This window comes from Sorex fumeus, unplaced genomic scaffold (genome assembly GCF_029834395.1).
Source record: "Sorex fumeus unplaced genomic scaffold, SorFum_2.1 ptg000018l, whole genome shotgun sequence".
Classification (NCBI taxonomy): Eukaryota; Metazoa; Chordata; class Mammalia; order Eulipotyphla; family Soricidae; genus Sorex; species Sorex fumeus.
Genome location: NW_026606075.1, coordinates 33724576 through 34012933, shown reverse-complemented (window position 1 = coordinate 34012933; position 288358 = coordinate 33724576). Strand labels below are relative to the sequence as shown.

At 41.6% G+C, this 288358-nt stretch overlaps 2 protein-coding genes and 1 non-coding gene across 7 annotated transcripts; 2 read left to right on the top strand and 1 right to left on the bottom strand.

Moving 5' to 3' along the window:
- The first annotated feature begins 61989 nt into the window (after positions 1–61989).
- On the top strand, positions 61990–174572 carry ERBIN (erbb2 interacting protein). Of its 4 annotated transcripts, none has more exons than XM_056112676.1 (27): positions 61990–62267; positions 109853–109900; positions 116640–116837; positions 118096–118213; positions 120537–120615; positions 122532–122621; positions 123938–123994; positions 129161–129224; positions 132679–132753; positions 134992–135136; positions 136662–136734; positions 137132–137261; positions 137688–137803; positions 139148–139217; positions 142711–142810; positions 144263–144384; positions 145332–145505; positions 146272–146457; positions 147912–148026; positions 149595–149778; positions 151560–153099; positions 159251–159394; positions 162382–162498; positions 164369–164578; positions 168039–168131; positions 168531–168605; positions 170244–174572. In XM_056112676.1, the coding sequence occupies exons 3-27, from the start codon at positions 116649–116651 to the stop codon at positions 170349–170351; spliced, it is 4374 nt and encodes a 1457-aa protein (XP_055968651.1). In that variant the 5' UTR covers positions 61990–62267; positions 109853–109900; positions 116640–116648; the 3' UTR covers positions 170352–174572. The 4 variants fall into 4 exon arrangements, with proteins under 4 accessions (XP_055968651.1, XP_055968650.1, XP_055968649.1 ...); XM_056112673.1 differs by lacking the exon at positions 61990–62267 and adding an exon at positions 62863–62881; XM_056112675.1 differs by lacking the exon at positions 159251–159394 and having other exon boundaries at positions 62210–62267.
- Positions 174573–195613: 21041 nt separating this feature from the next.
- LOC130021915 (U6 spliceosomal RNA) lies at positions 195614–195720 on the bottom strand. Its single transcript, XR_008792245.1, has one exon. It is a non-coding gene; the product is annotated as a U6 spliceosomal RNA (small nuclear RNA).
- A 2472-nt stretch (positions 195721–198192) lies between these two features.
- On the top strand, positions 198193–244788 carry SREK1 (splicing regulatory glutamic acid and lysine rich protein 1). Of its 2 annotated transcripts, XM_056112403.1 has the most exons (12): positions 198193–198490; positions 207647–207780; positions 213214–213329; positions 221356–221520; positions 221654–221832; positions 223096–223226; positions 224054–224168; positions 230042–230161; positions 230990–231370; positions 238052–238147; positions 238656–238800; positions 241153–244788. In XM_056112403.1, exons 1-12 carry the CDS (start codon positions 198330–198332, stop codon positions 241300–241302), a joined length of 1893 nt encoding a protein of 630 aa, XP_055968378.1. In that variant the 5' UTR covers positions 198193–198329; the 3' UTR covers positions 241303–244788. The 2 variants fall into 2 exon arrangements, with proteins under 2 accessions (XP_055968378.1, XP_055968379.1); XM_056112404.1 differs by lacking the exons at positions 198193–198490; positions 207647–207780 and adding an exon at positions 212251–212916.
- Positions 244789–288358: the final 43570 nt, after the last annotated feature.

Here is a 288358-nt window from a genome sequence, read left to right as displayed (position 1 = left end):
ACACTCTCTTTAAAATCTAAATGAATTATTTTTCTATTTAGAGCACTCAACAATTTGTTTCCAAATAATTTTTTTAATGTAGGAGTATTGCTATATATTCAGCCATTGATTAGGCTGATTGAATTGGGCAAGAACTCCACCTTACTTTTTTTTCTTTTTTATAAATTTATTTATTGAATCACCGTAAGAGCAGTTACAAAGCTTTTGAGTTTAAGTCTCAGTCATAAAATGATGAAACACCTGTCCCTTCACCAGTGCTCATTTTCCACCACCAAAAAACACAGTATGCCCCCATCCCAAACCCTCCCCCTATCTGTGGGGCAGAAGATTTCCACATTTCTCTCTCTCTCTCTCTCTCTCTCTCTCTCTCTCTCTCTCTCTCTCTTTGATTTCATTCAATATTTTGACCCTAACCCACCATTATTATTTGGGATTTTACTCCAACACTCATATCTGCTGAAAAGGGAACTGTAGATAATTTGTTTTCTATTGCTGGTTGTGAATAACATATGATGTCTCATGGCTGCAATAGTTGCCACGCGATTTTGGAATTCCGAAATTTTAACAGTTAAATCTGGAGGGATTTCTGCCCAAACCTGCTGGGTTCTGAGATTTGTTCCTGAGTCTCTGAGATCATTCATTAAGCAGCTTGATCAGGAGCCAGAGAGGCCATTCATGGGTGGCAACTTGGGGTCTCCTTGGGGCAGGGAGGAAAGGGCCGGTTCCACACCCATCCCATGAGGCCCCGCGTGTCTCGTCACTGCAGGCCCAAACCTTACTGTCCAGTGGCCTCTGGAAGATGACAGCCACTGAGACGCCAGGGGAAACAGGCCAAGGCACAAAAACTATTCCCACCTGGGATGGCCCAGAGCCTACTGCAGGGACTGGACGCATTTCTGCCCAGAGCCTACTGCAGGGACTGGACGCATTTCTGCCAAAAACTTCTGGGATCCGAGATGTTTCTGAGTCTCTGGGATCATGGCCATTAAGCAGTTTGATCAGGAACCAGAGAGGCCTTGCCTCCAATTATATAGCTGAGCCAGAGGTGGTTTGTGGGTGTGTCTCCTACATACCTAACTTTTGGCTGTTTACTTTCTTGGTAAACTTAGCCCCAAGTTGATGGGGTCTGGTCAAAGGCACAGCAGCAATTCTGGGGTATCTAGAAGTATGAAGGCAACATAAGGCTGCTGATGCACTCGCCTCACAGATCCAAATGATTTTTGATGGTATTTTATAAATGTTTGTTGAGAGACCCTGTCCTACTTATATGCTTACTTGAATCTAACTCTTCTCACCAAATTTGCTTTCACATTTTTGATTTCTGGGTGTGCCCTGTCCTTTTCCTGGAATGCTGTGCTTCTTCCTCCCTATATGCTAAAATCCAAACAGACTTTGAAGTTTAGATCAAGTGCTGCCAAGGCGAGCTTTCCCTCCCATGGACTCTCATACTATATAATAGATGATGCTCAGGAAGTTAACAGCAGAGGCCCAGGGAGAAGTCATTCTGTATATCAGCATGAGGCCTCAAGTTTAATTCCTAGAACTTTCCCTCATTCCCAAGTGGCATAAGTGTACCAGAGAGTGTGTGGCCTCTGGCACATTGCAACCAAGTGTTGTGACCTCCTCCTATTCTAGTCATCATAACCACAATGAGGGAAGAACAGAGGAATCAGTCAATAAGTAAATTAATAAATAAAATTTAGGAGGCTGTAGAGATAAAAGTGGGTAAGGTGCTTGCCTTGAACAAAGTCAACCAGGTTCAGTCCCTGGCACAGCACATAGCTCCCAAGCACCACCAAAGCTGATCCCTGAGCATGGAGCCAGGAGTAAGCCCTGAGTGAATTTAAAACAAAAGTGATTATTGTATAAAGAAATAAATCCTCACAGTCCGATTCAAATTTCTGTTTCACTGTTTTATTCAAAAATTGGGACATGCTATCTCTCTTATTGGGTGATTGTGAGGACTGTGATTACTATAAAAAGCACACAGCATAATACCAGACCATAATAAATTTAAAAAAACAGTATGGTTATCTCTATGAACATCTTCTTTTTCCTCTGGTGCCAAACTTAACACAGGGTCTCACCCATATTAGGCTTGTGCTCTACACCTAGTTACATTACATGCCCTATATGAGTGTCTTCTCTTCCCAGTTAGACAGTCATCTTCAGGATAGCAGAAATTGCACCCCGTATACTCTAAGAGCGTTCTCCAAACCAATACACTTAGTCCACTGTACCATATGCACTTAGCATCTGTTGCTAATCATCACAATGAAGATTATGAAATAGACATACTACTCACTTCATAGATAACAAATCACTTAGTATAGAAAATGTTATTTCCTGATATGAAAATTAAAATATTAATATGGAATTCTCATAGTAAAAACATGGTTGACATGAAATTTACAAACAATATGTTCTTCAGTGAATCATAAGGATATTTCTAGAATTTTGTTTTCACACACACAGCCAATACTTGGAAGATACTAGACAATACTCATACATTATTTACAGAAAACACCAGATGAATTGGATCTGTTTAATATCTTTTTGGCAAATCGAACATTATGCTTCTGCAGAAAGTTCCATGTGTTCTCAAGTTTTGACAAAACAGGACATTGATGTTGTTATAGAAACAGTTTCCCCCCTCCCCACCCTAAAAAAAACCATTGCTAGGATGACCAAGTCTCATGTGTAGTTCCTCACCTTGTTCTAGTTTAAACCCCCTACGAGGTTGCATCTTTAAAATCTCAGTCAAATTATTGGCAACTTGATTGGAATCAGTTCTGTTCTCACTTAATCCTACCGGACAGACATGATTGGTGTGGCTGGGCACAGAGCCATTGAGACAACTGGAGTCACCTGATCAGAACACTGCCCGGGACAGACAAAGTGAGCCCTCCCACTTACCCTGGGAGTCCCTGCAAGTGTTTGCAGAGCCTGAATTCTTATTTAGCTTGTGTGTCTGCTCATTGTAACCGTGCCCTGGTGCCGTGTGCCTACCTCTAGTTGTGTTAATGCTAAATCCAGAAAGTCAATCAAAAGATAGAGAGATGTCTTAAATAATATATTTAAACTGATAAAGTTATCTCATTTGGAGGGAGGCAGATTTTGTTGCCCTAAACAGGAAAATTCTGATACTTCTTGAAGTTTATATTTCTAGGACAGAGAATAAACAATTTTTAGAATGCATTAAAAAAATTACAACTCAGCAAGATTTTGATGAAATGTCAAGGTCTTTAAATTTTGGTCTTGGGTCAGAGAAGTTGTACAATGGTTAGGGCACTTGCCTTGAATACAGATGACTTGAGTTTGATACCCAGCACTGCATATGGTCCCTCAAGTCGCACCAGGACTTATACTTAAATGCAGAGGCAGAAGTAAGCCCCAAGCATAGCTGAGTGCAACCCAAAGGCAAAATAATAAAAATAAATTAGTTTTGGTCGGATAATTATCCACTAATTCTTTCCTCCCTTCTCTAAAGAGTGATACTTTCAAACCACGTAGCAACAACAGCAACAACCCCCAGAATTTTAGCATGAGCTAATTTATGTAAAATACAAAAAAAGAAATTCAGAAAGTTTGTGATAACAGTCAAGTGAAAAAGCAATTTCCGGAACAATGTTTGTTAGTCTGTTGGTCCTGTTCCAGGAAGCAAAACCAAACAAACCCCCCTACGTGTGCCCCTACTGGTACATGTTGGATAAACAAAGAGAAAAGGGTGAAAAGCCGAGAAGACTGCAGACATGGAATGAAGACATAGAATGGGGAATGAAGCAGAGAAGGGGATGTTAGCTTTGCTTTAGACATCTTTGTATTATAATCAAAGCGTACTTTTCTTATACTGCAGGAATGTCATTTTGGTGGCAAGAGCAAGATATTCCTGGAAACAAAAGGATCTATAGATAAGTTATTTAAGATAATAAGATTGCTTAATAAAAATAAGAAGTCATATGTGTGTACTCACTTCAGCATAACATACAAGTTCAATAAAGAATTTCAAACTTCAAATAAATTCACACTTGTTTTTTTGCTTTGTGGTGCTGGGAATTGAACCCTGGTCTCACACATGCAAGACAAGTTTTACCACTGAACTATATCCCTGGCCCTCATTGTATTTTTATTTTGGTTTTTTTTTTTGCACTGGAATGATAGCACAGCGTTAGGGCGTTTGCCTTGCATGCAATCAACCCTGCCCACCCAGGTTCAATTCCTCCACCCCTCTCGGAGAGCCCGGCAAGTTATCAAGAGTATCTCGCCTGCACAGCAAAGCCTGGCAAGCTCCCCGGGACGTATTCGATATGCCAAACACAGTAACAAGTCTCACAATGAAGACGTTACTCGGCCTGCTCGAGCAAATCGATGAACAATGGGAGGACAGTGCTACAGTGCTTTTTTTTGGAGCCACACCCAGTGGTCCTTGGAAGTGATGTCAAGAATGGTGCTCAGTCCTTGGGTGTTAGTCTCCCATTTTGTTACTTTATGTTCCCCAGATGAATGCAATCTTTCTGTGTCTATCCCTCTCTTTCTGACTCATTTCGCTTAACATGATACTTCCCATGTAGTACCACTTGTATGTGAATTTCATGATTTCATCTTTTCTAACAGCTACATAGTACTCCATTGTGTAAATGTACCAAAGTTTCTTTAACCAGTCATCAGTTCTCCGGCACTCAGGTTTTTTTCCAGATTCTGGCTATTGTGAAGAGTGCTGCAATGAACAAACAAGTGCAGATGTCACTTCGACTATACTTTTTTGCCTCTCTGGGATATATTCCCAGGAGTGGTATTGTTGGGTCAAATGGGAGCTCAATTTCTAATTTTTTGAGAATCGTCCATGCTGAAAGTAGACTTTAGACCAAACATCAATGTCACCCATTGCCTCTTTTGCAAACCACAACACCAATAGGAGAGAGAGAACAAAAAGGAATGCCCTGCCACAGAGGCAGGGTGGGATGGGGGGGATGGGAGGTAGGAGGGATACTGGGATCCGTGGTGGTGGGAAATGGGCACTGGTGGAGGGATGAGTATTTGATTATTGTATAATTGAAATCCAAGCACAAAAATTTGTAAGTCTACAACTGTACCTCATGGTGTCTCACTAATCACTTAATCACTTAACTTCCCGTTAGTCGTCGATTTGCTCGAGCGGGCGCCAGTAACGTCTCCATTTGTCCCTGTCGCGTGCTAGTGTAGCCCAATGGCATCTGTTTGCTCCGGGAACATGAAGGGCCTCAAACCAATCGTTCATGATCTTGACGAAGAAGTCTGACCATCTGGAAGGTGGGCGGCCACGCGGTCTTTTGACATCCTGTGGAATCCAGTCAGTAACAGCTCTAGTCCAGCGGTCGTCTTTAAATCTCATTACGTGACCAGCCCATCTGATTTTCGACACCTTGGCAAATGAGACAGCATCCCTGATCCTTGATCGTCGATGGATGTCAGAACTCCGGATTCTTTCTCTCATTTGAGTGAAACGTGATATTCCAAGCATAGCTCTTTCTATTCTTCTTTGGGAGACCTGAATGGCGTTCTCATCTTGTTTGCGTAGGGCCCAGGTCTCTGAGGCATATGTTAATGCAGGAAGAACAGTGGAATCAAAGAGATGTGCCCGGAGCCAGAGGTTCTTTGTCCTCTTAGCTATTTCTTCGACGTTCTTGAAGGCCTTCCAAGCCGCTCTCTTCCTCCTGCGCAGCTCGGGAGCCAGGTCATTTGTCATGTTGACCTCTCGACCTAGGTACACATAGCTGTTGCATTCGGAGATGGTCGTTCCGTTGAGAGCAAATGCGGCATCAGGAACGAGGCTGTTTCTCATAAACATTGTCTTCGTAAGATTCAGCTGTAGTCCGACCTTTCCACACTCACGGTCAAACTCGGCCAGCATTTGTGCCGCTTGGCTGATGTTTGGTGTTATTAAAACAATGTCTTTATTAGTGTCTCACTAATAAAAAAAATTAAAAAAAAAGAATGGTGCTCAGGAGCCATTATAGTGATTACAAATGGAAAATGAATAAACAAGTGGCACACAGTTATATATTATGAAGTTCTTGGTTTATAATGCAGTGTTTTCTCAGCTAAAGAAAAATGTCTGATCACAAATTTTGCACTTTCCTTGGAAGCTGCTTGCAGTCAGTCATAGGGCCAGTAGGGTTATAAAGGTGGTAGCCCCAAATAAAGACAACCAGTAGTATCTCAGCTGCAGAGCTCCCTGTGGGGTGAACTGAAGCTTCCCTGAGACTGTAGGACAGTTGAACTTTCCTTCTATTCCAACCTGTCTCATTCCCTTCCCTCCATGGGTACAGTTCTCTAATAAGCCTCCTGTTTCATTCCTACACGTTACCTCTATTTCAGAGTCAAATATAAATTGTAGGAATATAGATTGATTTGAGTGTTTTAAAAAGACAGTTTAAAATTATTTGATAAAATTGAAGATATAATGCCAACAACAGATGCATTTAACTTACAACTTACTGTTTCATTCCTACAGAAACTCCGGCACATACACACTGAAAAATGGTAGAACTCCATTTAGGTGGAGAGAGATGAGGATGCCATCTGAGGTACTGAATGAAAATAAAGGACCTAGCACCGGAACACAAAACCAAAAGTGCTTCTATTAGTGAAGGACAAACCTATGTATGGAGGTTAATTACTAAAGAATCTAAGGATGAATTCAGTGAAGAGTGAGGGAGCCAAGATCAGCTCCAGGTCTATAGAAGAACTGGATTCCACAGGGCTTGGATCCAGCAGAGATTCTGCTCAGAGACTGTATTAAACGGAAAGGAAATTGAGAAGGAATATAGGAAAGGTTTATTTTTTTAAATTGCCTAAAGCAAAAGAAATCATGCAAAAAAATGGAAAGTATTTTTGCTACACAGAAGGAGGTCAAATAATGGCATTTCCTTAGAGCCAACTAAAACGATGCATATTTGACATGTTGGGAAGAAGAGCCCAGAGCAACTGTGAGCATTGCGTGAAGAGGAATCAGCAGCAATTTCTGTCCTTGGGGATAATATATCACCTTTATAAATACAAACTCTTGTCATGACTGGTGGGGGAGGAAATGCCTCTAATATACAGCATCAGTGAATAAGAGCAGAAGTGAGCTCTCTGAACTTAAATTAGTTACCAGATTTCTGTTCAGTTGCTCAGATCCATGCCCATGGCTGATGACTAGTGTATTCTCAGAGAGGCAGCTGTTGCTTCTGACAGTGTTGTTGTCTTTGCACGTCAAAATGGTTCGCATTGTCCTCAAATGACTGCATGGAGAGTCACTCTGCCCTTCCAATGACAATAGTTTCTATGTCCAATCTTAGACAAGCTGTACTTGCATTTGTGGATCTGCTGATTGCGGTAGGAGATTCCATCTGCCATTTGGGTCTGTACACTATACCCATGACACATTATCTTCATCTCCAAGTTGAAAGCGGTACAGATAACAGACAAGATCTCAAATCCTGAAAAGGTTCAGCACTGCTTTTGTTTTGAATACCTATTACCTCTTTGGAAGGCAATATATCGAAGAACAATGCTAATGGGGCTAAGGTTTTCAGGTTAATCCCTCAGGGAGAGCTAGTTTCCTTTGCATTCTAAGCTCTCAGAAGTTATTTCTAATGATTCCTCCAACTCCTTTCATGAAAAAATGAGGCCCCACAACAATACTTACCCATAGTTTAGTTCTACTGAGATGCTAGAGCTAACTCTGTCCTCAGACCAAGGGAATCACAGGACCTGGGTACAATCATTGCTACCTTTAGATCTCTTTATGCAACATCCAGGCAGGAAGGTCTCTGGTCTTGCTTTTTACGGCCAAGACATTTTAGTACCTGTCAGTACTGAGTCTTAACACTAGATTCCTTTTTTTCTGTAGGGTCTAGAGTAGCCCACTTCCTCCCAGTTATCAGGCAATGAAGTTCTACCTGTCCCCGGTTCTCTTGCCTGGGTTGTGCTCTATGCTGCTGCACCCCTGACACTTCCAAATCTAGGGGAAACCAGGGCTGCCCCTCCCTGCAGTTAGTTTCCTGAGGAAGGGAACATCATATGTACACTGGCCCAGGTGCCTGGGTCATTGAACTATGATGTAAGCGTGTGTGTGTGTGTGTGTGTGTGTGTGTGTGTGTGTGTGTTATGAAAGAAAACAGGGTTGGTAAATGGAGTCAAAATAAGTGAGATTTTTATTGTTGTTATAGTTTTAGGGCTATCCCTGCCATGATCAAGAATTTTTCCTTGTAGTGCTCGGGGATGCCAAGGACCAAACTCAAGTTTGCTGGTAAAATGCCATACCCGCTGTACTGTCTCCACAGCTCTCCACACCAATAAGTTAGACCACTTCCATAAGTGAGGTGAGGTTGTTGTTTTCCTTTTTTTTTTTTTTCTGGCTCTTTTCAAGGTACAGCCCATATACAGGATACAAAAATGTTAAGTGCAGCAAAATAAACTTTTACTGTTAGATACACCCAGATAATCCCTATCAGAATCAAGATAGAGGATGTTTCCCCCACCCTACGAGGATTTCTTGAATTCATTCCCAGGCAGTGACTAATACCCCCCACATCCGGATGCAGAGGCAACTACTATTCTGACTTTCATCACCATCTGCTAGTTTAGCTGTTCTTGATTTGTCAAAAATGGAATCATACTGCATGTTCTTTTTGTGTCTGCCTCTTTTATTCTTTGTTATGTCTGTGCAATACATCTATATAGTTAGTTTGTGCCCTTTGAATTGGTAGGCTTTCTTTTATTGCTCTTCCGTTCATATTTTGTATTGGAGTGGTATATCCCAGGTTCGGTGTTGGGCTAATGGAGAGGGTCTACTTTCTGGCTAGAACTCAGGTCAAAATAAAAATAGTTTCTGGAGCTCCATACCCAGCTGAAGGCCTAATAAAGAAAAGGATTATTGTTGACTATACCAGAGTGCTGGAATAAGCTCCTGTCTGAGGCCTGAGCTCCCCGTGATCCATTTGTCTGCTGCTTCCTTTCCTTATTTTATTCCTCTGAACATGGCACTTGCCTAGACAGGGTTCTCTCCTGCTTATGTGAGCTTTTATGAATATTTAACTATAGACGTTACTTAACTCCTAACTTGTTCGCAGATCTCACTCTTAGCTAAGAAGTGAAAAAAATGTAGAGTTGGGGCTGGAGAGATGTCTCAAAGAGCTGAAGTAGATGCTTGACATGAGGGAACCTCTCAGAGAACAATCATAAGTTCGACTATGTGTGTTCCCCAAAAAGCAAAAGCAAAGCAGCACAACTGGTTAGGACAAATCTCATCTTCAAAGAGTGAGTTCCATGATGTGGGTACTGCCGTAGCCTTAGTGCAAACAAAGGGCATTGCGTGAATTTAGTGCAGAGTTAATTTTCTTGTCAGCTCTTGTGCTAGCAAGCTCCAGAGGTGCATTATCTTTATCACACTTGGTTCTTTTTCCACAAGTAAGTAATGATTTGACATTCTGGTGCAGCACTTTCTTCCCTCTTTCCAGTGCACTTAAACACTCGTGGAAAACACCATTTTGGCAGTTTCTCATTTGGTAAGAAAAAAACGGAGCCCACTCTTTGATCTTTCTTCCCCCTGAGTGCATAACCCCTTTTAAGTGGAAAGGAGAAAGAACGGGTGGCTTCTGGTGTCCCTGCTGCTCCCTAGGTTCATTTTTGGTTCACTCTTGCTGAAATCTCGACTCAACAAGCCTTTCACTGTCACCTAATCAGCCAATTCCTTTGCCCATTCTTTAACATCATCTGGTGAATTTTCGATTCCTTAGCTGCTTACCTAAGAAGTGTGGTGTGGTGTGTGGGGTGTGTGTCTGTGTGTGTGTGTGTGCACACACGCGCACACGCGCACGCATGTGTATACCTACAATGAAACTCCATTTACTAGTGCCTTGTATTATTTCTGTTCAAAGAATCCTTCACTTTTCCCTCTTTTCCTGGTACCAGAGCTGTCACCAGTGTCTTAGGAAGACCCCAGCTCATCTCTCTCCATGTTTCATTTACTCATCTGTCATCCCCATTAGACTTGCTTTCCTGGGTAGGACTATTTTCCTCACTCCAAGCCCTGGGCCTTGCACTGTGCTGGGTTGATAGCAGCTTCTCCGTAACGACAACTGTGTATGTCAGCAGAGTGGGACTCACCTCCAAGACAGTGAATAGAGAGGCTGACAGTACTCTCTCACCCTTCACTCTTGCTTGGAAAACCTACCGCTGATCCACTGCTTGTGGCCACTTACCACTTGATTCATACCCACACACAGGGAAAATAAATTCTGATGTTATCAGTATGACTTCCTTGACTCAGAGTCAAATATAACAGAGAGTCTAATAAAGATCTTTTTGTTTGGTTCATAAAGGGCTTAGAACTTGGAGAAACAGTGAAACAAAAGCCTAGTTGAAAGTTCAGTCTTCCTCTTTTTTTTTAATACTCATGGTTTTTTTTTTAATTGAATCACCGTGAGATAGATAGCACTGTAGCACTGTCCTCCTGTTCATCGATTTGCTCGAGCAGCCCCAGTAACATCACCATTGTGAGACTTGTTGTTACTGTGTTTGGCATATCAAATACGCCACGGGTAGCTTGCCAATCTTTGCTATGCGGGCGAGATACTCTCAGTAGCTTGATGGGCTCTCCAGGAAGGGTGTGGGAATTGAACCCAGGTCGGCTGGGTCAGCTGCTTGCAAGGCAAACGCCCTACCCGCTGTGCTATCACTCCAGCCCACCATGAGATAGAGCATTACAAAATTGTTCATGACTGCATTTCAGTCATACAATGTTCTAACACCCATCACTCCACCATTGTCATTTTCTAGCACCCGTGTCCCCAGATTCCCTCCCACCCCTACAAGTCACCCCCCACACACACACCCCATCCTGCCTCTGTGGCAAGCACCTCTCTTCTCTCTCTATTTTTTTCTCTCTCTCATCTTAGGCATTGTGGCTTGCAATACAGATGCTGAAATGTTATGTATATCCCTTTACCTGCTTTTAACACTTCTTATCCAGAGTGATCATTTCCAACTAGTATTGTCATAATGGATTCTCCTCTAGCTTAATTACCATCCATCTCCCACATCATTGACCCACCACTGACCAGTCCTTCTGGCCTGTTTTCCCTGGCACTAGATATTAGTGTCATATTGGATTTTATTTTTATATCCCACAAATGAATGCAGTCATTCTATATCTGTCGCTCTCCTTCTGACTTGAAGAGCATGGTACTCTCCAAGTCTATCTATTTATAGGCAAATTTCATGACCTTGTATTTTCTAACAGCTGTGTAGTATTCCATTTTGTAGATGTACCATAGTTTCTTTATCCATACATCTGCTCTCAGGCACTCAGCTTCTAGCTATTGTGAATAGTGCTGCAATGAACACAGAAGTGAAGGTGGTGTTTCTGCTGTGTGTCTTTGGACCCACAGAGAATATTCCCAGAAGTGGTATTGCTGGGTCAAATGGGGGCTCCGTTTCTAGTTTTTTGAGAAATATCCATAATGTTTTCCAAAAAGGCTGGACCAATCAACATTCCCACCAGCAAAGAATGAGGGTTCCTTTCTACCCGCACCCGCACCAGCACTGGTTGTTCTTGTTTGTTTGTTTGTGTGCCAGACTCTGTGGCATGAGATATTATCTTGTTGTTTTGATTTGCATCTCCCTGATGATTAGTGATGTAGAGCATTTTTCATCTCCCTTTTGGCCATTCGAATTTTTTATTTGAGGAAGCTTCTGTTCATGTCTTCTCCCTATTTTTTGATGAGGTTGAGTGTTTCATTCTTGTAAAGTTCTACCACTGGGAGGCTTCTCTTTTTGTTCATCGCTATTCCACAACATGCTTTGATATACCAAGCACTGGGGCACACGGTTGGTGAGGAAGGGGTCAAAGAGACAGCTTAAGGCACAGGGACACATGCTTGTATACACAAGGACCTGAGTTCAATCCCTGGAGCCTTCTGTTTCATCATTTGCAGCTCCACCAGATATAGCTCTGGAGACCCTTGAGTGACACTGGAGTGGTCCGAGTGGCCTCCAAAATCACGGGGCTCCCACAACACATGAGTAATCCTGAGCATTGAACTGTCCAGCCCATTTGGACAAGTGTCTCCAGGTGGGTTCCCTGGGTTCCCTGTATTCTGGTTGTGAGTATATGCCCCTCCATCCCCCAAAATAGGTTCATGAGGAACCTGGTTTTGAAAGCGAGACTGATAGTCAAGAGAGTCACGTTGACTTGTTGACTTAACCAATGAGTCAACAGGCTGTGGTGAGTGCTCAGGTGAAAAGAATAAAGTAGGGGCTGGCTTGCTGCAAGGTAAAGAGCCTCCCATGGATGGTGATCTACAGATGCCACATGGACATGAATAACCAAAGAGATGGACAGTAGGAACTCTCATAGCAATCTATGACCAATCCTCATACTTTGGTGCTCTGGGAAATGAACTACAGGGCAGAGCATAGAGTTTGGGAAAGAAAGAGGGCAAAGGAACTCTGTGATGAAAGGTAAACAATGTCCAAGAATTCCTTGGGAACTCTGGAGCTGAAACCATCCCTCACAGTAACTTAGGTCCAGTCAGAAGGATGTGACTGGGACAAAGTAGCACTCTGCAACCAAGGAAACCTCACTAGGACAGACAGTTAAGGCAATCTGCCACACTGGAATCTTCCTGTGCTCCTTGGATTCCTGCTTGTCCAGTGGACTGTGCTTCCTTGGAAGGGGAAGGTGAGTGAGTCCAACCACACTCCCACTGCTGAAACTGGTCTTAGGCCACTGATACAAGTTTCTTCATCACTAAATGTTCTCAAATTCTCTCACACTCAGCTAGCATCTCTGCCAATTGGGTGATTTGCCATTTCCCAAATTGCCGTTCGTGAGGGAAAGGAGTCCCTTGTCTTCATGCCTTTTTTGAATGAACAATCTTTCCTCCACTGTTTCCATCACCACTTGGCACGGGTGTAACAGGAGGTGCCCACGTAGATCACCAAGTTCTACAACATGTTCATCCATGCCTGCATTGTGCAATAACAGCTCCACCTACCTCTTCTAGATGATCAGGGTCAATTATCTCTGCCTGAAGGGTGACTGGCTCCTTGCTTGCTGATCCCTCAACATAGGGAATCAGAAATGCTCAGGCTCAATCAGCTTATGGCTAAGTGGAAAGGGATGGGAGGACTCCTACTATGTTCGCAGGGGAAACAGTCTCCCTTGGGCGGTCAAAGTCTCTAACCCATGGAATGTCATGGCATTGTTCGTGAAGTGCACAATCTCCAGGTGGGTCTCTCAGACTGATAGCAAGTGTGGCCAAAAACATTTTAACTCCTTGGTTCCCAGTCTTAGGAGGTTTTCTTATTTGGACTATTGCATCCTAAGAGATGAAGCCCTGTTCTTATAAAAACTATTGACTCTAAGTTGGCATGTAAGACTGTGTTCAGCAAGTCATTGCAATTCTTTCTCTGTGCCAAGAGCTTCTGGTTGCTGGGGCCTGTGATGAACAGCCAGGGGGATTCTAGGATCATGGACACAGTCTCATATTTCCCTTGCTGTCACAGGGGGTGGGATGGCGTGACATAGCCTGAAGGTTGTTGTGTGAGATCTCATGTTAGTGGACAAAGGATTCCATAAGCTCCTGGTTAATAGTGCACAGGCTGACACAGGCTCTTCAGGCAGGAACAGCTAACACAGAAGCAGAATACTTACCTATTTCTGTCAAAAGTGTGTTGAGCGGAAAGGGCCCCAAAGAATTCAACTTCTTACCAAGGGGTTGTTTTGCTTCCTTTAGAGGTTAATGCTGCAGTGGTGACTCAACTTGAGTTTTGTGAATTGCTGTCATTTGGCAACAGCTCTAATTAAATAAGATTTTGTAGGTGGTAGAAAATGCAATTGGGCTCATACACAGCTTCCACCTTTCCTCATATCTCTACTTATGCACCATTAAGCCAGCACTGGGGGGGCAGGTGATGTGGGCTGCCTCACATCCACTGGCCATAATTTTGTCTGTGTGTCTGTTTAAGACCTCAGAAGGACTAACCCTCATAAGCATTATTAGCATGTCTTACAAAGATTTCACACTATACACACACACACACACATACACTATATATATATATATATATATATATATCACTGTCCTCTCATTGTTCATCAATTTGCTCGAGTGGGCACCAGTAATGTCTCGATTGTGAGACTTGTCACTGGTTTTGGCATATTGAATATGCCACAGGGAATTTGCCAGGCTCTGCCGTGTGGGTGGGATATTCTCTGTAGCTTGCTGGGCTTTCTGAGAGGGATGGAGGAATCAAACCTGGATTAGCCGTGTACAAGGCAAATGCCCTATCCACTGATCTGCTGTTCTATCACTCTAGCATATATATATATATATATATTTTTTATTTTTTTTTTGTAGGAGCTGGAGAGATAGCACAGCGGCAGGGCATTTGCCTTACACGCAGCCAACATGGCCGACCCGAGTTCGATTCCTCCGCCCCTCTCGAGAGCCCGGCAAGCTACCGAGAATATCTCGCCCGCACGGCAAAGCCTGGCAAGCTACCCATGACATATTGGATGTGCCGAACACAGTAACAACAAAGTCTCCAATGGAGACGTTACTGGGCCTGCTCGACCAAATCGATGAACTACGGGAAGACAGTGACAGTGATATATTTGAAAAATACTAACATGATGTCAATGATAATCAATTATTTTCTCTTTAACCTTTGGGAACTCATTATACAAACTTACCTGATTTAACCTTTCCATAACTTTCCCAGCAAGGACTACCACTAATTTGTTAGCAAAATTGATCTTTTTTTCCAACTGTTTTTGAAAAAGACACCATTTAAGTTTATATCTATCAAAGGTCAGTAACTCTTTACTTCTGTCTTTAAGTAATTTAAGACCTCTGTCCCTAACATTATTTATCTTGAAGAAATACCACTCTGTCTTATAAGATTTAATTTTTAGAATGTGTAACTTAGCAGGGCAGAGAAAAGTTTTACACCTTAAAAAGCTGATAATCATTGCAAGTAGGTGAATGAAAACCAAAGCACTTTTACCTTAAGGTATGTCTTTTGACATGGAGTTGTTTGTTTTTTTTAATTTTTATTAGTGAGACACCATGAGCTACAGTTGTATACTTAGAAATTTTTGTGCTTGGATTTCAATTATACAATGATCAAATACCCATCCCTCCACCAGTGCCCATTTTCCACCACCACGGGTCCCAGTATCCCTCCCACCCCCCATCATCCCCATCCCACCCTGCCTCTGTGGCAGGGCATTCCCTTTTGTTCTCTCTCCTTTTGGGTCCTGTGGTTTACAAGAGAGGCACTGAGTGGCAATTATGTTTGGTCTATAGTCTACTCTCAGCATGCTTCTCCCATCCTGGGAGGATCCTCCCAACACCCTTTGTTTGGTGCTCCCTTCTCTATCTGAGCTCCTTTTCCCCTAGCATGTATGGCTGGCCTCCAAGCCATGGAGCAAAATTTCTGGTGCTAATCTCGGCCATTCTTGGGTGACATGGAGTTTTTGACTATTGAAAGTACCGTTGGGGCAGGAGAGACAGTACAGGGTTAAGGCACATGCCTTGCTTTTGACCAGCCTCCATTCAATCCTTAGCACCACTTGGTCCACTGAGCAACATTAGGTGTAGCCCTGGAGGGTGATCTGGAGGGTAACCCTGTGTGACCCTGCTATTCCCATCGCTGCATGGCCCAAGCACACCACATTCTCAGGCCCTACCATTGAACCACCAACCTTGTTGGTCAAGAATCACCATGACTGACCAGTAGGCCCCTAAGCACTGCTTGGAAGACCAACATTACATTTATCTTCTGTTTTATGATACAATTTTTTTTATTTCGTATTGATGCTGCTGAGACCCAAACCCAGAGCCTGAACCATATAAACAATGTACTTTACTACTGAGCTACATCCCTAGTCTCTAACTTACCTTTTTATTTTTGTACGTTTAAAATTATGATACAAATTCCATCACTGAAAGCTAGTTTCCCAGCCTCAGATACATGAGCAAAGAATAAAATTATTTCTGACACATACAATAAAAACTATATTGTTGTTGAATAAAGAGTTGTTATTAGAAAGAAGTCATCCAACCAGTTAGGCCTGTGGTGGTTGCATAAACAAGGCTTCGTTCCCTCTTAAGGTGAGTCCCACAAATGCTGTAGGCTCATAGCTAAACCAAAGGTGTAATCCACTTTGGCTTACAAGTTTATAAAGTTATTTATCCACAGTGATCTTGTTCTGATATTAAAGCGAGAGATTTGGACACTGCAAGAGTCCTGGTCATTAGCATCACCCTATTTTTGCTCCCGTTACAATTATTAGTCAAAAGACTGAGAAGATTCAGTGTTAGCAGCCTTAAACAGAGATATAAAGAACTTTCTGTCCTTGGTTCATTTCCTTCAAGCAGAGAGAGTGTAGAAGTATTTTTTAGTTCCTCTGAAATAAGTATCTAATTATATTTCTTTTTTCCAGGATGTTTTTGGCTTCAAACTATGAGTCACAGTTCTTCCCTTCTTGTTTCTATCTGAGTTCCCACCCATTTTTGGATTCTACATCTTACGTCTTATAACATTCCATAAAGGACTGGAGAGGGGGAAATGAGATGAAAGAAAAGGTTCAGAGGCGAGAGATATAGAAAACAGATTGAGGTATTTGTCTTGCATGCAACCGATTGGGACTTGATTGCTGGCACCAGATTGGATTCCCTGAGCCCCATCAGAAGTGACACCAGAGCACAGAGACAGGAGTCAGCCCTGAGCGCTGCTGAGTGCAGTAGAGAAGAGAAAAGGAAAGAAAAGAAAAAGAAGAGGAGAGAGAAGAAAAGTGGAGAAAAAATGGTTCAGTTGAAAGAAGAAAGTGGGGACTGTAAGAGAAAGGGGTCTGTGTTGGTCTATCAGTTTCTCCCAATTCAATACATTGTGAGTACTTCGCTATTTATTGTTTGAAGTAAGATTATGAACCATGAACATTAATTAGCTGTAATTCACATCAATGAATCACAAGATATCAACACTTTTTTCAAATAGAAGGATAGGAGTAAGCATTTATTCGTTCTTTAAATGAATAGCTTAGTTGCAGGAAAAAAAGTTATTTACAGTATAATTTCAGCTAGTAAATGCTAAAGGAAACTATAGTATTAGAAAATAATTTTTTGAAACTTTAAATAATTGATCCAAACAAATATCATTAATGATTGATATTATGAGTTGAAAGACTGATGGGGAACTTCACCTGGAGATTGGTCTGTGATTAAAAGACCCCTTTGGAAATTGTCTGCCATGGAGGCAGGGGGAGTGTGGGAAAGGAGGGATATACTGGGGAGATTGGTGGTGGGAAATGTGCACTGGTGGAGGGATGGGTGTTTGATCATTGTGTGATTGTAGCTCAAACGTGTATCTCACGATGATTCAATTAAAAATAAATAAATAAATGAGTAAATAAATAAAAGACCCCTTTGACAGTCTCAACATCAAGAAGAGTGAAACAGGCATTGTGGAACTCCTCATGTAATGTAAGAGGATTCGTAGTACCTCTTGTGAAGAGTTCTTGCAGCAATAATTAAAAATGATTAAACTTGGATCGGAGAGATAGCACAGCAGGTAAGATATTTGCCTTGCACGTGCCAACCTGGGTTTGATCCTTGATACCACATGATACCACATATGACTCACGGAGCCCTGCCAGAGTGATCTCTATTTTTTTTTTTTTTTTTTTTTTTTTTTTTTTTGCTTATTGGGTCACACCTGGCGATGCTCAGGGGTTCCTCCTGGCTCTGCACTCAGGAATCACTCCTGGCGGTGCTCAGGGGACCATATAGGATGCTGGGAATTGAACCTGGGTCAGCCGTGTGCAAGGCAAACACCCTACCCGTTGTGCTATTGCTCCAGCCCCCAGGAGTGATCTCTAAATGCAGAGCCAGGAATAAGGCCCACACACAGCCAGGTGCGACTCAAAAACAACAACGGTTGTGGCTGGAGAGATGCAACCATCCCAGGTTTATTCCTCAGCACCCTAGATGTACTCCAAGCCCAAGCAGAGCTAAGAGTAAGCCCTGAGCACCACCAGGTTTCGTGCCCGAAAAGATTAAACAAAATTAAACTTGAAAACGATGAAATCTCTAGAGTCAAATTCTTAGTAAACATGATAGGTTGAGAAATACATTGAAAGTCACAAACACAAAGAAGGAAACAAATAATTTTAGAATGTGAAACATTCTTCAGGACAGCTTACCTGACATCTGCAACTAGTTAACAGCAGTAGGTAGAAGAAAAGGGAAAGGGCTGATCTAGACAAATTAAGGCTGACCCAACAAACAAATGCACATGCTTGAATTCTGATTTAAAGATAGCACCCATGAGGAGTTTTTTTTTAAAGAGCAATCTAAGACATTTTATAAGGAATGAATTTTAGATAATATAGAAATATTATTTTTGGTGTTAGAATAGCATTATGACTATGATTTGAAAGTTCTTAGTTTTAGGATGAAGCAATAGCTCAAAGGGCTGGAGCTACGTGCTTTGCACATGGAAGATCATGGTTCAGTCAAGACCACATGAAGACCACAGCACTTCATGGCCCCCAAGCACTACCAGGAGTGGCCTCTGAGCACCACAGGTGTGGCCCCCAAACTAAAATAAATAACAGGTTTTAAATTTCTAGTTTTGTTTTTGTTTTTTTGTTTTTTGGACCACACCCAGCAGTGCTCTGGGGTTACTCCTGGCTCTGTACTCAGGAATCTCTCCTGGCAGTACTTGGGGGACTTATATAAAATGCCGGGGATTGAACCCAGGTCAGCCACATGCAAGGCAAATGCTCTACCCTCTGTACTATCACTCTGTCCCCTTAAGTTTCTAGTTTTACAGACTAATGGGTCAAATATACAGGAGTAATAAAACTTAACGTCTGAAATTTACTTTTTGAAAGCTCATCAGAGACAAAAATAGAAACATGAAATAAAGTTTACAAAAATCATTACAATTCTGTGATTATAATTAAGTGTAACTCTAATTAGAGCAATGGGCACACCAAGGTTTACTGTACTAGATTTGCTATTCTCTAAGTTTTGAATTTTTTATAAAGAAGAGCCATGTGTGGGAGAAATAGAAGGGGGAAAAAATCACTAATATACAGTTGGGTGTGTGGGCATCAAACCTAATGTCAGTTCTCAAGGAGCACCACCACTAAATGTAAGCACTACGACCAGGAATGTGCGTGACCTTGGTCACTGCATCAACAATGAAAGGAAGGGAGTGGGGGAAGGAAAAATACATACTCATACATATATTAATATACTTCTCATAGACTGATATGAGAAAGACATGCACACTCTTTGAAACATAAGAACCAAAGCTTAAATCACTCTAACTCTTTATTGGAACTTGGAGGTTTCAAATATTCTATTATAGAGGAACACATGACATAAGAAAATGACACAATAAAAATTGTGTACATATGTTATTTTTGTATTTTTGATTCCTTAAAGAGAAGGCAACAAATCAAGTCTTAAGGAAAATGATCATGTTCCTATTGCAAATATGGGTTCCAAGACAGACAATTTAGGGTGTTTGCCTTGCACGCAGCTGACCCAGGTTTGATTCCTCCACCCCTCTCGGAGAGCCCAGCAAGCTATGGAGAATATCTCACCCGCACGGCAAAGCCTGAGAAGTCCCCTGTGATGTATTCAATATGCCAAAAAACAGTAACAACAAGTCTCACAATTTGTTGTGAGACATTACTGGTGCCCACTCGAGAAAATCAATGAACAACGGGAGGACAGTGCTACAGTGCTATGTGAGAGTAATATTTTAACCTTACTAAATCTTTAAAGCCCATGTATTCATTTAAAAATAGCAGGTAGAAATCATTGCCAGTGTAAACACTGAACATAGAGACATACCCTAGAACAGATGTCTTATTGGTTCTCTGTAATTGTATACATGGGGACTCAATTTTTTACCAAACCAAACAAGAACTGGCTTGGTACCTTGCCCTGCATTACAAAATGCCAAATCCCTGGGAATTAGAAGACCTGAACTTCATCCCTCCTCTGCTGCTGACGTATTATATGACCTTGGGCATGTTCATTCATTTCTCTTGGCCTTGTTCCCCCATCTATTGACTGCCTATAACACTTTCCATCTACTTACCTTGGGGAAATGGTGAGGACTGGTGAGAAAATATCAGTGAAGTGCTTTAAGCTCCCAGGGGGGAAAAATATTTGTTCAGGACTACAGTATATTACATTTTTATTTTTACAGTAAACCACATGAAATTTCTGAACTATTGATAACAAGCCCTGCTCTATCATCATTAACAAGCACTGTAGAAACAGCCTTTCCAAGGAAAGCATGCTGTTCAAATAACTTGTAATTGTTCTCAAGCTCAATTCACCTTTCACCTGGGCTTTTCACTAGAAAAACTATGTAAATTACAATTAAACAGAGAACATTCGTAATGTTTAGCTCTTCCCTTAAAGATATAGAATGAAAGGGTATTGTTTGTTTCTTTTTCCCAGTTTTGGGGCCACACTCGGCAACGCTCAGGGGTTACTCCTGGCTCTGCACACAAGAATTACTCCTGGCAGGTTTTTGGGGACCATGTGGAATGCTGGGGATCAGGTCAGCTACATGCAGCAGTCCTACCATTCTAGTTCTGAATTGAAAGGTTCTTAAACCTGAATTCTAGTTAGATGTCACTGTTAAAAGTTCTGATTTTAATTGCAATAACCACATGGGAGCAGACTAGGTTAAAATTAGTAATTACTTTAATTTTAGCTCTTAAACAAAATTACTTTCTAATTTCCCATTGGGTAGAAACAATGAAAAAAATTAAATGTGCAGGAAATGTTCATTCTTTACCCAGAATCTAAAAGCAGGGATATCTCTACGTTCTCTTTCAACTAAGGAAATTATAAGGTGACGATAAATGAATCTTAATATGTCAGTTCAAAGTTCTGAAAAACTGAATAGCACAATCATATGGTTTTCATTTAAGTAAGAGAGGTTAAAAATGTTCTTCCCCCCTTCACTTTGAACTCCTTCCCCCTCAGCCTCTAAGCTTAATTTAGGTGAAGTCAATCAGTTGTTGAGAGGCCCAGTGGCTTCCCAAGAGCACTGATTGTTAAAGCCAAACTCCCCCCTCAGGCTCACAGGCCTTGCTGCATCAGCTGCAACCCACCTCCTTACTTCCACCTGCAACCATGCCCTCATTGTGCACATCGCTTTCTTCTGTTCCTTAAACTTGCAAATTTATTCTTTGCACTTGCAAGTCCCTAAAACAAGATGCTTCCTCCTCATTTCTTTACATGCCTCCCTTCTTTTCACCATTCAGTTCTCAGCTACAATGTCACTTCTTCAAAGAAGCCTCTGGAAAGGCCCCTCTGTAAGCAGCCACATCCCCGCCCCCACCCTCTATCTCATCACCCTGTTTTGACATCACAGCATTTGTTGCTATCTGAGTTTATCTTGCTAATTATTTGCATCTGTCTGACTTTTCCCATCTATATAGCTAGAGCATTGTTCCTTGTGCACCTCTGTTTTTGGCATATTTTCATAAAAAATATTCCAACTATTCAGTCCATTCATCCCAAAACTCATGCCCCTCCATTGTTCTCCAGCACTAATCTTCATCTTCTCTAATCTCTGGGTTTTTTTGTTGTTGCTTTTTTTTTCCTGGAATCTAAGGTTAACACCATCTAATCCTTAGAAGAATGCTCCAGCAAAGAAAAGAATAGGAAACTCCCTCTGCCTGGTTTATGACCCATTTTAAAGCTAAGGTTGCCCCTATCAGAATAAGAAATGAGAGACATTTTACAAATCACACACCGTGGATTGGTTAGGGGTCAACAGATTCTGGAGCCAGTTTAATCTTAGTCAGTCACTCCGTTAACAGCCAGACGCCCGACTTTCCACATTCTGGCTAGGTCTAAAGGCTTACCTACTATTCCAAACAGAACAACTTAAGCTTTATTTGTAAAGGTTCCAGCATCCAGGAATGTCCAGAGCTTCTGTGACTACATCAGCTCAACAAATGTTTCTTGAGAGCTTATGAGTTCCAGAACTTTACTAGATTCTTTATGACACTTTACAAGATCACTTTATAATCACTTTATAAAAGTAAACAAAATTGGGACCAGAGACATAAATACAGCAAGTAAGGCATTTTGTCAGGCACTGGGCCAACTCAGGTTTGATCCCGGGCACCACTTCTGATCCTCTAAGTCCAGCCAGGAGTGAACCTCCTATGCACAGACCCAGAAATAACCCCTGAGTGCAGTCAAATGTAGTCCAACCTCCCCCCCACCTGACTCCAAAAAAGAAAAGTAAGAAAATACTGTATTTGTCCTTAGGAAACTAACAGTCTAGCAGGGGGCCACAGATAAAAGATTAACATAGAGGTTAAGTATGGGATGTCCTGGAACTATAGAAGGGCATCTCGTTTGGTGTAGGGCAGGAGCTGGGCTGGGCAGGTTCCCAGGGGACATGGTATTTACACTGAGACCTGAGACTGAGAGTTGCTGATAACCAGTATCAGGTGATGCGGAGAAGCCTGTGTTCCAAAGGGTGAGTGCAGCATAGGTGAAGACCAGAAAATAGCACAGCACACAAACATCAATCACTGTAACTATAGCAAGGCTTGGTGGAAAGAGAGTGAGGGTGGATGGGGATAGAAGTAAAAGTGGTAGATCACAAAAATCTTTTCCCCCTTACTTTTATTTTATTTTTAGGAAGTTGTTCACAATGATTCATTACATTAAACATTCCAGCACCATCCCACCACCATATTTTGGATGTTTCCACCCCCGATTCCAAATCGTACCCCCCAAACTTGGAACATCAGTAGTGAAGAGTATGAGAGGTTGCTCCAAGAATTCTAAAATGTAGAATGCGTTTATAATGCAGATTCACTCATGGTCGAGGCCTATGTTGTTCTTTTCCTGTTTTATTTCTGAGTCTCTGGATCATGGCCATTGATGAGATTGAATGGCTCCATGGGCGGTTTGTGGGCGTGGCTTCCAAACTACAGGTAAACTTGGGAGATGTAGGGGAGGAGGCCCATTCCTGGTCCAAGCAAGTTTGGAGATCTCAGTCATGGGTCCTGCATACCTGTGTTTTTCTGCAGATTCCCTCATGGGTGAGGCATGTCAAATCAGTGCAGAGTGGCCAAGAGCACAGAGGCAGTTGGGTTCTGAAGGTTTTTGGCTGCCAGGACTCTGTTGGGGAGGGGAGGGGAACTCAACCCCCCCCCCAAGGAAATTTTACAACTAGGGTTAAACATTCTAATCTAATTCTGAGGACAATGGACACATCATAGAGTATATTACTTATAACAACAGAGAGTGATGGAATTAGATTTGCATATCAGAATGATCACCAGGGGAAGGAGCATGCCAGGTTCTGCATTCACCCTAGAACCACATGGCCTTTCATGCAATACCTCTCTGGGTACAACTGGGATGGCTGAGAGGGGTGGGGGAGGGGAAGAAGGGAAAGGAGAAACCCCACCACATTGTTTTAATTTCTTTTTTAAAAGGATTGATCACTTAAGCTGTAATTTATAGATTTGACCTTTAAGAGAGACAAAGGTTAAAAAGTGATTGAGAAGCCTTTTGTAGCAATTGAGATGAAAAATATTAGTGGTCTTGGAGTAGGGTGTGCAGCTGAATGGTAGAACACTTTTCTTGCCTGTGTGAGGCCCTGCATTCAATTTCCAGCAGAGAGAGAGAGAGAGAGAGAGAGAGAGAGAGAGAGAAAGAGAAACAGTGACAGAGAAAGAAAGGAAGGAGGGAGGGAAGGAGGGAGGGAGGGAGGGAGGGAGAGTGGCCTGGACTATAAGTGGCATTGGTGACAGAAAGAAATGATCTGAAGTACATTTATCAATTATGATGAATCAGGTGGCATTTTGTCTTTGGGGGAGGGGCATTTTGTCTTTGGCTGGAATTGGTCTTCTGTATGTACTCTATCACTGACTTACATCCCTGGCACCAAAACTTGGCCTTTAAATATGTGGAATAATGGACAAGGATGGGTCACACATGGCAGATTGCTGGCCTTAGAAACTAGATGTCGGGTGAGGCCATCATTGGGTGGGAAATGAAAGATGAGAGGGATTGCTAACTGTCGTTGGTTATCTGGGCCTCAGAAAAGAGATCCCAGCAAGACGGATAGAACTGGAAGCTCCTGGCATAGGCATAGTAACTGGAGCCTTAGAAGGAGATAGGGTTTGTTATTTTACATGTGCATATTGAAACATAACCAGGGCATCCTTGTAACAAACAACTGATTTTCTTTTCCAAGGGGAGAAGCTAAAACAGAGTAACAATATGCTAGCCAAAAGACAAAAATCTTTCCCAAAGATAAAAATAATTGTATCATTTTGGTATGAACTCTAAAGGCATTTACCAATTCCAACCACATAGTAAATACATTACCTTAACTATAAAAGAAAATTTTAATACATCAAACTTGAAAGGTCATGCTTTGACAAGTACAAGATGTTGATAGAAGTTATCAATCTTCTCTTCTTTCTTCTCCTCCTCCTCCTCCTCCATCTCCTTCTCCTCTTCCTCCTCCTCTTCATCATCATCCTCTTTTTCCTCCTCCTCCTCCTCCTCCTCCTCATCATCATCATCCTTCTCCTTCTCCTTCTCCTCCTTCTCCTTCTCCTTCTCCTCCTTCTCCTTCTCCTCCTTCTCCTTCTCCTTCTCCTTCTCCTTCTCCTTCTCCTTCTCCTTCTCCTTCTCCTTCTCCTTCTCCTTCTCCATCTTCTTCTTCTTCGCAGCTCTCAGGACAACTGTCAACATCTGGGGTGAATTTTGCTCTACCAGAAGTGCCATTTTCTATGATGTCTGCTTAAAATTTTCTGTCTAGTTTTTTTTGTTGTTGTTGTTTGGGGGGCCACACCTGATGATACTCACAGGTTTTTCCTGGCTCTGCACTCAGCAATCACTCCTGGAGGGATTTGGGGAATCATCTAAGACGCTGGGGATCGTAGGAGGGAGGCTGCATGCAAAGCAAGATCTCCATCTGCTGTACTATCACTCTGGCCCAATGTCTGCTTAAAAATTTCACAAGTGGAAGGACTACCCTAAACCTGGAGAATCTGATGAGAAGGGAGCGAAAAAGTACTGACCTACAGATGGGCACTGGGGGGCTCAGCAGTAGAGGCCCTGCCTCGCCGGACTGAGGCTGGTGCAGTCTCTCTCAGTCCTCAGGACCCATGAGCCCCTCACCCTCATGCCTCTGGGGGATCACAGCACCGCTACTGTGCTGTTTTCTCAGGCATGTTGCAGCCAAACGTGTGAGCACCACAACTGAAGAAAGTGTGCAGCCACAACAGGCACCTCAAATAGGTGTGAGATCACTTGAATCAAGTGTGTGGCCCCCAGCTCACTCCACGCCCTCATAAAAGCAGCTCCCAGACATTGTTAACAATAGCAGCAAAGCAAAGGGATGGGAGAGGAAACTTTAAGTTTTTTCAAATGTAGCCACCGTGGTTTACAAAGTTACTCAGGTTTACAAATTTCCAACACCAATCCTATCACCAGTGCCAACTTCCCTCCACCAATGTCCCCATTCTCCCTCCCACCCCACATCCTGACTCCTTGACAGCCCTAGATGACCCTGGAACTCTTTTTTTCTAATCTGACAGCATGAGAGAGAGAAGAGAGAAGACAGAGAGACAGTAAGGGGAGTAAAGTGCTTGTTTTGCATGCAGCTTACCCAGTTCAATCTCCAGGTGGTCCAAAGCGATACCAGGCGTGATCCCTGAGTGCAGATCCAGGAAGATGCCCTGAAAACACTACCAGGTGTGAGCTTAACCCCACAACCACCCCCCGCCACACACACACACACACACACACACACGCGCGCGCGCGCGCGTGCGCGCGTAAAGAAATATAAAGGGAGAACCAAAAAGATAGTGCAAGGGTTAAGGTGGTTGCTGTGTGCGTGACTGATCCCTGACATCAAATTGTTCCCAGAGCACCACCAGAAGTAACCTCTGAGCACAGGCCAGAAGTCGCCCCTGAGCACTGTGGGTATAACTGAGCCTCCCCTCTCCCCAGAAAGAAATAGAAAGGGGGAAAATAGTTCTGGGATGCTTTGTTCTTTCCCAGACAACAACATGAACATTTATGGAGCACCTACTAAGCATTTTCCCAATCATTAGCTCATTAGTCAATCAGTTCAGAATTCTAGTACATACCATCTGCAGGCTCTCAGAAATTGATATCCCTGCTGACCCACTTGTGTTAGATGGGGCAGTTATGTCAGAGGCCTTGGTTCATTTTCTAAATGTCCTCCAACATACAAGTGCTGACGAAGACAAAAATTGGCAGCCACACATAATGAGGACTAATGAGCTGAGGAGTATGTAAAATCTTTTTGTGGAATTACATCCAGCAGGAAGAATGTCATTCCTGTACAAATAAAAAAATAGAATCAAAGCCATCAATACTTCGCTTAAATAGATACAACTCAGAACAGGAAGTTAAGACAAGAGTGCATTGTGTTATTTCAGAAACTGAAAACTCAGCCCTCAAACATCTGGATGAAAATAAAAAGCATGTTAAATACTTTATCACACCTATTTTAATTTGTTACTTATAATTTTATCTATTAACTGATTCATTAATTTATTATCCCCACCTCCTTCCCTTTGTGTCATTATTGTTGTTGAAATACTAGGGATTGGACATACGCCTGGCTGTGCTTTTTAGCTGTGGGCAAGTCAGCTCAAATATTTTTAGTGCCCAGCAGGGCTCATAGCTCCCTGCAATGCACACTTGACCACAGTTTGCACTCCTTCAATTGCAAGCTTCATTTGCAGCTGGTTACATTCTTAGGGCACACAAACTGTGGTTGTGGTTCTACCAGTGTCTCTTGGGCACATATAGATGTGTGAGCAAGGGACCGCACTTCCTGACCATGGTGCTTGTATGTCACTTTAGTTGCAGTGCTCGCTGGGGTCCACACTCTTTGGGGTGCTTCAGCATACCTAACTGTTGTGTGCCTGAAAACTGCTTGTGACACCAGGAATTGCAGACAACAGAGCTACCAGAATCATGTTCAGTATGTTGGAATGAGGGATTTGACTTCATGCTCAAACTCTTGCGAGGCAGGTATTCTAAGTCCTAAGCCCTATATTATTACTCTGGGTCCATTATACCTGTTTATTTTTAGTTTTATTTTATATTTAGTTATTTAGTTATTGGTTTCTGGACCAGAGATGGCAGTACTTACTCCTTTTTTGTGCTCAAGGATCACTCTTGAGAGTGCTCAGGGGACCATATGAGACACCAGGGATTGAACCAGGATTGGCCACATGCAAGGTACGTGCTCTCATCTACTGTATTATCTCCCCAGCCCCCATACCTGTTTTTATTTTTTTACTTTAGTTTATGGGGCACACCCAGCTGTACTCATACCTTTTTTTCATTTTTAGCTTTGGTTTTGAAGTTGCGCCCAGCTGCGCTCTGGGCTCTGCGCTTTGGCAGGGTTTAGGGAACCATATGTGATGCTGGGGATCAATCCTGGGCACACCACATGCGAGGCGAATGCCTTACCCGCTGTACGCTCTCCAGCCTCACAAACCTGTTTTTCAGTTTCATCACTTTTTGCTGATACGCAAACAAATGAAATGCAGATCACTTCCTTATAAAAGCAAGGGAAAAATGTGAATGAAGAAAAGGTAAAGATCAATCATAATACTATATCCCATAAATCTTAACGCTTTTATGTTGAGATAAAGAGATAGCTGAAAGTGCTGGGCTTGATTCCTACTGCTGTATGTTCCCCAACATCTCTGGTAGTGACCCTCAAGTGCCAGGAGTAGCCCCTGAACACCACACCTAAATAAACCATATAATAACCACTAAATAGCTCTTACTGATTTGTTTTCTGATCATTCTATTTGACAGTTCTTAAAGTTTTGTTGGAATAAGCAATATAAAGTAAATCTGTTATGTGCCTTAAGGGGGCAGTTTGGGACTGGGAGGGAAACTAGAGATAACGGTGGAGGGAAGGTCACACTGGTGGTGTTGGAACACTAAATGCTTGAAACAATGTACAATGAACAACTTTGTAAATCATGATGTTTTTTTAAAAAATAAATTTTAAAAATTAAAATTTTATGTATCTTATTTTATTTTTAAATTTGAATGTTTATATACTTGAGAAACCAATTTTTCATATTATAACATCTGCAATTGTACTGCGATTCTAAAGTAGGGGATACAATTAGTATTTTCTTCCTCCCTGAATTGGAAAAAAATCTTTGGCATTTAAAATGAAGAAACAACAATACTTGATTTGATAAAAATCTAATTTTGTCTGTTTTAATCAGAAGCAAAAGCAACATGCTCATGTTAGAATCTCATATTACAAATTAGAAGGGTCATTTAGGAGTATTTTCTAAAGAAGTAAGAATCATAAGAGAAAGAGTGGTGACAAGCAGAAGGTGATTTAAGAAAAATTTAATAAAATTCTAATAAAATAAAATTAGGTGTTCAGATTTTTGTACAGTGCATAATTCTCTACAGCAAAGCCAGCTATATTAAAGTGTGTCTTGGATAAAAATATACACTCAACCCAAAGGAAACATTCTAATGTCTTCCTTCCAGGAATTCAATAAAGACAATATTCATGAACGAAGCTATATTAACACAGTTTAATAAATTAAACTGATAAGATCCTTTTCTTCCACAGACCCTGTCAGCAGTTCTCCTTTACCAAACATGACCCTCTTACTTTTCAACGAAGAGAAAAGAATAGATTCTTTCTCCTGTGAACGCCTCTAACTCACTTGGTGCTTGCTCATTCTAGAACCTGTTCTAAGGTTGGGGCTGTAACTGTGAGTCCAGCACATGGTCCCTATGTCTATGGAACTGAGATTCTTCTCAGTGGGAAGATGGGGAAAAAAAGTAAGTTCAAGTGCAAGGAAGAAACAGGCAATGAAAAGAGGCAGTGGTTGCTCAGGAGGAACATGAAGGTGTTTTTCAACTTAGATTTGGGGACTTGAGAGGTTTCTAGTGGGTATGATACCAATGTGAACTCCACTATGGTTGGGAATTTGCTGGTCAAAGGTGGAAGTGCAGACTGAGTTCTGAGAGAAAGAGAGGACAGGGTGCGCTCTAGGAATATAAAGACTAGGGCAAACGGGAGGGTGGCAGGAGACTGAGGCTATAACCTGAAAGACCTGGTCAGCTAGGCAGACTGAACACATGCTTTGCATGAAAAAGCCCAAGTTTGATCCCTGACACCACGTGCGGTCCCCGAGCACCACTATGAGTGTCCACCAAGCCCAGAAGGAGAAGTAGGGCCTGAGCACTGCCAGGTGTGGCCCAGGATCAAAACAACGGAAGACCTTCTAAGCTATAGAAAGGAATTTGGTTTCTTCCTAAGGATAGTGGCGGAGTGTTCCAGAGTTTTAGCAGAATTGATAGGATTAGATTTTCAGCCATTGTGTGGAGCAAGAATTGAAGAGATTAGTGAGGATGGAGAGAGCATATGATGTTCCGGGTTAAGATCATAGCACTGGAGCTGGGGCGATTGCTCAGTTAGAACACATGCTTTGTATGTAGGCAGCCCGGGTTTGACACCCAGCACCACACATGGTCCCCAAAACACCTTCCAAAGCAACCTCTGACTACCAACACAGGATTATCCCTGAATATTGCTGAATTTAGGAAAGAAAAAAAGAAAAAAAAACAAGCACCCAAATGGAAACATATAGTAGTAATGGGGTGGAGAAAAGTGTACACACTTCAACAGTGATCATGTGAGTCACTTCTAGCCATTTCTGTCTCAGTTATTTCCCTATCAAGCTGCCACAATGGCCAATTACAAGAAGATAAGTCTGACTCAAGGGCTTGCCCTCAAATTAGAAGTCAGATCAACTAGCTATTTTAGTCAGTCATGTTCCTTGTCAAAAGAATCCTGTTGAAACAAGGTCAAAATTGTGTTGAAATTTGAGATATGAAACCCAGTAGCCAGAAAAATACAGATACATTTCAAATTTGGATATTGACTTAAAATAAGGAATGTAATTTTTAGAATTTTTTCTCGCTAATAATTTAGTCACATTTCAGTATTTTTTTCGTTAAATCATACCAGACTATATGAGACCACAGTTCACCATCCATCTCTTAGCCCTTGTCATTAGCTCTTCTGTTATGAGGCAATTATTATCAGCTTTTGTATCTTCTTCCAAAGATACAGTAGGTCTATGGGAACATAGGCTTAGACTGTACACGGAGGTACCATTTCTATGGTAAGTTGCCGGAGAATGTATAGAGCCCTGAGACCAGGGGGGGAGGGAGAGGGGAAAGGGCTAGTCTCTCCTAAGCAAGACACTGGCTCCAGACATGGCTTCTGAAACTGCCTTTGCCCTTGATAAAAAGCAGAAGAGGACACAGTTTGAGTGAAGTTTTTTTGTAGTTGTTGTTAATTTTTTATTTTATTGAATCACCATGAGATAGAACACTACAAAGCCGGTCATGATTGGGTTTCAGTCATACAATGTACCAACACCCATGCCTCCACCAGTGCAGTTTCCCAACTCCAATGGCCCCAGTTTCCCTCCCACTCTGCCCAAATTGCCTCTATAGTCGGCACCTGTCTTCAGTTGAGTGAGTTTTTTTCACAAAGAAACAAAACATGCTAAGACATGTTGGCAGTTTGTATTTTATTTTGATATTTTCTTTTTTTTTTTTTTTTTGCTTTTTGGGTCACACCCAGCAACGCTCAGGGGTTACTCCTGGCTCTGCACTCAGGAATTACTCCTGGCGGTGCTTGGGGGACCATATGGGATGCTGGGAATCAAACCCGGGTCGGACACGTGCCAGGCAAACGCCCTACCCGCTGTGCTATTGCTCCAGCCCCCTTGATATTTTCTTTAGAAATGGGATGTCTATAAATAATGTTCCAGGTATGTTGACAAATTATTCAGTGATGTGATATTTTAATAATATACCTATCTCTATGTATTTTGTTGATAGCACTGAAAATAGAACCCAAGGCTTCATACAAGCAAGGCAGGGATGTACCATTAAGCTACATCCTGACTTATATCAATATACTTTTATGAATAATAAAGTAATCTTTTCCACATAACATATCTCATTTTACATTTAGGCAAGCATTTGAAAACCTGTAGAAGTCTCTGGCCTAAAATGTTTCATATAGAGCAAAGAGTGAGAATAAGTTTAACTCATCAGCTGTTCCATCACTGTCTCAAGTTTCCTCTGTCAACTCTTCCGTACACTTTTTCCAGTCTAGTCATACAGAGAACCCTGCACTAGAGCCATTATTCACATCTCCCAAGCCCAGCTGTATTGTGTCAAACAATCTCTCATTGTTTCCCGAAAATAATCTCCATTCTATGCTCCAGAATGTTTTTTTAAAAAACAACCTTTTCCAAGAAATTTACCCTAACACACTATGACCTTTGAAATGACATAGAGCAAATCAAGGATGTTGTGTGCTCCTTACCTCTGTTGTACTTTTTCCCTTGGTTCCTTCTCAAGTCAGAAGCCAATCCTCTCTCTGAACTTTTCAGTTTCAGGAGACAGTATTTTTTTTCAGTGTGCAAGCATGACTACGCAGATGCCTCTGTAAGAACTTATGGTTAAATTTTTTCTCCTATCAGACCGATTCTCCCTCTGAATGTTTCCGTCTATTTGGAATTCCTACTGATAAAATGAGATTATGATGATTTCCTTTTCTGTACAACTGTTAACATGCAGAATAGAGTTGTGTAGATCATGCTACATTGCCCTTTTTGTCCAAGTTAAACTCTAGATTTTTCAGTTTGTATAACATATTACTTTCCAACCTTGTGACTAGATATCCAATATCTCCCTGCCATATGATTTCTAGATAATTTGTCATCTTGTTTTCTCTTAATTTATCAATATTCAGCTTAACAAAACATAACCAAGGCCAGAAAGATAGTACAGTGGGTAGAGTTCTTGCCTTGAATGTGGCCCATCTGGGTGCAATCTCCAGCACCCCAGATGGTATCTTGAGCACTGCCAGGAGTAAGCCCTGAACATGGCCAGATATGGTCCAAACACCAAAAATACACAAGTAGAAAAAAACTTCTTATAACCAAATGCAATGTTTTTTATTAGAGAGTAAGCTGAAACTTACCCAGTCCTGGTTTCAAATTAGTGTGGCCTAAGATTTGACTTAGATCAGGATTTTTAGGCTGAATGTAAAAGTGAATCTTAAAGGCCCGGGTCTGTGAGTCATAAGCAAGGATAATTGATGCCACTTCCCACTGTCAGTGCGAACCAGAAGTAAAGAACATTCAAAATGCCAGCTAAGGGAGCAGTCAAAGAGCAAGAATTCAGCCTGAAATAAAAGATTTGTAATCCAGAATGCGTACATTAGTGTCTTACTCTGTCTTTGTTATTGATCCAAATAGTATAGTGACGCCTACAGACTTCTAGTGACAATAAACACAGGAATACAGGAACAAGGAGCTGACTGGTTTTGCTGAAAATTTTTACCACGTCTTATCAAGATATTGGAGGAGAGAAAAGTGAAAGATTCCAAGCTAATCTGTTTGTTTGCAGATCATACCCAGCAGTGTTCAGGACTTATCCCGGCTCTGTGCTTCAGTGACTGTGTTGGGGACCATATGGGATGCCAAGATTGAAGCAGGGTAGGTTACATGAAAGGCAAGCGCCCTGTTCCCTGTACTGTCTATCTGGCCCATAGTTCACCAGAAACTTTACTGTTTTGACTGAGATACTCTGTTGTCTAACATAGTCTTCAAGGTAGCATTTGTTTTTTCAGTAGTGAATCCCACTAAGGATTCAACTGAGATTGTGGTCAACCGAAGCCACTTAGGTACTTTTTATATGAAATGTGGCCATTAGTAATGCACAGGTCTGCATTTGTGAATATTATTTTTCCCTCTTAAATTCAGTACTTTATATTTAGTCTTATCAGCATTTCTTTCCTGAACAATCTACCTGAAGTAGAGGTTAAGTACTTTAGAGTTAGATAGCCAAGACTTAGAACCCAGCTTATCCATTTCTCTGGCTGTCTGGGCTTAAGAAAATTCTTGTATCTTTTTGATAGCCTCTTAAATAGAATTTTTAAACTTACTAATCATTGTTAAATGAATGCCTTTTCTGGGGTTTCTTTTTTTAATTTTTAATAAAAGTCTTGCACACATTAAACTCAAGAATCCTCTTAACTCTTGCCTTTTCTCTAAGAGGATAAATAAATCAATTAATGAACACACTGAGTATAATTGGTGAACCTCATATAAGTATGACTGAGCATAAACCTGTCTCCTTCCCCAGACACATCTGGACAACTTCTTTGTTAAATTGTACATTTAATGACAACAGAATTCGGGACCTGGTCACCATGATTCTTGAAAAAAACAAGGAGAGATTCAGTTAACTTACTGAACTCCTAAAGAATCGCCTTTTTCAGATGGTGCTCTTTTCTTCTTCAGCAATTCACCATTTTTAATCATCTCAAATTAAAAACAACTCAACAGTAAAGAAATAAATTGTGGAATTCTCATTTGACTAATACATATCAGTGAGAAAAAACAAATTATAGTTATACATAACAACCTGAACGAATCTTACAAAATAATGCCCAGGGACAACATGATGCACTTTATTTATAAGGCACAAATCAAATTCAGAAACTGGCAAAAGTTAGAGACACTGTGAGAAGCTAACCTGCTGGCTGTCTTTGGGAGAGGAAAAAACCACAACTGGTCCTGAGAAGATTTTTGTAGTACTGGCTCTCAAAATACTAACTCATATACCTGAGTATATGAGATCTTCCAAACTTCTGACTGTGCCTGCATTATAGATCAAATCTATGCTGCAGAACAAAAAAAAAAAAGGAAGCCATACATACATTGTTTATAGAGATAAGAAATACCATCAAATTTGTCCTTAAGTTAGAAGAAATTACTTCTTCCTTAAAATGCCTTGTCATCACCTCTATGTCTTCTCAGGCCCAATATGCTTTATAAGATTTGGTTGCATGACCCAAGCATCTGGCAGCCATTCCACTTAGACCAGCTGTCAATGAATGAAAAACAAGCCAGCTCTCAATTGCACAATGTGTGTCAAGTCATTCAGTTCTAAAAAAGGCGCACTTGATTTGATCTTCAGTAACTGAGGCCTGGCGGCCGGAAGGTGATGATGACTATGTCCAGTATTCATATCAGTCACAATCGGTAACAGACAACCAGTTGAGAGCCTTGGTTGTAACAAGATGTTCTCAATTTTCCATTTCATTTCCATAAAAAAAAATTGTAAACTGACTATACTACCTATTATTTGCTTTAAATTTCCATTTTCCTTGGACTGAAGAGGGGGCTCAAAGGACTGGAGCACATGTTCTGCATGATGGAACCAGGGTTCAATCTCTACAACCACATGGATTCCAGGAACCAGGGGAGTAGTCCTCAACTACCATGCCAAAAGAGAGACCTCAAAATGAAAGATGGAAAATTTTCATTTATGCTTAGCCCATTTGTTCTTAATCATTCTCAAGGTACTCTCTCTATTCTCCAGCTGATGTGTGTTGAAAGAAAACACTAGGTAATCACTGCTGTCAGGACTTGGATAATTTCCCATTCAAAGAAGACATTTTTGATTGGCACAACTAGCATCTAGTGACAGAAGTCAGAGGTGCTTATAATGTCCTATAATGCACAGGGTGCCCACAGCTACGAATGATTGGGTCAGAAACATCAAGTCTTTTTTTTTTTTTTTTTACTTTTTAATTAGTGAGACATCATGAGGTACAGTTGTAGACTTACAAATTTTTGTGCTTGGGTTTCAGTTATACAATGATCAAATACCCATCCCTCCACCAGTGCCCATTTCCCACCACCACGGATCCCAGTATCCCTCCCACCCCCCATGCCCCCATCCCACCCTGCCTCTGTGGCAGGGCATTCCCTTTTGTTCTCTCTCTCTTATTGGGTGTTGTGGTTTGCAAAAGAGGCAATGGGTGACAACACAGAAACATCAAGTCTTGAAGTTAAGAAATTCTAACTGAAACAAAGTGTAGGAGGAACAATTTATAATTGACAATTATATTTTAAATTAAAGGAGGGGTGACTTGAGTGTCTATTTCACAGCTCCCTAATAGAAAAAGGACAATGGATACTGCCTATTGTTGCCTATTATTGATGTATTAGTCTTTGTGAATGCCTTTCAGTTGTAGATACCCCCTTTTTTTCAATTGAGGACGTCTAATGCAGTTATTATACTCTGCTGGGCAGTAGAAGTTCACATGAACAATTTTTTCAGAGTCTTTACTAAGAGCATAGAAAATATTCTTTTTGTTAAATATTTTGGATTCCAAAGAGTCAAATCAATGAATTTTTTTGTTCTGCATATTTTTCCAGGGCTGGAGCAATAGCACAGTGGTAGGGTGTTTGCCTTACAAGCAGCCAACATGGCCGACCCGAGTTTGATTCCTCCGCCCCTCTCAGAGAGCCCAGCAAGCTCGCATCTCGCCTGCACAGCAGAGCCTGGCAAGCTCCCCGTGACGTATTCGATATGCCAGACACAGTAACAACAAGTCTCATGATGGAGACGTTACTGGGCCCGCTCGAGCAAATCGATGAACAACGGGAGGACCGTGACTGAGAGAGAATATTTTTCCAACTTCTATATATTCTTTCTACTTCAAAGGCCTATTGCATTATTCTTTTTTGACCCTGATTAACCAAGTTACTTGTAGACCCAGACTTTAGTTCTGCATGACTAGACAATTTCTTGGCAGGAAATTTATTTTCTCATCCTCACACTGAAAATGTTTTTAATATTGATCATTTTAATTGCTTTTCACCTTTTAGGAGTGAGTTTATAATGCTCTTAAATTTGCATTTGTCTTGGCAGCTTTTGAAGCAGCATTCCTTCTTTTAATAAATGGATTACATTTTATTTGGGAAAATCAAGTTAGAACAATGCAAAGTTTGAAGCAGGCTTGTAGCAGAGACATTTTTCTTTCATTTTGTGAATGTTCATTTGTATTTCAAACTGTTTGCTGCTTACTGAACCCCAAAACTTGAGCTTCCAATACCTACAGACAGGGTCAGTTGAGAGGGCCCGAAGAAGAGCTCTTCCATTAAATAATTAATCTAGAGGCGTGACCACACTTGGTTCAGAAATGAAATTAATTCATAATGACATCCAAGGGAATGGATTGGTTCCAAGATCATTGCAGCAACTTCATGAGCCCAGTTGTAGCAACTCACGGATCAATTGATTTTTCCAATAGTTAATGCGTATGCTTTGGTGTACCAAGTTACACATCTCCACCACCACCTGTATTCGACAAAAATTCTTTTGTTTCCTCTTCCACCTCACACTCCACTGCTTACCAGTTCTTTTCTTACACTCTTTTTTAAATTTAACTTTTGCATTGAATCACTGTGAAATACAGTTACAAAGCTTCCGTGATTGAGTTTCAGTCACACAGTGTTCCAACACCCATCCCTCCACTAGTGTACATTTCCCACCACCAATCTCCCCAGTATCCCTCCTGGCCACCGCCAGGGCGCCCCACTCCCCACCTCCCTGGCAGGCACTTTCCTTCTTACTCTCTCTCTACTTTGGGGCATTATGGTCTGCAATATAGAGGCTTACCAGTTGGTTTTTTTCTTTTTTGGTCACACCCAGAGGTGCTCAGGGGTTACTCCTGGCTCTGCACTCAGGAATTATTCCTGGAAGTCTTCGGGGGAACACATGGGATGCTGAGGGTCAAGCCTGGGTTGGCCCTATGCAAGGCAAATGCCCTACCCCCTGCACTATCACTCTGGACCCGGCTTACTCGTTCTTAACCAGGTTCCTCCTAGGAACTTTGAAGAACGTGCGGGGAAAGTAGGGAATGAGTCTGAGCACCATGGTGCCATCATGGAAATGCACTAACAAAGCGCACTCAGGCTTCCAAAGTGGAAAAAGAATATGTAAGTTGATTATATTTCTTAAACTCAAACTTAACCTGAATCCTGGGACTCATCTCAGACCTTGGAGACTCTGAACTAAGTTTAGATAGATGATTATGTGACTTATTTTCTTTAGTTTTTCCAGAAAGTGGCTGAGTACTTTGATTAAAAAAATGTGAAAAAAAGTACTAAAAACTGATCTCTTGTTCATTCTATCTCGAAAGTAAATTTTCCATGATGATTATTATTTGATATGACTATAAAAATTAATAAAAAGAATAATCACAGTAATAGCCTTCATGAAATCCCAATTAACTAATTTTTAAACATGGCAGAAATACAAAGCTTGAAAGTAAACGTGGCTGACTTTAAGTAAACTCATAGTTGGAAAGTTATGAAAGACATTTTTTATAACTAGAAGGATGCTGTTGAACAAATCCCTATATGGCAATATGGAGCTGGCATAGACAGCTGCTAAAATATGCTGGTTATGAGCTATGGTTTGGTGGCAACAAAATCTTAGGTTAAACTGTGGTCTGGCTATTTCCTAGCTGAGTGGTCTTTGACAAGTGCCTTTGACGTTTTTCATATTCAAAATGGAGATAATAATGGTACTTATTTCATGGACTTTGGAAGTGACATATTATGTATAAAAGGCTGACTCAGCCCCTCAGGAAATATTAGTACATATTTATTATTCTTTTAGGGGTCTTCCCAAGCACTAGTTAGAGGATTCCATGAGCAACTAAGACACTGGGTCACTGAGATAAATAGATAAGATTGTTCAACGGAAGGGTCAGGTGACACCATGCCACTCAGACCCAACAAAGCGGTTTTTGGGAAGGTGTTTTTTGGGAAGGTGTTCACTGCCAGAAATTGAATTTATGTCCTTATGCATGCAAGGCCAGTAGTCAAAACAATCACCTCCTTCATGTATAAGGAAAATATATTAAACTCCCTGGTCCGTATATTTATTATCCTTATGTATGATGCGAGTAATTGTTCCAAACACCTGCTTAAAAAATATAATTGAATGGCAAAATATTGATACTAAGCATCCTTGTTTGACAGCATAATAATATAATATTTTATTTCCTTGATTTTTATTTTTTACTACAGTGAGATTTACTACACAAAGCTTACTATTTTATTTTGTTTTTGTTTTGGAGTCATACCTGGCAGTGCTCAGGGCTTTCTCCTGACTATGTACTCAGGGATCACTCCCGGCTAGGCTCAGGAAACCATAAAAGTTGAGGATAGAATTCGGGTCAGTCAAGTGCAATGCAAGTGATTTACCTGCTAGACTAATTCTCCAGCCCCCAAAGCTATCATTTTTAACCATTTTAAAATGTATAATTCCTTGCTATTAAGTATTTTCAAAGTCCACGCATCATCACCAGTATTCAGAACTTCCCATCATCACCTCCCCAAATTCTGTACACATAACAATAACTCTTCGTACATCTAGTCATTTTAAAATAATTGTCCTATTACCTTTTCATATGAAGAAAGGCACATTTTCCCTTAACACCACACAACTACGCAATCATTGTAGAAAATTACAAGGTCCAGGTTTAATTCCCAGTGCCACATTGTCCTCCAAGCACTACTAGGAACAACCTCTAGGCATTGAGCCAGGAGTAGCCATTGAGCTGTGCCAGGTGTGCCACCCCCCCTTAAAACTTTTTTTTTCACAAAATATAGGCTAAAGAATTAAATTAAGGGCTAGAGAGATGGTACCGCAGATAAGGTACTTGCATTGCATGCAGCCAAGCTGGCACCACATACGGCCCCCCAAGCAGTGCTGGTGTGACCCAAAGACAAAATATAAGAACGCAACAATAAAAGACCCTGCCTTGAAACCATGTGGTCTGAAGCTTAATCCTCAGTATTGCCCAATCGTGCCTCGTATGGTCCTGGGGCCTCTGTTGTCTGGTCCCCCTGGGCTACAGTAGTATTGGATCACTAGTGCATAGCCATGTGTGTGCAAGCATCACAACTAAATCTGTGTGCACACTGCAGCCAGGAGCACAGCCCCCCTCCAGGAGCACATGTATGAACCCACAACCAATATGGGAGCATCACAGCCTATTGTGAGACTTTCTGTTATTACAAGAACAACAACAAAAAAGCAAGGGGAAATATTTTCTTACAATTTTTTTTTTCTTTTTGGGTCACACCTGGCGATGCACCGGGGTCACTCCTGGCTCTGCACTCAGGAATTATCCCTAGCAGTGCTCAGGGGACCATATGGGATGCTGGGAATCGAACCTGGGTTGGCCGCACGCAAGGCAAACGTCCTACCCACTGTGCTATCACTCCAGCCCCTACAATATCTTAAACAGGTGATATGGTAAATAATTCTTAAGGGAAGCCAAGATACTATTTCTCATAAGTTCAATTGAGAAACTTTTATAGGGGGGCGGAGACCAACATGATTTGTTGTATGATTACCATTATTCCTGAACTTATATATCCAATCTACATCTGTCATGCCTCTCAAAATAACATAAATAAATGAAAATGTTTTCAGAGTAAAAGCCAGAGAGATCACTCAGTGTTCTGAGAGCATGTTTCACATATGTGAGGTTTGATCCCCAGCATCATATGGTCTCTTGAGCCCTTCCAGGAATGACCTCCAAGCACAGAGTTAGGCGTAGGTCCTGAGCACCACCAGGTGTGACCAAAATACAAACTTACTAACTAAATAAATTTAAACAAATTGTAAAAACATAATAATCAAACAAAAAAAAGCATAAAAACAACTAATTCCCAAAAAGAAGGGCACACATTGCTGGGGAAAAAATGAAATATTTGGGAAATAAATGAAATATTTGGTCATGTACAGTCTATGAATGTTTCACACATTCAAAATATAAAAATAAAATGAGAACAAGCTATAAAAATAAAAAGATATAATGATACAAATAAACTTGAACTGAAATGAATGGAAACAAATGAACATAATGTCAAGTTTGCAACACAAAAAGAACTAAAAAGAAAGTACAGTATTTGTTTCAAGGATACTTCTTAACAGAATATATTCTAAGAATAAATAGAAGTATAAGGAAAACACACAATATTCTGTTTCTAATTCTTTTGTTTCTAATTTTTAGAGGAAGCAGGAAGTCCTAGGATTGCTATTTTGAAACTATTTCGCACACGCTGCAGATTAATACAAATAAGGAATCGTGGGGCTACTAGGAACAAAGATTTTCCAGGAAAGAGAAACAAGTGGCCAAAGAGCAAGTGAAAAGATCCTATGAGGATGCATGATTAAGTGTGTCAGCTTGATTTTAACTGAAATGCTAGCTCGAGTTAGAAATACCACTATTTTCGCAGTCCAGTGGCTGTGATAAAACATTTGATTCAAGAGCCAACCATCATTGATGAAACCACTGGTTGAAGGACAAAGGGAAACTTGACCACGAGGGATAATAAGATTGTTGGCACAGGACTCCTGGTGAATCTTGGCATGTCTGATTCTTTCTGATGTGATGCTGTTAGAAACATAGCACTTATCAAGTATTTCCATGGGAATTAACACTGACCCTGAATCCAATCAATTCATTTGATTTACAAGAGCTACAGAGTACAAAGGAGCAAGTTAAACACCGTGCAAAGCAACCATTCCTTTAGTGACTTACTGACTTGATGGCAAGGGAAAAAGGGAGGAGACGAACAACTGTTTCAGGCAACAAGAGGCTAAGCAGCATGACCACTAAGTGGACATAAACTGGTTGACTGTATCCTTTCCCAAGAAGTGTAAAAACCTTTTCTTTATAATCAGGAAATTGTATTATGTCCTGAGTATTAGGTGTTACTGTCACTGTCACTGTCCTCCCATTGTTCACTGATTTGCTCGAGCGGGCCCAGTAACATTGTGAGACTGGTTATTACTGTATTTGGCATATCGACTATGTCACGGGTAGCATGCCAGGCTTTGCCGTGCAGGCGAGATCAGAGAATTATTGCTAATTTTGTTGTGACAATAATATTCTGGTCATAAAAAAAGAAAATGTTTTCTTTTTAAAGAGGCATACCAAAACATCAGGTGATGTTTTGATACACGTGATACACTGTCTAGGATTGTGGTCAAAATATTTCAGCGGGGCTTGAGAGATGCTACAATGGGTAGGGCACTTGTCTTACATGCAGCTCACCTTGTTTCAATCTCCATCAGTCCATCTGGTCCCTCAGGACCCACCAGGAGTGATCCCTGAACTCAGAGTCAGGAGTAACCCCTGAAATCTACCGGCTATGGCCCCCAAACAAAAGACAAAACAAAAATAATTAATCAAAGGAGGAAAAGATAAAGTAATGAAGCAATGTGGCAAAAAAAATACGTATTAAATCTGGGTAATAATTATAGAGGAGGGTTTGTTAAATAGCCTCTCCAGACTATATTTTAAAGACTTTCAGCTTTTTTCCAGTCTGTAGAAGGCTGCGTTCTCTCTTGACCACGCATGTCTCTCTTTTTCTTTCTTCTCACATTTCTCTAAGTATAATTAAGTAAAACCATTTTATATGATTAAAATAAATACAAGCGTTCAACAATGACAACAAAAATTTTTGGCCTCCCAAGTGGTGCTCAGGAGGTCTGGAGGCGAGTATCAGCCATCCAGGCTGGGGTTCAATGCAGGCTCGGAAAAAACTGTTGCTCAGGCCCTGAGGTTTGGTGGATTACTCAGCCCCCCTGGCGGTGTTGCGGGTAGCATGCGGTGCCAGGAATGAGCCCAGGTCAAGCACATGCTACGCATCCAACCAGTGTACTATCTCCCCCTCCCCCCAACAACCGAAGCAGATGAACAAAAACGTTCTCTGTCTGTTTTATTTACAATCGCTATGTAACATCACCCCAAAGTTTACGATCTTAAATGAAATCATCATTATATCATTACATCCCAGATTTTCTCTGGGTCAGAAATTTAGGAAGTGCTTGGCTGGGCAGTTTCTGCTTATGCAATTTCTCCTGTGATGGGGCTGGAACCATTGTAACTGGGGAGAGGGTGGAGCGAGGGGAAGGCAGGGTCTGAGGAGAGCTGGGAGGGGTTGAGACTGGCCAGGCAGCAAGCTCTTTTCATTCCTCCAAGTAGTCAGAGGGCCTTTCTGTGTGGTCTCTCCACGTGGGCGAATCTGACCTTTCTCACAGGAGGGTCTCAGAGCAGAAAGAATACTCATCTTGGCAGCTGGGGTGTTCCAAAGCAAGTCTTCCTGTGAACTGAGTAGAAGCAAGCTGTTTTGGAGGCCCTCACCTGGAAAGTTATGATGTTATTTCCTTGGCCCTCTATTGATTGAAACTGGAAAAAAAAAGGCTTTCAAGGAGAAAGTTCGCAGTGTACACTTTTAGTGAAAGGAATGTCAAAAGAATTTGTGGACGTGTTTTAAAACTGTTGCATCATCCCACACATCTGGTGAACAGGCTGCAACTAAAAAAGACCACAGAAGAATGGACAGCCTATATATCATGGCTACTCAGAACACGAGATTTTCTGATTGCCAACGCCTTCAAAGAAATAACTCCTCCCAAATTGTCGTATAACTTAAAACTGAGGAGACAAAAAGATAGTACAGGGGGTAGGGCATTTGCCTTGCATGCAGGCAACCTGGGTTCAATCTTGAGAACCACCAGGAGCGATCCTTGAACACAAAGCCAGGCATAAACCCTGAGCACAACCTGATATGACCCGCCCACTTTTGACAACCCTCACACAAAAAAAGGAAGACTGAGTTAAAACTTTATAACTTGGGAACCAGAGTACTAATACAGGGATCACAGGTGCTGACTCTAGCTTAAATCCCTGTTATCACATATAGTGATACTTGATCTTGAACTACTCCCAAGTTTTTATTGTTTGAGGTCACCATTAATAATAAATTGATATGACCTTGTGATTCTCTGAAAGAATGGAACAGTTGTAAGTTGAAAGAGAAATGAAATCTCTGTAGAGATTAAACCTTTTTCCTAAGGTGCTGGAGAGAGTACATCGGGTAGGTCACTCGCCTTACATGTCACCAACGTGTATCTACCTCTGAGATCCCATAAAGTCCCCCAAGTCCTGCCAGGAGTAACCCTTAACTGCAGAATCAGGAGTAAGCCCTGAGCACAGTCAGGTGTGGCCCCCCAAATAAAACCCAAAAAGTTTAAATAAAAATTTTTTCTTTGGGACAAAGAGATAGTACAGTGGTTAGGGTACTTGTCTGACACACTGCTGACCTAGGTTTGATCCCCAGCACAGAAGCAGCACATGTGGTCAGCATTTGGGGAATATATACATATATATATAATTTTATATATTCATATAACGGAATGTCAGGAACGAGACTGTTTCTCATAAACATTGTCTTCGTGAGATTCAGCTGGAGTCCAATCTTTCCACACTCACGGTCGAAGTCCGCCAGCATTTGTTCCGCTTCGCTAATGTTTGGTGTTATTAGAATGATGTCATCAGCAAAGTGGAGGTGGTGTAGTTGCCGACCATCTAGCTTCACTCCCACTCCTTCACATTCCAGTTGTCAGATGATGTTCTTGAGGGTGGCACTGAAGAGTTTCGGTGAAATGGTATCACCCTGCCAAACTCCTCTCTTGACATCGATGATCACTTCTTCTGACGTTCCATTCACTCTCAAAGGAATGACCATTTCCGAATGCCACAGTTATGTGTATACCTAGGTTGAGAAGTCAACATGATGAATGACCTGGCAACTGAGTTGCAGAGGAGGAAGAGAGCAGCTTGGAATGCCTTCAAGAGTGTCAAAGAAATAGCTAAGAGGACGAAGAACTTCCAGCTCCGGGCACATCTCTTCGATTCTACTGTTCTTCCTGCATTAACATACGCCTCTGAGACCTGGGCCCTACGAAAAAGGAATGAGAACTCTATTCCGGTCTCCCAAAGAGGAATCAAAAGAGTTAAGCTTGGAGTATCATGTTTCACTCAAAAGAGAGAAAGAATCCGGAGTTCTGACCTCTGTCGATGGTCAAGAATCATGGATGCTGTCTCTTTTGCCAAGGCGTCGAAAATCAGATGGGCTGGACATGTAATGATATTTGGAGATGACCGCTGGACTAGAGCCATTATCGACTGGATTCCACGGGACGTCAAATGGTCAGGCTTCTTCATCAAGACCCTGAACAATCGGTTTGAGGCTCTTCGTGTTCCTAGAACTAACAGACGCCATTGGGCTACACTAGCACGCGACAGGGACAAATGGAGACATTACTGGCACCCGCTCAAGCAAATAAATGATTAACGGAAGTCAAGTGATCAAGTGATATTCATATAAAATCCTGAAGCTGAAGAGAGAGTACAAGAGTTAGGCACTAGCTTACCTAAAGTGGCCAGCCTTGCTTGGTTCTATTCCTAGAAGCAGCTCCCAAGAGCAGGAAATAGCCTCGAAGTACAACCATGTGTAGATTAACACCCTCACCCCAATCAAATTAGTATTCTCTTATAGTAAAAGTATTAAGTATTCTCATATATGAAAACTATTATGGCTAGTGACTGGAGAGACATTACTACAGGGTAAGGCACTGGCATTGCATGTGGCGGACCCAGGTTTATTCCCCAGAAACCACATGGTCCCCTGAGCCCACCAGGAGTGATCCTTGTGTGCAGAGCCAGGAGTAAGCCCTAAACAGACCTAGGTATGGCCCACAAACACACAAACAAAAACCTATTAACCAAAAACCAGGGAGGTGGCTGGGCCAGGAGGGTGTCTGATCACAAGCTTTGTGTATAGGAGAACTGGGTTCGAGACCTGGAAGAATCACATGAAGCACCCATATGAGTGACACTCCAAGCATGGAGTAAGAAGTAATCTCCAGGACAGCATGATGTAGATCAGAATTTAAAAGAAAAATTTTTTTTGCACTTGGAGAATAGCTTAGAAATAACAGGGAATGCATAGCGACATAGACCAGAGTGACTGCTTATTTTCTGTTTTTATTATTTTATATTTTATCAGCTTTCTATCTTCCGCAGATTGCTTTTTTCAAAACTGTACTGAGCAACAGAAAAATAGAAGCATCTCCCTTATGTGAAATAGGAATGCATCTTGCCAAAGATTTTTATAGAACACTAATGATTTTAGAATTCAATCTGTTTTAAAATATTTCTGAAGATTAAGCAAAACATACAACAGATTTTTAAGTATGTAAGTGTCCTTAGAACTTCTCTCTAGATCTTTAGTATCTAAGATAATCTGGAGGGACTCATGATGTAATTTAGTGATGGAGTATATGCTTCATTATGTATGAGGTCTGGGGTGTTAGTCCCAGCACTGCCACGCCCCCCCCATACACACACACACACACACACACACACATACACACACACACAAGTAATCTTTTTTTGTTGTTGTTGTTGCTTTTTGGATCACACCCAGCAATGCTCAGGGGTTCCTTCTGGCTCTAAACTCAGGAATCACTCCTGGCGGTGCTTGGGGGAACATATGGGATGCTGGGAATCGAACCCGGGTCAGACGCGTGCAAAGCAAACGCCCTACCCGCTGTGCTATTGCTCCAGCCCCACACACAAGTAATCTTGAAGTTCATTTGTGATGTAAATTAATGAGTATTCCCCAAACTTATAGAAATGCTAAGCACATATTACTATACCTATTCTAAGAAATAAAATCAAAGACTGATTTTATTTCTTGGCAGTGGAGATAGCTCAAAGGTTTTGAGTACATGCTTTGCATGTAAGAGTCCCAGATTCGATTCTCTACACTACGTACCCAGCTCCCAGATCACGGCTAGAATTGATTCTGCACCCTCCAAAAATAACATTCTAACATTTTCTTTTCTCTAAAGATTCCCTTAAAATTATTGGGGCCAGAGAGATAGTACAGTTGGTAGACTGCATGTCTTGCCTGCGACTGACCTGAGTTTGATTCCCAGATAGCTCAAAAAGCAAATAAACAAAAATGTATTTAAGTTATAAGTCATAGGCTTGCTTTCAAACCCATGATCTCCCTGAAACACATATATCACTTGCTTGTCTCTGTTTTTTCGCTTGCTTATTTCTACTCTGGAGAAGCCTGTGTTCTCTCCTGAACACATAACCCCCCCCCCCCTTTTTTTCCTCTCACATCTTTCAAAGCAAGTTTTGTTCAATAAAAACTACCGTGCTTCACTAAAAAAAACGTATAAATCATATGCTGAAGAGATAATACAGGGCATAAGGCTTTGCACATGGCCAATCCTGGCTCAATCCTTGGCACTGCATATGGCCCCCTGAGCAGTGCTAGGAGTAATCCCCAAGCACAGAGCCAAGAAGTAAGCCTTGAGCACTACAAAATGTGACTGAAACTCCATCCCCACGCCCAAAAATGCAAGTCACATAAAGGATGGGAAATGATAAACTATAAATATTCTTGCATAAAAATCCCCAATTAATTCTCATTTCTGTTATTGTGTTACTTAGTGACGGTAAAATTACATTGTGATATTAACCTCGTCGCTAAAACAGGTTGGCTTCCCAAATTATATAAAATTTAGAGTCTTCACTTTTCCTGTTAAGCAGTATTCATTTATGTAGGGATATCTGTGGAATTGATTGTTAGCTCCACATGCCTCAGTCTAATAAGCTTAAGAATTCCATGCCCCTAATCAGCTAATTATGCTATATCATATATCATAGGGCATACAATTTCAGAGGTTCAATGCCTGTTTACTGAATCCAATTGTGATTTTTATATCAAAGGCAAAATAAAAGAAAGAAAAAAGAAAAAGAGAGAAAACCTAAAAAGTGCTGTAAAAGTCTCTTTATTTCCTCTGTGAAGTGGCTTTTTTGCCATCTAAACCATATCCTATAAGAAAAATGCATCTTTGTAGATGACATTTCATGGAAATCAAGAGTAGGCCTGAAAAAACATTACAGGAGGACCACATACATTTTCTCTGTTCTATTCTTTGTAGAATGTGCTCTGGCAAAATAGAAGGTATTACGGAAAACATTCAACTGAGGAAGAAAGTCTACTCTGCACAAAACTCTCATTGATGTCAGTGGGAGTTCTATGAATGGAACAAATGTTGAACTTGACCCTGTAATGTTTAAACTGCAATCCTCCCCGGTCTTGGCAGAGCCTAGCTTCCCACTGAAAGGCGTTGTAGTCTGTGCAGGGATTACACAGCAGGTTAATAGTCTAGTTTTTCACTCCTCTTAGACCAACAGATGAAACACATAATACCCTCTTTTAGGGCTACTTTCAAACACAAAGCACTTTAGATGAGGTGGTATAAAAAGTAAAAGGTAGAGTCTGAGTGTGGAAATGAAATGTATGAGTCAGTAATAATTTCTACGTTGCCTTCTGTATTAGGAGCTCAGAACACCAGTAAGCATATATGCCTAAGAGGGAAGGAGAAAGACACCAGAATACAAGATACTACTTAGTGTAGTGGTAGTCACCCTCACCCTATTTTGCTTATATTACATTAGACATGAATAAAGAATGAATATTAGCCAGGTTCCAATGAAAATGGCTTATGGTAAAATAAGACAGAATTATTATAAATGACATTAAGAGGAAACACAGCATCTTTATTTCAAGGTAAACTACTGGCAGAATCAGGTTGAAATATCTCATTTTTCATTCAATCCTATGAATCAAGTTGTGACTCCAGTTATGGACCCGGCATAATCAGTAATTGCTGCAAAAATGAGTGTTATATTTTGGAGAAGAGGCTTGAAATCACCTAGTTTCTTCAGTAATAATCATGCACTTGAAAATCATCCTTGCTGAGGTCTTACTTTTAGCTGTTTGTATTTGGTGGAATAATTTCCTGTTATTTTGTATATCTTCAGAGCACTTTATTTTCTATAATGAATTTCATATAATACATACTGACTTCATAATAGAAAAAAGGAGTGCGCTGACAAGTTTTAAAGGAGTAGAGGAGGATGTAGAAACAAGAAGCATTTAAAAATGAAATTAAAATTCGCTTTTGCTTTTATTCTACAGAAGGTTGTAAATAGTTACAAGGCTGCAAAGAATTTTAGTTAGCACATAGGCTCCAGGCTCAGGTTGTTGGGTTTCATATTCCAGTCCTACAACTTCCTCGTTACATGGTCCTATGCAGACAAGTTTTCTATTAATTGGTGATACAACTTATTGTTCTGATAAGGATGTGCTGGAGAGGACTTGGAGTTTATAGATGCTGGGCTGTGACGCTTGGATCAGCTGGAAGAGTCAGATAGCCATTTCCACAAGTACTGCAGAAGGATATTTGGGACCACAAGGCTTGGACTTCCAGCACAGTTTCAGGGGAGCCCTCTGCGTTCTCATGTTCTGCCTGAGAAGCTCCGGGTGCAGCCTCCTACTTTCCCAGTAAGATCAGACTCAGAAACACAATGACCTCTAGCAGTTTGCTTGTGTATACTCTTGAACTAATTTACAATTGCTACTGTTGAAAATTTATTTTAAAAAAAATATACAAAATTTCCTCTCTCTGGAAAGAAAGATGGCGGCCGCACGGGAGCCTCGTGGACAGCAGGTTTGAGCCGGGGTTGGGGGTGGCAGGGACGTCATGGGAAGGGGGGCGTTCCGGTCTGTCCTTCACGCCCGACCGAGGTCACCAGCTGCCCCCCACGAGTGGCTCTCCGGCACGGCCACGACTCCAGAGCACAGAAATCAATCTCTTAACTATCTAACTTTTAATAGAAATACTTCCAGGGTTAATAAGTAAAATAGCAGAAATCCAAAACCGCACGGCCGCAATAGCAATAGCGGCCGCACGACATCATCTAACTCTTAAACCCAGTTGTAGAAAGCAAATCATTTCACAACGCTTTTCCAGCATGTCTGATTTGGGGGGGGGGGGGGGGTCGTAAACTCTAAATAATAATGGTGCATCTTTTACCGAAACAATGAATCTAGTCAAAGTAGATAGAGTGTTAACTAGAACTCATCTGCCTCGCAGGAATTGGGAGGGGTGGGAGGTGGGGTTCTATTGGGGTTCGCGGTTAAAAATAAGTATTGGTAAAGGGAAATGTGTTTGATATTTGCATGAGTGAGACCTAAACCTGAAAGCTCTGTAACTTTTCCCACAGTGATTCAATAAATAAATAAATTAAAATATATATATATAAAATTTTAAAAAATTAATGGGTCAGTATGATGGCTCAAAAGGATGGAGCACATGCCTGGCCTGCACAAAGGCCCCGAGTTGGATCCCTAGTTCTGCCTGATTCTCCAGCACCACCTTGGGTAGCCCAGCTGGCCCTGAGCTGCATCACTGGGTTCAACCACAGAACCATTGAACTCAGTGAGCCACATGTCACTGCTAATGACACCCAGGCTGCCTCGACATTGATTTAGGGAAATCCCCTAAATAAATTCATTAAAGAGTACATTGTGCGTGGGGCCAGAGCAATAGTACAGTGGGTAGGATGTTTGTCTTGCACACAGCCAAACCAGGTTTAATCCTGGGAATCCCATATGGTCTCCTGAGCACCGCCAAGAGCAATTCTTAAGTTAAGAGCCAGGAGTAACCCCTGAGTATCACGGGTCTGACCCCAAAAAGCACTCCCCCCCCGCAAAAAGGAAAAACAGTACAATGTGTGGTTTTCTTAGTTCACACTCTTCTTAATGTCATTTTACTTTTATTTTATAGTCTTTCATATAGTATTATCTTAAATCTTTTTTTTTGTCTGCTTGCTCTTTTTAGTAATTTTTGTTTGTTTGTTTTTGTTTTGGGTCATACCTGACTTAGCTTTGGGGTATATTTGGCTCTGTGCTTGGCAGTTGCTCCTGGTGATGCTCAGAGGGACCTTGTGGTATTGAAGATGAAATACAGGCCTACCATATGCAAGGCATATGCTTTAGACCATTCAGCTGTGTCCGCAGTCTGCCTCTTTTGGTAAAAAAGGCCCTCCCGTTGGTCATCGATTTGCTCGAGCGGGCCCAGTAACGTCTCCATTGGAGACTTTGTTGTTTTGGTAATTTTTATATTTTATTTTATTTTATTGAGGTGTCATTAATATGACAGTGTATTAGTTTTAGAGCAACATAATGATTTGATACTTGTATGCATTTTCTACTGGGATAACCATAATCAGTTCAATCAACATCCATCTCTAAGGGGGCAGAGAGTTAGCGGGTTGGGTGCTTACCTTGCATGCAGCTGACCTGGATTTTATCTCTGGCACCACATATGTTTCCCTGAGCACGGGCAGGAGTGGTCCTCGAGTACAGAGCCAGGAGTAATCTCTGAGCACCACTGGGTGTGGGCCCCCTAACCAAAAATTAATAAAATAAAATTAAAACATAATTAATGACATATTATTGTGTTTGCCATGCCTGGTGAAACTCAGGATTGACTTTTAACGCTGAGTTTTTGGGTAGCTCCTGGTGAGATTCAGGGGGATATAGGCCAAGCCGGGTTTGATTCTTCCACCCCTCTTGTAGAGGCCGGCAAACTACCGAGAGTATCTCGCCTGAACGGCAAAGCCTGGCAAGCTACCAGTGACGTATTGGATATACCAAACACAGTTACAACAAGTCTCACGATGCAGATGTTAACGGGGCTGCTCGAGCAAGTCGATGAACAACGGGAGGACAGTGTTACAGAGCTGGGAATTGAATTAGGGTCTTCTTTATGCAGTTCATGTGTTCGGTCAACTGAGCTATCTCTCCGAACCTAAAACTGATAAATTCGTACCTACTTACTGCTTCTAAAAGTTCATATAATTTATAGGGAATAGACTTTTCATTTGATATTTAATCTGAAGTATGAATACAGAAGCTGGAAATGGGTGCTCAAAGAAATTGAGCTTATGCTTTCCATGTGGGATCCCTGGGTTCAAGTCGTGGGTTCAGTCAGCGACACTGCCTGGTCTCCAAAGCACTAGAAATGGCCCCTAAACAATGCTCTAGGAATAGCTCTGAGCACCACCAGGGTTCAAAAACTCTGTTTGCCATGGAGTCCCTAATTTAAGGGACTTTAGACATGGCTTATGGTATCTTATTGGCTACAATAATAACATGCTATACGACCAATTGAGCTCCCCCCCACCAATTTTTTTTTGGCGTTTCAGCCACACCCAGTGGTGCACAGGGCTTACTCTCAGCTCTGCACTGAGGGATCATACCTGGTGGGGTCCTGGAGAACAAACCCAGGTCTACCATGTGAAAGGCAAGTCCCCGATCTGCTGTATATTTTCTCTGGTCACTAAAAGGGAAAAAAAATTAAGGTAGTGGTCATAGAATATTTCATGCATGTCTTCTCATTTGTTGCCCACAATTATATTATGAGGTAGATAGGACAAGGCTTTTTTAGGGCTGAGGAGACAGTTCCAAAAGTATGGATACATTGTATGTATGCATGTGCGGAAGTCCAGGTTTTATCCTTGGCACCACATGATCCCCTCAGCACCACCCAAACAACCCTGAGCACAGAGCTGGGAATAGTTCCTAGACAGTACCAGGTGTGGCCTGAAAACAAAAATGGAAACAGGACTTAGTTTTCCACTTTAAAGATTATGAACTAATGAGGGAAGATATAAAATGATTTGTCGTGAATCAGTGAAATGGCTCAAAGTTCTTCCAGGTGCTGCATTTATGAGACCTGCATTCAATCAATCCACCCCCTCCACCACATACACACAAAATAATAAAAAAAAATTTTTAAATAAACGAATAACTAAACCAAGGTCCCTAGTTAATAAATGGTAATACAAGTTCCAAAATGTCTCCAAAGATGTTCATATTAGTAAAAAAGAGTGTTATAGGCTTTAATTACTACAGGAAAAAAAATTAGTCATTGATTAAATCAATAAATAAAAGGTTATTAAATAGGTAAATAAGATATCAGGATAAAATATTAAAAATTATAAAATACTTGAAAACTGTCTTCTTTACATATTCATTTTCAAACAAAGAAGTAGAAGTGACATTTTGGAAGGAAAGTGACATTTCTTTTTTTTTTTTTTTTTAATTTATTTATTTATTGAATCACTGTGGGAAAGGTTACAAAGCTTTCAGGTTTATGTCTCAGTCATGCAAATATCAAACACATTTCCCTTTACCAATACTTATTTTTCCCATGAAGAACCCCAATAAAACCCCACCCCCCACCCCTCCCCGTCCCTGTGAGGCAGATGAATTCTAGTTAACACTCTATCCGCTTTGATTAGATTGTTTCAATAAAAGATTCACCACTATTATTTAGAGTTTACCCCCCCCCCCAAATCAGACATGCTGAAAAAGCATTGTGAAGTGATTTGCTTTCTCCAGCTGGGTTCAAGAATTAAATGTTGGTTTTGGATTTCTGCTATTTTACTTATTGACCCTGGAAGTATTTCTACTGAAAGTCAGATAGTTAAGAAATTGGTTTCTGTGTTCTGGAGTCGTGGCCGTGCTGGAGAGCCGCTCGTGGGGGGCAACTGGTGGCCTCGGTAGGGCGTGAAGGGCGGAGCGAAACGCCCCCCTTCCCATGAGGTTTTAGTTGCCCCTACACCCCTGGCTCATACCTGCTGTCCACAAGGCTCCCATGTGGCCGCCATCTTTCTTTCCAGAGGGAGGAGGGCGGAAGGGAGCAACACCCTTTCCCCTCTGGGCAGAAATGATTGCCTGGATTAACGCATAGTCCTTTCACTTTTCTGCTCCAAGCTGCTGGGTTCTGCATTAAGTCCTTGTGCTTCTGGGGCCATGGCCGTGCTGGAGAGCCGCTCGTGGGGGGCAACTGGTGACCTCGGTAGGGCGTGAAGGACGGACCGGAACGCCCCCCGACCCATGAGGTTTTAGTCGCCCCCACTCCCTCGGCTCATACCTGCTGTCCACAAGGCTCCCATGTGGCCGCCATCTTTCTTTCCAGAGAGGAGAGGGCGAATGGGGCAACACCCTTTCCCCTCCGGCAGACTTGATGGCCTGGATCAATGCATAGTCCATTCACTTTTCTGCTCCAAGCTGCTGGGTTCTGCATTAAGTCCTTGTGCTTCTGGGGCCGTGGCTGTGCTGGAGAGCCGCTCGTGGGGGGCAACTGGTGACCTCGGTAGGGCGTGAAGGACGGACCGGAACGCCCCCCTTCCCATGAAGTTTTAGTCGCCCCCACACCCCCGGCTCATACCTGCTGTCCACAAGGCTCCCATGTGGCCGCCATCTTTCTTTCCAGAGGGAGGAGGGCGGAAGGGAGCAACACCCTTTCCCCTCTGGGCAGAAATGATTGCCTGGATTAACGCATAGTCCTTTCGGAAAGTGACATTTCTATTAATAGTTTAGTATGATATGTAGCAGGAAATGTAAAAAAAAATATGGTATAAGAAAGTTAAACGCTCTTGAAAGAGTTTCCAGAGGCAGAAGAAAGAAAAATTCAGCATCTGCTTAAAGGAAAACTAGAGAAAAAGAGTTAAAAGTAATTAAAACCAAGAAAATGAAAGTTCTATTGACTGTCCTGATGATTGACAATAAGTTAATAGCATAAAAACACAAGGATTGGACTAAGGAAAATAGATGAGAGAAGGAACATTTAAAATACATTATTTTGGGGGCAGAAAGATAGCACAGAGGGTAGGGTGCTTGCTCTGTATGTGGCCACCTGGGTTCCTGGAACCTCATATAGTTCTCCAAGCACTGCTAGTAGTAATTCCTGAGTGCAGAGCCAGGAGTAACATCTCAGCATTGCTGGGTGTGTCCTAAAAACCTAAAATAAATAAATAAATAAAATATATTATTATTTCTGAAAAAAATATTTTGAAGAAAATATGAAGAAAAATAGACAAATATTTTTAAAGAAAAAATTGCCGTCAATTCATAAAGAAGTTAATTATTTCCAGGGGAAAATATTGCCCACAATTATTTTAGAAAATATAACTTAACAATTAAAACAATTGTTGGGGCTGGAGCAATAGCACAGCGGGTAGGGCGCCTTGCACACAGTCGACCTAGGTTCGATTCCCAGCATCCCATATGGTCCCCCCAAGCACCGCCAGAAGTAATTCCTGAGTGCATGAATCAGGAGTAGCTCCTGTGCATCGCCGGGTGTGACCCAAAAAGAAAAAAAAAAACAATTCAAACAATTGTTTTAGAAAATACAACTTAAAATTAGCATTTTCAAAATATTGATTAAACTATATTTATCCAGTATTCTAATTTTGTTATGGTAGTCATTGATAGGGCTGGAGCGATAGCACAGCAAGTAGGGTGTGTGCCTTGCACGCAGCCGACCCAGGTTCGATTCCTCCGTCCCTCTTGAAGAGCCCAGCAAGCTACTGAGAGTATCTCGCCTGCATGGCAAAGCCTGGTAAGCTACTTGTGTTGTATTCAATATGCCAAAAACAGTAACAAGAAGTCTCACAATGGAGACGTTACTGGGCCCACTCGAGCAAATCGATGAACAATGGGAGGACAGTGCTACAGTGCTACGGTCATTGATAAGGGGCTGGAGTGATAGCACAGCAGGTAGGGCGTTTGTCCTGCACACGGCCGACCTGGGTTTGATTCCTCCGCCCCTCTCAGAGAGTCCGGCAAGCTATGGAGAGTATCCCACCCGCATGGCAAAGCCTGGCAAGCTACCCGTGATGTATTTGATATGCCAAAAACAGTAACAAGAAGTCTCACAATTTGTTGTGAGATGTTACTGGTGCCCGCTCGAGCAAATCCATGAACAACGGAGGACAGTGCTACAGTGCTACAGTCATTGATAACACAGAAAGGGTGTACTTTTCCTTTAAAATAGAAGTGATATTCTACAAGCATGGCTCTGAAATGCGGGCACCAGGACTATGCTTCTGAACTGCATCCCGATGCGGGGTCAGGCAGTTCTGCCCCTGCTCCCAGTCAGTCCCTGATCCCGGAAGTCACACCCTCAACCCACCCCAGTGTCATCTTGCAGCCACGCAGCAGCGAAGAAACCTGGCTGGCAGGCTCCACAACTCCAGAGAATTCCCCAGACCCCATACTGAGCTGATATCACCGGGAGGTCCCAGATGGGGTAGGTGCTGCCTCCCCACCTTCTCCAGGACTATTCTTCCGAACAGACCTTTCCTGATATGCAAAGTGAGCAATGGAATGTAAATGATCTAGCATCGGTCCCCAGAAGGCAGGCTTGAATGGTGGGGAGAAAATTTGAGCAAAATATAATGCCCAACCAAAATGCATCTGGACTGTGCATTAAACTACGGTGCTAAGCCATGTCGAAACGGAAGGGTGTCTGTCCCTTCACCTGTCCCCCCTTGTGGCGCCATGGTGACCTCCATCTTTTAGAGCCTAATGGACAGCCAGGTATGAGACTACACTGACGAGGCAAACAGGTCCTCATGGGATGGGGGGTGGAACCGGCCCTGCTCCCCACCCTGACAAGGCCCCGGGTTGCCACCCACAAACGCCTCCTCTGGCTCCTGGACGACCATGATCCCAAAGGCACACAAACCAATCTCAGAACCCAGGGGCTTTTGGCAGCAATCCCTCTAGGCTTATTACTAAAATATCAGAAATCCAAAATCACGTGGCCGTTATTGCGACCACATGACATCATATGCTCTTCATAATCAGCAATAGAAAACAAATTATCTATTGATGTCTTTTTGGCAGGTTTGAATGTTGAGGAAAATTCCAAATAATAATGTTGGGTCTTTTGTTGTAATATTGAATGTGATCAACGTAGAGAGAGAGTAAAGTGGAAATCTGCCACACAGGTGGGGGATGGGTGGGAGGGGGGCATACTGGGGTTCTTGGAGGTGGAAAATGTACACTGGTGAAGGGACTGATATTTCATCATGTATGACCAACCGAGACTTAAGCTGAAAGGCTTTGTGACTGTTCTCACGGTGATTCAATAAATAAAACTTAAAAACAATAAAATAGAAGTGATAGGGGCTTGTCTACACACAGTCGACCTTGCTCCAATCCGTGGCTGTGGTCCCCTGAGCACTACCAAGAGTAATTCTCTGAGTGCAGAACCTCTGAGCATCACCAAATGTGGCTCCAAAACCAAATAAATAAATAAAATAGGACTTATATACTGCTTAACTAAAACAAAATTTTATGTGATACGATTGGCATTTTAGAGCAGAATATTAATGCTATTAATATTATTGGCTGTTCTCATGGTACAGTTTTTTTAAGTATAGAAAAGATGTAAAGTTATTGAGTGGGCTTAAGTGAATAGGAAAAGTTTTATTAATTAGAGAAAGATAATAATCTTATATAAAAGCCTCTATTGAAGGGCAATAAGCAGCTGTGTTTAATATTTTCTTCTGTTGTCTTAGAGAAGCTATAATTCATGAAGTGAACATATAATATAACTTAAAATAGATTATGATTCATACCAGGGAAGATATCATGGGGGAAGTGAATCAGAAATTATTAGGGTTACTATTTGTTCTAGCTGGCCCAGGACAGTCTTGGCTTTACATTCTTTTGCCCCAGTGTAATTATCATAAACGTGTACTTTCACTTCCACGTATCTTAGTTTGCATGACAGACATAGTATCCTTACAAGTGATGGAAGTAGGGTTGGAGAGATGTTACAGTGGGCAGTGTGCTTGCCTTATATATAGGTAATCCGGGTTTTATCCTCAGTAGCACATATGGTTCCCCTGAGCATGACCAGGAATGTCCCTGAGCAAAGAGCCAGAAGTAAACCCTGAGTACAGCTAAGTATAAACCAAAAGTCAGGAAAAGAATATCAGAAAACGGAATGATGGCAGCAGGTCAGAGTTCTGGCTCAGTGGAAGTGCACTTCCCTTGCATTTGTGAGTCTCTGGGTTCAGCTCCTCGCCATGCACAATCCCCTAAGCTGCAGATGCAACCTTGGAGCACTAAGCAGGGAGTAGACCCTGAGTGGCCCAAAGTCTTAATACAAATCAAAGATGATACACAGTACAAGCACATTAAAAACTGCACTACTAGTTTCATGAAGGAAAAAAATATCAACAACCTGTACTACTAATGATACCTTAGACTTCTGAGGTTGCTGAGCACTTGTAAACACTGTGTGAACACCGTCTTATGTAGCCCTTCTTATCTACGGCTGTAGTCTAATTCCCATTCTAGAAAGGAGGAAGCTCAAGTTCATGCCAATGCATGAATTTGCCCATGGTTACTGAGTAGCTAAGTATCTAATTTAAGCAGTTTTGCTCAGAGATCAGACAAACAATTACTATGAGTTATTTTCTCCCTACTTGGAGCAATAGCACAGCAGGTAGGGCGTTTGCCTTGCACGCAGCCAACCTGGGTTCAATTCCTCCATTCCTCTCAGAGAGACCAGCAAGCTACCGAGAGTATCCCGCCCACATGGCAAAGCTTGACAAGCTACCCGTGGCATATTTGATATGCAAAAAACAGTAACAACAAGTCTCACAATGGAGACATTACTGGTGCCCGCTCAAGCAAATCGATGACCAACAGGACGACAGTGCTACAGTGCTACTTAAAAAAAAAAATCACAAGGCATCTAAAAAAAAGCGTATTCACATGCTACAAAACATATATAGAGGAAATTTTCTTAAAATGTTTTATCAAAATTTGGATAAACAGGCAGTCTCCTTTGTGATTCATAAAATAGTACTGAAAATATTGGGCTGGGAGATAGTTTAAAGGATTGGAGCACAATGGCATGCAGGAGTCCTGCACTAAATGGTTCCTGGGTTCACTACTGGGAGCACCCCTGCAAATATAATGGACTGGAAAGAGGCCCCAGCACTGTCGGATGTGGTCCCCCAAATAAGCAAAAACAGACAACTAAAAATATGTTTAAAAACAGAAACATACTATGAGAAGCACAATTCTCATAACCTTTAATTTCTGCACACACCTCTTCCCTAGAGCCCACATCATAACACATTCGTTACCTTTCCCTATACATCCCTTTCCCACAGACTTGCCCCTCCAACTCTTTGTGCTCTATCAATGCTCTAAGAAGGAAGAGAAAATAGCAGAGTCAATTCCTAATAAAAATGTTAAGATGCAATTTGATCTCATCGACCTAATCTTCCAGACTTAAAAAAACAAGACAAAAACAAACTAGTCTGAAGGATAATGTTTCCTGTATACTACTGTGGTTGAAACTTAGGTTTTATAGCAATCAGTGTGTGTGTGTGTGTGTGTGTGTGTGTGTGTGTGTGTGTGTGTGTGTGTGTGGCTGGTGATGGTGCTTGCATGCAAAACATGCCCATTAGATCCTTCTCCAGTCGTAGATAATCAAATTTTTGCTAGGTGTTCAGAAAGGGAAAATGTTCATACTGCAGCTTTCGTTCTATTTGCAAGGGTTGCTTTGTTGCCAAAATGCCTGTGCTGCTTGGAGGGTAGGGGAAAGAGAAGCCAGCAAGGACTCCAACCCCACCTTTTTCTTCCTTTCTTACGGAACCTTTTAAGAAACAGTGATAGGTTCTCTGCTGGAGAGCTTTTCTCCAGATGCCCAGCCCTAGCCTCTCCCCTATCCCCATAGATGCTATGTGTTTTCCCTGGAATGCTTAAGGTCTTAAGGTCTTTCCTTCAGACATGTAGCTTATCGTTAGTGGCAGTAATTCCTTTCCTGACTCTAGCAATTGAGGAGAATCCCAAAGTAAGAATGCTGTCTTTCAGAGAATTCAGTTTCATAATATGGAAGAAGAACCTATATTATCAACCAATCAACAAATAATAGTTTATTTTCTATGGTGGCTCTGGAGTTGTTAATTATTACAGAATCACAGTTATGTTGGCTTGTTTAAAGAGCTTTAGTTCTCTTTCTAGTCATAATTGAGTCCATTCGCATTCAAGTTTCTGTGGGAGGATTTTCAAAGGAAGCTAATCTGTAAAGTCTGGAACAGGAATGCCTTGTTTTTTCAAAAAAAGGAAGAAATGGAAAACTTGGCTATATGTGTGCTGTTTTATGTTAGCACTATAGTCAATGATGAATAACAAAGATGAATCATTACTTCTGATTACAAAATACAGAGATCACCTAACTGTGATTTCACCTTTTTTTATGAGTCTAGATGCAAAATTTTATAAAGGTATGTGCAAAAGGATCATTAAAGAAATGTTTGACAAAATAGTTAATTTATTGAAAAGTATGCTGACGCCCATTCTTGGAAGAGCAACATATGGGGATTTATTCTCTTTTCTGCTTGCTTTTGGACCACATTTGCACTATGGAGGGTAATTCCTGGCTTTTTGCTCAGGAGAACCATGCACGAGGTGACCAGGGACTGAACCAGGATTCCAGCATGCAAAGCATGTGCTTCAACCTTTGCATTCTCTTTCTAGCCCTCAGCGTGGGGACTCATTCTTACCTCAAAAGTAAGCAGTGGTGCAGTGTTAAATTAATTCTTTAACAATCAATTACGGTGCACTTTTTTGTCTATATTTCTTTACTTCTCATATACTGTGGTAAGGAATGAAATTACATTTCCCTTTTCTACTCTCTCAGTATCGGTATATGTTATTCCTATATTCACTCCTATCAAAAGCTGCTTTGAGGAAACAATCTGATGAATTAGGTATAAATGACTAATAAGGCTTAAAATATTACCTTTCCTGGGATTATGGCTTTGTGCTAGGGAAATAAACCTTTCAAGGAGATTAAACTCCAGTGGCAAAATTTCGGGTAAGTTGGAAGAGTTTTTTGGTTATAGGAAATTTTATTATCTGATAATCAACCAGATTAGTCCCTACTATAAGTTGGAAAAGAAAAAAAAAAGTAAGGATCAGGATAGGTTTCAAGGCTGGGGACTGATAGGGACCTACTTATTTTTGGGGTGTGGTGTGCAATAAGTTTACGTCTATTGTAACACATTTAAAGGAGTATAGCAAAGCTGGAATCTCAGAACCCTGCTGGTGTCCCGCTGGGTTTAGGACATACCCCATTCTGGGATGCTTTTAGAGAGCGACCCTTTGGATAGAGCTTAACCACAGAATTCTGGCCAGAACCAAACCAGCTTTGGATGATGGAGTAGGAAACCTTTATTGTGACGATTATACATTGGGGTTCATACAATGGCTAAGATTCATGTTAACATAAAATAGACAGCTAGCTTGGTATTTATTGACCCCAGGAGCCCTTTCCTAGCTTCCAGCTGGGCTTCCAGACTCCAGCATGGAACAAGGCTGAAACCTCACAGTTCCGCTAAAGAACTGTGTTTTAACCCCTGCACTGCTGGAGAAGGTAAAATGTGTCTATGCATAATAGAATCTCTGGAATATCTGGAGTTTTTTCAAGTGTTTGTCATTAGCATACAACTCACTTTGGTAAACAATTTGATGGACTTTATGAACTCTTTTCCTTGGAGGCAAGCCAAAAATCATCTGCAGCGCATCCAGCTCTTTATTCAAACGTGATAATAAATAATTATCTCTGGAACACAGACGGAAGAACTGAAGCAGTGTCTTCAGGGACTCAGAGACTAATTACCATCGCTGTTCGCGGTTAAGTAAAGCAGAGGCTGGGGGCGGGGAATGGTTTGCTCCCTATCTGCTACAGTCCATCTCGGGGTAAAACAAGGCCTTCTTGTTTGTTAAGATATTTAAAGCAGTAACTGCAAAAATTGTGCAATATTACGGTCGCGGTGTTTTATGTCATACGTGTTGATAGACTGTTTAAGAGTCTCTCTCCGCAATGACAGTCTCTCTCTCTTCGCAAACCCTGCCAGCCCGAATAATTAGGGCCAGCGCGAACCAACCACTGCACCACCGAAAGCGTCGGGGTTGGGAACGGTGTCGCATTCGGACCGTATCCAGATGTTTCCCCTAACAAAGCCACAATCTCCAGGCAATTCCCGGGCCGTATTTCCCCCCACTTCGATCCCCCCTCCCCCAGCCAGCGCCAGCTTTGTCTGCCCGCCGGTGCAAGGCTGAGACTTTGGAGAAGCCCAGCCGCGTCGCAGGGTGAGCGAGCGCGAAGCCAGCCAGGGGCCGGCGTGGGAACCTGCACCGAGCTCCGGCCGCCGTGGTTTCCTGCAAACTGAGCGTGCCGTGAGGGGAAGTTGGTGGGGCGATGCAGTCGAGATACCCGCAGCCTCAAGTAACCGCGGCGAGCTGCACTTGAACTCGCCGACCACGGGCGGACCCGGCAGCGCCAGCGGCCCAGGCTGGGCTCGGGGCTGCGGGGGTCTGTGTGCGCGCGCGCGCGCGTGTGTAGGGGAGAGAGGGGGCGTCGCGGGGCCCCGCTGGGGCGCGGGCGGGGGGAGGGGATAGCTGGGCCGCGGCGGCCCGCAGGCCTCCCGCCGCCTGGGCCCAGGCCGGCCCCAAGCCCCGCCTCGCGCGCCCTCCGCGGCCCCTCCCCCCGCGGCCCCGGGCCCGCCGACCCCGCCGCCGCCGGCAGCCCCGCCCCGCGCGCGGCGACTGGCTCACGCGGCCGCCAGCCCGGCTGTGGGCGGTTGGGGCGCAGCCGGCGGAGGCCGCCCCGCCCCCGTCGCGGAGCCGCCGCCGCCGCGCGCAGCCTCCCACCCCTGGGCGCGGGGCGGTGGCGCTGCTGCCGCCGCGGCCGGTGAGGCGCCACTCCCCGCCCCTGCCCCTTCCTCCTCCTCTCTCCGCGCTCCCCGCGGCCTCTCGCTCGAGCGGACGTGGCGCGGCCCGGGCTCCCGCCGCGGCCCCGCGAGCTCCCGAGGCGAGAGGCGCGGCCGCCGTCGGCCCCACGCCCCCGTCTCTCCGCCCCCCGCCCGACGCGCCCGGGGCGGGGAGCCGCTGCCGCCGGGGCCGCAGACGACGGCGGGACCGCGGGGACGGCGGCGGGGAGCGGGCGCGCGCGGCGAGCGGCGCGAGGGCCCGAGGGCCGGCGGGGACGGACGCACGGGCGGGGGGCGCGCGGCGGGCGCGCGGCGAGCAGCCTCGGCGGGCGCGCGGGCCGCGGCGGGGCGCGCTCGGACAATAACCCCGCCGGCCGGCCGCGGGGGCTGCGGCGGGAGGCGGCGGCCTAGCGCGGCCCGGGCGCGCGCCGCCGAGCGACCCCGGGCGGGGGCGTCTGGGCCTCGTCCGGGCCGGCCCGGCCGCCGCCCCCGCGGCCCCCTCCCCCGCGGCGCGCGCGGCGCCGCTTTCCGGGCCCCGGGCCGCGCCGGGTCCTGCCGCCCGCGCCCGGGCAGGAAGTGAGCCGCGTCGCGGATTCCGGGCGGAGTCGCGAGCGAAAAGTTTCCCACCGCCCCCGCCCCGCGCCGCCGCCCGCTCTCGCGCAGAGCCCGCGCTGCGGAGCCGGGAGCTCGCGCCGGACCCGAGGCCCGAAGCCCGGCCGGCGGCCGGCCCCGCGGCGGCGCCCGCGCCCCCCTCCTCCCGCGGGAGCCGCTCCGCGTCCGCCCTCGCGGGGACCGAAGCCCGCGGGGTCCGCGGCCGCGCCGAGGGAAGGCGAGGAAGCGCGTCCGGCCCGCCTCGACCGCGCCGCCCCGAGACGCTGCCCGGCCGAGAGGTACGTTTTTGCTCGCATTTTTTCGGGCGGGCGGGGGGTCGGCAAGTTGCGGAGCTCCTGCACCGGGCCGGGGGACGAGTCTCGAGGGGGCGGCGTGCCAGCCGAGCCAGAGTGCAGTGGGAAGGGAACGGGCTGGCCGGCGGCGGAGCTGCGGGGGGCGTCGGCGAGGGGCGGGTGCGGAGTGCGGGGCGCTCGGGCTCCGGCCGGGAGCTGGCCCGGAGGCGCGGGAGGCCGCGCGCTTTGTTGGGGCCCCGAAACTTTTGTCGCTGTCGCTTCCTGGAACGCGAGCGCCGTGCCCCTGGGCGAAGCTGCTGAACCTGACAGCTCTGGCTTCGCGGGAAGCCGGGTGGCTGCGCGGACGCCCGGCCGAGATGGCTGCCGCAGCTGTTTGTGCTGGGACCGATCTTTTCCGGCTCCGGCACTCTGCCTCGAGTTTTAGTTCCAGCGAGTCTTTTTTTAAAGCCGTTTCGTTGGACTTGATCACCAACAGCAGTAGCGACACAGATCATTGTTTTGCCTTTTGTCCTTTTCACCCCAAGTGGGTCGTGTGGAGCGAGCGCCTGGTGAACTGGCTTCCTGCAGACTTCTAGAGCCTGGCGCTGACGCTTGTTCGGGTGAGTGGTCGCCCGCAGGTAGCTGCGCGTTTTCCTGTCTGTGCCCCAGCGGGACGGGAGGGGAAGGAGAGGGCGTTGAGTGCGGGGGTCGAGAGCGCCGTTGGGAGTGAGGGGCAGGCCTCCGGGAGCTTCGATTGCCAGCCCTTTTCTGCAGGTCTGAACAGAAAGTATGTGCGCCTGAATTGGTGTGTATGTGCGAGTGATTGCGAGAGACAGCTGTGCCTTTCTGGAGCGCGCATGATGTACATTTTGTGTTGACCCGAGTGTTTTTCCCAGAGGAGGGGTGGGCGCTTGACTGTCCGGACCCCGACTTGGTGAAGCATGCGAGACTTTCCTTTCTGACCAGTTAGCGACCCAGTTGAGCCTCGTCTTTCTAGCCCAGATTAGTTTTGGTCTCTGCGAGTTGTTCCTTCGGCGATGTTTCTGGTCTGATTTTAAAGTCAAGTTTCTGCTAAGGGGAAGGAAAGATAATAGTGCACTTTTGAGTAAGTATTAAGTATGCTGTTCTGTTGGCATTGGTAGGAATATGCCAGATACAAATTGATGTTTGGATTGCCCAAATTACTTCACTGCTTGTTATTTGTTGTTTGTAAGTGCATGTCAAAATACGAATCATTTAACTCTTTATTAGTACATATGTTGTTTTGATTCCCCCCTCCCCCGGAGATCCTTTTTCTTTTAATGTTAATTAATATTTGGAACTATCAAGTAATTCCTGTTAAAGTTAAAGTAGCTTTATCAAAGACTTTATAGTGCATAATCTGCTTTATGATTTTGGAGAAGGTATCATTAGGTGGAGGAGGTTATTCTTGGACATATGAAAGAATGGCACAAAATAAATGGCATTGAACTTCAGTTTCCTTAAATGGCTTATACTTGGCCTTGGAACAACAAAGCCTTTCTAGATAGAACAAGTCTTTTTTAGAGAATTACAACTTGTAAAGATGTTTCTCTGTGTTGGTAACATTTACATATAAAAAGTATTGTAGTACTTTATAGTAACTATTTAAATTCCTAGTTGTAGAAGTTGTTCTTTGATTTTCTTGCTTGAGGGAACAGGAGTATGTTTAGATGCAGACAGTACTTTTTTTAAAAAGTGAGATACTCACCTCTGTAGTTGCCTTTGATTCTTTTTATTCTCAACACAGCAAAGCTTACTTTGGTTTATTTAGAATGGTACTGTTTTAACACTGAAATAACTAGTGAACTTTTAGCTTTATATTGTTGTCAAACTTTATAAATATTTTCAAAGCCCTGTCTAAAATATGGCTGGTTTTAAAGTAGTTTTTAAAAAAGATAATCAGTTATATGTTTTTAAATAACTTCAAAATTGGGGTTTTATATCTTGTACATTTCCTTAAACTTGGAAGTAGAGATTCCTCTCAAAATGCTTGTTTATGTCGCATGAAATGTTCATTTAATGACTTTCCTAAAAATACACACGAGTTTTCAATAGCATGACTGTAATGCCTTGGCTAATTAGGTATTAAATTATGCAGTCCTTGATGTTTGAAATCAAACTGTTGCAGTTTTCATGTATGGAACGCTTACAACCTTCAAATACAGAAGTCAGATTTTATTGTATGCTATTACTGGGAGAAATGGCAACTAGAAAGTTAACTTACATCATTGGTGAAGTTCTAAAATCTTGTTCTTTTGGCGATAGTGATATTGAATTGTTGGTAGTAATCATACCTTACTTTAGGAAACACTTTAACATTTCAGAAAAGTAACTATTGATAGCATAATTTAGAATATAAGCTGTTTGGGGTTTAGAAATAGATTATAAGTGATTACAGAGTATTTTTGATAATGAAAATTGTAGTGATGGATAGCAGTTTTTTTTTCCTAATTATTACTTAATCCAGATTTTCTTTAAACATATTTTGTTGGTTACATTTTCATTTGACTGCCTTGCTGATCCTCTTCTTTGTACATGCCCCTTTCCTCCATTGGAAACACACCTGGTTTATAAGCTAAAGAGGTCTTTCTCTCTTTTTGTTTTGACGAAATACTTTGTTTCTGTTTTTAACTGTCTACAGTATACTTTCCTGTTTTAATTGTTTTGTCATTAAAGATATGTGTGTGACTTATGTCTTATGTCTTCATTTGACTTTTCTAAGGAGATAAATTAACTTCTGTTTTCCATTTTTCCTTGATTTATTACACATTACTACTATTGTTATTTTTCTGGGTGCCTATCTTTGATCTGTATTGTACCCACATTTCTTATTTTCCTTTAAGCTTTCTCCTGTCCTACGTTTCTTTAAGAATGAAATGTAGCTAATATTCAGTTTTCCTGTATAATTCCTTTAGCTTATTTTTATTCATTTACTTTACTGATTTTCTGTATGTTTAACTGTTGTTCTTCATTATATTTTGCCCTTTGCCTCTTTTATTAGCCCATGGTTTTCACTTGAAAAACTGTCCAAAACATGAGTAGGAAAACTATTTGATCAACCCTATTTAGTTTTGAATATCCACCCCCACCCCACTTTTTAGAATTTGGGCAGTGCTCAAGAATTACTCCTGGTGGTGCTCCATATGGGACCATATGGGATGCTGGGGATCAAACCTAGGTTGACTGTGTGCGAGGCAATGGCCCTACCCACTGTACTATCTCTCCAACCGTTTTGAATTTTTTTTATTCCAGCTCAATTTATATATCAGTATCTTAATCTTGCATTTTTCTTTCATTGATGTTACTTGTTAACATTTATATTTGTTTCCTCAGTTATTTTGAAAATTGTTCTAAAACTGGGCTGAAGAGATAGGTCACCAGGTAGGGTGCTTTGCCTTGCATGTGCCAACCCAGGTTTACTACCCAGTATCTCATGATCCCCTGAGCTCTGCCAGGAGTAATTGCTGGGCATCCCCAGGTGTGACCACCCTCCTTCCCCTTCCAAAAAAAAAACAATTATTCCGGAGCTCTAGCTATTTTAAAATAGATCAGATTGTTAATATTATGCTTCTCTTCAATCCCCTACCTTCTTGTTTTATTATGCTTTTGACTTTTTAAAATTGGAATATTGCCCCTGCATCTTTCATCTGGTTTTTGTTGTTGTTGTTCCTTTTCTTTCTGTCCTACCCCTCAAGTTAGATGTTTGCTCCATCAGTGTTCCTAAAATTTGGAATTACCACCTTTTGTGTTATATTACCCTTCCTTTCCTTTCCCTCTGTTGATGTTTTCACGATGGAGTGTTTTGGGTGTGTAACACACACATGCTTGGTTGTGGTCACCAGCGATTGCACTCTTTACCAGTGTATGCCCTGGGTCACACTGCTTTAGTTGTGGTGCTCATGTACACACTCTGGGTTTGTACTCCTGATAACAGTGTTAGCAGATCATTTTACTTGCCATGCTCCCCAGGAGTTGAACCCTTTTAGTTGTAGTGCTTGCACGCAATGTCTGTGGTGCAGCTGAAAACTGCTCGCCGCATCTCTGATCTCAGATAGCAGAGCTCCTGTGCAGAAACAGGGCTACTAGGATTGATTTTGGTGCATGTGGCAGTGTGCTCATACTGTGAACTCACAGCCTCATACTAGCAAGGCAGCTTCAGTCACTGAGCCATCCCTTGTCCCTCACAGACTTTATTAAAGAATTCAACCTAACTATCACTTCAGTTTTATTTCTTTTGCTTTGGAACCATGCCTGATACTGGAGTACTGGTGTTTGCTTCTGACTCTGTGCTCTGTGGTTGCTCCAGTTGGTGCATGGGGACTAAGTTGTGCCAGGCACCAAACCTCAGGCACTGGCATGCAAAGCAGGCACTCCAGTCCTCTGAGCTATCTCCCTATTCCTGTCACTTTAAATGTTGTTGTACCATGTCTTATTTCGTGAAGGTCTTGAAAGTTTTATAAGTGATAGTATGTAGGACAGTAGATAACAATATATAAAATTAAGTTAATAAAAGATGACTTAGGTTAATCAGTGTAGGTTATTTATAACTTCATGTATATAAACTGTAGCAGAAAACCTAGAAAATATTAAAAAGGTTTAAGTGATCTAGCAGGTATAATGGGCTGGAGCGATAGCACAGCGGGTAGGGCGTTTGCCTTGCATGCTGCCAACATGGCCGACCCGAGTTCGATTCCTCCGCCCGGCAAGCTACCGAGAGTATCTCGCCCACACGGCAGAGCCTGGCAAGCTACCCATGACGTATTCGATATGCCAGACACAGTAACAATTGTCACAGTGGAGACGTTACTGGGCCCTCTCAAGCAAATCGATGAACAACGGGAGACCAGTGACAGCAGGTATAATAAAATCAGGGGGCTTCCTTCACAAGGACATCCTATTCAGAGCCCACTTTTTGCATACTGTGATTTATTTTCTGACTTTTTGATGTGTTAGATGGAATGAGAAGGGGATGAAATGAGACCTTGACAGTACTGTAAAATTATGACAGATGGCTTTACAGCAAGAGAAGAAAAATGGAAAGAATAATTTTGAAATAAGAGTCTTCTGGGCCACCTTACTTTAGGGCAGAGAACTTATACAGAGAATTCACTTTATACTAGCACAGAATAATTATAAGTAATATTAGCTCTAAGGTTGGATATCAATCTTTTGGTCTTAGGATCCCTTCATATACTTGCAAGTTATTGAGAACTCTGCATTATTTTAGTGTTTAGATTGGTTATACTTAGTATAGTTATCAAGTTAGATTTTTTTTTGGGGGTTTGTTTCTATGCCACATTCAGTGATTCTGGAGGCTTACTCCTGGTAAAGCTCAGGAAATCATGTGTTCTTGGGGGTTTGTTTCTATGCCACATTCAGTGATTCTGGAGGCTTACTCCTGGTAAAGCTCAGGAAATCATGTGTTCCCAGGTATTGACCTAGGTTTTCTGCATGGAAAGCATGAGTTCGGTCCATTGAGCTGTTTCTCTTGACCCAAATTAAGAAAGAATTTAAATTACTTTTAAAGTAACAATAAGCCCTTGCATGTTAACATAGTACTATTTTTGGTTGTTACTCTGTTTTAATTTTTTTGGGCCATGTTTTTATTTTTTTGGCCTTTCACTCCTTGTTCTTTGCTCAGGGATCACTCCTGGTGGTTCTGGGGGACCACATGTGGGGCACGGGATAGAAGTGGGGTTGGCCATGTGCAAGGCAAGCACCTTCTCTCTCCAGCCCCATTTAAGTATTGTTTAATAGGAGTGTTTCGAAACAGGTCTCAAGAGAAAGGAAGAGTGTACGTAGTACTGGGAATTGAACCCAGCACCTCACATTTGCAAGGTATATGTTTTACCATTGAGCACATCCCCAGCTGTACAAGTGGTTCCTTTATTTTGGTGGTGCTGGAGATGTAGGTCATGGCTTTGGACATACCATGCGTGCGCTCTGCCTACTTGACCCATTCCCCACCCCAACTTCCAAGTAGTTTTTTAAAGTTTAGTATGTGAAACCAATAAATGAAAATTTCATTTCTTTTTACCTTAAAATTTATTAGTTTATCTTGCACTTTACATTTTTTACTGGTTGATAATTTTATAGCATCACATACTAGTTATTTGGTAGAAACCGGTTTGTTGAGTTAAATTTTACTTTCTCCAAATGTTGACACATTTCATTATGCAATAGCAAAGAAAAGGATAAAAAGAGTTTAGTATCATAACTATTAGAAAAGTTTCGGGAGGCTTTTGAGTGTAGTGTGAGACAGAGACAAGTTTTGTTTTGTTTTGTTTCTTAATTTTATTGAGTCTCTGTGAGATAGTTACAAGCTTTCATGTTTGGGTTACAATCTCACAATGATCACCCATCCCTCCACCAGTGCACTTTCCACACCACCAATATACCCAGTATACTCCCCTTTTCCCACCCTCCCCCTGCCTTCATGGCAGACATGATTCCCCATAATCTCTCAGTACTTTTGGGCATTATGGCTTGCAGTACAAACCCTGAGAGGTTATCATGTTTGGTCCTTTATCTACTTTCTGCACACATCTCACATCCCGAGCGATTCCTCCAGCCATCTTTTTTCTTAGCGATCCCTTCTCTATTCCAGCTGCCTTCTCCCCTTTGCTCATGGGCAGGCTTCCAGCTCTGGAGCAATCTATCGGTCTCATGTATCTACTATCCTTAGGTGTCAGCCTCATGTTATGTTGTTTTATACTCCACAAATGAGTGCAGTCCTTCTTTGTCTGTCCCTCTCTTTCTGACTCATTTCACTTAGCATGATACTCTCCATATCTATCCATTTCTAAGCAAAGTTCATGATTTCATTTCTCCTGACAGCTGCATAGTATTCCATTGTATAGATATACCAAAGTTTCTTTAACCAGTCATCTATTCTAGGGCACTTGGTTTTTTTCCAGATTTTGGCTATTGTGAACAGTGCTGCAGTGAACATACAGGTATAGATGTCATTTCTACTGTGCTTTTTTGCATCCTTGGGATATATTCCCAGAATTGGTATTGCAGGGTCATATGGAAGCTCAATTTCTAGTTTTTGAAGAACTGTCTATATTGTTTTCCAGAAAGGCTGTACTAGTGGGCATTCCCACCAGTAGTGAAAGAGTGTCCCTTTTTCTCCACATCCACGCCAGCACTGGTTGTTTTTGTTCTTTCGATGTATGCCAGTCTCTGTGGTGTGAGATGATATCTCATTGTTGTTTTGATTTGCATCTCCCTGATGGCTAGTGATGTGGAGCATTTTTTCATGTGCCTTTTGGACATTTGTATTTCTTTTTTGAGGAAACTTCTGTTCATTTCTTCTCCCCATTTTTTGAAGGGGTTGGAGGTTTTTTTTCTTGTACAATTCTACTAGTGTCTTGTATATATGCTGAATATTAATCCCTTATCAGATGGGTATTGGGTAAATAATCTTTCCCATTCTGTTGGTTCTTTCTGTATTTTGGTCACTTTCTTTTAAAGTGCAGAAGCTTCTTAGTTTGATGTGGTCCCATTTGTTTATCTTTGCTTCCACTTGCATGGTCAGTGCTGTTTCATCCTTAAAGATGTTTTTAGCTTCAATGTCGTGGAGAGTTCTGCCTACATTTTCCCCTATATACCTTATGGATTTATGTCTGATATTGAGATCTTTAATCGACTTTGATCTGACTTTTGTGCCTGGCATTAGACAGAGGTCAGAGTTCTTTTTTTTGCAGGTAGTTATCCACTTTTCCCAGCACCACTTGTTGAAGAGGCTTTTCTTGTTCCACTTCACAATTCTTGCTCCTTTGTCAAAGATTAAGTGGTCATATATTTGGGGGTTTGTGACAAAATATTCAACTCTGTTCCATTGGTCTGCAGGTCTGTTTCTAGCCCAGTACCATGTTGACAGACAAATTTTCAACAACTCTAATTTTTCGATTGGAAGTTTGAATATTAAGTGTAGGCACTGTAGCACTGTCCTCCCATTGTTCATTGATTTTTCTCGAGCGGGCACCAGTAACGTCTCCATTGTGAGACTGTTAACTGTTTTTGGCATATTGAATACATCACGGGTAGCTTGCCAGGCTTTGCCGTGAGGGCGAAATACTCCTGGTAACTTGCCGGACTCTGAGAGGGGCAGAGGAATCGAACCCGGGTCGGCCACATGCAAGGCAAACGCCCTACCCACTATGCTATCGCTCCAGCCCAAGTGTAGGCAACAAGTATTATTAGTGCCTGTTCACCTGACAGTGGTAATGGGTGGGGTGGGATAGGCAGGAATTGCACCCAGGGTTTCTGTACGTGCACATCAGCCCTTTCAACTATTTTTCCTGTCCTCGTGTTTTTGAAGTTTCAGGCTTAACTTGAGTTGTTTTTGGATTGATTGTTGCTATTACTGTGTTGTCTGTGGCTGCACACTTGGTTGCAGTGCTCTTACAGTTGGTTGCTGTGTGCTAGGTTTCACTTTAGGCCCCAGAAATCCCACCTGTTAGTTACTGGTGGATTGCACTGGGCAGTGTGTGACAGTGCCAGGGACCAAACTCATTGCTCTATGCTTGCAAGGCAGGTGTTCTACTCCTGAAACTCATTCCTTGAGCCTTATTATTATTTTTTTTTAACGTGGTTTATTTTTGAGAGTTTTATCAAATTCCTGACTCTGGAGGTGAAAGACCTATACAAAAAATAAAAGTGAAATAAAAGAGGACATGAGGAAATGGAAACATATTCACTGTTCATGGATCAGGAGGATTAACATTGTCAAGATGACAATATTCCACAGACAATTATACGAATTCTGTGTTGTCCCTGTGAGAATACCCATGACATTTTTCAAAGAAATTGATCAAACACTTCTGAAATTCATGTGGACTAATAAATCCTGTCCTGAATAGCCAGAGCAGTCCTAGGGAAAAAGAAGATAGAAGGTGACACCCTCCCCAATATCAAACTATACTACAAAGCTTTAGTAATTCAAACAGCATAGTGTTGGAATAAAGACTAGTGAAGGAGGGAGGGGTGAAGGGAGGAAGACTGACAGATGTTGGGGGTTGCGACGGTGGGGGAAATTGGTGTGGGAAATGTACACTGGTGGAGTGATGGGTGTTAAAAAATTTTTAGACTGAAATCTGATCATGAAAGCTTTGTAACTGCATCTTGTGGTACTCTAATAAAATTTAAAAAATTAAAAATTTAGAAAGGAAAAACTCAAATTCCATCAGTGGAAAGAATCGAAAATCCAAAGACTGATCCTCAGGTATATGGACAGTCCATCTTTGATCAATGATAAATGAAACAGAGTTTAAAAAAGCCTCTTCAACAAGTGATGTTGGAAAAGCTGGTTGGCCACATGCCAGAAAAATGAATTCTTTGTAATGCCATGCGCAAAAGTGAAATCAGAATGTATTAGATATCTTGATATCCGATCCAATCTATAAGTTACATTAAGGAAAATGTAGGCAAAACTTTCCATGACATTAAAACTAGAGGCATCTTTAAGTAAAGTTAAAACCATTGACCAAGCAAACAGAAACAAAGATCAGCAGATTGGGACTACATTAAGTTAAGAAGCTTCTGCACCTCAAGGGAAGCTTGACCGAAATACAGAGACATCCCACAGATCGGGAGAAAATATTTGCCCACTGCTCATCTGATCAGAGAGCCCGGCAAGCTACCTAGAGTATTCGATATGCCAGACACAGTAACAACAAAGTCTCCAATGGAGACGTTACTGGGCCCGCTCGAGCAAATCGACGATCAACGGGAGGGCCTTTACCTTTACTCATCTGATCAAGGGATAATATCCAAGATATATATATAAGGCACTGGTAGAACTTTACAAGAAAAACAAACCCAGCCCCATCCAAAAAAATAAATAAATAAATAAAAAGGAAGAAGAAGAACAGATGAGCAAGAATTTTCTCAAAGAAGTACAAGTGGCCAAAAGGCATATGAAAAAATACTTTATATCACTGATAATCAGGGAAATGTAATTGAAACAACAATGAGATAACTCCTTATACCATAGAGACTGGCACACATCATAAAGAACAAAAACAACCAGTGTAGGTGTGGATGCAGGGATGGGAGTGGTGAGAAGGGACCCTCATTCATTGCTGGTGGGAACATTGACTGGTCCAGCCTTTCTGGAAAACAGTATGATCATTCCTCAAAAAACCTGAGGAATTGTGCCCCTGTTTAAGGCAGAAATTCCACTTAGCATATACCCCACGGGACCAAAAACACAATGTGGAAAAGACATTTGCACATCTGTGTTCATTCCAGCACCATTCACAGCCAAAATCTGGAAATCCAGATGTCCAAGAACAGATGACGTTGGTGGATTGGTGGAGGACAGTGGATACTGGTGAATTGGTGCTGAAACATTGTATTTCTGAAGGCCAAACATGGGTAACTTTGTAATTCACTACAACTGAATAAAAATAAAAAGGTAGTGTTTGAAATATGTTAAGTCTTTCTAACCTTAGTTTGTCAGTCATTCAGGTCAAAATGATGTTTCATGTAAAAGGGCTAATTTTACAGATGAGCAAAAATTTTCAGGTTGTAAATTTAGTTTATAACCTGAAGTAATTATGCCAGTGCTTTTCCTCAGCATTGTCCTTCCTTTAACATATACTGTGAAAATGCTTATTGAATTGTTTGATAAAAGATATATAGGATGCAAGGTCTCATACAGGATATGTGTTCTACTTCTGAGCTGCATCCTTGGGTCCATTAAAGTTCCTTTTCTTTTGCTTTTGGGTCACCTTGTTGATGTTCAAGGGCCATGCAAGCTTGAGGCATCGGTTCATTTCTGGCATGACTTTGGGGACCGTTTAATGCTAAGGACTGAACCCAACTACAAGTACGCAATGCTTGAGCTCCGGCCTCTTGAGTTGTTTCTCTGGCTCCATTAAAGATACTCCCTTTTATTGGCTTGGGGGCTACACCTGGAGGTGCTAAGGTCTTATTCTTGTTGGTGCTCGGCAGAATCATGCCTAATGTTGGGAACAAACCTACATTGGGTGAGAGCAAGACAAGCACTTTAACTGCTGTACTGTCTTTGTTCTCTGAAGAAATTCTCAAGAAAGAGTGGAGTTAAAAGAAATCGGGGCCAGGGAGATACTCCAAATGTTTAGTGTGTTGGAAGGCCTGGGTTTATACCCAGTGCTTCATGGTTCCTTGAGCACTCATGGGAACAGTTCAGACACGGACACACCCTCACCCCCTCCCTCCCAAATCTGGAAATACATAATGGTAATATAGCTTGATATTACTGCCTCTGGGGGCGGAGCGATAGCACAGCGGGTAGGGAGTTTGCCTTGCACATGGCCGACCCGGGTTCGATTCCTCTGCCCCTCTTAGAGAGCCCAGCAAGCTACCGAGAGTATCTCGCCCACACAGTGAAGCCTGGCAAGTTTGTTGTGAGATGTTACTAGTGACTGCTCCAGCAAATTGTTGAACAACAGGGAGGACAGTGCTACAGTGACAGTGCTATTACTGCCTCTGAGCTAGGGTTCTAGCAAATTACTATTGTTTTTGTATGTTGCTCTCTGTTTTTACTGTTCTTTGTTTCCACCACACCCAGCAGTGTTCAAAATTTACATACTCTGTGCTCAAGTATTATTCCTCACTATGCTTGAGGGGACATGAGATGGGGCGGGGGGGGGGGGGGGTTTGCTGGCAGAGGGGAGGTGGAGATTGAACTGTTTTGACTGTATGCGAGGCAAGTGCCATAACCCTTTACTATCTCTCCAGCCCCAATTGCTGTCAATTTATACTGGGAAAGGACTGCTGATGTTTTTTAGTGTTAGAAAGTTTGGACCTTGAACACTCTTGGACGATACCTCAGAGCATGTGAGAATTTAGGTGCACGTTGGGAATTGGGAATAGATTTCTGTGAATTTTTTTCTCCTTGGTGTTGCAGTCTATCAAAATCCTGAGGCTTCGTCTTTTACTTCAGTTCTTTCCATTTCTTTTAGTAATTTTTGTTGTGGTGGATAGAATTTCAAAGAACTTTTTTCCCTACAGGATTTGAAATTTTCACGATTATGCTAAGTGTTGGATCCCCCATACTACTGAGCATTGCACTAAATGTATCCTTAACCATGTAACTGTTTTACTATAGTTTCATTACTTGGCTGACTGCCCAGGATAAAAGTCTGCCAATCTCTCTTTCTTTTCTTTTCTTTTTTTTTTTTTAACAGAGTACTTTGGACAACCTACTTTTATGTTTTGTATCTGGTTACTCAAATGTATTGTGTTTTGCTGTCATTGCCACTCCACCTATAACCCATTTTTGCATTCTCTGCAGATTCCCTTATTTTAGTTCATTTTGTTTTGTTTTTGTTTTTTGGACCACACACACAGCAATGCTCAGGGCTTACCAATGACTTGGTGCTAAGGGCTCACTCCTGGCAGTGCTTGGGGAATTGGATGTGTTGTCTGGGATGGAATCAGGTTGATTCTGTGCAAGGCAAGTGTGCTAAATCCCTATTCTATCTCTCTGACTCTCCTTTCTAGTTTTAATCTGTAGATACAGCCTTTTCAGGTGTTTAGTATTACTATATATTTTCTACTTTAAATTTTTTTCATGTTTTGAAGTTTGGAATAATAAAACCCTAAAAGCATAGTTCAAAGACCGTTTTTGTTTATATAAAATTTTCACCCATACCCTGTCATTCCCAGATACTTTATTTTCTACAACAAGAACATTTTTGTACATTGACTTTGTAACAATCCAAATCAGGAAGTTAACAAGAATGCATTCTAATATCCGAATCTCACTGGATGTGTGATTATCTTTTAGAGCAAAAGAATCCAGTAAACACATTTGTCTTTTTAGTCTCTTTAGTCTCTGTAAGTTTAGAACAGTTTTTGTCTTCCTTTTAAGATCTTAAAACTTTTTGTTACTACATGGAAAGTATCATGTTAAGCGAAATGACTCAGAAAGAAAGGGATAGACATAGAAAGATTGCATTCATCTGGGGAACATAAAGTAACAAAATAGGAGACTAACACCCAAGAGTGGACGAGATTAGTACCAGGAGTTTTGATCCATGGCTTGGAGGCCAGCCACATATGCTAGGGGAGAAGGGAGCTCAGATAGAGAAGGGAGCACCAAATAAAGGGTGTTGGGAGGATCCTCCCAGGATGGGAGAAGCATGCTGAGAGTAGACTATAGACCAAACATGATTGTCATCCATTGCCTCTTTTGCAAACCACAACACCCAATAAGAGAGAGAGAGAGAGAACAAAAGGGAATGCCCTGCCACAGAGGCAGAGTGGGATGGGGGGAATGGGGGGTGGGAGGGATACTGGGATCCGTGGTGGTGGGAAATGGGCACTGGTGGAGGGATGGGTATTTGATCATTGTATAATTGAAACCCAAGCACAAAAATTTGTAAGTCTACAACTGTGCCTCATGATGTCTCACTAATAAAATTTTTTTTTTTCTTTTTGGGTCACACCCGGCAATGCTCAGGGGTTACTCCTGGCTCATGTACTCAGGAATTGCTCCTGGCGGTGCTCCGGGTCCATATGGGATGCTGGGAATCGAACCTGTGTTGGCCATGTTGGCTGCGTGCAAGGCAAACGCCTTACCCGCTGTGCTATTGCCCCAGCCCCTAATAAAATTTTTTTTAAAAAGTACATATATACATGTGTAGGCCCACAAACATTAAAAAAAAAAAGGATCTTAAAACTTTCTTAGGCTATTCCTGGAAACAAACTCAAGACCACACATGCAAGGCAAGTAATCTACTGCTAAACCATATTCTTTTGACCACAAAGTCTTAATGCTTTAAATATTACTGATCTAGTTATTATATAGAGGGCCCGGCAAGCTACCCGTGACGTATTCGATATGCCAAACACAGTAACAAGTATCACATTGTTACTGGGCCTGCTTGAGCAAATCGATGGACAGCGGGAGGACAGTGACAGTGACACCTTAATTAGCATTTGATCAGATTTTATTTTTAGAGCTTTGATGTTTAGATAGTTGTGTTCTGAAAGAAGTAATGCTGCTTTCTTATTTTGCCTTATGGGCAGATAGTTTCAATTTTCTCAACTGATAATTAGTGATTATCTGATTAAGATTGTAATTGCCAGACTTTTTTATGTTTTCTCAAAAATTAATTTTGGGGGTAGGTACTTTGAAAATATGTAAACAGAACATATGTAAACAGATCCGTGGTCATGTCTACAATTACTAATTATTATGATGTACATACTCATATATACTTCTATACTTCTTTATCTCAGTTATGTAATGATATTAATTCCAGTTCTATGCTAGTGCCACAAGTTTTAAATTTTACTGACTTTCCTTTCCATAAATGTAACTTATCTGATGGTGAGAACTACTCTTGTTTCTATACATTGTTTTAAATTGAGATGAGATGAGGTAAACATTTATTCACACATGTTCATTTATTTTTAGTCACAAGTCCCTCTTGTCCAATTAATTTCTGAAGTATTTCTAAAGGGATATAATTTAAAATGTAATATGTTGGGGAAATAGTTCAAGTGGTAGAGCATATGGCTAATATGTGCTATGCCTTGAGTTTAATTTCCGGAATTGCATGGATCATTGAGCACCAAACTGTCAGGCCTATACAACCATCCATAGGTTCCCCCAGAGCTACAAGGGTCCCAATGTAAAGGTACAATATGTATAGTATATATAGTAAATTACACTTAACACTTAAGGGAATTTTTTTTCATTTTTTATAATTTTATTTATTGAATCACCGTGAGAGCAGTTACAAAGCTTTCGGGTCTAAGTCTCAGTCATACAATGAAACACCCGTACCTTCACCAGTCCCATTCTCCACCACCAAAAATCCCAGTATACCCCCATCCCACACCCTCCCCCTACCTGTGGGGCAGATGATTTCCACATTACTCTCTCTCTACTTTGATCACAGTCAATATTTCGACACCAGACCCACCATTATTATTTGAGATTTTACCCCAACACTCAGATCTGCTGAAAAGGCAACAGTAGACAATTTGTGTTCTATTGCTGGTTATGAATAACATATGATGTTGCATGGCTGCAGTAGGGTCATGCGATTTTGAAATTCTGAAATTTTAACACTTAAATCTGGAGGGCTTTCTGCCAAAAGCCACTGGGTTTTGAGATTTGCTCCTGAGTCTCTGGGATCATGGCCATTGAGCAGCTTGATCACGAGCCAGAGAGGCTGTTCGTGGGCGATGACTTGGGGTCTCGTTGGGGTGGGGAGGACAGGCCCGGCTCCACCCCCATCCTGTGAGGCCCAGAAAGTTTCGTCACTGTGGGCCCAGACCTGACTGTCCAATGGCCTCTGGAGGATGACGGCCACTGAGCCACCAAGGGGGAGCAGGCGGAGGGACAACACCCTTTACCCCCTGGGTTGGCCCAGCACTGGTAACCTACTGCAGGGGCCGGACACATTTCTGGCAAAAACCACTGGGTTTCGAGATTTGATTCTGAGTTTCTGGGATCATGGCCATTAAGCAGTTCAATCAGGAACCAGAGAGGCCATGCCTCCAATTATATAGCTGAGCCGGAGGTGGTTTGTGGGTGTGTTTCCCACATACCTAACTTTTGGCCATTTACTTTCTTGGTAAACTTGGCCCCAAGTTTTTGGGGTCTGGCCAAAGGCACAGCAGCAATTTTAGGGTATCTGAAAGTCTGAAGGCGCCATCAGGCTGCTGATGCACTCGCCTCACAGGTACAGATTGACCTGCTGGCAGCACCATACCCCTAGGGAACTTCCTTTTTGAGGTGGAGGACTGTTACAGATGTCATGCCCATTGGTACTTGGGTTCAACTTCTTCCATTTCTAGGAGATGTTAGCAGACTACCAGGGCCGTATCCAGTGTACTGGGTATTGAACTTGGAACCTTGAACATGTGAGGCATACTGTCTGCATTTGAACTATATCCTCGATCTGAGAAATATTTCACTTCTCCGTAATCTCAGGATACAGTTTGAAAGCTGAATGGAATCATTACTTTTTTTGTGTGTATGTGTATGTGACGAGGTTGGAGTGACTGGATCCCCAAGGGGATCTGGTGTGTGTGTGTGTGTGTGTGTGTGTGTGTGTGTGTGTGTGTGTCTAATGTTTAGATACTTTAGCCTAGTGGTACAGGGGATACCATTGATACACCTGTTGGTATGCTGAGATCCCTGTGGTGTCAGGGATCAAACTCGGGGACTAGTTTATTCAGGCACATACTGCAACCTTTTATCTGTCTCCCCAGCCTCTGGAATGAGTACTTCGGATTATCTACATTGGATGAGGTATAATATTACAACACAATTTTAGAATGAGTCCAGTGATTCAGATGAAACTGTCTTTTCCTTATTGGCATTGTGTTGTTTGTACAAACTCAGAAATTTGATCATGTATCTCTCATCCTGATAATAGGCCTTAGAATTTCAAACCTTAGACCAATTCTAGAATTTGGGGGTTGGGGCAGACAAATGGTTGTTTCATTTATATCACTAACAGTGCATGAACTCTTTAATGTGAAAGTGAATCTTGTTAAAGCTAGAATAATTTGACTTGACTTAACCCTCTCTGGAGATGATAGAAGTTGTTTCAACATATTAGAGTATTAGAGTTTTTTGGGTTTGGTTTTTTGTTTTGGTTTTTTTTTTTTTTTTTTGGCGACTAGAATAGATCAGTCTTCTAGGAAAAGATAAGGATCCTGGCAGTAGCAAATGGATTATTTGGGTGCTCTGTTACTCTCTGGGGACTTTGAAAGATTTAGTTAATTGTCCTAGGGCTAAATGCAGAGTGGCAGGGACTGTGTGTAGTAGATGCAGTCTGATTCTTCATAAAGAGCACTTGTTTTTTGAAAATTACCCCTAAGCCAGAAATTTTCCTTGTTTTCCTTATCTGATTTTTTGTATATATTGGAGATAATATGTATGTATGTTTGTATATATATTTTAATGTATCAGTGCTCATGAATGTACATGTATATTTTAAAAAATAAAAATGGGACATGTACAGTTATTTTTGTTTAGATGTGAGGGAGATGCAAGTATGTTACTTAGCATTAGGATTGTTTCAAGGTGGTTACATACAATGATGCCATACAGAATAAAGGTTTATTCCTGTATTCATATGCAGTTTTGTACTTTTATGTGTTTTTAATTTATTGCTTTTGGGGGGAGTGGAGGGATACTTGATGCTTTGCTTGGGGCTGGACCACTCCTCTTCGTAGTGCTTCAGGGACAGTGCAGTGCTAGGAATTGAACCTAGGAATTGCACCTCCCATATTTGAAACAATGTGCTTCAATCATTTGATCCACCTTCTGGGGCTCACTTTTTTAAAAAAAAACATATTTTTTAATTGAATCACCTTGAGATACAGTTACAAAGCTTTTGTGATTGAGTTTCCGTCATAAAATGACAGAACACCCATCCCTCCATCAGTGTACATTTTCCACCACCAATGCCTTTGGTGTCCCTCCAGCCGCTGCCACCCGACCCCACCCCCTGCCTCTATGGCAGGCATTTTTCTTCATGCTCTCTCTACTTTTGGGCATTCCATGGTTTGCGATACAGATACTGAGAGGCCATCATGTTTGGTCCTTTATCTACTTTGAGCACACATCTCCCATCCCGAGTGATTCCCTCCAACCATCATTGACTTAGTGGTCCCTTCTCTATCCCAGCTGCCTTCTCCCCTAGCTCATGAGACAGGCTTCTAGTAATATTCCTGGCCCTTGTGTCTACTGGCCTTGGGTGTCAGTCTCATTATGTTATATTGTATTCCCCAAATGAGTGCAGTCATTCTCTATCTACCCCTCTCTTTCTGACTCATTTATTTTAGCACGATACTCTCCACGTCCATCCACTTTAAAACACATTTTATGACTTCACCTTTTCTAACAACTGCATGGTATTCCATTGTATTACAGTAGTTTCTTTAACTAGTCGTCCATTCTCTGGTACTCAGTTATTTCTAGATTCTGGCTATTGTGAACAGTGCTACAGTGAACATACAGGTTCACTGCAGATGTCATTTCTACTGTACTTTTTTTGCACCCCCAGGATATATTCGCAGAAGTGGTATTGCTGAGTCTTATGGAAACTCAGTTTCTCGTTTTTTGAGGAATGCACATTGGGGCCAACTTCTACATCCTTCTTCTTTCTGGTTTACAACCAGAAAGTTTTTGTTATGTGTGTAACTAAAGTAAGTTTGTATCAATTTATATTTTCAGCAGGTGGATGTAAGGGTAACTTAAGTACTCTGTAACATACTGGATATTAACTTTCTTAGAATTCTTGAGCAAGTTTCAGATAGGCAATATAATGTAGTATATAAGTATATAGGGTTTGATGTCAGTTTGTCTGGATTTAAAATTTACTAATTGTGATGTTGGGCTGGAGCGATAGCACAGTGGGTAGGGCATTTGCCTTGCACGCGGCTGACAGGGGTTTGATTCCACCATCCCTCTCGGAGAGCCCAGCAAGCTACCGAGAGTATCTCTCCTGCACAGCAGAGCCTGGAAAACTCCCCGTGATGTATTCGATATGCCAAAAACAGTAACAACAAGTCTCACAACGGATATGTTACTGGTGCCTGCTTGAGAAAGTGGATGAACAACGGGAGGACAGTGCTACAGTGCTACAGTTGTGATGTTGGAGGTTAAAATATAGACATTCTTTTAGAAATACTGTGAATTTGATTTACTTACTAGTTTTTCCCTTCCCTTCCTTTTGTTATTTTTATGGTGCAGCAAGATACACACACACTTGATTATGGTGCTTGCATAATAGGTCTTAGTGGAAAAGGGGTCACAGGCACTTACTTGCTGTGCTTGAACAACTGTTACAAGGCACTGGAGGTTATATACTTACTTGGTGGTAGCACCCAAGATTACACCAAGGATCTCACTGGCTGGTAATGTGGAATAGTGCTGGGATTGAACTCTTTGTACCGGACTAATGTGTTACCATTATATCATATACTTATTATTGGGTGTGGCAATTAAAATAATACAGTATTAAAATGGCCACATCTCAATATAGTTAGATTTATCTGTCTGCTTATTTTTTTTTTTAAAGAATGATATGTGTTGTGATTATAAAATGAATAGTACAAGTTTTCTTGTTTTGGCTTAAGGAGTAAAAACATTGTATAGCTTTATTCTCCAAACTTCTAATAGGTTGTTGCAGAATGTATTTTCTTTTTTACTTTTAAAAAATTCTATAGGGGCTGGAGCAATAGCATAGCGGGTAGCACATTTGCCTTGCACGCGGCCAACCCGGGTTCGATTCCCAGCATCCCATATGGTTCCCTGAGCACCGCCAGGGGTAATTCCTGAGTAGAGAGCCAGGAGTAACTCCTGTGCATAGCCGAGTGTGACCCAAAGAGAAAAAATATAGTAAAAAATAAAAAACTATATATAGTAAATGCCCAGATATATTTAGTTCATTTATGTCATTTTTTAATCTATCTTTTTTTGTTTTTTTGGTCACACCTGACTGCTCAGTGCTTATTCCTGACTCTATGTTCAGGGCTTACTCCTGGCAGTTCTTGGTGGAGAGATGGGGGCTTATGTAGTGCTAGGGACCGGACCAGGTTCGCCACATTTAAGGTAAGCATTTTATTCCGCCTGCTGCGCCGTCTGTCAAATCCCCAAGGTTTTGTTTTTGATTTTTGGACCACATCTGGCAATGCTCTGGGATTACTTCTGGCTCTGTACTCAGGAAAATACTCCTCACGGTGCTCAGGGGACTGTATGGAATGCTGGGGAACTAACTTGGTTCAGCTCCATATGAGGCAAATCCCTACCCACTTCAGCCCCCCAAGTTTTTCTTTCAAATTATTTTTTTGTTGTGCTTATAACTATACCATCTTGGTTCCCTCTACTTGGGTAATATCTGGAAGTGTTTATGGATAGTTCTGCTTTTTTAAAAAATAATTTTATTTAGAGTCATGGACTATTGCATTTAGCAATCAATAGCTTGGCTTAAAAAAAAAAAACTACATTAATAACCTTTATTGGGCTGCTTTACATTCTCCACAGAACCGAAACCAAAATAACCTGTTATACAATTAGTCACAAATACAGTCCTCTAGTCATTTATTTAGTTTTGGGGCCACACCCAGTAATGTTTAGGGATCACTACTGGTGGTGCCCAGGGGACCATTGTCAGAGATTATATATATGCATTGTCAGAGATTATACCCGGGTTGCCTGTGTTCAAAGAAAGCACCTTACCTCTTTTTCCATCTCTGGCCAGGTTTTTGAGGTTTTTGCCTGTACACATGCATATTATCTAAAGTATGTCCTCTGTGTAGCAACTGGGTCCTGCCACTGTGGTGCTTGGCTGAGTTCACAGCTCTGTTGTAACTTGTAGCTTTCTTGTCAGTTTTTTGGCTCTCTTCTGCTAAGCTTTGTTTCCTGGCAATTAAAATCTTCTGCCACCGCTCTAGCTACTGTTACTGCTGGAACCACCATAGATGCCTTGGTTTTGTGGTTTGGCAAAGTATTGTCTTTCACCACGGTCGGGACTTGAGCTTGAAGCCTCCTGTTTTTTCCCTTAATGTGTCCAAAATTTGAAGGCCGATTGTTTTAATTGCCAAAATCATTGTGATTTCTACCACCTCCAAAATTGCTCCCATCTACAGATAGTCATGTCCACTGCTACCCTGTCTACCACCACTTCAGATGCCATCAAAACCACCTCACCCATTGATGTTTCCTTCACGACAAAACTTGATATTCTTTCCCAACTCATATCCACAAAAAAACACTAAGGTTTTCAGAACAACTTTTACTTCTTTGGCTGGATGAAGCACTAGTCACCTCTTGTTTGTATAAGGCTTCTCATTTCTTACAGAGCTGTGGCCATTCACAGTGCCAGTTCTGTCTACAAATCATGATCATCAAGCCAGTGCCTCAGTCATGATTTCAATCACTTTGGTTTTCCCATACTAGTTACATTTATCTCTTAGATAATGTTCTTCAGGGACTTCTTTAGTGGCAAGAAATCTTTATCATAGTTAAGAGGTCACCAGGTCGTCAGGTCTTTGGAATCTTCTCTTGAGACAGCCTTCTTTAGCTCCATGACATCCACTTGATATGGTCTTACGTTCGCCTTCTACAGTGTGACCACCCAGTGCCTCTGGAGTGGTTGGTGTTCAGGTCTCATTACCACTGTATTGTTCCCCATTGCAGAATGGCTTCACAAACTTCCTTTGGTCATCTTGAGGCCCAGATCTCCAGGGAAGAGCTTCTGCAGCTCTTCAGGCTACTTGGGGAAACGCAGGCTTGCACATGAAGGCGGTATAAGGGGGAGACCTTAGTACTACTGTATCTGTGGCCAGAAAGAAGTAACCTAACAAACATGTCTCTAACTATACTCTTTAATGTTTTCTTTTTTGTGAAGTATGTTACTTTATTTTTTTTATTCCTAACCTTTTCCTTTCTGTATTGATATTGTTGTGAAGACTGGGGGTTTCGTACTCAGCTGTAGTATGTGTGTATTTTATGAAGGTTCTTGCACGTGTGCTCTCTGGGGATTGCACTTTTAGTGGAAGCACACAAGTTGGTGATACTTGACTAAAGGGTGGCAGTCCCTGTAGTACTTGCACATCTATTTAGTTTCAGTACTCGTTGGGGGTGGGGGAGGGGCATTTTGTTTTTGTGCTGCTTTCACATACCCAGCTGTGTTGTAATCAGAAATTATTTTTGGCACCAGGGTCTGCAGATGGTATTACCTCGGATTAAACTGCAGAACTGCCAAGATTGCACTTACACATGTGGGCACTGGGAATTTGTTGAACTTCTGTTCATATTCCTGTAAGGCAGGCAGTCTATGCCGTTTTGCTGTTCTCTGTCCCTCCGTGCAACCTGGTGGTGCTCAGAGGCTAATCTTGGCTTTGTGCTTAGTGATTTCTTCTGCTGGGTCCAAGTTGTGCTAGTGCCAGGGACTGAACTGTGGTTGGCCACCTGCAAGCTTAGTACCTTAAACCTCTGTCCATCTCTTTAGCACCGTTGCACCATTCTTAAAAAGTCCCTGCATTGTCTTACTTTTGTGGAAACCACTCTTGGTAGTCCTCAGGGAACTTTTCAATACTGAGGGTGAAATCCATGTTCTAACATGTGCAAGGCTCTACAACTTGAGCCAGTTTTAGTCCCATATTTTGCTATATTTTTTAGTTTATTTTAGGGGGATACTCAAGGGTTGTTCCTGATGGTACTCAATGGTTGCTCCTGGTAGTGTTCAGGAAACCATATGTGGTCCTGAGAAATTTCCTGGACCTGTGATTTCTTTGATCAGACCTGGGTCAGACCCCTATGTTGATTAGTGTTCTAATGAAAACTTAAAAGAGTTGCCAGTAGGATTTTAGGTATGTACTTCAGTTTTCTAGTTATAAAATTGTAGATGACTTATAATCTTTTATTTTAAATTTAATCTATATTCATTAGATTGGCTTTATATTATATAATTTAATGTGCACATTACCAAGTACCTACTAACCTGACCCTCTCAACCCCTCCCTCCCACTTTTCCCCCCATTTTTGGGCCACACCCAGGGTGCTTAGGGCTTACTCCTGGCTTCTGTCAAGGAATCATTCCTGGCTGCACTTGGGGAACCATGAATGTTGGGGATCAATTCCAGGTCAGTCATGGGCAAGGCAAGTGTTTTATCCACTGTACTGTCTGTCCAGCCCCTGACCTGTCTTTTAAATTACAAAACTCCTCATTGAGTAAGTTCATCTTCCAAACATTCTAGTTAATTTAATATCCAATAACGGAATAGAAAATTGTTATAACTTTCTGGGAGTTTTTATTTAATCATACTGTATTTGGTGTCTTTAGTATTGTTTAATTGTGGGCATGGGAAGTGAGAAGGGAAAATTTGCTAAATATGAATTTTCTTTGTCAGAGAAGCAAAAATTTCTTGAATTGATTTAAATAGAAACTACTACTTTTATTACTATTCTGCCTCTTAACAATAGTCTCTTGAAGGTGCCTTTAATAGCAGGAAGATGGTTTCTATCCTTAAACTTTGCGATTCCTTAATTATTTACTTAGTTCTGAAAAAAAATGCAGATTGTTTTCTTGAACTGTTTGTCTGATACACAGAAATAATTAAAAAAATCATTGACAGTTATTTTGCTCCTTATTTGATTACAACAGTAAACTCTGCATAAGTAGCATAAGATAATATGCTTCCAGAGAGATCTGTGCCACTACTTACATCCTTGAGTTTATAAATTGGTGTTTCACTGACTTTGATCTTACTTTTCTTGTAACATATTTAACAAAATTTCATGAAAGATATATTCCTCATATTCAGTGGATTTTTTTTATGTAGGAGTACTGCTATTTATTCAGCCACTGATTAAGCTGATTGAAGCAGGCATGAACTCCGCATTACTTTTTTTTTAACTTTTAAAAAATTGTTTAGTTTTTCATAAAGTGGTTCATAGTAATTGTTTACATTCAACATTTCAACACCAATCCCACCATAATTGCACTTTCCCACCACCATTACTTTGAATCTTATCACCACCACCCCAGCCTGCACCTTAGGCAGTTACTAATAATTTATTTTGTATTGCTTGCCATGAATAGTATGAGGTGTCATGCAGCTGCTCAATGGATTTTTATTTTTTCAATCGCTGAGGGTGACTTAATCTAGATTACCACCACTGCTATTCTTTTTAATTAATAAAAGAGGGAACTGTTGGTTCTTAGGGGGAAGTAAAATTTTACAGATGATTTGATTTATTAAATCTATATAAGTGAGATTAGAAAAACATCCACATTTCTAAATGTTAACTGGTTTCCCCTTATATACCATCGTTTCTCTAGTTTTGCAGTTTACAGTTTCTTTAAGAATAGGACTGTTTTCTTTTGTGCCAGATGTGGTTTTTGTTTGTTTGCTTTTTGGGTCACACCCAGCAATGCACAGGGGTTACTCCTGGCTCTGCACTTAGGAATTGCTCCTGGCCGCACTCAGGGGACCATATGGGATGCTGGAAATTGAACCCGGATCGGCTGCGTGCAAGGCCCTGAGCGCTGCTAGGTGTGGTCCCCAAACAGACAAAAATAATCACAGAGAAATCTCATGTACTTTTTTTGGAGGCCGTACCCAGCTGTGTTCCAGGGTTGGCTCCTGCTGTTAGTCCCAGTAGCTTAGGGAGTTGGGACTGCAGGACTGAACCTTGGTGTTCTGTCTGCAGTATGTGCTCAGCCCAGTGAACTGTCTCTCCTGTCCTGTAGCCTGTAATTTTATCTTCTTGATTCTTCCCTTCCCTCTGTTGATGTTGTTATAATATGACTCGTACATATGCTTGGTTGTGGTGCTCACATACTCTACTGAGGTACTTGGGGGAGTCCCGCTCCTTTTAATTGTGATACTTGTACATGTTCATTGATTTGCTCAAGTGGGACCAGTAACATTGTGAGACTTGTTACTGTGTTTGGCATATCGAATACGTCATGGGTAGCTTGCCAGGCTTTGATGTGCGGGCTAGGTAGTGTTGGTAGCTTGCCAGGCTCTCCGAGAAGGGCGGAGGAATCGAACTCGGGTCAGCGGTGTCGGCTGTGTGCAAGGCAAAACACCCTGCCCACTAGCACAGCGGTAGGGCGTTTTGCCTTGCGTGCGGTCAACCCGATTCCTCTGCCCCTCTCGGAGAGTCCGCAAGCTACCGAGAGTATCCCACCTGCATGGCAAAGCCTGGCAAGCTCCCCGTGTCGTATTCAATATGCCAAACACACTTAATGACAAGTCTCACAATGGAGACATTACTGGGCCCCTCGAGCAAATCTATGAACAACTGAGGACAGTGTGACACTGCTACTTGTACATGTGCCTTCCAGGGTTAAACCCTTCTTCTTGTGTTACTTGTGCACATTCTGGAAGTACTTGCCTCAGGGCACTGTGGTGCTGACACTTGGTTTTAAATGGTGTGGGCTATCTCAGGCAGCAGAGCTGCCAGGAATAAATAGCAGAACTGCCAAAATCATATTTTGTGCTAGCACTGGGGATCAAACTTACTGATTTCACATTTGCAAGGCAGACACTTTGCATTGCCTGGTCCCCTCTATTTTTTCCCTCTGTATTTCTGATGTCTTAACCCTACTCCATTAGCCTCTACTTTTTTGGGGGGAGGGGGGGTTCACACCCAGCGATGTGCAAGGGTTACTCCTGGCCTTTGCGCTCAGGAATTACTCCTAGTGGTGCTCAGGGGACCATATGGGATGCTGGGCATCGAATCCAGGTTGGCCATGTGCAAGGCAGATGCCCGACCCACTGTACTATCACTCCAGTCCCCAGCCTCTACTTCTATCCTTGATCAGCCACCCTTTTGATAGCTTCACTTTGAAATATGTTTTGAAATAGGAAAATTAGTCTGTCAGGTCTTGTTTTAACATTTCAAGTTTACATATTTTGTCTGTTCCAAGTTTTTTGCACTTCAGTGTGAATTTTAGGTTTATTTTATAAATTTTTCAATTATAAGGGAAGTCATGTGGGATTTTGATGGAGGTGGATTACAGCAGTCCTTGAATGTGGTTGGCACTGTCTTACTATTTACAGACATGGGCTATATTTTCAGTTATTTGGCCTTCCTTTAATAATGTCATCTTACCATTATGCTTTATAGTTTCAGTGTATAGTACTGCACTACCTTTAGAAAGACTTACTCCAAATTTCTCTAACTCGAACTTCCAGTCCATTGTTAAATGAAAGTGTCCGGAGTAAACAGTTTTGTCATGTTTTTGTTCTTAGGAGGAAAACACCATTTTTTTTTTAACCAGTAAGTCAGGTATTAATTGTGAGATTGTAATTCTTACTACATTGGGGGATGGGAGGGATACTGGGATCCGTGGTAGTGGGAAATGCGCACTGGTGGAGGGATGGGTGTTTGGTCATTGTATAATTGAAACCCAAGCACAAAAATTTGTAAGTCTACAACTGTACCTCATGATGTCTCACTAATAGAAATTTAAAAAAAAGTTCCCATCTAGTCCTTGCTCACTGAATGTTATCATAGTGGAGTGTTGGATTGGATTTTGTCAACTTTTTTCTTGTGATAATTTCTACATGATTTTATCATTCACCAGTGCTGCAGTATATTTCATTTTCCTCTTTTTTAAAAAAAATATAGAAATCAGGAATCCAACTTTAGGGTCCTGTGTGCTGGGGTTCAAACTCAAAAAACTTACTTTGTTAAGGCATGTGGTCTACTGCTTAGCTTAAGCCATATATGTCCTTGACTCAGAAGTTTACCAACTTCTGATTCTAATGAAGTTTAAAGCTTAATGACGTATATTCTTATGGGTTGTGCCTTTGATGCTGTACTTAAAAAATTGTTGCCTTACTTAAGATTATGTTTTTTCTCCTACATTTTCTAATTCTGATTTAAAATTTTTTGTGGTCCCCAAACCATTCTCAGAGGTGCTCCTGATGGTAGGGATAGGGACTGCTACTGGCTTAGGGGTCGGGGTCACTCTCTATGGTGCTTAGTTCTCCTGAGACTATGTAGTGCTGGGAGGAGAATCCTAGATTCCTGCATGTGCTCCAACCCTTTTGGACAAGATCGACTCCTAGCCCCATTTTTTCCATTTTCTTTTTTTTTTCTTTTTCTTTTTTTTTTTTTTTAATTTGGCATGTGGGAATGGAATCCAGTACCTCACATCTGCCAGGCAAGTGCCCTATTGCCCTACAATATCCATGACCACCTACCTATATTACTTAATAGGAATTTTGTCATTTTTGATTTTACATATAGATCTTTGATCCGCTCAATTTGAGTTAATATTTATGATGGCTGTGAAATTAACTCAATTATTGAGTTAATAATTATGATGGCTATTCCCATAAGGAGTAGATGGTTAGACTGAATATCTACCCATCTGTTCCTTATGGGTAGATGTTCAGTTCTGGCTCCATTTGTTGCGAAGATTTTCTAGATCCACTGTATCGCTTAAAAGGTACCGTCTAAAGGTCTGATTCTATAAAATTAAAGAGATGTTTTGTGGATTTGTGGCTGTGATGCCAGGACTTGAACCCAGGGATTTGTGTAGGCAAGTGCCGTGCTGCTAAGCATGCCTCTGCCCCTTAGGGAAGTCGCTTTGAAGGTGTCTGCACTGTCAGTCTCTCTTCCCCCAACATCCATTTTGTTGTGGACAGAGAATCTGCTTGAATTTTAGAATGGTTCCCACCCTTAGGCCATAGAATTTTGTTGCAAAAGAACGCCAAATGTGTGTGTGTGTGTTTCCTTAATAATTGTATAAGGGTACTTATGTTCTTTATATTTTTGGAACTAAGGTGTTCTAACACTCTTTAAGACGCGCTGATATTATGGAAGCTAATATGCTTAGAGTCTTAAGATGCCTCTTATTTGATATGACCTTGGTTAATATTTATTATTTTTGAACTGGGGCCACATATGCAGGTTAGAACTCTACATCTGAGCCACACCTTCTCTGTTAATATTTAAGTGAATGTGATACCTTAGAGGAGTGATGTTGGGTTCAGTGTGTGTGTGTATATATACACATATATACACACATATATATAGTGCACTGGGTGGGGTTTGTTGTTGTTGTTGGATTGTTTCCATTTGAGGGCACTACCCAGTAGTGCTCAAGAGCTGCTCCCAAGGTTGCACCTGGCAGTGCTGAGGAACCTGGTGGTCCTAGGAATCAAATTGGAGGCTTCTTCATGCAAAGCCCCTTGAGCTATTTTTCCAGTCTCACTTGGCAGTTCTTCATTGGACAGCCTTTTCCCCACACCCTTTTCTACAGACTATTTTATTTTTTAAAAATTTTATTCACTTCTTGGGCTGGAGCGATAGCACAGTGGTAGGGTGTTCGCCTTGCGCGCAGCCAGCCCGGCCGAGCCGAGTTCGATTCTTCCGCCCCTCTCGGAGAACCTGGCCAGCTACCGAGACTATCTCGCCCACATGGCAAAGCCTGGCAAGCTCCCCGTGACGTATTCAATATGCCAAACACAGTAACAACAGTCTCATGATGGAGACGTTACTGGGCCCGCTCGAGCAAATCGATGAACAGTGGGAGGACAGTGACAGTGATTCACTTCTTTATATATGTTTGTATATTAGCCACTGTGATTTTTGTTTTCCAAAAAAATTTATCCAAAGTAAACTTATTTTCCAACCATAAATAAACTCTAAATTAAAACAGAAAAATACCACAAAGTTTTAGAGAGGGACTGGAGGATGGTACAGCAGGTAGGGTGCTTGCCTTTCCCATGGCTGACCAGAGTTCAATGCCCAGGTTCACATATGGTCCGTTGAGCACTGCCAGAAGTAATTTCTGAGTGTAGAGCTAGGGGTAACTCTGAAGCATTGCATGATGTAGCCCCGACAACATCAACAAAAAGAAAACTTCTCAAATTTATAGAATTAAATACTTATCTAACAGCCATTTTAAAAATTAATTAATTAAAAAAACAGTTCTGCAGGGGTTCCCAATTATTGCTCAGGAGACTTAGAGGAGATTACTCTTGGTGTTACTTAGCAAACTGGCCAGTTTTTAAATTCAAGTGCCTGTGGATCTTGTGCTGTTTGTACACTGCAGTGTAGGAGGTTACCTCGGCCACCCCAGCAGTGCTTTGGGGACCTCCAGAACACTGACTGCAATACTTGGGCGACCACATGATACTGAGGATCAAATTTGTTCACCAAGTATGTGCCCTAACCAGTGTGATGCAGCTGACTTACCTGAAGTGAGGGAGGAAAGTGGCTAGCCTAAGAGTGCTTCCATCTCTGCTTCATCCACATCTGCCACCCAGGAGTGCAGGTACAGACTGCAACCAGCACCTACACAGCAGGTACACTGTCATCCCACTAGTCCCACCAGGCAGTCGGCAGCTACTTTGAAAATCACTTGGTTTGTATGGCACTCGAACTGGTTCCTTCACTGAAGTTCTAGGGGGAATCTGGACTGTAGGCTGGAGTAAGGAATTGCTCTTTTTTTTTTACAAGTTTTATCGGATCATCGGGAGATACAGTTACAAACTTGCATGATTATGTTTCAGTTTCAGTTAAACAATGCTCGAGTACCCATTCCTCCAGCAGTGCACATTTCCCCCCATCATTGTTCCCAGTGTCCCACCCACCACCCCCACCCTACCCCATTCCCTGCCTCTATGGCAGGTACAATCTTTCTTACACACTCTCTCTAATTTTGGGCATCATGATTTGCAATACAGATACTAAGCGGTTATCATGTTTTGTCCTTGGTCTACTTTCAGCACACATCTCCCATCCTGAACGATCCCTCCAATCATTATTTACTTAGTGGTTCCTTCTTCATCCCAAATGCCTTTTCCCCTAGCACATGGGGTCAGCTTCCAAACCCTGATGTGATCCTCCTGGCCCTTATCTATACTGTCCTTAGCTGTTAGTTTCATATTATGCTACTTTATATTCCACAGATGAATGCAGTCATCCTGTGTCTGTCCTCTCTTTCTGACTGATTTCACTTAGCATGATACTCTTCATGTCCATCCACTTGTATGCAAATTTCATGATTTCATCTCTTCTAACAGCTGCATAGTATTCCATTGTGTAGATGTACTAGAGTTTCGTCAACCAGTCATCTGTTCTCAGTCACTCAGGTTTTTTCCAGATTCTGGCTGTTGTAAACTGTGCTGCAGTAAACATACAAGTGCAGGTATTTCTACTGTATTTTTTTTTTTATCTCTGGGATATATTCCCAGGAGTGGTATTGCGAGATCATATGGTTCTAGTTTTTGGAGGAATGTCCATAGTTTTCCAAAAAGGCTGGACCAGTTGGCATTCCTACCAACAATGACTGAAAGTCCCATTGTCCCAGCATCCGCACCAGCACTGGTTGTTCTTGTTCTTATTAATGTGTGCCAATTTCTGTGGTGTAAGATGATACCTCGTTGTTGTTTTGACTTGCGTCTCCCTGATGATTAGCGAAATAGAGCATTTCTTCTCCCCATTATTTTGATGGGGTTAGAGTTTTTTTCTTGTAAAGTTCTACCAGTGTCTTGTATATCCTGGATATTAAGCCCCTATCTGATGGGTATTGGTTAAATATTTTTTCCCATTCTGTGGGCTCTGTCTGTATTTTAGTCACTGTTTCTTTTGAGGTGCAGAAGCTTCTTACTTTAATGTAGTCCCATTTGTTTATCTCCGTTTCTATTTGCTTGATCAGTGGTCCTCCTTAAAGATGCGTTTAGCTTCAATATCATGGAGGGTTCTGCCTACATTTTCCTCCATGCGCCTTATGGTTCAGGTCTGATATTGAGGTCTTTAACCCATTTTGATCTGACTTTTGTCTTGGCATTAGGCAGAGGTCTTTTGCATGTAGCTGTCCAGTTTTTCCAGCACCACTTGTTGAAGACACTTTCCTTGTTCCACTTCACATTTCTTGCTCCTTTATCAAAGATTAAGTGATCGTATACTTGAGAGGCTATGTCGGAATATTCAGCTCTATTCCATTGGTCTGCCGGTCGGTTTCTGTTGCCGTACCATGCTGTTTTTAATTATTACCACTTTGTAATACAGTGTGAGATTGGGGAAGGTGATGCCACCCATATTCTTTTTCCCAAGGATTGCTTTGGCTGTTTGTGGGGGTTTATTACTCTATCTGAATTTCAGGAGTGTTTTCTCTATTTAAAAAAAAATGTCATAGGTATTCTTATAGGGACCGCACTGAATCTGTACAATGCTTTGGGGAGAATTACCATTTTGATGATGTTAATCCTCCCAGTCCATGAGGAGGGGGTGTGCGTCTATATCCTAGTGTCCTCTTTTATTTCTTGAAGGTATTGCTTTGTAGTTTTCTTTGTATAGGTCCTTTACCTCTTTAGTTAAGCTGATTCTAAGGCACTTACTTTTCTGGGGTACTATTGTGAATGGAATTTTTTTTAAATATCTCTTTATCTTTCATTATTTGTGTATAGGAAGGCCATGGACCTTTGGGAAAGATAAAAACCATATGATCATATCAATAGATGCAGAGGAGGCATTTTACAAGATCCAGTACCCATTTATGATGAAAACTCTCAGCAAAATGGGAGTCGAAGGAACTTACCTCAATGTAGTCAAAGCCATCTACCACAAGTCGACAGCAAGCATTATTTTCAGTGGAGAAAAGCTGAGAGCCTTCCCTCTAAGATAGGTATAAGACAAGGTTGCCCACTCTCACCACTTCTATTCAATATACTACTGGAAGTACTTGCCATAGCATTTAGGCAAGAAAAGGATATCAAGGGCATCCAGATAGGAAAAGAAGAAGTCAAGCTATCACTATTCAAAGATGACATATAGTATGTTTAGAGAACCCTCAAACCTCTACAGAAAAGCCCTAGAAATAATAGGTTTGTATAGCAGAGTGGAAGGAATTGCTTTTTGCAGGAAAAGGAAACCTCCACCAGGTTTCCCAGGAATCTTGCTTGCTCTCTTCTCTCCCATCCTCTCCCATACCCTCTCCTCTTCCCTCTTCTCTTTCTTTTCCCCCCTTTCCCCCCTCCCATCTCTCCCCTTTTCCCTCTCCTCTCTTTCCCCTCTTTCCTATCTCCCATCCCCTCTCTCCCCTCTTCCTTTTCCCCTCTCTCCTCTTTTCCCTCTCTTAAAATACAAAATCAGGAAGAGACTTAAGAGTCAAGTTAAATAGTTTTATTTAAGGATTTTTTTTTTTTAAAGAATTTCATTTTTAGGAGAAATTTGAGGAAGCTGGAGGAAGGCAAGAGGCACCCCTCTCCAAAGAAGGAAAGTCCTAGAATGGCCTTGGGAGGGTATAAATAATTTCTCCAGTTCTCTGCATACATAAAATTGTTGCCAGTGTTGTCACAGGGAAAAAGCTTGGGATTCTTGATGGTCCTTCTTATCAGTACCTTTAGATTCTCTTGAAGATTTTGCTTTTTCTAGGGAGTCCACCCTTCTCTGGGTGGTTCCTCAGTTTCTGCATCTGGGTGGTGGCTCATTTTCTCTATCTCTGAAAGAATCCAATATATGCATGTCTAAGGGATATGTTCTTAATGCCTTGGGTCTACTCTTCAGGGCAAAGTATTTTCTTTTATTATTTTCTCAAAACTTATTATCAGCCCTTCCCACACCCCTCCCCCCATCTGTTTTCCCCCAACTGTTCTTTCTTCAGATCCCTTAAATGCTTCCCTCCTCCCCACCCTGAACATTCTGAAATTAGTAAGTTTCTGCTTTGAGAGAAGGAAGAGCCCTAACTTAACTGATAATGTTAGTAAGCTTTGTGAAATAGAAAAATTAATTAGAATATTTGAAGGCCTCGGAAACAAGCAGCAAAGGATGATAGGCTGCAGTATATCATCTGGACCCTAAAGCCACCATCAAGTTAAAGAAACAAAAACAAAATTAAATTAACCTCAGCTGTATAACTGTATTTAAAGTTTAGAATTCCTAGAGTATACAGCAGCATTTGTAGCCACACAACATTTTATATGTTGGTAATCTCTTACACAAAGGCTTACTGACTCCGGGGTGAAATATGTCAATCTTCACACACTTTCCTCTAAGGAAACGTTTTTGGATCACATTTTTAGTGAATATTCATAACAAGTAATACACAAAATAAATTATTTAGGTCCGCTTTGGGGACAGAGTTTGGGGGTCAAGTGGAAACATTCGAAATATGGTGGTGGGTAGGTGTAATGGTAGATTGGTGTAGGAATATTAAATGTAACCAATTATTGTGAGAAACTTCTAAAAATAAATAAAGAATATTTGAGAGCTGAAATCAACAAAGTTGGGGCCAGGTAGTATAGCAGGTTAGATGCTTGCTTCGCACGTGCCCAACCAGGAGTCTGTCTCTGGTGCCCCATGTGATTCCCCAAAACTCCCTGAGGGCAGAACCAGGATTAAGGTCTGAGTACTGCTGGTTGAGCCCCTAGCCCCCCCCCCCCCAAAAAAAAAAGGTAAAAAGAGAGAAAGAAAACGAACAAAATTAAAAACAAAAACCCAACAAAGTTAGTGAAATATTGGGGGTCAGGGTGGAAACATTCGATAGTGTAGCGGATAGGGTGCCTTCCATGTGGCCAGCCTATGTTGTCTTGATGATTCCCGGTATCCGAAATGGTCTCTTGTGCACTGCCAGGAGTAATTCCTGAGCGAGGAGCCAGGAGTAACCCCTGGGTCAAAAACAATCTTTAACAAGACTGAAAAAGAGTAAAAGAAACAAGTTTTTAGTATCAGAATCAGAAATGAAACTAAGGATCTTATAAAAGACTACCCCTGCCCACAAAATACGAAAGAATCACAAGGAACTACAATGAACATAAATTAATAAGATTACTTGAAATGAACCCATGTTTCAGAGCAATTAACTATCAAAATACACCCAAAAAAGAAAACCTGAAGACTCCTCCAATTTAGGGGGCTACAAAAATGTGTTTTAAATAACCAAGTATAAATTTCAGACCTGAGAAATACAGTATTTGAAAATTAAATTTTTCTAATCTCAAGGCATAAAGAAAAAATTAATAAACGTAAATGTAGTTTTTCCATTATTCATGTTCTTTCTCATGTTTTGCTTTTTAGGGATTTTACAATTTTCTACTGAGGTTTCTTTTTTTTTTCATTTTTATTTATCTATTTATTGGCTTTTTGGGTCACAGCTGGTGATGCACAGGGGTTACTCCTGGCTCTGCACTCAGGAATTACCCCTGGCGGTGCTCAGGGGACCATATGGAATACTGGGAATCGAACCTGGGTCGGCTGTGTGCAAGGCAAATGCCCTACCCACTGTGCTATTGCTCCAGCCCCTTTCTTTTCATTTTAGAGAATTCCCTGTAGTATTTCTTGGAGGGCAAGTTTAGTGGCATAAATTCCTTTAGTTGTAACTGTCATTTTTTCTGAAAAGTTCTTGAACTCCTCTTTCAAATCTGACTGATTACCTAGCTAGGTGGAGAGTTCTTAGTTAAAGGTTTTTGTGTACATCGTGCTGTTTCTTTCTGGACCATAGAGTTACTGTGAAGAATTCTGCTGATAGTCTTAAGGGATTCCTTTGTAGGTGACCTATAATTTGCTTTTCTTTCTGCTTTTAGGATTCTGTTTGTATCTTGCATTTTGCCATATTGTAATGTGTCTTGTGTATGTTTATTCTATGTGGGACTCTGAGCTTCCAAGAAAAGGGAAGGAAATCTAATTCCTTTCTCAGCTTGGGGAAGTTTTCTATGATTTTTTTTCAAATAAGAATTCTGTCCCTTTCTGCCTCTTTCTGTGACATCAGCAAGGTAACACAGCAGAGGAGCCCCTAGTTTGGTTATTCTTTGCAAATCTGCAGCATGCTTTGCTTTTGGTCTGGAGGGGAAAACTTGTTTATATTACTCAAATACAACTGGCAGGGGTTGGGTCTGTTTATCCTTCAGGAGTAAACACCCTTTCTGCCGTCTTCTAGCTTATCTATTGCTAGGGGAAGGTGGGGCTGTCTTCAGGGATTTGCCCTTTGGATGTTACTAAGGAGAAGGAGATCCAATATGAAGCACACTATGCAATCAGCAAGGTTATTAGAGGTCATCAGTACTACTTGCCTGGGACTACTTCCCTTTCTCTCCCTTAGAATCTCTCTTCGGTTCATCTAGGTATTCTTCTGTTACTTCCTGTGAAAACTATGATTATTGGGGTTTTAGATTGGTTTCTGTGTAGATTAACCCAAGTTATGGTGTAGTGTTTTGGTGAAATAAACTAGTAGTACACACATTCTTGTCTTGGGTTATCTCTCCAATGAAAATTTAAAGAAATACATTATTTTAATCAGTAGTGCTGGAGTGATAGCATGGTGGTAGGGTGTTTGCCTTGCAAGTTTGATTCCTCCACCCCTCTCAGAGAGCCTGGCAATGCTCAAGCACTGTCTGACTGAAATGTAATCATGCAGGTTTGTAACTGTATCTCATGGTGATGCAGTAAAATTTCTTAAATAACTGTCCACTGTTCTCCCGTTGTTCATCGATTTGCTCGAGTGGGCCCAGTTTCCATTTTTGAGACTTGTTGTTACTGTTTTTGGCATATTGAATTCGTCACGGGTGGCTTGCCAGGCTTTACTGAGCAGGCGAGATAATCTCGGTTGCTTGCCGGGCTCTCCAAGAGGGGCGAAGGAATCGAACCCGGCTTGGCAGGGCTGGCTGCACGCAAAGCAAATACCCTACCACTGTGCTATCGCTCCAGCCCTTCTTAAATAAAAACAAGAATAATCCCACGCTTTATAACTAAGTCCAAGAGAATTTAAACATAGGCCAGCTATTCCTATAGAGTATGTGCAGTGGTTATGTTCTCGTACTCTGAAGCTAAGAGGGCTGAACTCAGGAACCCTCGTCAGTCACCTTACAAGCTAAGCAACCGGCAGCTCTCTCATCTGTGAAACTGGGAAAAAATTAGATATAGTTTACTTGTCTTTAAAAGATAAGATATCAAGATTGATTTAAGTGCATTTATGGCCACAATCCAGAAATCCACAAGTGGGTCTCAAGGACAGCAGCTTGCCACATAGATGCAAACCCACCCTGTGCCGAGCTGATTTCACCGATGCGCCTCAGACGGAGCAGGTGTCCTCTCTTCACCTACTCCAGATGAACCCCAGAGGCCACAAACCTCCAGAAGAAAAACCCAGATATGCTGGACCAGTGACTGAAAAGTCCCGGCCACCTGGAGGCGGGTCTGCACCAACCCTCCCGACCCATTTGGTGTCCTGGCTGTCACTCCCATGAACTGCCTCTGGGTACCATTTAAGCGCATTAATGGCTGTGATCCAGAGACTCATAAATGAATCTCGGAAGACAGTAGCTCACCACAGAGATTTCTCCGGACCCCAATTATTTAAAGTTTTAGACATCCTATACTATTCATGAAAAGCAATATAAAATAAATTATTCAGCATCTGCCTGCGGGGCAGGCTTTGGTGGTGGTGAGAAAATTCGAAGTAATGGTGGAGGGGAAGGTGTAATGGTGATGGGACTGGTGTTGAAATATTGAATGTAAATCAATTACTGTGAACAACTTTATGAAAATAAAATTGAAAAAAGAAAATAAAAGATTATTCTGTGAGCAAATGGGTTCATGCATTTAACCCTCACAGAGCATATAGCACATAATCACATACCAGTTTATACAGCATTTACTCTGCCTCAGAGTAGCACTCGGGTAGGGCATTTGCCTTGAAACGCAGCCGATGCGGCTGAGCTGGCCTACCTGACTTTAATTCCTCCGCCCCTCTTGAAGAGCCCGGGAGTATCTCGCCCACATGGCAAAGCCTGGCAAGCTACCTGTGTCTTATTGGGTATACCAAACACAGTTACAAGTCTCACAATGGAGATGTTAGTGGGCCTGCTAGAGCAACTCAATGAACGAAGGAGGACAGTGCTACAGAGTAGCACTCAGATGTTTTTGTTTCATTACCTAGTTGTGAAATACAGTTCCTAAAACTTGGCCATTCTGATTATGAGACACAGCCACTTCTTCTTAAAACCATAACAATGTTAGCAATTAGGAGTTTAAAATTCCATCGCTGTGCTCCATAGTAGCTTTCAGAGTGCTTTGAGAAGTTGGAGAGCAGAGGAGTTGATGTGGTTCTGAGGATCCAGTTTGAGCCAGGGATTCCTGTATGCAAAACCTGCACTCATGCCTTTAGCTTTCTCTGATCCCTAGTCTGAGCTATCTTTTTCTAGTCGTGTGTGTGTGTGTGTGTGTGTGTGTGTGTGTGTGTGTGTGCGCGCGCGCACGCGCACATGTGTGTGTGACTTCTGTCATGTCTGCCTTTACTGTTTTGTTTTTTTGCTTTTGGGATCACATCTGTCGATACTTACGAGTTACTCCTGGCTCTGCACTAAGACATTACTACGGGCGGTGCTGGGGGACGGTATGGTATGCCAGAAAACAAACCCAGGTCAGCTGTGTGCAAGACATACTCCCTGCCCGCTGTACTATCGCTTCGGCCTAAGCACTTTTATTTTTTAAAATGTGTCCCTTTTCCCTTTATTCTTGCTGTGATGACAAGGGGTTGCTCATGTACTTAGTTGAGGTGATAACACACATTTTTTTTTAGGGAGTCTACACTTGTGCCTGTGTACATTCTGATTGTAGTACTTGTCAGGATCTGAACCACCAGGCTCACACAGTTTTTACTTCTAGTACCTTCTGGGGATTGTATACTGAAGCTGTGGTACTTGCACACACCTGGCTATATGAGCTGAAGATTTTATGCTATATTGCAGTGCAGCGATGGGGAATCCCAGAGGGAGTCACAGATTGGGCTCATTGCATGTGAGTAATACCAAAGACCAAAACCATGGCCTCATTCTTAATTAAGATGCTTTTGTTGAGCGCATCCCATTTTTGCTATACAGTCATCTTTATAGAAAGTTCCTTGATAGAAAGTCAATAAATAAGTGATGAAATAGTTAAAAAGAAAAGAACATTGTTTGGTTAGAAGATGAACCTTAATATTTTTTTCTTATGTTCTCTCTTTATAGAGAACATGCTGTATTAACAAAAGTACATCTTCAGCCCTTGGGATATTTGGGAAGGTTAAATAGAACCTGGCTTTTAAAAAACTGGGTCGAGACCATTTATGGGATTGTAACTTTTTAAAAATTTATTTTTAAATAAATTTCTTCATGACTTTTTATCAGTAAATGTTAACTGTTTTCAAAAGCTTTATATATAAAGCTAATTAAAATTTAAAAATTTTTCTCTAACAAGTTTGTAACAAGTTGTTGAGAGAGACTGTGGGTTTTCTTTTTTTTAAAAAAAAAAATAAGATATGTAAGATTTTTGTTTTATAAGATTCGTGATGCTTATAATCTTTGATTACTAAGCTTAGTTGACCTAAGAATAAAGTTTATAGAAAAATGAGGATTTCAAATTGACTGCCCTTTCCCTCTCTCTTTTTGATTTCTTTTTCCTTTTCTTTGTTCCTGATTTCTCTATAGGAAAATAAATGCCAGTACAGAGGAAATAGATAGGAATACAGAAGAAAATAAATACTTGAAAAAAATTTACCAACAAACTGGGAATTTGTCTTCACCAGGCGAATTTGTGTTTTAATAGAGGTTGTTCACAGGGGGTCCAAAATAAATAACAGTGGGATTTCATATCAGGTTGTGTTCTCAACAGGTTTGGCTCAGTTTCTAGGTCAATGTACACACTGCATAAAACATTTTATTTATAGATAACTTCATTAAAAAAAAATTCCAGTGGATTTCAGGGTAAAAAGAATCCTTGAAGAGCCAAAGAAGACATTAGAATATTGAAGTGGCAGGTGGAAGGTCTCTGTTGTAAGAAAGCCTTAGACTTATTTGTAAGTTTGTTGTATATTGGGGTTAGAATATGTTGTTTAGAGTATAAGTATAGTTTTTTTCTTTTCTTTTTTTTTTTGCCCATGCCTAATTGTATTCAGAGGCTACTCTGACTTGGTGCTTGAGATGGAATCCGGGCCACCTATTTACAGTGCATGTGCTCCAACCTGTTAAGCCTTCTCTAGCCCCAATAACTCAAAAGTTAGTGGGAGGAGTGGGTTAGGGATCACAGCAGTGCTCTGGGGCTGTTTCTGTCTGCCCAGGAGTAGCTCCCGCGGTGCTCAAGGGACCATATGTGATACAGAGAATTTGAGCCAGGGCTGCAGCTGCATGTAAGGAATACCTCCTTACCTTCTCACCTCTCTGACCCCAATAACTCAGAATTTTATTTTATTATTTTATAAAGTTATTCACAATAATTTAAGAGATTATTAACATGTTAAAGGTCGAGCCTTATGTGCTTATATATATATATACATATAATATATTTGTATATATATTTTTTTCCTTGCCTTCTACTTTACACGCCATCAAATACGGTGTGCTACTCTTGGTCCGCCGCATTTGCGACCACGTGACATGTTATTATCTCATGCTTACTTTGGACAACCTGGCAAGCTTCCGAATGTGGCCTGCCCACAGGGCAGAGTCTGGCAAACTCCCCGTGGTGTGCCCAATATGCCAAATACCAGTAACAATGATGGGTCTCATTCTCCTAACCCTGAAAAAGCCTTGAATATGGCACTTTTTAAAATCTCAGGACTCGGGCGAAGGAGATGTTGCTGGTGCCTGCTTGAGGCAATCAATGAACAACAGGATGATCGTGATCGTGAGTCTTGGTACATCAGTGATGTAGAGTATGAGATGTGATGTGGCCACATCTGCAGCTGTGTGCTCTAGGAGCAGAAGTTCATTTTTAAAAAAAATCTTTTTTTAACTAGATGTTAACTTTGGGGTCCAGAGTCCTCTCTATGGCAAATTGTTCTGTGTTCCTCTCTTTCGAGAGATTTATTTGGGACTCTCTGGATCATGGCCATTAATGTAACTAAAAATTTCAAATGACTTTTTTTTTATGGCTCTGTGTGTGTGTGTGTGTGTGTGTGTGTGTGTGTGTGTGTGGTTTGGTTTTGTTAATGAATCACATCTGGCTGTGCTCAGGAATCACTCTTTGTGGAACTTGGGAGACTGTGGTGCTGGAATCAAATCCAAGTTAGCTGTCTATAAAGGCAAGCATCTTAACCAGTGTGCTATCTCTCTGGTCCTCTTAAAGGAGTGTTTAAGGGAGAAGGGAGGTAGTAAAAATCTTGAAAAAGAAACTGAATGACTGGAATTAGTAAATCAGTATGATATTTTGGGTTAATTCATAAGTTACATTAAGGCAGTACATATTTTAGAGAATAACTAAAAAACACGGTATCTTTAACAATTGTGTTTGACAGCAAATTCTCTTTTAAGAAATTGATGGAGGTAAATGAAGAATGAATAAATGTGAAAGTGTTTTCTAGCTTTCACTTCACTTAATCACTTAACTTCCCGTTAGTTGTCGATTTGCTCGAGCGGGCACCAGTAACGTCTCCATTTGTCCCTGTCGCGTGCTAGTGTAGCCCAATGGCATCTGTTCGCTCTGGGAATATGAAGAGCCTCAAACCGATCGTTCATGATCTTCAGGAAGAAGTCTGACCATCTGGTAGGTGGGCGGCCACGCGGTCTTTTGACATCCCGTGGAATCCAGTCGGTAACAGCTCTAGTCCAGCGGTCGTCTTTAAATCTCATTACGTGACCAGCCCATCTGACTTTTGACACCTTGGCAAATGAGACAGGGTCCCTGATTCTTGATCGTCGACGGATGTCGGAACTCCGGATTCTTTCTCTCATTTGAGTGAAACGTGATATTCCAAGTATAGCTCTTTCAATTCCTCTTTGGGAGAACCGAATAGCATTCTCATCCTGTTTGCGTAGGGCCCAGGTCTCTGAGGCATATGTTAATGCAGGAAGAACAGTGGAATCAAAGAGATGTGCCAGGAGCCGGAGGTTCTTCGTCCTCTTAGCTATTTCTTCGACGTTCTTGAAGGCGTTCCAAGCCGCTCTCTTCCTCCTGCGCAGCTCAGGTGCCAGGTCATTTGTCATGTTGACTTCTCGACCTAGGTACACATAGCTGTTGCATTCGGAGATGGTCGTTCCGTTGAGAGCAAATGGGGCATCGGGAACGAGGCTGTTTCTCATAAACATTGTCTTCGTAGGATTCAGCTGTAGTCCTACCTTTCCACACTCACAGTCAAAGTCGGCCAGCATTTGTGCCGCTTGGCTGATGTTTGGTGTTATTAAAACAATGTCATCAGCAAAGCGGAGGTGGTGTAATTTCCGACCATCTATCTTCACTCCCATTCCTTCCCATTCTAGTCGTTGCATGATGTTCTCGAGGGTGGCACTGAAGAGTTTCGGTGAAATGGTATCACCCTGCCGAACCCCTCTCCTGACATCAATGATCACTTCTTTGTAGAATGGTGAGATCCTGGTAGTGAATCCGCAGTACAGCTCACGGAGGATCTTTATGTATTGGTCTTGAATGCCCTGATTGGCTAGGGCTTCAATATGTGATAGGTTATGGTATACAACATAGAAGTAAAATATTGCCTAAAATCTAGTAAAATAAGACAGCTTACATAGTACTTCTATTAAATACCATTTATATCTAAGCCCATTGTCAATATATGGACTTATCAGGTTAGATGAATAGATGGAGGCACTATTTTTTATTTTATAGATTCTCATGCTACATTGAGTTCGTATCAGCAAGGTATATGATCAACCCAGATTCAAGGACAATGTAAATAGACTCAGTTTCTTCATTTTAGGTGTCGTGAAACATTGTGACCTTGTTCTTAATTTGTCACTGTCCTCCCATTGTTCATCGATTTGCTCGAGCGGGCCCAGTAACATCTCCATTGTGACACTTGTTACTGTGTTTGGCATATCGAATACGTACGGGGTAGCTTGCCAGGCTTTGCCGTGCGGGCGAGATATTCTTGGTAGCTTGCCGGGCTCTCTGAATCAAACTCAGGTCGGCCATGTTGGCTGCTTACAAGGCAAATGCCCACCTGCTGTGCTATTGCTCCAGCCCTGGTTAAATCAGAACCAGTAAATGGTGGGATTTAACATAGAAGCTAACTCGTTAACTTGTTAGAAAACGAAGATCCCTTTTTCAGAGACTGTTACTTTCTCCAGAGCATTAATCAAGGTATGAGTAGTTGTGTCAGTTTGCCTGTGCCTGAATCTTCACGGGGTAGCACAGTGAGGGTCAAGTGATACTGTACAGGTAGTGTGCTAGGATGTCTGGTGATGACCTGTTCTTTCTTCTGGAGCGCTGTTTCCTGGAGCCATATCCCCTCCTTACCAGAGGACATAATTAAATGACATTTCTGAATCAACCTTGCAAAATGTGAGGTGTTGACGGAGAATGTCTCTCCCATACAGCATTCTGTCTTGCACAGTGATTTGTATTTCTTCCATATACAGAAGTCAGTCCTCTAAAAAGTCTTTGTGAGAGTGCCAGATTTGAAGTCCTAAATGAGATTCAAGTACAAATGAGATCCTCCACTATCACCTGGGTTGGGGGTGGGGGGTGCGAGAGAGCATGATGGCAGGGCAGCAAGGAGGACAGATTTGGACTGCACATGGCTGTGCTCATAGCTTACTCTTGGCTCTGTGCTTCGGGATCACTCGGGACTAAATGCTGTCCCAGGCTCAAACTCAAGTCGGCCATATGCAAGACAAGTGTCTTGCCCGCTGCACTCTCTCTCCCAACCCCATAAAATTAAGTTCTACTGTTTACACTGCTATGCATGCATTTCATAGGTTCACAGCTGAACTATATTAACTTGGTGAGAATATGCTTGTACAGAGTTGCTCGCTCAGCATCACGGAAGTCTCCATTACCCTCCATGTCTGTTCCCGTGTTACTCCTAGTCTGCTTCTTCCGTACCCTTCCTCCACTGCTTATTAATCTCACTTTCGTAATGTAATATTTCATTTCATGGTTAATAATTCATTGTGTGTATATATGCCATCTTCTTTACCTATCCAAGGTACTGTTTCCAAGTCTCTTAAAGAGGACTGGGAGAGGGCAAGGAATGCTAAGGGGTCATGCGGGCTACTCCTATTGATTCTGTTCAATTGGCCTGATGTGCTAAGGTTCAAGGATACGGTGCTTCTTGGACCTTGTGTTGCAGGAAAACTATCCAGAGCACCCGAGAAGGCTTCAAGGGCCTTAGGGCTACACCTGGTGGTGCTTGAAGCCACCAGGACTCTATCCAGTGATGCCCAGGAGACCATGTGCTATCAGAGATCAAACTGAGGTCAGCCATATGATTTACCCTGTACCATCTCTTTTGCCTCTTTTTTTTTCAGATCTTGACTATTATAAATAGCATTCCAGTGAACATAGGTGTACATATATCTTTTTGATTTAGTGATTTTATATTCTAGGAGTAGATATTAAAAAGTTGGAATTGCTAGATGATTGTTAGCTATGTTTGCAGTTTTGGGGGGAGAAGGAGGATACATACATCAGTGCTTACGAGTTGGGGCTTATGCCCAGGAAATGGAACCCAGGGTTCTCACTTGCAAAGTATGTGCTCCATCCCTTTGAGCCATATTCCTGGCTCAGCTTCAGTATGGAAATTTTCATTCTCTTTTCCATAGAAACTGAACCATACTACCTTCCCACAGTGAATAACACAATTTTTTCCCACCATATCTCTACTAGTTTTAGTTGTTACCAGACTTTTGAAACAGACCATTCAACCCTGTTTATGAGGTGATTTCATTGCACTTTGCATTTCTCTTACAATCAGTAATAATGAGTACTTTTTCATATGCCGATTGACTATCTGTCTTCATTTGTTTTTTTTCCTTTGATTTTTAGTGCCTAGGAATTGCTTCCACTTGATCTCCCATATGCAGAACATGCCTTTCTGCCCTTTGAGCCATCTGCTCTATCTTTGAAGAATTGTATGTTCAGCTCTTCTCCCCATCTTTTGTATCCCTCATGGTCTGTTGTTTTGTATATTTGGGAACCTTCAATACTGCTCAGATATTGGTGAGCATTTTATCTTTATCTGTTCGCCCTCTTGATCAGTGTAACATTTCTATCTTCTTTTTTCTGGTTTTTGGGCCACTCCTGGCTCTATGCTTAGGGATCATTCCTGGCGGTGCTTGGGTGACCATATATGTAACCATATGTGTAATGCATATGGTCACCCAAGCACCGCCAGGAATGATCCCTAAGTTACCAAGGATCAGGATAAAATAAGGTTGACTGTACAAGTCAGGTGGTTTACCTGCTGTACTCTTTTTCTGGCCTCTGTTTTTGCCCTTTTTTTTAAGCTGAAGGTCTTAATCAGTTACTGCCTTTTCTCTGCATTGTTAACTTGGGGTACCCTGCTTTGACCTTTTATTCTGAGCTTGTGTTTGTTTTACATCATCTGATATGAGTCTTGCTCTTGTTGCTTTACCTAGTGTTGCTCAGGGGCTTCTGGTGCATAGCTGAGGGTTGCTTTTGGAGGTGCTCAGGGTACAACCATGTGCTGGGGATCAAACTTTGTCCCACATGTGCACTAGCTCTTTAAGCTATCTTCCTGGCCCCTTGATGGATCCTGTTTTTAATATGTCTGACCACTTTTTGTAAAACGATTTTGATTTTGCTGCACTGTCTGTAGCACTGTCCTCCCACTGTTCACCGATTTGCTCGAGCGGGCCCAGTAACGTTTCCATTTTGAGACTTGTTGTTACTGTGTCTGGCATATCGAATACGTCACGGGGAGCTTGCCAGGCTCTGCCGTGCGGGCGAGATACTCTGGGTAGCTTGCCGGGCTCTCTGAGGGGCGAGGAATTGAACTCCGGTTCAGCCACGCACAAGGCAAACGCCCTACTCCTGAGCTATCTTTTTTTTGACTATTGGTACATGGGACTTACTGCCATCTGTGTACACATACACTTTTTTTCTATATTTCCAAATCATTTTTCTGTTTTGTTTCTAAATGCCTTTTTATTTGGATTTTTTTCTTAATTCTACCATTTTTTTAATATAGGAGTACTGCTATTTATTCAGCCACTGATTAGCTGATTGACTTGTGCATGAACTCCACCTTACTTTTTTTTTTCATTTTTTAAATTTTATTTATTGAATCACCGTGAGAGCAGTAACAAAGCTTTCGGGTTTGAGTCTTGGTCATACAATGATGAAACAGCCGTCCCTTCACCAGTGCCCATTCTCCACCCCCAACAACCCCAGTACACCCCCATCCCACAACCCTCCCCCTACCTGTGGGGCAGATGATTTCCACATTACTCTCTGTCTACTTTGATCACATTCATTATTTTGACAACAGACCCACCATTATTATTTGAGATTTTACCCCAACACTGAAAAGGCAACAGTAGACAATTTTTTTTCTTTTGCTGGTTATGAATAACATATGATGTCGCATAGCTGCAGTAGTGATCGCGCGATTTTGAAATTCCAAAATTTTAACACTTAAATCTGAAAGGATTTCTGCTAAAAACCTGTTGGGTTCCGGAGATTTGCTCCTAAGTCTCTGGGATCATGGCTGTTAAACAGCTTGATCAGGAGCCAGAAAGGCCGTTCGTGGGCGATGACTTGGGGTCTTGTTGGGATGGGGAGGACAGGACCAGCTCCACCCCATCTCGTGAGGCCCAAAATGTCTCATCACTATGTACGGGCCCAGACCTGACTGTCCAATGGCCTCTGGAGGATGATGGCCACAGAGCCGCCAGGGGGATGCAGGCGGAGGGACAACACCTTTTCCCCCCTGGGGTGGCCCAGCGACAGTAACCTGCGTGGTCCGGACGCATTTCTGCCAAAAGCCGCTGGGTTTTGAGATTTGTTCCTGAGTCTCTGGGATTATGGCTATTAAGCAGCTTGATCAGGAGCCAGAGAGGCTGTTCGTGGGCAATGACTTGGGGTCTCGTTGGGACAGGGAGGACAGGACCGGCTCTACCCCCATCCCGTGAGGCCCTACGTGTCTCGTCACTGCAGGCCCAAACCTGCCAATCCAGTGGCCTCTGGAGGATGGCGGCCTCCGGGCCTCCAGGGGGAACAGGCCAAGGCACAAAACCTATTCCCACTTGGGTTGGCCCAGCACCAGTAACCTACTGCAGGGACCGGACACATTTCTGCCAATAGCCGTTGGGTTTCAAGATTTGTTTCTGAGTCTCTGGGATCATGGCCTTTAAGCAGTTCGATCAGGAACCAGAGAGGCCATGCCTCCAATTATATAGCTGAGCTAGAGGTGGTTTGTGGGTGTGTTTCCCACATACCTAACTTTTGGCTGTTTACTTTCTTGGTAAACTTGGCCCCAAGTTTTTGGGGTCTGGCCAAAGGCGCAGCAGCAATTTTGGGGTATCTGGAAGTCTGAAAATGCCATCAAGCTGCTGATGTACTCGCCTCACAGGTACAGATTGACCTGCTGGCGGCACCATACCCCCAATTCTACCATTTTAAATTATAATTTTTCTTTGCTCTAGATTTTTGTTCTTTAACGCCAGAATTTTTTTTTTTTTGGCTTTTTGACTTTTTGGGTCACACCCAGCGATGCACAGAGGTTACTCCTAGTTTATGTATTTAGGAATTATTCCCAGCAATGCTCGGGGAACTACGTGGGATGCTGGGAATTGAACCCAGGTAGCTGCATGCAGGGCAAACGCCCTACCCGCTGTGCTATCATTCCAGCCCAACTCCAAAGATTTTATCATACTTTCTGTATCTGAAAAAATATTTCTTGTGTGTGCTGGTATTGACTCATTATTTGACTAAACTGATTTTGTTTTTTTTCTTATTTTTATCTTTTGTTGTTGACTTATTACTACTGGTTTCTTTGGGCTGGGTGGTAATTTCTTGTGATGCCTGGGTCAGCAGTGCAAGACTCCCCAGAGCCACCCTGGTGGTACTATGGTACCATGTGGTACAAGAAATCAAAACTAGATCTTCCACATGCCACATTTGCATTCCAGCCCTTTGTATTATCTTCCTGACTCTTTGCGGGCAGTTTTTGATGTTTAGTTTCACTTTTTTCTAGTTTATTGGAGTTCTGAGAAGTCTGATGGCAATCCTGATAGGGGTGTCACTTTATTCTTTTCCCTAACAGTCGTCAATATATTTTTTGTTTGTTTCAGCTTGATGATATAATGAGGATATAATTTGGTATAGATTGGAGTTAAAAAAAAAGTTAGATATTCCTAGGTTAAGATATTTTCAGACTTTAACAGGATTACTATAAACCCTTTTCTTTATCTCCTAGCACTTCCCTAATTCTGGCATTATAAACCCTTCTGGCAGTATAAACCCTTCTGGGAATATAAACCCTTCTCTTTAAATTCTGGCAATATAAACCCTTCTCTTTATCTCCTAGCACTTCTCTAATTCTGGCATTTACCCATGTAATGTATTTATTATTTACCATACATAGACTTTCTTCATTTTTTCTAAGTCTTGTTTTTTTCTCATCTTTCACTTGAATATTTCTAATTTTTATTTTTAATTTTAGATGTTCTTTTCTCATATAATCAGAAAAAAACTGTTAAATGTAGTGACTAGAACTTAATTATTTGAAAAGAGCTTTATTTCTCAGTTCAAATAAATGGGACTTTAATGATCAAAGGAATACAGCAGGTCCTCGAATAAAGTTGTTTAATGGTAACATTGATTAAAAAAAAAATGTATTCTGGCAGATGTTAACAAAATGACTCTTGTGGACTTGGTTTTGAAGAACATTGGTTTCACTTATGATTTCAGTTACCAAGAACCTATTAATGATGCTAATTGAGGGCTCCTATATTGTTAGTTCCTGTAGACAAAAGTTTACAATTATATAGAAAACAGTAAACTTGTTTGCTAAAAGGTAACTATTTAGAAGTTAGCAAATTCGATAGCACAGCGGGTAGGGCGTCTGCCTTGCACGCAGCCAACATGGCTGACCCGAGTTCCGATTCCTCTGCCCCTCTCGGAGAGCCCGGCAAGCTCCCGAGAGTATCTCGCCCGCACGGCAGAGCCTGGCAAGCTCCCCGTGACGTATTCAATATGCCAGACACAGTAACAACAAAGTCTCCAATGGAGACGTTACTGGGCCCGCTCGAGCAAATCGATGATCAACGGGAGGGCCTTTACTTTACTTTACTAAATTTGTGTATTTTTGTTTATACTGGTAATGTTAGGAGAATTTATGTTTTGAGGTAAATTATAGATGTTCCTTTTAAAGGCATTGGTTTTTTTTTTTTTTTTTCAGAATGTTGGCTCAATTAAGAAACATCAGGGAGACAAATTCAACCTAGTGGTAAGTAATTCATTTCTTCCATTGAAATTCTTTGGCTTTGTTTTATGTCTTTTTTCCTTAGTTGGCCCCTCTTTCTTCATTTGACTAGAATCTTTTTGTCTTCCATAGAGTATCTGTTGATGTTCCTCTGAAGTTCTAATTAGCACTGCTTATGGTCACTTCCTGTTCGGGCCATGCTAAGCTTTCTATCTTTTGTTTACTTTCTTGTAAATGATTTTTTTGTATGTTGTTACTCTTTGATATGACACTTTTTCTGTCCTTAATTTCAAGACTACCTTCTTTTTATAAGTAGTTTTTGTTTGTTATTGTTGTTGGCTTTGGGGCCACACTGAGTAGTACTCAGGGTGCATACCTCACTCTAAACTCAAAGATTGATTCTGATACAGTTTGGGGGGGCCATGTGGGGTGACAGTGATCCGAGGCAGATTGGGGACATGTAAGAGAAGTGCCTTCCCACTGTGTTGCCTCTCATTCCTAACGGTAGCTTTTAATCTTCTAAATTTGGATCTATTTTTGTAATGGCTTTTGAGGCCTAATGAATTTAATTAATCTGAGATTTGTTCAGTATTCAAACCCTCTACATATGAGAAGTTTTTGCAGCAAAGCACTTTTAAAAGTCTTTTTCTAAAATCTTTGTCATTTCTGAGAAGTTCCTTAACTTTTTAAAAACACATTATCTTTATTTACTTTATGGGGGTTGTTGGATAACATTGGGTTGCCCTTGCTCCTCCCACAGGGAGCTTAGGCTTATTGAGCTACTCCCACAACAGTGCCCCTGAGGCACACCCAGTTCCATCAAGCACTAATAATCCTATATTGCTTTTCTCTTTCCTTTATGTCATTTACGTGGTTTATTTAGCAATGTCCTTTTTGTATAGACACAGGAAGACAGTTAATGCTATGCTTTGTAACATGGAAGTCAATTGACTCCAAAATATTAACTCCTGGGCATCCATATTTACTTGACTTAAACCTTAATGTAGAGGAGGAAAAGCCTTCCCTAAGCCCCCGTAGAGTATGTCTGAATTTGATATTATAAATAAGAAAAACATACATATTTACTTACAGTACATTTTCTATGAGATAGAAGCCTTTGTAAGGAAATGAAGGCTCATTTAAATCCAAATATTTTTATGTTGATAAAGAGTTGACAATGCAAAAAAATAGGTCAAAGAGTAAAATTTAATAGTTTTGATCTTTATATTTCACTTTTTTTCCTTTTTTTTTTTTTAGCAAGTGCTGTACATAGCCACTGCCAGTTAATGACTGGGATTGCCCTCAGCACTACCCTGGATCTGATGCAGTAAAACTCCAAACTTTTAATTTTTAAATTAGACACAGATTAAGCATTAGCAAGATGGCCTTTTTTTGTATGTGGAAGGCCTAAGTTGGATCCTAGGTACGTATGATGCCCTGAGCATCACTTGAAGCTATCCCTCTGAGCATTGCTTGTGTGGCTCAAAAAGCAGAAACAGAGGACAGCAATTAAAATAAAAATAGAAAAGTTATGCCATATACTATAACATATTTAATTTGTCATGTTCTTGAGTTGTTCTCAGAACATCTTGGTGTCCATATTTTTGGTCTTTACAGATAAATAAAATTATAGAAAGGGAAGTCACAGATTAGGGGATACTACTACATTCATAAATTCATAAATTAGTGCAGTGTGTTCTGAATTCTGTCACTTTTTATAAACCCTGAAAATGTAGGAAAGGTCTTTTGGTATCATTTGGAGAATCCGAGGGTTTTTTCCCCCCTTCCTTTTTTGGGTCACACCCAGTAATGCTCAGGGATTACTCCTGGTTCCGCACTCAGGAATCATTCCTGGCAGTGCTGGGGGACCATATGGGATGCCGGTGATCGAACTCAGGTCAGCCGTGTGCAAGGCAAATGCCCTACCTGCTTGAATATCACTCGGGCCCCACTTGGAGAATCTGAATTAAAATATATCATTATAAATTCTAGTAGGAGTAGACCAAATTAGATGGGAAAGTAACATAGAAGACAACTAAATTTAGCAAACAAAAACAGTGACACAGAAGGCTCAACTAGCAACAAACAGCCTAGTAAACTCTTTTTTTAAAATTCTTTTATTATTATTTTTTCTTTGACTCACTTTGTGGTACACAGTTACAGTGTTGTTTATAATTGGGGTTCAGTCGTTCATTGTTCTAACACCAATCCCTTCGTCTTAATAAATTCTTAAACAGGGACTTAACTTCATGATCAGATATGACAATTTTTACATAAAAATGTTTATACATAATGACTTTAATATCGAGCTTTGTTATCTAGTTTCAGCTCCAGAATTGTATCAACTGGTTTGGTTTTGTATACATTAAAGTTAAATATGTGTATATGTGTCATTCCTTCTCGGAGAGCCCGGCAAGCTACCAAGAGTATAACGCCCACATGGCAAAGCCTGGCAAGCTACCCATGGTGTATTCGATATGCCAAAAATAGTAACAAGTCTCACAATGGAGACGTTACTGGTGCCCACTCGAGCAAATTGATGTACACCGGGAGGATAGTGAACAGTGGATTAAACAATCTCTAAGACAGAAAACCAATTTTATAAAGTGCTGTCTTCTATCTGAAACACCATCTGAGACCAGTAAAATATTTCTACCTATTTGTTAGGATTAATTTCTTCATTAAAATCAGTAAATTTTATGAATAAAATAAAATAAAATTATACATTTTTATTGGGGGTATGGTGCCACGAGCAGATCAATCTCTACCTGAGGCGAGTGCATCAGCAGCCTGATGGCGCCTTCAGACTTCTGATACCCCAAAATTGCTGCTGTGCCTTTGGCCAGACTCCAAAAACTTGGGGCCGAGTTTACCAAGAAAGTAAACGGCCAAAAGTGAGGTATGTGGGAAACACACCCACAAACCACCTCTGGCTCAGCTATATAATTGGAGGCATGGTCTCCCTGGTTCCTGATTGAACTGCTTAATGGCCATGATTCCAGAGATTCAGAAACAAGTCTCGAAACCCAGCGGCTTTTGGCAGAAATGCGACCGGTCCCTGCAGTAGGTTACCAGTGCTGGGCCAACCCAGGTGGGAATAGGTTTCATGCCTTGGCCTGTTACCCCTGGCGGCCTGGTGGCCATCATTCTCCAGAGGCCACTGGTTTGGGCCCACAGTGACGAGGCACGTGGTGCCTCACAAGATGGGGGTGGAGCCTGCCCTTTCCTCCCCATCCCAACAAGACTCCGAGTCGCTGCCAGGAACAGCCTTTCTGGCTCCTGATCAATCTGCTTAACGGCCATGATCCCAGAGACTCAGGAACAAATCTTGGAACCCAGCAGGTTTTGGCAGAAATCCCTCCAGATTTAATTGTTAAAATTTCGGAATTTCAAAATCGCACAGCCACTACTGCAGCCATGCGACATCATATGTTATTCATAACCGACAATGGAAAACAAATTGTCTACTGTTCCTTTTCTGCAGATCTGAGTGTTGGGGTAAAATCCCAAATAATAATGTTGGGTTGGTGTTAAAATATTGAATGTAATCAAAGTAAAGAGAAAGTAATGTGGAAATCATCTGCCCCACAGGTAGGGGGAGGGTGTGGGATGGGGGTATACTGGGGTTTTTAGAGGTGGATAATGGGCAGTTAATCAGTGGCTGAATAAATAGCAGTATTCCTACATAAAAAATATGTTTTTTATTACTGAATTTTGCTTTATTTTTGTACCAAAGACATTTTTTATTTTACAGTTTGTACCAAAGGTATTTGTTTGACGTATCTCGACTTAGTGTTGCTCCTGGTAAATAATTTTTACTTAGAACAAAAAAAATAATTTTTACTTAGAACAATCTTTTAAAATCAGTCTTAAAATTCCTCAAGTCACTCTGGTTTTGTGAATATTTAAGTTATTTACAATGAATCTCCTATAAACTTCGGTTGAAAATTATTGAAATTTATACTTTTTGCACTTTAAGTTAAAAAAAACCTTAACACTTTAAGAATATATCCTCATTTTACAAAGATTCACGGCCACGCAACATCTTATCATTTAGTTCTTACTCCGGAGAACCTGGCAGGCTACCAAAAGTATCCTGCCCACATGGTAGAGTCTGGCAAACTCCCCGTGGCGTATTCAATATGCCAAAAATGAGTAACAATGATGGGTCTCATTCTCCTGCCCCTGAAAGAGCCTCGAATGTGGCACTTTTTAAAATCTCAGGGCTAGGCCGAAGGAGACGTTACTGGGGCCTGCTCGAGGCAATCGATGACCAACAGGATGACCGTGATTTACAAAGAATTAGTAATGCCATTTATCATTCTTCTTTATTGAAGTAAGCTCTTTTTTTTTGGAGGGTTTTAAGGTTATTCCCAGTGGTGCTCAGGAGCTGTTTCGGATTCTGTGCTCAGGTTCCATCCTGATGGTACTCTGGTGGCCAGATGTGGTATAGGGGATTGATTGCTGTCAGCCACATTCAAGGGCTTAACTCTTACACAATCACGTTAGCCCCTGAGTTAAACTAAAAAAGGAATTTAAAAACAACAATCATATAGTTGAATTATGTACTTAAGTACTTTAATTTCATTTCCAAAAGTGGCATTTTAAAATTGGGGTATCATGATTTGTAATTAGTGTTTATATCAGTGTTTTAGATGTTCATTGTATTGTGCCACAATGTCCCATTTCTGCTCCCTAGGCTCCTTTTTGCCCGCCCCATTCCTTTTATTCTCAATAAAATTAGCCTAATTTAGTTTTTTTAACCAGTGAAGTTTATATTGATTTAAATTTATTCTCTGCTTTATAACCTTAAATATAAGATCTATGAAATCTTTTAAATACTAGTATTTTATTGAAACAGTGTGTTTGCAGGATTGGAATTTCGATGTTGAAGAGTCTTGGGAAGACTCGTCAGTGAATAGCTGATAGTGTCTTATAGTCCTATTTCTTTTTTTTTTATTTTATTGATTCACCGTGAGATATAGTTACAAGCTTTCATATTTGAGTTACAATCATACAATGATCAAACACCCATTCCTCCACCAGTGCACATTCCCCACCACCAGTATCCCCAGTATATCCACACCTTTCCCACCCTTCCACTGCCTCGATGGCAGGCAATGTTCCCCAGACTCACTCTCTACTTTTGGGCATTATGGTTTGCAATGCAGATCCCGAGCGGCTATCACGTTGGTCCTTTATCTACTCTCAGCGCACATCTCCCTTCCCAACCGGTTCCTCCAACCATCATTCTCTTGGTGATCTCTTGGCTTCCAACTATGGAGCAATCTTCTTGACCCTCTTATCTACTGTCCTATGTGTTACATTATATTCCACAAATGAGTGCGGTCTTTCTATGTCTGTCCCTCTCTGAATCATTTCACAAGATGAAACACCACTGACCAGGCAAGTGGAAACAAACATAAACAAACGCAACTACATCAAACTAAGAAGCTTCTGCACTTCAAAAAAACAGTGAAAAAATTCAGAGAGTCTACAGAATGTGAAAGAATATTTGCCCAATACCCATCTGATAGGGGATTAATATCCAGGATATACAAGACACTAGTAGAATTGTACAAGAAAAAAACCTCCAACCCCATCAAAAAATGGGGAGAAGAAATGAACAGAAGCTCCCTCAAAAAAGAAATACAAATGACCAAAAGGCACATGAAAAATTGCTCCACGTCACTAGTCATCAGGGAGATGCAAATCAAAACAGCAGTGAGATATCATCTCACACCACAGAGACTGGCACACATTCAGAAGAACAAAAGTAACCAGTGCTGGCATGGATGTGGGGGAAAAGGGACACTCTACTCTTTCACTGTTGGTGGAAATGCTTACTGGTCCGGCCTATTTGGAAAACAATATGGACAGTCCTTCAAAAACTAGAAATTGAGCTTCCAGTTGACCCCACAATACCAATTCTGGGAATATATCCTGAGGATGCAAAAAAGCACAGTAGGAATGGCATCTGTACAGCTATATGTTCATTGCAGCACTGCTCACAGTAGCCAAAATCTGGAAACAACTCAAGTGCTCAAGAACAGTCGACTGGTTAAAGAAACTTTGGTACATCTACACAATGGAATTCTGTGCAGCTGTTAGGAGAGATTAAGTCATGAAGTTCACTTATAAGTGGATAGACATGGGGAATATCATTCTATGTGAAATATATTCCTATTTCTTGTTCAAAATTGCATGTAGTCAGCTTTTTAAGAAATAACTATTAATCAGAAATTAAATCTCTTTGTTTTATTAGGGTTTTTCTTACTGAGAATGAGAGACTCAAAAAGTGTAATTCTTGGGGCTGGAGCGATAGCACAGCGGGTAGGGGGTTTGCCTTGCACGCAGCCAACATGGCCGACCCGGGTTCAATTCCCAGCATCTCATGTGGTCCCAAAAGCACCGCCAGGAGTAATTCCTGAGTGCATGAGCCAGAAGTAACCCCTGAGCATCGCTGGGTGTGACCCAAAAAGCAAAATAAATAAATAAAAATAAAAATTTTTTTAAAAAAGTGTAATTCTTGTAGGTTAATGTATAAAACTGGGTTCCAAATGTGCTTGAACTAAAGTGTTTGAACTTAGTTTGAAATTCAGAATATGTAAAATTTGCAAGCTCATTAGCAATGTTGCATTCATAGTGTGTGTTATAGGGAAACATAAGCTATATGTCATATATATAGTAATAAGTTGCAGTATTTGTGTTTTGAGATCATATCTATGTTTTAACTAAATCTATTTTTACTTGAATATTGCAGTTTCTGAAAATGACTACAAAACGAAGTTTGTTTGTGCGGTTGGTCCCATGCCGTTGTCTACGAGGGGAAGAGGAGACTATCACTACTCTTGATTACTCTCATTGCAGTTTGGAGCAAGTTCCCAAAGAGATTTTTACTTTTGAAAAAACATTAGAGGAGCTCTATTTAGATGCTAATCAGATTGAAGAACTTCCAAAGGTATATCTTTCAAGCGTTGTCTTTGTTTGTTTGTTTGGAATAACTTGTTATGTCACTATTGTAGTGAAAGCCCACCTGGCGGCCAAACTATAACCCTATAGGATATCTATTTATGGAGGTGGGGACTTAGCTTGCATTGCTGGGGATATAAAGCATTTGCCCTACCATGAACACTAGACCCACTTTCCTGACTTCTACCTTTGACTGTTTTTAAGCCTAGGAATAAAATATTCCTAATCTCACAATGATACCGATGTTTAATTTTATCATAGGGTAAACCAACATTTTCTTTTAACACTGCCTCAATTACACCTAAGGCCTCAAATATACAAGGCATGCAGTCCAACTCTGAGACATACCCTCTGTTCCTCATGTTTACTTGTGGGGGTTGGGTTTGGGGGATTTACACCTGGCAGTGCTCAGGTGCTTAGAGCTAATTAGACAGGTTGGAGGTGTTGCCGGGGAGACCATACCTTGTCAGGGGTAAAACCTGGCCTTCTATATGCAAAGTATGTGCTTAGTCTTATAAGCCATGTTTCTTGCCCCATTGAGCATTTCTTTTTTTAATAATACATTAATTCATTGTTGGAAAGGTATAAATTCCCTTAATAAGCTAGGAATAAACAGATCTTTCTTAACCTTAGAGAGGGCAACCATAAATGCTACTATAGGTGAATGCCATGCTCAATGGCAAAGTGCATGCTGAGAAGTTTATTTTGTCTTTTAAAAATGCTCCTTTAATGCTTCTTGCTTTAAAACTGGTTTCAAGGCTATGAATTCCTGAACTGTTGCCAGTCCATGAGCTCTGTATTGCTCCTTCAAATCTGATTCTAGCTGGATAGACTAATCTTGTGAGGTGTTCATTTCAGTGAGGGTTTTTTTTTTAATTATCTCTCACTAACCCCTCATTTTTAAAAATAAGAATTTTAGCCTTTGTCTCTTCAAATTGTTAGAATGTTAAAATTGCACATTTTAGGTGAAAGAATATTAATTCAAGCTTTTTGCAGCTACATTTTCCTCCTCAGCATAGACTTAAAACTATATACTTCTCACTGTGATTATACTCGGTGCAAAAGTGTGAGGCTATAAATCATTCTTTGTAATTCAGTTGTGTTCAGATCCATAATAAAATAGTAAGGTCTTTGTTTTTGTATAGATGTAACCCATTCGGTTTTACGTTTTAGTAATATATAAATACTTAGGTTAATAACGAAAATACTTAAGGAAACGTAATCAGTCCTTTTGTTTTTTTCAATAGCAACTTTTTAACTGTCAGTCTCTACACAAACTGAGTTTGGCAGATAATGATTTAACAGCGTTACCAGCATCTATTGCAAATCTCATTAATCTCAGGGAACTGGATGTCAGCAAGAATGGTAAGGCTTTTTCTCCTAAACTGTTTTTTTCTTTTTCTTTTGTGTATCAGGGATCAAATCTACAGACTCATATAAGTAAAACATGGACTCTCCTGGGCTACAGTCCTGCCCGCTTTCTCTAGTTTTTTGTTAGGGAATTTGTTATATTTATTTGGGAACATGTTATGTTGCTAAGATTTCATTGTGTTTTAATGAAAGAAATACAATTTAAAAGCCAGTGGTTGGACAGATAATACAATGAATAATGCACTTACCATGTACTCTGCTGATGATCAGGGTTCAATCCCCATATGGTTCTCCAAGAACCACCAGGATTGACCTCAGAGCATAGAACCAGGAATAAGCCCTGAACATTGCTGAACATTGTGTTGGCCCCCAAATAAACACACAAAAATCCACATTGTAATGTATTAGCATTTAAATATATAAACTTCCATGTGTATAAGTAATTGTGGGGGGTGGGGAGAGGAATGGTTGGGCTATGCCCAGAAGTGCCCAGGATGGTGCTCTGATGGTGCTTGAGGGACTGTGTGCAGTACAAGGGACTGAACCGGGTTGGCTGCATTGAAAAGCCAGATGTCTTACCCTCTTGTACTCTCTCTCCAGCTCCTAAACTCTAGCATTTTTATTCATTTTGATGTTTGTATCATTTCAGTCTAATAATTGGTGTATTTAAAAATGCCAGATAAGGTACTTTTTAAATATTCATCTGTTACTTGAGAGTTGCCCAGAAACAACATGGAATACTTGTATTAGTTTTTAGTATGTTGTAAAAGGTAAAGGTAAAGGCCCTCCCGTTGATCGTCGATTTGCTCGAGCGGGCCCAGTAACGTCTCCATTGGAGACTTTGTTGTTACTGTGTCTGGCATATCGAATACTCTCGGTAGCTTGCCGGGCTCTCCGAGAGGGGCAGAGGAATCGAACTCGGGTCGGCCATGTTGGCCGCTTGTAAGGCGAACACCCTACCCGCTGTGCTATCACTCCATGTTGTAGTTATTTAAAATTATTTCAGGATTTGACTTTTAGGTTTTCTTGATTTCTCTTCTTTCATTCAGTTCAAGTCCTTCCTCTGCCCCCACCTCCACTCTACCCCCCCCCCCACTGCCCCTGGCTGTCCAGATTATATGGTTTAATGATTAAAATTCCCAGCATCAAACATCATCCTCAATGGGGAAAAACTGAGACCCTTCCCCCTAAGGTCAAGGACGAGACAAGGATGTCCACTCTCTCCACTACTGTTCAATATAGTACTGGAAGTACTTGCAATAGCAATTAGGCAAGAAAAAGATATTAAGGCATCCAGATAGGGAAAGAAGAAATTAAGCTCGCACTATTCACAGATGATAGGATACTATACTTAGAGAACCCTAAAACCTCTACCAAGAAACTCCTAGAAACAATAGGCTTGTATAGTAAAGTGGCAGGCTATAAAATCAATACCCAAAAATCCATGGCTTTCCTATACGCAAATAGTGAAAGAGAAGAAAGTGACATGAAGAAAGCAATCCCATTCACAACTGTGCCCCAGAAAATCAAGTACCTAGGAATCAGCTTAACTAAGGAAGTAAAGGACCTGTACAAAGAAAACTATAAAACACTACTTCAGGAAATAAAAGAGGACACGAGGAAATGGAAAAATATCCCCTGTTCATGGATGGGGAGAATCAACATCATCAAAATGGCAATACTTCCCAAAGCACTGTACAAATTCAATGCAATCCCTATAAGGATACCCATGACATTCTTCAAAGAAATGGAGCATACACTCCTGAAATTTATATGGAACAATAAGCCCCCACGAATAGCTAAAGCAATTCTTGGGAAAAAGAAAATGGGAGGAATCAACCTCCCTAACTTCAAACTCTACTACAAGCCAGTAATAATTAAAACAGCATGGCACTGGAACAAAGGCAGAGCTGCAGACCAATGGAACAGGGTTGAATGCACTGACATTTCTCCACCACCCCCTCCCCTCGCACAGCCAGGAGTAACTCCTGAGGGCAGAGCTGAGAGTAATCCCTGTGCACCTTCAGGTATGACCCCGAAAAATAAAAAGGAACACCATCTGTGAAGTCAAAATCGTTCTTTAACCTCTGAAAATCTGGTCATTACTGTATTGGATATATAATAGGGAAATAAAACTGTTAAAGATAGTTGGTGGCTTAAAATGAGGCAGTAAGCAAAAAATTGAAATAGAAAAGGGAGAAATTAAGTGATTGGTGGTGTTCTATTTCTGCTTAGTTTGGTAAAACCTGAAGCTGTGCATTACTTACTGCTATTTTTTTATAGTCTTTTAATCATTACATACTTGTTTATATTCTAGGAATACCAGAGTTTCCAGAAAATATAAAAAATTGTAAGGTTTTGACAGTTGTGGAGGCCAGTGTCAACCCTATTTCTAAGTAAGTTTTTTCTGTTGAATTATGTTGACTTATAAAAGAGCTAAGAAATAGTAATTTAGTTTTAATCCCTTTTTTCAATAAATTCAATTTTATAAGATTTCTGTTTTAGATTAAAAAGGAACCTTTTAAATAATCTTTCTCACTTCATATTTTACCTAGACTAATTTGAAATACAGGTAATGCAAACGTTTTTGTCTAGGTTTTATAGATAATGTCACTTGGTGTTATCTGTACAATTTAAGAATATTTTTCTTCCAAATTAGATTGTAGCACACTCAGACTTTTGAAAATAATGAAAACTGAAATATCAAGGAGTGAAAACAACAAAAACAGAAAACTATTTGTAGCATATGTCAGGTGTCACACAACTTTGTAAAAAAGGAATGATGTGATGCAAGAGATGAGTAGTAGAGTGAAGTAGACTTAGTATAAGTTGAAAGTTAAAATCATCTTTACTATATTGCAATATTGTGTTTAATGAATTTCTCCGAATACAGTGTTTCATACTTGCTTTTACAGATGATAGGGGAGAAAGCAGGTGAGTGAAAGACTGGTGATTTACCACAAGAAATTACTGTACTTCTTTAAGAACAGACATGTTATATGAAGGTGTCTTCTTAAAACATTGGTACTAGAACTTTGAAATCAAGTTCTAGGGTTGTAATTTCTTTTTGGTGAAAGGGGTACACACCCAGTAATGCTCAGGAACTCCTCCCAGTATGATGCTTTATGGGACCATATGATATGGGATACTGCACCTGAGACTGACACATGCAAAACATCCCATCTGTAGGTGTATAGTTTATTTAATGACAGAGGAAATATATAAAATAATCCGTGTAAGTTATTATATGACTTTAACGTGTTACCAGCTTTACATAGTCTTATCTCTTTATAGATATATAAATCTTTATTTAGGAGCCAAATGTTGATATTGAGAATAACCTGAACTAGGACCCGAGAGCTTGCTATGCATGCAGCTGGTGTGTGTGTGTGTGTGTGTGTGTGTGTGTGTGTGTGTGTGTGTGTGTGTGTGATCCCTGGAACCACATGTGGTCCTTAGAGCCCGGCCAGAAGTGATTCCTAAGTGCATAGCCAGGAGTAAAGTAAGCCCTGAGCCACTGCCAGGTGCAGCCTTCAAAACAAAATGATAATAATGATAATAAGCTAAACTAGTGGTTATCAAGTGGGAATGGTTTTGCCCCCCGGGGTGGTTTTTTTTTTTTTTAGCAAATTATGGAAACTTGGTTTTTACAACCTGTGGGGGTAACATCTAGTGTGTAAACAAGGTTGCTATTAAATACCATATATTGTATAAAATAGCCCTCACAACAAAGAATGTCCAGTCTTCAAAGTCAATATGTGATGAAGCTTTAGACATTCCTCTCTAATTATTTTTGGTAGTCATGTCATGGTGGTTCTTGGGATTGAACCCAGGCCTTAATATGCAAGGTAAGCCCCCTACCACTGAGCTACATCCCTTGCAATAAAGAATTATTCGTTCTTTCTGTTATTATTCTTGTACTGGGGATCAAACTCGTAGCCTAATACATGCTAGATAAGTGCTTTGCCATTGAGTTATATCCCTTGCCTTTATCTTGTTCTTTGGTTAATATTAGTAAGGTGTCTACTGATTGAATATTTGTCCTTGGTACATTTATTTGTATTTGGGCTTATCCAGAGTAGTATATATGCAGAATTTTTCCTTTATTGAGACAAATGCTGCCTTATTTTCTTTCTACAAACAGATGAAGATATAAGCACTAAAATAGATAAGTTATTACTATAAAACAAATCTCAACTTGAAGATCTTTCTAAAAGTAAAATGACTTATAAGAATGTGTGTTGTTAACACTTAAATTTTAGTAAGACTGGAATTCTGTACATACATTTAAATTCTGGTGTATTTTATTTAGGCTTCCTGATGGATTTTCACAGCTGTTAAATCTAACCCAGTTATATCTGAATGATGCTTTCCTTGAGTTCTTGCCAGCTAATTTTGGCAGGTAAATTATAGTTTGTTGTTAAGCCTTTTCAGTTTCACAAAACTGCAAGTTGCTTTAGCAGTACTATTAATGATAGCTTTGTTGGCTCTTTTGTCATTATCTCTTAGTAGTTATGGTTTTACAGTTTCTTTGGATCCTGTTGTTTTGACTTCAGTTTTATTTTCCCAATAAATAGTATTGTTGAAAAATGCAAAATAAAAAAGTCATTTAAGTCTTGAATTGGTTTTTAAAGTTTTTAACTACTATATACAAATAGTTAAAGTGGGAACACTGTTTAGATGTTTTAGATACGGAATACTTTGTTTTTAGCACTTCTCCCACTTTAAACCAGTCTGACTATTGGTTCTGTCTCTGTAATTCAAAGTCTTCAAACTAACAATCTATTGATTCTGTCTAGACAGTCTCTAATTCAAAGTCTTTAGAAAAGAGAATTTGTTTCTGGAGATTATAGACCTTACTTGTGTACTAACCCTCCCTCAGTGAGACTACAGAGTAATTCTTGTCATATTAAATTCCTTGGTTATTTTTAATTTGTTTTTTGTGTCTTTGGGCCATACCTGACATTGTCTAGGATTGTTGCTCAAAGAGTCACTTCTGGCAGTGCTCAGAGAACATGAGGTGCTGAGTATGGAATCCTGTGTGTAAAATAGGTGCTCAATCTTTTGGGCTATCTCTTTAGTCCAGTCTATTAATAATTTTTTATGGTAAAATGAATTTATGAGTAGTCGGTACAGCACAATGTTACAGTTTGCCTTTCTAAAATTAATCATTGTGCCTCAGTTTCCTTTCTGTATCTGAAATTTGTTACATTTTATATTACTGCAAATGTATTGACACAGTATTTAAGGTGTACAGCATATTGATTAGTTTATATATGTTAGAATATGAATTGTAGTGTTAAAGCATTTGTGCACTGCTTTATTTTCTCAGCTTCCCTCTGATTTTAGTAAAGTGCTAGAAAGAGGAATTTCTTCACTTTCATGTCCTCATGTTTCCTTATTTTTTTCTTCTGCTCAGCGCCAAACTCTAGAGGTGAATTATTATTCTTCAATCTACTAATGGCGTAATTTGGGGGAGATGTTTGCAGAAAGAGATAGGAAATGTTCTGGAATTGACATTTAGGTATTAGTCATTTTGTGCTTTGGTTATGTTTAAAGGTGTTTATCCCTTTAATTCAGAAGAGCAAATAGTTTTTTTTCTCCTTTTTCTGTGTAATTTTTAGTGTGAAATTCGGCTTTCCTAATTATATCAGTTATTTTAAAGCTTAAATATTGTATTTATTGAAGTGTCATATCTTGATTTATTTTGCTTTACAGGTTAACTAAACTCCAGATATTAGAACTTAGAGAAAACCAGTTGAAAATGTTGCCAAAGTAAGTTTCATCCTTCTAAAACTTTAGTTAAATTTTTTTTCATTTTTTATAATTTTATTTATTGAATCACTGTGAGAGCAGTTATAAAGCTATCAGGTTTAAGTCTCCTTCATACAATGAAACACCCGTACCTTCACCAGTGCCCATTCTCCACCACAAAAAAACCCAGTAAACCCCCATCCCACACCCTCCCCCTATCTTTGGGGCAGATGATTTCCACATTACTCTCTTTACTTTGATTGCATTCAATATTTTTACCACACCCACCATTATTATTTGGGATTTTATCCCAACACTCAGATCAGCTGAAAAGTCAATAGTAGACAAATTGTTTTTCATTTCTGGTTATGAATAACATACGATGTCGCATGGCTGCAGTAGTGCGATTTTGAAATTCTGAAATTTTAGCAATTAAATCTGGAGGGATTTCTGCCAAAACCTGCTGGGTTCCAAGATTTGTTCCTTAGTCCCTGGGATCATGGCCGTTAAGCAGCTTGATCAGGAGCCAGAAAGGCCGTTCCTGGGCAGCGACTCAGGGTCTTGTTAGGGTGGGGAGGAAAGGGCCGGCTCCACCCCCATCCTGTGAGGCCCCACGTGTCTCATCACTGAGGGCCCAAACCTGACTGTCCAGTGGCCTCTGGAGAATGGTGGCCATCGAACCGTCTAGGGGGAGCAGGCGGTGGGACAACACCCTTTCCCCCTTGGCGACAGTAACCTACTGTGGGGTCTGGACGCATTTCTGCCAAAAGCCACTGGGTTCTGAGATTTGTTCCTGAGTCTCTGTGATCATGGCTATTGAGCAGCTTGATCAGGAGCCAGGGAGACCATTCGTGGGTGGCTACTTGGGGTCTCGTTGGGTTGGGGAGAAAAGGGCCGGATTCACCGCCATCCCGTGAGGCCCCGCATGTCTCGTCACTGAGGGCTCAGACCTGACTATCCAGAGGCCTCAAAGCCGTTGGGTTTCGAAATTTGTTTCTGAGTCTCTGGGGTCATGGCCGTTAAGCAGTTCGATCAGGAACCAGAGAGGCCATGCCTCCAATTATATAGCTGAGCTATAGCTGGTCTGTGGCTGTGTCTCCCACATACCTCACTTTTGGCCGTTTACTTTCTTGGTGGTTTTTGGAGTCTGGCCAAAGGCACAGCAGCGGTTTTGGCGTAGCTGGAAGTCTGAAGGCGCCATCAGGCTGCTGATGCACTCGCCTCACAGGTACAGATTGACCTGTTGACGGCACCTTGCCCCCATAATTAAATTTTTTAGTTCTGGGCCAAAGAGATAATATAATGTGCAAAGGACTGACCCAGTTTCAATCCCTATCACTGTTTATGGTCTCCTGAACACAGCTAGGTGTGGCCCAAAACAAAACAAAAACCTTATTTTTAAGAAAATTCCTTAAGACCTTAGAGAAATTGTTGATATTTTAATATCTCCGGTCACGGTCACGGTCTTCCCGTTGTTCATCGATTTGCTCGAGCTGGCCCAGTAACGTCTCCATTGGAGACTCTGTTGTTACTGTGTTTGGCATATCGAATACATCATGGGTAGCTCGCCAGGCTCTGCCGTGCGGGCGAGATCCTCTCGGTAGCTTGCCGGGCTCTCCGAGAGGGGTGGAGGAATCGAACTCGGGTTGGCAATGTTGGTTGCATGCAAAGCAAACACCCTACTGCTGAAATTTATTTAGGGTTAATTCATACTTATTTCATATACTAACCCGGCAAGCTACCGAGAGTATTCGATATGCCAGACACAGTAACAACAAAGTCTCCAATGGAGACGTTACTGGGCCCGCTCGAGCAAATCGACGATCAACGGGAGGGCCTTTACCCTTTACCTTTACCTTCATATACTTCAGTTAAGAATTAAAAGGTAAAAGGCCCTCCCGTTGATCATCGATTTGCTCGAGCGGGCCCAGTAACGTCTCCATTGGAGACTTTGTTGTTACTGTGTCTGGCCTATCGAATACTCTCGGTAGCTTGCCGGGCTCTCCGAGAGGGGCGGAGGAATCGAACTCGGGTCGGCCATGTTGGCCGCTTGTAAGCCCTACCGCTGTGCTATTATCGCTCCAGCCCTATTTTAATAAATGTGTACAAATTATTTTATAAGCCAACTATTTGTGGTCATCATATTTTAGTTGGTTCACTATAGAATTCTACATCGTTTGTGTTTAAAGTGATATGTAACTTCTGAGTTACTAATTACTAAGAACTCAGTCTTGACTGATAAATTGTCGAAAAAAGGGATGGGAAAGAGGTTAAGGTGTTAAGATTTGGCATTAAGGATTCAAGGGTTAAGGCGTTTGCCTTGTGTTTTGAATTCCAGTACCACATAGTCTCCCCCTCCTCTCTCCAAGGGTCACTCCTGAGCAACTAGTTGGGAGTAGCCCCTGAGCACTACCAAAATATGGCCCAAAACCCCAAAATTAAGGTTAAGGCAATTAGTATGTATTGTCTACCTGAGTCCCAGTAAATTCCCATTGCATGTACTGGACTTTAGGCCAGTAGTTGTAGAGACCTTAGGGACTTTGAGACATGGCACAGAGTCGGGGTATAGACCTCGGGGTGTTTGTAAGTCCTGGTTCTCTTGGGTCACTGCTGGTGAAGCTCAGGGTTCATAGGCAGTGGTGTCAGCTGCATACCTGTAGGCTCTTCATGTGAAATGTAATAACCAATTGAAAGAAGTGTCTGGTTTAATAGTCTTTTTGAATTAAAAATGTAGTAGAAGGCCATCTAGTGGTAACTTAACATCATGCAAGGATAGCCACTTAAGAGATCAAGGAAAACTAAAGCAGATCTACAAATTAACATTTAGTTTATTGTTTTGTTTGTTTGGGATTTTTGTTTTAATTTGGGTTTTTTTGTTGTTGTTATTTTGGGGCTATGGTTCAGCAGTGCTAGGGCTTATTCCTAACTCTGCGCTCCAGAACTATGGTGAGGTGCTGAATATTGAACTCGGGTCAGCCATGGGCAAGGCAAGCACCCTAAATGCAATACAGTCTTTCCAGCCCCTGTCCATTTATGAAAGAGATTTCTTAACAAGCTGGAAAAATGAAGACACAGTTTATCTTGGTAGGTAAAGAAAAATAATGGTATTGTTAGAAGTTAAAATAGTATATTATGACTTTAAGGTACAGATTTTATTTTTATAAAACTTAATTTGAGTTTTAGTTTAGTTTTTAAATGTGGAAAAACTAATGCTTGCTGTTTATAGAATTTTGAATATTTTCAGAACTTGTCACTGTCACTGTCCTCCCATTGTTCATTGATTTGCTCGAGTGGGCCCAGTAACGTCTCCATGGGAGACTTTTGTTGTTACTGTGTTTGTCATATCGAATATATTACGGGTAGCTTGCCAGGCTCTGCCGTGTGAGCAAATTTTTAAAAATAGGTGATTGGTCTCGAAAAATGACTAATTACTTCATGATTACTAAATGGTCTAATTCATTAGTTGATTTGTACTACATAAAAAATTTTTCCAGAAATGAAAATTTCAAATGACTTTGTCTATTCTGATGGTTTAAATTTATGATTACTTTTTTTTTCTTTTTTTGCTGTGGGACCATACCTAGCAGTGCTTAGGTTTATTTATTTATGAGAGTAGGGTGTACTACAGCCAGCGGTGCTTAGGGCTTCCTCCTCCTGGTTCTGTTTAGGGATCACTCCTGGAAATGCTGGTGGGATGGGGGGAACCTCATGTGGAGTGATCAAGTGGAGGGTGGGGCGGATGGGCAGTGTTAGCTGCATACGGTGCAAGTCTCTGTATTATCTCTCCCCGAGAGAAGTAAAAGTAAAAATAAATCGATAAACTACCTAATTTTGCTTAGAGATTAAGTATCTTGTAGCCAGAGAAAGTACAAGGGTAAAGGTGCTTGCCTTGCATGCCTAGCCAACCCAGGTTCATTCTGCCTCCCCACATATGGTCCCCTTAGAATAAAGGTCAGATTAGGCCCTGAGGTATGAGCCAGTGGTGACAGAGCAACTGCAGCCTCATGGGTAGGGGGGACGAAACCGGATCATCTTTCACGCCCGACCAAGGCCACAAGTTGCTCCCCATGAGCGGCTCTCCAGCTCGGCCATGGCTCCAGAGGCAAAAGGACTTAATTCAGAGCCCAGCAGCTTGAGGCAGAAATGTAAATGGACTATGCGTTAAACTATGGTGCCATGTTCCCCCCCCACCCCCCACCCTCAGCAGCATGGCGGCCACTGCCTCCGAGCTTATTGGAAAGCCAGATATGAGCCGGCAGTGACGGGGCAACTGCAGCCTCATGGGAAGGGGGGCAAAACTGGCTCGTCCTTCACGCCCAACCGAGGCCACAAGTTGCCCCCCACGAGCGGCTCTCTGGCACAGCCATGGCACCAGACACACTGAAATCAATCTCTAATTATCCGGCTCTTGGCAGAAATCCCCCCAGACTTAATTAGTACAATATCAAAAATCCAAAATCGTGTGGCCACTATTGCGGCTGCGTGACATCATATGGTTTTCATAACCAGCAATAGAAAACAAATTATTTCACAATGCCTTTTCAGCAGTTCTGATTGTTGGCGGGGGGGGGGGGGGGCGGGAATTCCAAACAATAATGATGCATCTTTTGTCAAAATAATAAATGTAATCAAAGTAGAGAGAGAGCTAAGTAGAAATCATCTGCCTCACAGGCATCGGGAGGGGTGGGAGGGGGATATATTGAGGTTCTTGGTGGTGAAAAATAATTACTGGTGAAAGGAGGGGTGTTAGATCACTGTATGACTGAGACTTAAACTTGAAAGCTTTGTAATTTTTCTCACAGTGATTCAATAAATGTATTAAAAAAAAAAAAAGATTAGGCCCTGAGCACCACTAACAGTGGCCCAATTTCCATTCCTAAAGGAAATAATTAAGCATAACTTTTAAGCTTTTTCTTAGTTATTTTTGCCAACATGCAAAAGCCTGTACATTGTTAGATTTTACTATTATACAGGGCGGGAAGACAACTCGCTCAGTATGCATGATTCACATGCAGTAGACCCAGGTTTATACCTGACACCTTCATGGGCCCCTAAACATTGTTGAGAGACCCTCAAGCACAGAATCAAGAATAACCTCTAAGCACTAAGTGTATCCCCTCTTCATTACCGGAGGGGAAAAATGTTGTTTACTGTATTCTAAATTCTTTATTAATCTTTTGTGAATAGAACCATGAATAGACTGACCCAGCTGGAAAGACTGGATTTGGGAAGTAATGAATTCACAGAAGTGGTAAGTTGTTATTAGTCTCACTAACTTAAGTATATATTTGAGCAAGAGCAAATACAAAGATTAATGTATTAAGTATAAAATTAGGTAATGAGGGGCTGGAGCGATAGCACAGCGGGTAGGGCATCTGTCTTGCACGCGGCCGGCCTAGGTTCAATTCCCAGCATCCCATATCGTCCCCTGAGCACCGCCAGGAGTAATTCCTGAGTGCATGAACTCCTGTGCATCACCGGGTATGACCCAAAAAGCAAAAAAAAAAAAAAAAAATTAGGTAATGATATTTTCAAGAGACAAAATATGAAAGTGCTTTTCTTTGGGGGGTGCTTTTTGGGGGTCACACCCAGCGGTGCTCAGGGGTTGCTTCAGGTTTTGCACTCAGGAATTATTCCTGGCAGTGCTCTAGGGAATATATGGGATGCCAAGGATCAAACCTGGATCAGCCACATGCAAAGCAAACACCCTCCAAATTCTTTTTTGGGTCACACCTGGCGATGCTCAGGGGTTGCTCCTGGCTCTGCACTCAGGAGTTACTCCTGGCAGTGCTCAGGGGACCATAAGGGATGCTGGAAATCAACCCAGGTTGGCCGTATGCAAGACAAATGCCCTGCCTGCTGTGCTATCGCTCTAGCCCCCCACCCACTAAGTTCTTGACCCTGACTAACATTTTTGAGAGGTTATAAGGGGAAACAGTTTTATCAGACTAGAATGCCTCAGGAATAGTACTTCTGAGTCAAAAAACTAAGTATCTGATACATTTAGGATTTTATTTAAATGATAAGGTCATTGATATTTTTAATAGATAATAGAGAAATTATTGAGCAGAATTTAGTCGATAATGAAATTTCAAGATTGTTTTTAATTTTTAGTAAAGTTACTATAATATGAACCAAACAAGAGTATATATGTAAGAAGTATTGTTTTTAGTCAGTTTTCTGAGAGAACTCAGAAAGCTAATAGGATTTTAATAATTTATTGACATGAATATTTTAATAGCATATTAAACATTTTGTTTTTTTAAAATCCTGGTGGATTTCAAATGAGTTTTTTTTTAAAACTTCATTGACTCACTGTGAATTACACTGGTTTTCATGCTTGAGATTCAGGCACAATGACCAAGTGCCAGTCTTTTCACCAGTGTCCCCATTTTCCCTCTCGCTTCCAGCCTGCTTCTATAGGCACTTTTTACTTTTTGGCACTTATGTTTTGCAATCCTGGAAGGGCATGATGCATTTCACTATCAGCACTCAGTTCTCATCCGTGTCCCACCATCATTGTCATAGTGGTCCTTTCCCTTTCTTCACCTCCTTTCCTCTGCCGATGCAAGCTTCCTATAAAGGGCCTCTCCTCCTGTCCTTCATTTCTTTTGTCTTGGGCATTATTCACCTACTATGTTTCTTCAGTATCTCACAAACGAGTGCATCCTTCTGTGTCTGTCCTCTCCCTGACTCATTTCACTCAGCATGATAGCCGAGATCCATCAATGTATCAGTGAATTTCATGACTTTATCTTTCCTGCCAAGTAGCATTCCACTATGTATATATACTGTAGTGTCTTTATCAAGTCACCTGTTCTTGGGCACTTGACTTTTTTCCAGATCCTGGCTGTTGCAAGTAGTGCTGTAATGAAAAGAAGGGTGCAGGTGGCTTTTCTGCGGTGGTTTTGAGTCCTTATGCTGTATTCCCAAGAGTGGAATTCCTGGGTTGTGTGGAAGTCTTTTTAGAAAACAGGGTGTCCAGTAAGAAATTTGCTTGGATACCAAGTTTAATTAACTCTGATTGATATTTTGGTTCTCAGAAAATGTTCTACCAATTGATTGCTGGGAGTTTGAAATAATATAGTTCTATAATTATACCTCTACTTACTTACCTTTCCTTCATATATTTGGTTATGTACTATATATCTGTTTCTCCTCTTAGTCAGCAGGGAGCATCTTGATGATTTTCCTGATTTCCTAAAAAGCTTATCTTTGACAGATAATAATTCAGAATATCTTTTTGTTTTGTCCTTGCAAGCAGTAAGTTTTATTTTGAGGGGGCCTCTCCATACTTTGGGCCAGAGGTTCTCTCCTGGCAATACTTGGCTGTTCTGTGTGGGCTTGACATTTTAGTGCTCTGAGTCCACAAGGCAGAGATGCTTGGGCCAGGCACTGCTGAGGACTATGAAGGGCAGATCTGGGGATGTTGAGATTGTATGCAGTGTGCGGGATCGCAAGCTATATGCACTCGCTCTGTATGAGCAGTGGTTTCCCGAGGGATGAGAGAGACAGACAGACAGACAGAGACAGAGAGGGGAAAGGGGAGAAAGGAGAGAGAGGGCGCTGTATAAATATTTTGAGTTTATTATGCAAGTAAAGGCTTTTGGGTTTTATGGATGGAATGTTTTTGAGTTCTTCAGTAATGGTCATGGTCATGGTCCTCCCGTTGTTCATCGATTTGCTCGAGCGGGCCCAGTAACGTCTCCATTGGAGACTTTGTTGTTACTGTGTTTGGCATATCAAATACATCTCAGGGAGCTTACCAGGCTCTGCCGTGCGGGCGAGATACTCTTCAGTAATATTATTGTCAAAGCTGTATGCTAAGAAAAATTGAATCTTAACTCTGTTCCTGTCATTTATTTCATTACTTGGTTTAGGTTTTGGTTTGGGTGCCAACTGTGCTCAAGAATCACTTCCAAGGTTGGAGCAATAGCACAGCGGGTAGAGCGTTTGCCTTGCTCGAGGCCGGCCCGGGTTCCATTCCCTGCATCCCATGTGGTTCCCCGAGCACCGCCAGGAGTAATTCCTGAGTGGAAAGTCAGGAGTAACCCCTGTTCATCGCCGGGAATGACCCGGGAAGCCAAAAAAAAAAAGAATCACTTTCAAGCAGTGCTCAGAGGACCATTTAGTAGTGCCAGGGATCAGTCCCTGACTGGCTGTGTGCAATGCAGGCGCCTTACTCCTCTCTGGAGTAATTTATTTAAAATTTTCAGTTGATATTTTATATGACTGTTTATTTTGGTTTTGGGAGCCACACCTGGTGGTGCTCAAAGATTAATCTTGGCTCTACTCAGGGATCCCTCCTGGCAGGGCTTGGGAAACCATGTGGGTCCCAGAGATCCAGCCCTGGTCAGGTCAGTGCAAGGCAAGTGCTTTGTCCACTATACGTTCTCTCTCCTAGCAAACCCCTAGCTGACTAAAAGTTAAATATTAAAAATTTCTGGGCGGGGGCTGGAGTGATAGCACAGCGGGTAGGGCGTTTGCCTTGCACGCGGCCGACCCGGGTTCGATTCCCAGCATCCCATGTGGTCCCCTGATCACCGCCAGGGGTAATTCCTGAGTGCAGAGCCAGGAGTAACCCCTGTGCATCACTGGGTGTGACCCAGAAAGGAAAAAAAAATTTTTTTTTTCTGGGAACTGCTCTTGCTGAATCAGGAGATTCAGGTACATTATTGGAATTCACCGTTTTTTTATTTAAACAGCCTGAAGTACTTGAACAACTAAGTGGATTGAAAGAATTTTGGATGGATGGTAATAGACTGACTTTTATTCCGGGGGTATGTATATAAAAGTTTAAACAGTTATTACTGCTTTTTACAGTTTTATGTATGCTTAGTTTACAAATTTCTTTAATTAAATGGCTATAAAATTTTTAATACTATTGTTAGCAAAAATTTAATTTTTCCTACTATTAACATACTCTTTATTAAAATCAGGAAATCTCTAAAATAAGTTTTTATCAAATAGTCCCTTTTTGCAGGGCCAAGAATCAAACCCAGGGCAACATACATACAAGACACATGCTCTGCCACTGACATATCCCTGACTAAAAATATTTTTTTTATTAAGTTTTATTAAAAGCAGTGATTTACAAAGTTGCTCATTAAACAGTTTTTTCAGGCATATAGTGTTCCAACACCACATGTGTGACCTTCCTTCTCCAACATCCCCAGTTTCTCTCTCAATCCCAACCTTCCCCCGTAGGCACAGAGCAAATTTACTCTATATTGGTAATTCTAACAAAACTTTAAGAATGGCAGATAGAATGATCAGAAAATAAGTCAGTAATAACCAATTACTGATTTAGTGATTACCATATAATTTTGGCCTATGTAAATAAGAAAACTAAACCGTTTAATACAATGTAATACAATGCCTATTCTTTATATATATATATATATATATATATATATATATATATACACATTTTCAACTCTGGACTCTAAAGTATTTTACATTAATTAAATTTTATTTTTTACTTAGATTTCATTATGGTAATGATCGTATCTCACCTGTCATTAATAAAACTTTTGAAGCAATTCTGTGTTTATATATTTTGGAGTTTACATGGAATAGGTTAAGCCCACATGTAAATTTTTCCCTTACATTTTATATATAAACAGTATAGTTTACAGTTGTTCATTATGATTTGTTGTAGACATTCAGTATTTCCACTCCAATCCCACCACTATTACACCTTTCCTCCACCACTCTCTTCAATTTTCCCAGCCACCTCTTAAATCTGTCCCCATTGCAGACCCTTAATAATTTATTTCATATTGCTTGTTATCAGTAATTTGCAGAACAATTGATAAAATGTTCATAATGATCAAAATGTTTCCTTAGAAGAAAATTAGTGGAAATTGTTTTTAATCTCACATGGAGACACTAAGTCCTTATCTTACTTAATGAGATTTTATTACTAAGATGTTGTTACAGGTTAAACCTTCTGTGTTTATGCTTTGTTAATTGAGATTGGTTGCCTTCGATGTTACATCCCATCCAGTCTGGTGTGCTATTACTAGTTTATCAGTGTTTTAGAGTTTGAGATACCATGTGGCCAGATGCTCCAGAAAATTTGGAATTTTTAACAGGATGCAGCAGTTAGAGTTTAACTAAGTGGGTGGCAAATTTGTGGGGTGTGTGTGTGTGTGTGTGTGTGTGTGTGTGTGTGTGTGTGACTGTGGCTGCGGCTGCCGGGGCTTTCGAAATTATAGGGAGCTGGGGCAAGGTCATCAGTCCTGACTGTGAAAGTCTGGAGATTTCAGTAACAAAACCTGCATACCAAAATTTTTCAGCAGATTAGTTTCTGCGTGAGGCTCAGTCTTGAGACAGTGGAGCCCAGCTAGGGAGGTGGTTGTGATTTTGGAGCGTGGAAGCAGGCAGCGGCCGGGGCTCTGTTTGGGCAGTCCAGCCCAGAGCCTGCTTCCCTCCAAGGTGCCCCTGACAACTCACTTGTATGCGTGTCCAGAAAAGTCTTTTGCTACTTGTTGATCTCTTTTGAGATTTATTTATGAGTCTCTTTGGCATGGCTGGTAGATAGCTTACATGGCACCAGAGGTGGTTCATGGGTGTGACTAAAAGTCATTTATTAATAGGGAACTATGTCCTTTTTAAGGATTGCAGTTCACTTTAGACCCTAATGACTTAGGGTTTGTTCAGGACATTATTGAAGTAGGATATTTCCTATATTGCCATTGTCATAGTAGTGACTCATAATCATACATTTCTAGATCTGAAGAAGCCACAATAGTCCCCAGATATGTTACATTCCTAGCAGATAAATTGTCAGTGAAAACTTTGTATCCATTCTATGTCTGTTGGATTGAATTGATAGATACTCTTATCTCTGTTACCAAATTCATTTCTACTTTTTGAAATAAATTTTTAATTTTCTTTTTCAAACATTTAATTATGAATTATGCGGTTGGTATATTAATTTGTCATACTAATATATTTTTAATTAATATTTGGCCAGTCATTATATTTCTCTTTTTTTAAAAAAAAACTTTCAGTTTATCGGTAGTTTGAAACAACTCACCTATTTGGATGTTTCTAAAAATAATATTGAAATGATTGAAGAAGGAATTTCAGCATGTGAAAGTCTTCAAGATCTCCTCTTGTCAAGCAATTCTCTTCAGCAGTTGCCTGAGACTATTGGTTTGTATTATTTCCTAATTCATAGAATTAATTAAAACCAAAGCAAAATAAGAAAATTTTGTTGTTCTTGATTAGCGCTTTGACATGCCAAACTTTGTTATGATATAGTTTATAAGTTTTTGTGAGTGGGGGTGGAGTATTGGTGGCTTTTTTGTGGGGGAGGGGATGCTGCCACACCTGCTGGTGCTCAAGGGATCAGACTGGGGCCAGCCATTACAAGATAATTTTACTGTATTGTCACAGTCAAAGAGCTATTAAATTTTTTCCTGATGTGACCATTTAAACAGTTTCTTAACATTATTGAGTTTTTTTCCATGCTAAGGAAGTACTCGTTTTTGTTACCAATAAAATTGTAAGAAATTAAAAATGTTAATGTTAATTTATCCAAACTTGACTTTCTGCTTAATCATATACTTACCATAGTATTTTTCAGCCCTGCTCCATTTTAGACTCAAGGACCAAAAGCAGAATACTTTAATCCTCTGAGATAATTTTAGTAATTGAGACTGCTTGTATAGCTGCTTATTAGGATTTAAGTTATTTTTATTACAGAAACCCTTCATATTAAATGTCGGCTTCATTGAGATGTTTAAATGCAAAAAGCAGGAAAAAACAATTGATTTTTTTACCAAGTTAAGTTACATAGCTGTAAATTACATAAATTACATTGTATTTTATAGGTGCTACGAAAATTTATTCAACACATGTAAATTTTGATTAGATATTTATTAATTAAATAACCTTGAGAAACACAGTCACAAAGTTGTTCATGATTGGATTTCAGTCATACAATGTTGCAACACCCATTCCTTCACCAGTGTACATTTCCCACCACCAGTCCCCAGCTTCCCTCCCGCCCTTCCAGCCTTCCTCTATGGCAGATGCTTTCTTCTCTCTCAAAATCTTAATGTTTTAATATTTGCTGTGCATAGAATGTATGGAATGATTTATTTGTACAACTTCGAAGTCTACTTTCAAAGGTGTACAAATACTACCTTTTTAAAATTTATTAGTACTATGTTTGTATTTTTGTTTCATGCATGATAGTATTTTAAGGAGCAGGTTATAAAGATGAAACAAATTCATCAGGTTCCCTATTCTCTAATGCTAACATTTGAGAGAAGCTTAATCAGGTAAATGCACACTAAAATTAAGAAATAAGAGTACAGGAGGGAAAGCACTTAACTTACCTGGCATGCATCTGCTATAGTCAATCCTGCTTCAAATCCCTGAAACCTTGTATGGTTTCCTGAACGCTGCCAGGGGTCACTCCTGAGCACAGAAACAGGAGTAGCCACTAAGCACCAAAAGGCATATTCCCAAACTCAGAAAGAAAGAAAAGAGAGTGGTAGGTAAAATTAGAAATGCAGGATAAGAGGATACAGAGTATGTTGTTAAGTATTTCAGATCAACTAGTTAAGAAAGTGGTGTATGATTTATGTCAAATATCATGGTTACTCACATTAACTGTTGATTTTCCTGTAGTTCAAGTTGGAAAAACTTACATTATTTCCTTCCACAATAGGTTCATTGAAAAATATAACAACTCTAAAAATAGATGAAAATCAACTAATGTATCTACCTGATTCTATAGGAGGGTGAGTTTTTGTGAATTGATAGAATTAAATTTTACTATTCGTTAAGCATGCTATATAAAGGGGATTGCATATATATTTAAATAAGCAATTGTTACTGCTTGGGTATAGTTATAATAAAGAGACACATAACTTACCAAATATGCAATATTTTTTGGTGGGAAGAGACATTGTCCTGTGACTTCTACCCATTTACTGAGGCCTGTGGAAATAAACCTTTATGTACTTAAAATTATACAGAAAATAGAATAAAATTAATACCAAAAAAAGGAGAGAGAAGCCTATCTTTTATTGGTGAAGTGTAACAGTAGAAGAAGCAAACAGCCAGGTTTAAGTCAAGTCTAAGTTTTGGCATATTAAGTTTTCACATATGAATCTCTAACAAAATGTTTAATTATAGGCTAGTATCAGTAGAAGAACTGGATTGTAGCGTCAATGAAATTGAAGCTTTGCCTTCATCAATTGGACAGCTTACTAATATAAGAACCTTTGCTGCAGATCATAATTACTTACAGCAGTTACCCCCAGAGGTAATATATTTTAAATTTGCTTGTGTGTTATTTTTTTCTCTATTTGAGATATCCAGAGTAGTTTTAGTTTTGTTCAGAAATAATTATGTAACTAAGATATTTATGTTTTGGATGTTAACTAATGATATTGATGTGAATGGGGATGATTTTTTCTATGAAATTAATAATTGAAAATATAATCTTTTGGTGCTGGAGCAATAGTACAGTGGGTAGAGCATTTGCCTTGCCCACAGCCGACCCAGGTTCGATTCCAGCATCCCAGGAGTAACCCCTGTGCATCACCGAGTGTGACCCAAAAAGCAAAAATAAAAAAGAAAGAAAATATAATCTTTTATAAAAGAGAATTTGTAGAACTTTTTAAAATAATAATTTTAATTCTATTAATAGGCTAGAATTTTGATCATCATATATATGTTTTTCTTTCAGATTGGAAATTGGAAAAATATAACTGTGTTATTTCTCCATTCTAATAAACTTGAGACACTTCCAGAGGAAATGGGTGATATGCAAAAACTAAAAGTCATTAATTTAAGTGACAATAGGTGTGTAATAACGTTCATCTGTTGGTGTATAGAAGACATTAGAGAAATTAAAGTTTTGATCATAAATTTATTTTTAATGTGCAGTTATATATTTTAAGAATTTTTATGAGAAAATGCACCTGATTTTACCTGATGTTATTGAACATACTGGCTTTTTGTCACAGTTTACTTTGTGTTGATTTAAACTATACGGGGCTGGAGCGATAGCACAGCGGGTAGGGCATTTGCCTTGCACACAGCCAACATGGTCAACCCGAGTTCGATTCCTCCTCCCCTCTCGGAGAGCCCGGCAAGCTACCGAGAGTATTTGATATGCCAGACACAGTAACAACAAAGTCTCCAATGGAGACGTTACTGGGCCCGCTCGAGCAAATCGATGATCAACGGGAGGGCCTTTTTTTTAAACTATACAGTCTCTTTCAGTCCTACAGTTAGATCTTCATAATACCAATATTAAACAAAACAGTTTTTAGTTTGATTTATCTCATGTATTTTTCTGGGCAAAGAAAGATGTGGTCAGGTGCTAACATTACTTAGCTCAGCCAGAGGACAGAGCAGATGGATTCCTGGGGTTGCTAAATTGAAACAGTAACAGCGTATAAGAACTTTTTCTGATTTGTTTGTTTGGGATGTTTTTGTTGTTTGTTTTCGTTTGCTGTTTTATCATTATTATAATTATTTTATGGTGTCGGATTGAACCCAGGGCATCAGCATATAGGGCATGTGCTCTGCTGCTGAGATGCATCTTACTTTAAGTAGAGTGCTATTCTACTTTAGCATTCTAGCGAGTGTATCGTGATACTAAAATTGTCTTTGAGTCCAGTGGAAATCTTGGCTCAATACAAAATAACAACATAATTTTTTTCAAAATACGAGTACCTGATCCAAAACAATTTTACTTTTTCTTTCTTTTTTTTTTTTTTTTTTTTTTTTTTTGGTGCCTATATTCAACCCAGGGATTTATACATGCAAGACGAGTGGGCTATTGCTGGGCTGCATTCCTGCTCCAGAGCAGTAGTCTGAGACTGCCTGCTTGTCATTGTTTTTTTCCCAAGGTTAACTGTTAGCATTATTCATGGCAGATCATTTTTTGAGGTTTGTAGGCTGTGCTCTCTCCTCCTACCCTCTCCTTCAACTGAATTGATTAGATGCTGTGTTCTTTAAAACTGGACAGTATTTTGTTTATGTACCATTTAAAGACGTATGTTGGATTTTCCTCTAAATTTAATTTAATTTTCTATTGTTTCCACATGCAATAATGTAATATTATTTGAAAATCATTAAGTCTAGCTTTCATATTTTAATATTTCTCATTTTAACGTTTCTGTTTTATTTTTTTCACAGGTTAAAGAATTTGCCCTTTAGTTTTACAAAACTACAGCAATTGACTGCTATGTGGCTCTCAGATAATCAGGTGGGTATTCTAATTTTGTAAATTACTGAAATTGACTTACTACTATTAGATTATATATTTGCATAGGTTCTTAGAAGAGCAAATGTACTCTTGGTATATATGTAAAATTGTAGTAGAAATATCAAAAATATTTTAAAGAATTAAATGTTGGTTTTTTGTAACTGTGCATAGGTTCATAAATAAATCCTTTTGAAATTATCTAACTTCTTTTAAATTTTTTCTTAAAAAATTATAGACTAGGCAATGAGATTTAATCAGTATTACTTTTTGTAAGTTTTTGTGTCTTTATCAAATACATCTGTTGATATTTGGTAAGTTAATTTAAATTACACTTGTAGTGGGACACTTTGACAGGTCACAAAGAAGCATTTATAAGGAATTAAAAGTTTTTTCTTGGACTTTCTTTGGTACCTCCAGCTGTAATTTTTGGTTTCTTTGATTTGAGCTGCACTTGGTGGTGCTCAGAAAGGTTTCATAGATCATTTATGAAGACTTATAACATGAACTAAAAGCTCTGGAGCTAACAGCTCTAGGAGATACATTGGAGAAGCAAATAGAATGTTCATATTCTCATTGAGCTTATATTCTCATGACAGCCATAGCCAATATGTATAATGTGTCAGAGCTACAAAGAAAAAATCAGAAGAATAACAAGGTTATAATAAGCATCCTGTTGTTTATTTTTTTTTTATTTTGGTTTTGGTTTGGTTTTTTGGAGTTTGGGTTACATCTGGCAGTACTTCTGGCTTTGTATTCAGAGATCACTGAGACAGTGCTTGGGAACCGTATGGAGTACCAGGGATCAACCCAGATAGGGCTTATGCAATGCAAGCATTCCACCCATTCTGAACCCAGCATCCTGTTTTAAAATACGGTGATTTAGGAAATCCTCTGAAGAATGCAGCAGAAGAGCAGATTCCAAATGAAATTAACGTGAGCTGCATATACTGGGTTGAGTTGGATGAGGCAGATTATTTAAATACTCAGTAAAGACCCTGTTTGGGGCTGGAGCATAGTAGAGTTGGATAGGGTGCTTGCCTTGCACGTGTTAGACCTGGGTTTGATCTTCAGCATAACTTATGATCCCCCGAGTACCACCAGGAGGAATTCCTGATCCCTGAACATCTCTCGGTGTGACCCAAAAAGGTGTTTTTAAAAAATTATTGTAAATTATTGTAAATGTACTTCTGCCACTGGGCTGGAGCGATAGCACAGCGGTAGGGTGTTTGCCTTGCGTGCAGCCAGCCCAGTGAGCCAGCCCGGCTGAGCCTGGTTCGGTTCCTCCGCCCCTCCAAGCTACCGAGAGTATCTTGCCCGCACGGCAAAACCTGGCAAGCTACCCGGGACGCATTCAATATGCCAAACATAGTAAGAATGAGTCTCACGATGGAGGCGTTACTGGGCCCACTCAAGCAAATCGATGAACAACAGGAGAACAGTGACAGTGACTTCTGCCACTCAGTAAAGATTCTACTAGTGAAATGTAATATCAATAAAGAACCTAATATTAAAAAGGAATGAACTTATTGAGCAGTATATTAAGGGAGAGAATTGAAACTACCGCATTTAGGACCTTATTAGCCATACCAGTCCCTTGGGACTTTTCTCTTAGATATAAATCTGTTGAGATATTTTAAGCCAGAAAATAACAAGATCTAATTTCATTTTTAAAAGATTGTCCTGATTATTGTGTGTGAAATGGATTCTTGGTACTTAGAATACAGGTAAAATATTCTATATTGGAAGCAGAGAAGTTCAGTAAGGAGACTGTTGTAGTTTTACAGAAATAAATATTGCTGGGCTTCTTCTAGTAGAAATAGTTTAGATTTTGTGTATGTTTTAATGGGAGTTGTATTTCTAATGGGAGTTAAATGTACTGGAAGTGGCATTTGAGAGAAAGAATAAGAGCAAAAAAGCAAGTATGACTTTTTGGCTTTCACCTTGGAAGAAAATAATTGGTATTGCTATTTCTGAGCTAGGAAAAATAGAGAAGTTAAGTGGGGATAAAGTTAATAATTGAGGAGCTAGAGGATGGCTCAAAGGATTTGCATGTGGAAAACACAGGTTTGGTCCTCAGCTTTACATCATCCCGCGAGCATCACCAGAATTGACTCCAGTTCCCTAATAGCACCAGATGTGGCGTGACCCCCACCCCCCAGAATAGCTCAGAGTATGATTTTGACCTTTCAAAATTGGAAACTTGAGCCAGGGATGTTATTTCAGAGGTAGAGTATGTGCCTTATGTTTGTGGTGCCTGGGTTCAATCACTGGCACCACAAAGAAAAGAGAAGAGGAGAGGAGAGGAGAGGGGAGGGGAGGGGAGGGGAGAATTTCATTGTGAAGGCTCGAGGACACAGTGGTGCTGGGGATTGCCCTTCCACCCCAGAGTGCTCTGGAACCTGCCTTCAACGATGCGTTGGGGACGATGTGTTGACAGAGATTGAGTTAGTATTAGCTGTGTGCAAGTTATGCACCTAAAACACTATTGTCTCTCGCTGGCAAAGTAAATGGATTTTTGATTTTTTTAATTAAAAAAAATTGGGGTGGGGGAGGGTTTTCAGGACCATACCAACTGTGCCCAGGGTTTCGTCCTGGCTCTGTTCTTAGAGATTACTCCTGTGGGCACAGGGAACAATGCATATGGAGAGTGCTAGGAATCAAACTCAGGTTGCCAATATGCAAGAGAGATGTCCTACCCACTGTACCATCTCTCTGGCCCCTAAATTGTTTTTTAAAATACACAGCTTGTTGATTTTAAAAATACAAATTAGTACTTGGTTTTTTATTTAAAGCAGTGTTATAGTTACGTAAAGCTGTATTTTCTCAAAGTTTGGATAAACTATTCTCTAGTTTCCCAAATGTGAGAAACTGGAGTTTTCTTTCCACTACCAAAAAATTTTTATTGAGTTGTTATTGGAGACAGGAGACAAAAGAGAAAAAGGTTGTAATTTGGTTGTTTAAGTCCTATCATTTTCCAATAAAACTACCACTAGAGTCAACTTTCTGAGCCTTTCTACAAAAGTATCTTTCCAAAGGGAAACACTAGAGGAGACAAATTGCACAAAATGCAAAAACTTACATCTTTATTAAATCATTACAAGTAACTACTGGACTACAGGTGTGTTTTAGAACGTGTGAGCTTTTAAAACTATTGATAATAAGTGCCAGTTGCAAACCCTGGACAAATTTTTCCTCCTATACTAAAACCAAGTTTGGGGAGTTTGGGGCAGGAGTACATATTGGCTCTGTGTTCATCATATGTCGTTCCGGGAATGGAAAAAGGATTTGAGGCCCTAACCTCTGTGCTGTTTCTCCAGCCCTCAACTCTTTGAGTTTTAACTTTAAGATTATAAGGTTTCGAATAAGTTCTTTCCAAATTTGATGTTGTATGTTCAAATTTGTTTTTATAACTATTACATATTCTTTCTAGAAATAATGCTGAGTACTTTAAGGAATTGCTTTACAATTATTAAACACTTATTTTTTTTCCTAGTCTAAACCCCTGATACCTCTTCAAAAAGAGACTGATTCAGAGACCCAGAAAATGGTGCTTACTAACTACATGTTCCCTCAGCAGCCAAGGACTGAAGATGGTAGGAACTTAAGGTTTTCTTTTGTTTCTTAAAACCAAGTCAGTGACAGTTTATAGCAAAGGTCTAAAGTGAATTTTAAGTCTCAGAGACTTGGGATTTATGAAATTGCTCTGTCAGGTTCTCTCAAAATGGAGAAATGAGAGAACACCTCAGTTTTCAAAACTTTTTTTTTATTTTTTAATTAAATCACTGTTAGAAGCACAGTTACAAATTTGTTCATGATTGGATTTCAGTCAAAGTTCAGTCAAACTAGAGAAAGTTCTAACGCAAGTCCCTTCATCAGTGTACATTTCCTACCACTAAAGTCCCAGCCTCCCTTAGCCAACAACCGCCTCCCCCAGCCTGCCTCTGTGGACAGACTTAGGACAACTTGGCAAGGAAACATTTTGTTCCCTTTTATTATTGTAGGTGTAATTCTGCCCTGGAATCTACACACTAATCTTTTGAGCTCTGACTGTAATAATTACAAGTGATTTTCAACAATTAAAGCAGAAAGCTCTTTAGACCAAGGAACAAATTGCTTCTGATGTTTATTTCACAGGACGTGTGTAAAATGTAGCTTATATTTTCTACTTTAAGTTCTTGTACTGTCTTTCTGAAACTGATAAATCTTCTTTGTTGGTTTTAGGCCATACCCAGTGACGCTAAAGATTTGCTCCTGGCCCTGTGCTCAGTGATCACTTGTGCTGGCCAGGGCTGGAGCAGTAGTTTAGCGGGTAGGGCAGACTGTGGGAAGGGGGCAAACAACTTTTACTTTATTTACTTGGTATAATTATGGGTCATACTTAATGCAGTGATACAATTTCATAGCGTTATAGTAATTTTTGGCAAAGTATTTCTTTCATTCTCTTATAAATTTCTCCCTTTTCCCAGAGCATATTGAGTAAATTAAAATTAAATCGTATTTCTGAATGTAAAAACTTAGAAGCAATAAATCTATATAAAACGGTTTATACTTTTTATAGATACCTGCTGAAATCCAATACATATTTTAATTGGTAGATTCTTTTTAGGAGCCCTTCCAATAGCGAGACAAAATAACATCACAAAAAGATACTTAATCGCTATTGTTTGCTTGTGTGGTTTTTTTAAAGATATGAGAGTCTAATTGATAGTGTAGAATTTATAGTTGCTACTAGCATCAACCAGTTATGACTTAATAAACTCCTGAAGAAAATTATAAGCAATGGGCTGGAGAGATCGTCCAGTGGGTTGGGCAGTTGTCTATACCCAGCTGATTCTGGTTTAGTTCTAAGCCTCCCATGAGGTTCCAAGAGCCACCAGGATTAATTCCTGTACACTTTTTTGCCCTCCAAAATGAAAGAGAAAGAAAAGGAGAGCAAAAGGGGGAGGGGGAGGAGAAAGAAAAGAAGGAGGGAGAGAGAGAAAATCATGAGCAAGTAATAGTTTTTTCACAATTACAATAAAATATACTGAACTTTTTTTCTCTAGTTATGTTCATATCAGATAATGAAAGTTTCAATCCTTCGTTGTGGGAGGAGCAGAGGAAACAGCGTGCTCAAGTAGCATTTGAATGTGATGAAGACAAAGATGAAAGGGAGGCACCTCCCAGGGTGAGCCTGTTCTTGCTTTAACCTTTAAATGGGTTCGTTGTATTCATTACTACATACCAGTAGGTGCTCTTTGGAGGAGTACAGAGAAGTATTCATTGATTTACTTGCTCTCAAGCCACTTGAGGCTTTATTAGTGAAGAAAGAATTTGAGAGTAATATAAAGACAGTTAAAGAACTCTGCGGGGCTGGAGCGATAGCACAGCAGGTAGGGCATTTGCCTTGAATGCAGCCGACCTGGGTTCGAGTCCCAGCAGCCCATATGGTCCCCTGAGCACCGCCAGGAGTGATTCCTGAGCGCAGAGCCAGGAGTAACTCCTGAGCATCATTGGGTGTGACCTAAAAATCAAAAAAAAAAAAATTGCAAAGTACATATAAATATGAGGGAAATGTTGTTTTTGTCCTTTCAGTTGTCTACTTCTGTATACTCTAGGGAAAAAAAGAACTTCTTTTCTTTATGGGATTGAGAATGTGTATCACAGTGATTAGAAATAGCAAATTCCCCTTGCCAAGTTATGGTTGTAGTTATTTTCCCTTCTAGAAATAAGTAAGTCAGCAGTTAGACTTATCACCAAAGAGTTTGGTTCCTGAAATATAAGATAGGGTAATAAATGTGGAAACTTTTTATGTAATTAAGTGAAGTAGCTAGCTAGAAAACTTAATATCTATTTAAAGCTTGTTGATAATATAGCGATATTCACGATACATATCTACAAATGGATTATTTAGGTTTGCTTTTAAAATATTTGAAAACATCAAAATCTGTAAACTGAAGTTTTTACATATTGTTCAACTAATTCTTTTTATCAAATCTAAAATGTTTTCAGCATCTTGTCACATGTCTTCACCATTATCCCTACATGCCAGGTTTACAATGGATTATAGATAAATCTTAAAATTGGTGTTAGAAATAGTCCTGTTTTTAAATTTCACTTATTTTATTTCTCTAGGAAGGAAATTTAAAGAGATATCCAACACCATACCCAGATGAGCTTAAAAATATGGTCAAAACTGTTCAAACCATTGTACATAGATTAAAAGATGAAGAAACTAATGAAGATTCTGGCAAAGATTTGAAACCACATGAAGATCAGCAAGTTATAAATAATGATGTGGGCATAAAGGTTGGAAAACTCAATTCAAAAAGAATTTACCAAAGCTTATTTTAATTTCTTTAAAAGTTTTAAATAATTGAAATAATGCTTTTTGTATAACTAAAATGTACTAAATTTATGGTTAAATTTATGGTCTGATTAATTAATAATTAAATTTATGGTCTGATTCTCAATTTCCTGTACTAGTTAATTATTATTACATTTATAGAATGTCTACATGTTCAGGAAAGCTTTTAAAAAATTTTTGCCTGAACAGAAAATAAGATACTGAATGTTAGTAATTATAATGCTTGTAATTTATGAAACCATTTTCTCCCTGATAATATTTAATAAATACTCTCATTTCAGATGTATTCTTATTACACACCACCTATTCCTCAGATTGGCTCCATAGAAAGGGAAGGGATTGCTTGTATACGTTACTTTCTAGTAACTAATAAAATTAGTTACTGTACATTCCACAATGAACAAAAATACTAGAACCATTCTGCGTTTGAGCATTATGTGCTTTAGTCTTAATTCATTTGTGCCATCTTTGTATATTCAAAAACAAAATGTTGCCTCATCTAAATTTTTAAGTTAAAGTGTTTTGTGGACCTTTCAGGATTGCCTGTTCTCAAAGGGAACATTTTGATTTTGGGTTGATTTTCATGCTTAAAATGTCCTTTATTTATCCACATAGGATGATTAAATTGATTTGAAAAATTTTATATTCACTTTAATACCAACATAGATATAACTAAAGCTTAAGAACTGTGAATTATCTTTTACTCAGACTTCAGAAAATACTGCTACAGTAAGAAACAAACCTGATGAAAGAGAAAAGTATCTGATAGCAAACTCTGTGCAGAAAACCAGGGAGCCTGAAGCTGAGATCGGTCCTGGTAAACTCCCAGTGACTACAAATATGAAAGCCTCTGAGAACTCAAAGCATGCTGTTAATCATCCTGATGTGTTTGAGGTATGGTTCAGAGTCAGGGCTGTTCTGGAACATGGAGCAACTGATAAAGAATGATATTTTATTGCTGATCACTAAATTTTGGAGATGCCTGATACTGAAAGAAACAGAAATAAACTAATGCATTCACCATTCAAAAGTTTTTTATGATTTCCTGGTATTATTCATCATTTTTATTATTTTTATTTGCTTTTGTTTTGGGGCCACACCTGATGGTGCACAGGGCTTACTCCTGGCTCTGCCCTCAAGGGTCTCTCCTGACAGGCTGGATTCTTTCTCTAATGGCCTTTAAAGACCATTTTTCCCCCTCCCACTACTGTTTCTTTTCATCATATACTAGGAATAATGTAGCCTGAAACTGATTTGTTTATGAGCAGTATCTACAGTGTCAATATTATATTAGTGTATGTTGACCACCAGACATCTTGAGGTTTTTTTTGTCTTGTTTTGTTTTGTTTGGAGGGCACCTCCTAGACAGTACCGAAGGAAGCCCAAGGACCACACTTCAGAAATGCCCAGCCAGCCAGGACCTGAGGATGCAGTGCTGCTCAGGTTCTGCAGTGCTCACAGGGGCCTCTAGGGCCACACCTGGTGATGCTCAGAGGATCATGCCGTGCCTGGGATGGAATTTTGGGTTAGATACAGGTCTAACCCTTCTCTGATCTTCACTGCCCACTTTTTTTTTTAGATAAAACATCAATAATTATTATTTTCTAATAACATGCTACAACTTATGATGTCTATAATACAGGCTTTTTAAAAAAAATTTTATTAGTGAAACACCATGAGGTACAGTTGTAGGCTTTCAAATTTTTATGCTTGGGTTTCAGTTATACAATGATTGAATAACCATCCCTCCACCAGTGCCCATTTTCCACCACCACTGATCCCAGTATCTCTCCCGCCCCCTATCCCCCCATCCCACCCTGCCTCTGTGGCAGGGACAGCCCACTTTTTATTTTTCATTTTATTTTTGCTAACAGAACTTATTGGTGGATAATCTGGTTCAGTTGCCAAATTTTGGGGGAAAAAATATGGCAAATAGACTGATTTCTAATTTGGGCAAGAATTTCCATTAGTTCATTGTAATGAATAATCCTTCTGACTCCTTCGAATCCTGTGTGATTCTTGAGGGGCCTTAATTTGAGAATTAGGATGTGACTTGAGCACCTTCATTAAGCTGAATGTTTTATTTATTTTGCTTCTCTGGCGTTTGACATAGTACCAGGGACATAATAGTCATTAATACATATGTATTGGGTCTTTGACATATTGCTAATAATTGCCATAGTTCTATTGCCATATTTTGAAAAACTTAAATCTTATACTAGTTTTAGCCACATGTTCTTATGCACTGCTTTCATTTACATTCTAGATAATCTTCTTTGAAGTTTGTATAACTTAATAGTTAAATTAAAATTCAGTTTTAAAAGTATTTTCTTTTTCCTTCAAATTAGGAATCTGAAGAACTTTCTTCTGATGAAGAAATGAAAATGGCAGAGATGCGACCGCCATTAATTGAAACCTCTATTAACCAGCCAAAAGTGGTAGCACTTAGTAATAACAAAAAAGGTTAGGCATTAAAAGAATACACTGAGACTGAAAATGGGCAGAACGAAATTTACAGCTTGTGGGTGAGGGGAGTGGATTTCATTAACTATCTCTTGTTAGCAGATATTAGAAACAAGTTTTAAAATGTGCTGTTTTAGGTGCCTGAGAGATAGTATGGCAGGTAAGGTACTTGCCTTGCATGCAGCTCTGCCAGGTTTGAATCCCCAACACCCCATATGGTCCCCGGAACCCCTCTATGATTGATCCCTGGGCACAGTGCCAGGAGTAAGCTGTGAGCAATGCTGGGTACAGCCCTAAAACAAACCCACCCCTCCCCCCCAAAAAAGGTTTTTATTATGTATTTGAATTTTTTATTGAATCACCATGAGATATACCATAGAAAGCTGTACATGATGGGGTTTTATTTATACAATGATCCAACACTCATCCCTCCAGCCTGCTTCTATGACGGGCACCATCCTTCTTTCTCTCTATCCTTTTGTGCATTATGGTTTGCAATACAGCTGCTAAGAGTTTATCCTGTTTGTTCAGGGTGTTCAGTATTTTTATCATATGGTTGCAGTAGCTTTTTTTAACTGGGTAGCATCTTTGGGGTGTGGACGTAACTGCTGAGGCTTCCAGAAGTACAGGGAAGGGGTATGGGGTTGGGTAGCTCATCCCAACCCAGAGAAGGCCTGGAGATTTCAGTCACAAAACGCACATACCCGAATTTTCAGCAGTTTATATCTTGGTGATATCTGTCCAAAGACGGGGTCCAGCCAGGGGCATGTAGTGATTTTGGGTTGTGGGAGCAAGCGGCTCCAAGGATTCTGCTTGCGTGCACCAGGCTTACCTGCTCTCTTATAATTTACCCTAGTCTATTCAGCCTTGCATGCATCCAAGATTAACTGCAGCCTTAACTGCAAAATTAATTGCTTTTTGGGTCACACCTGGCGATGCTCAGGGGTTACTCCTGGCTTTGCACTCAGGAATCACTCCTGGCTTTGCACTCAGGAATCACTCCTGGCAATGCTCAGAGAACCATATGGGATGCTGGGAATCGAACCCACGTTGACTGCATGCAAGGCAAACGCCCTTCCCGCTGCACTATCACTCCAGCCCCCAAAAAACATTTTTAAAGTCTATTTTTTAAAGAGCTATTTTTTGGGGGGAGGGGCACATTGCCTAGAGTGATCCCCGAGCTTAGAGCTTGGAGTGTGTCCTGAGCACTGTCAGGTGTGGCCCAGAAAAAAAAGACCAGGAAGAAAAATCATTGCTTTATCTTTTCACATACTGGAAGTAAATTGTATTTTAATTTGGGGTGGGGGTGCAGATCCACACTTGGCAATGCTCAGGTATTACTCCTGGCTCTACTCAGGAATGACTTCTGGCTGTGCTCAGGGACCATATGGGTTGCCGGGAATTGAACCCAGGTTGGCTACATGCAATGCAAGCACTCTCCGTGCTGTACTATCTAATTTTTACCTTTGATACTGAACTAGGACAATACAGACACCATTTGTAACAACTGGAAAATATTTTATACAGATTCTTGATGAATTTTTAATGGGTTAATTTTTTTGTTTCAGATGATATAAAAGATTCTGATTCTTTATCAGATGAAGTAACACACAATAGCAACCAAAATAACAGCAACTGTTCTTCTCCATCTCGGATGTCTGATTCAGTTTCTCTGAATACTGATAGTAGTCAAGATACCTCACTCTGCTCTCCAGTGAAACAAACTCATATTGGTATTAATTCCAAAATCAGGTTTGTGAACATTAGAACAAAATAATTGATTGGTTTAGGAGGTTATTTTGTGATGGAGGTAGGGAGGGGGTCACACCGTCAATGCTCAAGACTTGTTTTAACTAGCCTTTGCCTAATTACAGTTAATATTAGTCTTTTTTAAAAGAGGTAAAAAGGGGGCTGGAGAGATATTACAATGGGTAGGATGCTTACTCTGCATACATTCCCTGTAGAAGGCCAGTTTGATCCTCAGAAACCCATGATTCTCCACAAACTTCCAGCAGCAGCCCCTGTGCAAAGAGTTTTGGATATGGTTCATAAACAAAAAAGAGAGGGGATAAAATAATCTTTGTGGTTTATGATAATTAAAGAATTTAAATCAGGGGCCCAAGCAATAATACGGTGAGTAGGGCTCTTGCCCTATAGCCAGATGACCCAGCTTCAATCCCTGGCAGCCCATTTGGTTCCTGAACCCCACCAGGAGTGATCCCTGAACACAGGGCCTGTAGAAAACCCTGAGCACTGCCAGGTATAGCCCCCAAACTAAAATAATAATAAAAGATAAAAGTGGGAGAAAAGATCAAATATATCTAATTCTCTTCAATAAACAATTTTATATATCAAGATACTATAACAAGCAGCCTATTTGGAGTAATTTAAAATGAAAGGAAGGTATTTTTAGTTTTTTGTTGTTAAAAGTTTTTTTGGTTAAAAAAATATTTTTTAGACGCACATCCCCCAAACCCTACAACACATTCATTTATTTAGATTTTTACCTCCCTACATACCCCATTCCCTTCTTTTGTGATAGTTGTTGCAGGGACTAGATCTTGCACACAGGACTGACTGGTGTTCCCACATTTTTTCACAGTGCTACTTCTCTGGTGATTACACAAGCAGATCACGTGCTTCCATACTTAGCTTTAATGCTTGCCAAGGCCCATACTTCTTTTTGCAGTGCGTGCACACATTTTCCCCAGAGTTCACACACTCAGTTGAAGGATACAAGTTAGTATTGTGGTGTTTGCAGAGATTACTACGGTCACGCACATGCTTGATAGAGGTCTTACTGCCTGGCTTTGCTCAGACATCTTTTTAGTGATAGTGCTCACCAGGGGTGGTACCCCTTTTGTGTTGATTATACACATCTGGCTACAGTACAGCCAAAAATCGCTTGCAGCACTGCCAGGCTAAAACCACAGAGCTGCATGGATCACACCAGGACACTGGGGATTTGAATTCCTGACATTACTTTTGCAGGGCGGGAGCTCTAAGTTACTGCGCTATCCCATTAGGTTTGAAAGGGGAGCAGTTTTAGAGTTAGAAATAATATTTGTGGGTAAGGAGGTTGTGTGGGGGATGTGCCTTTAAATGGTTTACTGGAATGCTTCTTATTTTTGCCCGTATCCGTAGCATAGAATTAAATTTTTTGTATTTGGAAGAAATGACCAGGATTGCATTCAAGACCTTGTATATGCCAAGTTTTTGTTCTGCTAAGTTTTACCCCAGCCCTGGAATTTTTTGAACTACATTTGGCTGTGCTCGAGTCTTACTCCTGACTCTGCTCAGGAATCACTTGTAGTGGCGCTTAGGGGACTATATGAGGTGCCAGGGATCAAACCCACACTGGCTGTATGCAAGGCAAGTGCCCTGCCCACTGTACTATCTTTTTGGTCCCTGCATTTCATCATGAACTTTTATCAATTCATAATTTTGTGTACCTACGTGTAAACTAAACTAGTTTTCTGTTAGTGAGAAAGTCAAATTAATACTATTTCTTGATTAAACTTCCTTTGTTTTAGGCAAGAAGATGAAAATTTCAACAGTCTTTTACAAAATGGAGATATTTTAAACCATTCAACAGAGGAGAAGTTTAAGGTTCATGACAAAAAGGATTTTAAGTTAAGAGAATATGATTTGAATATTGAAGAACGATTAGTTCTTCTTGAGAAGAGTGTTGATTCAACAGCCACAACTAATGAATCTCACAAATTGGACCATATTAATATGAATCTTAATAAACTTGTAATTAATGATACTTTCCAACCAGAGATAGTCGAAAGATCAAAGACACAGGATGCAATGCTTGGAACAGGCTTTTTAAACATAAGTGCTAAAGGAGAAACGGAACGCTTGGAAAATGGTAATGAATATCCTAACCTGGAATGTGTGAATAAGATTAATGGACATTCAGAAACTTCACAGCATCCCAGGAGGACTGAACCACATGACACTGATTCTTCTGTTGAAGTGGGTATTTCCAAAAGCACTGAAGATCTCTCCCCACAAAGAGGTGGAACAATTATATCTGTTGTGAAATCACATAGCATAACTAATATGGAGACTGGAGGACTAAAAATCTATGACATTCTTAGTGATAATGGACCTCAGCCATCAAGTGCCACAGTTAAAGTAACATCTAATATTGATGGAAAAAATATAGTCAGGAGCAAGTCCGCTACACTCTTGTATGATCAACCATTGCAAGTATTTACTGGTTCTTCTTCATCTTCTGATTTATTATCAGGTACAAAGGCAGTTTTCAAGTTTGATTCAAATCATAATCCTGAGGAACCAAATATACTAAGAGGCTCCACAACAAGTGGCCCACAGTCCATACCTCAAATATATGGTCCTCCGCAATATAACATCCAGTACAGTAGCAGTGCAACAGTCAAGGACAATTTGTGGCACTCCAAACAAAATCCCCAAGTGGATGTTGGTTTTCCTCAGCATCTTCCTAGGTCAGAAAGCACTGAAAATCATAGTTATGCTAAGTTTTCTGCCAACATGAATTTCTCTAACCATAATAATGTTCGAGCTAATCCTGGCTATCATTTACATCAGAGAATTGGCCCAGGAAGACATGGGGAAATGTGGGCCGTGTCACCAAATGATCGACTTGTTCCTGGAGCAACTCGAGCTACGATTCAGCGACAAAGTAGTGTGTCATCTACAGCCTCTGTAAATCTTTGTGAGCCAGGTTCCACACGGAGGGCCCAAATTCCTGAAGGGGAGTATTTATCATACAGAGAGCTGCATTCAGCGGGAAAAACTACTCCAATGATGTCAGGATCACAGAGACCTCTCTCTGCACGCACATATAGCATTGATGGCCCAAATGCGTCAAGGCCTCAGAGTGCTCGACCCTCTGTGAATGAAATACCAGAGAGAACTATGTCAGTTAGTGATTTTAATTATTCACGGACTAGTCCTTCAAAAAGACCAAATGCAAGGGTTGGTTCTGAGCATTCTTTATTAGATCCTCAAGGAAAAAGTAAAGTTCCTCATGATTGGCGAGAACAAGTACTACGACACATTGAAGCCAAAAAGTTAGAAAAGGTAATCAAATGCAAGATTTTTTTTCTTAATGTAATAATTTATTTTCCTTAAAAATACTTGACATTTTTAAAAAATATTCTGAGTTATTGAATATATATCTACATTCTAGGAATTTTCTTTGGTGTTCTAAACAGAATTCTAAGTTAGGACTTAGAACAGTTGAAATGGTAGTATATGCTTAAATTTCCTTCTCTTTAATCTCAAGTACTTTCTACTGTACATACATTCATATTATATTTGTGTTTTTCTCTTCTAGATTGTACATATTATAACTAATGTATACACATGTTTCTCTGTCTAGCATTTTTCTGACCTCTTGCTCTCATTTATTTGTAATTGTTAGTTACATAATTGTGTGTGAAACAGTTTACATTATACTTAACAGAATAACAAGAAATGGATTGCATATGTAAACATTTCATAGTGATGCCTTTCTGAATTTGGACTAACACTAAACAGACCTTATGAACTGTCTCACAAATGGTTTTTGGCATGGCCTTGTGTTCTTTGCTCTTGACTTTTTTTTCTTCATCTTTCTTTTGGTTTGGGGGGCACACCCTGTGTGGTGCACAGGGATCACTCCTGGCGGGCTCAGGGGACCATAAGGGACCATACTGAGTGCCAGGGACTGAATCTGGATTGCCTGCATGCAAGGCAAACACCCAACCCACTGTGTTATCACTCTATCCCCCAATTCTTGACTTTTCTTGATTACATTTCTGATCATTTGAACTTGGGTGTCTGTGGCTCAAGCATAATTTTGTAAAGTTTATATTTTTATGTATAGATCCCAGTGTTTTGAAAGGAGAGGTTGTGTGTGTATGTGTCTGTGTGTGTCTGTGTGTGTGTTCCTTGTAGGGCAGAAAAGATAGTACAGGAAGTAAGGTGTTTGCCTTGCAGATAGCCAATCCTTTGACCTCTGGCACTGCATCTGATTACCCAAGCACCGTAGGGATTAAGCCCTAGCTACTGCCAAGTGTGACCTTCATCCATCTCCTTCCCTCCAAAAAAATATTACCTGCAGAGCTGTTATCAGTGCCACCTATTTTTACATGAATACATAAGGTATAGTCTTTCTTTCAAATTTAGCTTATATCTCTTGATGGGCAATATCCCCATATTGCCTTTATCAAATATCAGATTAGTTATTTGTTTGTTTGTTTAATTAACTGAAGACAGCTACTTCAGTTAGGTTTTTTTTTTTTAAACAACAGTGCTAGGGATTGCTTGACCCTAGCACTGTTGAATCTAAGACCTGTATCGGTTTAATTCCGTAAGTCAAAATTTTTAGAAATAAATGCCTCCTGAATGATTGGTACTTTCTGTCATTGAATCCTTTTAACTTTTCCATCTCAACTTTAAATAATTTAGCATCTGTACATAGCTTCATTTCTCCATTGTACTAAGTGTGACTTTTCTAAGGAATTTCTAAAATAAATGAGAAATGTATCAGTGGAATTGAGATTAAGGAATTAATTTAAGAGGCATTTCTGCAACAGACTTCGAGTTTACTTCTGATTGGGATATTCTTATAATCAATTATTGAGGAAATGGCTTATAATTTGTTGTTAAGGAAGTATAATCAGTCATTGAGGAAATCGCTGGTAATTTGTTATTGAGGAAGTAGCAGCTTAAGAATGGTGCCTTGAATAACGGGGTGTTGAGGATGCCATTTCATTATTACTAAACATAGAGAAGGAATCACAGTTTTGGAGAAGATACAGGTTTGATTATCATTGTAGTTTGTTTAGTTGACATCTCAGCTGGCTGTTCTCCCCCTTTTCCTGTATCACAGAGATAATAGTCACCACATTTCCATTGTTACTTACTGCTTCTTATAATTAGAAATCTAATGATAGAGTAGATGGTATTTTCCCAGTTGTGCCCACTGGCAATTTAGTGGTGAAAATTAGTCAAACTAAGAGCAGTCTTCAAGATAACAGATCATATGAACACAGATTTGTGGAAATTTCTATTTTCAGGTATAGATCACACTTTGAGGTTAAGAGAGGTACTCTTATTCATAATATACAAGTATTCACATGTGAGATAATGTGATTTTATGTAAAAGTTTTATCTTTGAATTATTTTTGCAAGTTGTGATAAACCATACTGAAAAGAATTTATAGAAAATGAAATAGGTTAACTTAAATTTAAAAATTAGCTACCATGTCTTACAGCATTTTGAGAGGTATTAATAACCTCGCACTCTGCTATTTAGCTAATTGTATAAGTAATTTAAGACTCTTGCAGACTCAGATCTTTCATCTGCAAAATAGAAACAATTAAAAGGAACTACTTTAAGATTTCTTTAAAAATGACATGAGGCAAAGAGATGTAGCTCAGTATTAAATAAATAAAGTACATGCTTTTTATGCACAAAACTTTGGTTCAAGCCTCAGTACAAAAACAATTTAAAGGAGCTAGAACGATTGCACTTGGTTTGCATGCAGCCCACCAGGGTTCAGTACCCGATACCACATATGGTCCCTTTGAGCCTTATCAGGAGTGATCTTTAAGCTCAGAGCCAGGAGTAAGTGCTGAGGACTGGTGATTTTTGGGCTCCGACATCCTTTCCCCCCAAAATAGTTTTTTGATATTAAAAATAAGTTTTAAATAAATGAGTTTATATATAGCACTTGGAGTAGCGCCTGCATATAGCTGTCATAAGAATGTTCATTACTGTTATCTTCCTCATTGCAGTATTAAAATTAATACTTTTATTTATTCCATCAAAGTGCTTGATTGGTGTCTAGGGAGATAGTACAGTGGGTAAGGTGCTTACCTTGCACACGGCTGACCCGTGTTCGATCCCCAGCATCCCATATGATCCCTAAGTCCCACCAGGAGCGATCGTTGAGCACAGAGTCAGAAGTAACCCCTGAATATAGCTGGATGTGACCCAAAAAGAAACCAGTAAAGAACAAAAAGGAAAATTTATTATGCTACTGAAATAAGAAATAGCATCTATAATCAAAATTTTAATAACATATATGAAAGTGCTTTTTAGAAAATTGAGGTAGTATCTGTTGTGTGCCCTGTATGAATTTCTCATTAATACATTTTATTTACAGTAATACCATTATCACTATTTTATACTTCTCTTTTTTTTTAATGGAGTACTGCTATTTATTCAGCCACTGACTAGACTGATTGAATTGTGCATAAACTCCACCTTACTTTTTTTTTCCATTTTTTATAATTTTATTTATTGAATCACCGTGAGAACAGTTACCAAGCTTTCGGGTTTAAGTCTCGGTCATACAATGAAACACCCATACCTTCACCAGTGCCCATTATCCATCACCAAAATCCCCAGTGTACCCCCATCCCACACACTCCCTCTAGCTGTAGGGCAGATGATTTCCACATCACTCTCTCTATATTTTGATTACATTCTACATTTTGACACCACACCCACCATTATTATTTGGGATATTACCCCAACACTCAGATCTGCCGAAAAGGCAACATATGCTTCTCTTTCAAACGCTCTGATTAAGGACCTGATTGATGTGTGGCTCAACAATATCTTGTATGTGTAGGACCCCAGGTTTGATCTAGCATCACACCACCAACAACAAAAAAAGTAACAGTAGTAATAAGTTTGTTGAGTGCCAGAAACTATCACTTATGAATGTGGTTTGTATTTTTATAGCAGTCTTATAATATTTTTGTTTTATTATTTTGTTTTTATCCCACTTTGCATTCAGGAAATGGAGAAAGAAATTAGTGAAGTAACTTTCAGGATGATGCACATGTCACATGCTAAAGAGGATGCAAAAAATTTTTGCTTAGTGTACGGGTCACAATGAGGAACCACTGTTGTTTCCTGAGCACAGAACTGATACGACATGAGAGGTGTTTCAGGAACCTCTCTCTGGCCGAAGTTAGGATGAAATTAGTTAGAGGTACTTTAGAAGAATATGTCTGAGTGGTGATTTAGCTCAGTGGTGAGTTGATGGTTTGCCTGTGTGAGGAGCCCCTGAATTTGGTCCTTATCACCATTTAAAAAATTTTTATTTTCACTAATAAAGCACAGGTTAGAGTCACAGTGAGAATGAATGTGTGTGTGTGTGTGTGTGTGTGTGTGTGTGTGTGTGTGTGTGTGTCTGTTATAACTGTTTTGTTTGGAGGAGGTTAGGAGGTAAGATCCATGTAGATTTCAGGGACAGGAGAGATATTACAGTGGATAAGGTACTTGCATACAGCTGACCTAGGTCCAATTCCTGTCACCACTTATGGTTTCCCTGAGCCCCACCCGGAATGATCCCTGAGTAAAGAGCCAGAAGTAAGACTTGACCACCACTGACTGTGACCCAGGGAAAAGAAAAGAAGTCAGACCTGTTCTGAGCATTAGTCTTCTTGGTCAGTGAGATATTTATAAAAACATCTGTGGACCATTGAGAGAGCTCAGTAGGCAGAGCACGTGCTTTGCATGTGGGCGTCCCAGAAGAAGTGCTGAGCACCACATTCCTTTGCACTGTCATTTATGGCCCAAAACCAAAAAAAAAAATAATAAATTAAGCCAAAATAACCTTAAATGTGTGTTTAAAGATGACAGAAATTCTTTCAAGATCTATATATTATTAAGGATCAAAACACTCAACAGCATGCTAAAACTCTGCATAAAATAGCATAACCTCTAATTTATACTGCCATATTCTTATTCTGTGTGAAATAGTTTGGAAGGTACCGATCTAGCCTCCTAAGTTTCATTTTTCTTTAATTATTACTTTTAAAATTCACAGAATAACTGAAAAGTGTATGTTGTAACTTTATAGATCCCTTTCCTTCTGGAGTGCCATATTTAAATTTCTTGGTACCAGATGTCAACTTCACAATCTGGAGAAGGCGTATGTTTGCCAAGACTAACATGGAAATGCTTGTCACAGTCTATGCTAGTACTAATTGATCTTTACTATGTTTCTCAGTAACAAGCCAACTGAAAGTAATAAAGTTTTTCTCAGATTTGTCATTAGACCCAATCAGCAGGGTCTGGGACAGACAATGATTAAGGCAGTTCCAGCATCTCCGCACCACCAGTCTGGCCCCGGTGTTCTGGCACCACAGAGCCAGGCCACATCATGTTTTCAAACTCTTACATTGAACCACTGACCAGACTGACTGAGAATCACAGGGTGAGGCTCCCAGGTCTCTTGAGCACCACTTGAGAATCCTCCTCCCCCCCTTACCCCCAAGAGAAAAGAGGAAAAAATTAAGCAGCAGAGGCCACTACAAACTCCTGTAGTATAATCACTAACATCTCTGTTTGGAAAAATTTTTCCCTGTGTATTTTTCTGTTTGGGGGTATTTTTTATTTTTTTATTAATTGTAGAGCAATGGGAGACTTAAGAATTCATGTTTGGGGTCTTTTTTTTAATGTACTAAATCTGGGGCTGGAGAGATAGTACAGTGGGTAGGACGCCTGTGTTGCACGACGCCATCCCAAGTTTCATCCCAGCATCCCATATGGTCCCCCCCACCAGGAGTGTGCCTGAGTACAGAGCCAGGAGTAAAGGTGATGTTGTAGCATCACCAGGTGTGTCCCCAAAACAAAAGTTCTAAAATTGTGTTAATGTTAAAAGTATTCCTTAATGTAAAATATTTTTTATATTTGGAAGATAATTTTTAAGGAAATTGCAATAGCCACAGCTAGGTTTTTTTTGCAAATATATTTGTGCTATATTGTGTGTTTAAAGTTCATTTAATAAGATAGTTTCTTTAAAACGAAGCAAACTCTAAAAATTAATTTTGAATTAGAAGTTACTTGCTGGTAAAATTTATTTTCACGGAGAAATGAGTTTATATTCCATGTAAAACTACCTATCAATAAGATGATGCCGATTTTCTGACAAGTTTCTTCCAAAATGTATTTCAGTAGAATGAAGAAAACAACATAAAAGAGATTTTATGTTTGTACTTAGTGTTTACATGTCTAACTAGTTGTATTCACGTGTAATGTATTTGTATATGGTCATGTTAATATATGGCAAATAGTGCCATTTTCTTTCACTGGCACTAAAGATTCAGTGTTGCATGGTATTTCTGAGTGATACGGGGACTTGTAAATATTTCTGTGTATATAACCTGTCTTGTGAATTTTGCATGCTGCACTAATCTCTGTTAAATCTGTCCCCTCTTTATTCAGAGCATGCTGTCAAGGTCCTTTAATTCCAATTTTACTGCTGTAAGCAGCTTTCACTATGGCAGCTCTAGGGATCTGCATGGCAGCCAAGGTAGTCTTGCCTTGAGTGTTGCAGACGGAAGAGGTTCTGGTGGGCACATTTTCCGAGTGAGTACCCGTGGTAGATCAGTACTTTTAGTACATAGAAGAGGGGGGAAAGCCCATATTTTATTGTTGTTATAGCATATATTTTTACTGTAGATTAGATTCCTAGATATTATCATTAGATATTATCTAAAACTTACTCAACTCTAATTTAATCTTTTATCTCATAATTAGATTTCTTAAATATTTGATTCAGGTTTTGTTTTTTTTATTTTGGTTTTTTCTTGTTTTTTTTTTTTTTTAATCTAGAAAAGGGTGGCACTGCACTGTAGCACTGTCCTCCCGTTGTTCATCAGTTTGCTTGAACGGGCACCAGTAACGTCTCACAACAAATTGTGAGACTTGTTGTTACTGTTTTTGACATATCGAATACATCACAGGTAGCTTGGTACTCTCGGTAGCTTGCTGGGCTCTCCGAGAGGGGTGGAGGAATTGAACTCGGATCGGCCAGGTACAAGACAATGCCTTACCCACTGTGCTATTGCTCCAGCTCCTAGAAAAGGGTAATAGAAATTGAGAGCTTTTTTAAAATGATTGTTCTTTGTAGCACTGTAGCAGTATCCTCCCGTTGTTCATCAATTTGCTCGAGCAGGCACCAGTAACGTCTCACAACAAATTGAGAGACTTGTTGTTACTGGTGTTTTGGCATATTGAATACGTCATGGGGAGCTTGTCAGGTTTGTGCAGGCTAGATACTCTCAGTACCTTGCCAGGCTCTCCGAGAGGGGTGGAGGAATTGAACCAGAGTCGGCCATGTCAGCCGCGTTCAAGGCAAATGCCTTACCTGTTGTGCTATTGCAATGTTTTAGTATTAAAATTAACCTGTTCTGAGACGTTGAAGCGATAGTAACAGTGGGTAGAAGTTTGCCTTGCCTATGTCCTGCCTGGCTTCAATTCCCATCACCCTATGTGGTCCCCTGAGTACCACAGATATGTTTTCCCCCATACCCAAATAAGGAAAATTTAACCTGCTCTGGGCTGGGGAAATAGGACTGGAGTATATTTTGCATGCAGGAGACCTGGGTTTGATCTTCAGAACAGCATGAACCCCTAATTACTGCCAGAAGTGTAGCACCTGAGAGTTGCCAGTGTGATCCAAAAGCCAAAATAAAAGTACATTAATTAAAATTTAATATACCTACCCTAACTCAGTATTTTAAGTCTGGGATAGTTAGGGGATAGTCCTCCCGTTGTTCATCGATTTGCTCGAGCGGGCCCAATAACATCTCCATTATGAGACTTCTTGTTACTGTGTTTGGCATATTGAATACTCTGGGTAGCTTGCCAGGCTCTGCGAGAGGGGCGAAGGAATCGAACCCGGCTCAGCCGGGCTGGCTGCGCACAAGGCAAACGCCATTCACAGAGAAGTTGTTGGGAAGAATAATCTGTGTAGAATTTGAGAATTGGTAAATAAAAAAGCAGTACCTGAAACTAAATGACATAATCACTGGATATAATTAAATGTGAGACTGTCAAGAGGGCCAGGTATTTTCCTAAATGAATGCCTCATATGTGAGGTCCTGTTTCCTGGCACCCCCAAGAAAGAGAAGAAATTATAATAAATGCCACGTCCTTTATTGCCTACATTTCAGCAAAATAAGAATGGCGAGGGAAAAAAAAATTTTTTTTAATTCTTTTTGGTAAAAGTTGAGGGTCAGATAAAAATGGGTGATTAAGAACAGAATAGCTGTGACATGGTTTTTAAAGATTTTTCTCTCCATAACTAACTTGAGGTGGTTCCATGGACTCTAATTAGCTCTTTTGTTCTACCTAAAAGACCCTTCCATCCTGAGAAGACCCTTTTTTCCTATACAACCTTAATTTTTCCCTTTACCCCAGAGCATTAGTTTCATGTTGACTATGCTGACTTTGGGGTCCGTTGCTTTTTCCCTAGTTCTCTGTCCCCTCTCCTTGTTTTTATACGTTGCTGACACTACTTTGCTATGTTCTAGGGTAGGAACAGTTTCCTGCATTGTTTTGTTCTGAGCTGGGCCTTACCTTTTCCTTTGCCTTTTGTCACTGACCACTGCAGGGTTTATGCTAGGCTAATAGCAGCAATCATTTTGTAACTGAACAGTTGCAAATAGGGAGAGGCAAGTGATCGACTCTTTCTGGTGCTCATTCTAGTTGAATCCATGAAATAAAGATCAGAGCTTTTACTAAGAATTGGTGATAATCTTTATAGTCATCTGGAACAATTGTTTTTTCCATATTCTTTACTATTATTTCTTATTATTCTTTAGTTCACACCCTTTGAGTCTGTTTCATTTTCATTTATAATATGCTTGTTTTTGTAAAGACTAGGTAAACATACTTGTACATTTCAACTTGTTTACATTTAAAGTTGTGAACTAAATTATTATAAACATTCCAAGAACAAATTTTAAAAATGGAGAAGGAAAATATTTATTACAGAAATACATAGAGTTAGACCAAACCACATAAATATACTGAGTCATGGTTTGAACGGTGAACTGTGCGTTCTATATCTGCTGTAGGTATGGATTCTAAGATTAAGTTATGTGCCCCCTTAGGTTTATATGTATCAAAATGAATGAGATTGCGTATTTTTTAATATGATGGAGAAGTTTGTATTCTCTATATTGCCAGCCATACACTATTTAGAAAGCAACAGTAGTGCTTTTTATCACAGTGTCTTTCATTTTCTGTTAGTTTGGAAGTCAGCTAAAGGATCAGATATTTTCCCATTTTGTAGTGACAGAAAATTGATATGTAACACTGCTGATTCTGTCTGTCATAATGATCTGCTACATGTTTATATTATGAAATGATTACTGCCATAAAATTAGTCAACATCTCTCATAGGAGTACTAATATTGATGACAGGTAATGTAACATTTTATTTGGTTCTTCATCTTTCTTTCCATTATCTAGTGATATTTTTTCCTAATCATTTTCCAAGTGTCATTTTGATTTCACATCTTAAAAGATCATTCTTTGTTTAATTTTTATTTCCTCCTCATTTGAAGCATCCTCAGACATCCTGTCCAGGCGATCCTTGTCAAGATGATGTGTTCATTTCAGGACAGAACTACTCAGCAGCTACACTTAGTCACAGAGATGTGTCTCCAGACAGCTTGATGAAAGTAGGTGCTCAGGAAGTGAAATAGTGTCTGTGAGCCTGCTGTATTTTACAACTTTTGAATTAAATACTCTGTACATTAACACTAAAAAGACTTTTTGGTGATTCTCTTCCCCCCCCCCCCCCCCCCCCCCCGGTTAATAAGGGTTTTTTCTTTTGTTTTGTTTGCTTTTTTAAAGGGTCACACCTGGCGATGCACAGGGGTTACTCCTGGTTCTGCACTCAGAAGTTACTCCTGGCGGTGCTCAGGGGACCATATGGGATGCTGGGAATTGAACCCGGGTCGGCCACGTGCAAGACAGATGCCCTACCCGCTGTGCTATCTCTCCAGCCCCGAGGGTTTTATTTTTAATTATTGAGAATTTTTTAATAGAATTTCACTCTTACATGCTGTTTCTCAGTACTTTCCAGAATTTTTTCCTACACTCACCAGTTATGTTATTGTTTAAATTTATAGCGATCACATTACTTATTATATCATTTGAATTAGTTTTCTGGGCATTCCTAGTAACGGACCTATTTGGAGAGTTTAAAGACAAATCTGCCATAAATTATTTGAGACTGTTTTATCATTACTAAAGGCATTTAAAATATAATTACAAATCACTTTGAAAATCTTTTGTATGGCTATAAATTTAGTATGAAAGCAAACATCACTACATCACCAATTCAAAATTCTTTCTCAGAAATTCTTTATAAACTTACTCCATAAGCCTGATAAAACAAGCTATAGTTATAGTATAGCTATAGTTATAGTATTGTGTTACATAAAATTGGCATTGTTCTTGAAAGTCAGTTCGGCCATATATGTTCAGACATATCTCTTTGTTTTACCCTTGTTTTCTGTTTTTATTGAACTGAACTATTATCTAGAGCTTCTTTTTCTTTTGTTTTTAAATCCATTTTGTGACTTAAATTTCTAAGTTTCTTTTATGCTTTTTGTTCTCATGAGCCACCTGCTAGTCTTGGCTCAATATATTCTTTGGGCATTTGTACTATTGTGGAATGTCAAGACAACCAAGCATATCTAGGTATTAGAAAGTCTTAATGGATCAGAAGTTTGGGGCTAGAGAGAGAACGCCGTGGAACCAGGTTTCTTTTGCTTTTGAAAGATTCTTTACACTTAGCAGAATAAGGCATTAGGCACATTTCCACAAAGATAATTTTAAAAGGATGGAGAAAAAGCTTAAAGCACTGAGATCATACTTTTAATACAGAAGGCCTGGGTTTGATTCCCAATTGTTCATGGCACCCTGAGTACAGAGCCATATGTGGACCCCCCTCATATACATATATTCATTAAAGGTAACTCAGGGCCAGAGAGATGGTACAGTAATTATGGCACTTGTCTTACATATAGTCAACCCAGGTTTAATTTCTGGCACCCTAAATGGTCCCCGGAGCCCACCACAAGTGATCCCTGAGTGCAGAACCAGAAATAAGGCCTGAGCATCACCAGGTGTGGCCCCAAAATAAATTTTCAAAAATAAAACAAAGGTAATTCCAACAGCAAAGTAATAGTGTTTCAAATAGTTTGTCAAACAAATTATAATGCCATGGCAACTTATTTGTTGCTAATATACTTTGTGTATTAATTCAAATTGGTGAAGTTCTATCACCAAAATTGCTTTGTTTTGGAAAAAAAGGCACCAGTAAATGCATCTTTCAAATATATATGAGAGACTTATTTTGGAAAAACTTTACTAATGCGCTTTCTTAAATATTTTTATCAGTGTAAAATCTTAGTGAAAAATTAGTGTGAGTGTCATGTGTATGGTTTAGAATGTTAAATACTAGTGCTTTTGTAATGCAGCAGGAAGAAAGCCCAAATATTTGTGATAAGATATTTTAAGACACTTTTATGTTTTTCTTAGATTCCTTTGAGTAATGGACAGATGGGCCAACCTCTCAGGCCTCAGGCAAATTATAGTCAAATACATCACCCCCTTCCTCAGGCATCTGTGGCAAGGCATCCCTCTAGAGAGCAATTAATTGATTACTTGATGCTGAAAGTGGCCCACCAGCCTCCATATACACAGCCCCATTGTTCTTCTAGACAAGGCCATGAACTGGCAAGGCATGAGGTAAGAATAATCAATATTTTAAATATGATCCTAAGCTTTTAATTAATTTTAGTTTAATCATTAGTAATACATTCTTAACAGTAGTATTAAAAGTTTTGTTTCATGTTGTCTATAAGCTGTATCCTGGTTTTTTTTCCCCCTTAAATTTTTATTAGTGAAACACCATGAGGTACAGTTGTAGACTTACAGATTTTTGTGCTTGGGTTTCAGTTATACAATGATCGAATACCCATCCCTCCACCACTGCCCATTCTCCACCACCACCAGTCCCAGTATCCCTCCCACCTCCCCATTCCCCCATCCCACCCTGCCTCTGTGGCAGGGCATTTCCTTTTGTTATCTCTCTCCTTTTGAGTGCTGTGGTTTGCAAAATAGACATTGAGTGGCAATCTTGTTCGGTCTAGAGTATACTCTCATCACGCATTTCCCATCCTGAGAGGAGCCTCCCAACACCCTTTATTTGGTGCTCCCTTCTCTGTCTGAGCTGCCTTTTCCCCTAGCGTGTGTGGCTGTCCTCAAAGACGTGGAGTAATTCTCCTGGTACTTATCTCGGCCATTCTTGGGTGTTAGTTTCCTATTTTGTTACTTTATGTTCCCCAGATGAATGCAATCTTCCTATGTCTGTCCCTTTCTTTCTGACTCATTTCGTTTAGCGTGATACTTTCCATTAGTACCACTTGTATATGAATTTCATCACTTTATCTTTTCTAACAGCTGCATGGTACTCCATTGTGTAGACGTACCAAAGTTTCTTTAACTAGTCATCTGTTCTCAGGCACTCAGGTTTCTTCCAGTTTCTGGCTATTGTAAAGAGTGCTGCAATGAACAAACAAGTGCAGGTGTCACTTCAACTATACTTTTTTGCCTCTCTGGGATATATTCCCAGAAGTGGTATTGCTGGGTCAAATGGGAGCTCAATTTCTAATTTTTTGAGGATCGTTCATACTATTTTCCAAAAGGGCTGAACCAGTCGACATTCCCATCAGCAGTGAAGGAGAGTCTCTTTTTCGCCACATCCGCACCAACACCGGTTGCTTTTGTTCTTTTGGATATGGGCCAGTCTCTGTGGTGTGAAATGATATCTCATTGTTGTTTTGATCTGCATCTCCCTGATAATTAATGATGTAGAGCATTTTCTGATGTGCCTTTTAGCCATTTGGATTTCTTCTTTGAGAAAGTTTCTGTTCATTTCGTCGCCCCATTTTTTTTTTAATTGTCCGACCTTTTTTTTTTTTTTAATTAGTGAGACATCATGAGGTACAGTTGTGGACTTACATATTTTTGTGCTTGGGTTTCAACTACAGGATGAAATACCCATCCCTCCACCAGTGCCCATTTCCCACCACCATGGATCCCAGTATCCCTCCCACCCCCCATCCTTCCCATCCCACCCTGCCTCTGTGGCAGGGCATTCCCTTTTGTTCTCTCTCTCTTATTGGGTGTTGTGGCTTGCAAAAAAGGCAATGGGTAACAATCATGTTTGGTCTATAGTCTACTTTCAGCATGCTTCTTCCATCCTGGGAGGATCCTCCCAACACCTTTATTTGGTGTTCCCTTCTCTATCTGAGCTCCCTTTTCCCCTAGCATGTGTGGTTGGCCTCCAAGCCATGGAGTAAAATTCCTGGTACTAATCTCTCATTGCCCCATTTTTTTGATGGGGTTGGTTGTTTTCTTCTTGTGGAGTTCAATCAGTATTTTGTATATCCTTGATATCAACCCTTGTTGGATGTGTATTTGGCGAATATCCTTTCCCATTCTGTAGACTGTCTTTGTATTTTGGTCACTGTTTCTTTTGAGGTGCAGAAGCTTCTTAGTTTAAAATAGTCCCGTTTGTCTATCTCTGTTTTCACTTGCTTGGCCAGTGGCGTGACATCTTTGAAGATACCATTAGCTTCAATGTCATGGAGGGTTTTGCCAACTTTGCCTTCAGTGTACCTTATGGTTTCTGATCTGATGTTGAGGTCTTTAATCCATTTTGATCTTACTTTTGTACTTGATGTTAGTGTATCCTGTTCTTGATTAATCAGCATAAAATATCAATATTGATGTTTTGGGCATAATTATTTTCTTTTGAGTGATCATTTTTCCCAAACCAACTGATGATACTCCTCTAGTAATTAGGCCTTCTTCAAGGAAAAAATATGAGTGGTATATTATACTTTGCTATTTTGACACTTGGATTTTGATGTTGACTATAGTCTCCAAACTATTTTGAGAGTTAAATCTTTCCAGAGTACTAAAAACGTCCCTGGTCATCACTGCAACATAGACTTTACATGCTGGCATCTCGGATTCAATTCCTGCCAATGCGTGACACCCCTTGAGCATCAACTGGAGAGAATTCTAAGCACTGATATGGGAGTAGTTCTCAAGTATCATCAGTTGTAGTCAGAAAACAAGAGTCACCAATCATACATTCATTTTATTTGATAGTTTGTTGTTGATAAAATATTAGAAATTTTGGTAGGAATTGAATGCTTTATTAAACTAGTTGAGTGAGTCTCTGGGGAAAAGGAATATTTTATTTTTAAAAAAGTTTACTTCCAGGGCTGGCGCAATTGCACAGTGGGTAGGGCTTGCATGCCTTGCACACAGCCAACCCAGGTTCAATTCCCAGCATCCTATATGGTCCCCCTAGCACTGCCAGGAGTAATTCCTGAGTGCATGAGCCAGGAGTAACCCCTGTGCAATGCCGGGTGTGACCTAAAAAGCAAAGAAAAAAAAAGTTTACTTCTTAGTTATAAAAGTTATTACAGATTTGCTTCCCAGTACCCCAAATGGTTCCACCCTGAGCCCACCAGCCATGATATCAGAGTGCAGATCCAGTAGTAATAAGTTAGCTCTGAGCAGAACCTGGTGTAGCACAAAAAGAAAAGAAAACATCTAACAGACACAGATAATATGAATTTAAATGTACCACAAATGAAAACTGATAATAACATGTTTGAGGTTTATACTTTATTGTCATGAAATTCTCTGATGCCTAAAAATTGTAAGGTAGGGACCAAGGAGAAGTACAATGGGCTAGGCACTTGCCTTTCACATAACCAACCAAGGGTTCATCCTTGGCACATCATATGGAACCCCAAGCACCGCTAAGAGTTATCTCTGACCACAGAGCCAGAAGTAAGCCCTAAGCACCATCGAATGTCACCCAACCTCCCCCAAAATACACATATGTAATAAGGTCAACACTTGATTGGTCATAAAGTCAGCAGTATGTTAAATGAGGAGCTGTGCTTTTAACTCACTAGTTTATTAATGCAATATTCCACTAGTTTAATAATGCAAAATTACAATTGTAATTTCAATTCATCTGCTCAAATATTTATTTTATACAAACTTTACATGTGTCTCTTTGCTTGAACTTAATTCAACCAACATTTATAATGTAGATGTTCAAATGTGTTTAATCTTTTTGAAATAGTAATAGTACATTTTCTTTTCATGTTAATTTTAGATTTGTGTAAGGATTGAAAAAGATCCAGAACTTGGATTTAGCATATCAGGAGGTGTTGGGGGTAGAGGAAACCCATTCCGACCTGAAGACGATGTGAGTTTTGTTTATGTAACCTTGGAATAGCCATAAATGTTTGTTTACTAATTTAATACTTATTTAGGTTAAAATAACTTTTAAATTTTCCTCTTTTATTCATTTGTTTTGGAATAGTTCAAATGTATAGTAAACAAACCAAATTTTAAATGTTATGTCATGGAATGATTTGTAATTTTGCTGTTTGCTGCATATCTACAGAAAAAACTTTATTCCTTTAACCAAAATCACAGGTGTATTATTAGATATAAAAATAAAATTGGGTTATCACAGTACTCTTAATAGGCATCGGAGACTTGTACCATGATTCAAATATTTGCAAACGGATTGCCCTTTGATATTCTGTTATTTATACATACTGTTTTCCCATTGAATAATTTTTTTTTATTGTTGCTAAAGGGTATATTTGTAACAAGGGTACAACCTGAAGGACCAGCATCAAAATTGCTGCAGCCTGGTGATAAAATTATTCAGGTAATTTTTTTTTCTTTATAGAGTCTACCTCATCAAAAATTGTTAAATGCCATATTTGAAAATAAGCATTTTATGAAATATATCTGTAAGTATGTATGAAGTGCCAGGGATATGCCTCAGTGCTTATGCAATGCATGTAGAAGGCCCAGTTTGATCCCCAGCAATCCATGATTCCCCACATACTGCCAGCAGCAGTCCCTGTGCAGAACTGGATATAGCCCAAAAACCGAAAGGAGGGGATGAAATGATCTTCTTTGTGGTGTATGATCTTTAAAGAATTTAAATCAGAGGCCAGAGCCATATAGCAGTGGGTAGGGTACTTGCCTTGCATGCTTCTGACCGAGATTCAATCCCCAGCACCCTGAGCCCACCAGGAGTGGTCCCTAAGCTCATAGCCAAGAGTCAACCATGAGGGACAGGGAGAGGCAACAACTGTACTGGAGGGAAGATCAGACAGGAAGAACCAGTAGTACTGAAAGGTGGTTAAGTGTTATGTGTGAAACCCTATCAGCAGCAGTACAGTAAACCACATGGAAAAAATTACTTGTTTTTAAAAAAGTGTCCCTTGTAGAGGCAGACTGGTGAGTGGAAAGCAAAATAGGGGAGAAGGGGAAATTGGTTGAGGGAAGAGGGCACTGGTGAAGGGATTGGTATTGAAATGGAGCATGCCTGAAACCCGATCGTGAGTAACTTTGTAATTTCATGGTGATTAGGCCCTGAGCACTGCTGGGGATGGGACAACCACCTCCCACTCCAGCCACCAAAAAAAAACAAAAAAAACAGCGGGTAGGGCGTTTGCCTTGCACGCAGCCAACATGGCCGACCCGAGTTCGATTCCTCCGCCCCTCTCGGAGAGCCCGGCAAGCTCCCCGTGATGTATTCGTTATGCCAGACACAGTAACAGCAAGTCTCAAGATGGAGACGTGACTGGGCCACTTGAGCAAATCGATGAACAACGGGAGGACAGTGACAGGACAGTGATATATTTTAATCATTTGAGGCAGCCAGAACTATGTGGTATATAGTAAAACCTCAATCATTTTTTAGACTAAATTATAAAAAGTGTAATGTTCTTGATCTAATTATCCCTAGGCAGTGAGAAAGCTAGACCTGTGCTCCATTCTTCTTTTTTTTTATTCATTTATTTTTTCCTATAACTGGACTTTTATTTATTTATTTATTTATTTTTGCTTTCTGGGTCACACTCGGCAATGCTCAGGGGTTACTCCTGGCTCATGCACTCAGGAATTGCTCCTGGCGGTGCTCAGAGGACCATGTGGGGTGCTGGGAATCGAACCTGTGTCGGCCATGTTGGCTGCGTGCAAGGCAAAAACGCCCTACCCGCTGTGCTATCGCTCCAGCCCCACATTCTTCTTAAAACTTCGTGGTCTCATTTGCATACAGCACCATGTACCTAACACTAAGAGTCATCTGAAAATGTGGGCAAGACATAGGTGCCACCGTCCAAGATTGTATTTTCATAGATAAGGGAGTAGAACCCTTGTTTTTAAGTAGCTGAAATGATTCTTACTTTCTGCCACATGAAAGTATGTCATATGAAGTATTTGTCAAAATTTTAAGTACAGAGATACAAGTTACTATGAAATTTTTTTTGTAAAAACTTTTTTTGTTTTATAGGCAAATGGCTACAGTTTCATTAATATTGAACATGGACAAGCAGTATCCTTGCTAAAAACTTTCCAGAACACAGTTGAACTCATCATTGTACGAGAAGTTTCTTCATAAGCGCTATGGATTGCAAAAGGGGAAGACAGCAAGATTCATTGGAATAGACTTGCAGGGGAAATTAATATTTTGACTATTTTTATATATAAAGAACTCAAATTATGTACAAATTTGTACATTAATGAATTAAGGAACTTGTGGTTAGAGGGAAAGAACCACTGTATAGTATATAGGGGAGACTGTTGAATTCATACCGTTTAAATTTCTTGTTGGGTTTTTAAACAACAATCAAGGATACAAAAGCAAACATGTGTTTTTGTATAGAGTGTAGGTTTATTTTTGGATTTCATACACATGACTCTGCAAGGCTCTAGTTAGCCTTCATTGTAGTCCAGAGACAAATGGCAGAGCTCTCTGTCTCATAGCTTATATGTTCTTATTTTTATTCAACTGGTATTAATGTTTTTTTGTTGAAACATTTTTTTTTAAATGTGGGCAAGAGATTTGAAGTGTTGGTTTTTGCTATGTGCATATTGAATTGAAGAGTGAGTAGGTGAAGGTGGTGCTGGTGGATTCACTTTCCAAGGCCAGATTAAAACAGTTAATTCCTATAAAAATCTGGAAGCAAAGAATGAATAAAAAACTGTTCCTGTGTTTTTTAAATAGAATAATGCAATAAAAATGTAATGTCTTTGTAAAGAAATTTTAAAAAGACAATAATTGCATTTTATGAACTACAGGATTTGTTGTCATCATCATTGACAGTACATTTGCTACTGGTGGTTTCAGTTTTTAATTTTTCATAACAAAATTTTTAACTCTACTATAGATGCTTGTCCATGCATTTTTGTGCTATGGAAATCCCCTGATCTTTTTGCAAATGGCAGTACTTAAAATCTGTTTTATGATTAGTACTCCATTTTAATCATGTTATAAATTTTATTTTAAGCAGCAAATGATACTAAAATGGCCAATTTTAATGATTATGCTGTTGTACCATAAAATACAAGATTAGGAAAACTGCTTGATTTTTATTTGGCCTCACATTGCCTTGGCAAAGTAAAAGGAAATAATACGCGTGGAGCTAGGAAACCAAAGCGAGTTTATGAAGCTGGCCCAGTGATAGAGAGTTGCTGCGGAGAGCTGGCGAGCAAAGGGGTAGGTCCGCAAGGCCTACCAGCGTGTAGTGATGTTTAAATAAAGGGCTGTTCCTACAAGTGACATTAATGTGAATTCAGCGCTTCAGAGTCTTTAAAGGGTTTCTAAGTGTATTTGTATAATAGTGTTTTACCACCAACTGCCTTTGTTCTTCGTTAGTGTAACAAATACTTGATAGTTGATTAATTTTGTTTACCCAAGCAATTTTACTTGTGTTCTCTCTGTGTAATCAAATAAAAATTGAATAACATGCAATGATAGGAATTAATGCATGGTATTTGGACCAGATTAAAGTGCCATAGAAGACCAATAACTGTTTTTAGTCAAGGCTGGTTTGGAGCCTTTCGTTAGAGCAATATCAGTTACTGCAATTTATTTTTAATTACTAAGATATATAGTTTTGAGATTTTTAATCTGTTATGATCGTTCTTCAGTCTGATTTTGATCAGGACTTTTATAGGACTAGCAAAAACAGCAATCTACATTTTGCAAATGAATCAAAGTTGTCCTTTCTTGCTAGACAGAGTAAGTAGGCAGTACTTTTAAAACTACGTGAACTCAAATATTGCCCTTCTTTTAAGATGTCACCAATTGGTCGTACTGTATAGTTTTAATAATGATTGAAACCCTTTAACAACTCTTTGTAAATTTTAACTCATTTTAGTTGATTTTCAGTAATATTTACATAGGAATTGATTTTTATGAATATAGTAGAAAATGTGCTGTATTTTGATAAAATTCATTTATTGTATGTGTGTTGTAATCTCTTTAAAAAAGAATGACAAACAGCTTCTTTCAGACAAGCCTCGGTGTTCACTTTGTTCAGTTTATTTTAAAATACTAATAACATTATTGGTTTCCATCAACCTTCACAATCGAGTTTTGCCTTTATAAGGGATACATAAAATAATTATAATTATGATGTTTTTCAAGTACTTTACCTTGAATCAGATACATATTTTGAATCAGATCACAGACTATAGTTTTGGAAATGGATGTAAGCCACGAAAACAGTTGATTATCAGCAATCAATCTTTAATTTCATTGTCTGCATATTATATTGAAATATTAGTAGTGTGCTAACGCTGTAGCTCAGTAGTAGAGCACTTGCCTTGATGTGCACCTGGTGTTAATTGCTAAGATTTTATTCTGCCCTAATTTTTTAAAATCAATGATTAAATTTTAACATTCTTCTAACTAAAAATCTAATAATAGCTAAAAATTTTTGAACTTAAATAGCAAAAGATTTATAATGCTGGTTCTTCAAAATTTGAAAAGTAAATCTGAGGAAATGAAGAAATCATTTATAGCTATAGGCTATACCCATAACTGACTATTTTAATAAGTATCATGTATCAAAACATCAATACCAAAACTGCCTCTTGTCTTAACAGAAATTTGATGATCCTAAATTTTTAAGTCTTAATTAAAATTATTATTAAAATTATATGTTCAGAATAATTTACTCAGCTTGGAATTGGGGATCATAATTTCATCTAACTACAAAATTCTAAAATTCCCTACATATTTATTTTGTACATATTTTTTTCAACCTTTTGGGCCTAAAGGTGTGTATATTCTTAAATTCTTTTAAGCACTTATGTTACTGTAAGGAGAACTACATTTTAAATATTAATTTACAGTACTTAAAAATCCCATTAGCAGCTGTGTACTGTTTTATCAGTGAGCATTTATAAACATTCTATTTTTTTAATATATCTAGACTATTTGAAGTAACAGTAAATAGGTAATAAATACTGTTGTATAAAGTTGTGTGATTTATTTTATGAAGTTTAGAGTGTAATGCTGTCATAAAAAGAAATATACTGTTATTTTCTTTGATCATTCAAGCCCTTATCTTTCTGGGTTTGGAGGACATGTAGTTTACTACCTCAAATTAATGCTTATACTTCTACAGAGACCATTGAGATGAAAAAATGTCTTTCGATCAAATGATTAGTCAGGCTACTTGGAAATTTTTTTTTCCATTCTCTGTTGAAACTTTTATTAGGTTATTTTTCTGTTTCAACATTTGATGAATTTTTTATGACACATTGAAGTACAAATTAAGACTTACGATTTGTCAGAACATTAACATACAAATTGGTGTACATCAAACAAGGTAACATTTTCCTCTTTATTCTTTGGATTGCAAAAGTAATTTAGGTTATTGAAGCAACTGGCTAAAACCTTTAGGTATTACATAAGAGCATTCCAAAAGATTAACCATATTATAGTTAAAGTTGTTATTCATTGACATTTGCAGAACATTTAAACCCGACTGAGGGGCTGGAACTATAGCACAGCAAATAGGACGTTTGCCTTGCTCGTGGCCAACTTGGGTTCGATCCCCGGCACCCCATGTGGTCCCCCGAGCACTGCCAGGAGTAATTCCTGAGTGCAGAGCCAGGAGCAACCCCTGAGCATCACCCCGAAGCAAGCAAGCAGTAAATAAATAAGTAAATAAATAAATAAACCCAACTTATAGTAAATGTTGTCATTCACAATTTTAGGAAACTTTTGAGGACTTGGAAATTCGCGTAATGAAAGCAATTTGTTAAATGTATCGTCTACCAAAATGTACAGTCTGAATATCCAGATGCATGAGAAGCCAATTCTAAACTGAGGACACTTGGGGCCCAGGAAAATGCGGGTGCATTAGTTTGATCCCAGAAATTCAGTGCCACCCCCCACACATATGCGCGCGTGCGCGCACACACACACACACACATATACACACACACAAGCACTGGTAGAGGTGGCCCAAACAACAAAAAATAAACTAAGGAAGCCTATCTAGGGAAAACATGTCAGTAAAATCTGCTCTTCTTATATTCCATAGAATGATTACTCATGAATCTTTGTGTAAGGTTATCAGTAAAGAAACTGAAGAAAAGGTATCCAGTTAAAATTTCCTTTTCAAATATAATAACTAGGGCTAGATGTCTTCCATGAAATTCTTTGTGCTAATTCTTGTTCACAGTCAACTTATATTTAATTCAATTTAATGATTAAATGTGAAAAGCTCATATAACTGGGAAAGGAAGAAGTTCAAACTGGAAAGTGATGTGCCTCCCTCCACTCCTTCATGATTCAATAAAGCTGCTTAAATTTTGCTTGCAATTTTTCCTGAATTGACTTTCCATTAGTTAGACAAATTGTATCCCTACAGAACCACAGAATGGAATTGTGCTCCTCTGTTGTCCTTGTCAGAAAACTTACACTCAAGGTAAAAATGAAAGAAAAATGCACAAAGCATGTACAAGGAGGATGAATGGTTCAGAGGATTCTTACCTTCACAACAGGCAAAACCTAATATTCCAGTGATACGGAAATGCAGAAAGTATACTTTAAAGAATATTTAATATCATGATAGGTAATAGTATTTTATCTTAACCACTGGGTAACTGAAGACAATAAATTTTACAGTATTCCTTGAAGATGAAGGGTAGGGAATCTGAATTTGATTTTTTAACACTGCCAGGACTGGCCTCTTTTTTTTTTCTCCTAAAATTGAAGGTAACAGATTAGTGAATCACAAGGAATTGTGTAGAACAGTTACCTTTAGATTTGGATTCCATGGATGTAATACAAACTGAAACGTAAAGCAAGGAACAAATGCCCTTAGATAACAAAAGACCCTTATGTTTCACCAAAATCAAATAGTCCATTGGTGAAGGAAAGATATGGATACAAAAGAGGGAAGTGGAGTGTAACACAAAGAGTAAAATGTTTGCCTTCTGTACAGCTGGCCCAGGTTCCATCCCTGGCACATCATATGGTCCCCCAGCCCACCAGCAGTGAGCCCTAAGCACTGCAGGGTGTAGCGAAAAACAAAAGACCACGCTTGATGATGTGCCAGAGGGCATATGGTATTGGGGAATCAAGCCATATTGGATTCATGCAATCAATTTCCTGGTCCTTTATTTTGGTTTGGGGGCCACACCCAGGGGTATCAAAAGCCACTCCCAGCAAATGCCCTGGGGCCACTCAGCAGTACTTGGAGAAATATGCGATGCCAGTAGTCCAACCTGGTCCTCCTACATGCAAAGCTTGTGTGCTTGTCCTTTTGAGCTATCTCCCCAGCCCTGGTTGTAGGTACTTAAGTTTTTGTGGGGTGTGGGAGAGAGTACGGAGAAAGATGGTAGAGTGGTTAAGACTTGCATGCAGCTAATCCTGGTTCAGTTCCCGAACCTCCCTAGGTGTGATCCCTGAGTATTGCTGGGTGTTGCCAACACCCAAAAACTTGAAGTTGGAAGTCATTGAATAATAACTTTCATATTATGGTACTCAAGTAAATAAATAAATTTGCATTTGACAATGACATACATAGAGTGTGACACCACTGCACTTAACATACATATTTCTATGATGAACATCTGTGATACCTCCCTTCACCTCTCTGCTACTATGAACACCATACTGGTAAGTAGCCTCACTCACACCAGGTGAAGAACCTGGATGACAGTTTCTTTACCTATGAGTACTATCATTAGGTCATACATAGTGTTAGTTTAGCAAAACGTTGCTGTGTGTTTTCGGAAACTAGGAACTTGCTTATGTTCTCACTCACTAAACTTGAATATTTTCCCATAAAATTTTGGCAACAGAATTACGTGATTTTCTGACTTTGATGAGTGTAACTGGTGTATTTTGACTGTTTTATTCATTTGATAACTAATAATATTTGACGTGCACATATGCTTGTCAGCCCTTTGGGCAAACAGGAATTTTCCTATTTCCCTTTTCTGACATTTTAAAGACTGATTTGTAGGAGTGTCTGTCTGTTCCAAAAGTAATTCTTTCTCCGTAGACATTGCAAATATCTCCTGCCTATCTGCGGTTTGGCAAAACGAAAATGCTTGGGCTTTCCAAAGGCACCTGCACATCTGTTCGAAGCCTGTTTTTATCTTGGCTTAGGGGCCGCACCCAGCAGTGCTTGTGGGCTCATTCTGATGCCATGGGGATTGCCAGTGGTGCTTGGGGCACCAGGCAGTGCCAAGGATCAGACACCATTACAAAGCTGTTCAGTTTCAGTCATACATTATCCCAACACCCATCCCTCCACCAGTGTACATTTCCCGCCACTAGTGTCCTCAGTTGCCCCCACCACTACCCCCAGCCTGCTGCCTCTGCCTCTATGACAGTTGCTCACTTGCTCTCTCTCTCTCTCTCTCTCTCTCTCTCTCTCTCTCTCTCTCTCTCTCTCTCTCTCTCTCTCTCTCCCCTACTCCCCTACTCCCTCCTTTTGGGCATTATGATTTGCTGGTGTGTAATACAAGTACTGAGAGGTCATCATGTTTGTTCCTTTTCCTACTTTGAGCACGCAGGTCTTATTCAGAGTGATCATTTCTATCATTGTCCTAGAGGTCCCTTCTTTATCCCAAATGCCTTTTCCCCCAGCACTCGAGGCAGACTTCCAACAGTGGACCAATAAATTACCTCATTATGGAAATAAGTCCTTGTATGAGAGATTACTAAAGTGTTACAGGTTAAGCCTTCTATGTTTATGTTTTGTTAATGGAGATTGGTTGCCTTCTCCAACTTGGTGTCCTATTACTGGTTTGTAAGTGCTGTAGAGTTTGAGATGTCAGGAAGTTCAGTACTTTTATCAGGAAGGTATATATTTTCAACTGCGTGGCAGCTTTGGGATGTGGACTTAACTTCCCAGGGCTTCCGGAAGGACAGAGAAGGGGCAGCGGGGAGAGATACCCAATTCTGACTCTGAGAAAACCTGAAGATCTTAGCCACAAACTTCGCATACCTGAATTTTCAACAGGTTAATTTCTCAGTGAGCTCCATCTTAAGGCGATGGAGTCTGGCCAGGGGCATGGCAGTCATTTTGGATTGTGGGAGCAAGTGGCTGCTGGGGACTCTGGGCGGGCACTGGGCTAACCTACCCCCTCCGGGGTGCCCTGGATGTCTCAGCCATGCATGGGTGTCTAAAATTTTTTTTCTGAGGCTTCTTCTCTTTCAAGATTTATGTATGAGCTGCTAGAGTAAAGCTTGTAGGTGAGCTTACATGAGGCGCCAGAGTTGGCTTGTGGGTGTGACTCCCAGATAACCTAAATTTTTGGCAGTTTAACCTCTTGGAAAACTTGATCCCGAGTTGATGGAGTCCTGGAGGCATGGCAGCGACTTGAGGGTGTCTGGAAGCCCGAGAGCACCATCAGGCAACTGATGCCCTCCCCTAGTGAGTTCAGGTCTACCCGCCAGTAGCAGGGCACCCTTTGAGCCCCACTAAGGTAGTGGTGACAGCAACCACAACCAGGACCAGGACAGACATGTTTGTTTGTTTAGGGGCCACACCTATAAGTACTCGGGGCTTAGTCTGAGTCTGTGCTCAGAGATAGTTCCAGGTGAGGCTCGGGACCAAATGGGATACAGAGGATCAAATCTGGATCAGCCAGGTGTAAGGCAAGTATACTATCAAGTACAAGTGTACCCACTGAACTATCACTTCAGCTGTGTGTATTGATTTTGTATCCTGGAACTGTATTAAAATGTGATTAGTGGGGCTGGAGCAATAGCATAGCAGGTAGGGCATTTGCCTTGCACACGGCTGACCTGGGTTCGATTTCCATCATTCCATATGGTCCTCTGAGCACCACCAGGAATAATTCCTGAGTGCAAAGCCAGGAGTAACTCCTGTGCATCGCTGGGCGTGACCCAAAAAGCAAAAATAAAATGAAATAAAATGTGACTAGTTCTAATAGTTTTTGTGTGGGGCTGGAGCAATAGCACAGCAGGTAGGGCATTTGCCTTGCATGCGGCCAACCCAGGTTCTATTCCTCTATCCCTCACACAGAGCCCAGCAAGCTACCGAGAGTATCCCGCCCACACAGCAGAGCCTGGCAGACTCCCCAGTGGTGTGTTCGATATGCCAAAACCAGTAACAAGTCTCAAAATGGAGATGTTACTGGTGCCAGCTCAAGCAAATCAGTGAACAAAGAGAGGACAGTGCTACAATGCTACAGTGTGTTTGTGAAGTCATTTGAGTTCTCTCTGTAGAAGATCATATTATCTACAAAGAGAGAGACTGTTTTCCTTCTTCCTTTGCGTTTGGATGTCTTTCTTTTTCTGGCCTGATCCGGCCAGAATCGCCAGTCCTACGTTGAGTAAGAGGGGCTGGAGGGAACTGGAGAGATGGTGTAGCAGATGCAGCGCTTGCCTTGCGTGCACCCAAGCCAAGCTTGACACCCAGCACCCGTATGTTCCCCTGAGCTCCTCCAGAGGTGATCCCTGAGCTCAGAGCCAGGAGTAGCCCTGAGAACATCTGGGTGGGGCACCAAAAACAAAGCTACTAATTGGAAAGCTACACCCAGCTGTGTGCTCTTGGCGCTCCCGGTGGTGCTGGGGAGGACCATGTTCGGGATCAAACACTGGTCTCCTGCGCACAAAGCTTGCACTTCAGTCCATTGAGTTCTCTCTCTGGCCCTCCTTTTGACTTTTGATCAGCCTGGCTAGACAATTGATCTCTTATTCAATTTAGGTGTTACAGGAGGAGGTGAGTGGGCCTACTTATTACTCAGTCCTCCTAGATAGAACAGAATGATGTGCTTTATTGCCAAATCTAACCCCCACGGCCCTTTGAGTGGGCCTGGGCAATCAACTTTGGAAGTGGGTTTATAGACACAACGCCAAGATCCAAATATTAGGCTATTCTAGCTCTGGTAGGTGTAGGTCATAAGAGTCATGGGGATTGGAGTGGAATCAGATTTATTACAATTGTGCATTTACTTTCTATTGCTCAAGAACAGACTCGGCAGTTTAAGCCTGTTTCTGTGGGTCAGGAGTCAGGGTTCAGTTCACCTGGGGAGTGTTTCCCACTGGGCTACAATCTCTGGAACAGGATGTTCTCTCCCAAGATCAGGTTGCAGCACAATTTCTTTTGAGCCCCTGAGTAATGCGAAGTTCACCTCTCTGACAGTCAGCAGTTCAAAGCCTAGCTGTTTTCTCAATAGGAGAAACAAGTCAATAGGAGAACTCTTCTCTCCCTTAAAATTTCCTTAAGAGATGGCCTGGGGGGCTGGAGTGATAGCACAGTGGGTATGGTGTTTTCCTTGCACGCAGCCATCCCAGGTTCGATTCCCGCATCCTATATGGTCCCCCAGGCACCGCCGGGAGTAATTCTTGAGTGCAGAGCCAGGAGTAACCCCAGGCTAGAATATGTGCCTACCATGTGCAAGGCCCCAAACTGTCCTAATACTGGTGATCATGACAGGTGGGGCCCTGGCTCTGTTGCCCCCTCCCCCACCCGTGGGCACAAGCACTAAACTTTCAAGTTCACACTACTCCCAAGATCACCAGGATTGATCCCTGAGTGCAGAGCCAGAGTAAGTCCTGAGCACGGTGTGACCCGCAAACAAAAAATCAATAAAAGCATCTTAAGTGGTAGATCATGTAGGTTACAAATGCCTGGCAAAGACAGCTGAAGGAACAGCTCCTGGTATGCACTGAAAGCCTGTGAAAGCATAATCAGATTTGAAAACAAAAGATTTGTTATGTACATAGTAAAGCATTCAGCCTTTGAGTTCAGTAAATATTTGTGGATAATGAATAAATATTCATGTGCAGCTCAGATGGTGACATAGCATCATAAAAACAGCAACATTTCGTATTTCTAGCACTGGACATACATTTATGGAAAAACTGACAGCAGCCAAGGAGCAAAAGTGAATCCAAAATTGGCTAATTGGCCCCATAACTATTATAACCATAGGAGGTTATAGTGAAGCAGCTTCGGACTTTAAAAAAAAGGAAGTAGTGAAGATGTCTTCTGATGGACAAATCCTGGATGGCATTTCTTTAATTGACTGAGGTATATCAGCACCACCTGCTAGAGCATTAGCCAGCCCCTGCTGTTGACTATCAGACTGGCCCACTCTTTGCCAAAAATCCCATCTGTTCTCAGTCCTCAGTATCTCCCCTGCCCAACAGACTGGTTTTTGTTTTGTTTTGGTTTTTTTTTCAATCTCTAGGGGAAAAAAGAGACAAGAACTCTCATTTATTACTTTTTTACTTTTTACAGCTACTGTAATTGTAACTACCTGCCACCCCCACCCAACATTTCTACTGTAATTACTGTACTCATGGTTTAAAATTAAATTAATTTGGGCCAGAAAGATAGTATAGGGGTTAAGCCATGTAACTTGCACATAGTCAACCCAGGTTCTCTCCCCCGGCACGTCATATGGTCCCTGAGCATCACCACCAAGACAGATCTCTGAGCACAGAGTCAGGTTAAGTGTGCCAAGAGAAAGTATGAGAGAGGAGGGGAATGAAAGGGGGTGGAGGGACATAAGAAGAGGATTAGTACAAGGAATAGTACATGAGGAAAACTTGAATATTCATTTATTTATATTTAATAGTCCTTGGGGTTTTTTATTTTGGTCAGTAATTTGAAAAAATGCCTACTAATTTTTTCATTACTCTAAAAATCCGGGGGGGTGGGGAATCCTCGGGCTAAGAAATAATCTGGCTTTTTTCCCAAAAAACTTTTTTTCTAAAAAATAATTTTTATCTAGAATATTTAATTCTAGATATTTCCTAAAATTCTGTATTGTTTGCTATGAATTCTACTAAATATTAAAGAGACAGTATAAATTAGAAAATTGACAGGTTGTTTCCTGCAAGACAAAAAATGGAATTTTCAGGACGTCAGAGTCTTACAAGTTATTTTAATGTTTGTGAAAGTATTACACTCACATATATATATATGTATGTATGTTTTATAAGTCCCCAGACCTAAGGTAGTTCTTCTGAGAAGTGTTGGATAACATTGGGTTGTCCTTGATCCTCCTGCAGGGAGCTTAAGGTTCATTGAGTTGTTCCCACAACAGTGCCCCTGAGGCACACCCATCAAGCACTAATAACCCTATATTGCTTTTCTCTTTCCTTTATGTCATTTGCATAGTTTATTTAGCAATGTCTTTTTTTGTATAGACAAAAGAAGACAGTTCATGTTTTGCTTTTGTAACTGTAGCACTGTAGCACTGTCCTCCTGTTGTTCATCGAGTTGCTTGATCGGGCCCAACTTTTGTAACATAGGAGTTAATTGACTCCAAAATAATATTTACTCCTGGGCATCTATATTTAGTTGACTTAAGTCTCAGTTGCCCTTAGTTCCTAGCACTCCAAAAACAGGGTCCCAACGAAGGGACTGGATGGACCCAGGGCAAGCTGTAAGCTACCCTGGCATTGAAAGGAGACAAGCTAAGTGCCATAAGTATAACGGAGCAAATTCTGTCATGACCCAAAAAGAAGTAATCGAATAAGGACCCTGCTGGGGTTAGGAAAGACTAACCTGACCCGAGGACTGTGGTCTGGAATATATAGCGAGATGTCCCCAGGAAGAGCCAACCTTTAAGCTTAATAAATCTCTTGCTGTGTTCATACTAATTTACTAGAAATATTACAAGAAGTAAATTTATTATGATTGTTTAAATGGATTACTAGCTGAGGAAAGAAGAAAGCAATACAGCCTGGATGGAATCCCACCCTTGAGTGTATCTCCTAGTAATCCGGAGTGCTGAACGCTTAGACGAGATTTTGTCCTTGAGTTAATCTCCTGAAGGAGTGGTTTTACATCTGTTTGTTGTTATGATAATATTCAACCCACCTTTCTGTATCCCCATCGTTTATGATTTCTATGTAACTATGCCGTAAACTGGATTTTATAGTCTCTGAGTCTTGGCCGTTGATGGGATTACACGGCGCCAGGGGGCCAGGTGGTGGGTGTGACCCCCGCCTACTGGAATTTGGAGGATCTGGGTGGAGGATGCTCGACTCCAATCCGAGTAGGCTGGGAGATCTCGGCCTCGGAACCCGCGTGGATTTGTCCCTCTGCCAGTACCTTCAGGTGTGCGGAGAGTGGTCTCAGCATGGTGGTGGCTGGTCCTGGAGGACTTCGGCTGCCGGAGCCCTGGTCGGGGCGGGGAGGAAAGCTCAGTCCGCTCCCCTGCAACGGGCTCCGGTGAGGAACGGCCAGGCGCTGGGGCAGACTGCACTGTTCTCGTCCGGGATCTGGATTTTATAGTCTCTGAGTCTTGCTGTTGATGGGATTACACGGCGCCAGGGGACCAGGTGCTGGGTGTGACCCCCGGCTACTGGAATTTGGAGGATCTGGGTGGAGGATGCTCGACTCCAATCGGAGTAGGCTGGGAGATCTCGGCCCCGGAACCCGCGTGGATTTCTCCCGGATGAGAACAGTGCAGTCTGCCCCCGCGCCTGGCCGTTCCTCACCGGAGCCCATTGCAGGGGAGCGGACTGAGCTTTCCTCCCCGCCCCGACCAGGGCTCCGGCAGCCGAAGTCCTCCAGGACCAGCCACCACCATGCTGAGACCACTCTCCGCACACCTGAAGGTACTGGCAGAGGGACAAATCCACGCGGGTTCCGGGGCCGAGATCTCCCAGCCTACTCGGATTGGAGTAGAGCATCCTCCACCCAGATCCTCCAAATTCCAGTAGGCGGGGGTCACACCCACCACCTGGCCCCCTGGCGCCGTGTAATCCCATCAACGGCAAGACTCAGAGACTATAAAATCCAGCTCCCGGACATCTTCTCAGAACATCTTTTATGACATCTTACTATCTCATTCCTACTTTGGACAAACTTGCAGGCTATCGACTGTAGCCTGCCCACAGGGCAGATTCTGGCAAACTCCCCGTGGCATACCAAATATGCCAAATACCAGTAACAATGATGGGTCTCATTCTCCTAAAGAGCCTTGAATATAATCTCAGGGTTAGGATGAAAGAGACGTTACTGGGGCCTGCTCGAGGCAATCGACGAATAACAGGATGATGAAATGAAATGAAATGAAATGAAAATGCCGTAAGGGGTAAGGGGGGACTAGAAAGTCGATGACTAGAAAGAGGATGAGAACTGAAACTTTCGGACTTTGGGACTTTGAGGACTAGACAGAGGACTAGATGACGACGATGACTGGAAGTAGAGGACTACTAGACTACTACGAGACGAAGAAGATAAAATGAAAGAGAAGACATTGAGGTCTATGAGACTAGGATGATGGAATATGGTGACTGGGACTTCAACCAAACTATGAATATGATTGTGCCGTAAGGGGAGAGATCAGACGACACTGGGGAGGAGAGAGAAATAAACTGTCTGTCGACCAGCCTGGGGGCCAGTTCCTGTTTTTCCATTCCCCCGTCCTTTGTCAGTCAGCCGCCGTGGACCAGCCTGGGGAGACGACTCTTAACCATCGAATGCTTGAGTTCCCCTTGTGCCCACGTGCCCAGAAACATTTTCTTGAAAACTCACAGAGCAGGACTGAAGTAGTTTTGTAAAGGTGCATGAGCAGTGTTGGAGTACACGCTTGGCACGCAAGAGTATAAGGTTCCATCCACAGCACCACATGTGTTCCCTGAGCACAGCCAGGTATTGAGTTGGGAATAGCACAGACCATGGCTGGATAAAATCCCCAAAACCAACAACCAAAACATGAGTGGGCCTTGACTGTATTTCCAGGGATAGAGCACCTGTTTAATTTGTGTGAGACGCTGAGTTCAATCCTGCCCCCACCCCTGAGTCTGCCAGTTGTGATCCCTATTTTAAAAATGCTTTTAGATTTACGATGCTAAATGATCTGTCATAATTTCTCCAATATTCTTTTTATTCAATTTTATTTGGTGGTGGGGGTTAAGAGGATTAGCACACCTGGTGGTGCTTAGGGTTTTGGCTCTGCACTAAGGGATCACTCCTGGCAGGGTTCAAGAAACATATGTGATGCTGGGGATCAAACTCAGGTCAGCACCATGAAAGGCAAGTGCCTTAAGTACTATCTCTCTGGTTCTAATTCTCTTAATTAATTAATTAATTAATTTATTGAGAGGTTGGGTCACACCTGGCGTTGCTCAGGGGTTACTCCTGGTTCTACACAAAGGAATCACTCCAGGTGGTGCTTGAGGGAACATGTGGGATATCGGGAATCAAACCCATGTTGGCTGCATGCAAGGCAACATTCTTTTTTTTTAAATTTTTTTGTTGCTTTATGTTCCCCAGATGAATGCAATCTTTCTGTGTCTATCCCGCTCTTTCTGAGTCATTTCGCTTAACATGATACTTTCCATGTAGTACCACTTGTATGTAAATTTCATAACTTCATCTTTTCTAACAGCTACATAGTACTCCATTGTGTAAATGTACCAGAGTTTCTTTAACCAGTCATCTGTTCTCGGGCACTCAGGTTTTTTCCAGATTCTGGCTATTATAGAGTGCTGCAATGAACAAACAAGTGCAGATGTCACTTCGACTATACCTTTTTGCCTCTCTGGGATATATTCCCAGGAGTGCTATAGCTGGGTCAAATGGGAGATCAAATTCTAATTTTTTGAGAGTCGTCCATACTGTTTTCCAGAAGGGTTGGACCAGCCGGCATTCCCACCAGCAGTGAAGGAGGGTCCCTTTCTCGCCACATCCGCGCCAGCACCTGTTGCTTTTGTTCTTGTGGATGTGGGCCAGTCTCTGTGGTGTGAAATGATATCTCATTGTTGTTTTGATCTGCATCTCTCTGACGATTAGTGATGTGGAGCATTTTCTCATGTGGAAAGGCAACATTCTTTACCCACTGTTCTATCTCTATGTCCCCATTCTCTTTATTTCACATAAATGTAAACATAGACCGTTAGTTCAATTAATAATGTCCACTTAGGAATGAAATTGATCATCTGGAATGTTTTCATAAGCATATTCTGTGAATTCTTAAGTGACCATTGGTTCATTTTGTGATTATCACCTGAGAAGAGTGCTACCAAAAAACGTTGGTTTTTCCTAGAGTTTCATTAGATCCTAACTCATTTCCGCTCTAATTGTTTGGAGTAAAGATATTCCTGAGGCAATTTCTAAACTAAAGGACAATGTAGCACTGTAGCACTGTCTTTTCGTTGTTCATCAATTTGCTTGAGCGGGTCCAGCAATGTCTCCATTGTGAGACTTGTTGCTACTGTGTTTGGCCTATCGAATAGGTCATGGGTAGCTCGCCAGGCTTTGCCGCACAAGCGAGATACTCTTGGTAGCTTGCCAGGCTCTCTGAGAGGAGTGGAGGAATCGAACCCGGGTCGGCTGGGTCAGCCGTGTGCAAGGCAAACACCCTACCCGCTGGGCTATCGCTCCAGCCCAAAGGAAAATGTAACTTATTTTGTTTGAATTGTGCCTCGTAAGATCCAGAACACAGATAACTCTCAGGAGGCATCTGAGAAGTCACAGGTACGACACTTGTGTGTTAAATCATTAAGTCACTTTTCCCATCACTAACACAACAGTCAGCAAGTGTGCGTCAGTGATATAGCCACCATGGATGCCTAGCGTAGGTGGATTCTATTTTTATTTTATTCATACCGTTTTATTTTGAGGGTTTTTGCAGTTACAGCTGGTGATGCTCTGAAGCTATTCCTGGCTCTGTACTCAGGACAAACCCCAGGTGGTGCTTGCGGCAGCACATAGGGTTCTGGGGATTGCTCCATATCGGCTGTATGCAAGGCAAGGATCTTAACCCTGTACTGTCTCTCTGGCCCTGGAGGCTATTTTTACTTCTAAGTTGTCATTTTAATATAGAGACAGTCAGGCTCTTGCATGCAGCCAACCTTGTTTGAATCTTCACCACCACACATGGTCCTCCAGCACAATAAGTGGCTCTTGAGCACAGAGCTGAGAACTATTGAACACAGGGGTTTTGTGCCACCTCCCCCAAATTTAAAAACACAAAAATAAAAATAGTAGAGAAAAAAATGACTATTTTCAGATGTTATATGTAAAACATTTGCCAAATTTTCTTTTATTCACTTTCATAGATAATTTGATAGGTGTTATCAATTTATCCTTAGTACAATAGTTTTAAAATTTATTGAACCAAAAGTTAGTACTTTAGGATCAGAGTTATCTTTTTTTTCCCATTTCATTGCTGACACCAAAATTGGTATCCACCTTATATGAAAGGATGAATTAATACTATTAAATTTGTGTCTTTGAGAAAAAGACCTTCTACTTTAAGTTACTTTATTCTTTACAGAAATGATGGGCAACTACATTTAGCTATGTTTAACTGCATGCTGAGTGAATGGAGAGCTCATACACAAAAAGGTGCTTTCCTTGCATGCCACTGACCACAGTTTGATTCCTGGTACCACATGTGTTCCCCAGAATAGCACCAAGGAGTGATTCCAGAGTACAGATCCAGGAGTAATCCTGGAGCTCTGCTGGCTGTTCCCCAACTTTCCTAGTTCAAAAAAATTAATTCAGTACTCAAATTCATGGACCTGGAACAATCATATAATTAAGGAATTTGGCTGTGTCTGACCCTGATTTGATCCCTAGGACCTGCAGGCTTCTCTGAGTGATCCCTAAGCCAGGAATACCTCCTGAGCACTGCCAAATGTGGTCCAAACTCCTCACCACCACCACCACCAATAAATAAATAAATAAATAAAAGACTTAAACACTTATTCCTGAAATCAAGAAGCTCAGGGAGAATAACTAAAAAAAATCCATGACTAAATGCATATGAAAATATTGCAGAAAATTGAGCTAAAAGGAAAAATTTTAAGCTAGGAAAAAAGTTGCCTCCAATGGAGTCATAGTTTAAGTATCAACCCAAACCATGGCAGTTGAAAAATAAAAAATATTTTCAGTGACTGCTAATATGTAATCCTAAAATCAGTGAAAATAGTTTGGAGAAAGTTTGTATTGCTTTTGGTTGTGGTGGTGGGGGTGCAGATCCAGGGATTCTGGGGGACACCAGAACTATCCTGGCAGTGCTAGGGAGATCTCGTGGCACTTCAGATCAAACCCAGGGTCTATACATGCCAGGCATATGCGCTAGCTTTTAAACTCATCTCCTCAACCTAAAGAAAAATTTATTTTCTTTTTTTTACCCATTGGTGCTCAAGAATTACTCCCAGAACTCTACTGTTTTTCTGTTGTTTTTAACTTTATTTAATTTTTTAAAGTTGTTCACAAAAATTTACATTTAATATTCCAATACCAACCCCACAGCCATTACACTGACCCACCACCATATATTTTTTTAAATTTTTATTAGTGAAACACCATGAGGTACAGTTGTAGACTGACAAATTTTTGTGCTTGGGTTTCAGTTATACAATGATTCAGTACCCATCCCTCCACCAGTGCCCATTCTCCATCATTTACACTTTTTAAAAAAAAAATTTTGTTAGTGAAACACCATGAGGTACATTTGTAGATTAACAAATTTTTGTACAATGGTCAAACACCCATCCCTCCACCAGTGCCCATTTTCCACCACCACGGGTCCCAGTATCCCTCCCACCCCCCATCTCCCCATTCCACCCTGCCTCTGTGGCAGGGTATTCCCTTTTGTTCTCTCTCTCCTTTTGGGTGTTGTGGTTTGCAAAAGAGGCATTGAGTGGCTATCATGTTTGGTCTATAGTCTACTTTCAGCATGTTTCTCCCAACCTGGGAGGATCCTTCCAACACCCTTTATTTGGTGCTCCTTGCTCTATCTGAGCTCCCTTTTCCCCTAGAGTGTGTGGCTGGCCTCCAAGCTATGGATCAAAACTCCTGGTACTAATCTCGTCCACTCTTGGGTGTTAGTCTCCTATTTTGTTACTTTATGTTCCCCAGATGAATGCAATCTTTCTATGTCTATCCCTCTCTTTCTGACTCATTTAGCTTAACATGATACTTTCCATGTAGTACCACTTGTATGTAAATTTCATGACTTCATCTTTTCTAATAGCTACATAGGACTCCATTGTGTAGATGTACCAAAGTTTCTTTAACCAGTTATCTGTTCTCGGGCACTCAGGTTTTTTCCAGATTCTGGCTATTGTAAAGAGTGCTGTAATGAACAAACAAGTGCAGATGTCACTTCGACTATACTTTTTTGTCTCTCTGGGATATATTCCCAGGAGTGGTATTGCTGGGTTAAATGGGAGCTCAATTTCTAATTTTTTGAGAATCGTCCATACTGTTTTCCAGAAGGGTTGGACCAGCTGGCATTCCCACCAGCAGTGAAGTAGTGTTCCTTTCTCGCCACATCCGCACCAGCACCAGTTGCTTTTGTTCTTTTGGATGTGGGCCAGTCTCTGTGGTGTGAAATGATATCTCATTGTTGTTTTGATCTGCATCTCCCTGATGATTAATGATGTAGAGCATTTTCTCATGTGCCTTTTAGCCATTCGGATTTCTTCTTTGAGAAAGTTTCTGTTCATTTCGTTGCCCCATTTTTTTTTATGGGGTTGGATGTTTTCTTCTTGTGGAGTTCAACCAGTACTTTGTATATCCTTGATATCAACCCCTTGTCAGATGTGTATTCAGCGAATATCCTTTCCCATTCTGTAGACTGTCTTTGTATTTTGGTCACTGTTTCTTTTGAGGTCACCACCATATTTTGAATATTTCCACCCTGACCCCTAAGTTCTGCCCCCAAAGCAGGACCTAAATATTGCTTGTTATGAATAATCCACTAAAAATAATCCCAAAACATTTTCTTAGAGATGTGTGAAATTGTTGCATCTCACCTGGGAGTCAGTAATCTCTTAGAGATTACCAATTTATAAAATGTTCTGTGGTCATATTTGTAGCTGCGGGCTCCAGCAATTCTAAAATTTTATATATGGTTATAAGGTGAGGTTAATTTTTTTTCTTAACTGAATGGTGACTTTGGGATCCAGAGGCATCTCTGTGGCATATTGTTCTGTGTTGCTCTCTTCCAAGAGCTTTATTTGTGCATCTCAGGATCATAGCCATTAGTGAGTCTAGATGGTGCTAGAAGCAGTTCCAGGGCATGACTGCCAGGCTACCTGAACCACAGGGAGATTGGGGGGAGGTCGCCCATTTCCCACTCCATGCGAGTCTGGAGATTTCAGTCACAAGTCTTGCATATCTGGGTTTTTCAGCAGATTCACTCATGGATGACGCTGTCGAGCCTGTGGACAGCGGTTTTCAGCATGGCAGCACTCGAGTTCTGGAGGTTTTCAGCTGCCAGGGCTCAGCAGGAGTGGGGAGGGGAGCTCACTCGCGCCCTTCTGGGTTGTACATGATGAGACAGTCTGGCACAGGATCTGGAGGAATCTCTATGGAGTATCGTCAGAACTGTACTTTTTTTTTTTAATGTAGGAGTACCACTATTTATTCAGCCACTGATTAGGCTGATTGAATTTGGCATGAAATCCACTGGATTGTACTGTTTTGAGATCACTCCTAGTGATGCTTGGAGTCCTGCTTTGACAGGAAAAAACCTGAGCAAAGCTAGTGCTCTAGTCCACTCAGTTTTCTCTATGGCCTCAAGAAAGATTTTCTTGTTTTTATTTTGGGGCCACACCCAGAAGTGCTCAGGGCTTTACTCTTGGCTCTGTACTCAGATATCACTCCTGCTGGGGCTGTGGGGACTCTATGTGTTTCTGGAGATCATACCCAGATTGGGCTATATGCAAGGCAAGTGTCTTACCCAATCACTCACAGGAGTGATTCTTGAGCATTGAGCTAGGAAGAAGCCCTGAGCACCACTGGGTGTGTCCCCAACCCATACTCTCTCCAAAAATAGAACAGCAAATACATTTGATAAGCTAATAATGTTTAAAAGATTCTTATGAGATTGATCATGGAATAAAAAGAAAGTTAAGCTACCGAGAGTATTCGATATGCCAGACACAGTAACAACAAAGTCTCCAATGGAGACGTTACTGGGCCCGCTCGAGCAAATCGACGATCAACGGGAGGGCCTTTACCTTACCTTACCTTACCTTACTAGAAATATACTAGAGATAAGACAAAGGGGATATCATTACTGATCTTTCAAATATGAAAAAGATCATAAAGTGATACTTTCAGTAATTTTATGCCAATTAACTTGCAAAGTTTGGGAGAACACTCAAATTCCTCAAACATAACTTACTCAACTTTAGCAATAAATATGAACCTTATGTATGGTGACCCGTTAATGAAATTTGTACTAAAACAGTTGGGGCCTGGGACTGGCAAGATAGTGTAGAAGATAGGGTCTGGATTTGCATGTGGCGACCCAGATTTGATCTTTGGCATCCCATATCACTTAATCACTTAATCACTTAACTTCCCGTTAGTCGTCGATTTGCTCGAACGGGCGCCAGTAACGTCTCAATTTGTCCCTGTCGCGTGCTAGTGTAGCCCAATGGCATCTCTTTGCTCCGGGAACATGAAGGGCCTCAAACCGATCGTTCATGATCTTGATGAAGAAGTCTGACCATCTGGTAGGTGGGCGGCCATGCGGTTTTTTGACATCCTGTGGAATCCAGTCGGTAACAGCTCTAGTCCAGCGGTCGTCTTTAAATCTCATTACGTGACCAGCCCATCTGATTTTCGACACCTTGGCAAATGAGACAGCGTCCCTGATCCTTGATCGTCGACGGATGTCAGAACTCCGGATTCTTTCTCTCATTTGAGTGAAACGTGATATTCCAAGCATAGCTCTTTCTGTTCTTCTTTGGGAGACCTGAATAGCGTTCGCATCTTGTTTGCGCAGGGCCCAGGTCTCTGAGGCATAAGTTAATGCAAGAAGAACAGTGCAATCAAAGAGATGTGCCCGGAGCCGGAGGTTCTTCGTCCTGTTAGCTATTTCTTCAACGTTCTTGAAGGCGTTCCAAGCCGCTCTCTTCCTCCTGCGCAGCTCGGGTGCCAGGTCATTTGTCATGTTGACCTCTCGACCTAGGTACACATAGCTGTTGCATTCAGAGATGGTCGTTCCATTGAGAGCGAATGGGGCGTCAGGAACGAGGCTGTTTCTCATAAACATTGTCTTCGTAAGATTCAGCTGTAGTTCTACCTTTCCACACTCATGGTCAAAGTCGGCCAGCATTTGTGCCGCTTGGCTGATGTTTGGTGTTATTAAAACAATGTCATCAGCAAAGCTGAGGTGGTATAGTTGCCGACCATCTATCTTCACTCCCATTCCTTCCCATTCCAGTCGTCGCATGATGTTCTCGAAGGTGGCACTGAAGAGTTTCGGTGAAATGGTATCACCCTGCCGCACCCCTCTCTTGACATCAACAATCACTTCTTTGTAGAATGGTGAGATCCTGGTAGTGAATCCGCAATACAGCTCATGGAGGATCTTGATGTATTGGGCTTGAATGCCCTGATTGGCTAGGGCTTCAATGACCGCTTCCGTCTCAACAGAATCAAAGGCCTTCTTTAAATCAATGAACATTAAACAGAGTGGCATCTTGAACTCCCGAGAAACCTCAATGAGCTTGGTTATCGTGTGGATGTGGTCGATGGTGCTGAATCCTTTGCGGAACCCGGCTTGCTCGCATGGTTGTCCTTCATCTAGTGTTCTGCCAATCCTATTTAGGATGACTCGAGTGAACAACTTGTAGATGACAGACAATAGGCAGATCAGGCGATAGTTGCCAATGTCATGGATGTCTCCCTTCTTGAACAGTAGTATGGTCCTGCTGGTTTTCCATTGGGACGGAACCTTGCATTCAGACAGGTAGCGAGTGAAGAGCCGAGCCAGTGTATTGATGAGTACTGACGGCAGGTTCTTCAGGTGTTCAGGTCTGACCTTGTCTGGGCCGGGTGCTGTTTGTTTCTTTAACGATGAAATGGCGTGTCTGATTTCGGAAGGGAGAACGTTGGGAACGACATATGCATCCTGTGGAATTTGTTATGTCGGCAAGTGGACATGGCTATCGAAGAGATTTGAGTAGAAGTCATGGATAATCTTCTCCATTGCCGTTCTGGAGGATGTGATGGATCCATCAGGACGTCGGAGGGCAGTCATCTTGGTCTTGTAGTTGGCGAAGGACAGGCGGGCGTTACAAATACTTTTCCCGGCTTCTGCCACATCTACCAGTACTTCTGCTCTTCTCTCTTTGAGGTCTTCCTTGATCGCATCTCTGCACTGCTTTGCGAGCTCAGACGTTAGCTTGCGGTTGCCTGAGGCATGCGCCAAACCACGCTGGCGAATTAGCTCAAGAGTTTTCGAAGATAGGCGATTTTTTGTGGCTATCTCTCTCTTGGCGTTCCTCGCACATTCATGGAGGTGCTGAACCAGTCGATCGTATTCCTCGTCAATGTTGTCAACAATGGCATCTTCCCATGTTGCCGCAATAATACCAAAGAGTTCCCAGTTGGTGGTCATTCTGGGAGTTCTCTTCTTGAACTTTGCAGCTCTTTCTCCCCGCTCTGTGAAGTAGAATTTTGCACAAAGGAGATGGTGGTCCGATCCTGTTTGAAATTTTGGGACAACAGCGACATCAGTCAGGCAAAATCGTCGATTGAATATGATATGTCTATTTCGTTGTGGAATCGTCCACCGGGAGACTCCCATGTCCATCGTTTAGATTCTGCCTTCTGGAACTGTGAGTTACCATGAATGGTCTTGGTCGACATGATGAACTCAGACAGTCTCTCACCCTGTTCGTTCCATTCTAGGCCATGGGTCCCGATGTGAAGTTCTTCAGCTGATCTTCTCGGTCCTATCTTGGCATTAAAATCACCCACAGTGATCTTGTAGAAGGTGTTGTCTTCTTTATAGAACTTCTCTAGCTCCATGTAGAACTTCTCGATTTCTCTTTCTTCATAATGAGATGTTGGTGCGTAGACAACGAAGATAGAAACTACAGGCAGTGAGCCACATCTATTCAAATGTAAACGTCCGATTCGGGTTGTTAGGCATTCGAATGAATCAATGCTTGTGGCCAAGTTTGTGTTGACAAGGACACCGACGCCTCCAACACCTCTTTTATCGCATGTTCCGAGGAACAATTCTTCTCCAGTGTCGAAAACGGCATGGTGAGATTCGTGCCTTCTTGTCTCGGTCAGACCAATGATGTACTTGATCATTCGCGCTTGTGCCATCAGGTCCTCGATGGAAGTATCTGATGCTAGCGTACATGCATTGAAAGTACAGACGATCATTTTTGTCTTCCTTCGTTGTGGCAGCCTAGGTCGGCCTTGAGATTTTGTCGGCCTCTCCTTTCTCATCCTTCTCAATGCTGCCATGTCGGTGAAGCCTTCAGGGTCAGGTGAATGAGACCAGTTGTAGTTACTGGTTTTGGCATATCGAATACACAACGGATAGCTTGCCAGGCTCTTCCGTGCGGGCGGAATACTCTCGGTAGCTTGCCAGTCTTTCCGAGAGGGATAGAGGCTTTTGGGGCAACCTCTAATCACCCTAGTAGGTGTTACCATATTTGAACCCTATCAAATACGGTACGACAATTCCGGAAGATGGGTATTTAGTGTCTTATGATGTGTCGTGGGGCCGCGAAGCGCGGGTCTGGAAAGCGTCCTGAAGTGTGGTGATGGCTGGGTAGTGGAAGTAGTGTCCAACAGAGAAGATTAGCATGGCATCCCATATACACGACAAAATGCCACCAGGAGTAATTCCTGAGTACAGAGCCAGGATTAACCCTTGAGCATTGCTTGGTATGCCCCTAAACACAAAGAAACAAAACTCCCCCCTCCCCAAACATCAGGAAGAGAGAAATAGCTTGTAGGACTGTCTACTCTGCATGCAGAAGACGCAAATTCCATCCCTGGGAACACGTGGTCATCACTGGGAGTGGCCTCCAAGCCTGGAGCTGGGAATAGCTCCTGAGCACTGCCATCTATGCTCCCACTCCAGTCTCTGGGGGTGAGAGATAGCTTAAGAGACTGAATTTTACATGGATTTGCATTTAGGGACTACATTTAGCAGTGCTCAGGGCTTAATAATGGCCCTATGCTCAGGGATAATTTCTGGAGGAGTCAGGGAATCGTAATGGCGTGCCTTATATAGAATTGGGCCAGCTTCATGCAAGGCAAACACCTTAGCCACTGTACTGTTGCGCTGGCCGCAACTTAATTTTATTTGCAAGAGTAAGTCATTTTATCTCTTCAGTTCTGGCTCATTGTAATTATTATTTTTCTGTTTCTCTGACTGCAAGATTGGGGAAATTTCAGTTTGGGGGCGAGATGATACGTTTGAGGTATCTACCTACCTAGATATAAGTTAATGCAATTGTATGTAGATAGCAGTCAGACTATCTAGACTACTTTTTAAAATTCTATTCTTCTTATTGACCTCAATACCTGCATTGCTTGCATTAGAACCAGTCACTTGGTTGAGTGTCTGGCTAAAAGGGATGTTAAACAAGCAGTACAACTTCCTCTTTATTTTTTTTATTTTATTATTTTTTTTTGCTTTTTGGATTACACCTGGCAATGCACAGGGGTTACTCCTGGCTCTGTGCTCAGGAATTACTCCTGGCGGTGCTCAGGGGACCATATGGGATGCTGGGAATCGAACCCGGGTTGGCAGCGTGCAAGGCAAACAAACACCCTACCCGCTGTGCTATTGCTCCAGCCCCACAACTTCCTCTTTAAAAGGGAAATTAGGTGGCTGGAAAAGGCCTGAGGGAGTTTTTTTCAGGCCCTACACCCAGCAGTGCTCTGGAATGACCTCTGGGATCACTTCCTGTGGGCTCAGGGGACTATATGTGCTTCTGGGTTGGAGCAATAGTACAGTGAGTAGGGTGCTTGCCTGCACGTGGCCAAAATGAGTTTGGTGCACAGCATGCCATGTTCCCGCCCCCCCCCCCCCCCCCCCGATTGCCAGGAGTAATTCTTTTTTTTTCTTCTTTTTTTTATTAGTGAGACACCATGAGGTACAGTTACAGACTTACAAATTTTTGTGCTTGGGTTTCGATTATACAATGATCAAATACCCATCCCTCCACCAGTGCCCATTTCCCACCACCACGGATCCCAGTATCCCTCCCACCCCCCATCCCTCCATCCCACCCTGCCTCTGTGGCTAGGCATCCCCCTCTGTTCTCTCTCTCCTTTTGGGTGTTGTGGTTTGCAAAAGAGGCATTGAGTGGCAATCATGTCTGGTCTATAGTCTACTTTCAGCATGCTTCTCCCATCCTGGTAGGATCCTCCCAACACCCTTTATTTGGTGCTCCCTTCTCTATCTGAGCTGCCTTTTCCCCTAGCATGTGTGGCTGGCCTCCAAGCCATGGAGCAAAATTCCTGGTACTAATCTCGGCCATTCTTGGGTGTCAGTCTCCTATTTTGTTATTTATGTTCCTCAGATGAATGCAATCTTTCTGTGTCTATCCTGCTCTTTCTGACTCATTTCGCTTAATATGATACTTCCCATGTAGTACCACTTATATATGAATTTCATGACTTCCAAAATATGGAATGCTTCGCAAATTTGCGTGTCATCCTTGCACAGGGGCCATTCTAATCTTCTCTGTATCGTTCCAATTTCAGTATATGTGCTGCCGAAGCGAGCATGCCAGGAATAATTCTTGAGTCCAGCTCCAGGAACAAACACTGAGCACTGCTGGGTGTGGTCCCTCCAAAAAAGCCAAAACAACTTTTTATGCTTCTGTTAACCTTAACATTTCTGTTTTCAGGTTTCTTAGGAAGACAAAGCAAGATGAAATTGGTGAAAGTTATTTTCCACTGAAAAGCGTCATTCACAACTAAGTGATTGCTGAGTGTTAGGAGCTGAGGGTGTGTCCCATCTGATTCAGCCAAATTACTGGTTGACACTCTTGTTCTCTGTATCCTGGTGTTAGCAGGTATGGCCCTCAGGATCGGTTAGTTCTGGAGAGTGACTTCTCCATGAATAGAACCTCCTTTGTTTTGTTTTGTTTGGGGGCCATATCCAGCAATGCTCCCGACTTGGCATTCAGGAATTACTCCTGGTGGTCTTTAGGGGACTTTATGGGATGCAGGGGATGGAGCCAGATTTATCATATGCAAGGCAAACGCCCTACAGGCTATATTATCACTCTGGGCATCTAGAATCACTAAGAGGCCGCAGAGAGTGCTCAGCCCTGCCACCTGCAAAACTGCCCTGTGAGGAATGTCCCAACAGTATCAACAGTAATGGGTGTAAGGTGGAAGCAGGCTCTCCCCAAGCTGTCAATCTGCAGGCACTTCAATTTCGGACTCAGCCTCCTGACTGTGAGGACGCTTTCTTGCGCGGAGACATGGGCAAGAGTTGAGGCCATCTAAATACATTTCCATCTTCTGCTCTACGTATGACCCTCTGACCACCACCAGAAGCCATCAGGAGCCACAAAATTGGGAGTAGCTGCTGAGTACTGCTGGGTGGAGCTGCCTACCCTATATGCTTTCCTGTCCTCCAACCCGGCGCCCCTAATTAAGTAGGGATAAACAATACACTTGGTTTTTTTTTGCTTTTTTGCTTTTTGGGTCACACCCAGCAATGCTCAGGGGTTATTCCTGGCTCTGTGCTCAGGAATTACTCCTGGCAGTGCTTGGGGGGACCATATGGGTTGCTGGGGATCAAACCCAGATTGGCTGTGTGCAAGGCAAACGCCCTACCTGCTATGCTATCGCTCCAGCCCCTACACTTAAGTTTTAATTACTATACTTATATTTATTCGGGGTTTGGGCCACATCTGGCAGTGCTCAGGGATTGTTCCTGGCTCTCTGACGAGCGATCAATCCTGGAAGGTCCTGTAGGGGGAACAGATAGAGTGGCATGGATGGAACCAGGGTTGACCCTGTGCAAGGCAAGTGCCTTACCTTCTGTACTATTACTCTGATCTCAACTTAAATTTTTTGAAAACACACCAGAGAAAATTAAATCATGTAACCTCAAGTTCGGCAAGGGTTTATTGGGTGTGACCCAAAAATGTGATCTCCAAAAAAGAAAAAGAAATTGAGAGCTGGAGAGATAATAAAGCCAGTAGAGTGCTTGCCTTGCTTGTGGTCAACCTGGGTTCGATCCCCAGAATCTTGTATGATTCCCCCCAAGCCCAACAGGAGTGACCCCTGAGCACAGCTGGGCGTGGCTCCCGAAGCAAACAGAAAAACTAAAAAAAGTGTGAAGATTTAATAAAATTAACTTTCCTTTTATTTTTAGTGGTTGGGCGAGTGGGGTAGCTTCCAAGTAATACTCAGGTAAGACACTCAAGCTTTTGCAGCAGCATTTTGGAAATAGTGACCCTCGTTTTGGGTCTCAGTTACTTGCCACCCACTCGGTTGCAAGTTCTAAGCGGACCATTTCTAACAGCCTTTTAACATGCTCCTTTTAACGGTGTCATCGTAAGTAGGACCATCTGTGGATTGAGCAAATAAATTACAAGCTGTAACCAATAAGCACATGGTTTTCGTTTTATGGCCTCCTTAGTGTTCGTAGAATTTTTTTTGCTTTTCGGGTCACACCCGGAGATGCTCAGGGGTTCCTCCTGGCTCTGCACTCAGGAATTATCCCTGGCGGTGCTCAGGGGACCATATGGGATGCTGGGATTCGAACCGGGTTGGCGGCGTGCAAGGCTAACGCCCTACCCGCTGTGCTATCGCTCCAGCCCCAGTGTTCGTAGAATTTTGTATAAAATCTCCTTTCCTTTTAAATAGCTGGGGCGTAGACCCAGTCTATACAAAGGATGCCGCCTGTAGTTTGTGCCTGCGGTGCCCGGATCACTCTTCCAGTGCCACAACGTCCCTGAGGCGTCTCGGTCCCCCGGCGCGACCCGGAGCAGAGACCTGGAAGTGCCAGCTAACGCACGTTGACAGGCGCACAGGCACTCGATCAAGTGGCGGGGTGGGTGGGAAAGTGGAGAAAACAAAAAGCCGGCGAGAGAGCAGCGAGCAGCCCAAGCGACCGCTCCCGGGAGGCAGGCCGCAGCCTCGCGAGACCTGCGCGTTGCCGCGGCGACGTTTCCGGCTGGCGCGCGCGCAGCCTCGGGAGCAGGGGAGTCGCGACGCGGGCGGCTAGAGCTGCCCGCCGCCGCCGCCGCCGCCGCCGCCGCGAATTCCGCCCGCGGGAGCGCGCTCGGGCGCGCGGCCGTGCTCGGCTCTCGGGCCTCGCTCGCTGACGCGTCGTCGACGTTGGGCAGCGGGAAGGCGGCGGCGGCGGCGGCGGGATGAACAGCGGCGCTGCCTTCGCGCTGGGCCTGGGCTTCGGCCTCGCCCCGACGGCTGTGATTCAGGTGACGAACCTGTCCTCGGCCGTGACCAGCGAGCAGATGCGGACCCTCTTCTCCTTCCTAGGAGAAATCGAGGAGCTGCGGCTCTACCCCCCGGAGTAAGTGCAGGAGCTCGGCGGGGCAGGGGAGGGGCGCGGGCGCGGGCGCTCCGGGGCGAGACCCCCGGGGGCCCGGGCCCGGGCGCGGGCGGGCGGGCGGGCGGCCGGGCCGGGCGGGGGGCGCGCGCGGCGCCCGTCACGTGACCGCCGGGCTCACCTTGGTGCCCATGTTGGATCCGGGCACCTGGGTCCCCCTTCGGGTTGGGCCGGGACTCGAGGTTCCGCCCCGGTTGCGAGGGGTGGGGCGGGGGGCGTCGGCGCGAGCACGGCGCCCTGCCGAGGGCTCGGCGCGGCGTCTGGGTCGGGGGCCGCCGGCCCGCGAACCCGCGCCCTCCCTCGCCCCCGCCCCTCTCCTTCCCGGACTTAAGATGGCCGCAGGGGGGCCCCGAGGCGTCCTCATGGCCCGCGCCGGGACCCGCGGAGACCGCGCCGGGGCGGCTGCGTGCTGGGCTCCTCGGCCTCGCCTCTCCGCTCCCCGTCCCCGGCCCCCGTGGTCGCAGGGCCCCCTGGGCCCGCCCGCGGCGGTTGGTGGTCCCTGGAGCGGAGTCGGGGCTGCTTTGTGGTCCGTCCCCCACCCCCGGGCGTTGTTTACAGGTTTTCAGCATCTTCCCGGCTGGGGCGCGCCCAGCCTTGCGGTTAGGGGAGGTCCCGGCCCTTGCTGACCCTTGTGGCCCGGGCTCTCACCCGGCTCTTCGAGAGAAGTCTCGGTCCGTGCGGGGATGCTCGCCTAACCGGGCGCCTCGCCGGAGCCGCCGGTTGCCCGCGCGCACCCCCGAGTGCGCTTTGAGGTCAGGACCCCCCCCCCCCCCGTGCGATACTGTATCCGCGCATAGCATGTATACAGTCACGTTTGCGGGTGGTTACATTCTTAGCACGCAGTAACTACTGTTACTATTTTTAAAAGCCTGAGTGTTAGACTCTTGAAATACTCCTCGGGTTTTTTGTTCATTGTGTCGAAAGTAGTTTTCTCTTTGCTGGTAACTGGCGTTTAGTGTGTTTTTTTTTCTTCCCTCCAAATACCAACCTTTGGTATTTTTTTGGGGGGGGGGATTAATTTTTCCCCCCAGTTTTCTCTATTTTTGTTTCTGAATATTTCATGCGTACACAGAAAAATTGCAGACAACCCATGTTCCTTTTACCTGTGTACATCCTTTACCACGGTTAATTTCTTTCTTTTATTCCCCTCCATTCCCATTTCCCATCTTTTTGAAAGTAGTTGCAGATACCACGATATTCATCCCTCAAGACTAAAGTATGTATACTTCAACAAGTATGTTGCCTACGTTGTCACAGTAATATTCGTGGCTAAGCATTTATTTTTAAAATTCAAAGGTAATATGTTTATGGTGGTGTTAACATTTTTGGTCTTGGTGTACAGTTACTTCATCTATGCCCCAGTACTTTTACACTAAGATTAAATACTATTTTGTGTGAAATATTTAAACCCTCCCTTTTCTTTGATTTATGCTGTAACCAGATATCTTCCATTGCATTTTATTTTAAAGTCTTCCATGACATTAATATTGGTTTCGCAGAATAACTCAATTTTGATTTATTTTTTAAGTATATCACATTACATTTTATTTTACATTTGGAACAGTCTGGATTTAGCTTGCTTTTAAATGTTTGGATTTAGATAGTACATTAAAATACTTTTATAGGGGCTGCTCACAGTGTTACTGGACATGGTGGTGTTTCCTTTGATGCTTGTGGGCCACCTGGCCTATCCCAGCTTTGCTTGGTGGTCCATGAAGTGTGAAACGCAGCCCTAGTCACTTGCTAGGCATGTGCTTTGTCACTTGAACCATTTCTGTGCCTTTCAAGTAATACATTTATTTTTTGGTTTTGGAACCATACCCAGTGGTGCTCAGAGCTTACTCCTAGTTCTGTGCTCAGGGATCACAACTGATAGGCTCAGGGAACCTTATGTGGTGCTGAGGTTTGAACCAGGGTCATTGGCGTGCAAGACAAATCCCTGCTGTGCTATCTCACCAGCCCCTTAAGTAATGCATATTTTTGTCAAGACTGTTTCATAAATGCATGCACATGTAAATGTGAATTAGCTGTAGAATATATAAATATGAATTTTATTTAACTTTTGTTTGTTTTTTGGAGGATAGTGGCAAAAGCACTTAGCGATGCCGAGGGGTGCTTCTGTGTTCATGCTTCCTTAGTGATGTTGACGATCAAACCTGGGCCTCCTGAATGCAAAGCATGTGCTTAGCCCATTGAGCTCTCTCTCCTGCCCTGTTTCACTTTGAAAATGCTTTCAGTAGTGTCCTCATTTGGCATTTAAAATATTTCTTAAGGGACTCACAAAAGACTTGGTGTCACCTTAGCCCTTGACAGCCAAGCAAAGGTTGTGGATTCAGGCTGAGAGTTCAAATCCCATGCTTCAGCACGAGCCAGGGCCCTCTGGCCAGTCTAAGGTCTCAGATCCCTGTTGGGGGTGGGATGGGGTGGGAATTTCTTTAGCTGTTGAGAAGAATTTGAGCTGCGTCTCCTTTAGACCCGTGTGTGGAGTGGCCCACCCCAGTGGGGGTCCAGGCTTCCTGAGCACTGCTTGGGAGGCATCTCCCACCTTTTCCAATAGAATTAAAGTGAAGAAGCCTTTGCATTTATGGCACTGTGTGTTTCATTCCTGCCCCCGACCTCCAAGTCAAAGAAGAAAATGCTCTCAACCAGAGTCCATTAATGAGCTTAGTGAGTCATGACTGCAAATCATTTTGCAAATTTGTAGCAATAAAGCACAGATGAACCAAGCAAATTCTTTAATTAATTTTTTTTAATGAAATTCCTCACTGCTGTTTTTCAGAAATACTTTTGCTCTTCAATGAAGTGGTCTTTTTTTTGTTGTTGTTTGTTTTTGCTTTTTCGGTCATACCCAGCCATGCACAGGGGTTACTCCTGGCTTTGCACTCAGTAATTCCTCTTGGCAGTGGTCAGGGAACCATATGGGATGCTGGAGATAGAACCTGGGTGGCCGCGTGCAAGGCAAACGCCCTACCTGTTGTACTATCGCTCCAGCCCCTAATGGAGTGGAGTTGTAAAAGTGATTGATAGGAATTAAAGGCACAGTAGTAGGAGACCAAGAGATGGTACAGTGGTTAGCTAGGCATGTGCCTGACCCTGCTTGATTTCTGACCCACATGCTCTTCTGAGCACCACCAGGTGTGGGTGATGCTGGAGGCATCCAGCATAGCTGGGTGATCTAGGTTTTTCCTGGCACTGCAGGGTCCGAGTGTCATTGCATCCATGGGCCTTTGTGCTGGTTGGCTGAGAATTGCCTCTGGGGCTCCAGGATCTCCTGAGCACCACTTGGGAGTGACTTTCCTCCAAAAATGAAAATGTGCAGTGGTACTAGTTAAATTGAAGACAGACAATTGCTTTGCAATAATAATATTATGGTAGGGCTGGAGCGATAGCACAGCGGGTAGGGCGTTTGCCTTGCAAGCGGCCAACATGGCCGACCCGAGTTCGATTCCTCTGCCCCTCTCGGAGAGCCCGGCCAGCTATCAAGAGTATCTCACCCGCGCGGTAGAGCCTGGCAAGCCCCCCGTGACGTATTCGATATGCCAGACACAGTAACAACAAAGTCTCCAATGGAGACGTTCCTGGGCCTGCTCGAGCAAATCGATGATCAACGGGAGGGCCTTTACCTTTTTTTACCTTTTAATAATATTATATGATTATGCTCTTGGAAACTCTAAATGTCTCTCTTTTTTCGTTTTTGGGCTACACCTCGTGGTGCTCAGGACTTCTAACTGTGCTTAGGGTCACACCTGACAGAGTCAGGGGACATAATGGGGTGCCATTGATCAAACCCATGTGCAAGGCAAACACCCTACCTGCTGTATGACCTCTCTGACCCCCCCCCAGGATTTTTTTTTTAAAGCATTAAGAATTTATATAAGAGGAACTGGAGAGGCCTAGAGGTTAAGTGTGGTAGCAGCCTACTAACTCCTGATTAGTCACTCCTGAGTCCTGCTGAGTGTGTCTGCATCCCTCCCTCCCCTCAGAGATGGGGAGATAGCTCAAAGGGTTAGTGTGCGTGTTTTACATGCTGGTTACCTGGGTTTGATCCTTGGCACTTACAGTCTCCAAGCACTGCTGGGTGAAGTCACCCTTCTCCCGCCCGTCCATGAAAAGAATTAGTAAAACACGAGAAAAGTTATTTTTGTTTTGTGTTTGAGTTGTACCCAGATTTGGTTGCAGTGCGAAGGCGCACCATGTGGTGTTGCTGGGGATGGAATCCAGATCTCCAGGATGCAAAGCAGGCATCCCAGCCCTTTGTGAACTCAACTCTGGCTGAAAAATATGTAATTGTCATCTTTGTTGAACTGCATGCCAGACAAGTGTCCAGAATTTTCACTTAAACTATTTGCACAGTAAGTCAGTCTTGTATGTCATGAAGGCCTTTTCATAGCAGTAACAAATCTCTATTTTTTTTCCAGTAAGCTTTTTATTGAAGTAAAATGTATGTACAGAAAGGTGTGTGGATAGTAGTACAGTGAAGTTTCAGAAAATGAACACAGAACACCTACATCAGGATTATCTGTATCTTATCTTCCTCTCTGCTCCCCTTCCTTTTTTTTTTTTTGGTTGTCGTTGTTGGCCTATACCTAGTGGTGCTTGAGGATCACAGTGTAGCTAGTGTAGCAGTCTGGGTGGCATGCAGGCTAGTCTGTGCTCCAGCTATTTGAGCCATCCCAGTGGCTTTTAATTGTAAGCTTTTTTTTGGGTGGTGGTGTGGGAGGGCATGGTGTCACACCTGGCTATGCTCAGGATTCCTAGTTTTGGGGCCACACCCAGTGATGCTCAGGATTTAGCCCTGGCTCTGTGGCCCGGGATCGCTTTTGGTTAGCTCTGGGTACTATATGGGCTGCGGGGACCGAACCCAGGTTGGCAGCCTGCAAGTAAACCCCCCTACCTGCTATACTGTGGTCCAGACCCTTGGTATGAGGTCTTAACCTGTAGTTGCTTTAGAGTAGTCAGACTCAAGGTTTCTTACTCCCATGGATGTCTAAGTTTGAAATGATAGGTTTCCAAGTTAGGTGTACTTATAAATAAATGTAATTTTAGTTTCCAACAGTGATTAGGTTTCCGTTCTTTGTTTTGGAGAGGAACCTCCCAAATGGAGCTCCGGTGGTTTGTGGGCCTTATCAGTAGTGATTCTTGGACAACTTGGCTGGTTGTCCTAGGGCTAGAAGATGAAGTGCTTTTTGAGTTCTGTGCTACTAGGGATATTCTGGTCACCCAGTGACGGAGGTTTCCAGGGCTGCACCCGGTGATGCCCAGGGCATGTGTATTGGAATTGGGGCCCAGATTTGGTGCATGCCTAGCACACCTAGCTGCTGTAGCATCTCCTGACTCTCCATTCTTTGTTCAAAAATATCTTTTTGGAAATCTTTCAGAAGTGTCAGGGTTTGGCCGAACACTTTGGTGCTGGAAAGAGATAGTTGTTGCAATTGCTAGGGCTTATGCAGCTGGTTTTAGTTATAGATACTTTTGGTTGTGATGTAGAAACTTGGCTTCCCAATGTAAATTGTAGGAGACTATATAGAGATTTCCCTAAATTGAAGAGTAAAGATATCCAGACTTCATAAAGAGCTAGGCCTCTGGTGAACTGGGTCTGGGCACCAGAGGGTATCAATAGCAAGGGTGGTGACGTTAAAATTGTTTTAAAATTTTTTTGAATTTAAATTTCATTTTTCTTTTTGGCCATATATGGAAGGGGTAACTAATCACTTTGATATCTTAAGGTTGCTTTCCAAAGACTTGGAAATTTGAGCCTTGAAGGAAGTGGAATTGCCATTAAAAAGGGGAGTTAAAAGGCCATCTTCTCTAAAATGGAACGCCATGGATAGGAGGGCCTAGATTTAGGCCATATTCTGGAAAGTACTTTCTTGCCTGGTATGCGGGGTAGTTTGTTGAAACCAGAACAATGTTATGCTTTCCTTCTTGTTTTTGGTTTTGGGCCACACCGAGCAGTGCTCAGGGATCACTCCTGGCAGTCTTGGAAGGACCATTTGGGGGTGCTGGGGATCAAACCCAGGTCAGCCTTGTGCAAGGCAAGCGGACTGCCAGCTGTACTAGCGCTCCAGCCCCTGTATTTAAGTAAATTAGAGCCATGGAGTGACAAAATAAAATTGAGGCTTTTAAACTCCATGCTGGCATATTTTGTGAAAGATTGTTAATAAGGAATTTGGATTGGACGTAGAGTTATTGGTTAGGAGACATTGTAGTATCCAGGAGAGAAATGAGATCTGAAGTAAGGCATTAATAATGAAAATTATGGGAAAATGAATATGACAGATATTTGAGAGGCAATATACGGAATTTAGTGGCCATTTGGATGAAGAGAAGAAAAGTGCTTTATTGGTCAAGGTAGTCAGGGTTTTGTTAACAACAGCCAAATTCAGTAGTTTCACAAAAATACTACTTTTTATTGGTTTTAGGGCCACAATTGACTCTGTTCAGGGATTATTCCTGCTGGTGCTCAGAGGACCAAGTGCTGTGGCAGGGATCCGACTGGAATCGACTGCATGCACAGCAGTCATCTTAACCCCTGTACTGTTTCTCTGGCCCCTTTCTTCTTCCACTAAATTTAGTATAAGAAACAATCATTCCATTGTTGTCATTCACTCTGGAATGAGGCTGATTTGTCAGCCACCTCTCTTTTGAATGTTACTGGCAGAGGAAAGAGCAAAATAGTGTGTTCCTTTAACTCCACAGTTACCCCTGTTCACTCCGCTCATCTTTATTTGACCAAAGTTAGTTGCATGGCTTGTTCTAAGGAACAGAGAAATGAATTGTATCATGTGCGTAGGGAATTTTGGCATATTTGGTAAAATATGTACTAAAAATGGTCCCATTATTAGATTTCATACGGTCACATGGGATTTTCGTGAGCTGAGACATGAAGTGTAGGACAAAGGACAGGAGTGAGAAGGAAGGAGGATGGTGGATTTATTTTGGATTCTAAATTAGGTCAGCCCAGTGACCATTCAAGGTGTACTGTGCCAGCAGGTACTTGGATCTGAGTCTGGAGCCTCCGTTGGCAGTTTTGATAACATGATGATGAATTTCGTCTGGATGGGAATTTATGTACTTCAATAATGTATAAAATGATTGACTCAGATGTTGACCATGGGGTAGGCTTATTGGGGTAATATTATTGGGGTAGGCTCGTCTGAATTGGGTGGAATGAATTAGGCAGGAATGAATTGAGTTGGGTTGGGTAAGAGGTGGAATTTTTGTTTTTGCTTCTTTTACTCTGCCTGACTAGTTGTGTCAGTAATATATAAATTCAAGTTCTAAATGCAAATAAATTTTATTATCATAGTATTGAGTAATAAGCATACATATCTAATCATTTTGTTTGAAGATGAATTTGTTATGGAAGACTTCGTTTTAAAAGTGTGAAAATGTGAAGTTGGGGCTGGAGAGAGAGTACAATGACCTACGCTCTTACCTTGCACAATACCAACTAGAGTTTAATCCATGGCACCCCTGTGATCCCCTGAGCCCTGCCATTATTAGTACTAATCTCTGACCCAAGAGCCGAGAGTTATGTCCTGAGCACCACCAGGTGTGAACCTCAAAACCAAACCAAACAATGTGAAATTATAAACTAATATTGCACCAAATGACTTGAAAATTTGAATAATCAAGGTTGTTTGAGAGTTGGAATAAAGATTATTAGACTTAAGTTTCACCTTCATTGCTGCTGGAGTGGGCAACCTGTATTTTTTTTATATTTGTGGGCTATAAGCTATAGGCAGATGGGTTAAGCAGCCGTAGAGAAGCATGTGCATCTATCTGTCCATTAATGTACCAGTACATTATTTTGTGGGCTGGATAGTAAGGAACCATGTTAACTTCCTTAATTTATTTTGTAAGAAATTGTTACTGCTCATGACATGTAAAATAGTTATGAGTATGTTCTTGAGGATAATATATTTTGGAATCTAATAAGATAATTAAGATAATTTTTCCTTCAGGAAAAATTGTTTTTTGGTCTTTTTTTTTTTTTGGAGCAGGTGTCCATACCCAGGAGTGCTGCGCGCTCACTCCATAGTATTTAGGCTACCGTATGAGGTGCTTAGGATCCAACCTAGTTTGGCTGCATGCAAGGCAAGTGCCCTCCCTACCCGCTGTGCATCTTGTTCGCCTGGAAAAAATTGCTTCATCTTTGCTGTGTTTGGTTCCAGCGCCAGGGATCTGTTCCAGAACCTCATGTGAGGTACCTACTTTAGGTCCCAGGTTCCTTTTTCACTCTAAACCTGAGATTGAACTCATGTCCAGATATTTGCTTGTAAATCTCGTGTTGCCTTTTTGCTTATTTCCTTTGCAAATACTTTCACCTGAAACCACAATGCTTCAGCAGCCGTGGGCAGCCTAATAATATATGCAGAAAACCTTAATTTTATTTTCTCTTGTCTGATTGTTTCCAATTTTGTGCAGTTTTTAGCTCTTTGTGTGCCAGGGAATCACCCTAAGTAGGGTTAGTGTTGGAAGCAGTTACAGAGTATGGGAGATTTGAGAATTGTCTCGTATAAAGCATCAAACCCAGTTCAGCTGCTTCCCCACTGTACTATCCCTACAGAACTCAGAAATATTTTTTCTATTGATACAGAACTGACATAAAGTGTGTACAGTATTTCAGATTTGCAGCCTTTATTCAGTATTTTTGATACTTGTGTCTGTTGTAGAATGATCATTATAATAAATAACTTTACATCGCCTCACAGTTACAAGTTTTCCCCTTGCGATGAGAATTTTTAGGATTACTCTCTCAGCAGCTGTTAGGTATGCAGGATAGCGCCATTGCCTCTTTCTGCCAGGCTCTTCATTACCCCCTCCTCACCTTCATCCTTTTATTCTTCTGTTTTTGTGGCTATATCCGGTGGTGTTGGTGCCAGGGTGGGGAGGCCTCCTGTGTGCAGACTCTGCCTGTTGAGCTCTCTCTCTGCCCCCCACGCCCGACTTGACCTTATACCTGGAAATTTGTGCCTTTTGACTCTCACAACAAAACGTCTTAAGTTTTGATCATCAAAGATTATTGTGAAGCTGTAAGAAAGAAGCTTTAAATGAAAGTGGCAGAACCAACCAAACGTTGATTAATCTAATCATTTTTCTTCTTTTATCTTGCAGCAACGCACCTCTTGCTTTTTCTTCCAAAGTATGTTATGTTAAGTTTCGTGACCCATCAAGTGTTGGCGTGGCCCAGCATCTAACTAACACGGTTTTTATTGACAGAGCTCTGATAGTTGTTCCTTGTGCAGAAGGTTGGTATCTCACATGTTTTTTGCTATTATTTTAAATTCTGTCCTGTCTGTTACTATTTTTCTAGAAATTGGCAGGTACATAAATGTGTGTTTGTATAGAAGAATGAGATTTGGAGCAGAGATTTTACCTAATAAGCTATATTAACAGGTTAACTAAATATTTAAGTCTTAGATTTTATGGCTGATCATTAAAAAGTTCATAAATTCTTTGGTTTCACAGGATTACTTTGGCTTTCTGTAATTTACAAGTTTTAAAGAAAGCTGTCTAAAATTAAATTTGGTAAGGAAATGATTTTAACTGGGTAAATAAGTTAGCCTTTGCTCCTGTGTGAACAGTATTAATGATAGCACATAAATAGAAATATACACATTTTTTCAAATTGGGGTTAACTGATTCTGATAAGAAAACTATTCTTAATTTAAGTACTACCTTATGATAATTTACCTTATTGCTACAGAGACCATTATTTCTTTTTTACTATAATTGGCACGCAACTGGGTTTTTTTTTATTGACTTTTTAAGGGAAAAAAATCTTATAATTAAGAGAAAAATCATGGAAAGCTATTTTTTAAAGCTGCTGGTAAAATAATTGCTAAAGATGAGAATAGGACCAAAAGCCTTATTTTTGTTAAATTTTGTAATAAGACCTGTTTTAATAGCTAATTATTACTAATATTAATGTTTTAAGGAAAATTCTGTCTGTTTGCAGAGCCACTTATCTATAATAGGCTGTGCTGAGTTTGACAGTTCTGGTGTGTTAATACATTTATTCAGAGCACTTGACTATGCCATATGTACACTGATTTTTTTTAATTGGGTTATTATAATTTAAATGTCTTTAAGACGTTTTCACTGGTGGATGGTGATAAATATTCAGCAACATCAAGTTGAATGAACTTTCGTGTTTTAAAAGCTCGTAGAAACTGGGCTAACAATTAAAATAACTTTACAAATAATAAGCAGAGTGCTGGACTTTTTTCAGTGTTTCATGTTTATTTCAGGATATCTATTCTGGGATATAAAAAAATAAATTAGATTTAGCAAGTAACCATTCTGTTATTTTTGAAGTCCCAGAATAGGCCATTCTGGATATTTTTCAGATAAAATGGGAGGGTATTTTTTCCATGCTCAAGTCAGAGAGGGAAGAATGAAAAAGGATTGAAGTTATTTACCAGCACAATCTGTCTTTTTGTGATTTATAAGGGGGTCATATATGGGGTCCCAGAAATGGAGAGCAAGCTGGATGAGAGCTTATAATGGTTTAATTCTGCATCCCAAGCTCAAACTATTTTACACCAAGTAAACTGCGTGGGAAAAAGGAAATCACAGGGTTTATAAAATCGAAATATTATATCATAAAATTAAACCACCACCAACACATGACTTGATTATAGTGTGTTCATAAGAGAAATGGAAGAAGAATTTATTGGTGTTGCCCTGTTGGAACGTTTCTACATTCCCACAGAATTTTTCATACATCTGAGAAAACTCTTGAGTTACAAACATTAAGGTTCGGGCATGTAGAGTTTCCTTTTAAAATTTGTTTTACTTGATAGAAATGAATAAATGCAGATTTATTATAATAGCTTTAAAATGCTTTTAATTCTGTGATTTTGATGGCTGTTACTCTGAGCATAAAAATTCAAGTGTATCTTTATTAAAATTTGGTTATGTCTTTTAATAGAACACTGACCTATCAAATAATTGGTATTAGAAAAGCTCTCAGATATGTATTTTCGTTGGCTAAATAGCAGATCAATTTATGGAACCTGAAGAATATCACAGGGAGCTGTTAAAGATCTGATCATGCACTGCAAGCAAAGTTTTATTTTAATGTATTATTACGCTAAAATCTGGCAAAGTGAGTTTGTAATAAACCAGAGGAATGAGTTCTAGGAAAGTAAGTTTTGTGAGAGACGTACTGTACTGTAAGCAGCCATCTATTCACGTCACTGACTGCATTGATGTTACAGAAACAGCATTGTGAAAGAAATGAGAAAACCGTAGGAAAATTTTAGGAAAAGTTTTTTCAGTTTCTTTCAATTTGCTGTTTTTTTTATTGCAGACAGCATTGTGAGAAGATCCTAAGCTGTGTAAATAAGGTTTGATGTGTAATAGTTGATACATATTAAACATTAGCTATTGTTAAAGCCATTTCAAAGTAAAATATACTTTCATTATACTCATCCAAATCTGACCTCTTTTTGTTGTTGCGTGCATCTCAGATTTCTTTTTATAAATGTTAACACTTAGAAAAAGATACGGTCAGACGTAATAGCATGGGTGTCAGCCTAATCATCAGTCATAACTTTATGTCCACATTTTCTGGTAGATGGATTTTGACTATTAATTTGGTTTTGTATGTTTTCTCTGTGTGATATTTGTGCATTATTAGATGACTAGACTGGCCAAGGCAGACCTGTTACACTTGCCTGAGTTAGGCCTTGTTTGCCATGCCATAAGCCTGCCGCCAAGTGAAACCTTCATTGGGGAAATGAGATCGGAGTCTGAACCGCAGAAGATGGACGCCCTGTCTCTGTTTTTTATTGTTTTGCTTTAATTTCCTTTTCTTTTCTTTATTTTGTCCCTTTTTTGTTTTTGTTTTTGTTTTTTGTTTTGTTAAATCTCTTTCACTTGAACTCGCGAGCTGGTTTTCCAGTTCTTTGTAAATGGTATTCCATTAAGGTTTCGTGACATTGCAATGCAAATTATATCGGGAGGTGGTCAGAAGAGCCCAACCTTAATATCAAATACATTTCATGCAGTAAATTCGAATACAGTGTTGGGGGCCCAGTATGATTTTAAGTGGTGTTTATGGACTAGTAGGGTACATTTTATTCTTGAAACAGGGAACAGTGACGGTGTCAGGACCACCTTCTAATCTTAGTGCTACGTGGTCGCAGCCTCCCCTTCCCCCAAGTCTATACATTCCCCTTAGAATTTAGGATCTAGGGAAAGGGTAAAATTTTAAAAACAATAGTGGGGTACAAAATAAGAAGAGACTCTCACTTTTATGACGAATAATTGCAGATGAACATTTATTTCCTTAACTTAAAGAATCAGTTGCCTGTGTGGGGAATGAAAATCTGAGAAATTGTTGATCATTTGCATTTGTGTTCACTGTTTGCTTGAATTTTTTGTTGAAAAATATTTAGAAAAATATTTAGAGGTTACTGACTTCTAAGTTGATCCAGAGATTGGGACTAATATTTTATTACTGTGAAAGATAATGCTTTTCCTTGGTTGTCCTTGAGAAGTACAGTTTGGGAAAAATGCTAAATGCCTGTTTACGATTCTATATACTTCTGTCGCATTTGTAGGGTCAATTAAAGACATTTTGTCTTGGAAGTCAAAGTGAGATTTTTTTCTTCTAAAAGTATCTTTCGTATTAAGATGTATCAAGAGATTTAAATTTGTGATAATTTACTACTGTGAGAAGCAGCGTCAGGCAGTTTACTAATTATTTTTAAGCTAAAATGAAGAAGTTTCACCTGTATTTTTGGATAGTCTTTGTTTATATAGTTTTTCTATACTGTTTGTATGGATAATTTTGCTGATTTAATTGACAAGTAAGGTGACATTGCTAGATTAAATCTTTTAAATGTATAAATTAGGGTTTGCACATTAGAAATTTGGTTGACTTTTTTCAAGGTGTGCTCAGTTTTTAGACATTTGAAAAGTACCTGTTTTTAGCAGATGAAGCTGGTCTGATAGCAATATAAATAGTTAAAAAGTGGATGTACAGCTAAATGTAAAAAAATAGTAACTAATACAAAGTAGTTTTATGTCTGCAGTAGTCTACCTTTTATTTATCTTAATGCATGTTTTAAAATCTGCTTTTAGAATTTACTTTGAGATAAGTAATTTTAGATTAGTAAACTAAACTAATTTACTAATTATTTTTAATAGTGGTTAGAAAGTGGTTAGAAAGCTTTAAAAAAGTAGGTTTTTGCTAATGTAATTTTTATGTTTCTATAAATAAGGTATAAACCATTCTTTAAATGAAATTTTAAAATTCATCTTGACTTCTCTTTGTATTTAGAGATAATTTGGATAATAATGTTTAGAAATTTATTCCTACACGTCTGGTTATTTTAAATAGATTTTTACCACAAGACCCCAGTCTGGTGCTTTGGGAAATTTACTTCGTTTGCTCCTTTCAGTTTAGCATGATATTATTGTACAGTTTTAAATTACTTTTGAAAATTCAAAATGATATTGCATAGTCAGCTAGCATATAATACAAACAATAATTATAAAATAACTATATATTGTTAGCTTTTAAAGAAATTTGGGGGGTGGGTGGGATAGGTAAGAGAAGACCAGGGGGGAAAATGTGTGAAAATTGCAGTCTTTATTAGAATTAATTGTATTTCATTAATATGAAGTGTTAATTTGAGTAAAGTCTTCATTTTTTAGCCATTGTTTAAGTCATAGGAATTAAGTAAATTTTTTAGCCATTGTTTAGTCATAGGAATTAGTGTCTAAGGTTATTTTAGTGGAGTTGTTAGGCAATTTAAATGTTTATAAGCAAACCGTTTAGGCATTAACGACCCCTCTTCAAATAAGTATACATGAATTTATTCTAAAGTTAGTAGTGTAAAAAGATGACTGAGAATAGGGAGCTTTTTTGGTTAATCATGCTTGAAAATGTTAGCGTTCACAGAGGCATTTTCTTGGGAACTGAATTTTTGGGGCACCTCTATTGTTGGTGAGTTGCCATATAAATGAAACAAGTGAAAGCCTCTGTTGAAGCTGTTAAGTTGCTGTAGGCTTTAGTTTTTTTCTTCTGTCTACTTGAATTGAGTCTTTAGGAATATTATCAAAATTGTTTGCACCACAAGTAGGTAGTTTCAGTAACAGGAGCACTCGGTGAGGGACAAATTTCAATTCGCACATATTTGTTTTTTCTTTTTCTTTTTTTTGACTAATTTGGTTATTTGCCATTTCTGGGGATTAAACTTTAAAAAATGTTCTTCTTTTCTGTATCTGATGTTCTGTGTGCTATTAGTGATGCAGCCAACACGAACGGTTGTCATGTGTAACACAACTTTCGATCACCGCGAAAACACCGTCCTGGGAAAGCGTCCATGCTTGATATCGTTTGGTTCATGAACATTAAGTTTCCAGTACAGGTGACCCATAGCTCAAAGTGTTAAATAATTGTCTACATTATTCAATTTTTAAAATAATATTCCATTAATGAGATTGCTAGTCTTTGAAATTTTGCTCACTTTTATTTTTCCTGGTAGAGCAGGATAAAAGGAAAGACTTAAGTTCTTATTTATTTCTTTATTCGGATCTGATAGATAGATTCATTTATTATTATAATTCTTTTTTTAAGTACAAGGGTAATTGTAAAATCATAGTGTAAAAGTAAAAGTTTGTGTGGTGTTTCTGCTTTTTGTAATGTCTGAAACTTGCCTCCGCAGGTAAAATCCCAGAGGAATCCAAAGCCCTCTCTTTACTAGCCCCTGCACCAACCATGACAAGCCTGATGCCCGGTGCGGGCTTGCTTCCCATACCCACTCCGAATCCCCTGACCACAGTAAGTGCCATTCGCATCATCCGGAAATTGGGGGTGAACACTCGGCCACGTAAAAAAAGCCACCGAATAAAGAGTTGGGCACATGTTTGTTTTTCTTGTTTCTTTTATGTTCTTTGTATTTCTGATTATTATTTTTTAATGGAGAGGAAATGTCTACCTAATTTCACTCCCCTCCCCCCATATAATCACGGACCGAAGATTTTTTGAGTTGACTCGCTGTCAGATACACAGTTCAAAAGTTGTTCGTGATTGAGTTCAGTCATGTCATGGTTCAGCACCCATCTCTTCCTAGTGTCCCTTCCCCCAGCCTACCTTGATGACAGACAATTTTCTCCTCTCCCTCCTCCTCTTCCTCCGCTTTCTACCTCATCCTTTCCTTCCTCCTCCCCTTTTAGGAACTCAGGTTTGCGTTGCCCTTACAAAGATTATCACGAATGTCAGTTTCCCTCCCTCAGCACCCAGTTCTCATCACTGACTTTTAACTGCCTTTTGGAATGGGGGAATTGTGAAGTGATTGGGGATTCATTTATATTTGAGAACTGAAGTAGATTATTCATTAGAAAATTGCTTTCTGGAACTTAGCATTTCAGATAGCATGAGGAATTGGGATAATTGTTGCCATATTTCTTAATTTATGACGATTACATGCATTTAAATTAAATGATCCACAACCTTGGTAACAGGAGAAAATATCTTAGCAGCAGCTTTCTGATACTGGAAAAATGTAACAAGGTAAACATATGACAGGAAAATTTTTTCATTGTGTAGAATTGAGTGATGCCACCAGTAGATGGAAAGTCAAAGACTCGATGGTTATTGGGCCCTTGGTTTTTAGATAAAAGATCCTGTTCTGTTTTTAAGAAGAGTCCATTTTCTTCCCAAAGAATCCAAAGCAAAGGTAAAACTCAATTCAAATCAGGCTCTGCGGTGCAGGATTATTAAGGAGGGAACATTTTGTTGCTTATTTGCTTCTGGACCCTACCAGAGGTCCTTGATCCTCCAGTGCTGCGTGCTGCCTTCTTTTGTTAAGCAGAATAGCAATGAACTCCTGACTTAGTCTTGAAAATTTCATTACTGGAGTAAAGTTTACTGTGATTTCTTTCCTGACTGTCACCATCTTTGGAAAGCTTCTATTTCAGAAGTTTTGTGATTCACTTCACTTTGTTGGAGAACCTTGCCTTGGAGGCATCACACCCGTACGTTTGCACCTGTGTGCGAGCAGTCTTGTTTTGAAGCTGTGTTCAGTGGCTCTGCCTGTATCACGTAGGCCCTGCTCGTCTTGGCTCAGCCTCGAGTCCTTTTCTAATTATGGAGTGCCTAGCTGTTTTTTCCTTTATGCTTCACTGTTTATTACATCAGTGCATTTTTGGTATTCCTTGGTAGAATTTCTGCAGTTTATGTTAGTGTCAAATTGATAAATGGTTTGAGATTTGAATTTTTTTTTCTTCTGGGAGGGGAGGGGAGGGGACATGCTCAGGGCACCTGGAAGTGTTCAGGGCTTCTGGTTCTCCTCAGGGATCTCTCCTGGTGGGACTTGGGGACTATATGAGGTGCCAGCGATTAACAAGGCAAACACCTTACCCATTGTACTGTTGCTCTGGCCCCAGTTTGGGAGTTTTTCTTTTGGCCTCCCACGCAGTCCTCCGGAGGTCTGGGGACTATGCTGATGATTCGTGGCCTCCTGGATGGCAGGTCAGTGTAGGGTCTCAGGATGCTCTGGCTTTCCAGGCTCTGTGGTAACAGGGATTCCTGGGCTACTCCTCGGCCTCACTCTGCTGTACTTGGGACCTACCAGGCCTGTACCCAGTGAGGCTCAGAGAACATGTGGTGCCAGGAACAAACTATCTCTCAGTTACCAAATTATCTCCCAGCCTCAATATTTTGAGGTTTATACTTAACTGTTGCAAGTAGGTGAAGATCAGCTGATTGGCAGGAACAAATCGGAGGATGCCTGTATTGTGGATGAGCTGCATTTCAACACTGTTCTACTTTGTGTATTGTTTATATTGCCCAAAAGTTGCTCAGTGTGTTCAGTGCCCTCTCCCCCTCGACTCCCTTCTACTCTTTTTTTAAAAATTTTATTTATTTATTTTTTGGGTTTTACCTGGCAATGCACAGGGGTTATTCCTGGCTTTGCACTGAGGAATTACTCCTGGCGGTGCTCAGGGGACCATATGGGATGCTGGGAATCGAACCCGGGTCGGTCGCATGCAAGGCAAACGCCCTACCCGCGGTGCTATAGCTCCAGTCCCTTGACTCCCTTTTTCTCTTTCTTTATCCCTCCTCCTTTCTTCCCTCCCTCCCCTTTCTTTTTTGGGCTCTCCCAAGCAATGTTTAGAAGACTTGGAGGCCATTCTCTGCTTTAATTGGCTTGGGACCCACTGCCTCTGTGGCTGATGGTGGGGACATGCAGTGTGGGGATTGAACTAAGGACCTTTTGTCTCCCTTGTCCTCATATACTATCTTAACGGAAACTACTAGTTTCAGTATTAGACAAGAATTTTACAGTAAAGGTCTGCTCGGAACAAACACGACAAAAGCACAAGTCAGGTGCAGTCTTGGAAACCCTTTTGTACCACTGGGGTGACCCAGGTAATCCCTGGTACTGCAGGGCCTGACTGTGCTGCATTCTCAGGCCTTGGCATTGAACTGCATTTCTAGTTGGCTAACATTGCCAGTGGGTTCCCAGGCCTTTGGGGCAATGCTTGGGTGTCCCCTAAAAAAATATGAGCTCAGATAAATGGTTCTTGATTTTTATGTCCCCAAGTTCTAGGACTAGACTCTGTATCATTTTCGTAATTTCTATAATTTGATAAAAGCTAGGATACATAATTTTGTGGTGCTCAGGGTTTACACCTGTCTATGCTCAGGGGTCAGTCCCGGTGGGGTTCTCCGGGCCACCATTTGCAGAGCCCAGGATCAGACTAGGCTTGGATACATGCAGGGCAAATGCCTTAACTGCTGTACTATTTCTCTGGTCCTAGAATACGTACTTTAAAATGTCTTTAATAGGGGATAGAGCATAAGACAGTGAGTAGGGCATTTGCCTTGCATGTACTGACCCAGGTTTGATCCCCAGCATCCCTTATGATCCCTTAAGCACCACTGGGAATAACCCCAGGTGTGCCCCCCCCCCCCCCAAAAAATAAATCCAAAGAACAAAGAACTTTCCAGTGTCATTGAAATTTATTACTGCAGTGCTGAAGTTTTTCGTAGTGGCTTGGAAATCATGAAAGTATCATGAAAATGTGCTGATTAAGGTAACTACTAATTTATAGTACTCTCTCATAGTTATACCACTATACATTTTTATCTGTTTCTGTGTAGTCTGATTTTGAGTTTGAAGTAATTTTGTAGTGATTCTATTGTTAAGAGAATACCATGTTTTCAAGTACTGTTTGCAGTATTGGATTTAAATGAAAGGAAAGAAAATGCAGTACCAATTATACTAGTGTTCTTCAGTCTCTCTATACCTGTGTACTGGCAGAGAGTATCGTGTTACAAAGTGCTGGCTGGAGTATGAAATATTAAATTTAAGCGAGAGGGAAGAAAATAGATTATTACTTATACATCTTGTGGACTTGAATGTGTCATGCATACCTTTTGGCAGTTACAACCAAGTGGCAAACCCTGGTTGTCAGCCTTTCTGTACCTTTGGACTGCACCTTTCTGCAGTCTGGACTGGTGGTTGAAGACCTTTGGGTTATACCATTTCCTCTTGGCATACTAACTTAAATCATTTCTTTAGCGGAAAAAGTTATTTTGTGAGCTGGACACAATTCATGGAATCTTTCTCTGCATAAAAATTAGTGTTAAGAGGCTGGAGAGAGAGTACTGGCATTAAGGCACTTCACAGCATATGGTCCTCTGAGCACAGCCCAGAGTATCTCAAGTATTACAGCTCAGATCTCTCCTCCCATCCAATCCTCCCTTCCCAAAAAAGATTGAGGGGCCAGAGTGGTAGTGCCAAGGGTAGGGAGCTATTTCCAGTTTTTATTTTAGGGAACTGGTGCTGGGGACTGCAGGAAGACACCCATTAGTATGCAGGCACCTCAGTGGCGACAGCCTGTGGTGCTTTGGGGAGGGGGGTGGGAGCCAGGGGTCTAATTCAGGCCCTAATGCATGCCCTGTTCTCCGTGTGCTGTCACTAAAGCCCTGAAAATGCTTTCTAATTAACAGCTCATTTGAGTTGGGCTTTTCTGAAAATTATACTTAATGTATTTTAACATTCTAATTTTTGGATGTCCTTTTTTCTGTCCGTAGAAAATGTTTTTGCTGTTTGTGAATATTTTCTCTTGATGTACTTGCATGAGTGATTCCCTAGTACTATAAATAAAGGGGTGTGTGTGGGGGAGGAGGGTTAGTTAGCAGTGATATTAAATTAATGTAGTTTGCTGCCTTGAGGGGAAACGGTTTCCTTTATATCCAGTTATATATAGTCGGTTACAAAACATAATTTGTGAAGAACATCTTTATTCATTCATTTATTAAAATTTTTTAATTTTGGATTTTTTTTTTTTCTTTTTGGGTCACACCCGGCGATGCATAGGGGTTACTCCTGCTCTGCACTCAGGAGTTACTCCTGGCGGTGCTCAGGGGACCATATGTGATGCTGGGAATCGAACCTGGGTCGGCTGCGTGCAAGGCAAACACCCTACCTGCTGTGCTATCACTCCAGCCCCAAGAACATCTTAATTTAAAAACAGGAAAGATGGCTTGTTTTGGTTTGGCTTCTGGATACCTCTCTGACCTTTTTATCTTACCTGTTTCTCTTGCTTATTCTACTTAGCTATGTTTATCTTATTTCATTGACATACCAAGTTTATTTCTGCCTTGGCTTTTGTATTCAACTCTTGCTAAAACTTTTTTCCATGGGGCTGGAGAGATTGTGTAGTGGGCAAGATTTTTTTCCTTGGCACGTGGCCAACCTGTGTTTGATCCTCAGCAGCCCATGTGGTCTCCTGAGCCCGGCCAGGAATGATTCCTGAGCAGGCAGGTGTGGCACTAAAACAAAACAAAGAAACACCATTTCGTTTTAGACCTTAAAAAGGTTAAGAGTGGAACCTTTAGTGAGGTTTCTGCTTATGGTTTCTGCTTGAAGTCTCACATTGTCAAGGGAGGCCAAGGTTTCTGTGTTAGAGGGGAAAATGTCACCTCTGGAGTCCCAGTCATCTTTGACCTTGAAAGACCAAAAGGGCGAACTAAATGCTTAGGTGCCAGAGTTAGAAATAGACCGAAGAAGGGTAGTCAGTTTTCCAGAGCAGCCTCATCCAGTAGAACTTTCTGCTGTGAGAGAAATGGCTGTATCTGTATTAACAAGTATAGTAGCCACGCGTGGTGAATGGCAGTTTGAAATATGACTAGTGTGACAGAGTTTAAATTTAAAACCCAAGAATTTGTAATTAATAAGTATATAGAAAAATGGTATAGTGAGTGAAGAACAAGTAAAAGTTTCCAAAACAGTTGAATTTTCAGTTTGGAAAACAAAGGTGTTGGATCAGATGATTTACTTTTCCAATTTAAAGTTCAGTTCATACTTGTATACAGTTGTGTTTCATAGTGAAGAAAAAGTTGATCTGATTTTTCATCTGTGCATCTTGCATCATAGAATACGGAGAGGCTGTGAGGGAGGAGTCTGATTATGAAAGCAATGCATGGGCAAAGTCATTGCTCAGAGCACAGAAGCCTTACAGAGAAGAGATCATTCCGCCATTGTTTGTTTTGGGGCCACACCTCGCTATGCTCATGGGTCACTCCTGACTGCACTCAGAAACTGCTTGTGGTTGTGCTCCGACTGCCATATGGGTTGTCAGGATTGAACCTGGATCAGCCCTTTCCAAGGCAAACACTATGTGCTCAACTATCGCTCCAACCCATTCCACCATTTTGAACTGAGTTAGTAACATGATAATTTGAAATGTTGTCAGTGAGCATCAGCTCTTACTATCTGCTAGTAGCAAGATGTATAGATTTTAATAAAAAACAGTTGACTTTGAAATAATGAGGGTTAAGGAGGTTGAACCCCAGTGAGACAGATAAATAGGTAAAATGCCCAGATAACTTTTTTGTTTTGTTTTGTTTTGTTTTTTGGACCACACGATGCTCTGGTGCTTGGGAGACCATATCAGGGTGCTGAGGATTGAACATAACTTGGTCTGCGCAAGGCAGGCACCCTACCTGCTGTATATCAATCATTCTGGCCCCATACACAGATAACTTTTGATTCTCTCAAAACCTAATTGCAGGGGTTCCTTGGTATTTGTGGGAGTTGGTTCAGGAGTCCCATGGACTCCAGAATCCAAAGATTTTAGCCTTTTAGTCCCTTTCAGCCTTCTAAATTCATTCTATAGTCATGGAATGGAGTCAACTACATCTGTGGTAGTTGGTTGAATTGATGGGTATAAAAGAGGATATAAAAGAAACTTCCAGTACTCATTCTTGATTTTCCTTTCATTATTGAGGTGACTGAGGTCGCACACATGTGGTTGTGTTTGCTCACGTGCTTGTTAGGGTTTGCACTCTTCAGTTATGGTTCTTATTCACTTGTGCACTGATGATCCTAAATAGTGAGATTGCACTCAGCCTGTGGGGTGTTGCTGGAGATTGAATTTGAGGTCTCACTTGCCGAAGTGGCACTTTGCCATTGAAACTGTCCCCAGTTCCTGCGCCCGTTTTTAAAAATCAGTATTAGGGAAGTGTGGTATTGGAACAATTATGCATGAAACCTTATCATCGGTGGTATCGTAAATCATGGTGACTAAAATAAAATTTGAAAGAAAAATATGTGTAAGAGCTCTAGATTTCACATGTGTGCTGGGGCATTTCTTCTCTGAATGAAAATAATATATATAATGGGGAGTAATGAAAGTAATTAAGGTAGGGAAAGTCTTTTGGAGGGGATTGATCTGAATCTGGCAGATGCTAGAGATCTCTTTAAGTAGAAGGAACACCAAAAGAAAATCCTAAGGTGGAGAAAAAGCATGCGTGGCAGCTAAGATTAGAGCAGCAGCCCATGTGGGGAAGCATAACGAAGGAGAGGGGAGAATAAAGCTTTGAAGGTTGGAGGGTCGAGAGGGCAGTGACTACGTAGAGCCTTTTGGAGCATAGAAAGGAGTTGGAATTTTGTTGCAAAGTTAATTTGAGTCATTGATGGGCTTTAAGCAGGTATACGACGTGATTTGATTTCATTTTATTTGAGCAATCTCTCTGGTCCTCGAATGATGAAATCTTGGAATTGCTTGGTATGTTTTAGGTGAGGTCAAAAGCGCTTTTCCTGTTTCAACTCCTGATGTTGTAAATGGTGTCCTTTTTGTGTTCTAGTCCTATAGTGCTGTGTGTGTTTGTTTCTGGTGATTCTGATCTAAAATCACAGCAGATTTAGTGCTAAAGTTCTGTCTAATGTTTTTAAGCAGGGAGGTTGTGAAGTCCCTTTCAGAAAAAATATGTGTTAGATAAGGTTTGCTCATGAAAAATGGCTATACATTAATGATTGGTGAAAATACGAGATTCATAAGAACCTAGCCCTGTTTCATCTGAAGAGTCATTGATTGCTAATTAAGTGTTTTTGGCATCTTTATAGCCCTTAAGTATTGGAAATAATGAGAACTTTCTGTTTTAGTGCCAGGTTAAGAAGTGTATACCTAGGAAGCTAAGAAATAATTCTTTCGATTACATTTAAAACTCCTGTGACCATTGCTCTTAATAATTTAGATATATGCCTGGCTTAAAGTTAAGAGCATTTAAGGCCCTCCCGTTGATCGTCGATTTGCTCGAGCGGGCCCAGTAACGTCTCCATTGGAGACTTTGTTGTTACTGTGTCTGGCATAGCGAATACTCTCGGTAGCTTGCCGGGCTCTCCGAGAGGGGCGGAGGAATCGAACTCGGGTCGGCCATGTTGGCCACTTGTAAGGCGAACGCCCTACCCGCTGTGCCATTTAGTTTTCTATTTTTCCTGAGTTGATAATTCTTTTACGATTAGAGAATGGTAATATTTGATACTAATAGAGCATCATTTGTTTTTTTACAGCTGGGTGTTTCACTTAGCAGCTTGGGAGCTATACCAACAGCAGCACTAGACCCCAATATCACATCTATTGGAGAGATTCCACAGCCTCCACTTATGGGAAATGTTGATCCTTCCAAAATTGATGAAATTAGGAGAACAGTCTATGTTGGCAATTTGAATTCCCAGGTAACTAAGAAATAGAGTGGTATAGTGCCCTTAAGTCTTTTCTTCCTCTTCAAAGAAAAAAGTGATTGATACAGTAATATCTGTCACCTTTTTTGAAGGATATGCATTATTAAAATAAAATTTGTTTTCTCAGACAACAACAGCTGATCAACTACTTGAATTTTTTAAACAAGTTGGAGAAGTGAAGTTTGTGCGAATGGCAGGTGATGAGACTCAGCCAACTCGGTTTGCTTTTGTGGAATTTGCAGACCAAAATTCTGTCCCAAGGGCCCTTGCTTTTAATGGAGTAATGTTTGGAGACAGGCCACTGAAGTAAGAAACCCTAAACAGAAATTTTAATGATTATGAAGACATTTAAGTATTTTTCATGCAATTAAGGCCTTTTCTCTCTTTATAGTGATTGGCAGTTTGTGGAAAGGAAAACTTTGCTGAGTGTAAATGAAAACATGCGATAAGGGCTGTTATCTTTGAAATAGTGTTGTATTTGAAGATTTTTCAAATTTTTAAGGTCTAATTATTAACATTATTTATGTACCCTACACAATGATTGTAGGTCTTTTTTTTTCTGTGGTTCTTTATTAACAAGTCAAGATTTTTGCATTATGACTAAACTAATGGGCAATTTAACATTGGGTTTAATTTAGGATATTCTATTAAACATCTAGGTAAATATAAAATTCCGGGAAGAAAATAAGTACTCTGATGTTTTAAGTTCTTAATTTTTCTGTTACTGTTTTCTGTGTGTTTGTTTCTTGGGTCATACCTAGCAGTGCTCAGGGATTACTCCTGGCCACTGAGGGTCTCAGTGGACCATAAGGGTTGTGAATCCAGGATGGCTGCTTGCAGGGCACATGCCCTACCCGCTGTACTACCTCTCCAGTCCTGGACATTTTTAGTGTTAGGTTTGTTCATATTCTCGTTTGCAAAATGGAAAATTGTAGCTTTTCAGTTACATAAGGTTGGGAATTCTGTTTCATGAAGATTAGTATGGAACAGTTAATCTGGATCACATAGGTAATTGCTATTGTCCTGTAGTTTGATCAGGATTTGATAAAGCAGTAATCATTGTTTCTAATTTTTGTCTTCCCAGTGTGGAATGGATTATGCAAATTCATTTACGTGTATCAGAGAAACCCCTCTTAGAGTAGGAGAAAAATTTTATCAGATACTTCCCACATTTGAAGCTGACTCGGATTTCATTAAATCTTCACAAAACACAGCTTCCTCTTCATCCTCCCAGGGTGCAGAAATTATTGACAGAATCTTATGAGAATAGAAATGATTTACTTTGATACTTTTGTCAACATTTTAATATAATTCTATATATTTTAATGTTCTGGTCTGTTCAAATTGTTAACGAAGTCAACTTTTTCCTGTACTTTTTGATCTGTTAGCAAGAGATAATGGCAGGTGATATAATCATGATTTTGTGGTTGTTTTTGATTATTCTGTATTTAGCTCTATCATTCTCAGTGTGCTTTTGAAATGTTCTCAAATTCATATATTTATATATTGTATAAGCATGCTTTGCAAAATATGGTGTATATTGGTGATATGCTAATATTTTCAATTTAGAATAAATCACTCCAACAATGCAATAGTAAAACCCCCTGAGATGACACCTCAGGCCGCTGCTAAGGAATTAGAAGAAGTAATGAAGCGAGTGCGAGAGGCTCAGTCATTTATCTCAGCAGCTATTGAACCAGGTAAGGCCAACAGTGTTGTTACACAGGTCACAGTTTAAGTTCATAGAGCCATAGAACTGGAAGGAATTTTAGAAATTATCTTGTCAGTGCCTTCATTTTAAAACAAGAAGACTGAAACTCAAGAAAGAGTAAGTGACTTAACTAGTGCTAAAGGTCAAAGGACTATTTAGCAAAAATATTTTCTCAGGACACTGAATCGAGGTATACCAGTCTTAATTTTTTTAGTAGCAAAACTGCTCAAAATTGATTTAAGACAAAGTAGGGATGTTATTGTGAAGCTAGAGAAAGATTAAGCAAGAATAAAATGTTACTAGATTTACATTGTTAGTTTAATTTTAAAAATAGAAAAAACTCATTTAGGAAAAATATTATTTTAGTAAGATCAAGGAATGCCTATCCAAACTTACATAATGCTAATTAAAATAATTTAAAGTTCGATTTGAAAAATAGGGTTTTGTGTTTCCACACATTTTCTAAATTAGTACTTAGAATGTAAGCTTCACTTCTAGGCAAATAACTGGAGAGAGGATTTAAAATCACTGTCATGAATTACAGACATGTTATAATCTTACGTTATGGCAGCAACAAAATATTACGAACAGCTGTTTATAATCATCTGGTTTATATGTACTGCTGCAGGGTGGCTGCACTCAACGAGTTTATGCAATGACTTTCTTGGATGTTTCTGAAGGATAATTGCACAGGAGGAGGATGTACAGAGAGTAGGCCCCTTGCACTATATGTGGTATATTCCACTTGTGCCTGATTATTAACTGGGATCTTTAGTTGTTCTGAGCTTACACTGCAAAGTGGTTTTTTCCTCCCAGAGTCTGGAAAGAGCACTGAAAGAAAAGGCGGTCGATCTCGTTCCCATACTCGTTCAAAATCCAGGTCTAGCTCAAAATCCCATTCTAGAAGGAAAAGATCACAGTCAAAACACAGGTAAGACTTTCTATTGTATTTTAACTTTTTTGTTTCGTCTTTAAGATAGTTAAGATTTTCTGAGTGTCTTTTTCCTTTGTGTCAGAATTTTCAGTGGTGTTTACCTGGAAAATAGTTTACCATTAAATACTGATTTAATTACAATACAGTATACTCAAGAATGAAATAATACCTTATTTTTGATACTTCAACTAATTTTCATGTTTAAAAGTTGATTTTCTATAGTTAAGGTGCCTTTCCCCCCCATTTTTTCTTGGAGCAAACCAGTCTATACAAAAAGACAGGAAACATTAAGACTCCTTATGGAGAAAGGGAAACAGTTATGGCAATAATTAATATGCTGGTGAATTTGCAGCTTTTTATTTTTGCTTTGTGCCATCCCTGGAGGTGCTCAGGGGCTATCCCTGACTTGGTGTAAGGCTTGGTGCAAGGGTGTTCCTACTGGTGCTGGGGCCTGGGATTGAACCCAGACCTCCTCCTGCATGCAGAGTTTGTGCTCTAGCCCTTTGAGCCATCTTCCCCACTCACTTGCGATCCCCTTGGACCCTCCCCACTTCATGAGCAAAGGACTACCGCCCTAGATCTTAGTTCCAAGTAGTGCCCTGTCTCCAGAGTCATGAGTAAATGGAAAAACTTTACAATTACACTAAGTAAAGTAAAGGTAATTACACTATTTTTTTTAAAATCTTTTCTCATGCTGAAAATCCATCCCAGGACTTCACACATTCAGGACACATGTGCTCTGCCACTGAGCCACATCCTCGGCCCCCAGATAGGGCATTTTAAGTCTTCAGTTTTCTCCACGAAAACCTCTTTCCTTCTTTGGAACCAATAACTTGTAGATTAGCTCTAGCTCGTTCGCTTAAGCTTTGTTTCTGTTCTGTTTATCTCACTCTGAACCTGGTTCTGTGATTTTAATTTTCTTTCCTTTATTTTTTGTGTATGGTGTGAAGAGGGCCTCAAGTGTAGGTTTGCCGATGCCATTTTATTTAGAAGCGCCATAATAAAATCATGTGTAAAGTTTATAGTCATTAAGCTGTGTTAATGTGAATATGCATATAGTGGATTTTAATAGCATGCTCTATATTCTAGTCATTTGTGTGGGGAAAAGGATGCATGGCTGTCTGTAGGCTGCGTAAGGTATTTGAGAGAGTTTGAGGGGAGGAATGGATCTTATGTTACCTAATCTTGGCGATTTGTTTTTATCTTTTTCTTTCTTGTGATGCTCCAAGGATGAATTTGGAAAATAAAATATTTTTACTGAATCTCGTAAACTCTAGTTGCAGCTTTTCATTGGTGTATATTTCTCACTTGTTTATTTGCAAAAATTTCGGGGAATATGATTTTACTCTCTTTATCCAAGAACTTAATAACATTAACAGTGAGGCAGATTCAAAGTGAAGAAATTGTTTATGTACAATAAATATAAGATAGTTTGGCGGAATTGAAGAAAGAAGTGGTTCAGCAACAGTTGTATTTGGACTGAGGGTATATATTTAGTATTGAAATACTGTATTTCCATAGTTACAGAATGTAGTGAAGGTAAGAGATAAAGGAAACAGAAAGTCCAGCTAAAAAATAACAATAATGTCTTTGAGAAAAAAAAAACCCACTAGTGACCTGGATCATCTATTTCTGAGATTATAAGAGCCTTGCTTCAAATATAGTATACTTTGAGTCTGATATAACATCATTTTGTAAGGCTGGAGAAAACAAAACTTGGTTAACATCACTTTGCATGATGTCTCTGTAAAGATGGATCTGTTCTTGTTTTTTAGTGTCAGTTTATCCAAAGTTTTCTTGGTTTTTATGTTAAAGTACATTTGGATGTTTTCCTTTTCAAAGGTTAGTGGGGAAGGTTAATTCAGTCTAAAATGAAGTTCTTAGTTTTTGCTTTTATTCATGGGGCCTAGATTTTGCTCACTGATCCCTTTGGATTGTTGTCTCAGAGCCTTACTCATAGACACAGTTACTTTGTTTCTTGTGTGTATCTATCTTACCCCAATGGCAAGTAGAAACACTTTCAGTTTTGTGTAAATTCACCAATGCACTGAAAGAGGCTGGGTTCTGTTTACAAGGGGGCCTGAGAATCACCTTTGAGCTGTAGATTTTGTAGGAACTGACAAAGCCCCTCAACTCCTGCAGTGGAGGGCGGTTACTTCTTGGCTTGCCCTGCTCGTCGGATTTGATACTCTCAGTTTTGGCCCCGATCCTGTCTCTTACCTTGTCATTGTCAGATGCTTCTTTCTAGAGCCACCTTCTCACTCATGCCCTGTTTTCTCCTTAAGAAGGGAGAAAATGTCACGAGGACCTTGGCTAGGAATTTGGGCGGGGTGGCGGAGGTGGGATGTTTACTACTTCTCCACATTTTTTAACATGTTTTTTTCATAGGACAGTGTTAGAAAAGGTGGGTAGAACTTTATCTTAAAGTTAAGTAACCTTTACAGACCAGCATAGGAAGTATAAGGCATTTTCTAATTGTTTTAATTGGAAACAACTGACTTACAAATGAACCTGATGCAACATAACGGTAAGTTGCCCTTTATTTACAGTTAATTTATATATGCGGTCTTGCATGTTATGCAAAGATAAGAACTGATAACAGTAGTTCATATTTTAAAAAATCTTTGGTTTGATTTGCATTTGACCTGAAGATTTTCACTCTCTTAATCAGAAACCTTGTAGACTAATGTATGTGAAACAGAGAAATTCAATTCAAATTAATGTTAAAAATAAAATATTTATTCTTTGGTGACTATCATATTCCAAGAATTTATAAATAAGGTGGAAAGCCGACTAATTGATTTTTATGTTACTATTATTTATTTATTTGTATTTTTGCTTGGTCAGTAGTTTCATTATTGTCTTTGTAAAATCTCCATTAAAAAATAATCACGATTTGGGGCTGGAGCTATAGCACAGCAGATAGGGTGTTTGCCTGGCATGCAGCTGATCCGGGTTCGATTCCCAGAATTCCATAGTCTCCCAAGCACCACCAAGAGTAATTCCTGAGTACATGAGCCAGGAGTAACCCCTGTGCATTGCCGGGTGTGACCCAAAAAGCAAAACCTTAAAAAAAATCATGGTTTGAATTTTGTTTTTCTTCTTTTAGCTCTCAAGAGCTGCTTATCTATTTTTATTTATTTTGTTTTGGGTCATACCCTGTATTTGCTCTTCTCTCTGCACTCAGGAATTTCTCCTGGTAGTGCACAGGGTGGGGGGGGGGGAACCATATGGAATGTCAGGAATCAAACCTGAGTTGGCATATGCGAGGCAAGCACCCCACCATTGTGCTATCTGTTTCCTGCCTATTTTTTTAAAAGACGTTCTTTAACTTTGGAAATTATCATTTTGAGGAAAACAAAAATTATATTCTTAAAGCTAAGTTAACTCCTTTTGTAAAGATTTGAATAAGTGCATAGAAGCAGTAGCCCTTAGAAACATTCTTACACAGCTGAAATGAATGCCATCTACATATAAAAACTGAACCACTCATTAATTACTATTGATGTCTGTATATGAACTAAAACTGATGTAAGTTTTCAAGTTTTGTCTTAATATCTACTTTCTGATTCTCAAGTCTTTTGGGAAAGAATTTTTGAACTAGATGATACTGCTTGGGTCACTCCCATAAGTGCTTGGTGCCACTCAGGGCCAGACCTATTGTGCTTGGGGCACCAGGGAAGAACTAAGATCTTGCACCTGCGAGGCATGTACGCTACCCTTTTGCAAATTGCTGGTCTGACCTTCTCTGAAGTTGTTGGTGATAAAGATTTCAATCCACTATTACTTCTTGGTTTAAAAATGAGGTATTAGGCCAGGAGGAGAGTTCAGTTTGTGTAGAAGACCTGCTTGGTGTGTGTGAGACCCTGTGTTTGACTCCTTATGCTTCAAAGCTCCCCTAAACACCACCATTGTGCCTGTTAGCTCCCTCTAATGGCCATGTGTAGCAATAGTGTGGCAATAGCTCAGCGGGTGGAGCGTTTGCCTTGCACACGGCCGGTCCAGGTTGGATTCGCGGCATCCCATGTGGTCCTCTGAGCACCGGCAGGAGTGGTTCCTGAGTGCAGAGCCAGGAGTAATCCCTGTACATCTCCAGCTCACTGTCATTGTCCTCCCGTTGTTCATCGATTTGCTTGAGCGGACCCAGTAACGTCTCCATCGTGAGACTTGTTGTTACTGTGTTTGGCATATTGAATTCGTCACCGGTAGCTTGACAGGCATCTCCGGGTGTGACCCAAAAAGCAAAAAAAAAAAAAGTTAATAATGGCCATGTGTAGCACTGTAGCACTGTCCTCCCGTTGTTCATCAATTTGCTCGAGTGGGCACCAGTAATGTCTCCGTTGTGAGACTTGTTACTGTTTTTGGCATATCGAATACACCACAGGGAGCTTGCTAGGCTTTGCCATGCAATTTAAATTTAACAAAAGTTTTGGAATTCAGATAAATGTGTAGGTTTTAAGTTCGTGTCAAAAAAGAAAAAATTAACTTTTGAGAAACATATTTTTACTAACTGAAAAGTGAATTGGAAAGCAAGATCTTGTTATTGAAAGTGATTTGGAGCTTTTCTGCTTTCATCGCATCCTATAAGCATTGGACTCGTTTTTCTCTCCTTTTTGTAGGAGCATTGCTGTTTATTCAGCCATTGATTAGGCTGATTGAAATGGGCATGAACTCCACTCGTTTTTTCTTTTAGTGAAAATCAGTTTTAATGACGCAAGCATGTGACCTTCAAAATCAGTTTTAGTTATATAAAGCATGTTTGGTGCATATTTATTTTGACTAAGGAGTAAAGGTATAATTTAAATTTTTGATGTATGTTGAGATTATGGAGGGAATTGAGGTTATTGGGGTTATTCAGGGAATTAAAGCTTTTGTTTATTTTTGGGCCATACCTGACAGTGCTCAGGGTTCACTAACCCGGCTCTGCACGCAAGTATTCCTCCTGGAAGGGCTCAGGGACCCACATGGGGTGCCAGGGATGGAACCCTGGTTGATTGCATGCAAACCAAGCACCTTACCTGCTCTGCTAACACTCCAGCATTCAGGGGAATTAACATTTTTAAGTTCTTATTCTGTGCCAGAGTCTGCTAGACATTTTCCACATATTACTTAATCCTCATGACAACTCACAGAGGTGTTAGTGTAGATGAAGGAACTCAGGCTTAGAGAAGTTAAGTGACTGGCTGAAATTCTCACAACTAGTGTTAGACGGAGCTGACTGTTAGAGCCAGATTGTTTGACTTCAAAGGCATGGAGTCTTGATCCGTTCTATTATTTTAGCTATGTACATTCTGTTCCATTATATATTAATATAATTCTAACAGAAAAAATACCACATTACATAAGCAGTTATTTCTCTGGGGAAAAGTCTAGAGAATTTTAGGGTTGGAATATCAGTTTCTTTCACTAATTCCATTAATTAAGGGTTTTTTGTTTTAATAGCTATGTTTATGTAGTTACTAAATCAAGGCTTGCAAATCCAGCATTTGATTATATCTGATCTTAGCTCATAAGTAATGTTGTCCATTTTCTTCTCCAGCATAATCATTGGTACCATGCTTTCTCAAGCATTTTATGTTAGGACAAGCAACAGTCTGCCCCTTTAGAAAATGTTGAATCACGAAGGTACTATTTTCTGTCAAGATAAGTTGTGACCACAAGTAGTTCCATTTCAGGAAAGTTAGAGTTGCGATAATTTGTGGTATAAAAACTTGGGCAGTAGAAAAATCTTTATAATTCAGCCCAGAGCATTACATAATAGAGAATTTAAAAATAATAGTAAATACAGTCAGTATACATTTTAGAAATCTTATTTGAAAATTTTCTGAAAATGAATAGTTTTGACATTCTAAAAATTTGTTTTGCTTTAGGAGTAGATCCCATAATAGATCACGCTCAAGACCAAAAGATAGACGAAGATCTAAGAGCCCACATAAGAAGCGCTCTAAATCCAGGGAGAGACGGAAGTCAAGGAGCCCATCACATTCACGGTGAGTGTTCGTGGTTCTGTGAAAAATCTGCTATGATGTGTGCTTGCTTTGTTGTATAGACATGCATTCTAGTGTTGGGTACTAGACTTTTGGTGAGATTAATGAAGTTTTTTTCTCAAAAAACTCCATTAATTATTATTAATGAATAACTGCTCACTATTGATTTGATTCTGATAGTAATTCTGGCACAGAAAAATTCCAAACTCAGCCTAGCCAGTTGATTCAGTAACTTTTTTTTTTTTTTGCTATTTGAGTCACACCTGGTGATGCACAGGGGTTACTCCTGGCTCTGCACTCAGGAGTTACTCCTGGCGGTGCTCAGGGAACCATATGGGATGCTGGGGATTGAACCCGGGTTGGCTGTGTGCAAGGCAAACGCCCTACCCATTGTGCTATCTCTCCAGCCCTAATTCAGTAACTTTATATCACTGTCACTGTCCTCCCGTTGTTCATCGATTTTCTCGAGCGGGACCAGTAACGTCTCCATCGTGAGACTTGTTACTGTGTCTGGCATATCGAATACTCACGGGGAGCTTGCCAGGCTCTGCCGCGCGGGCGAGATACTCTCGGTAGCTTGCCGGGCTCTCCGAGAGGGGCGGAGGAATCGAACTCGGGTCGGCCATGTTGGCTGCGTGCAAGGCAAACGCCCTACCGCTGTGCTATCGCTCCAGCCCAACTTTATATATAAGAGTTAAATAGAAATTTATATGTGATGTCTATGCAATTACACATTCTTATATGTTGATAATTGTTGAGAAGGAGAAGGGAGGTTCTTTTGGGGGAGTAGAATTACTTTAGTTGTGAATTTATTTTTGTTTATTTTTAAAGGGACAAGAGAAAGGACACCCGAGAAAAAAACAAGGAAAAGGAAAGAGTAAAAGAAAAAGATAGAGAAAAGGAAAGGGAAAAAGAAAGAGACAGGGAAAAGGAACGAGAAAAGGAAAAAGAACGGGGTAAAAACAAAGATAAAGACCGAGACAAAGAGCGGGAAAAAGATCGAGAAAAAGACAAGGAAAAGGACAGAGAAAGAGAGCGGGAAAAAGATCACGAAAAAGAGCGAGACAAAGAGAAAGAAAAGGAACAGGACAAAGACAAAGAACGAGAGAAGGACAGATCCAAAGAGGTAGATGAGAAAAGAAAGAAGGATAAGAAATCCAGAACACCACCCAGAAGCTACAATGCATCACGAAGATCTCGTAGTTCCAGCAGGTTTGATTATGTTTATCATTTTTCCAAGTTGTTTACTCATAACACATCGTAGAAGGGAAAAGATGATTCTGTAGCAGTATAGTAAAACATAATGTTAGCATTTTCTTCTGATTTCAGAGAAGAAATTTCTCTGGTATAGGGGTTGTTGTTCCAGTATTGGTCTTATGTGGAGAAAGGTATTATTTGGCAAAAATAATTCGAGGGGTGCTGGGGATTGGACCCAGGTCAGCAAGTCAGCTGCATTCAAGGCAAATGCCCTACCTGTAATACTTAATTGCTCTGGCCCCAGAATAAGTTGAAAACTTTTACCGCTCTTTTAACTTATGGGGGCAGCAACAGGTGCCGTTTCTGCTGCTGCTGCTCTTCCACTTAATTCTGGAGGGTGAGCTGACAGGAGCATTTCGTTTTCTTTCTTTTTAAATATAAAAGAATCTGAGACTTGTACAGTTCTTAAGAATAAGGTGGTGACTTTTATTCTTACTTTGGACAACCTGGCACTCTACCGAATGTTACCTGCCCACATGGCAGAGTCTGGCAAACTCCCCGTGGCGTACCCAGTATGCCAAATACCAGTAACAATGATGGGTCTCATTCTCCTGACCCTGAAAGTGCCTTGAATATGGCACTTTTTAAAATCTCAGGGCTAGAACGAATGAGACGTTACTGGGGCCTGCTCGAGGCAATCGACGAACAACAGGATGATCGTGATCGATCGTGAAGGTGGTGACTTGTAATATCAAAATGATTTCTAGGGCCAGAGCAGTGGTATAGGAGGTCAGGTGCTTGTGTAAGTTAAGATCAGCCGAGCCCGGTTTGATCTCCAGCACATATGTGGTTGGGTGTCATGTTGAGCACAGAGCCAGCAATAGCTCCTGAGCACTACTGGGTGTATCCTCCTCTCCACAAGCAAAACAAAACAAAACAAAAAGGAGAATCTGTTTTGTTATCTAAACTCACCCTTGTTTTATTTTGAGGGAGAATGATTTTAGCTGGCAGTCTCAGTTCAGCACCAAAAAGGCTGATCCCTGAGTTCGGTAAAACAAGCGTTTTTATACATCCCCTGTCAAGACGAGACCATTACCAGTGACAGCTTTGTGATAGCCTGACGTTGCTTGTAACACCCTGTCATCTGGGGTTGTGGAGCCAGTTATCTGCAGCAACAAGTGTTGCAACTCCAGCTTGCTCCATCCTCAGGCCCCATTGCGGTTAGACAACAGCTTCTGCTGTCGCATCTTAACCTGTCTCCCAAGCACCCAGGAACTGGAGAAAGGATAATTTCGCAGTCTCCACTCCCAGCTAAGTTGACTATAGCAAGAAGTTGTGTTTTTGTTTGTTCGTTTTGTACAAAGAAAGTTTTCATCGAAACTCACTTAGAAAGATGGTAAAGGAGAAAGAGGAAGAAGTGTGTGGTTAAGAGACAACAAAAGCTGCTCCAGAGTGAAAATAGGCAGTCAGAGAGACAGGCATGAAAGAGACGCGCTCAAGGGAGAACAGCACAGTCTTGAAGCCAATCCTCTGTGCTAATTTTTAATGGTTTTTTGTTTTGTTTTTGTCTTTGAGCCACACCAGGTGGTTCTCAGGACTTTCTCCTGGCTTTGTGCTCAAGGATCTCTCCTGGTGGTTCTGTGGAGCATATGGGATGTTGAGAACCAAACCTGGATTGGCCACATGCAAGGCAAATGCTCGACCCACTGTACTGTCGCTTTGGCCCCATTGCTTTTTTTTTTTTTTTAATGAATGGTATTTTGTCAGTTTTAGGGATTTGATTATTTTTTTCAGGATGTTTTCTCAGTTTATTAATAGGTATACTGCCACCAGGTGGCAGTGGCTTGCCATTGGAAAGCTCAAAGTGAGAACTTCTAACTCAAGATGATATGATTCCAGATGATACTTTGACTATATACATGGACATTCCTAATGCATTCAATATGCCTTTAAATACTAAAAGATTATATTTTAGTAAGTTTTGAGCTGTAGTTTTAAAGAGTGAGGCACGGTGACAAAGCAGTCTATATCCTACTTTTAAACTTTGTGTTCTAATATTTTATTTTCCTTTTTGAGGGCGGCACATGTGAAAGTGCTCAGGTGGGGGGACTGGAGCAACAGCATCGCAGATAGGGCAGTTGCCTCGCACGCGGCCAACCCAGGTTCAGTTCCCAGCATCCCAAATGGGACACACACGGTGCAAGCGCCTTTCTCACTAAGCTGCTTGCCACCGCCCCCTGCCCCTTCTGTTTTAAAACATAAGGAACCTGAAGCCTTTTTTTTTTCCTGCTTTTTGGGTCACACCCGGCAATGCACAGGGGTTACTCCTGGCTCTGCACTCAGGAGATATTCCTCGCGGTGCGCAGGGGACCATGTGGAATGCTGGGAATTGAACCGGGTCGACCGCGTGCAAGGCAAACGCCCTCCCCGCTGTGCTGTCTCTCCAGCCCTGAACCTGAAGCTTTTATGAAAATTTTCATAGGCTCTGTACTTCAGTATCAAGAGTATAGTGGCACCTTTTCTACGTTTTAAGAGATTACGTTTGAAAGTCCGTATCAGGACATGTTACTTGCCTTATTTATTTATTTTAATTGGTTTTGGGGCCACACCTGGCAGGCTGAGAGGCCCCTTTGGGGTGTTGGGCATCAAATCTGTGTTGGCTGCGTGCAAGGCAAGTGTCTTACCTTCTGTACCATCTCTCCAGCCCCTGATGACTTTGAAACTAAACTTTTTTTCTTCAAATATTGGAAAGTTGCATGGTACATAAGTTCAAAGACTCTCAGTCTAAGTTATAATAGCAAATATAAACTCCTGGGAACTGCCTGGCTAATAGTGACAAACGTCCTAGATTAATGCAGCAGCAGCTTGGAATGTTGTATGCTTTCAGAAGAACTCGGTCAGGAGTTGCAGCTTCTTTAAGCTTTGTATATATATATATATATTTTTTTTTTCCAACTCTAGACACTGTGGTTTACTAAGCTGTTATAGTACACTTGTTTGGGGGCATTCAGTATTCCAACAACAATTCCACCACCACTGTGACTTTCCCTCCACAGTTTTCCCAGTTTGCCACCTACCCCCCATCCCTGCTCCCTTGGCAGGAACAAAATAATGTATTTTATGTTGTCTGTTACAAAAAATTGGTAAGTGGAATTACCTAGAAGTAGCTGAGTAAAAGAAAGCTTGTCAAAGTTGTTATATCTCACAGTAGGGTTAGTGTGACCATTGTCTGGGGAATTACTGAGCTGTTTGGTGCCAGTTGGGCCTTCTGTATTAGTGTTTTTGCTTATTGAGCTTAGTTGGCTTCTATGTGACTTAATTTGTTGTGCTTCTACTGGGCTGCCGGTATTGTGGAATTTGGAGGCGTTTAGGAGGTGTAAGACTGAGACTCTTGGGCATCTCTTTTTTTTGGCATCTTGATTAGTTGTGAAGCTGGGTCAGTTACATGGTGGAAGCTGTGGGGTGTGAGTGTGGCTTCTGGGGCTTGGGTGGGGACCAAGGGGGCCCCAGAGTTTTCAGCCCGAAGACGGGGTTGTTTCCATGGCGTCAGCTGTGGGGTGTGGGCGAGGCTGCTCCGGACGGGGACTGGCCTGCTCCGCTCCTGAGAGCGCCCCTGAGTTTCCAGCTCGGAGACCAGCGCACTGTTAGTTCCAGGGGCATCTCTTCTGAGATTAGCCATGGTGCTGGGTCAATTTTTTAAAGGCTCTGATTTTTTCAATAAGTGAAAATATTTTAACGGCTTGAAATATTTTCATCTATAACACTTTTTAAATCTGCTCGTTAAAGAAAAAATTGATGTTTAAAAAAACTAAAGGAAGATCTCTAATTTCTCAAAGTTGGACTGGAGTGATAATGGTACACGGTGTAGTGTTCGTTCTCATTGCAAACAGTATCGCTGTCGGGGCTGGAGAGGTAGGACAGAGGGTAGAGCGCTTGCCTTGCACGTAGCCAACCAAGCTTTGATCCCCGTCACCCCATGTGGTTCCCTGTGCCCATTAGGAGTGCTCCTTGAGCAGCGCCAAAAGTCAACCCTGAGCATCACCCGTGTGGCCACACAGCAGGAAAAAAAAAGTAGAGTTACTGTCAGTAAAGATGAGACAGATATCCAAGGGGGAAAAAAGTCTATTGAATACCTACTATGTGCCAGACAGTATGCTTTATTTTATACTTAATATCCTAGAATTCTCAAACCACACTTCAAGACTTGAATTGTCTCCATTTTCCACTTGGAAAAACTGAGGCCCAGAATTAGTAATAGGACCCCAGTTATACAGCCGGTGAAGTATAAATATGTAAACCTAAGCCTAACCAACTCCAGTTAACAGCTCTATACTATAGTTGGTAGCTTCTTTCTCAGTAATTGACATTCTGTCTTGTTATCTATTCAGTTTTAACTTGTCATGTGATACATTGACTAGTAAAGAGTCAACACTGACAGGGCAGAATCTTTTTATGCAAAGTGATTTTCTAAAGCTTTGAAATAAAGTAATTTGGATTCTTTTCTGCCACAGAATGACATTGGTTGAATGTAATATAAATATATAACTTGCATTTAGTCTAAAGTATAATTTTGGAGTATCTTGGAAATAAAATTGGTTAGTAAACAAGAACCTTAGGGGTACTGGAATTGGTTTACGTGTTTTGAAAATTCTTGGGCTCCTTTTATTCTATAATATACAAAACAGCAGAACTACATGTAGTTTTTAGTTTTATAAGTAAAAATCTAGACAGTGTTTATCTGTAATCAATTGAAGTGTTAAGAAAAACTTGAATATTGGAGTTTTGGGCTTTTACATTTGTATGACCACGGATATTAGAGATGGTTGTGAGACAGATCATTAATACTCAAGTCATTTAATAAGTAATCCTCATACCTTAGCCCCTTAATTACTAGACTTTTTGTTCTTCTTCCATACCTGGAGTGCTCAGGACTTCTTCACTCTGTGCTCAGGGATCACTCCTGGCAGGGATGGGGGACTGTACGTGGTGCCAGGGATAGAACTTGGGTTCTCCATGTGCAAGGCAAGTGTCCAGCCCACTCTGCTGTCTCTCCAGTCCAAATTATGGACATTATGAAATTTGTTGTTTGTAAGTTGATCACCTTTATAGCTAGCGTATGTTTCAGTTCACTGATACGCCAAGCCAAATAGGTTATTGTTTATTTTGGGGCCACACCTGGCAGTATTCAGGGTTTATTCTTGACTGTCCTTAGCGATCACTCCTGGTGGGCTGGGAGCACCATTTGGTGCTAGGGATCAAACCCAGGTCAGCTGTGTGCAAGGCTGTATTGTCACACCAGCCCCAATTTTTAGTAACACTAATAAAATAAATACATATATTTTACTAGATAGTGTTACATATATGTGTGTGTGTGTGTGTATGTATATATATGTATATAGTTTGTTTGCTGTTGGACCACCCCCAGCTGTGCTCAGAGCTTACTCTGGCTCTGACTCAAGGATCACTCCTGGTGTGGAGCTTGGGACCATCCAGGGCGTCAGGGCTCTAACCCAAGTGGACTGCATGTAGGGCAAATGCCATACGGCCGTGTTATCGCTCTGGCCCATAGGAATTTTTTTTGGGGGGGGGCACACCCGGCGATGCACAGGAGTTACTCCCGGGTCGGCCGTGTGCAAGGCAAACACCCTACCCGCTGTGCTATTTTTCCAGCCCCTCCCATAATTTTTTACTTCTATCATTTTAAAATCCCAGGTTTTAACTTTTTAGTTCTCAGCATTTTGTGTACTTACTAATTTCCCATTAATAGAACAGTAATTAAATAAAAATAGAACAGTGATTGTGAAATGTGGGTAAAACAGTTTTTCCTGTAATATTAATTAGTACATTCTGAATTTTTTTAAACTCTATGATCACACACAGCTGTGCTTATGGACTACTTTTGAGTTTGTGCTCGGGGGTTCAGGGATTTGCTCTCATGATGTTCTGTGAGGAACTAATGTGGTGCTTGCTGGTAACCAAGTGTACCTTACAAATGGTAAATTCCTTAAGCTATTTTTCTCAGCCTCTGAGATGTTCTGGATACTTGGGTCTGGAAAGTGTACATTGTATAAGCTTACTTGTCTCTTAGTTCTTTTGTTACCTTATTATAAAGCATTCCACAGTGGGGCAGCAAGGAGCTAGACATTGTGATTCAGGATCTGATAAGTAAATATCTGTTGTCGATAGTAAGAAGGAGAATGTTTAACTTAAGGAATCTGAAGCAGCCATTAGTATTTTTCTGCTCAGTTATTGTTCACACAAACCAGATTACAGATTCTCCTTCTCATAGGAATTCTGAAAGATTTTTGTTTAATCTGTCAAGTTTATGGTTTCTTTTTGGGGAGGTTGCAAGACTTGGTGGTACTTGACTACTCCTGACTGCTCAGGGGTCCTTATGTTATGTTGGGAATCAAGCCAGGGCTTGGCTACATGTAAGACGGTGCCTTAACGTCTAAACTGTCTTTTCGGCCTCTCTGGTTTATGATTAGGCCTGCACGTTAAAAAGCATGGGTATAAAACTGTTTTCTAAAGAATGCTTTTCTCTTGGAGCATTAAGGACATTTGCGTTTGTATATTTGAATTGCCCTTCTTTTGCAGTTCAGTATTTTAAATTAGTTATTGCACTTTATTATTTACATTGCTGTTCTTTTAAATGACTGACCAAAAACCTTTTTTTTCCCCACCCCCACCCCCTAGGGAAAGGCGGAGGCGGAGAAGCAGGAGTTCTTCCAGATCACCAAGAACATCAAAAACCTTGAAAAGGAAATCTTCTAGGTCTCCATCCCCTAGGAGGTAGGAAGGACGCATGTGCTAGTGCCAAGATCGATTCAGGGGTGAAATTTTTCAGTTGGTATTTTTGCTATGATCATGGCGTACTCCTGGCTCTGTGCCGAGAGATCACTCCTAATGACTTCTCGAGATCTTATGTGGTGCCAGGAACACACGTGGGTCCATTGCTTGCAAGGAAGCCTCCTGGCCCTGCCTGCCCTACTAGCGCTCTCTCCCCTCTTCAATCGAGTTTTTAATGTTAAACAGTTTGCATGTGTAATATGTAATGTATCTATGTGGCTCAGAACTCAAAACAGTATAAAAGGTATACATTCATAGGTCTTAGAATACAGCCCTTGTAAGAGTGGATTGGGGTATTGTGCAAAAGTGGATAATGATGGGGAACTGTTCCTTGATGAAACCACGTTTTTCTATGCTAAGTTACAGTGTATTAATGTTGCTAAGAATATGTTGTCAACATTACAGTAGGACTTGAAATTTTAGGAGTGACATATTGCTAATGTTCTTATAGCCGAAATAAGAAGGATAAAAAGAGAGAAAAAGAAAGGGACCACATCAGTGAAAGAAGAGAAAGAGAACGTTCAAATTCTACAAGGAAGAGTTCTAATGATAGAGATGCAAAGGAAAAATTGGAGAAGAACAATACTTCACTTAAAGTAAGCAACAGTTAACTGGTTGTTCAAATAATTGAAATAGTTCTTTAGTTAGATTGGTGTCATTTTAGATAGAAAAAAATCTTCAGAACCAGTGTCCTGTATGTTGTTGGAGTCTTTAATATTTTTTTATTGATAATCGCTTAAATACATTTTTAAATAATCATTTTAATACTTTTTAAGTCTTTAATATTTTTTGATAATCGTTTTAATACATTTTTGAAGGGGCAATTGAAATGTAAATGATTGTACTTCTTAATTTAGAGAATCACAGTAGCACATACGGTAAGAGAAACTTTATATATAGGTAACATTTTGATTTTGTACAAAGATTCCTACTAGAAGCTGTCTTTCTCAATTTTAGCAAATTTAAAAGGTGTTTTGTTGTCACTGGTTTTGCAGTACATACTACAGTTAGGCTTGTGGAGACAGTTTGTGGTTGGAAGTTTGCATGTTGTGGGTGGAGGATGCAGGGATGGGCACTTAGGATACAGAAGGGACCTCTAGGACAGTGATGGTTGGAAATGATCATTCTGCACAAGAATTGAGTTATCTTCTGAAAGGAGGTAAAGTGATATATTTTATAACCTTTCTGTATCTATATCGCAAACCATAATGCCAGAGAAAGAGAAGAATCTGCCATAGAGACAGGTTGGGTTTGTAGGAGGGAAACCGGGGTCATTGGTGTTGGGAGGGGTATTGGAACATTGCATGACTTTGTAACTTTATAACTCAGGTGATTCAGGTAAAAAAAAAAAATCAAAAGAATAATAAATCTAGGCATGTTAAATTGGGTTAATTAATCAAAAGTTTAATTCTACCATGCACACCATGCAAGTTTTGTTTGGGGCAGGGGCAGAGCTGGGATACATTTTATTTTATTCATTTATTTACCCCCTTCACCCCCCCAAAAAAAAATCAAAGGTTTTTTTTTTCTTTTCGGGTCACATCTAGCAATGCTCAGGGGTTACTCCTGGCTGTGCACTCAGGAATTACTTCTGGTGGTGCTCAGGGGACCATATGGGATGCTGGGAATCGAACCTGGGTAGGCTGTGTGCAAGGCAGATGTCCTCCCCGCTGTGCTATTGCTCCAGCCCCTCAAGGGTTATTCTTAAAGGTTTGTTTTAGAATTGAATGGTGCAAGTTGGATTCTTTGGATGTACTTTTATAAGATACAATGGAAGTCACTTGTTTCAGTAGAAATAAGAAACCACATTTCCCACTACAGATCAAGTACCCTGTCCTTCAGGTTGTTTTCTCTAGAGAGTGATTACATTTTAAGTACTTGCAAAGGACATTAATTTTATTTTACTGGGAATTTGGAAATTCAGTTGAGTTTTGGAGTTCTCATCTTGCAGTTTTATTTACTGAGAATAATAGAGGTTTATCGTTGATGACCTCTGTTGAGTGCTATTACACTTACCATCATTTCGTTCAGATTCTTCTTGAAGCTGGGGATAGAATTTGGACTTTTTTTGAAGTCTGTTTTTGGGCCACACCCAGCAGTGCTAGAGACGGGGTCCATCTGCTCTGTGTTGGGGTTTGCTTCTGGCAGTGCTCTGGGTACAGGGTTGTGCAGGGATAGACCTGGGCCTCCAGGGTGAGCTGCATGGAATCAAACCTTGAGCCATCCCCCAGTTCCTGGAATGTTTGACTTTTACTAGGAGGAATAGACTTTTGCTGCTTTTTCTTACTTTGCTTTTTTGATATCCAAATCACAGATCTCTCCTGTCATCATCAGGAGCTATTTTACTCATTCAGTATAAATGCTCCAGGTTTAATAAGCAGCAGTTATTCTATACTTTCTTAGCATCTTGGAAAATTTTTTTCTCTGTGTGTGTGTGTGTGTGTGTGTGTTTTGTGGTGGCAGGCATTAAACTGAGAGCCTCCTACATGTAAATGCTCTACAGCTGAGTTGTATTCCTGGCCCACTGTTTGATAAAAGAATCTATGTGTTTGTGAACCTTACTAATAGTCACGGTCACGGTCCTCCCGTTGTTCATCGATTTGCTCGAGCGGGCCCAGTAACGTCTCCATCATGAGACTTGTTACTGTGTTTGGCATATCGAGTACGTCACGGGGAGCTTGCCAGGCTCTGCCGTGCGGGCGAGATACTCTCGGGAGCTTGCCGGGCTCTCCGAGAGGGGCGGAGGAATCGAACTTGGGTCGGCCGTGTTGGCTGCTTGTAAGACAAACGCCCTACCGCTTTGCTATTGAAACCTTACTAATATGAAAAGATAATGAGGGGAAATAAAACAGTTTTTAATTAGAGATAAAACTTACATACTTTAGCCATAACCAGGTATAATAGTGGGTAAGAAAAATTCTAAGTGTATATTTTAATGTTTATTTTAGGAAAAGGAGCACAATAAAGAACCAGATTCAAATGTGGGCAAGGAAGTAGAGGATAAGGATGCAGCAAGGACTGAGGAAAACAAAGTCCAGCAAAATGGGAATTGTCAGCCAAATGAAGAAAACCTCTCCACCAAATCAGAAACAGTATAGAAGGGACAAGTGCACCTCTGAAAACATGCTGGAATAAAATCCAAAGCTCTTAATTCTCAGCAAGATGTTAAGCAGTGAAGAAATCCAGTTGAACAGAAAGATAGGGACAGCTTTTCTGATTGTTACAAGACTCTGTGCCATCTTGTTACTGAGTAAGAAAACTAAGCATGGACATCTTGAAAATAACAGATGTTACTCAAACTCTTCTTCTTCTAAAATCTACATTTCCATGGTGGCTGACACACATGTCATGTGGTTTGTTAGTGTTTGCCAAAAAAAATTACAGATAAATGGGACATAAAAGATACAAAATTACACTATCCGTAAAGACTGGAGATAAACAAAGGTTCTTTTAAAAAGATGCTAGTTACTGAATTTTGTATTGTTTTGCTTTCTTTTTAAATTTCAGTATATACAGATTAATGATGTGCTTGAAATCGGTGCAAATATATACACACCCTTGTAAGTGCAGAATATGTAAGACGTTTTATTATTACTTCACAGAATTTACAGTGGTTGTGTTAAATTTTCACTATTGTGTTTCCTTTTGCTCACGGTCGGGGCAAGTTTTTCTTTAAAATAGTTTTACGGATAAAAATTGCTTTAATAAGTGGATTAAAAGAACAACTGACAATGCATGCTACTGTTCTCTTTCAAAGGGAAGAGCAACTGTGTTGAATACTAACAGTGCATTAGTATTCATTGTTTAGAATCATTGGGTCTCCCCACAAAGTAAGCATCTCATTTTGAGTTTTCTTGACATTTCAAAGCTTATTATGAATAATACTGCAGTGTATTTTGTCAGCTGTAGATGGCTAAGGTGCCGTTATAAACGAAACAAAACCCGAGTTTTCAAAATGGGCTATGGGAGCACAAGCTAAAGCTTTAGTGCCTTCTACAATGTGGTATACTGTTTTTCTAGAATTTTATATATGGTATTCATTCTCAGTTCATGGAATTTAGATGGGTATTCCTTTCACTCCCATAGAGAAGTGTGTAAGTAGTATTTCAGAAGAGCTTATTTCATCTGATAAAGAGAGGGAAGTCCTGTTTCCAACAATGAATTTAATTATTAAAACAACAATGCTGTTTTGGGACCATCAATTTTATACTGTGATAATTAAAAATGAAGCATGTTCTTATTTTACTTAAAATCAGAGTAGTAAATCCTTCAGTTGTCGATTTTGGATGGCCTTAATTATTACCTTCAATCATTATTTCATAAAGTGATTGTATGGTTGGTTGTCCTATACTAACAATATGTTTACTTGAGTTTAAAAATATAGGTCATCTGTTCTTAGACTCACTCTTTGCAGAAAGTATGCAAGTAGTAAAATGACAACATTGCTGATATTCTCCTCAAACACTTAACTCATAGTTGAGGAACTTTTCATCATTATAATTAAAAAAAGAGATACTTTTAAATTAGTGTATTATTTTGAAATCAAGTATAATTATTCTCATGCATTCTGTTACAATCAAATTACTCAGTTGCCTTACCTCATGGGAAGAGTGAGTTAGAGATTTAAAAAAAGCTTAGTGGCACATTGGTTACTTGGTTCCAACTTGAGTTTTCTTTTAAAGTTGATAATATTAATTGAAAGTGTTTGGTGACAAAATGAAAAGAATTGCCCTTATTACAAGTAATGAAGTTTGATTATGAAGCTGCTTAATTACTCCTCATGTTTTCAGAATTACTGTTTTTCCAAGCCCTCCCCTTTTTGTCACTGTGTATATTAAAATTTTTGAAGATGCTTTACTATGTAAAGTATAAATGGTCATTGTAATCATTCAGCCACATACAGTTGGCTGGTAAACAGCTTATTTCTGATACAAGGATGCTTGGGTGCACATGGAAAGATTGAAGGAGTGTGTGTCTTGCATCAACCACTGTCTTATTTATAATATGTAAGTAGAATAGAGCAAATGTTTGGATCTTTGTTATTTTTAGTACCATTTCTCTAATAAAGCTAAGTATTTTAGAGGAAAGTATTTGTTTATGCGTTTCCAAACAGCCTTAGTTTTGTTTCAGAATTGTTTTGCATGGAGAGTACATGTTTTGTGGTGTCTATAAAACAATCATTTAAAGTCTGAGTCTTTTCCTGTACCCTGAACTCCTGTTTTTTTAAATGTTGGTAATTAGCATATTTAATTTGGTTCCTGCTGTTATTTTTTTTGCTTACATAGATTCACCTTTAAAATAATTAAAATGATTTTTAAAGACTTATTTGTAAAAGTTGAATTTGAATAAAAAATACAGGAGAAAGTGAAATCATTTTTTAAATGGGCTTAAACAAAAAAATTCCAGGGTGTAGAAGTATAGGTAGAGGACGGGGCAGGGTGTTTGTGGGTAAAGTGGTTATACTTGTATCTTTTTGTTTACTCATAAGTGTTAACATCTTTTTTTTTCTTTCAAGGTGTTCTGTGTTTTCTTTTATGTATTACCTCTTTTTCTTTATCCCAGATAGGTGTCAGGAACCCTTGAGGTAAGGCCAAGAATGCAGTCATTTTACACTTGTTTCCTTCTGTAATTATCTTTTTCAGCTTAATTATACAGAGTACACTCCGTTCTTTAAATTGTAGTTGCTGTTCATCATTCTAGAACAATTCTGTTGGTCCTCTTGTTTTCTTTTCAGCAGTGCACACTGAACTAGTAACATCAGGTCTTTCACAAGCTAGAGAAAACAAATACAGATCTGTCTATAATTGTAAAACTAGTCAGGTTGTGATTTTCTATTCAGAATTATTTTTTCAGGGGATTTAATATTAATTTTCAGACATGTCAGAGACTTATATTTTGACATGCTTAATTAAATTAAAAACTGGCATAGTTGATAATTTTTGTTCACTGAAATAATTTCTTTTGTGTTAATAGTCATCTTAGAATCCTCATTTCGACATACATGTTGCTATCTTAAATCTCAAACAACCTTAATTCAAATTGTCAACTGAGTATGTTCAAATATAAGGATTATGATGTGTAGTGATAGGCTTTTGAAAGTTTTAAAGTATTCTATTAGAAATAATGTGATTCTGATTTACATTGTGTGCGTGTGTGTGGTGCAGGTTGTATAACCCAGGACTTTCACACACACAAGGCAAGTACTCTTCTGCTGTGCTATATTCCTGATCTGACTAAACCTTTATTTAGTTGCTGAATTAGGAATAATGAAGTTTGGGAAAGGTGCATTGAGTAACAACACTTCAGTGAGTCATTTCTTATATTTTCAATAAAATAATCATGTGGCTTATAAAATAGTCATTTCTATAGTTACGTTCCTTGTGTGTTTTAGAATTTTTTTAATTTTTACTACTTATCTACTTAGTATTTTCTTGTGTTTACTAATGTAATCACGTAAAATTGTTTATTTTCAAATTTTAAAAGTTAGTGCTCTTAAAAAGGGCTGAATTATATTTCTGGAAACAGGAGTTGAGTATAAATGTAATAAAAGAATCTTTTAAAATAAAATTGACTTCCCTACTTAATCTTGGATTTTCCAGTGAATTTATTTTTCCTCAATACACTTTTATTGGTTGTTCTTCTCAAAAGTGGATATATTGTTTTAAAAATAAAGTACATCAATAATTTTGGTTCATACTTTCTTAGGTTGGATTTAGTCACTAATAGTTAGATTTCATTCCATCCCACTTTAAGGTACTCGTGTGTTGTTTCTAGGAATTTATTACAGTTGGTTTATGACATTTTCTTTATAGTGTTAGTTTATTGTTTAAAAGCTAGTTTTCAGTCCATTGCCTTTTAAGGTTGATTTTGTATCTAGCTGTCAATTTCCTTTAGAGTAAAATTTCGTTGATTTACCATTGGTTTATAGAGCTGCACTTCGTACCTCTGTTGGTACGCCTGCTGGTTCAGCACACACACCACCAGTGTTTGAATGCCCACTTCTCTCACGTGATATGTGTTCTTACTGTCACTCTGTTTTCCTTTCACTCAGCCATAAATTTCTGAGAGTCCAAGACTGGGAGTGGCTTGGGGCGGGGGCAGGGCAGGGGAGGGGAGTCGTGCCCGGCCGTGCTTAAGGCTCACTCTTGGCTCCATGCTCAGGGATCATTCCTGGCATGCTCGGGACCATACGGGGTTCTGGGGATTGAACTGGGTTGGTAGCATGAACTGCAAGCACCCTCCCACTGTACTATCTATCACTCCAAGTCCCTGCAAGAGAGTTTTGTTGTGATTGTTAGTTCCTTTAGTTATTTCTATTCCACATATGACAAATCATTTGGTAATTACTTACGGATTTTTTTCTCAGCATGTTCACCTAAGGGCTGGAGCACAGCGGTAGGGCGTTTGCCTTGCACGCAGCCAACATGGCCGACCCGAGTTCGATTCCTCCGCCCCTCTCGGAGAGCCCGGCAAGCTACCGAGAGTATCTCGCCCACACGGCAGGGCGTGGCAAGGTACCCGTGATGTATTCGATATGCCAAACACAGTAACAACAAAGTCTCCAATGGAGACGTTACTGGGCCCGCTCGAGCAAATCGACGAACAACGGGAGGACAGTGACAGTGATGTTCACCTAAGGGTATATCTTTTTTGTCCCCCAAAGCACTATTTTTTAGCAGCTCACATATTTAGTACAATATATATACATATATATAAAATTATAACCATATATATGTATGTTTACATATAACCACACACACATAGGTTTTCATGGAAAAGCTGGTCCTTCTAGGAGATTGAGTCTGTTTGCTATGCTGTCCATGCAGGTTTTCACTTCTGACATTTCCTTTAATTTTTGACTTGGGTTTGGTTGGTGAAGAAAGTTCAATCTGTTGAACTCAATCACTTCAGTGGCCAACTTGTTCGTTGGTGTTTTTTAGGCCCACACCTAGTTGTCCTTGGAGCTTACTCGTAGAGGTGCTCAGGGAACTGTATGCAGTGATGGGGATAAAACCAGGGTTGGCCGCATGCAAGGCAGAGCCTTAACCCTTGTCTTATCTCTTTAGCACATTAGTGGCTGTCTTGGGGCAGGTCTTGGGCCAAGAGGGTGTAAAGTCTTCTTTTCCTCCATGTCCTTGTGACATACCTGCTGGCCCATGTGAGAATGAAGCCCGTGGCTCTAATACCGCCTCTCATCCCAGCACCGGAACCTGTGACCGACAGTATTGTTGCTCTATTCAGACATCCTGAGTTTTCAGGTTGAAGGGGAAGGCAGGGTCATGGCCTTCGCTGCTCTTGGTGAAGTTGCTGGGATCTGCGTGTCCCAGCAGCCAGCTTCAGGAGGCTCTGGTGTTCTGACCCATGGAAGGAGCTCACGTAGTGCTGGAGAGTTGCAGTTTCCATTGGTCCTCTGCCACTGCTGGGGCTGCAGCCCTCACCCTCGCTAGTCTGTCAACATGTCACTTTGGGGCACTTAAACAATGCAGGTGAGTGGAGCAATCAGATGGCTCTGTTAGAACTGATGTGACTGATATAACTGGATCAATTATGAGTTGTGCTAATTTTTTAATTTGTGGGGTAGTTCACACTTGGCAGGGTGGGGTGAGGGGCTGAGGTGCTGGGGGTTGAACCCAGGGTTTCTGCTTGCAAACACAAAGGGTGTTCCAAACCCTTTGTTCCATCTCTGGCCCTACTAGCTGTGTCCTAAGGGTATTTTGTTTTTTTTCCCCTGGCATGGTTTAGCTACAGTGTTTGGGAGCCATCTCCTTGCTAATACTCTAGGAAATTTTCCAGCTTTGGGGAAACTTAATAAACTTTAATTTTTATTTATTTATTTTTTTCTTTTTGGGTCATACCAGGCAATGCACAGGGGTTACTCTTGGCTCTGTACTCAGGAATTACCCGGCGGTGCTCAGGGGACCATATGGGATGCTGGGAATCGAACCCGGGTCGGCCGCATGCAAGGCAAATGCCCTACCTGCTGTGCTATTGCTCCAGTCCCAAACTTTACTTCCAAGATTAGCATTTTCCCCAAGATTGAATGAAAAATTAGTTCCTTCCATTCTTTTAGGTAATTTCTTAACACGTTCAATTTATGAAAAGTATTCTGTAAGAGTTAGAGTTGAAGAAATTGAGTTGTTCTACCAGTTTTTGCTTATGGTAGACAGGAGATTTGGGGAAATCTATGATTTTTTTTTTTCTGATTTCTGTGGAGGAAGTACACTGTGTGGTTACATAGGTAAGTCAGCTTAGCAGTGAAAATAATGCTCTATATCTTGATAAGGTTAATGTAATAGTACTTTTTTATATAATACTATGGATAATCAAGGGAAAAACTTTAAACATGCTGTATCCTTACTGTGTACATCAATAGGAACAATATATGGTACAAGTAAAGGTTAATCAAATATTACGGCTATTATGTAATGTAACATTATAAGAGGAAAATGTTAAAATTTTGCTGTTAGTAATATTTTCCATTTCTGAAAAATGTATTTTTATGAATTATATTTCTACCATAACTTCAATAATAGGATTTTTCAGGGTGTGAAATTAGAGATTTTTTGTTTTGTTTTGCTTTTTTGGGTCATACCTGGCGATGCTCAGGGATTACTCCTGGCTTTGCACTCAGGAATCACTCCTGGCAGTGCACAGGGATATGGGATAGTGGGACTAGAACCCGGGTCGGCCACGTGCAAGGCAAATGCCCTACCCACTGTGCTATCACTCCAGCCCCTGAAATTAGAGATTTTTTTTTCCGGTGGGAGGAAGGTATCCACATTCAGGGCTCTGCCTCTGCATGCAAAGTGTGCATGGCATGTATTGAGCCCTTCGAGTTCCTCTTCTAACCCTAACTGGAATCTTTGAGTTTTTTTGCCTTTTTAATTATTATTATTTTGTAATTGAATCACCGTGAGATGCACAGTTACAGAATTGCTCATAATTGGGTTTCAGTCATACAGTGTTAACACCCGTCCCTTTACAGTCAACATTTCCTACCACCCATGTCCCCAGCCTTCCTGTGCCAACAGCCGCCTCCCTCCAGTCTGCCTCTGTTGGAAGCATTCAGAAGACTCTCTGCCCTCCTCCCTCTCTCTCCACTAACCCTACCCCACCTTATTCCTTTTGTGCATTATGGTTTCCAATACAGACCCCGAAAGGTTATGTATATTCCTTTACCTACAGCACATAGCTGGAGCCTTTTAAACTTGGTTGATTCAGGTTCTATGACAATTTGTCAAGGCTTTGCATGTTAGACATTTTGTAGCATTCTAGGAAGTGCTGTGTTTTTGTCCACAGTGTCAGTTTCTTACTACAGACTTTGTGTTGTGGGAATTGCCACTCCTTGTCTTTGATCAGCAAATAGGATGCCTCCTTCCATATATCAGAGTATAAGCTCCAGACGTGGTGTATGGATCTCTGTGCTCGTACTGGTCATTTAAGAAGCCTGTTAATAAAAATGCCTCCCCCAAGTTGGCTGTCAGATAAGTGAATGCAGAATGCTGTGTGACCTGGTGCCTTAGTTTAGTTTTTCTAAAAGGCTGCTTGTTTTCTTTTTTCTGTGATGTCTGGGATCACAGCACAGCTGCCACATTCAAACAATAGTGCTGCCAGGACTGTGCTCCGTGCATGTGGAACACTGCGGATCTTGGACCCATTTCTATACTTGCAGGGTTGCAAGGTAGGCAGTCTGAGCCACTGGGGTATTCCTCCAGGCCCTATGCCGTATCTCTCTCTAACTTTTTATTAGAGAGCCATGATTTACAAAGATAGTGGTAGTTACATTTTAGGCATACAGTAATTCCCACACCAATCCCTCCACCAATGTTCCCAGATTCCCTCCCCATCCCAACCCCCACTCCACCTCTGTCAACTTGACAGGCACATTACAAAATTCAGTGGTTGCCATTTAGATACCATGTTTTCAATTCTGTTGATTCTGTGTTTCTATGCCAGGCTTCTTTATGTAGAATAGCTCTTGGGCGTGCTTCAAATACTGCGTGTGTGAGGATGAGGTGGCTTGAGAGAAGAGAGGCTTCAGAGCATCCCCACTGCTCGGAGCAGGTACAACCAGATCTCCACTTCTTAGGACGCATTTATATTATTAACGATTATTGTATAGTAGGAACGAATAGATAAATGGTATAAGGTAGACTGAAGAGTCGTCATGTCTCTTAAGTTCTTACCTTTCGAATCTGTTTGATATATTTAAGCGTAATTTAAGGATATGAGGCCTAATTGGTGAACTTTACTTGGTACTGAAAAGTTTTGTCTCCTGTAGATATTTTTAAACAACATTCTGCTAACAAATTTAGAGCCTTTACTTTGAGTTATTCTTAAGTTTTGAGGGAACTATTGCCACTGCTAATATAATCTGTACTCTGAAAGTCAAACCTTGTGCGGGGCGCCCCACTGCTCTCTCCGACTGCCTCCACTGAGGGAACAAGATCTCTACTGTTAATCCTTGAAAAGTCACTCTGCTTCTTCATGACATTTTGTCCTGCGCCTCAAGTACTGCTTCACATATGGTTAATTGGGTCTAGACCCACAATTGCCTGAAATCATTGGAATCTTGCCTCTGCAGATGCTCAACTTTCTCTCCACAACTCAGGCCACTGGCTTTTGCATTGGTTTTCCTCCTCTTTCAGCATTGGTTTCTCTCCTTTTCCAGGTAGTTAGCTGTGTGTGTGTGTGGGGGGGGGGGGTTGGGGGGGGGGTTCCTAGGAGCACATCTTGTGTATAGATCAGGGTCACTGGCTTGCACAGTCTGCTGAATCCTTATGTCTGAATGTCTTCGCTATGTCTCTTCACTTTTTATTAATGCTGAAATTTCATATCTGCTCCAACAGTTCATTTTGGTTTTGAGCCACACCTGGCTGTGCTCAGGGCCTCTGGCTCTGTAGTGCTCAGTGATCTTTCCCAGTGGTACTTAGAGAACCATATGTGGTTTGGGGATTGAGCTGGGATTGGCCGTGTGCAAGGAAAGAGTCTTACTTGCTGTACAGTCTCTTCAGTTACTGCTCTTAGACTTTTTAACTCATTTTTGGGGAGGAGGGTGTCTATATACTTTTGCTAATAATGTATGTATTCCTCTAGTTCCCCCCCCCCAAAAATTTTTTTTTTTAGTCACCTTGGAAAGACCAAGGGAAGACTCGGGGACTCCATCTTTTGGTCCTTTATAGGAAGAGAAGGGATAAACTGTAGCGTGATGCATGCTTCATTCAGTACAGTTGGATCTGCACGCCTCTCTTGTGACCTGATCCATGGTAACCTAGGAAGGAGGCGGGGTCTATAGGGGCTGATTTCTTTTTTCTTTCTTTTTTAATTTTTATTGGACACCATGAGGTACAGTTGTAGACTTACAAATTTTGTGCTTGGGTTTCAATTATACAATGATCAAATACCCATCCCTCCACCAGTACCCATTTTCTGCCACCATGGATCCCAGTATCCCTCCCACCCTCCCATCACCCCATCCCACCCTGCCTCTGTGGCAGGGCATTACCCTTTGTTATCTCTCCTTTTGGGTGCTGTGGTTTGCAAAAGAGACATTGAGTGGCAATCATGTTCAGTCTAGAGTCTATTCTCTGCACGCATCTCTCATCCTGGGAGGATCCTTCCAACACCCTTTATTTGGTGCTCCCTTCTCTATTTGAACTGCCTTTTCCCCCAGCATGTGCGGCTGGCCTTCAAGCCATGGAGTAAACCTCCTGGTACTTATCTCGGCTATTCTTGGGTGTTAGTCTCCTATTTTGTTACTCTGTGTTCCCCAGATGAATGCAATCTTTCTATGTCTGTCCCTCTCTTTCTGATTCATTTCGATTAGCTTGATACTTTCCATGTAGTATCACTTATATGTAAATTTCATGACTTCATCCTTTCTAACAGCTACATAGTACTCCATTGTGTAGATGTACCAAAGTTTCTTTAACCAGTCATCTGTTCTCGGGCACTCAGGTTTTTTCCAGATTCTGGCTATTGTGAAGAGTGCTGCAATGAACAAACAAGTGCAGATGTCACTTCGACTATACTTTCTGCCTCTCTGGGATAGATTCCCAGGAGCCGTATTGCTGGGTCAAATGGGAGCCTCCCGTATGCAAGTCATCTGCACAGCCCTTCGAACAAGCCCTCTGGCCCCTATACGAGCAATTCAACTACAACTAAGCCCTCCTGTTGACCCCCCCAGGGTAGTCCTGGGAGACCACAGATGAAAGTCTCATGAAGTGGGTGGGGGAGGGGAAAGGGCAATGAGAGCCGAGGGTCGACTGCTAGGACAGGCAGGGCCCAGGAAGGAAACAAGGTCAGAAGAGAGGCAATGCCAGACAAAGATTGAGATACACAAAGGACAGCTAGAATTTGGAAACCTTGTTCTCTACATGGTTATACATGCGGGCTCTTCATCAGTGCTCGAGAACACAGATAATGAGCTCTAACAAATTAAAATAATTAACAAGTACAAGTATTCTTTGAACTGCTTTCTCTTGAAGTAAGGGAATTGGCAACCTTTCAAGGGAATTGAGAACCGGGGTGGAGCAGGGAACTTTGAGCATCTTGGGTGCCTTTGGGTGAATGAACAGAAGGTGCTGTCTCTGGGGGATGCAGCTTCATGGGAACTGGCCAGTGCAGCTCCTCCTGGAGCTCTGCTGCACTTGGTGGCATGAGGCTGCTTCCCACCTTCCTCCCTGACCCCATCCGAGCCTCTGGCTGGCTTGTTGGGCCTTGCGGAGACAGTGATGAGCAAGAGACTCGGTTTAAAAATGGGACCCGAGAGATAGTACAGTGGAGTGGTTAAAGCACATGGCCTGGTACAACCCTCAGCACCCCATACAGCCTCCCAGGACCACCAGGAGTGATCCACAGGCAGTCAGGAGTGCTGCCAGGTGTCGCCCCAAACCAAAAATAAACAAACATGGATGAAAGTCTGAGATCCTGAGCCAATATAACCAGGCTGCAGAGACTAAGAATATAATGTCCAGGCCTCTGCTTTACTGTGCCTTGGATATTAGTGTCATACTTTTTCTTTTTTCTTTTTTTTTTAATATCCCCACAAATGGACTGGTCAGTGGTTGGATGTTCACCAAAAGAGTGCGCGCGCGTGCGGTTTTTTTTTGTTGGGGGGAGGGCAGTTAGGCTAGACAAGGGACCAGTTTGACGATCATAGTTAGAAATAATCACTCTGAACAAGAGTTGAGTGTTGGAAGTAGGTAAAGGAATATACCTGATAAACTTTCATTATCTGTTACTGCAAACCATAATGCCCAAAAAGTGTGTGTGTGTGGGGGGGTGGAACGCGCGCGCGAGAGAGAGACAGAGAGAGAGAGAGAGAGGGAGGGAGGGAGGGAGGGAGAGAGAGAGAAGGCAATGAGGCAGGCAGGGGATGGGGGTGGGACAGGTTGGAAGGGAAACTGGGGACATTGGTGGTTGGAAATGTATACTGGTAAGGTATGGGTGTTGGGACATTATATGCCTGAAACCTAATCATGAACAACCTTGTAACTGTATCACTGTGATTCAATAAAAAAAAAAATTCCAAAGAATATATGTCCACAAGCAACAGTTTTTTAGAGTTTGAAAGGGTTTGGGACCATAATGCCCAAAAGTAGAGAGAGAGTATAGGGAATATTGTCTACCATAGAGGCAGGGGGAGGGTGGGGAAGGGGGTATACCGGGAATATTGGTGGTGGAGAATGTGCATTGGTGGAGGGATGGGTGTTTGATCATTGTGTGATTGTAACCCAAACATGAACGCTTGTAACTATCTCATGGTAATTCAATAAAATTCAAAACAAAACAAAAAAAAGGGTTTGGGAGATGATCTGGTTCTTTCTGTCTTGCTATTTAACAGATGTGAGAAGGCCCCGAGGGCACCACTGGGAAGTGACCCAGTCTGGCTGGACAGGGCCCCAGTACTGGAGATCTAGGCTGAGTGATCGGCTACCAGAAAATTACAGTATTTTTTTAAAAAATAGATGGTACACGCTAGCTCTGTGCTTAAGGGTTACCCCCAGCTCTGTGCTCAGGGCTTAGAGTGTTTGCAGGACCCTATGTGGGGATCCAACTAAGTTAGTTGCTTCACTGGCATGCAAGGCAATTGCCCTACTCCCTGTATTATCTCTCTGGACCCTCTTTGGAATTATCCAGCTACTGTTTTCATTAAGGCTTAGATTCCCTCGCCCTCTTACACCCAGAGTGCTGCTTTCATTACAATCCATCTCAAAAACAGCTTTGGGAAAAAGAATAAAAAGATATTCACTGACTCGGTGATCACAGGATTTCCAAGCATCATCATCAACAGTATTTTGAAAAGACAGTTCATTTCCTTAGAATCGTGACGCCGAGCAGTAGTAATTCAGTTTTTCTTGAGGCAGCAAACTGAGACATCGAGTTAATGCAATTTGTGTTCAAAGATGTTCTAAAAGGCAGAAGTAACTTCATTATCAGTACATGACTTCTAAAAGGATTAAAGCTATTAAAACAGACCATGAGAACATCGTCCAGCATCACTCCAGTAACACTTTTTGTTCTCTCAGGTCAGATAGCAAAAGTCTAATGAGCATTTTAATTGCTTGATGAATCAAATATGCCTTATTTTTTGCTCCAAGGGTTGTGGCGACATTGACTCATATGACATATTAGGGCTTTGGCGAGAGTGACTTTACTTCCCAGGAATAAGAACTGCCTTAGGTAGAAATTAGCTGCATCTTCTCCAAGCACTACGTGTGCTTTACTAGTTATTTTCCATACAGTCCCAAGCCCTAGAGCTAGTTTTCACTTCTGAGATCATCACTGTTTGTTTTTTGGGCCACACCCAGCAATGCTCAGGGGTTACTTCTGGCTCTGTACGTAGGAATTACTGGCAGTGCTTGGGGACCATATGGGCTGCCAGGATAGAACCTTGGGTCGGTGTGCAAGATAAACTATTCTGTACCATCACTCTGCCTTCGAAAGTAATCTGACTAGTGGAAGTCTGGAATGAGCAATGGACTACATCTGCCACTGACAGCTTTATTCACTTTCTTATTTATTTGGTTTTGGGGCCACATCTGGCAGTGCTCAGGGTATATGAGGTGTTCAATCCCTACTGAACCCAGGTCAGTCATATGCAAGGCACACGCCCTGTCTGCTGTACAATCACTCTGACCCAGTCTCCTTTTACTCATGTGCTTCCTTGGCTGAGATAGTGCTCCAGTCTCTTCCTCCACTCTCACAGGTCTCGCATTTTTTGCGTCCCTGATGCTTCCCGGGGTACCAAAGTGCCCCCACTCCTGTTGGATTGAGGGCCCCTCTGAGAGCAGCAGCATGAGCCCTTCTGAACTAACTCTAACAGCCGACTTCTAGTGAAGGTCCCGTTCAAGATATGAAAGGGGACACAGGTCTACCCACCACAGCCTGCAGACCTGCATCTTCCCCAATACGAAAATACCACAGGCGCTTACCACGCTGCCTTTCTGAGGAGTGGGATACAGGGATTCATCAGTTATACAAGCTGACCTTGTCCTTCCAAATCTTAAGAGTCTGATAGAGAAACTGATGACAGAGAAGTTACTGTTAGGATTCTGTGGAAGAAAACAAGTTTGTAGGGCCAGAGATGTGGCCCGATGGTAAAGTGTGTACATAAAACTTGGATTTGGTTCTTGGTCACTGTCACTGTCCTCCCGTTGTTCATCGATTTTCTCGAGCGGGCCCAGTAACGTCTCCATTGTGAGACTTTGTTGTTACTGTGTTTCGCATATCGAATACGTCACTTAAACAAAAAATCTCTGTGTTGTTTGTGTGTATGTGTATGTGTATACATTTTTAAGAGAAACTCCCTTAAGGATGTGATTTCTGAGGATGTGATAACAGACTTGGACGACATGTCAGGTACAAGAAAGGCAAATATACCCAGTAGAGGAAACTGAATACTAACCCTGTCAGGTAGGAAAGTTCAGTACTCTAGGGATTGAAGGCTCAGGCTGGGAGCGAGAGAGAAGATGGGGTCAGTGGTGGAAGGCAGCACCTCATGAGTAGTGAGTTGCTTACAGGCTTTCCTGACTGCAATCCTACCCCTATGAAATGCAGGTGTGTAATGCAGGCACACAAACCATGTGATAAGAGGAAGTAGCAGGCAGAGGTAGCATCTCAGGATCTCCTCAATGGTGGTGGATGGACTGGGGAAGCGCTAAACTAAAAAAGCATGACTATTATTATTTTAGCCTTTGGGGTCACAAGGTGTGATGCTCAGGGCTCATTCTGGCCAGTGTTCAGGGATCACTTCTGGTAGTGCTTTGGGGTCTGTATGTGGGTTCTGGTGATCGAACTGGGCTAGGCCACATACCAGGAAAGCACCCTATCCACTGTACTCTCTCTGACTTCAGTTCCCCTGGCTATTCTTAGGCACGTTCAGACCTGAGAACCTTTTCCATCTGCCGAACAGAAGTGCACACTAACCTGGCCATGTCTTCAGTCACTGATTACAGCGGAACAAAGCTTCTGAGCTGGCCAGCTTGCAGGCAACCCAGCACCCTTAGCAAGCCTGCAGCTCCCATAGTGTGCTGAACCATGAGAAACTAGGCACAAATCGAGTCTCAGGGCAAAATATGGTCATTACAATCACATTTTCAATCTAAAAAGCAAATCAGAGTTTCTTCTCTTAAAAGTTTTTTCCATAAAATAGTTTGTTGGTTTTTATTTTTTGAGAATGTGAATTACCTATTGAGATTTTTCTGTAAAGGTAGTGTGTTTGGCTAAAGATTTTCTTGAAAGAAAAAGGCAGGTGTGTGTGTGTGTGTGTGTGTGTGTGTGTGTGTGTGTGTGTGTTTGGCTAAGGTTTTCTTGAAAGAAAAAGGCAGAAGGTGTGTGTGTGTGTGTGTGTGTGTGTGTGTGTTTGACTAAGATTTTCTTTTTCCTTTTTCTTTTCTTTTTGTGTCACACCCAATGATGCACAGGGGTTACTCCTGGCTCATGCACTCAGGAATTACTCCTGGCTGTGCTCGGGGGACCATATGGGATACTGGGAATCAAACCCGGGTCGGCCGTGTGCAAGGCAAGGCAAATGCCCTACCCACTGTGGTATCACTCCAGCTCCGGCTAAGTTTTTTTTTGAAAGGAAAACCTGCATCCAACTGAAAGTCACATATGTGTCCCTGCAGTTTTGTCCGTTAGAGAGCCCGGCAAGCTACCGAGAGTATCTCGCCCGCACGGCAGAGCCTGGCAAGCTACCTGTGACGTATTCGATATGCCAAACACAGTAACAACAAGTCTCATGATGGAGACGTTACTGGACCCGCTCAAGCAAATCAATGAACAATGGGGGGACCATGGCTGTGACCGTTATATGAGTGATGGGCCATGGCATGGACCGTGCAGTGTAGTGGGTGCCCTCTACAGCATTGTTCTGGCTCAGGGGTCTTCTTGGCCCACCTCAGCCCTGTGTACTGAGGAAGAAACAGGGGCTAGACCTCATGGAGACTCTCTTGACAGCAATAGGTCTGTACCATCTTAGTAGCCATTTTCCTTCCAGGACACCTGAGTTCTGCAGGAAAGCAGGTAACACATCTCTCTTGGGGCTCTGGGTGCTCTTTCATGGGGCAGAGCCTTGCTCAGTCTTGGTCTGTGTGCGTTCTATTCCTGGGATCCCGTGAATGCCTCACTCCTTCTGGTCGCCCAGAATCAGCTTTCTCCCTGGCTCAGTTTGGCTCCATACTGGCCAGTTGGCTGGCCTCATCTTCGTCCCCAGTTTTTATAATACTTGTTCCAGGCAGTGCTCAAGCCCATGCAGTGCCAGGAATCAAACTCGGCTCACACATGCCTTTCTCTGTGTTTTGGGGCTGCACCCGGCTGGGTGCACCTGACAGGGCTCAGGGGTGATTATGGGGTGCTGGAAATTGGGCCAGGGTCAGCTGCATGCAAGGCTTTAATTCCGGTACACTCATCGGTCCCCGAACTTTGCTTATTGTCCACATATATTAGAGTGACTGTGTTCACACCTCCTGCGTGACACAGAGGGGAGATCCCTCGGGTAGGGAGCAGGTATCTGCTACATCAGCAGGGAGCTAGGCTGTGCCCCAGGCGAGGTCAGAACAGGGCCATACAGGCACAGGGATCATAAAAATCTGAGTGGTTTGGGCCGGTGTTTCAGAAAGTTCCAGAAAGAAGGCAGAACTTGGCCGGGTGTGAAGGGACCAGGAGCAGCTTTCCTCTCCCTCCCATGGGTTCCACGTGCAAGGGGCAGTCGTCCATCCCGAGGAGCTGAAAGCAGTTCCTTCATCTCTGAAGATTTAGATTCAGGCCCCTCCAGGGCACTCTGGGTGGGAGCCCGCCCCAGATGTTTGGGTTACCGAGTCTTTCTTGGGGAGCCCGGGGAAAATAAAGGCAGGCAGAGCACAATGAGGGACGAGGGACATGAGTGATAAATGACAGTTGCAAACAGAGGCCCCAGGAGCTGTTCCTGGAATTCCCTTCTCCTGAGATTCGATCACCAAAGTGGCTGCTGAGAATCTATCTCGTTTGCCGCAGGCGGGGGGCTGGACGGCCAAGTGACACCAGGTCCTTTTCCAAAGTCAGAGCAGGGAAGATTCTTCAGATTGAGGCCTGTATAGTTCTCCTCTTTCATGCTGAATGGGTAGTGTGTGTGTGTGTGTGTGTGTGTGTGTGTGTGTGTGTGTGTGTGTGTGTGAGAGAGAGAGAGAGAGAGGGGGGTGGGGGGGGGTGGGCTCTTCTGAGGTAAAGCGGAGTTCATGAGCCGAGACTGAGCCGAGCTGTCCAAATTGGTTCCGGCTGACAGCCTTTGCTAGTGGAGGCCGCTCTCCTGCTATCTGTCTTGTTATTTTTTTCATTTTCTTTCTAAATTCATTTTTGAGCTCGGGGCCTCAAACATAACAAGCTTTTAGAATGACGGAGTGCGTTCCCAGGCGCCACGCGGTCCAGCTCGCCGCTCGTGTCCTAGGCGGGACTCTCGGTGCTCGTTTCTATTTATTTATTTTTTCCAGACCAAGGCCAAGAGGCTGCTGATGCTTGGAGCGAGGGAGAGGTAGGGCTGGTGGGGCGGGGGCGGGGGGTGGGGGGAGATTCCTCAGCCAAAGGCTCAGTTCCAAAGCGTTCTCCAAGCTCTGGGGCCGCGCACCGCTGCTGTGCTAAGGGGCTTCTCCTGGCTCTGTGCCCCTGGTACTGCTGCGGGGAGGGAGGGGGGTAGGGGGGACCATACTGGGTGCCGGGGATGCAACCAGGGTGGGCAGTGTGAAGCCATGTGCTGAAGGAGGCGCTAAGTGGGAGATCGCTGAGCACAGGCCTTTGGGTAGCTGATGCCTTACACACAGGCTGATGCTCTGGTGGTGGTCGAGAGCCAGGGCAAGGCCGGCCACGGTGCTGTCCCCCGGGACCGGCCTCTCTGAGACGCGGCTGCAGAGCAGAGCCCACGTGGGAGGATCCAGGTAGGCAGGCTTCATGTGCACTGAACTGGAGAGTTTGGAAGTGGAGACTCTCAGGATGGGTGTGGGCGTGGGGTGTTGAAAACCGTGGTGGGGGGGCGGGGGCTGGACCAGAGCCATAGTTCAGCGGGTGGGGTGTGTGCTTTGCACCCAGCCCAGCCTGGTTCAATCCTTGGCATCCCACGTGGTCCCCCAAGCACCGCCAGGATAATTCCTGAGTGCAGAGCCAGGAATAACCCCATGAGCATCCCTGGGTGTAACCCAAAAAGCAAATAAATAAAATAAAACCGTGGGGGTGAGCTGGAGTGATAGCACAGTGGGTAGGGCGTTTGCTTTGCACACGGCCGACCCGGGTTCGATTCCCAGCATTTCGTATGATCCCCAAGCACTGTCAGAAGTAATTCCTGAGTGCATGAGCCAGGAGTAACCCCTGTTCATTGCCGGATGTACCCAAAAAGCGAAAAAACAAAAACCAAAAAAGGTGGGGGCGCATCTGGCTGGTCCCGGCAGGCCCCGCCAGGCCGTGGGCCCCTCGTGGGATGAGCAAGTGCGGTGACCCCAGTTTTCCAGGTGGAAGCGAAGCCCTCTGACAGGCATGTAGGCCCAGGGGTAGCGGCAGGCAGTGCTCAGGGGTCTGGTGGGGAGTCCAGAGGGGGCACAGCGTGGCGCTAGGGCCTTTCCCCAGATGCTGCAGGGCGCAGGCGGCTTCTATGAAGGTGGAGGAAACTTCTCCCGGACAGCAGACCAGAACCCCTGGTACCTCCACTGCAGCCGGAACTTGCATATCTGCCATCTTCCCTCTTATCCCCTCGTCCTGATGATCCCAAGAGACTCAGTCTCTCCCCCGCCTTAGCCCTCAGAGATCTCAAGGCTGCTGTTGCTGTTCCAGTGCAGCAAAAAACCCTTCCAGGGTTCTTCTGTTGCTCGCAGCCTGGAAGTGGCCTGTTTGCAGAGAGGCCCGAGCCAGCCTCTGCCGTCTCCAGGCCCTCTGCCACACCACGCTGGTGGGCTCCAGCTCTGCCCTTGCTGTGCCGTCCAGGGTGTTTTCCAGACCTGCTGGTGTGGGCAGCGCTTTGCTCTTCCGCTTTCTTGAGCCGCATCTTCTCAAGGACAGTGTCCCGAGGGCCCCCAGAGCAGGATCCACTTTCCTGTGAGCCCTCACACCCCCGCTGCGCCCTCTTGTTGCTGCCAATCTGTCTGCTCTCCTGGCCCAAATCATGAAGATCCACGTCCCTGACACCTGCGGGTAGGCTCAGCAGCAGGCCACAGGCCCGGAGTGGGAGAGCCAGGCTGGTGTGAGGACTGCCGTTTGATCTCTGGCACTGAAGAAAAACATGACAGTTCCTTTTATGGTCTATTTTATGATGTCTATTTTTGACATGCACAGTATAAATACCACGCATGCTGTCTTTTGTTTGTTTTAGGGCCACATCAAGCAGTTCTCAGAGCTTACGCCTAACTCTGTGCTCAAGGATCACTCCTGGCAGACTCAGGGGACCGTATATGGTGCTGGGATTGAACCCCGGTCATCCAAGTGCATGGCAAGCACCTACACACTGTACCATCACTCTGGCCCCTGCATGTCTATTTTAAGAAGAAATGTAAAATGGCTAAAGACATCAAGTTCACTTCACTTAATCACTTAACTTCCCGTTAGTCGTCGATTTGCTCGAGCGGGCGCCAGTAACGTCTCCATTTGTCCCTGTCGCGTGCTAGTGTAGCCCAATGGCATCTCTTCGCTCCGGGAACATGGAGGGCCTCAAACCGATCGTTCATGACCTTGACAAAGAAGTCTGACCATCTGGTAGGTGGGCGGCCACGCGGTCTCTTGACATCCTGTGGAATCCAATCAGTAACAGCTCTAGTCCAACGGTCGTCTTTAAATCTCATTACGTGACCAGCCCATCTGATTTTCGACACCTTGGCAAATGAGACAGCGTCCCTGATCCTTGATCGTCGACGGATGTCAGAACTCCGGATTCGTTCTCTCATTTGAGTGAAACGTGATATTCCAAGCATAGCTCTTTCTATTCTTCTTTGGGAGACCTGAATGGCGTTCTCATCTTGTTTGCGTAGGGCCCAGGTCTCTGAGGCATATGTTAATGCAGGAAGAACAGTGGAATCAAAGAGATGTGCCCGGAGCCGGAGGTTCTTCGTCCTCTTAGCTATTTCTTCGACGTTCTTGAAGGCGTTCCAAGCCGCTCTCTTCCTCCTGCGCAGCTTGGGTGCCAGGTCATTTGTCATATTGACCTCTCGACCTAGGTACACATAGCTGTTGCATTCGGAGATGGTCCTTCCGTTGAGAGCAAATGGGGCGTCAGGAACAAGGCTGTTTTTCATAAACATTGTCTTCGTAAGATTCAGCTGTAGTCCTACCTTTCCACACTCACGGTCAAAGTCGGCCAGCATTTGTGCCGCTTGGCTGATGTTTGGTGTTATTAGAACGATGTCATCAGCAAAGCGGAGGTGGTGTAGTTGCCGACCATCTATCTTCACTCCCATTCCTTCCCATTCCAGTCGTCGCATGATGTTCTCGAGGGTGGCACTGAAGAGTTTTGGTGAAATGGTATCACCCTGCCGCACCCCTCTCTTGACATCAACGATCACTTCACTGAAGTGAAGTGTCGTTGAAGACATCAAGTTATATGGTGAAAACTCTTTTTCTGTATAATTACTATTTGCAGTGCCGGGGATTGAACCCTGGGCCTCACGCAGGGAAATCACTGGGCCCCCCAAACACTCCCTCTGTCACATCATCCCCCACTGTCCCTTTGTCTGTGCCTTTGTTTCTGTCCTATTCCGCACCGCACAAAAATCATGGGATTCATGTCCTGAGACCCTTGGTGGGGCCAGTGGACTCAGCATCCCTCCTTTCCTCCAGGATGAAGGGTCAGACAGCTGTCGAGAGTACAGCCCAAGGCATCTTGTGCCAGCAGAGAGGGCATCACATCGCATCCTTGCAGCCAGAAGCCCCTGTTCTCTGTGGCTGTCACTGCTCATTCTCGGGGGAAATGGGAGACTTGATCTTACCAGGGCACCACTCTCCCCCATACTCTCTCCCTGTCTGTCCTCTGATTCTCTAGGGGGTCTCAACTTAATGTGCATCATTGGGTGGGACCCGCCACACCCTCTGACTTGCCTTTGGAACCACAGGGAGTCTTTTCTGGTGGTTGTTAGAGACAGCCCAGCTGTCCTTGACCTTGGATGGTGGACCGTGCCAAGGGCTGTCCCCAGAGGTGTTTGCGGGTCTGTTCTATTGAGGGAGCCGCATCCCTGGTCCCCACAGACTGTAGTCCATGGCAAGATGTGGGCCTGAAACCTAGCCTAACTACTGCAGTCCATTCACCAAGGCCCAGTGAGAGGCCAAGAGTCTCAAACAAGGTTGAGAAGAGACACTTTCAGTGTGGCCAGCTGAGGAGACATGCTCTCTACATGCTGAGACTGGGGGAAGCTGTTCCCCGACTCCCAGAAGGAAACTGGCCAGGGCAAGAGGTGGGAAGGAGGGAAAGAGAGAAAGAATGAGCTGAGGCCACCACCTATTGGTGAGAGCTGAGGGAGAAGAGAGAAGAGGAGGAGACGATCAGTGTGTGGACCTGGACTGCAGAGGTTTCCAGCCTTCCTGGATGGTCCAGTTATGTGACCTATTGCATTTCTTCCTTGTGATTCTTTTGGGGGTGAGGGTGGGGGAGGGGGAGGGCCCACACCCAGCAATGCTGAGGGCTTAGTTATCCCTAGCTCTACACTCAGGGAGTACTCCTGGGTTCGGGGGACCTGGGATCGAACCTGGGCCTACCGCGTGCAAGACAGGCACTCTACCCACTGTATGTTCCCCTGCCCGCCCCCCCCCCCCCCACCAAGCCCCTCTTCCTAGTGATTCTGTGCATTTGGATTCAGTTTGCAGTGACAGACATGGGTCTACTTCAGGTGCCATCCATTCTCCCCATCGCATTTGCTTTACCCACTTTGAACTCTGTGTCGGACTCTGCACCCCTCTTTTTCTTTTTATTAATTTTATTGAACCACCGTGAGATAGTTTTAAGCTTTCATGTTTGGGTTACAGTCACACAATGATCAAACACCCATCCCTCCACCAGTGCACGTTCCCCACCACCAATATCCCCAGAATAACCCCCCTTTTCCATCCTCCCTCTGCCTCCATGGCAGATATGATTCCCCATAATCTCTCTCTGCTTTTGGGCATTATGGTTTGCAATACAGACCCTGAGAGGTTATCATGTTTGGTCCTTTATCTATTTTCTGCACATTTTCTCCCATCCTGTTTGATTCCTCCAGCCATCTTTTTCTTAGCGATCCCTTCTCTATTCCAGCTGCCTTCTCCCCTTTGCTCATGGGCAGGCTTCCAGCTATGGAGCAATCTATCTGCCCCGTGTATCTCCTGTCCTTAGGTGTCAGCCTCATGTTATGTTGTTTTATACTCCACAAATTGCACCCCTCTTCTTGGCCTCTCTCTCTCTCTCTCTCTCTCTCTCTCTTTCTCTCTCTCTCTTTCTCTCCTGCCCCCTTCTTTGCTTTTGTTCTCAGCATGGAATAACAACTATGCATCTTCTTTTCCAATCCTGTGGCTACAAGTCCAAATTTGACTTCTCTTCCACTGTCCCATGCCACAGGCTTCCCACCCGGAAACTTTCCTCAAATAAAGGTCTCAGCCTGTGGGGCCGCTCTGGTGAGATGCCTCGGACAGGGTTGCCTGTGGACAACTGAGCCGATTGCCCAGGGGTGTGGGGGAGTCAGAGTCCAGGGATCCCACATGGTTAGGTGAAAGTCTTTCTCTTTGTTCACATCTGGTTCCTCACCTCCTCACCTGGTAGAAGGGCAAGGGAGCTCTCTGGGTCTCATTTTTAAGGGTGCTCACTTCACTCATCAGGACTTGACCCTCACTTAAGCACCATCGTTGGGGGTTAGGGTTCCAAGATGTGAGGGGCACACACGCAGACTGTGGCAGGTGTAAGGAACGGCTCGCTATCACTGCTGTTCCCGGACACTGCAGCCCAGCCTGGCCACAGGCCCCTTGTGGTGCTCAGAGAGCGCAGAGGCCTTTCAGGGGCAGTGGTTCTGTGCCCTGCCCTGATGAGGCCGGCCACACTGCCCCCAGACAAAAAGCACACCGTTCATCATAGAAATTGATTTTTCTCCACTGTGTATTACTAAGATATATCCATCTTACTTTGAACTTAGAATGTGCTGCAGTACAAGAACCATAATAAACATTCAGCAGCAAGGTCAGTTGAAGGTATTGGTGCCCAGAAACATAAACGTTTTTCTTCTTTTTTTTTTTTTAAACCAATTTTATTTATTTATTTATTTTGCTTTTTGGGTCACACCAGGTGATACACAGGGGTTACTCCTGGTTTTGCACTTAGAAATTACTCCTGGTGGTGTTTGGGGGACCATATGGGATGCTGAGAATCGAACCCGGGTTGGCCGCGGGCAGGGCAAATGCCCTCCCCGTTGTGCTATCGTTTCAGCCCCAAATGCTTTCCTTCTGATCTTGGTCAGAATCAAGAAGGGCTCCACAGTTTGCTCACAGTCACCTAGAAGGGGGGTCTCAGCCTTTTCTTGATGTTATTTGGCATCGGAGAGGAAGCTGAGAGCCACAGTCGAGATTTGCCAGTTTCCAAATGTTTTGTTGGTCTGACTTCTTTATGAGATGAGCTTGATTTTTTGGGGGGAGGGAGTGGTGGAGTTTGGTCCACGCTCAGTGGCTCTCTCAGGGGCTCTTTCTAGCTCTGTGCTTAGGGTCAGTCCTGGCAGTGCCCCGGGGATCATAGATTGGGTGAGCACTTTAACTCCTGCACTAAAGCTCACTTTTCCCCCAAGACTCCCGGGATCTTGAGAAAAATCTGCAAATATTCTAACTGTATTTCCCTCTAAGGAGGAAATAATTTTTCTTTTCTAGCTCTTAAGACTCTTTTGGTTGGGGGCAAACCTGGCGTTGCTCAGGGCCTTCTCCTGGCTCTGCACTCAGGGCTCGTTCCTGGCGGTGCTCAGGGGAACTTTCAGGATGTTAGGAATCGTACCTGGGTCAGCTGTGTGCGAAGCAGCGCCTTACCCTCTAAACTGTCGCTCTGGCACATCAAGCTCTTAAGATTTTGGCTTTGTCTTTCACTCTAGCAGTTTAATTTTGATGTGATTGAACAGAAGCTGTGAAACTCTCTTGTCTTCCTCCCACCCTCCCTCCCTCCCTCCCTTCATTCCTTCCCTCCTTCCTCCCCTCTTCCCTCTCTCTCTCCCTCCTTCCCTCCCTCCCTTTTCCCTCCCTTTTCCCTCCCCTCCTTCCTCCCTCCCTCCCTCCCTCCCTTCCTCCCTCCCTCCCTCCATTCCTTCCTTCCTCCTTTTTTTCTTCCTTTCTTTCTCTTGTTTTTTGGGCTACACCCAGCAGTTCACAGGACTCACTCCTGGTTCTGCACTCAGGGATCACTCCTTGGGGTGCCAGGTCGACACATGCAGGGCAAGCACCTTAGTGTCTATAATTGCATCCTGTGTGTGTGTGTGTGGACACAGGGCATATCAGCTTATTCCATTTCCCCAGAACTGAAGCTCCACTACGTAGAAAACCTGCTTGTATTTTGCTATCTTTACTTCCAATATACATTGATTTTGTAAACACACCATTGGAATTATGTTCTCTATATATTTTAGTAGTTATGTTTTCCAATACCACTGTAAGAATTTCCACAAATATTAATATAACCTGAGTAAATTCTTTTAAATATTATTTTAAAACGCTACACAGAATTGGAATATTGGGAAAAGGAGAAAATCGTAAACAATAGAACGACAAGGACATGCCATTCCCCCTCTCAGAAATAGCTGTGAATTTTCTTAGGTTTATCTGCAGGAGCCGCTGAGTATCTTGAATCATAGGTTTGTGCCTTTCTCTAAATTCAGAAAGCTTTCAGACATCTTTCTTCAATTTCTTTTCACACCAGATTCTTTGCCTTTTCCTCTGAACTCCAGTGAGTGTGTGCTTGGCATGCAGGGGCCCGGGCTCCATCCTCAGCACCACAGCAGCACCTTGTACTGCGGGGAGCCGCTCAGAGCCGCCGAGCTGGGAATGGCCTCTGATTCATGCCTGGAGGAGTCCCACAACAAACAAACAAACAAACAAAACCATTTTTACATGTACAGTTGAAAATATTTTATGATTAAACCATATTTACTCATTGTTTTGAAGTAAAACATTTTATTTGGAAGGCTTTAGGAAGGGGAAGGAGGGAGAGAGAGGGAGGGGGGAGAGAGAGAGCATGAGCACTTCTCCAAGGGCAGATAGAGCCCTACACACACCCCAGCATTAGATATGAAAGCATGAAAGTACACGTCTCAAGAGGGGAGATGTGGCCCACACACATGCTCGGCCACATGGGCTCGGGCAGCCATATTTACTCACTTTTATTTTTCTAACTTATATCCAGTGCAATGCATTTATATCCTTAAGGCTTGATAAATCTCCCTGCCTCTCAGAAGCCATCTCATTTAATTTTATTGACATTTGGTATGTTAGGTGTTTAACTAGACATCTTTGCCTTTTCTTTTTCTTAATTAGAAACATTTTTTTGTGATAGTCCCAATATTATTGTGCAGTGTGGCCACCCATGCCCACCCCCAGAGAGCCACAGTCTCTCCCTGCTGCCTTCACATCCTCAGAAACTGGTTTTACCATAAGCAGAGGCCAATTTTTTTTTGGGGGGGGAAGGGGGGCATTTATAGGTAGCCCTGCTTTAATTTTTTTTTTTATTTAGGCCTTTGGGTCACATTGTCACACTGGCAATACTCAGGGGTTACTCCTGGCCTTGCACTCAGGAATTACTCCTGGCGGTGCTTGGGGGACCATTGGAATCCAGGTCGGCCGCATGCAAGGCAAATACCCTAACCTTCGTACTATCTTGCCGCCCACTATCCCAGCTTTTTAAAACATTCACGCATGTTATGCCATTCCATTTTTTAAACAAGAGAGAATAATACCTGTAGGGAGCTGAGTGATAGTACAGTGGGTAGGGCCCTTGTCCTGAATGTGGCTGATCTTGGTTTGATCTCTTGTGAGTTCAAAAAGTGTGGGCCTGGGATGAGTGCCTTCTGTAGCTGAGTATTGCCTCCCCAGGACGGCCAGTGGCGATGGGTGAACAGGGGAATGAGGGAACGGAGGAACAGACGGGGGCCACAGGCTGGTCGGTAGTAGTGATTCCCTTTTTCCCTTATAGTGTAGTCATATAGAAATAGTGAAGGATGGAAGAACACACAGGTGGGGGATGAACATTATTATAAAAATAAACAGATGTAAAGACCCTCCTTCAGGCAAGTTCTTCTAGGAGATTAACTCAAGGACAAAAATCTCAGCTGGGGATTCAGCACTAGGAGATCCGCTCAGGGGTGGGGTTCCATTTTAGGGCATGTTGCTTGCTCCTTTCCTCAAACATATTGAATACTGATAGTTATAGTCATTTTGTATGAACACAGTAAGAGATACATTAAGCTCACAGGTTGGCTCTTCCTGGGACACATATCGCTATATCACAGACTATAATCCTCAGGGCAGGTCAGTCTTTTCTAACCCCAGCAGGGTCCTTATTCAGTTACTTCTTTTTTGGGTAATGACAGAGTTTTTCCATGACCATGCTCTTAACGTATTATACTTATGATACTGAACTTGTTCCTTTTCGATGCCAGAGTAGCTTACTGCTTGTCCTGGGTCCATCCTTGTCCCCCACCAGGACCATCCTTTTGGGGGTGTTAGGAAGTAAGGACAACTGAGGCGTAAGTCCAGTAAATATGATGGATGCCCTGAAGTAAATATTATTCAGAGTCAATTTGTTCTCACGTTACAAAAGCATAGCATCAACTATCTTCCTGTGTTTATGCAAAAAAGGTCATTGCTAAATCATGCAAAGGACATAAAGGAAAGAGAAAAGCAATATAGGATTAGGAGTGCCTGATGGAATTGGTGTGCCTCAGGAGCACTGTAGTGGGAGTCCTGAGGGAGGAGCAATAACAAACCAATGTTATTAAACAGTCCCTGGCATTCCATATTGTTCTCTGAGCACCACTGTTTGTGCCTCTCCCCCCAAAACCCAAATTACAATAATACCAGTTTATGTGAGGAAGAAATCCAGAGAATTTCTGCTTTTCCAATCCAAGGAAAAAAGGAGAGCATCATTTGTGAGTTTTTGGAAGGCAAGCAGGGAGGAAGTGAGCAGCCAAGCCCCTGTCTTATCTTGCATGTGTGAGGCGCACAGCATCTTTCATCCAACTGTGAATATCACTGCTCTGACTGTGAGGGCTTCAAGTTACATCAAACTTTTGTTTGTTTGGGGGCCACACCTGGCTGTGCTCAGGGCTTTTTCCTGGCTCTGCACCCAGGTATCATTCCTGGAGAGGATGCCAGGGTCAGGCCGGGGTCGGCCATTTACAAGGCAAGTGCCCTACCAGCTGTACTATCTAGCCAGCCCCAGATGACTTCAAATTTTATGTGCTATTTGATGACTTGGGAACTCTGAGAATGCTTAATAGAAGGGGATTGCTCGCAGATGTTAAAGCATTTTGACACAAGAGAGGATTCATAGCAGGAGAATAGTAGGTCCCTTTAACCTTGACCTTTTGAATGCTTTAAAAAGATAATTTTATATTTAAATTTTTTTTTAGGCAACCTGGATCATAGCACTGTGAATGACAGGGTGTCATGCCTACAACCTTCCAATCTCCCAACTGCAGACCCTTTTTTTTTTCTTTTTGGGTCACACCCAGCGATGCACAGGGGTTACTCCTGGTGGGGCTTGGGGGACCAAATGAGATGCTGGTCCCTGGGAATCAAATCCGGGTTAGCTGATGTAAGGCAAACACCCTACCTGCTGTGCTATTGCTTCAGCCCCTGCAGACCTGCTTTCTCTTCTACCAGCCCTTCAGTTCCTCACATCCGCTTCTGAGCTCGCCTGCTTTCTGCATTTCAATGTGATGAGATTGAAACATGCTTTATGTCTGACGAAGTTTGGCTACCACTGACATAAAGATAATTAGGTCTTACACGCTTGAGGTTGCCGACCTTCCCACACTGTTCGAAATTCACCTTTGGCCAAACTAGACACGCCCAGGGCTTGCCCCAGGAGAAACCCACTTGAGCCGAGCTCACCTGGACTCTCAGGTGAAGCCGCTCCTTCCCCCTGGCCCTGCCACGTGTCTGCCCACAGCATGAGGCGAGGCAATCTGTCATCCTGGCCCTGAGGAATGGGTTTCATACACGAAGGCTCAAAAGCAGTTTCTCCTGCTGCTGTCAGTCCAGACCTGCTGACCTGGGACCTACACACACATCTGGGGGGTCTGCGTGAACGTGGGGCCGCCACCCTGTGAAGTTTCTGCGGCTGCATCCAACTGAGCAGCTGGCCCAGCACTGGGGTGGGGTCTGACTTTGCTTTTCCCGCTGCTGAGAGCAGCTGATCTAAACAATCCAAGAGCCGGTACTTGATCTTCCTCACGTGGCACCCCAGAGGCACATGGAACTCCCTAGACATTGACTCCCGTGGCACAAAGACCTCGGGTCTGTGCTTGTTTCCAAGGCAGGTGCGGTGCATCAAGGTTCTCTTTGCCTCAAGGGAGACACCACAGGGCCTGGGGTGAGGTGCTGGCAACTGAGTCCAGGCACCTTGTCTGCTCCCCAGAACACTGATAGGCGGGATCTCTGAGCACTGCCAGGTATGACCTCATCCTCCTTCCCTCCCCCAGAGAGAGATGCCCCATTAGACCACACGGATTAAGCAGTACGTGGGTGAGGATCTTGAAGGGTCTAGTGCACTCACTTTGCATGCTGGATGCCTAGATTTGATCCAGGGCACCCCAGAACATCAGTGGGACTGCTGGGTGCGGCTCCAAACGAAAACAAGATAGAAGCCTCACACATACCAACAGTAGGACTTTGTGTAAGTTAATTAACCTCTCTAAACCTCAGTCTTCAAACCTGTATACAAAAGCGAACAACATCCACCTGTGGGTTATAGAAAGTGACCCTGGTCCCTGGCACCAAGCTACTAAACCTTCAAAATTGTTGAGTGACTAGTGGGGGTAGAAATGTCTTTGCTTCCTTGTTGGGGGTGTTTCTGGGTCATGTCTGGTGGTACTCTGTGCTTACTTCTGGCTCTGTGCTCAGGGATATTCCTGATGGTGCTGGGCGGGCGGCGGGGCGGGGGGTGGGGAACCCCATATAAGGCAAGTGTATAACAAGCTGCCTCTTGATGGACTTCTATGCTGCTTCATGATGGGGGCCGGTACTGAAAATTCATCATGACAAGTACACAACTTAGACCCCTAGCTCCTGACCTCCTGGAGGTCAGAGGCTGAAGGTTAAATTCAATGCCCGAAGGCACTTATGTAATGAAGCCTCTATTAAACCTAAGATTTTGGGTGCCTTGACCTTGGTAATTAGTGAATGTAAGCCACGTGGGAAAGGTGGTACATCTCACCCCCCCCCCCCCCCCACTCCATACCTCTTCATTTGGCTGCTCAATTATATCCTTTATAGTGAACTTAATCCTGAGTCAAGTGTCTTCCTCTGGATTGATCTAGTACATCGTTGAACCTAAAAGGGGGGCATATGTGAAAGATTCTGGACTTTGTAGCTGAATCAGAAGTGTGGGTACCCTGAGTACCTGATATTTGAAGCTGACATCTGCAGTGAGAGGTATATTGGGGTGGACAAAGTCTTTTAACTGTGGGGTCTTGTTGGCTCCAGGTAATTAATGTTGGAATTGAATTGTAGGAGAAAGAGAGCTTGTTGCTAGGGTGCAAAGAGCCCACCCATGTCTGTGCGTGTTCTGAATAAGCAAACACCATTGCAGAGGATGCTGACAACACAAATGATGTGCTTCTGAAAAGTGTCTAGCATGGAGCCTGGTCCACAGTTAGCTCAAGCATTGGTGTCAGAGAAGGTTAGGTTATTTATTTATTCTGAGGACAATCAGAACAGTTTATAGGTAGGTTATACTTGCTTATTTACTTGGAAAGAATATCTTTCCCCCAATTTAAAAAATGTTTTATATATATATATATTTTGGGGGGAAGCACACCCAGCAGTGCTCAGGACTTACTCCTGACTCTGCACTCAGTGATCACTCCTGGTGGGTTTGGGAGAACCATAATGGGTGCAGGGAATCAAACCCAGGTCAGATGAATGCAAGGCAAAAGCTCTTCCTGCTCTACTATCACTCTGACCCTGAATTCCCTGCTGCTTTATTGCTTGTTTTCTTTTGAGGCCACACCTGGTGATGCTCAGGGGTTACTTCTGGCAGGCTCAGGACTGTATAGGATGCCTAGTCTTGAACCTGCCTCAGCTGTGTGCAAGACAAGCCCCTTATCTACTGTACTATCTCTCGAGTCCTACCAATTGTGTGTGTGTGTGAATCATGGCCACGGTCCTCCCGTTGTTCATCGATTTGCAACTATATGTATATATTTGCTTTGGTTTCTGGGCCCTGCCAGTAATGCTCAAGGAAGACTCCTGGTTCTGCACTCAGGAATTACTTCTGGCGGGCTTGGGAACCATGTGAAAACTGCTGGGATCGAACCCGGGCCTACAATGTGCAGAGCAAACAACCTACCTACTGTACTCCTGCCACCCCCACTTGAAAGGTGATTTTTGTGATAGCATTCGGGATACTTTTCGATTCCTTTTCGCGTTTGCTTTTGCTTTTGCAGTGCTGGGTGCAGGGACTGTAAATGAGATGTGCTCAGCCCAGGGATCCATTTCTCTGGCTCAACAGCAGGACTTTTCAGGGGAGGGAAGAGAGAAGGACTTCACTTCCCTGTCGCTGGTGTTTCATCCCCAGCACCGCACGCTCCCTAGAGCACTTCCAGGAACAATCCAGAGTAACTTGCCTGGAGTGGCCCCTGGACAAACCTCACAAAGAATAAACCAAATGCAGGACGACTATTTAAAGACACAGCATCTAGGAACCTGTTATCCTGCCGAAGGGCAAGTCCGAGCTGTTTCTGCACGTATGAATCCCTCGGCTGGAGGACAGGAGGATGCTGGACAGAAGGGGTGTGCTTGCTGTACAGGAGGTGCGTTCTGGGGTTGCCCGGGTCCCCAGCAGGACTCCCAGCAATGAGCAGTGACATTTCTGTGCGCTTTGTTGTTCTTTGCTGGGTCCGAGGGGCATTGCATTTCTGTTTGTGGTTTATTGCTTTTTCAGTGGGGCATCTGATCCTATCGAGACTTCCTTGAATATGGGGTCCCTCTGTGGTCTGGGGATTCATTCTCCCCGAATGCCAAGGGTCTCAGTGGGTCTCCTTTGGTGCCGTCTGGCTCGGCAGCCCTTCATCTCTCTGACCTTTACTGCCGACCTCCTCTAGCCTGCCTTTGTCTGGTTTCTCACTCAGTTTCTATTAGGACAGATCTTGAACGTGAGCAACCATGCATTAACCCCTGGGATAAGAATTTTCATTAGTTCTTTGATTTCGTTATTTGGAATTTATTGGCTTATGTAGCTGAGCGCTTGTGCATGGACGTGGGCACGATGCAAAGGTGTGCCCTCCATTGTGTGCTTCAAAGAGATCAGAACCGTATTGACGGAAGCTGTGTGCTAAGAAAGATGGGGTGTGTGTTGGAATAATTTTAGTTCTTACCGAGAAATCCGGAGGATGCCTGAGTGTACTGAGTCTGTCATGTATTATTGAAGAGGAGACGATTATAATTCAGATCACAGTGATTTGCAGTTGCTGCAATGTCCCACAGACTCTTTCTGTGATCGCCTCTGGATTGTCCCAGGTAGCAGAGGATGCGAAAGTGTGGATATCAAATGCTGATTTTTCTGATTTCTTGCTTTATTGCTGTGGATCTTGCTGTGACACATGGGCACACTTTTGGGGAAATAAACTGCTGTGGAATTGAGGAGTAAAAGCCCGAAGGCTTTTTTTTGACGTGGTTCATAAATAACAGTTTCCCCACAGTTGTAGCTGGGGAAATAGATGACTGCAGGAATTTTTGGGGGATGTTGCTGATGATTTTATTGGATCAGTTTCTTTCCATTTATCCTATTAGATGGCTGAAAAAAATTAGATAAGTGACCAAAGACAGGTGTTTGAAAATTGATGATCTTATAAAAATATTGGAATCTTAATCCTACCCTCCAGTGACACACCAAGTTTCTGAAGTCAAGTGCTTCTCCTTCATTACTATGACTGACAAGTGATGAGTCTACGCAAATGTTCTCAGGAGCCACAATGCCATCAACAGCACTGTTGCTTTTGAAGGGGCCTGGGGCATACTGGTTTGTCCTGTTTAGAAATCATGGCATCTTGCCACTTTGCTAGCTCTTGATAGGATTTCACAGCAAAATATATACCTCATTAATTTAAGTGGAGTGTAAAGATATATGGTGAAATATTACATGATTATCAAAAATTAAAATACCTGGCTTCAGTAGGTACAATTCTTGGAACAGGAAAATTAAAAAAGTTAAGTTGTCCACAAGAATCGCAAAGACTCATTTTATCAGAGCACTTATTAGGGTAAATGTGATATAAAACTGTAGACTTTCTGTAGGAGGAATTTGGGGGGGCAGGTTGAAAATTTATCAATTGTTTAGAATAGGACAGTAGTTTGGGGTTGTAGCTTTATAGCTTCACACCCCTTTCTGTGTATACTCTCGCTGCTCCTGATACCAATGCTGCATTTCACTATCAAAATTATCCCGCTACCTGTGTACAGGGGAAATATTTTAATGTCATAAACCATAGAACAGCATCTGTAGTCTTAATTAACTTGATTCTAGACTTAAAGAGAAGATCTAGCCTGCTGAGTGCCTGTTCTCTGGCCTTTTGTTCAATGCTGCCCCTCATGACAATTTTAAGAGCCCTAAACCATGGTGTTGGGACAAGACCTTGCTCTCCCACTAGGCATCCAAAGACAATGGGCCTGAAGGGGAGAGGGCTTAGTAGGCTGGCGCACGTACTTCACAGGCCGATCTCCGGCCTGCATAATCCCTGGGCACCACTGTAACGGGGGACCTCTGAGCACAGACCTAAAAGTCACCCCTGAGCTCCTCCAGGTATGGCTCCCAAACAAACAGACAATAGACAGTATTCATGTGGGTAAATTTGGTGCCAGCCTGGCATTGAGATGCCATAGGTCAGAACAGTTTTCTGGTTTTGGACCATACCATTGGTGCTCAGGGATTACTCCTGGCTTTGTGCTCAGGAATCACTTCTGGTGGTGCTTGAGGGACCATCTGTGATGCCGGGAATCGAACCCAGGTCTGGCAAGGCAAGCACTGCTTTATCCGCTGTACTATCTCTCTGGCCCTAGATTAGACCAATTTTCACATGTACTCGGTAAAGTCAATGTCCCTGTAGATTAAAAGCTACAGTCACCCCAAGAATTCAACAACCAGTTGGCTCCACAAAGAAGTTCCATTCTGCACTCAAGAAACTACCACGTCTGGTGTGGCTCCACGTCTAATTTTGAGCTCATGGCTTGAGAAAACAGCTGCTGTTCATGCAAAATGAGAGTGCCCGTCCCCAAACCTAGCGTTCTGTGCCCAGGCACTGTTAGTATCCACTAGGAGCCTTCCAGACAGATCTGTTCATTTCCTCACAACTCTCTCTGTGCCTTTCCACAGGCTGCTCTCCCTCTGCCTGGCAAATGTCTGCTTGCCTCTTAGAAGTCAGGCCTCATCGAGATCCTCTCTGGCCCCACATGCTTCTGCCAGTGAGTCTTTCCTTCTCTGCACTGAAATTTTAGCCTGCAGAACTGCTGCCAACTGTAGGCTATAAGCTGTTTTCTTACTTAATTGTTTGTTAGAGTCCAGGGGAGAGTTCAGAGCCGGAGCATATGCTCGGCATATGAGAGGTCCAGGTTCAATCTCTGGTTCTTCAGGGTTCCCCAGTACCACCCAGAGTGACCTTTGGGCCCTGAGGTGGGTACAGTCCTGAGAACCACTGGGTATGCCCCTTCCCTGCAAAACCAAGAAAAAAACATGGATTTCTTTTTATATTAAGTTATTTTTTTTGGGCTGGAGTGATAGCACAGCGGTCGAAGAGGAGATGATTATAATTCAGATCACAGTGATTTGCAGTTGCTGCAATGTCCCACAGACTCTTTCTGTGATCGCCTCTGGATTGTCCCAGGTAGCAGGCTGTTTGCCTTCCATGCAGCCAGCCTGGCTGAGCCGGGTTCGATTCCTCCGCCCCTCTCGGAGAGCCTGACAAGCTACCGAGAGTATTCAATATGCCAAACACAGTAACAAGAAGTCTCACAATGGAGACGTTACTGGGCCTGCTTGAGCAAATTGATGAACAACGGGAGGATAATGTTTGTTTATATATATATATATATAATTTTTTTTCTCTTTGCTTTTTGGGTCACACCTGGCAGTGCACAGGGGTTCCTCCTGGCTCTGCACTCAGGAATTATCCCTGGCGGTGCTCAGGGGACCATATGGGATTCTGGGAATTGAACCAGGGTCGGCCGCATGCAAGGCAGATGCCCTACCTGCTGTGCTATTGCTCCAGGCCTTGTTTTTATATTTTTTAAAAAATTGAAGTGACATTGGGTTATAAACTGGATATGTTTTAGTGGCACAGTCTCACAATTTCTCTGCAAAATATGTTGGCTTTAATTCACATTGATTTTACTTTATTTACCTTTGGGGTGCCCGAACTCAATGATGCTCTGAGCTTATTCCTGGCTCTGTACTCAGAGATCACTACTGGTGGGCCCAGGGCCTGTATGTGGTGCTGGGGATAGAACTTGGGTTGGCTGTGTGCAGGGTAAATGTGTAAATATGTGTGCAGCACTGTGATAGCACTGTGCCATCACTACAGCCCCTGATTTTACTTTATTTATTTATTTATTTATTTATTGGGAGGTGGTGCTTCTGGCTCAGTGCTAGGGATCACTCTTGGCGGGGCTTTGGGGATGGAACTCAGGTTGGCCGCATACAAGGCAAGCACCTTACCCACTATACGATCTCTCCAGCCCAATATTGATTTTATTTTGGTATAAAATGTAAATCAGGGATTTGACTTTATTGTCTTAACATTTACAGACGAATTCTTGCCTTCATCATTTTCTTCCTACACTTGAGAAGGACACTATTTGTTTATTCAACATTGAGGGACGACTTAATAATGGTCATAGTAGCTGATACATGGGCCAAAGATTAAAAGTTCGAGCCTCAAAAAGCTTACCTTTTTTTTTAAAGACCTATATGCAAACAAATGGCCAAACAGTAGATCTTATAAAAATGGCCTTTTTTTTTTTATAATTTATTTCTTTATTGAATCACTGTGGGAAAAGTTACAGAGCTTTCGGGTTTAGGTCTCAGTCATGTAAATATCAAACACATTTCCCTTTACCAATACTTATTTTTAACCCGAACCCCAATAGAACCTCACCTCCCACCCCTCCCAATTCCTGTGAGGCAGATTAGTTCTAGTTAATACTCTATCTACTTTGACTAGATACATTGTTTCGATAGAAGATGCACAATTATTCTTTAGAGTTTACGACCCCCCCCCAAATCAGACATGCTAAAACAGCGTTGTGAAATGATTTGCTTTCTACAACTTGGTTTAAGAATAAAATGATGTTGCGGCCGCGCGGTTTTGGATTTCTGCTATTTTACTTATTAACCCTGGAAGAATTTCTATTAAAAGTTAGATAGTTAAGAGATTGGTTTCTGTGCTCTGGAGTCGTGGCCGTGCCGGAGAGCCGCTCGTGAGGGGCAGCTGGCGACCTCGGTCGGGTGTGAAGGATGGCCCATTACGCCCCCCTTCCCATGAGGTCCCTGCCGCTCCCACCACCCCCGGCTCAAACCTGCTGTCCACAAGGCTCCTGTGCGGCCGAAAAATGGCCGTTTTTGCCTGGACACAATGTCTAGGCTTGACTCTCCCTTACCTGACACACACTTGCACTTCCTGGTGGTTTATTTGGAAATAATTCAGTGGAGAAGTCATGAGTGTGGGATGAGGGGAGTGAAGCTGGGAGGCAGACAGCAAATCCATGAGGATGTTTTGATGCTGGCCACTGCTAAAGCCACTGGTGTTCAGTTGCCTGGAGCCACTGAGGAATGTTGTGGCATATGAACCATAGTGAACGTGCAGGGGGCAGCAGGGGAAGCATCACTCGTGTGGCCCCAACGTGCTGTCTCCCTGCATCTCCTCTCTCTGGCCCCAGTGTGCCCACTGGGTTTCAGTGGATGTTCCAGTCTTGGCCTCAGAGAATCTGGGCTAGGAGGTGAGAGGTGAGCAGCATGGGCTAAGGAGAAAGGCAACTGATCTCATGTCCATGAGGCAGGTGGACATGAGCATGGGACTGTAGCACAGGGGCTGGACTTAGGGACGGGCCTGAGAGAATACTCAGAGAGGTTGGGCACCAAAAACAGGAGCTGTCTGCCTACTGAAGAGAGGTAAGGCTTGTTACCTCTAAGGTTTGTTAAACAGGTTTCATTTCAGAGTGGGGAAGTTGGGCTGGGAGTGAAGAAGGCCTGATCATGAGGGAAGCAGAAGAGAGAGGGTTGAGCTGAATTTTCACAGGTACATCAGGTGGAAAGAAGGAGGACAGTGGGCACACAGCTGGAGGAGGCAGCTTGTACCTGAGTTCAGGGGACCGAACAAAACAGGGCTCCTTTGGGGAACTTGTAAGTAGGGAGGGCTGGATGGAAAAGCACTGGGTGAGAAAGAGGTAGGATATGGCTGGAGAGCTGGGCAGAAGCAAATCAAGAAGCAGGAGATTGGGGCTGGAGTGATAACACAGTGGGTCGGGCATTTGCCTTGCGTGAGGCCAAACTGGGTTCAATTCCCAGCATCCCATATGGTCTTCCAGCACCGCCAGGAGTGAATTCCTGAGTGCAGAGCTAGAAGTAACCCCTTGTGCATCTCTGGGTGCGACCCAAAAAGAAACAGAAAAAGGAGATCTGTTAGCTTGCAGTGCTCTGTGACAAAACACCACCAACTCAAAGTCTTGGAGCCTAGAAGTCCAAAACTGAGGTCTCAGCAGGGTTAGTTCCTTTTGAGGTTCGTGAGGAAGGATCTGATCTACACCTCTCACCTGGCTTCTAGTTTGCCTCCCTGGAAATCTCTGTCATTCCTCTGCAGGACAGGATCCAGTCTCTGCCTCCCTTCTCATGAGACTTTTCCTGCTTGGGTGCCTCTGTCTCCAGCTGCTCTTCCTTTTAGAATGAAGAACTCTAGGGCTGGAGAGTTAGTACAGCAGGTAGGGCACTTGCCTTTACTTGCCTATATAGGTTCATCCCTGGGACCATGTATGGTCTCCTGAGGTCACCAAGAGTGATCCCTGAGCACAGAGCCAGGAGTAAGCCCTGAACACAGCTGGGTGTGGCTCAATAACCAAAAACTCAAAAAAAGAAAAACCAAAAACAAAACTGAAGCACCCTGAACACTTGTCAGAGTGGATGAGGGCATATGTAACTGACATCATTTTAAACCTGATCATATCTGAGAGATCTTATCTCAGCAATGAGGTTGTGTTCTGAAGGTAACCAGGATGAAGAATTTATTTTTGAAGATAAAGATTTTAAAATGTGATTTTGAAGGGAACACATGTGAACTTCATAACAGGAGGGAGGCCAGAGAACATGCCGAGATTCACAAGCTGATCTGTGCAGCCCCTATGGTGATCAGTTATTTCTGTTCATCTCCCCATACTGCAATGACCACAGGTACTAATCATTTCTTCTTACACTTGGACTTGCTTCCTCCCAGAGCTTGCAGTTGCAGTCAACATTGCAGAGGAGGTGTGTATGCATGTGTGTGTGTGTGTGTTTGAGCAAGTGGTGATTTAGGATAGTTCTTTGTACATTTGAATTTGCATCATCTTTCCCAGGCTGGATCACACTTGGGTTAAAATTCTGTTCCTTGGATTTGTTGAAGCCCTTTTACTAAAGTGTGTGCATTAGTAAAGAGGGTTGTTGTAAAAGAGTTTGTATTTCAATAAATAGTAATGAAGGAGTTACCATGAGTTTTCAGGAAAGAAAGGAGTGATATTAGTGTTTTTAAAAGATCATCCTGAAGGCGGAATGAAGAGGGGATTTGAAGAAATCAAAGTGGGGGCAGGGCCCAGAGAGCTGACTTTTGGAAATATTTGGTTGAGCAACCACTAGCGCATGAACCAAGTCTTGACTGTACACAAAGATTTTACAGGGAGCTTTAAAGACACATACTTCATGTCCACATTAGACCTATTAAGCTACAATCTCTTGGAAGCAGGACCAAGATACTGGAACAATTTTATTAAAGCCCCCTAAGTGATTCCAATGTGAGGTCAAGGTTATGAACCTCTGACCCATGGCAAGGCAGTGGTGAAGGTCAACAGCAGATAGGATCAAGAGGTGGAGGGAAGGTCACACTGGTGGTGTTGGAAAACTAAATGACTGAGACAACTGTGCTGATAACAACTTTGTAAATCATGGTATTCTAATACAAATAAAAAAGTCAAACTTGTGAAAACAAATGAGATCTTAAGGAAGTAGAACTGGGCTGCTAATCAATTCAGTGAAAGAGCAGTGGCCATGGAAAATATTGGGGATGAGTCTGTGTTCTTGCTTAATTTGGTGTTACTACAGTCATCAGAACCCATTGTAAATTCTTAAAAATTGGAACATTTTGATGTATACTTAACACCAAAATTATATTAAACATGATTTCTTTGGTTGAGAAGAAACTTTGGGATCCACCAGCTTGTACATTATGATGGGATCTACTGTCTATATGATGTACCAGACATAATAATATCCTGGAAACATTATTATGTACTTCACTAAGTTTATTATGCTGCAGTAATCTAGGTGTCCACTATTACAAGAAAGGATAGGATCACAAAGTTCTGCATCACCATTTTCCAATGATGCTAGTTCATTTACATTAGCAGCCTATTTTTTTTTCACTAAAAAACATTTTATTTTTTTTTTTCAGACTTACACATTTTTGTGCTTGGGTTTCAATTATACAATGATTAAACACCCATCCCTCCACCAGTGTGCATTTCCCACCACCACGGATCCCAGTATCCCTCCCACCCTCCAGCCCCCATCCCACCCTGCCTCTGTGGCAGGGAATTTCCCTCTCTCTCCTTTTGAGTGCTGTGGTTTGCAAAAGAGGCATTGAGTGGCAATCATGTTTGGTCGATAGTCTACTTTCAGCATGCTTCTCCCATCCTGGGAGGATCCTCCCGACACCCTTTGTTTGGTGTTCCATTCTCTTTCTGAGCTCCCTTTTCCCCTAACATGTGTGGTTGGCCTCCAGGTCATTGAGTAAAATTCCTGGTACTAATCTCGTCCACTCTTGGGTGTTAGTTTCCTATTTTGTTACTTTATGTTCTCCAGATGAATGCAATCTTTCTATGTCTATCCCTTTCTTTCTGAGTCATTTCGCTTAACATGATACTTTCCATGTAGTACCACTTGTATGTAAATTTCATGACTTTGTCTTTTCTAACAGTTACATAGTACTCCATTGTGTAAATGTACCAGAGTTTCTTTAACCAGTCATCTGTTCTCGGGCACTCAGGTTTTTTCCAGATTCTGGCTATTGTAAAGAGTGAGCAGCCTATTCTTTTTTTTTATAGCACAGTGGGTAAGGCATTTGCCTTGCATGTGGCCGACATGGCCAACCCTGGTTCGATTCCTCCGCCCCTCTTGGAGAGCCCGGCAAGCTACGGAGAATATCTCGCCTGCATGGCAAAGCCTGGCAAGTTCCCCGTGATGTATTCAATATGCCAAACACAGTAGCAACAAGTCTCATAATTTGTTGTGAGATGTTACTGGTGCCTGCTCGAGCAAATCAATGAACAATGGGAGGACAGTGCCACAGTGCCATTATTGATTCACCGTGAGATACAATTACAAAGCTTCCGTGTTTGAGTTTCAGTCATACAATAGTCGAACACCCATCCTTCCACCAGTGCACATTTTCTACCACCAGAGTCTCCAGTATCCCTCCCGCCACACCCACCCCAGCCCATCCCTTGACTATGGCACACAATTTCCCCCATACTCTCTCTCTACTTTGGGGCATTATGATTTGCAATACAGATACTGAGAGCAGTCTATTATTTAAAGACTGTTAGGAACCAGAAGTGTTCGCATAATGAACTCCACATTCTTTACCTAAAGACCAAGTGCTTCTACTCACTAAATAAACCCACTGCTCAGTCAAATGATTTTTCAGTGGGTATTGAAATATTTGCAATGATAATTGTACTAATATTGGATTTATGATGTATATCAGATACTTCCTAGGACTTTAAAACCATGTTCTTTAAGTTTAAGAAAAATGATAAATGTTTGATGTACTGTCTAACTTACCTATGAGTAAACTTAGGCTCACTAACATTGGGTAGTTCTTCTAAGTTTGCCTTGTTAGTAAACAGCAGAACTTGGATTTGAACTCAGGACTATAATTTATGTTATTTTTACATGCCACACTATCTCTTCCAGTATGAATATTTCACTGTTATTTTGCATATTTATAAAAAATAAATTATGCTGTTATTTTTTATGATCTGGCCTTCTTTAAGTGGTGTGCAGGTAAATATTTAGCAACGGTTTGTCTATTGTGGTTTTGACATGAACATTGGTTGATGTTTACATTAATGAACACGCTGGGACTTCACTGTTCATCAATGATGTGACAGACTATTTTTGCAGAATTAGGTAATAATTTTGAAGTGGTGGGAGAGTTCATTAATTTTTGGTGTCATTCACAATGTAACAACTGTCAACATGATATATTTTAAAGCTTAATCTGCATTATTAATATGGTTCCATTACTTTTGTAGTCTAAGGAACCAACAAAGCAGTAAGTCAAACCCCGATTATTTGCATTTTTAGATTTCCACTGTGTCAATACTGTCAGCATGGAGTTAGGAAGAGATGTGTACGTTATTAAATGGCATTTCTGCTCTATTGATGCAATAGTTGTAAATAACCTCAAGACCATAGGTTTTGTTAAAGAAATTAGATGATTTCTGAGCATTCGTTATCTTTCAAAATATTTATTTTTGTATTATTGCTATTGTTGCAGTGAGTACTGGGGAATGAGCAGTAAGTGGAATTGAGCCCAGATTCTCAAGTACAAGGCATATGTTGTTCCACTTGATTCATGTCCCTGACCCTTCAACATATAACTTATTTAATTTTAAGTTTTAATAATGTAATATTCAGTACTTCATTTCACAGCTAGCTTTCAATATTTCTGGAAAATATAAAGCAGTGAGACAGGGTGATCTGGCTACTGCACACCAGTTGCTGTTATCTTCCTTTGCGTGGACCCCAGTTTAACCAGTCTTCTGGTCAAAACTCCAGTTTCTTGAAATTTACATACAAGTGGTACTACATGGAAAGTATCATGCTAAGAGAAATGAGTCAGAAAGAGAGGGATAGACATAGAAAGATTGCATTCATCTGGGGAACATAAAGTAACAAAGTAGGAGACTAACACCCAAGAGTGGCCGAGATTAGTACCAGGAATTTTGCTCCATGACTTGGAGGCCAGCCACACATGCTAGGGGGAAAAGGGAGCTCAGATAGAGAAGGGAGCACCAAATAAAGGGTGTTGGGAGGATCCTCCCAGGATGGGAGAAGCATGCTGAAAGTAGACTATAGACCAAACATGATTGCCACTCAATGCCTCTTTTGCAAACCACAACACCCAATAGGAGAGGGAGAACAAAAGGGAATGCCTTGCCACAGAGGCAGGGTGGGATGGGGGGGATGGGGGTGTGAGGGATACTGGGATCCGTGGTGGTGGGAAATGGGCACTGGTAGAGGGATGGGTATTTGATCATTGTATAATTGAAACCCAAGCACAAAAATTTGTAAGTCTACAACTGTACCTCATGGTGTTTCACTAATAAAAATTTAAAAAAAAAACCAACTCCAGTTTCTGAGCCGAAAACATGGTTCAAAAGTCCTGGATGCATAACTTGCTTGTGGGAGCCTTGTGTTCCAACCCCCGAACTTCATGATCCCCCAGAATCACCGGGGGGACCCCCAAATACTACACCTGGAAGTGCTGAGCAATTATTCCAGATTAACCTGGAGTAATCCCTTAACACCACAAGGTGTACTGGGTATGGCCCAGAAACCAACAAACCAACCTAAAACTAGCTAACCATGAACTCCAACTTCTACAAGACCTTAAGACACCATCAAACCTCCCTTTCCATAACCCCTTCTATCCTTTTTAGTAGTACCAGTCCTAAATGTCCATCTTATATACTAATGCTCAATTATGTCTTTTATTTATATGTATTTATATTTATATGTATACTTGTTAATTGTTGACCGTGAGGGCAGGGAAACTTTGTAGAAAATTTTGCACCTCTGACACTGCTGAATATCATTCTAATTTACCGTTAATCTTTGTACACATGGTACTTGATTTTATGCTGCTGATTTGGTGTTTTTTAGATAAATGTGCACATGCTGTTATATAATCTTTTTATGTTCCCATGTTATAAAGATAAACACCAAAAGTACAAATCTGATCCCAGGTAAAATGGAAATTTGTTGTGTTTGCCTAGCTCAGACTCTGCTGAGCGAGGGGTTCATGAAAAACCTACTTAGCATGACTTTGGCAGGCACCTTTCACATGTCCAGATTTACTTTCTCTGGAAAGATCATCCTTTGGCTCGCAGAGCATTGGCAGTCCACACGCACATGCGAGCATTACTGTATGGTATGATTTGTCTTCCATGAGTCACCTCATTCTTATGCAGGAGTTCTTTTCACCTGTTGAATTTTGAATGAAAACCCAATGGATAGAGTCTCTGCACTGAGTTCTATATCATGTTTCTTGCTGAGCTTCCATGAATATAAAACACCAGCACAAAGGGGAAAGTCAGCAGGTAGAGATCAACACTATCCATATTTAATGGAAAGGGAATGTGAGCTCATAGATGGCAATACCATGTTAGCAGAAGGCCAAGTTCAATAACTTGTCCATGCTTACTGAGAGAGCTTTTAGTGAAAAGTAATAAATATATTATGATAAATTTCCATCATTTGTGCTTTGAGATAGCATCTTCATTTTAATTCCTGAGAGGGAAAAAATATTCAGGCAAGGCAACAATTAGATAACAATAGGCAATCAGGAGATTTTCCTCACTTACCATGGACTATGAAACCAGGGATATGGACCCACATCCTTCACTGGAAGTTTGAGGGTTGTATAATTGGGATGCTTTAGACCTCTGTTTTGCCCCATAGAATAAAGATGCTGAATGTCCTACATTCTCTGCCTCCTACCAGGAAGTTGAGAGTTATAAGGCAAAGACCTGGGGACTGTGCCTCAATGCCTCTGCACTTGAGCCTGACTCTGTAGATTCCAAGGTGGAACCCATGCTGGTGTTGGCAAGGATCTCCCAGTGCTTGTCCAGTTTCCACCCTCCTCCCTGCACCCTGATCCCCCCAACAGCACCAACAGCTCTCCCAGTGATTTTTAATGCCCTTCTGAGGAAAACTTCTCCAATAGCAACATGGCCAATACAGTGGCTATTGCTTCCAGAAATCCCATGTTCTCTCCTGTGATTTCAGAGTTCTCCACCTGGTGCCCAATTTCTCTGAAGCTGAGGAATCTTCTTACTCTTTCAACATCAAATGTCCAGAATGTATATATTCCTTGTAATAGCTACATTAAGAAAACAGTGACTGGAGCACCACCATCACCCTGATTTTTTTCATACATACTTGCTCTGCACTGAACAAGAAGTACCAAAGACTAATCTAAAGATGGAGCAAGTACCTAGCCTGCACCGGTGGGGCTATGGGTTGCATTTTCCTTCTCATAGTTGCTTTGCTCTTTCAAGTAGTTGTCTCTTATCTAGTCATTCAACCATTCATCTAGTATTTATGGGGAACCTACTATGCCTCAGGCCTCACAGCATGGACAATTGGAGTCAGGGTTCTCATTCAAGGTACTTATTGTTCAGTCATAATAATAGCAGGAAATACTCATAGATTGTTGAGTATGTGCCCTTACACAATACCATGACATAAATACTATTATTTCCCTCCATTTTTTAAATTAAAATCTTTTCTTTGGTTTTTGGGCCATACCTGGTACTGCTCAGTGTTACTACTCCTGGCTCTCTACTCAGGAATTACTCCTGGAAATGTTTGGGGGACCATAATGGGTGCCAGGTATTGAACCTGGTCAGCCACTGTACAAAGCAAGTTCCCCACCTGCTTACTATCTTTCTGGCCCCATCCCCCATTTTAGAGATTAGAAAACGAAAGCATTGAGAGAGTTAGTTGCTTATATTGTCACTACTAGATAGAGAAATAGTTACTGTTTCATATGTAGTCGTGCTGCAGGGAAGTTATGTACATGGGGTATTCTCAACATCCAAGAATCATTCATACCAAATTTGATGAAACACTCTCATTGGAGCTTAATTCTAGAATTTTCAGAGACAATTGAATTTAAAACAAACAAGCAAACAAAGCCAAATAACATACTTTAAAGAGAAATTACTGGGAAGGTAGTAATAAAATTTGACAGGGAAAATGAAAGTTTGCCTTTAGGTTTTTCTTGACCTTTAGTGTACAAGTATCTTTAGTGTTTCTGGAAAAAGTCAATCCCACTTTTTGCTTTGTTTTGGGGTCACATCCAGTGATGCTCAGGGGTTACCCTTGGTTCTGCACTCGGGAATTACTCCTGGCCGTGCTTGGGGGACCACATGGAGCGCTGGGACTGAATCCAGCTTGGCCACATGCAAGGCAAGTGCCCCGCCTGCTTACTCTCTCTCTGACCAAAATTCAACCCTATCGTTTTGAGAAATGGTCTTCACAGTGACGCCTTAGGAAGAGTCAGAGAGATTTGTGATTCCTAGAGAACTCACGGGAAACCTTTTCAAAGTAGAAAACATCATACACATGGAGCCAACTTCCTTCCTGCTTCAGGAAGCAGATCTTTTGTAAAAGTGGAAACAGAGAAGCGAACCCCTGAAGGTACTCCGGTCATTGATATCTACTGCATTCATCCCCCATCACTTTGTACAAACTCCAGCAGTGCTTCTGATGTGAAGTGATGCCATGTTTCCCTGTGCTTATGTGTTGAGAACTGGACGAGGGTATTAGAACTTAAATCATGTGCCAAATAATTTGAGATGCTTAATAAATAGACTCTGGCTTTGGCCACATGATACCAAACTCCTCATCAGCTCCTTTAATTTAGAGAAGAAAAAATCAATTTGGAGCAAACCTCACCTAGGTTGGGAGAGTGCCCAAATCCTTCCTTAGACGTAGTCGGTCATTTGTTTTTGCTGTCATGTAGAGAAAGCCTATGTTTTGGTTTCTGCAATTTTGCTGCTACTACTCTCTGGTGATCATCGGAGAACACCTGCTCTCATGGGAACGAGGGGGGGGGGTCTTCTGACAGGGGTATTTTCCCCTCACCACTTCGACCGTGACAGAAGTTTCTCCTGTCATCGAGAACTGGAGACTATGCCAAAAGGAAGCAGTTTAGTGAGTCTTTAGCAGTGGTTCTGCCCTGATCTCCAGAAGAAAAGACTTAGATTTCAGTGTGGCTTTGCGAAGCAATAATTTTTGTTGATTCCTTCTGAACCAGGAAAAAACAGTGACAGGCTTTTTGTTTTGCGATTGCTAAGGAAGATTTTGGTGTGCAAGAGATTTTGTGGGGCTTTGTCAATCTGATGAATTTAAGGATGAATCACTATCTAACATTTTAATTTTTTTAATTTTTATTTATTTATTTTTTTTGCTTTTTGGGTCACACCTGGCGATGCTCAGGGGTTACTCCTGGCTCATGCACTCAGGAATTACTCCTGGCGGTGCTCGGGGGACCATATGGGATGCTGGGAATCGAACTAGGGTCAGCCATGTTGGCTGCGTGCAAGGCAAACGCCCTACCCGCTGTGCTATTGTTCCAGCTCCTAACATTTTTATTAATAGTTCCTTTCTAGCCTTCTACACATTATAAAGCATTTTTTTAAATCTATCATGATGTATTCACTGTCACTGTCCTCCCATTGTTCATCGATTTGCTCCAGTGGGCCCAGTAACATTGTGAGACTTGTTACTGTGTCTGGCATATCGAATACATCACGGGGAGCTTGCCAGGCTTTGCTGTGCGGGTGAGATACTCTAGGTAGCTTGCTGGGCGCTCTGAGAGGGGCGGTGGAATCAAACTTGGGTCGGCCATGTTGACTGCATGCAAGGCAAACACCCGGCTGAGCCGGGTTCGATTCCTCCACCCCTCTCAGAGAGCCCGGCAAGTTACCAAGAGTATTTCACCTGCACAGGCTGTGACATGTTCGATTGACGTATTCGATATGCCAAACACAGTAACAAGTCTCACAATGGAGACGTTACTGGACTTGCTCGAGCAAATCAATGAACAATGAGAGGACAGTGCTACAGTACAATGATGTATTATTCTTGAGAAAATTCATGGAGGAATTAGGAATGGCATGTGTGTGTGTATATATATGTGTGTGTGTATATATGTGTGTGTGTGTGTGTATATATATATATATATATATATATATATATATATATTTACTAACTTGGTTTGTAGGCTGCACCTGGTGGTACTCAAAGATTGCTCCTGAATCAGTGCTTGGAAGCAGCTGCTGGTGGTGCTCTTGGATCCATGTGGTTCCAGAGATTGAACCCAGGCCTCCAAGCAAGCAAAGCACGTGCTCTTACCCTTTGAGCTAGGATATAGATATATTCTTTTGTTCTTTTCCCTCCAGTTTTTCTGTGGCACCATGACTTATAATACTGTTAATAGTAATGTTTCAGACACACAGTGTTCCAACACCACCTCCACAACCAGTGTCAGTTTCTCTCCACCAATGTCTTTAGGGCCCCTTTTGTCACCCACTACCCTCCACCTTAGCAAACCCAGTTCTGTAGGTCGATTCTCAGGGTCTATTACCACTGGCCATCTTTCTTTCTTTCTTTCTTTCTTTCTTTCTTTCTTTCTTTCTTTCTTTCTTTCTTTCTTACCCTTTTTGTTTTTGGGCCATACCCAGCTGTGTCCAAGGCTTACTCCTGGTTTTGTACTCAGGGGTCCCTCCTGGATGGCTCAGGGGACAATATGGGATGTTGGGGATCAAACCTAGGTCAACTGGATGGAAAACAAATGCCCTAGTTGCTGTAGTATTGTTCCAGCCCCTAGAACTACATTTTATTGCTGAGGGTTTTCTATGATTCTTTGATGAGAGTTGACACACACGGTTACAGGAAAGCATGAGATCCACAGCTTGGAGATTAAGATTCAGCCCTGATGATATTCCTCAGACAGACTCTGTACCAAAAGGTGGGCAGCTCCCACTCTGCTCCCATGAAATGGGCTGATCACACAAATACTCAAGGAGTAATAATGAAAGTACAGTAATACAAATATAACATTTAATAGAAATGTAGCACATTAAGTAATGAAAAGAAGTAGAAGCTCACCAAACATTCATAAAGCATTGTTTGTTAGTATTTTTTTAATTATAGAAAAAGGGACTTTCAGAGTACAGCAGTTAGGGCACATACGTTGTATGCGTCCTACCCAGGTTCAGTTCCTGGAACCACATGGTCCTTGAGCATCACAAATTGAGCCCTGAAGGTCCCCAAGCACTGGCACGGTGGCCCAGGTATCCCCAGCACTGTGGAACCTGAGCAGCATTACATCCTTGGGCCCTTGCATTGAACTGCCAGCCTGGTTGGTTGGCTAAAAATTGCCAGTAGGGTCCCTCAATCCTTCTGAA

Excerpts from the sequence above, each read along its gene's own strand:
- ERBIN (XM_056112676.1), top strand. The coding sequence starts at position 116,649 with ATGACTACAAAACGAAGTTTGTTTGTGCGGTTGGTCCCATGCCGTTGT. Across the intron at positions 118,214-120,536 it reads ACTGGATGTCAGCAAGAATG|GAATACCAGAGTTTCCAGAA; the intron begins GTAAGGCTTTTT and ends TTTATATTCTAG. Across the intron at positions 164,579-168,038 it reads ATGAACTGGCAAGGCATGAG|ATTTGTGTAAGGATTGAAAA; the intron begins GTAAGAATAATC and ends TGTTAATTTTAG.
- SREK1 (XM_056112403.1), top strand. The coding sequence starts at position 198,330 with ATGAACAGCGGCGCTGCCTTCGCGCTGGGCCTGGGCTTCGGCCTCGCC. Across the intron at positions 207,781-213,213 it reads AGTTGTTCCTTGTGCAGAAG|GTAAAATCCCAGAGGAATCC; the intron begins GTTGGTATCTCA and ends TTGCCTCCGCAG. Across the intron at positions 221,833-223,095 it reads TTTGGAGACAGGCCACTGAA|AATAAATCACTCCAACAATG; the intron begins GTAAGAAACCCT and ends TTTTCAATTTAG.